Raw genomic sequence first — 225,416 nt, forward strand, 5'->3', positions numbered from 1 at the left:
CCAGAGTAGCGGTGGTGACATCGGCATGAGTACGGCTCTTCCCAGTTGTCTGTTTCACAAATACCCTTCCCAGAACAAAGTGGAACCAGAGGGGAGGCCTGGCAAAGTTGCGTCTTGACCAGCACATTGAGCCTTAAACCGTGCTCACACAGCTGAGTGTCTTCGTTGTGCAGAGCAATGAAGTAGTGGTGACCTGGCTCAAGCCACTTGCTATCTACTTCTTCGCTTCCAGTGATGTGCTGAGGGAAAACAAGCTGGTCTCTTTTCAGCCCATTTGCAGAACAACTCTCAAAATAGTCCTGCGACACGTTAATAAGTCTGACACCATATGACGTCAGCGTCTCATCGGCGACCAGCGACAGTTTGTCGCCATGCTGCAGCTGAAGTGGGCAAATCTGTGGGAAGTTCATAGGTACACTCGGGTCATCTCCACCATGAAAACCCCAACAGTCTTCAAAAGTGCCACAAATATTCTCCATGAGTGTCCAGTTCACTTGGATGATGCTCTGGTACAGGTGCCATTCAAGTGCGACAGGTTTGTTGCAAACAGTTAGACAAAAGCTCATGTCCACCATGCAGCTCGAAAAGATGGACATCAAGGAAAAGAGTGATGTCTTCATGTTTTCGTCTTTTGTCCAATTCCAGGAAAGAAGTGGTGCCAAGGAATACCTAAGGGACATTGACACAACTTTAAGTTAATCATTTGTAGATGACACCTCCTACAATATTCTCAAAGCTTCAGTAAATATCCTTCCAAATATCTACACTTTCATTCACACATGGGTAGTCAAAAATATTCAAATAAACTAACATGGTTTTGGAATGTGGTACTCAGAAAGTCTTGACTGAGAAGCAGACATGTCAGTAACCATGCCTCCCCCCCGGGTAAGTTTGTTTTTTGCCTGAATATTATTTCCTTCACAGGATGCCCAGGCTCACTACTAAAGATAATCAGTCATCCAGGAGAGACTCAAAGTCCAGTGTTTACGCCTTTATTTGAAGAACAGCCAGTGGAGGTGACTCAGAAATAAATTTTGGTGCCTCCTGGACACCATCCAGGCAATTGCAACTTGGAGGAGACATTTGTTAAGACCTAGGATATGGTAGAAGAAGTGTCTCACAGCTGGCCAAAGACAGGAAAGTCTTGGCCTATAAACATATATGTTGTTCAAACATGGAAAAGTGGAAGAAAAAGCGGTCTCGGTTTGTTTTCAATTACAGTAACTCAACCTTTTTTTGCTGTCACACAAGGGTGTAACTAAAGGCATCCCTAAAAAACAAATAATGACGGTCATCTTTAACCAGTAATCTTATGAACGATGCTTAAAAGTCAATCTGCAATTCCATTCTCTAAAATTGGCACAAATATGGGTGTTTGTTCACAGGCTTTCCAATCAATGTTATAGCTAATTGGCCAAAATAGAGTCATTACAGTCAGTCAGTCATTACAGCACAATCACTGATTGGTTGTGATGTCACTCAGTGTGTGAACATTACATTACATTACATGCGCGACAAATACATGGTCAATATGGCCAAATGTTGAAAAGGATAGTAAAAATATATATTTTGTAACTATTGTTTGGTTTTCGCGGCACGGTGGCCGACTGGTTAGAGCGTCAGCCTCAAAGTTCTGAGGACCTGGGTTCAATCCCCGGCCCCGCCTGTGTGGAGTTTGCAATGTTCTCCCCGTGCCTACGTGGGTTTTCTCCGGGCACTCCGGTTTCCTCCCACATCCCAAAAACATGCATGAATTGGAGACTCTAAATTGCCCGTAGGCATGACTGTGAGTGCGAATGGTTGTTTGTTTCCATGTTCCCTGCGATTGGCTGGCAACCAGTTCAGGGTGTACCCTGCCTCCTGCCCGACGACAGCTGGGATAGGCTCCAGCACGCCCGCAACCCTAGTGAGAAGAAGCGGCTCAGAAAATGTATGGATGGATGTTTGGTTTTCTGGAAGTTGTACATGGCAAACCATATCAGGAAAGAAAGCCCTTTGTCTTTTTTTTCTTAGCAACTTACTTTTTATTTTGCCCTATAAAGCTACATAAACCATGTAGTGTTTGATTTTGTTGAAAAGTAAAAATGTAAGTTCAATGAAAGGTAGGCCCATTAAAACTAACTAAAATCTCATACTTCAAAATAATGTCCTAATTCATCTCCAGATCAAAAGCCAGTGAAACTATTAATTAGAGGTCAAATCAAACAGGGCTGCTTTAAATCTGGATTAAACCAACACGACAATACAGAAATGACAGCAAACATAATTTTCTGAGGATTCACAGGCTTGTTTCTTCAGCTTTTCATGCAGAGTTGTTTGTAATGTGTGTGTGTGTTTGTGTGTGTGTGTGTGCGTGTGTAGGCACTGCAGTGCTGCTGACCACAAAGTGTGTCCCGGCAGCCTCAGCCCATCTTAAGTTTCTGCAGACAGTGACAATGCCAGATAAAATATTCTCTCTCTGCCCCACCGGTGCCTGAACCTCAGTCTCTGGCAGGGAGATGAGTTAAAGCAGACTACACAGTATTTAACCCCTCAGGCCATTTTCATTTGTGCTCAACATAAAACAAAAAGTGTCAATGCCTCCTAAAAAAAATAATTAATTAATTTAAAAAAACCTGAAAATGCAACACAAAGACAAAGGTGACGTGATGAATGAAAGAGTGAGTATTGCCATGAAGGCTATGGAACCATATGTAAAAAGTAGACTGCTTTTCATCAAATGAATTGACTGATTTTCATTAAAATAGAAGAAAAGATAATATCACAAGGCTTAGGTAATATGCCGACGTTACAAAACAGAAAATGGCAAAAAGTCTGAGAAAAATAAGGTGGGGGCCCCTTACATTTCAGCTCTGTGCACAGCAGGAACTTCACAATGAGTGGGTTTGCGAAAAGGCACGTTTGATTACAGCGTTTCTCCAGACTAGGAGTTAGCTGTATATTGTAGTGTGCTTGATTAAACACATTTCACACAAAGCACAACCTGTGCCAACGGTTAATTTTTGCCTCTAGTTTGGAAAGGATTTTGCTTGTTTAACACACACACACACACACACACACACACACACACACACACACACATGCTTGTAATATTACAACTTTATTCTTAAATTCAATAATCCTAAAAGTAAAATAATATCGTGTGTAGGCGTGTGTGTGTGTGTGTGTGTGTGTGTGTGTGTGTGTGTGTGTGTGTGTGTGTGTAACACATTGCACGTTACATTTTTACATCCTTGTAATCCATTTAAATTATAAAGGTTACTTACAGCATAAGTGAAATTTTAACAATATTTGAAATTGCAGAGTAAATTCAAGGGCCCCTTATGGTGGCCTGGAAGTGCAAAACAATATAACAAATTGTGAAACACTTTTACATTTCAGAAAACAACTTAACAAAAGCCAAAACACTTTACAAAAGACACAACAAATTACAATTGAGACAACCAGGAAAGGGAACGTCCCATTTTACAGACTTTCTTAGAAATCCGACGCCCTTTCTCGGCAAGAACCGCCCCACTTCAACATGATTGGCTCCTGCATTGCGGGGAGGGTACGCTACACAGATGTAACGAGATGTCCATCACAAATATATTAAAAAAAATAAAGCAGTTTATTATGATTCGGTTTGGGAGTAGGGTTGGGGTTAAGGCAGTTTAGGATGAGTTAAGGTTAGGATTACGGTGGTTAAGGCTGGCGCACACCGAGCACCGCCGGCGAACGTGACTGAACTGTGGTGCAGTGTGCGTGGTTTGGCAACTGTTTCCTTGAGCAGTCGATCGGCCACTGGTTTTGACGCGATTCAAAATTATAATCTCCGTTGCACGGCGTCTTAATGTCGCAGTTTACATTCAATCAAAATGCACAGAACTTTCTCCTGCGGTGAAAATACATTTCTGGGTTTGCGAGCAATGCTGCCGCGTTGCCTCGGCTCAAGCCATATAAATTGTATGTAAAGCACCAAATGTTGTTTTAAATCAATACTAAACTATATTCAGAATGTATAATGTGCTTGTGCATGAAAAAGCGAAGTTTGTGACCAGAATGTACGTTCAAGTGAATGGAGCTGGCAGCTTCCTTTCAAATATCCACACTTTACACACACTCCCTTTAATTCTCACCAGCATCCTCTTTCTTGAACAGCCTGCTTCTTCCTTAACTCGTAATCTATATTTTTATGGTTTCAGAAATGTTCAATAATAGAGTGCATAATATAGCATATTTTATATGCACTGCAAAATCTACTGCACATATCCACAAGATGGCCGTGGCAGCGATCTAGCTACCCCCCCCCCCCCCCCCCAAAAAAAAAAAAAAGAGAGAGCGAGACAGCTGGGACACGAAGAAGACACTTTTATATCCCCATGCATGGGGACATCAAACAGACACCATCGACAAGCAGCATGAGTAATAGATTAATGCCAGAGGAGACACTGTGACCAGTACAAAAATTCTGTTTTATTTATTTATTTTGCCAATATCTACCAAAATAAGTAAAAAAAATAATAATAATAATAAAAAGCCAAGTGAAGCCTGGTTTATTCAATGTTCTGTAATCCATTCGTTCCAAATACTGACTTTGATATTATTTACTTGTAAATTAAAGATGAATTCAATTGGGGCTCTTAACCACAATTATCAACCTTAATTGTGACATTTATTTTTCTTTAATGATGTCAATTCATGAAATCACAGAAATCCATACTGTTGTACAGTACCTAAATAAAGAGACCAAAGGTCTATTCAGTTATGTTTTTAAGGTATTGATCGAGATTAAACTTTTCCACACAGAGGCATGGTTCTAGTAATAAGGGCCAGTGGGTCAAAAGCAAGGTCAGGAACGTGAGGGTCAAGTAATTGTCTCCTCTCAGCTTGACTTTTCATTAGGACTCCAGCGTTTTAGGATGCCTAACACGAAGGTGCGCAGAGGGCAACAGATCAAGGGAGGCAGCGTATATCCTCATTTGAGCAACGACACCATGAGGAAGCCATATTATCACACCAAATTGGATAGCAGACATATCACGTAGTCTTGTTGTCGTGCCAGGTGACAGAATTTGACACTCAATTTATATTGATATTTGCATGCTTTGTTTAAATCCCATGTGGAAAAAATGCATTTGATTTTGAATTTGTTAACCGTTTTTTTCATCAAACATGAAAAACACTTTTAATTGCACCTCCTTTAAAATTAGAGTAAAATGATTAGTCTGAAACACCAGATGGTATTTTCCACAAATTAATCTGGCAAATAGTTGATATCAACTGTTAGGAAAAGCGTAGTAATTTTCATAAATAAATAACACAATAAATCAACACAATGGCGACAGAGTTCCATTCCTACAGCGGCCGGCGATGTAACTCAAATTGCTCAAAAGTCATGACTACAATAAATATTTGAATGCAGAAAACAATCAAATAAAGAACCATAAATACGGCCGTAACCAAGCGTGCCTTCTGGTGCCACATGACAATGTATTCCTACAGTATGTCAACCTGTTTGTATCCTGAAAACTTCATAACCAAACAAGGGAGCTGGAACCTATCCCAGGTGACATCAGGAAAAAAGCAGCCTGCTCTGGACTGGTCACCAGTGAGTAACAAGGCACACATAGAGACACACAGTCTTTCATGTTGACGTTCACATCGTCATTGCGTGGGAAATGAACCCATGCTGCCTGGACAGAAGTCAGGCAAATAAGTAGCCAATATACCGTACATACTGAGGATATAATTTGTACTGTTTAAATTGCTTTAGTGCATCACAATGGGTGCTACTGTTGCTGTGTGATGTCAGACATCCCCGATTTCACAATTGGAAACTCTGACTTTGAGTGTCATTTCATTAAAATTTTTGACTTCCCTGTTCTCTTTACTACACTAAAGTAGTTTGACGATTAAATAGTCTAGGTAACATAACTTCAAACTGAAATAAAACCAGATATTTTTTTCCATATCAAATAAATACAATGCCGATAGCATTGAAGCTGCCAACTGCCTGAGTGGTAACGAATGACTTGTGTATCAATGAGCACACACAGGCGTAAGCTGATACAAATTCACTAAATTGTAAAGGCATCCTTGTGCATGGTAATTTCTAATCATGCTTTCCTTGAATCACATCTTTTGAAAGCTGCAGGAACTAAATGTTAATGTCGATGTTTGTTGATCTGCTGTGTGCACTCCATGTATCCCTCGTTCTTCTTGCCTGCTTGTGCAGCGGGCTTGATACAAACATAAAAATAGCCCTTCATGTTGCAAGCCTCCCTCTCAGCGCAAGTCTGCTGCTTTTCTGTCATAGTAAGTTCCTGAAAAAGCTTTCATTTTAAAACGTTGTTTTAGAAATCCCTTCCAAATCAGATAAGATGCTGAAATCATTAAATCTAGAAGGGAAATTTCATAAGGAGGCAGATAAACTTCATTACTGAATCAATTCGCCAACATGTGAGTCTGTTCTAAAAGTCCAGCCCTTTGTCAGCGTAAAAATTACACAATCATTAGGAAAACCTTTGGACTGTAAAGTAAAGTGCTTAAAATAATCTTGCACAGACCGACTCACTGCTTGTGTCTTTTTGATACACTGTGGGGTGTGGATATGGTCAATCATGTTTTTCTAAACAAATATGCCAGTCAAAATTATTTTGTGTGAAAGAATCATGAGAATGATACTTGATAAACATTGAACTTGATAATTCTCAAGAAACATCTATAATTCAAATTAATGCCACTGTATAGCCATGGGAGAAGTTATGAACTAAGCATCACAAGGCTGTTGCCTGTGTCACACTGTCTCACTTGTGCTGCCTGTGAGGCTTTGTGGATCATCATTGGCTATAACACTGATGAACATGTGGACTACTCAGTCGAGAAAATTAACCTCTGTATCCATTGAACTGCTTTATAGGTTTCCGTTGGTGACATTGGAAAAAAATATTTTCAGCCATATTGGTAAAGCACAAACAAATAAGTAATATTCTAAGACCATGTGTACCTGAACGTATGCATAGTGAAACCTTCAACGTTTAACACAATCTGCATTAATAACCTTTTTTATTTTAGTTTAGTTTACTGTAGCAGGATGTAGGATGAGAATCAGCACCTCCAAATCTGAGACCATGGTCCTCAGTCGGAAATGGGTGGCGTGCCCTTTCCGGGTCGGGGATGAGATCCTGCCCCAAGTGGATGAGTTCAAGTATCTTGGGGTCTTGTTCACGAGTGAGGGAAGAATGGAACGGGAGATCGACATGCGGATCGGTGTAGCGTCTGCAGTGATGCAGACTTTGTATCGGTCCGTTGTGGTAAAGAAGGAGCTAAGCCGAAAGGCGAAGCTCTCAATTTACCGGTCGATCTACGTTCCTACCCTCACCCATGGTCACGAGCTGTGGGTCGTGACCGAAAGAACAAGATCCCGGATACAAGCGGCCGAAATGAGTTTTCTCCGCAGGGTGTCCGGGCTCTCCCTTAGAGATAGGATGAGAAGCTCGGTCATCTGGGAGGATCTCAGAGTAGAGCTCCTCCACATCGAGAGGAGCCAGATGAGGTGGCTGGGGCATCTGATTCGGATGCCTCCCGGACGCCTCCCTGGTGAGGTGTTCCGGGCACGTCCCACCAGGAGGAGACCCCGGGGACGACCCAGGACACGCTGGAGAGACTACATCCTGCGGCTGGCCTGGGAACGCCTCGGGATCCCCCCGGAAGAGATGGATGAAGTGGCTGGGGAGAGGGAAGTCTGGGCGTCCCTGCTAAAGCTTGCCCCCGCGACCCGACCTCGGATAAGCGGTAGAAAATGGAGGGATGGATGGATGGATGGATACTGTAGCAGTGTGTAGCCTTCAATTACCCTAATATGCATGTCTTTGGAGATGGACTGTAGTAAGAAGCCTAAGTCCCAGTAGAAATATGCAAGCAGGGGGAGAACATGCAAACTTCACATAAAAAGGCCTCAAAGCCAGAACATCTGACTGTGAGGCAGACGTGCGACCCACCAGTATCACCGTGTCCCTCTCGCAAAGGGTTGGACAATTTCTAATGCAAAAAAATGACACTAAAGTTGCTGTCAATGTTTTCTACTGTTGAGTCACATTAAAAGCGGGTGACATTTGTCACAGGAAATACAGCATTACACAGTGAGTAAATAGTGCCATCGCTCTTCCAAACGCATCTATAAAAAAGGACATTTTGACAGTGGATCAGTTTGAAATATGCCAGAGAGTAATGGAACAAGAGGGAACAGTTACAACAAGCTTTGACAAAAATGATTGCAGGCGACACTATTCAACTTTAGTGAACTTTTGGTTTCACCCTCTGACAAAGATAAATATGTGGTACAAGTTTGAATATCAATTGAAAATTGTGACTGGTATAAAGGTGAGATCCAATAGTCCACAATTTGACCTCATGCCGCAATACCATTACATGTCATTCAAAATCCGAATAATATTATGAATAATAATAATATAATTATGAATAATAATTCTGAAGGTTTTGAGGAACATTAATTGATCATTGAGACAGGTAGAATGGTGTGAACCGCCAATCCACAATGTGACCTGTCCTTACGTAATGGCTATCATTCAAAATTAGGGTAACTTCATCAATAGGGAGCAACGGTGTGAAAATAATTAATAAAACTGGTCTAGTCATACTTAATAAACTTAAAAGACACTTCGAGCCATTGACTAAGTTAGACTAAGACCACAAGCACCATAGCTCCACCCAAAGCTTTGGCCTCACCACAGTGACTTTTCATTGCAAAATATTTAATTTTTCTTTGATACAATGTTTTCAAAAGTCCCCTTGTCATGTTGTCTACTGTGATTCTGTGTATATTTGGCACTCTGGGTAAATAACCATGACAATTTAGACATCGGTTAGTTTTCTCTGGGGTAAATACAATATATCATATTTTTTCCTTCAAACACCTACAACGTTTAGGGCCCAGCATCAAGAAAATAAGGCTAGTCTTTGAGGCTGCACAGTCACATATAATCATGATTTAGTTTTAGGTTGTACAGTCACAGACCACAAAACAGATTTTTGACTTACTAACAGCTTTGGGCACATTATTGCATTTACACATTGTGTTCTGTGTGTCTGCCAAGGTTTAGAAGTGTCACAGTTTTATGATACACAACTTTTATAACCCGAGTGGACATAAAAAAGTACATTTAGTGTATGAAGCTGTTATAGCATTAGAGTTTAAGTCAAACTCATATTGTATAATCAGGCATTATATATTGTAACACTGTGTTTCAGCCATTCAACAGGTGAATAGTTGACTTGAAGTTTCTGATGAACACTTGAACCACAGGTGGTTGGGTAAAAACAAATGAACGAATGCGTCACCATGCGTTTGCTACTTTAAAAAAATACATCCGTCCATCCGTCCATTTTCTTTACCGCTTATCCTCACTAGGGTCGCGGGCTGCTGGAGCCTATCCCAGCTATCTTCGGGCGTAAAAAAAAAAAAATAATAATTCTCAAATATCTTCATTTTTTTTAAAACACGCTTTTAATTTAAGTGGGTTAACTTGGCCCTCAGCAAAACAGAACTAATTAGATTATAGTGCATATCCACACACCGCTAGGAAATGTTATTTAGGAAAAACGTCAAATATATATATACTGTCACATACAGTACACAATTTGTATGTGTGCCCTCCTTGTTTAGAACATTTCACTGTTAATTATCGTTAGTTATGTCTGACATAGTTTGGGACCTATGCCACTTCTCTCATGCACTAATCTGGAGTATGCTTCTAGTCAAAAAAGTTGTTCTTTAAACAACAGATTAGCATTACACCCAGCCGTCATGTCTGTCTGGACCCTTTTTACAAAGTGTAGGCCTAGGATTTAGCATGGCAGGCTAATCTGACTAGTAGGGCCATCTGTTAGTGTATGCAGAGCAGCACAGCATTCGTGTCTGCTCGCTGTCAATTAGACAAAGGACACATGCTCACCATGAAGTTCAAAAGGATCCGAACTGCAGCATCATTTTGTGGAATTTCTTATTCAGAGTTGAGATGTGTGTCTCCCCGGGGAATTGGACAGCTGAGCCATTTAGGAGAGCGCCGGATGACTCTGTTGCTAGGAGATGTGATCAGACGCTAAGGACTGGAGGCGTGCCTACTTGTAGGAGAGAGGCCCTATGGGACACAACAGGGCGGAGATACAGCCTGCCTGTTTGATTATTCAATTAGGCTAAGCTAAATATTCAGCAGGCAAGCCAAGCCATTATCTTATGTAAACAACTCCATCCATCCATCCATCCATCCATTTTCTGTACCACTTTATCCTCACGCAGGTCACGGGCGTGCTGCAGCCTATCCCAGCCATCTTCGGGGGAGAGGAGGGGTACACCCTGAACTGGTCGCCAGCCAATCGCAGGGGACATTTAAACAAACAACCATTCGCGCACACATTCACACCTCAGGGCAATTTAGAGTTTCCAATCAACCTACCATGCATGTTTTAGGGATGTGGGAGGAAACCAACGCAGTCACGGGGAGAACATGCAAACTCCACACAGGCGGGTCCAGGATTTGAACCCCGCTCCTCAGAACTGTGAGCCAGATGTGCTAACCAGTCGACCACCATGCCGCCATGTAAACAACTCAATAAATCAAAATTTGTTTTTGTCCTATATGAGGAATTGGTGCTCAAAACAAATACAAATTGTGGACTTTAAAAACAAGACTGTGGACCATTGCAGATATGGTTATGCTTAAATTTAATCAGTTGACTGACTTCATTGCTTACTACTTGAAACAGTACATTTTTGGAAGTAAACGGTAAAATGCAAGCATGGCCCAAGTGTACATATAAAAAGTTGTATAAATTGTTTTGTCCAAAAGATGAATCTACTTTAGATAAATGTATGTTTACATTGGATTGGCAATATTAACACAATTTAAAGGATTAAAGATACAGTGGAAAGTTTAAGGTCATTACTTCTCGTTTCAGAGGGCAGAAAGAAATATGACCGATGAAGCAAAGTTGAGACTGGTTTGACATCGTATCACAATACATGTACATAACATAATGTACATAAAGCCAACAAACATTGGTACTACACCGAAACACGAAACATGCTATCTCAATGAGAAACGTAGTGCTCGTTGACAACATTCCAAATACGTGTCACAGAATTCTGAGGAGCACTGGAACAAGTCAACTCATCAAAAACCGGAAAGCTCGTTGAAGAGTAACCATGTATATATGGTGTGTTTAATTAACAGGAAAGTTAGACAAAAACAACTTTAGCGTACTAATTAGGCAGCTTGGGATATGCTGACACAACATATCTGTGCAAAGTCAGTCTTTGTGTAGCGTTACATTATATGTTTGTAATCCTGCAGGGATGTTAATCATCTTCTACTACTGATTATAAGTGAATAAACGATAAGATGCACATTTGTTTAAATTTGTGCGGTTGACCCAAAGAGATTAGTATTAATTAACAGGGCACTTAACTTTGAAATCCCGCTCTTGCAGTCGCAGACCAAGATTCTACAGTGCTCATATTATATTCACATTCAGTTGTTCAGGGACTGTTTTGACAGCTGGTGTATGAGGGATTTCAACAATGACCTATATCCCTTTAAATAAAAAGTTACATTCATATCCCCTGCTGCACCACTGCAATCACTTTCTACTGATCGTTGCCAAGCAACAGTATGAGTAAAGGGTTAAGAGCCTTACTACAGGACAATTTGGTGTCTGGAGATTGTTCAGGTGAAAGTGTCTCTCTCTTTACGACATCCAAAACAAATTACTCCACGTAGACAGAGATTTTAAAAAAAAAATTGCAGATTTTTACCTCATGGCTTTGTTTTCAACTTCTTCAGTTAGATAACTACATGGATGTATACTATACTTACAAATATCATCCTATTACATTTCGAAGAAAATCCACCAACATAAATATTAAAAATGTAATCCTAAATAGTAGTATAGTTAATTACAAAAACAATCAAGATTAAATTGTTAGATTTCTGACTTGATTAAAAAAAAATGCTCCATTCAACAGCTCTCTGTGATGCTGTATATTTAAATTCTGTTGAAAAAAAAGACCAAATAATTGTGCAGTTATAAACTATAGTTATTTTTGCATATTGTTTAAATACATTCATACACATATGAAGAAATAGATTATAAAATTGTCATAGTAGTGATAAGGCTTGGTAAAGGCTTATGCATTCTCTGCACATGGTGGAAAACTTGAACCTTGAAAAGGGCTTCTCGTGTGTATCTTTGTCATTATGTCACTTTCAAATGGTAATTTGAGGCTCAATCTCAGGAAAGCGCTTCACATCAAAATACATGAATATAAAACATGTTACCTTACCTTAACATTTGATATATTTTAGCTCCAATGCTTATTCTGGTCACAGACATTTAAATTGGTGAATTCGGTTGGCTCCCCCACTGTGGTTAGATTAATGAGCTGCCCTTTGGCTTACAACATTGGCAATATTTCCTGCAGTTTATGGCCTCTTCATTAGGTGTAGAAATATTGACCTTCGCTGCGCTCTTTTTTTTTTATGAGAATATATAACCCACAAAAGCAAGCATTTATCTGTATAGCACTGCAAACTATTTGTGTCATTCCACCATCTCCGGTATGAAAAAAAGGCTTGCATATTTGACCTTTTATCTAAAAATATGCTTTTATTTAGGCTGGGAGTTGAGGAGTGTTTACTGTAAATTTATTGCCAATCATACGCTAAAGTTCCTGCAATCGAACACTGAACCGGAGGAATTTTTTTGCTGTTGTGTCCATGTAAAAGTGTAAAAAACAATATTATTACAAAATGTATAAAAATTACACCGATAAATACCCCTCCCACCCAAATTACAGCAGAGCATTTTTTCATATCATGTAGCAGCCTATGAGCGCTTGAATTTTAGATTAGAGTGAATTTTTTTTTTTCCAGCATTTACAATCATTGTCATCCAGATGTAAAGTCACCCTACGTTATCACTTCATTATATGACACTACACTTTCATGGGTTATTGACTTAATTTAAGTCATTCTGTATTGTTTTCAATTATGTATGAAGACAATAAGTCACACATGAAAAAAAAAAAAAACATAAATTAAGTGGACACCAGCCCCAAAATGAAACACAATGTTAGCTAACCTTCATTTTAATGCAAATATAGTTAAGAACTTATTTTAGGTAAAACATTATAATCGCAAAACCCTTTAGTCCTTGTCCATTGATCTGCAGTTATTTGTAGTCTTTTGCAATCTATTGCCGCAGGTTACAAAGTCTGTGGGCTTGAGGCTCTTTGTACTACAAAATATGATGACTCATCATCTTGTTAATCAAGCCCGCAGTTATGCACACAAAGTCAGCTGCGAGGGGCCCGCTGAGAAATACTGGGATCCCTCTTGAATATAAATATAATGAGATTGTTCCACAAGCGCTCAGCGGCTGAATACTGAACTCAAGCCCACTTTTGTGTTCACTAATCATAAAACAGCATATGTGCAGTCAAAAACAACATCAGTGAAGATTGACAATTGTGGTATGACAGTCACAGGTCTGCACACACAATTGATGATATCAATTGATACAGACAAATTATATTTGGCACTATACCTTGTGTGTTTTTGACATATTTGGCAAATAAAGAGGATTCTGATTCTGATGTAGATACTCAACAGTGTGCGTACTGACAGAGTAGATACTTCAATCCCCGTATGAAAATATGCCCTCACATGGATTAACTAAATAATTATCGCATCATTTGGACACCAATACAAGCTCTTGTGTCGCGGCCTTCGTGGTGCTGTTTAGGAAAGTTGCCGACAACGGTTGCTCCCACCTTCTTCTCAGGTCTGATAACTCATGGCTTGTACAATATGCAATATACTATATCAGAGTTTACCTGCACTGACCTACAGAGCATAAATTCCCTTCATGTTTGGAGGAGGACAACATTTACAAAGCAAGTAATGTCCCCCCCAAATGGATCAGATTCAACAAATTAAACAACGGTCTCAATGTTGTGAAATATGGTAAATACAACAACAACAAAATGAAAACATGCATCCTGTAATACTGAAATAGCATTTTGCCGTCTTTTAAATTTTGGATCGGTTGGACCCCATTAAACATGGGCAGCATGATTACAGTGCATTGGATTGATAGTAGAATATAGAGGACACTTGAAACAAGGACATCCCATCCTTCTCACTTTACCCCTGGGATTTAAATATTAAATATAAAGGATGGCAGATTATTAGACCTGTCACCTTGCCTTAAGCAATTATATTCTGTTTTTAACTGCACAGTCAAGTACCTGCTGTGTCACATATTATTGGGATTTCAGCTTTCCCAAAATGGAGATGTTTACCAGCAAAGTGAGCTAAAAGGATAAAAAGTAAATCTCCATGGAGAATCTGTTCATTATTTCTGCTTAGAAGTATGGTGGAATAAAAATTACTTTGTATTTGGTTTTTAGGTTCTGATGAAAAACAACCTTGTTTCCCTTTGAAACTCAAATAAAAAAAAAAGACATCAGCAATGAAAAGTTCTTTCATTATCCATGCATCTATTTACTAAACCTCTTATCCTGTTCAGGATCACAGGGGGAGCTGGAACCAATCCCCACTAACTTCAGGCGAAAGGTGGACGACATTCTGAACTGGGCTCTATTAGTCGCAGGGGATACACTGGATAGAGACAGACAACCATTCACTCTCACATTCACACCGTGAAGAGTGGGAACTGAACCCACGCTGCCAGCATCAAAGTCAGGCGAATGTACCACTACAAGTAGCCTGATTGTCCTTTTTTTTGTGTCACTTATACTTTACATTATCCTTATTCTTAATTTTATAGTTGAGGAGCACACGGCCTGAAAGTGGGTTATTTTCCAATTCACCATGTCTTTCTCCAGTAAAAGCTTAATAGCTTCTTGCTATTTTAGGTTAACGACAAAGAACCAAAACTAACACTGAATGCTTTCAGCTCTGTGGAAAGTGGTTCTTTCAACAGTTACAAATCTGCATTAAACCAGATTTTATAAGGTTCTTAATATAAAAACGTCTTGGGGGCTGCTGAACAACGAACCTAAATTAACATAGTTATCATAAAGCCAGAAAGGAAATATTATAGTTATGATAATTGTATAACAACTAAATCAAGATTCATTCTTAAATAACAAAACTACAAAAAAAAAAAAACAATGGCAAGCACCTGCATTTCATACATCCTAAAAAGCCATATCTGCAGTGTATATCCCAAGGATGTGTCCACATCTTTTTTTCAAGACAACACAGCACATTTTCACCAGGACAAAGTAATACTTTCTACTTATTTTTAATACCCAGTTTCCATGGCAACACGATCAAGATTCTGTTGCTGCGATGGCTCTACACTGCAGACTTGACATACGAGAACCCAAAATAAAAAAAATAATAAATACAAATAAATAAATACAATACATAATACATTTAGAGTATTCAAATGAATGCAGTAGACTGAATATTTTTATACTGAATGCAAAGCTTATTGATTCATTCTCGAATTCACACTGAATCCTGTGAATACTGAAAAAAATAAATGACCTTTTTTTATCATGGTGTTTGTATTTTGAGAGAATTGCAGCTCTGAAGCAGCTTTAAAGCTGTAAATGTTCTAAAATGAAAATATGGGTTATCATAAATCCCACAATACAATAGTGGGGGGTAATAGAGACTTTAATGCGGTAGCCATAAATAGACCCAATTCTGTGAGTATTCTAAACCCGTGCGTACTGCAAAAAGCTTTTCTGCAAACTTTCAATTCAAAAAGTTGGCTGGTGGATTTCACAGTTGTTTATAGAAATAATACATTGAATGGCAACGTAGAGCAAGTATAAAACTTTTTTTCCCCCTTCATAGATATGTGTTAAATCTTCACAATTGTCTCATCACAACTTTTGGTTCTGTTTGGTGTCTGGTTGTGAGGAGGTTTGTTTATATGTGTCCTGCGATTGGCTGGCGATCGAATCAGGGTGTAGCCCGCCTCTCGCCAAAAGTCAGCTGAGATAGGCTCCAGCACACCCGCAACCCTAGTGAGGACAAAGTGCTATGGACAATGGATGGATGGATGTTTGAAAGTAATTGTTAAAATGTGTGCAACGTCTGAGAACTATACGGCACTCAATTGTGGACATTGCGCAACATTAAATTGTTTTCCACCACTTCGATTTTCAGGATTTATTTTGGCACGGCTAAAAAGGCACCCAGTGATGCACTTGGCCTTCTGGCATGAGTCGTCCCTCCCCCACTATATAAAAACTTGAGCGAGAACCAATAAGTGGTCTGCTAATCTTATTAGTGAGATGGATTACTTTAGCGTCAAAGAAAAATTGTGAAGGAAATGCTCACCAACTTCATTATTATAAAATACAACTCAACTTTTATAGCACATAGACCGCTTTTCCAAATGACTTTTGTCTCTTAATGGCCACTATACTTCCTGGTTGAGTCACATCCAGACCCCAGGGGCTAAACTAATTAGATTTACCAAACTAGATTCATACACAATTTTGATTTCAACACAAGTGGGAACGTGTTCAAAATCTAATGTACAATTGAGTGCATTGCTAAGAGAGGTGTGAAAGACAGCTACATGATCTTTTTTTTTAATCCATTAGCACAAAAAAAGGAAATAATCTGTAAATAATCTCAGCGGTGCTTCATGTTTTGTTTTTTTCTCCCCAATGGTGGCACCATTATTTATTTGTTCTTTTTGCCTTTTGAGTCACAATCTAAAATCTGCCAGAATTGAAAAATAAAATCTTGCAGTCCTGTCATCTTGTGTCACCTTCTGTAAACATGGAACTCCACATTTGCATAAAAGTGGTCTCAATAATCCGGAATTAAATAATAGCGGAATTAATTTCCTTTTAGCCTTTCGACCCAGAATAGGACATGCGCCAGTAAAAAAAATAATAATAAAAAAATAGGTACAGTTGTTTTACGTCATCTTCCTTAAATGAGGCTAGCACAATACACAGACAAACAAACATAAATTGTAAATAGTTCAACCTTGTGCTCTCATTAGTGTCCTTCTAGGTTGGAAAGGCAATACATTTTCCAAAAAAATATAGCTGTATAGTTGCACCAATTGATGCAGCCGATGAGTACCGAAGGTTTGTGCTTTGTGTGTCCTGATGAGTCATTGTCTGCATCATTAAAGTCTCTCCATGGCTTCATTTACCTGATCATTTGAATCAGTGTTATATCTTGTTAAGCACACAAGATTGTTACCTTAGTTTGCATTTAACATGTCTATTAACCTAGAGAGGAACACACTCTTTGGTTGAAATCCCCCACAATTATTAAAAGATAGTTGTTATAACCTTTTCATTCAAAAATTTCACTGCAAAGTAAGAGCTGAATTAATACAAAGAAGTCTTAACTTAATTATTTTGTGTTGTTACAGAGAGCCTACTTTACTTTGACTGTAGCTCTCACAGCTACATTGTCTCATCCAATCTGACTTTTGACCAAACAGCATGGGGCTCTGCAACAACATGGTCAGCATTTAGGATCACCATGAATGTGAACATGACATAGAGTAAGGATTTTAAATTTTTTCATACAAAGAACCCCAAAATATATTTTATAAATGCATGAAAAAAATTAATTGAAGAAGAAGAATTACCTGGAAAGAATAGAGGAAGAGGATACGAGCAACGTCACCTGGAGATAAATGGAGTGATAATTGAATTGTCGCATTGACAATATTCTGACATTTTTCTTCATTCAAATGGAAAAGGTCAGCCTAACTGACAATTAACCCTCCTCAGTGCACACCCGTGGAGCATAACAAAATGTTGATTTGGGTGGGGTTGGAATCCTATATGTCATACAAAGTTCTGAAAGAAAAGTATCACCAACTGTATGCAACGCAAATCTGGAAAATAAATTTACATAATGTGTATCATGATATGGCTTTTTTTTTCTCTGCAGTGCACTAATGAAAAACATCACCTCTCTGCCCAAACTAAAGAATAAATATCAATACCTGCATAACATTGTCACACATCTTTGCTGAGGTAATGTTGTTTATTCATATTTATTGAAGGGTGATGCTCAAGATAATCTTTTCAGGTATGGAGTGGCTCAGACTTTGACAATACATACAATTGAGTGCAAGGATCAAAGATCTAAGAGGAAATGTTGCTACTTTGGTATATTTTTCATATTCAACACCCACCATGTGAAGAGTAGAATAGTCATAGAGATTGATCTTTTGGTGAAGCACTGCCACGAAATAATAAATCAACTGCAGCTTCAGATCACCAAATAGATAGAAGCTATAAAAATTATTAAAATCATAACGAAACAAAGACAAACCTTAAAATATGTAATTCATTCTTATTTCACAGTAACAAACAAACAGGGTGACAAAATTAAGTGTGGCTACATCTTTTCTGCAGTTATTTTGCATGAAATAACGTGTTTAAGTTACATTTCTTCCGTTTAACGAGGAGAAGGGCTTAGCAATTAGGCTAGGTTAAATTACGTTAAATTCAGAGTTCCCAAACTGCATCAGAATCAGAATCATCTTTATTTGCCGAGTATGTCAAAAAAACAAGGAATTTGTCTCCGGTAGTTGGAGCAGCTGTCGTACGACAACAGACAGTCAATTGACAGACAATACTTTTGGGGCATAAAAACATAAAAACACAGTCACTGAGCAATAAAACGTTACCAGTAATTTGGTAATGCCGGTACAAAATTATATATATATATATATATATATATATATATCCATTCATTTTCTGAGCCGCTTCTCTTCACGAGCATATCTCAGCTGTCATCGGGCAGGAGGCGGGCTCCACCCTGAACTGGTTGCCAGCCAATCGCAGGGCACATACAAACAAACAACCATTCGCACTCACAGTCACACCTATGGGCAATTTAGAGTCACCAATTAATGCATGTTTTTGGGATGTGGGAGGAAACCGGAAAGCAGAGGAATGAAGATTAGCCGAAGTAAAACAGAATATATGTGCATGAATGAGAGGGATGGTGGGGGGAGAGTGAGGCTACAGGGAGAAGAGATAGCACGGGTGGAGTACTTTAAATACTTGGGGTCAACCGTCCATAGCAATGGTGAGTGTGGTCAGGCAGTGAAGAAACGGGTCCAAGCAGGTTGGAACGGGTGGAGGAAGGTGTCAGGTGTGTTGTGTGATGGAAGAGTCTCTGCTAGGCTGAAGGGCAAAGTTTATAAAACAGAGGTGAGGACAGCCATGATGTATGGATTAGAGACAGTGGCACTGACGAGACAACAGGAAGTAGAGCTGGAGGTGGCGGAAATGAAGATGTTGAGCTTCGCTCTTGTAGTGAAGAGGTTGGATACAATTAGAAATGAGCTCATCAGAGGGACAGCCAATGTTCCATGTTTTGGATACAACGTTAGTGAGAGCAGACTTCGATGGTTTGGACACGTCCAGAGGAGAAATAGTGAGTATATTGGTAGAAGGATGATGAGGATGGAGCTGCCAGGCAAGAGAGCTAGACCAAAGAGAAGGTTGACGGATGTCGTGAGGGAAGACATGAGGGCAGTTGGTGTTCGAGGGGAGGATGCAGGAGGTAGGACAGTGGACCCAGCCTCTGTCCACCTGAATCATTACATCTGTGGTGTAGTCTGAACGAAATGCCTCCACTGTCCATTAGCCACAGTTGTGACCAAGATTCTTCAGACTTCTCCATGTTAGTTTTACGCTATTCCCTTGATATATTATGAGATGGTGATTGGATGGGGACTAGCCATGACTCACAGTGGCCAGAACATGGATCAAGGTGGACAGAGCATATCCTTGTAACCTGTGGCACAAAAGAGGTCACCCCCCTTCTTTTTGAAACAAAAGTTCATTGTGATGACATTTTTGTTGGTTTCCTTGGTGACAATGTCACAATGTTGCTGTCCAAGGAGACACATTCTAATACAAAAATAATTTGAGGATACATACGAGCAGGAAGTATCATATGTGGACGATGTTGCTTTGCAACATTAGCGTCTGCACCGTACACAGTTCTTCAATTATCATATAGTAGTTACTGTAGGTTGAAATGGTGAAGGCTTAGCTAAAGGCTTTTACAGGTGAACCAGAAATATGTTTATTTTTATGACAGTGGATTACTTCGGTTATATAGTCAGTGTTACCTTGTCTGTCTTTTTTTGACAATCAATGTTCAAATGTGAATTTAGACTAAATCTGTTTAAATACAGCGGCACGGTGGCCGACTGGTTAGAGCGTCAGCCTCACAGTTCTGAGGAGCCGGGTTCAATCCCCGGCCCCGCCTGTGTGGAGTTTGCATGTTCTCCCCATGCCTGCGTGGGTTTTCTCCGGGCACTCCGGCTTCCTCCCACATCCCAAAATCATTCATTAATTGGAGACTCTAAATTGCCAGTAGGTGTGAATGTGAGTGCGGATGGTTGTTTGTTTGTATGTGCCCTGCGATTGGCTGGCAACCAGTTCAGGGTGTACCCCGCCTCTTGCCCGATGACAGCTGGGATAGGCTCCAGCACGCCCGTGACCCTCGTGAGGAGAAGCGGCTCAGAAAATGGATGGATGGATGTTTAAATACAAATTTACTGGGATGTATGCAAATTTTTTAGCAATTAAACCTAAATAGAATAGAAGAAAATAACTTCAATATGAGGATTTTCTCCCACTTTATTTACAAAAAATAAGGATATGTATATGTAATTTTTACTTCAATATGTAATGTCAAGCAGATTTATGAAATTTATCATGGATAGAAAAAAAGATAATAGTGGGTGGCTGGTGGAGAAAGAAAGTTGGACAGAAAGCTTTCAGAGTAAATTACACACACACACACGCACACATTTATATTAGATACTAGAGCCCAGACTCGCCCTCTAAATCCCGTTTTGTTATTTGTGTTGACAGTAATGTATGACTTCCGAATCAGAATTGAATAGTTTCTCCTTGTACTATTTTGAAATAAAGAGATGTCATAGCCCAACTAGTGAAAAATCAATTTTGCTTATTTGAAAACTATATTGAACTGGAAAAACAGTACGCTGGTGCATTTTGGCTGTCACTTCTCCCTCTGGAAAAGTATTTCTTTTTAGTTTAAGATGGCTTATTTTAACTAGGATCCCTCTCTATACCTTGGCCAAAGGTAGAATCCGGGTATGTTTTGCACACATCTCGGTGCTGTAAAACATGAAAATCCACGCTGGCTGGGACCAGCTGCCTCCTTTCAATCCAACGAACTAGCTAGCAGGCTAACTTTCGTTCTGCCACGCTGAGCGTGAGCTTGCACAACTTTCTCCCATTCATTCTGCTGTGGTCACCATCTGCCATGAACATCCATGACACCCCCTTTCGCAACGATATCGTCTCGGTGGAGGGCTACGGCTATATCCATCCGTGATTCATGATGAACCGCAAGAACAAACTACTGCACAACTGTGCACATGTGAAGAAACTATAAGTTGTCAGTCCTAATGGTATCGGCCATAAACACAGGCTAAAGTTCGATAAATATGTTGTATTTCTTTAAGTAAATATGGTGTGGCAGAAGTTGCATCTCTTCCCCGAATATAATAAGTAGTATGATATTCTAAGATGCGTTCTAATTTTATTCAGAAATTCTGCTTCGATAATGGTTTTTCCACACCAACTCGAATCCCAGTTTGAGTCACCACCCATTCTTGAACAGTCCTAGTAGATACTGTATGTTCTTCTTCTGATTGCAGTCTACACTCGGTGATTGAACCCCTTCTATGGCGCCTTTGTGAGCCGTGAGAGTCTTTGTACCTTGTAGCTTTCCTGAGTCAGCACACTGGTTCCTGAAAGGTAATTTCCTGTTTCTATACAGTGTGCTGAAGGTTATTTGTTATATTTCCCCTGACGCTCAATGTGATATCATATTCACATTGTTGTCTTGTGTCTGTACACAATGTTTGTTTACTTTGACTTTTGCTGAGTAAGTTTTAGTTGATACACTGACACACGGATGGTTGAATATTACAATATGTAATGTCCATTTAAACAGTCTATTCCGAGACCTTGGCCTCTGGATTCATATATTTGAGAAATGTTTCAATCTTGAGCCATCAAATGCAACCTTGGAAAAATAAACACTGTACTTTTGCAATGTGTTGCATTAAATACAGCAAGCGGTCTATGTGATAAGATTAATTTCTCACAATAAAAAACCCGAGTGTTTTATGTCCTGTGGAATTCTACATGCCGGATCAATTTACCAATATTGGCAAATTACAAGATAATGTGCAATTGAGATTAAAATTCCATGTTTAAATCTTACCATAGTTGCTAACATCTTTAGATGGGACATATTATGGAAATTTGACTTTTTAGTTGTTTTTATATAATTAGTTGGGTCAAACGACAATGGCCTCTGGAATACATGAAAACACTATACTATACTATACTGATTAGTGACACATAATAATTATTAGTAATAGTAATTATATATATATAATAGTTCATAATTATTTGAGTTCAGCTTTATGTCTGCTGCCTGTCCCACATGCACAGAGCCATACTAATTGACAAATGTTTACTTGGACTCTGCTTCCGCAGGTAGAAGGTTTTTGCCTTGTATAACATCTGGTCTAACATCTGGTCTTCATGGGAACAAAAGTTGTATGCAACATTAGTTAAAGTTGGCAGCGTGTCAAATTCCTTGTGTGTTTTTTAAATACTTGGCAAATAAATAGGATTCTGATTCTAATTCTCAAACAGGAGCGCCCCTTCAAAAAACAGGCTAGAAAATTGGGCGTCCAGGGTGCTATAATGCTTGATTGATCCTTCTGGTATTTTGACAAAAGCATGTCACAAACAGTACATGTTATTTACACACCTCGGAATTGTTTCAAATTGTGAAAAAAAGGCATAATGTCCCCTTTAACCACTGTGGCGGTAACCATAAATAAATAAGACAACAATATTCCAAATGCAAATATTTCCTACCCATTTCCATTTGCCCACACTTTATTTATAAAGGCAGCAACATTTTCCAGACCTGCTTTTGCAAAGAAATTTCCCATCTCATTGCACTGTAATTTCGCTCTCTGCTGGCTGCAAGAAACCTGACTTTTTTCTCCATATGTTGTCAACATTAGCAAGGAGTCCTGAGAATACAAATCTCGGTAAACATATTTGCACGCAAGGTTGTGTTCTGAATGTGTTGCGTAAAATACATTCATAATGACAGCCATTCTACAACTCTCTGAATATTTAAATGAAAAGAAAGCAAAGTGTTTTAAATCTGTTATGCATGTCCACTCCCTTGATTTATATCATTTAGGTAATTTGCCATGTAAAGGTGCAGTGGAACTGCATTTTTAGACAACAATTGCTCATTTCAGTAAGACCATTTAATTAAAGGGAAAAAAACATGGGGAAAACAGCAGTTGACCTTAGTGTGTATGTTTCAAATTATGTTTGGTCTATAAACCCCTTTCAATATGGTCTTAAAATGCTGCTATGATGCCAACAACCACACCGTTGCACTCACAAGTCCCCCGCTACCATATAAATATTCCGAACAGCTCTACAGCTCAATTCCATATGACCTTGTGTTATACAGAAATGGAGCGCTCAAGGGAGAGGCCCTGTTTTGGCACCTCTCCTGTAAGCGACTTAAACCCTTCAAAAGGCTGGCTAGGCCAATGCTAACACCTCAATGTGAGATGATTAGACGATGCACACTTTCAGAATGTAACATTATCCATTTCGGCCTAAAGTGCAGTGCTGGGAAGTACCGAGCTAAAACTGCATTCCAGCAAATAGGACGCCGAAAATTTCAGACATCAGACTACACACAGAGCACTGGACTGCCACTTTAAGATGTTGAAGCAGGTGTGACAGCTTAAAAAAATTGAAAGAAAATATATTTTAGAAATCTGCCTAACTTAAAGCTCATTTCAACTAAATGATTAGAGCAAATTACATCAAGCTGAGAAATCACAAGAATAGGCTCTTGTGGTGTCCAATACTGCAAAATTTGGTATCAATCTGATACCAAGTAAATACCAGGCCAGTATAACTGATATAATTTTAAACAATTAAAATCCCTGCAAGGTGAAAATAAAAATGTCTTATAAGTTTGACACACCACAAATTTCAATAGATGACTTTTAAAAAAATCGGCTTCAAAATGGTGAAAAATTTAGACGTTCTGAGCTCTGTTATGCTCTGGGCGTATACCCTGAATGCGCTGAAAGAACATGCAAATCTTTGACAGTAAAACCTTACAAAACATCAGTCTGGATGTTGCAGACTGGAAAAAGGATGGAGATGCATCTGTCCATGACATTTGTCCCTAATTGCGTGATGATCAGACAAAACCTGGGTGCCAATGTTGCACAGAAGCTTTGCTCGGCATTAGCTGGCAACGAACTTGTATATTGTGGTAAGTCGCCACGAAAACGACGTGATGATGTGTCTTTCGTTCTTAAGTTAATTACTCCTTCTCCTCCTTTAATGATAATGCTTCCATAAATGCTGCTTGTCACCCACCATGGAGGATTAAGCATTACACCAGTGCAAACTCCCGGACTATTTTTTTGTATTATTATTTTTTCCCCTCCTCTCAACTTCCACACTGCTTCGCCCATCGCCCCGCTACATGTACACATTCAGCGGTCGACAACTGTGCCCCGGGTCCGTCCAGTGCAAACAAGCGGTCCTATGGATGGCTATATTTTTTCTCAGAACTTTTCCTTATTTCCTGCTCCCTCCCCGGTGCCCTCCCTTGCAACGTGCACACAGTCACGGTCAGGGGCAGCTAGCTATCTATCCGCAGCTCGTACTGTAGCTGGATGGGGTATTCCCACAGTCCTTTCTGAGCAGCTGGCAAAGCAGCGATTAATGTACATGGATGCAATGGTCTTTCAAGGCAGCTCGGAGCCGGTAAAAAAGAAAAAGAAAAAAAAAACGGTGCTGGCAGCTCCGTGAATGCTGAAAATAATCTTGCAAATTTGCAAAGCATCGCAATGGAAGCCATAATAGGTTGAGGTGCTCTCTGATGTGGCAAGCCTTTCCCATTACCAGGGCATCTAACTCTTGCTGGTATTAAAGGTCTATCTCAGAAAGGTTACCTGATGTGAAGCGACTGTAATGACAGAGCTGATTAATGGAGTGAAAATGTTATTCCCGTCCCCTATAACAATATTATAATACTTATTTTGATTTTATTGGGCCATGCTTCTAATGGCTGCTTGATGGCTCTTACATCACAGTGCTTCAGCTATCAGGGTGAGTAGTAACCTCTCTCACCGACGATAATAATGACAGTGACAATAAGTACTGAGCATATGAAATGCAACAAACGCTTTCTCCCTCTCACTCTGCTTACAGTCTGTGTACTGCTTAAAACATTTGTCATTTTAAACTGTCCCTCATCGGCTTCACTTGCAGCCGCTCATGAAGAACAAAGATCACAGTGACCCATTAACGCTAACACACAACAACTAACGTATCGACACTTTAACCTAAGAATGATTGAAGGATAAGGAATATGCCAAAAAACAAACAAAAACAAAAAAACACCTGTTTAATATTGTAGCCATTTGAATTTAAGAAATGCACAAAGCAGAGCTAACTGGTGACGTGTATACTCATGTTTAATTATTGTTGAACAATACTTTTCACACGTGCTCTTTTGCAGTACAAATATTGCCATGAAGGATGTCACATAATAGATGTGCTATAATTCAGTGAATCCCCAATCAGTAAGCCACGGGAAATGATCCAATCCAAATTCATTCTTCTGAGCATTTATATTTATTTACTATATATATATATACATGTTATCTTTGTTCATCTCTCTATGCACATTATAATCTTATTCCAAGTGTTGTACTGAGGCGCCTGGTCATTCATTTTAACAAAGTTAAGACAACACTTTTGTTCACTGTGGCTGCCGTTGGATAGCACGGATAGTGCCCGTTGTTCTTTGTTGGTTTACGCCGCTTCTTCGTTGCTTTTCGCCACTTCTTCTTCGCGGCTGGCGGACTAGGCATCGAAACTGGGAACCGAGATTTTTAAATTTGAACGGTTCCGGGAGAACCGGAATGTTAGTCCCGGTTCCAATCGGTTCTCGATTCTCGATGCCCAACCCTATTGTGGTAGCACCCGGCGCGCCGCTCACAACGCAGCGAGCCACAGTCGGAAAGCCTTTGTCTCTGTAGATGCACACACTTAGGACACTTTAGCGAAAGTTAACTATTTATTAATTTCGCTAGCCTGTGAGCTAACTAGCTATCGTGGTAAGGAGCTAAAGAACTTGCTCTGGCTCGCTCGATCGTGGCGACATACAAAGGTCAATAAATAGCGGACTGCAGTCCGTGTATGGACCCAGAAGCAGTCCCATACGTACCCATACCATAGCCAAAAGAGAAAGGTTATGATTCAAGATATACAGGTCGCCTCAACAGATTACAGGCTTTACGGTAGTGATGAACCGTACAGACCAATCACATGCGAGTTCAGCCACCCCCTGCAACCAATAAAATCTGCATCTCAGTCCGTAATCACTGATCGTGCGCAGCCCAGATAGGGACGAGGAGAAACATAGCAGGGGAGAAAGAGACTCGGCGTGGATGTTGAGTTAAAGAAAAAGAAATCAAGATTTGGAACAAACGGCGCTTTAAATAGAACGGTCAGTGTCATTTTTGTTTAAACTTCTCAGTGGGAAGTTCTCACTGGGAGCACTTATCCAAGGTGCACATATGTGAAACGCCATTATGAAACAAAACATAACAAATGTTTTGAACAAACAACCTCTAAAACGATTCAGTTGTTATGATTTGTTAAAGCAAAATATGTAAAATTGTTTGAGACTTCACTGTTGTGTCAAGATGCCAAACAGAAAAGGGGGACAGCAAACTTTATTTTTCTTAAGCTTAGCCCTTTATTTTAACACGTATAACTTTTTATTTGTATTTACTTGCTCTTATTGTGAAATGCAGTCCTACTTTAATTAGTAAATGGGAGAACATTACACAGTTGTGCTCAGTATGTTTTATTACGAGGGCAGAATTTGTAAGATGTGTACAATTCTTTATTATGGTAAAATATTATTACATCAGTGGCATTAAAAAAATAAATAAAAAGAAATAAAAATCAACAATTGTTAGGAACGTTTTGGGGAAAATATAGCACTCTGAGAAAACTCTGTTATCATGGCAGGCCGAAACACATAATATACTGAGAGAGAGCAAGAGCAATGGATAACAAAAATATTGTACTAACAATATAAAAGAAATAGTAACAATTGGAATATTACTCTTCAATATAACAGGACCGTGAAGCAAGAATCGTGACATAGCGGAGCAATACTGTATCTATTCCGTGATGATTAATTGCAGGGACTCATTGTTCCAGGGCTGAGACTCATTGTTTCCGTAGCATGTGGATTCCGGGACTCACATAGTCTCAAGTGTAAAATTATCTATGTACTGTAAATACATTTTGTGAAATATTTATTTGGAGATGTGTTGTGAGATTTTTCTAATGGAAAATATGTGCCTTGGCCTCAATAAAGCTTGGGAAACTGCTGTAATTATATATCAGTTACCTCTTGTAATACAATGCAATGTAATATACTGTAGGATTTTGGGAAAAGAGCAGCTGTTGATTGAACAAACATACTGTCCGTAATATCTATTAAAGACCAGTCAGAACAATAAGTTAAAGTTAGTCTCTTGCTCAATCATGTGTAGAGATGTTGAATTATTATGTAACTGCTACTCCAACAACAATGGATATCTCCTGCAGTGCAATCATTTACTCAACCTAATAAAGACAATAAAGTTGAATCAGTCAAGATTGAAAAATTTGGAAAAGGACCACAATTCTCAGGAAGAATATGCCTCGAAGTCACGCATCAACTACCGTAGTCATATCACGTGAGATGTCAACATGCTGTGTGAGACTTCTGCTAATTGTGTTGGAATTCAGCAAATCTAATCCTCCAGACTCCAGGTGGCAGTGAGCATCTTGGATGAACTCCAAGTGTGTTTTGATTTTTATTTGGCTTATATGTGATGCTACAACAAATAGGCATCTTTGAAGTACCCTTTAAAGATCCACTTTAATGCTACATTTTTATTGACATTGTCAGAGAAACATCCATACAATATATTTTTTTATTGTGATTCCAGTTTGATGTGGTGTGTGTGGAACAGTGCCGGATTTGATTGAGGTGTACTTGTAATATGTGGATATATTTAACACATTCACTGCTATTGACAGCTTTAGAAATCAAATATCCATGTTAACTGGGAAGGCTGGCAGTGATAATTACCTTTTGTAACAAGGGGGGAACAAGTTATTTAACGCACACTCAGACAAAGAAAATCAGAACAATCAGACAAATTGCACCTATTGTGACACATTGCTTACAATTACCGTATTTTCACAACCATAAGGCGCACTTAAAAGTCTTAGATTTTCTCCAAAATGGACGGGGTTTCCGCGGAAAAAAAAGAAAAAGAAAAACGTGGAAACAAGGCACGGTGGCCCGAGTTAGAAGACCAACTCAAACAATGGATTAATGAGCAAAGAACAGCCGTGAGAAGCGTCTCTACAGTCACCATTCGACTGAGTGCAATAACTTGGGGCTTGCCATCATTTAGGGTGGCTTGACGAACTACTGGACATCCGTGTAAACAGGGCGTTCAAAGTGAAGTGAGCGGCGTGGGAGCCATGGATGACAGATGGGGAACACAGCTTTACTAAGACTAGGAGGCAGCACCGGGCGAGTTACGCCACAATTTGTGAATGGATTGTGGATGCTCGGGCTAACGTGTCTGCTTGCACTGTTGTTCGAGCTTTCGGACGGCAACGAGACTGACTCGAACCTGGCGTGTTTGATTGAGAACTTCCCCAGCTGTTCATTTCGGATACAGAAGATGAGGACTTTGGTGGATTTGTGGATGAGAATTGATCAAAAAAATAACATGAGTACATTGTTAAATACTTCAATAAAGTACAACCGAACTCAGTTTTGCTCCCGCTGCCTTTTTAAAAACAATGTTTTAGCGTGCATGCATGCTTCTGTATGTTTTAAGATAGCATATGTTTTACCATGCCTGCCCCCAATAATATGGTGCGCCTTATGTATGTGTTAAATACAGAAATAGACCCCGTAACTGAGACTGCGCCTTTTAATACGGTGCGCCCTATGGTCATGAAAATACGGTATTATGAAATAATGGTGTTGCATGGGACAGCGGGTGAAGAGAGCAAAACAGATTAAGCCTTTGTTTTGTAAGAACAGGAATAAATAGACCACAGGTGTATTTTTTTATTTTTATTTTTGTAGCGAGCCACATTGTTGGTACAGTTTCCGTCAGAAGGCCGTTATGACTGTAAAACCATATAAATATTTCATCGCCTCATCATAGTATTACAATATAGGTACACAACAAATGTATGGATAAATAGTTTTGAAATCAGAAGTCAAAGTTAATACTATTGTTCAAGTTACTGTAAAGAGGAGTTTGGTTAAAAAAAAAAAAAAAGCTTGCAATATCTCAACATAATTATTTGTTACATACTTTATGATGCTTTGAAATTTTGACACAGATTTTAGTAAAAATCATGGGATTTACAAATGTGGCCCCAGGGACTTGAGTTTGACACCTGTGACTAACTGTAATAGGTTGGGTTGCACCGTCAGAAAAACTCAGCAATTATTGACTGCTCTTTTGCTTTTTTCTTTTGAATTTTTTTAATTTATTTTTTTAACTTTTACAGACCATGAGCTGTGAAAGTTTTATTTTGCCTGGAAGAATGTGCATATTTCTAACACAAAAGCTCGCTACCGCCGGCACATTGAATGACTGGTTAACACATCTGCCTCACAGTTCTGGGGACCGGGTTCAAATCCATGTTTCATGTTGTCCCCGTGCCTGGTGGGCTTTCTCCAGGCATTCCAGTTTCCTCCCACATCACAAAAACATGCGTGGTAGGTTGATTGAAGACTCTAAATTGCCAGGTGTGAATGGTTGTTTGTTTCTATGTGCCCTGCGATTGGCTGCCGACAGGTTCAGGGTGAACCCCGCCTCCCGCCCGAAGATAGCTGGGATAGGCTCCAGCAGCCCGCGACCCTAGTGAGGATAAGCGGTAAAGAAAATGGTTGGATGGAAGCTCCCTATCTTATGATTACCAACGATAACCTTATGCAGTTTTTTGAACGTGGTCAAAAAATACAAGATGATTTCACTTAGTGGTGCTACAACCACTGATTAATTATTATAGGGGGGGACTGTGACCGCTTGATAAATATGTGCTAGAATTGGAGCAATGTGACCTTTTGCAAATATAAATATCTCTCACAAGACATAATTGGCTGCACTGAATGCCTTAGGGAGATCAATTAACAATAACAAGCAAATATCTTCCCTGAGCCCTGAACAGTAATGTGCAGGGGTGGGGGAAAAAAGCCATCCAAAGCTGTTGTATTTTACAGCAGTACACTATAAAAATTAGGAATCAAACGAACTTTATTTAGAAAAGTATTAAGAGTATCAAAAGCATAATACTGGATTTCTAATTAAATTTTAATACATGATGGGAGGCTAAACACAGTGGACAAAAGATTTCTGAATAAAAAATTTTATTGAATCCCCATCATCCCAGCATTCATAAGGACTCAATAAATGCCCTGCGCCATTTTTTAAAAAGACTGAAACTGTTGCATATCCTATTCTATTTGTTTCGTTTATAGCATACCATATCATAAAACAAGATAGATGATTTAATCACACAAGGTCATGGTGTCTTAATTTCATTGACCATTCCCGTCAAGACTGCAAAAATCCCATCACAAATACTGTACCATAGACAATGACAATTAAAGTTTAGTTTAGAAAGGGGGACTAAGTCGACATGAAACCTTGACAAATGACAGCTTCAAGTGCTTCCCGTCACACTATGGACTGCGTCCAAGTTGTCAAGACTGCAAAAATCCCATCACAAATACTGTACCATAGACAATGACAATTAAAGTTTTGTTTAGAAAGGGGGAGTAAGTTGACATGAAACCTTGACAAATGACAGCTTCAAGTGCTTCCCGTCACACTACGGACTGCGTCCAAGTTGTGGTAAGCGCTTTCACTTCCAGTCAGGTTGAGCTGCATGTTTCCCGCTGTACTTTGATGACCAGATTCATCATCTGAACCGTGACTGCTGTGGTGTGATGTGCTACGTAGCCGCTGGGAACATGTCGTAAATATACAGTGCCTTTAGCAGCAACAATTACTGATTTTTAGCAATGGCCGGAGCTCCTATCTATTTCTTTAGCCGTATATAATTGAACATGACAATGCTTTCGAGTATAGACCTTGTCAAATATATAAATAGATGAGTCAACACAGACCATACTTGTCTTGGCGAATGTACAGTAATTCTCTTGAAATAGATTACAGATTGTCGCAGAGGTTTATCAGGGCACTCCATGTGCAGAAAATGGCAACCTACTGTAATTACCATGAGGACTTCAACATCTTGGGACTCCTGCTTTCCCTCAACAGACAGTGCTGACAGCAACTATGCACACAGCTCCAAATATGACTTGTCATGTGTTTTGAGGCACAACCTGCAACACACGACAGAGCAGTCGCAATACAGTCAGATCCTTGTACATATGTTGTCAGGAGTCTACAGGGAATCTTATTTTAAAAGTCAACACTGCTCTCATGGAGGATCATTATCGGACATTTTTGAAAGATATTTTACAATAGGGTGCTCTGCATCTGTAAAATGTATTCATAGGATGTGACTGGGCGAATCAAACAATATGTATCCACAAACATGACTGCTTGCTATTGCCCCTGATGAATTTTTGGAGACGGCAGACCACCGCTGCTGTCTCACTTTCTATCTTTTTTGTTGTTGTTGACACCAACATTGTTTTTAACTCGTACATAATTCATAACTCTGTCCCCCACTTTTGTAGACTTTTCCAATTCACCCCACTCCCTGGCTAAAAATGGATTTGCGTTCAGAGCATGTTTATCCCCAAAACTCTTGTCTTTAATTGAAATGTCATTGTAGATTAAAAAGTACTGCACAGTAGTACAAGTATATCTCAACATGTGCAAGGAAAATATGGTCAAATCACAAGATCCAGTTAATAAAGCATGAGTAAAGTAATGATAAATGTGTCAATTGTACCGTGGGTTAAAGAATTCCAACTTCAGACAATGGAGTTTGAGGAACAGAAGTAAGAAATTTTCATCTGGATTGCTTATATGGCAATACTGTAACTGTTATGCATTTTGCCCCTGATTAACATAAAGCATTCGTGATCATCGAATTGTTACATTTTGTGGCAATGACTTGTGGAGAAACGCTATAAAAATAGTGATATATTACAAAAATCAGAGGAGGTTGAAGTATTTCTGTTGAAAAACCTTGCAAAACTAATGACCAAGATTGGCAGAGGCCACAAAGAACATCACCCAAACAAGTTTGAACTTATGCAGCTAATTTTTGAATGATGAAAAACAGTAAATGTGGAGATTCACTGCATTTGGCGTACTTTATGATTACAAGGAGAATTTAAATGGAACATTTTACAAAACCCATTTGCATTTCAGCCTGATTTCATTCCCAGAAGAATTGCATCTAATTATTGGAACAATAATACATGGTAAATATACCTTGAAAAAAGGCTGCAGAATTCATTCTCTGGCTTGTCAGAAGAATAGCATCGTCTTTTTTTAGTGACCCATGATCACATGCTTTAATGGTCCACTATATTGGTGGACTAGCCAAGACAACTCACATCAGCAATGTTATTATTCAGGTCAGAGTTATTACTCCACACGAAACCTTTTCTTCTTCTTCATTATTATTATTATCTATCCATCCTTTTTCTTCTGCTTATCTAAAGTCGGGTCGTGTGGGCAGCAGCTAAGCAGGGAAGTCCGGACTTCCCCTCCCCAGCCATTTTGTCCAGCTCTTCCGGGGGAATCCGGAAGAGCTGGACAAAATGTCGAGGCATGTGCAGTATACTGTAACTATGGACTGTGGAAAATATGGAATATTCTCACTGGTGTTTATTGTGCTATTACAAACTGACGTTGGAATATAATGGTGAGGTTTACACTCTGCTCAAATTCAGCTAAATGCTAGTGATCTGTTTGGACAGAACTCCAGCGACAGATGGATAATGAACCTAGTGAAACAAAGACAGTAAATTACATAAACACAGCTGGAACAAACTGTATATGGTGCCAAATTGTTTAAATAACAAGCAATCTTTTCAGACATTATATCAGAAAGTGGCCAGTAAAGGTCCAAATTTAAAAGGGTTTAAGTCATTGGCCCTGCCCTGCTGTCGTCACAATCCGCTGCTCAATGTTGTAAAACTTTTGATGGGATACGTGTCACTGGATAATCTCACCCCCATTCCCCTCAGGCTTTGATGGAAGGTCCCTGACATGGGCCCAGGAATTTAGTGTGACTCCCAAGTGTCACTGGTAGCACAGCAGGACCCTGGAAGGCTGCAGGAAGCATCATCTATCATTGTCATAAGAGCAGCCATCCACATCAATGGGGCCTTTCTTTCAGCAGCAACCACGGCATCCATTAAGTGGTCTCCATCACCCTATTGTGCTTAACTATATTTCCATTGTATCTTGTTCCAAAAATGGGAATAGCATAAAAGGGGAAATAAACACAATGCTGCCTTATCCTTTTATCTTAACTCAAAAATACCACTTTGAGTCCATCAAGTGGGGACAAAATTTATTAGAAATGCAGGAGAAATTAAATGGCAAGATTACAGTAGATATTGAGCGTTTCATGGTCAATATTATGTTTGGGTCTTTCGCCTGTGTTCTTCCACAGATAAGCAACAGACGTATGTTAACAGTTACATTAGGACTTGAACGGCTATCATGACAGGAGGTGGGATCCTATTAAAGGAAGATGAGAGTCATTACCTTGTAGCAGAATAGAATATTTGGTGATGCAAGAGCTGGATGAAAAGTATTTTATATTAATGAATTGCTGAGAGAGTTGACGACGATGAGCATCTCTGTCAAGGTTTATAAATGAGTCACTAGCAAAATAAGGGTGAACAGCTATGATCTTAGTGAATAAAAGGTAATGTTTGTGAGGTAGATTTGGTGAATAATTTAATTGTGAGGATTCTTTTTTAAATATAATGGGAATGTTATTGGACAATTAACACTCCATTAAAAAAATGAAGGTTAATTTGTCAATCCATCCATTATATACAGCTTATCCTGTTGAAGGTCATGGGGAGCTGGAGCCTATCCAAGCTGACTATGAGTGAAAGGCAGGCAATATCAGGAACTGGTAGTAAATAAGTAAATCGCGCCCACGTGTCTTGCGCACACAAATGCAGGCACGCAGTAAAGATGTCAGAATGAAAGAGGTACGTAAATACGACGTCAACTCTTTTGTTGGAAAGCATTCGATTTCTAAATGTCTTAGAGGATTGTTTAAATAAATATCCATATGTGGAAAAACACATATGCAGTCAATATTTTTCCACAATGAAAAATTTATATAGAAATATAACACACAATAGAAAAATCAAACAAATTGACTAAATTATTATTATCCTAATCTCATTCCTAAAGTTGATGTGAGATGGAACTACCAGGCAAAAAGATACCTATCTTAGAATTCACCATCTGGGCACCATCTATGGTGCCCATTGGACTAAGAAACTGTAATCAAGTCATGCTGGTAACATACATACATACATGCATACATACATACATGCATACATACATACGTGTTTTATTTTCACCAATTAAATGTTTAGTTTTTTTTTGTTTTTTTTAAGATCATGTATTTCTTATATCCTTGCATCTCACTTTGCATACCCTGGAGCTCAAACTAAACAACCTCATCATCGAGTGCATGTCTAATACACTGTACACAATGTAAAATTGCACACTGCAGCATGCAGATACCAAAAAAGAGAACCTTAGGCTTTAATTGTCTGGTCCAGGTCATGAAAAAGGTTTGATGGGTCTTGCCCACTGAGCTGGTGCTGTGGCCAATTCCTCTGCCAAGACGAGCTCCAGCTGCAAACATCTGGAATAAGCCACCAGTTTGTCTCAAGAGTTCAAACGAGGGCCTGCAGCCATGTTTCAGCTGACCCATATGGAGACAACTTGCAAGCAGCATCATGCATCATTTTTTTGTGGTTGTCCAAGCAGCAAATGGACAATGTCATTATATTTGCAAGTGAGACACATACAGTACGTAGATACCTCAATGTCCCTGTTATTTCATGTTGTTTGATGATGGAAAAAGTCCATAATACATAGGTGTGAATATTCTGTGCCAGGGATGTGTTTCATGGACATATATTATGGTTTTTAAGTACTTCATTTTGTTGATTAGGAAGTCCAATTGTATAACATACAACATTAATGTAGATGGATTGCACACATCCCTGCTAAATATGCGTGTCCATGTGTAAGACAGATGTTCCGCCCCGAGCAGCAGAACAACAGCTTGGCCTTTTCCAAGCATTCACTGTGAGGGGCTTTGTTGAACAGCGAAGCAAGAAAACATCCTGCAGCATAACAGCCACAAACAGGATTGATGTCCGCGACCAAGACGTTTGACTTTATCCAGTCGAGCTTGAGAGGGATCATTCAGCATCATTGAGCTGCGCTGAGATTTTGATGGAAGTGTTTTTCCCACAATCTTTTCTTTACCTCTAACCTGCCATTATCAATCCAGAGTCTGAAATCCAGACCACGTAATAAGGCTAAACTTTTTCTTTTCGCCTTAAAGATGAGTCATTCACATTTGTCTATTGTATTTGTGAGAGAAACCTTTGACAGCGTGTACAAGAACACTTAAAAACAAAAATGTTTATCAAAAGGAAACTGCAGGGTTGTATGTCATTCTTCAGAATTAGTAAACTCACAATCAATGCTTATGAAGTACAACGACAACTAATATGTACTTTGAATCTGATATCGCAATCATGGCAATACCATCTTGTACGGCACAACAATAATTAAATATATAAGAGTCCAGGATAATAAAAAAATATATATACAACTCTTCAAAAAAAAAAAAAAAAAAAATAGTAAAGATTGTACCATACAGTGTAAGGAAATGTTGTTTTTGAATAGAATAGTTTTATTTCTGTAAGTTAAACAATTTTGGATGGATCAACTTTTGTGTTCTGTCCATGTATGTATGTATGACACTCTAGTGTTCCATAATATAAACATTTTATGAAGAATATTTTACTTAATTTCCATGATAAAAATTATTTGTATTCATGCTGGGAGATTTTCTCATTCTGCCACACTGAAAAAATCATGAGGCGGCACTGAATGTTGGGATGATTTGGCGCCATAAAACAGGATCATAATTCCTAGTATCCTCTCATAATATACTGCAACCATGGGACCTATTGTGCCTCAGGAGTTGGTTATCCATCCCATGTAAGTGCCACCATCAAACAATCTGCCACTCTACTCACTGCAATTTGAATGGCGGTTTTATTACTCTAGACTGAAATCCATCTGAAATAAATGTTATTTTCATTTTTTTCATGTTCCTTGATTATATAGGGTATGTTTATAAATTAGATGTATGGTTGATATACAGCATGAGCTTTAATGTTTGTACACCACAATTTTTGCAATGTATTTTATTTGTGGTTGACAGGCAATATTTGAAAAATGCTGCGTTGTCTAAATTGGCATTAGGGTATCATACATGATGCTTGATAACTAGAAAGTCTATCAAAAATGTGAGCAGTAAAAACCCACGTGTGTGTGTGTGTGTGTGTGTATATATATCTATATATAGATATATATATATATATATATATATATATATATATATATAGATATAGATATAGATATATATATAGATAGATATATATCTATATATATATATCTATATATATATAGATATATATATATATCTATATATATATCTATATATATCTATATATCTATATATATATATATATATAGCAGGGTAGTGACTGGTTAACAGATCTGCCTCACAGTGCCGAGGACCCGGGTTCAGATCAGGCCTCGCCTGTGTGGAGTTTGCATGTGATCCCTGTGCCTGCGTGGGTTTTCTCTAGGTACTCTGGTGTCCTCGCGCATCCCAAAAACATGCACGGTAAGTTAATTGAACACCCTAAATTGTACGTAGGTATGAATGTGAATGCAAATGGTTGTTTGTTTATATGTGCACTGCAATTGGCAGGCAACCAGTACACCCTGAACTACGAGAACTACACACACACACACACACACACACACACACAGAACAGGGTCAATTTAAAATAAACAAATTAAATTTGTAACCGTCCGCGACCCTAGTGAGGAGAAGCGGCTCAGAAGATGGATGGATGGATGGATGGATGAAATTTGTAACCAGATGTTCCATTTCAAAAACTCAAGAAGAAAAATACAAAACTCTGTATTCTTTTCTGTATGTTCAAGATGTTTCTACAACCCCATTTCCAATTAAGTTGGGACGTTGTGTTAAACATAAATAAAAACAGAATACAATGATTTGCAAATCATGTTCAACCTATATTTAATGGAATACACTACAAAGACAAGATATTTAATGTTCAAAATGATAAACTTTATTGATTTTAGCAAATAATCATTAACTTGGAATTTTATGGCTGCAAAAAAAAAGATGGGACATGTGGCAAAAAAGTGGAGGAATGCTCATCAAACACCTGTTTGGAACATCCCACAGGTGAACAGGCTAAATGGGAACATGTGGGTGCCATGATTGGGTATAAAAGGAACTTCCCTGAATTGCTCAGTCATTCACAAGCAAAGATGGGGCGAGGTTCACCTCTTTGTGAATAAGTGCGTGAGAAAATAGTTGAACAGTTTAAGGACAATGTTCCTCTACGTACAATTGCAAGGAATTTAAGGATTTCATCATCTATGGTCCATAATATCATCAAAATGTTCTGAGAATATGGAGAAATCACTGCATGTAAGCGGCAAGGCCAAAAACCAACATTGAATGCCTGTGACCTTCAACACCTCAGGTGGCACTGCATCACAAACCGACATCAATGTGTAGAGAATATCACCATCATTAAAAGATAAGGTGATGTAACACAGTGGTAAACAAGACCGTCCCATCTTTTTTGGAATGTGTTGCAGCCATAAAATTTTAAGTTAATGATTATTTGCTAAAAACAAAGTTTATCAGTTTGAACATTAAATATCTTGTCTTTTTAGTGTAATCAATTAAATATAGGTTGAACATGATTTGCAAATCATTGTATTCTGTTTTTATTTATGTTTAACACAACGTCCCAACTTCATTGGAATTGGGGTTGTAAATAAAACAGTTCCATATTTTGCACCACCAGAATTGTTTGTAAATCTTGGTTAATGACTCGCTGTAAACATTGTATGGATATACTACGATAAATTATGCTTACTTTTTTAATATTCATCCACGCAAAGCTCAGTGTGTTTCATGGGGAGGCAGGTGGAAAAGCTTGGCAGTGGTTCTTTTTGATTTTCATCTTTCTAAGGAGCATTATATGAAACTTTTATGATGTGCAGCCTCAGTCTGGCTCTGTTTCCTTGCAAATTCAGGAAAACCACACAGTCAATATCCATCCATCCATCCATTTTCTGAGCCGCTTCTCCTCACTAGGGTCGCGGGCGTGCTGGAGCCTATCTCAGCTAACATCGGGCAGGAGGCGGTGTACACCCTGAACTGGTTGCCAGCCAATCGCAGGGCACATACAAACAAACAACCATTCACACTCACATTCACACCTATGGGCAATTTAGAGTTGTCAATTAACCTACCACGCATGTTTTTGGTATATGGGAGGAAACCGGAGTGCCCGGAGAAAACATGCAAACTCCACACAGGCGCGGCCGGGGATTGAACCGCGGTCCTCAGAACTGTGAGGCAGACGCTCTAACCAGTCAGCCACCGTGCCGCCCACACAGCCAATGTGTCCATGGAAATAAGGGAAAATAAGCTTGTGGTACTGTATACTGTGAGAGGATCAGCAGCAGACATCCCACGTTCCGAAATCTTCCAGTGGTGGTTTATCTGTTAGTTGCTTAAGAGCTGCATTCTTCGAGATGTATTCCACATGAGGCCTGACTTTCAGATTTTCAGTCAGAGTGAATGTGTAGAAATGTCTCATCTTAAAGAAAAACTGAAGTAAAAAAAATAAATAAAATAAAACTTTCATACATTTTCAAAAATTTGTGTGATGAACATTCTTAGTCTATTTTCTGCACCCGAGTTCCATTCTTTTGTTCCCATTTATGAGTTACCGGTAATTGATAAGAGTGACAAAGTCACCGTTAAGTATAGAAATAAAGGATATGACAGTGAAAAATCACACATCTAACATGGGATGCAAACAATGAACTCAATGACTCCTACACTCTCAATACAGGTTACATGTTAACTTGAATGAATTTATGCAGAATTATGTGGGCATTTGTTACAAATTGTAATGCATGTTTTTTTTTTTACATGCACTAATAATTTAGGCAATATTTACTTAGTGTTAACTCAGTAGATATTTCTATAATTTACTTAAATTAGCTCATTTTTAATCTCCTTCTTCTTCCTTTCCTTTCGGCTTGTCCCCTTAGGGGTCACCACAGCGTGTCATCCTTTTCCATGTAAACCAAAATCTCCTGAATCCTCCTCTCGAACACCAACTGCCCTCATGTCTTCCCTCACGACATCTATCAACCTTTTCTTTGGTCTTCCTCCAGCTTTCTTGCCATGCAGTTCCATCCTCATCTCCCTTTTACCAATATATTCACTATCTCGCCTCTGAATGTGTCCAAACCATCAAAGTCTTCTCCCTCTAACTTTGTCTCCAAAACATCCATCACGACTGCAAACAAGAAGGGGCTCAGGGCTGATCCCTGATGCAGTCCCACCTCCACCTTAAGCTCCTCCGTCACACCAACAGCACACCTCACCACTGTTCTGCTGACCTCATACCTCTGCATGCAGTACCACAGTTCCTCTCTAGGTACTCTGTCATACTCTTTCTCTAGATCTACAAAGACACAATGTAGCTCCTTCTGACCTTCTCTGTACTTCTCCATCAACACCCTCAAGGCAAATAAAGCATCTGTAGTACTCTTTCTTGGCATGAAACCATACTGTTGCTCACAAATACTCACCTCTGTCCAGAGTCTCTCCTCCAATACTCTTTCCCATAACTTCATTGTGTGGCTCATCAACTTTATTCCTCGATAGTTCCCACAGCTCTGCACATCACCTTTGTTCTTAAAAATAGGCACTAGCACACGTTTCCTTCATTCCTTAGGCATCTTTTCACCTGTTGAATTCTGTTGAACAAGCAGGACAAAACCTCCACAGCCACCTCTCCTAGATGCTTCCATACCTCCACAGGAATGTCATCAGGGCCAACTGCCTTTTCATTTTTCATCCTCTTTAATGCCTTTCTAACTTCCTCCTTACTAATCTTTGCCACTTCCTGGTCCACCACACTTGCCTCTTCTACTCTCCCTTCTCTCTCATTTTCCTCATTCATCAATTCCTCGAAGTATTCTTTCCATTTATCCAGCACACTAATGGCACCAGTCAACACCTTTCCTGAATCATCCTAACCTGCTGCAAATGCTTCCCATCTCTATCCCTCTGTCTGGCCAACCTGTATATATCTTTTTCTCCTTCTTTAGTGTCAAACCTGGCATACATGTCATCATATGCCTCTTGTTTGGCCATTGCTACCTCTACCTTTGCCCTACGTCACATCTCAATGTATTCCTTTCGCCTCTTCTCGGCCCTCTCAGTGTCCCACTTCTTCTTCGCTAACCTCTTTCCTTGTATGATTTCCTGTACTTTGAGGTTCCACCACCGAGTCTCCTTCTCCCCTTTCCTACCAGATGATACACCAAGTAATATCCTGCCTGTCTCTCTGATCACCTTGGCTGCAGTGGTCCAGTCTTCTGGAAGCTCCTCCTGTCCACTGAGAGCCCGTCTCACCTCTTCCCGAAAAGCCGCACAACACTCTTCCTTTCTCAGCTTCCCACCACATGGTTCTCTTCTCTGCCTTTGTCTTCTTAATCTTCCTCCCCACCGCCAGAGTCCTCTTACACACCAACAGCATATTCTGTCAAGCCGCACTCTCCCCTACCACTACCTTACAGTCAGTAACCTCCTTCAAATTACATCGTCTGCACAAGATGTAATCCACCTGCATGCTTCTACCTCCGCTCTTGTAGGGCACACTATGTTCCTGCGTCTTCTGGAAGAAAGTGTTCACTATAGCCATTTCCATCCTTTTTGCAAAGCCTTTTTGGTTGTTGCTGCTTCCTGTTCCATTCTCTTCCTTCTCCCCCAATAAGACCACCACATCTTCCTCTTCCTCCTAGTTCTTCAAGACTAGCACCACCTCCTCACTGCCACCATGGGGTCACCCAGTCCCTCACGAACCCCTCTGCTAGTGACTTTCACCCCTGATGCTCCTGCTAATAATAATAGTAATAATAATAATAATAACAACAATAATAATCATAACAAGAGTTATGTTATTAATACACAAAGGCAATCCATGTGAGAAAATGCCATAAATTACACACGCACACACATGCGCACACACACACATCCTACACACACACACACACGCGGTCTTCAATTAACCTACCACGCATGTTTTTGAGATGTGGGAGGAAACCGGAGTGCCCGGAGAAAACCCACGCAGGCACGGGGAGAACATGCAAACGCCATAGAGGCGGGACCGGGGATTGAACCCTGGTCCTCAGAACTGTGAGGCAGACGCTTAAACCAGTCGTCTACCGTGCCGCCTGGTCCGATGACTGTCACGAATCATAAACACATGCTGCAGCTTGCAGGCTATAATCTATACCGATAGTACAGATTCCTTTCGGCTTGGTGTGCACGGCGCACGCAAGCGATGCACGGCTTTGTTGACATACTATGAGGCTACCCTATAAGTCGTCTTGTATTTGTTGAATAGTAGTCTGTAATTATGTTTTGTTAAAAGATGGCTGTGTGTATTGGAAATAGGAATTATCCTATTAAAAAAAAAAAAAAAAAATGCTTGGCTAGGTCGGCCTGGAATGGACCAGCCATTCGAGAGTTGTCCCGAAATTCCCAATTCCCACTCTCCCCCTGTCCGATACTATTTTAAACTACTAAACAAGGTAAAATCCAGGGCTGCAATGATAACAGCAATCTACATTTCTAAGGCTAGAGCACTATGTAAGGCTACACGGTCACCTTGTGCTACTTAGCACGTTTGCCTCACAGTCAGGAGATCCAGATTTGAATCTGAGTCTCTGAGGAGTTTGCATGTTGTCCACATGCTTGCGTGGGGTTCCTTCGTGTACTCCAATTTACTCCCACATCTCCAATACTTGCATGCTAGGTTAATTATGTAAAAGATTGTTTGTCTTTGTGTGTCCTACTATTGACTGAGGACCAGTTCAAGGTATACCCTGCCTCCCAATCAAAGTCAACCAGGTAAGGTTCCAGTTACTTACGACCTTAATGTGGATAAGTGGTATAGACGTTTGGTGGATAAAGCATGTAAATGACTTTAAAGCTGCTCTTCCATGCTACAATTACAACACAGGTTTGCATATACTGTAACGTGATATCTATAGTTCACAATAAACAGGAGAAGACATAGAATTTCCCTAATTCAATCACATGATTTCAGACACTCATGCACTTTAATCCAGTCCCAGAAACAGTTCTGTGTGGGTTTCAGGGCTGTAACGTGTGTTTGACACCATTTACATATTGCTTCGAATGTATAACCAGGCAACTCATGTAAACAATTAGTTGAAAAAAATAGTCTTATTTAGAATAGGGTCTGCATTGCCACTGATATACCCAAGGAGGGGAGGGAATATCCATCCATCCATTTTCTGAGCCGCTTCTCCTCACTAGGGTCGCGGGCGTGCTGGAGCCTATCCCAGCTGTCATCGGGCAGGAGGCGGGGTACAAACTGAACTGGTTGCCAGCCAATCGCAGGGCACATACAAACAAACAACCATTCGCACTCACAGTCATGCCTACGGGCAATTTAGAGTCTCCAATTAATGCATGTTTTTGGGATGTGGGAGGAAACCGGAGTACCCAGAGAAAACCCACGCAGGCACGGGGAGAACATGCAAACTCCACACAGGCGGCGCCGGGATTTCCAACATTACTCCCACATTCCAAAAACATGCATGGTAGGTTAATTGACGACTCTAAATTGCCCGCAGGTGTGAATGTGAGTGCGAATGGTTGTTTGTTTGTATGTGCTCTGGCTGGCAACCAGTTCAGGGTGTACCCTGCCTCCTGCCCGATGAAAGGTGGGATAGGCTCCAGCATCCCCGCAACCCCAGTGAGGAGAAGCGGCTCAGAAAATGGATGGATGGATGGATGGATGGATGGAAATGACTAGCTGTCATAGCTGATGTAAAATCCACACGCATTTTCACATTTATTCCAACTGAAAACATTGGTAAGATTTAAAAGACAACCTGCGCGAGTGCACCTACGTTTGCACATTGATAAGGTCAGAGAGAGAAAGCCAACTACAGTATGTCTGTCATGATTATTTCAAAGAGCAAACGGTGTCACTAGAGCTTCAAGCGAAGAGAATGTTTCCCATAAATTTCACATTGTTGTGTCGTCAATCTATTTGTCACTCTAATGGGCAATGTTTTCAAATGAGGCCTGGCATTCAAAGTAGCAGGAATTCTAAAACTTAGTCAAGAAAAGAAAAAACGAACAACTTAACTGACTTGACTTCACAGTTGAATGGATGTTTTTGAAAGGATTATCAGGAGAAAATTCATTTTTTCTACATTCTGTCACATTCACATGAATAAGTAGACATTGTGAAGAACTACTCCAAGTAGATTACATTTAACTGGGACATGCACAAATTTAAAACTCAATATTTAGGCTACAGAGTGACAATGAGATGCAGAATCAAACATTCTACCTTGTATTTTATTTGACATGGTCAGAGAGGTCCGATATATCAGGATGTTTATTATTGTTGTAGTTTGCAGGGATGTAAAAATACAGTCTACTGCATCATACTTAGATTAAGTTAATTGAATGTTACCTTGATCGTAAGTTAATTGAATGTTATCTTGATCGTAAAAGACTGCTTAAAATGTTGAAGTGCTGCCTGTACAGCAGTACTGTTTTATAATGGCTATAGTTTGACCATGTAAGATTTTATTTCTACAGTATTTCTATTTCAAGTATTTTAGACGGGAAATTTGTACTCCAAATATAAACATATTAGAGGTCAACCAGCATACCGGAATGGATTGCGTTGGACTTTAGATTCGAGGTTCTTCTGCATTGAAATAATTATCATTTGGTATTTTAATATATGGAGTATTACTCAAGTTAATGCTTGTACATAGATTGTCAGCAATGCCCTGTAGAAGCCCATAATGTAATAACAGCCCATAACATAATAACGGCCCATAATATAATACATTTTCCCTTTTAAATGTAATAGGCCCATGATGTAAAACTGGGCAACAATCTAATAAAAGTCCTGAACCTACAAGGTATAACTTTTGGCCAATAACGTACTGTAATAACTTACTAAATTATTGGCTGATTATTACGTTGCTGGCGTGGTTAAAAAAAAAAAATCTTACAAAATTAAAAAATTCTTAGCAAATGTATGACGGAGCCCCCGTAATGTAATAATATACTAATATGACTTTAATTAACTTTTTATTTTTGGCTATAAGTGTGAAATTATGTTTTAAAAAGGGCAAATTTATTACATTATGGGCTTCTCTGTAGAAGACCATAATGTAATAACGGCCCATATGGTAATATATTTGCCCTTTTTAAAATGTAATAGACCTAATAAAAGTCCTGAACCTGAGTCCTGAATATGGAGAGAGGGAGAGCGAGAGAGACAGACAAAGACAGAGAGAGTCTGCATTTTCACAATTATATCTGAAAATAAAAAGTCAAACAAACTGATATTAGTGTATTATTACAGTATGTGCTCAGCTATTACATTTGCAAAGATTTTTTTTAAACTATTATTGTAATAACCAGCCTAGGTTTTAAGTTTTTACATTTTAGGTTCTGGACTTTTATTACGTTACTGGCCAGTTATTACGTTATGGGCCTATTGCATTTTAAAAAAAAAAGGCAAATTTGTCACGTTATGGGCGATTACTACGTTATGGGCTTCTCGATGCGCTTTTTGAACTTTTTAAACCGTTGTATACTGGAAACAGTTTTCATACATACATACATTTTCTGTACCGCTTATCCTCACAAGGGTCACGGGCATGCTGGAGCCTATGCTAGCTATCTTTGGGCGAGAGGTAGGGTACACCCTGAACTGGTCGCCAGCCAATCGCAGACAGTTTTCTGTAAGGATATTTAATTTTACATCTGTATTGTCTTCCCAATTCATATAACCTCACAACCATGAGTAAAAGTTCCACATTGCACATGCTCTAGAATGTTATCATTTACCTGCTGTAGCAGGATGTCTAATTGCTCAATCTGATACACCCATGAGACAGCAGTATCAGCAAATACACTACGCTAGAATAGACAGATGATTTAATTCTACAACTAAATGTTGCAGCTCCCTAGAGATTTTGTCTGCAGGCTCATTGTGTTTTTTTTAAACAGTGAAATAAACAAACTAGAGGTCAGTCAGACATTTGTGGTTGTAAATTTGGTTTCTGCAATTAATTAGGCCTGCCAAAGCACGCTTGCTAATGTCACATGAAAGGCACAATACAAACAAATTCCCATTAAATTGCTGAGCTATAGTATGACACCATAAATATTAAAAAAATGCCCTTTGAAAGCATACTATGACCAGCTCTTCATTTTCCCCACATAGTAAATGTTGTGACTCCAACACTGCACTCTTTCGTTATTGTTTTTTTTTTTTAATTGTTTTCATTTCCTATGACAAAACAAAACAAAGAATATAAAACAAAGGGGCTACAGAAAAGGGTTTTACAAAGCTGCAACTACAGTCAAGCACACTGCTCCTCGCCATCTGCCCACAACTAGACATGAGTTAGTTTACATTAAAAATTAATGTTGCATTGTGCTCCGGGGCCATTGTTGCTCACCTTGGTCCACATTCAAGTTGCTCTCTGTCCTCAGGGAAGTCTCTGGACCACCTGGACTTATTTGGCTGACTTTAATTCAATGCTGCAGTTTGGACTCTCCTTTTGTCTTTTACTTTTTTGTTTCCAGGTGGCCATAACTGCTCATATCTATACTCTTTGAACAGTTAGATGTGGGCTGTTGTGCCCACAGGACTCAGTGCAATAAAATGTAATTTCCACACACAGGCCACTTTATCAGGTACACCTGCACAAACTAATAAGATCAAATACATGAATTCAATGCTTTACATTAACTTTTTTGTTTCACCAGCAACTGTGGCTAGTGCTTTTTTAGAGTTATGAGCCACTCAGCATTTTCACTTGCCACACTTTTCACCGCAAAATTACCCAGGCAAAATACATTAATCAATGGTCAACCAGATCGAAATACATTCTTGAATGGTGGCTGGGTTATGTTGACATAACTTTATCCCGATCCAAACAGTCAAATTGACTTGAGGGGAATGGCTGAGTCACTGCTGACATTCACCCGCATTCGGCGGGTTGGCGGCCAGCGATCCGATCACAAGATGGAGCAATGTGTCTATTTAAATGACCTTTTCATTTACTGGAAATACTTAATTGCTCAAAAAATTATATGTACAATAAATAATGTATCTTTGTTCATCTATTTATGCCAGTGAGGCATAGTGACAGACAGAACAAATGAATGGTCTTATGTTAGATGGCAGGAAGTACATACAGTAATTAATGTAACCACTTTTTGTGACATTTTGTTTGTTGGTGTGCCGTGAGATTTTTCAATAGTAGTAGTAGTTCCTTGGCTCCATAAAGGTTGGAAATCACTGCTCTAGTCAGGTCATGTATTCTAATCAGTTAGGTCAAACCAACATTACAACATGACAGAAATAATGGTTGCTATCTTATTGTAATTAAATCACTTTATTGTAATTAATTATTTCACCCACACCGAAACTTTAGAGCATGATTCGACAGAACAGCAGCATGTTTACGCACAACCGTTAGTGCGAGCACTAGCTTGCTAGGCTACATAACGTTTTTGTTGCCTGCTTGTGAGCTGTATCGTATTAAAAGTACGTGAACATATTTCGAGCAAGCCTTAAACAAACGTCCTCTCCTGACCACCAACACACATTTTCCCCCATTTTGTTCTTATAATACAGTTGGCGCAATCCACGTTTTGTTGTCGTCGCCACGGTAACGAGTGTATCCGGTCGTATTTGAGTTGACAGGATGAAGCCCAATGATCGTAAAAAGGATTTAAGTCAGGGCTCTGGCTGGGCCATTCAAGAACAGTCACTGAGTTGTTCCGAAGCCACTCCTTTGTTAGTTTAGCTGTGTGCTTAGGGTCATTGTCTTGTTGGAAGGTAAACCTTCGGCCCAGTCTGAGGTCCTGAGCACTCTGGAGAAGGTTTTTTTATATATATATATATATATATATATATATATATATTTACACACACACACACACACACACTTTATATACACTTTATATTATATATATTTTTTTTTTATTATATTTTATATATACTGTATATTATATTTTATATGTTATGACCAAACATTGTATTTAATCAGAATCATCTTTATTTGCCAAGTATGTCCAAAGTAGTTTTACGTGCACTCCTCAGACAGAGAGAACTGGAGTGATGCTGCCAAATAAAGGATGAGGTCAAAAACCTTCTCCAATCGTACTCTATGGTAAATTTATACAAGAAAATGTGAGAAGGCAATGATGGGCGAGGCCAGAGAAGTAAAAATGCATTGCTTTTCCATCCCAAGTTTACTGATAAGGAAAGCTTCATGGCTGTCAGTGCACATAACAAATAGATGCAAATGTACTTGTTTCATCAGGATCAAAATCACATTTGGAGCATAAAAATGCAATTTTCATTGATCATAATACACAGTATCTATAGTTCAGATTCTGTGCTCATGTTGTAAACCTTTGAGACAAAATGCATTCATAACAAAATGTGATGTCCTTGATATCTGTACTGCAAATACTACAGGCTTTGAATCCAAGGATGCATTCATCTGTCGAACATGTGCATTACATATCTGTGTAGATTATTCATGTTTAACATACTGTATATTATCATGGAATTAATTGCATTGAGTCATTTTTAAGAAATTATAACACACAAAAGATTAAAAAAAATGGACAACTTGTTATAGATGTCGTGTGAAAGACGTGCAGCGTTTCACCACTGAGATGAGCATTGAAGTGGATAATTAAATATAAACGACCTAGCGCAATTAGTCATGTCATGTGGAGGACCCAAGGCTTAGAACAGCAAGCAGATGCTCCTCTGCACTTCCCCAGTAAAATATTTCATTTGGGTCACCGTTTTTACTGATGGCCAAATAATCAGTTTTTCCCTTTTTTTTTTTTTTTTTTTTTTTTTTTTTTTAAATCACCTTTGTCCCTATTTTGATGTTTTAAATATGTTACAGTAATGAGGACCTGTAGTCTACAGTTGCATTTGAGCTTGACCCCACTGATGCTTAGTGACCACTTGCAGGGCTGTTCTTGAGATTCTGATGATGCACAGTGCTTCAATCAAGTTACACATAGCTTTTGTAGTGATTACTCCCCCTGCCCCCTCCACTCATCTATTTCCACTGTTCGGAGTTTTTAATCCAAAATTCAGCCAAACATCTGCCGCAGGCTTTCTGGTGCTCATAGCAGCTGCACTCCTTCCATATTTGATGCTTCAGCATTCACATATTCTGACTGAAAGGCCAATTACAGATATGAAAATACGATAATTAACCACATTCTTATTTTACTGTAAATTGTGCATATAGTATCATACTGAATTCCGTCAGAAATGGAAAAAACATATACTGACCAAACATACTGTAAGGTTTTTTTTGTATTTTGTTTTTACATTAAGGGGGTAAGTGCTGTGACTAGGCAAACTATTGGTCATAATTTCTACTGTTATCGTGTAGCTATTAGGCCCTCCGGACTTACTTTGTCAATCATATGACAGTAATTCAGCATCTTCATGATTGGTGGTTGTGTGCAGGTCAGAACATTTGCACTTATTGATCCAGCGGACTCCAATGCCTTGTGATCCCTATCAGAGTAAAGCCTTAAGGGAGGAGGGGATGCAGGGATTCGCTGTGCTGCTTGTACCTTTCAGTGAGAATTTTTGCATGAATGCCCACAGCGTTATGAAATACGCAACTGCAATAAAGCCGTTGCACAGAATAAAAAGATAGTTTTGTAAATTGTTATATAAAATGGTGACATGGTGCCGCATGTGGTTACAGTGCCTGCCTCTCTTATTTTCGGAGTACTCCAGTTTCCTTTCACATTGCAAAAACATGCATTTTGGGGAAATTGTTGACTTTAAATTGTCCAGTAGTGCGCATGTGTGTGTGTGATTGGTTATTTATCTACAGTATATGTAGCCTGGTATTAACTGGCGACCAGTCCAGGGTTTACCCCTTTTCTTGTCTAAAGTCAGGCATAGGCTCCAGTTTACCCATGTTATGTAAAAGGCATTTAATACATCACTTGAAAAGTATGTGATTGCCCTCAACATTCCTTTTCAAAATACAATACAGTACTACATTTAGGCTGCTTGTGTATTTGTCTCACAATAGGGAAGAATGTTAAATACGCAGACATGGTAAACACAAAACATGGCACAGGATTTTGTAAATTGTATATAAACATGTTAATGACATTTTAAACAATTTGCAAATCATTATTATACATTTATGAAGATTTATTCTATTTCCACTTTCACATCTGTTCTGATTCTGTGTTAACATGAGTTTGTATCAATCATAAATAAAGGGAGCCTTATTTTGAACAACAATCAATGAATTACAACCATTTATTTCAAACAAAGGGACAAACCACTAGAGCTAAATTCCAACTCACTATTTATGGAAGAAATCATGCTCACTGTTCCTATATACAGTACACTGCAGTAGAGTAATCCCTCGTTTATTATGGGGGTTACAGTCCAGCAAATCCCCGCAAAAGATGAAATCCACGAAGCACAGTAATTATCAATTTATTGTAGAATCTATATAGATTTCAAAGTTTCACATATGTAATATTTACTGTACGAGAGGTGCAGGTATTGTATTTGTCCACTTGATGTACAGTAGCTAGCCACACACTCTACACAAGCACATGCCTTTAAATGGCAGGTGCGCTCTACCTGAGTGACATGGACGTCACACCATGCAAATGTGCTAAAGACGGGCGATTTTCATGGCTAAACCATTAGGCACTACGCATCACAGTGGCGGTCTCAGTGTTGTAAGCAGAAAGTGGTGCTGACAGATCCCGCTGTTTCCAATAATTGTTTGCGGTGCATTTTTAACTACAGGTTGTAGATTATTAAGATAAATATTGCTCTTTACTTGCCTTTGATCCTGCCCAGTGTTCATATTGTTACAATTGTGTGTATTAGCTGTACGACGCGCTAAGGTTGGTATTTGTGAATTCATTGAATCACATTCTGACTGTGGCTTGTGGGTTGAACAGTGGCATTCTGATTATGTACTTTATAACCTCAAGCAATTTGGACTCACCAAATATATAGTATATAGTATATATAGTATACAGTGAGATTACTCAGTAAGGTTTCTTTTTCTGCAAAGAATAAGGGCCCATTGGACCTTATGTGAGTCATTGCGGCCACATTCACATCAAATAGCTCATAAATCTGTGATCTATTAAAAAAAAAAAAAAAAAGAAAATAAAAAATGGGCAATGTACAAACATCTACATGCAGTTTAAAACAATTTTACCTTCATCATAAATGCAACAATTTAATAGTGGTTAAATTAAGTACATTTAATTGTAAGATTTTATTTATTTTTTTTACACCAATTGTTTTCCAAGAAACTATAAAATATTTCTACTATACCAATTATATGACAATGCTTTTTTTTATATACATAATTTATTGCAAGGACAGATTGTAACACTGATACTCGTACCAGTGAGTCAGACAGAAGAAAATTAATTTCATCACTGTATCGCCTTGAAAGCCTGACATTATGGCCAACTTAGTCATCACCAGACATTCTAATGCTCTCTTTCTTGTACGGCCAATCACTCTTTGGCACCGCAGTGTGTAGTGTCACATAAAATATTAATGTGTATCTGTGAGTCCTTTAAGTCAAGCCAAGTGAACACAAGCAGCACACCTAAAGCTCATATCAAACAGCAGCAGCTGCCGAGAAGCCCCAAGCCACCTCAGCTTAATCCAATTTGACTGGCCATCACTGCAGGCCATGCTGGATGCAACATTATGTGAAGTGGATAGAGCTTTGCACCCCACATCGGTGGAAAGAGATTCATCAGCTGCTCTTTGAGGTTGCTGGGCAAACAAATATGTTCTAAAACATACAAATATTTTTAATGGCAACCATCAGAGTTGATAACATGGAAATAGGTGATCAACAATACCATATTTGGTCTGGGATTACTGACGCTTCTTACACTTTTTGACCTTGAACTGCAACTACCCGAATTTTTACCTTTTTGGGCATTAGCACTGCATGTACTAACCCCATTTCTGTGGCTCGGCTGCTTTGCATGCTCGCACATGATTTGGAAACTGGTGAATACATTGCGAACTCCGTGTTCCGCAGAAAGAGAAGGTCGAGAAATTAGTTTTTAGATGACCATGGCAAAAATGTCCCACAGCTGTCACTTGCAGCTCTGGCCAACAAGTTTATCTGGATCTTACAAATCTGTGCAGGAAAATCCTGTGATTGTTGCTTGGTGGTCAACATGCCTCCATGGTGCGTGCACTCTTTGTGTAATATTTTTAAGTGACGGGCTGCCTGTGGTTTAAAAGCATAAAAATATACATATTCAGACAGACAGAATGAACTCAGTGGGTAAGACCACCATCTGGAGACATGTTTAACTCATGAGCATAAAACCCAAATTGGGCCATCTCTGTTTAAAATAAAGCATGAATGACAAGCAAGCTTCAATAGCAAATTTAACGCTACACTATGGGTGGGAATTCTAAATGCAGGTGAAGAAACAGTCACAAGTAAACCTTTTGAAGCTGTAATGGTGCAGTGCAGTCTTTTCTCACACAATTTTGTAGGGGTTTTGATGTAAACTGAGGGACTGAATTTTGGAGCAAACATTCTCTCATAAGGATATGTTGCATATATAATTGAACAAATGAACACACTGTCACCACTTTTACTTGGTGACTTAAGAGACTTCAATTTCTGTTTTCATGGGCAGATGCACACTTTGGACAACCTCCATTTTTGTCACTTCACAGCTTGCACATTATTTTGAAACTGGTGAATTGTCTTGATGGGTTCTCAGCTCCAGTGATACAGACGGTACACAAATAAGCTTTTAGTTAATCCATGCCAAACATATCAGACAACTGTCTCTTGCAGCTCTTGTTGGATTTCTGCTTCTCGGGCTTATTGGACATGAAGAACTAAATACCTGTATCTCTTTACAGCGAGTTCCAGGTCATCCAGCTACATATTTCCCCCTCTCTACCTACAGTGTTCATACATGGTATTTGCAGTGTCACCATGTGAGGCCTGTGAGAGACCCCCTGTGGTTTAGAGACACAAAAAAAAATGTACATTAGGAGCAAAAGCAGTAATTTATAGTCAGTCAACCGAAGTCCTTCACACGCGACTTGATAGTTAATTGTAAATATTAAACATGTTCAACAATTAAGAATGCTGGCCCTCACCACCAAGCAGAAAAGAAATCACCTCACACCACAGGATAATCAGTCAGGATAATCTTTAGAGCCTTCAGATAATTAGACCTTAACTGGCTTTGGTTGGAAGAGGAAAATCAAATCAGGCTCAAAATCGGCCCAATTGTCAATAAGTGTACCACGCTTTAGATGCAAGAGTTGCCATCGAATCATGGCAACCCCTCTGCAAATATTTTACAGCCTTGTGAGGAGGAAACACCTATTTTACCATACTCTCTCATTCTTAAACTTCTGCAGTAAAATGTAATAGTTTGAAGTAAAATGCAAAGCCGACAGATGATTAGTGTCTGCTTCACAGGCACCTGGGTGTGACACTAATGTAAAATGCTAATCGAGAACAGCTCACAGGGATTATGTGATGTTGTGGTGGGGGTTCATTTGGTGGGGATCACTTACAAGTGGAGAGCCTTAATAGATTTGGTCTTTATGAACTGTTTCCTTTTTCTCTGTTGAGATTTTGTATTTTCTTAAATCATGAAAGAGCGATGTAATTGTGTGCCTTTATAGGAAGGTTTAAACTCAGCAAGCCCTATGCCTGGGAAGTACAATCCTGAATAGTTTTGGCACCCTCTGCTGTTATGCATGTTCTCCAGATGGCTGTAAATGCACACACGTTGTAGAGAGAAGAGCGGTCTTACTGAGAGGAAGATGAAGAAATAGCTCTTCTGTGACTTGCTTACAGGACATTAGTATGCTCTGATTGCTTCTCTCTAAAAATGAGTTTGGTGAATGTTTGTATTTGGTCAAACTTGTCTCATCGTGTACTTATTTACCACAGACAGAACCCATTGTTTTTCATGGACAATGTTATCAGAAGAGTTAAAATGTAAAAGCTGACTCAATGTTGCAATTGGCTGCTTTGTACAGGAACCCCAAATGTCAAACATAATCCAGTCTGTGACGCTGGCCAATGTAGAATGCATTCACATTTTGAAAAAAAAAAAGTAATATATAATAATGTATAAATAATGAAAATTAAATTAATTCATTGCGTGGTCAAACTGTCACAAGCATAAAGTATTTTCTAATGAGGTAATGTTTTAAGTAGCCATTAACATTCTTAAATGTGTAAGAAGTTGGTCTAATTGTGACCAACATTTATAACTGTCATACAAGTACTTTATAAACTGAAGTTAATCAATTTATAATAAGGCTAAAACAAAGTAAAACGACTTACCTTTGGCTCACAGAACGTAATGAAGAGGAAACAATGGTGTTTGTGGAGCGATACTGTCATCTAGTGCTGTTTTATAGGTATTCCTCTGATTGATAAACCCTTGTGATGTTAGATATTAATTAATTGCATTGCACGTAGGTAGTTAGCACATCTTACTCGCAGTTCTGAGGTTCTGCATTAGAATCTCAGCTCCAGCCTTCCTGTGTGGTGTTTGCATGTTCACTCTGTGCTTGTGTTTTGTTGTTGTTTGTACTCCAGCTTCCTCCCACATTGCAAAACGTTAATTGAAGACTCTAAATTGTCCATGGGTGTGAAACTGAACGTGACTGGTTGTTTGTCTATACAGTATGTGTCTGTGATTGGCTGGCGACCAGTCCGGTGTAACCCGCCTCATACCCAAAGTTAGCTGGGATTGGCTCCAGCTCACCCACGACGCCAAAGAAGAAAAACGCTATAGATAATGGATGAATATTGTACTGAGCAGCTTGACCTTTTCATATGATCATCACAGTTGTACCTATTGTCATCTCTGTTCATTAACCTTCTGTTAGCTGGCAAGAAAAAGCACAAACGTCAAACAAAAAGCCAAACACTTGTGCTGTTGAGCCTTCGATGCTTACTGAGCGGAAGTATGAGGAGATGTGCATAAGTCTTGCGTGACTTCATGTATGAAGGCTGTTCAAATGAAATTTTTTTGCAACTTCAGACTCAGGATGTTGGACAAAGTCCATATTGCCACCTCAGGGGCATTCAACATTAGAGCTTCTGCTGCATTCCCTTAAAAGCATATTTCTTATTCTGTTGCTACAAATTAGCATGCTTGTTATACAGTGCATGTGGGGGAAGTGCTTTTTGTGATTATTCAACACAAGCCAAGACAAACATTAATTGGTGGCACAAGATCCTTTGCTCGTGTCTCCTGCTGTGAGCCCAAGCCAGGCTTTGGTGTGGCAAACACATCATCCCTCCCGATCCGAAATGTCCTCTGACAAGCCCAGCAGTAGCGAGCTCTTGGTCATCATTTATCATCCTCCCAGCAGATTGGCTCCTCTCGTAACACGTGGCAGACCAATGGGTCATTCTCATGCCGGGGACATGGCTGGAGTAGCGGCGTGACGAGTTGTCTGCGTGAGTGCAGGGCTGAGAGATGAAGCAAGGGAGGGGAGGGCTTGTCATCAAAGACAGAAGCGTGGGGGACCTTTTCATTTAGCGTGCAAACGTGAGTGCTTCAGACAGCTCCAATACTGTATTAACACACCTGCACAGGTCTCAAGAGGGAATAATAGGACCTTTTTGTGCTGTTCTTCACCATCTCCCTCAGAGATGTGCACCAGAGATTACCCCATTAATAAATCACACTATTCATTTACAGGAAGAGGCTGAGTTGTGGGGTGGTATCAGCGCCAATCGAAAGCACATCTGTGGGATACCAAATGTGATTTTTTTATTTTTGCAATAGTGAGAAAAGGCCTCATTAACCATCATGTTCTTTAAATGTGTTCTTATTAGGCTCACCGCACAGCGAGCGACGCGGCCGAAACCGACTGAACTGTTCCACAGTCTGGCATATTTGGCAACTAGGTTTTTAAGTGGTCAACAATCGGCCATTGATTTTGCTGCGATTTAATCGCCAGTGAACAGCGTCGCATGGTCTCTCACGCAACACCCAATCAGAAATGCAGGAGATTCCGCAAAAAAAAAAATACAAATGTTTCGTGTTTTAAGAGTAAGCAAGGCCCAGTTGACCAGCAGCCGTCACAGCACCGCCAAGCCATAGCAATTCAGTATATAGAGTGTATGTATATTGTGTTTTACAATAATACCAAACTATATTTACAATTTCATATGTACCTGTGGCAATAAAGTAAAGCGTGGAGAGTCTCTGTCACAGAAATGCATGGGGGCAGTCAGTGACTGGGGTGATCGATCACTGCCTCTCAAAATAGTCACATTCTCATCTTATGCTCACCAGTTTCATCTTTTTTTGTGGTCATCTGCTTCTTCCTTGACAATCATGGCATGTTTTTGTGGTTCTATTAAAAATAATACAGTACAGTATCTTGTGTGTGGAGCCTCAAAACCTGATAAAGATTCACAGTTATTCCATTGCAGTGTGTCAGTAGATATGCGGCTTTTAATCGTTTGGTGTGCAGTGAAGAGTCTGCAATTGTTTGTTTGTTTTTTGTTTTTTTTAATGATCCACTCCCAGTCACGTTCGGCGCTTCGTTCGTTGTGCAGCAGGTCTTAAAGGCCACATAGTGGACCAGGGGTTTTGACTGTCTCACAGCAAGAAGGTCACAATGATACCTTGAAGTTCCAACACAATACAAGTTTTATAGTTTGCCCCATAGTTCTTTCTCAAGTTTAAACTGTGTAATGTCACTATGCCTCAGCCAGAATCAAAGGAAGAACTCCTAACTGTGTTGTGCTTTTTCTTTTGACTTCTTTCACTTTCTTCTGGATGGACAGCAGTGGGAAGAGAAAAATAACATTGGAAGAGAGTAAGAGCATCCACCCAATATCTTACTGTCCACCCAATAGTTGCTGTGAAGTAACTTTGTTTCATCAAAGGTTATCAATTGCAATTTTTAGTAGTAATAATTTGGCTCATTTCTACCAATACAGCGTGCAGGTTAGCTAGCAAGCTCTACCTGCAGTATAGCATGAAAAATGCATCTTCCCTGCTTGCCAAAATTTAGAGAACAGCTCGGTGTCGTTACTTAAAATCCCAAGTGTTATGTATTTTGTGTTTTTCAGGCACAAAACAGTTTAATATGGTGAAACACAAAGGGTTAATAAATAAAGTGATATTTGCATATTATTACGTTATGGACTCAGTTATTACATTTGTATTTATTTATTTACCAGGCCAATAATGTAATAACCAACAAATAACAAAATACGTTTTTGGGCCAAAGTTATTACGTTATAGATACAGGACTTTTGTTACGTTATTGGGCGGTTATTACATTATGGGCGCGTTCTGTTTTAAGAGGGCTGATTTGTTTATGATATGGGCCGTTATTACTTTATGGGCTTCTACAAGCACTCTTCTCTGTGGTGTGTCAAATTTTTAAGACATTTTCACTTTAAAGGGACTTTCAGACTTCAAATAACTGTTTTCCACCATTTGTGTGTTGATTGATATGTCATCGTGGTGTCATAATCTATTCAGAGCTGCTTTGTCATTCTTCACATCCTGTTCAAAGCGTTTAATACGCACCTATGCGCATTGACTGTTGTTTTGAAAGGGTCAACTCTCTAATCAATGAGCTCGTGAAGAGACCCAAGTGGCTCCATAAAGCATGAGGTGCCTTGGTTGACTCATGGGCGACATTGCATACATTAATTAGCTTAATTCCATCACAATGCTCAACAAGGGAATTTTATACTCCTCTGAGCGTCACCATGGAGGGTTGTTTTGCTTTGATGACAAATTAAAAGTAAGCCTTTAATGGCTTTGAGACACAAGCTTAAATTCCACCATCTTTCAACTTTACAGATCTAATCTAAACTGGTTTAAAGTGGCTGTTTAATGGAAATTAGCTTTGTATTTCACTCTTTGGCTGCAAAAAGTGTCTCTGGGGTACCCTGATAGGTTTAAATCGATACTGGGAGGATTAATCTACTACACTGGTGAAAAAATAATACACACAGTGTTGGTCTGGTATACGGTTGTAGAAAATTAATCCTGGAGGCATTCACATTCTCAAAGGAAGCACAAGTAAAATGAAATTAGTTGCTGTGAGGTTAATGTGTCAAAAATCCCCACCCATTTTGAACCGGTGTGTGCACATAGGAGCGAGTTGTATTAAATGGTGATTGCAGGGATTTGATTTGTGCAGAGTAATTTTGGATTGAGCCATGAGGTTGTGATGACAGAGGCATAAAGTTGACCATGACCATTCATGTTGTTGAAAGCAGATGTGATCAAGGAAGGCAGTAGTCCCCCAATCCCTCCCAGCCCAGATAGACAAGTCACATCAGACTCTAGAGATGATCACAAGAGGTAGCTCAGATGCAGGCAGGCAAGAGTGAAGGCAGTTTTCAGCCTGCCTCATTACAGTAGACAGGTTGATCTGGGGAACTGCTTTTTGAAGAGACTCCGAAGTGCTAATTGTGTGAATGATGTGGAGGGTTTTGAGTCCAGAGAGTACAAATTTCCACCAAGGCTAGACAATTTTTCAAGTGTGAGGTAAAATGTCAACCAAATTAAGATTTTCTTCTGGCTCCAGAGAAACAAATGTGATAAAATCCTAGAAAAACCCTGCAAATCACAATTTAATGTAATTTGACAGAGGTAACATCTGAACAAACTTAATGAGATTCCCCCTATTAAATTCAAATCGCTGCCTATCTAGTGTACCTCAGATCTAAATGGAAATGTGACGAATGTGACCCTGGACACAAATACATGCATGCAACCATGGTATACGGTATTACACAACGTAGTTTATATATTTTGGCAACAATATTGATAATATGGAAATATATGCAGTTTTCGAATCATTGAAAAGTGTAAATAAAATCAGGTATGATACATCTAGTCACAAAGGAAAGACTGGAAGGAACATATTAAACATACACAAAACAAAGAAATGATACAATTGTATTTAAAAAATGCCAGGCAGGTAAGATGCAAGTCTGCTTTCTCTTAGCCTTTGACAATAGTTTACGACTACATGAATGGTATTTGTTTATCCGCTATGTTGGAGATCTGGAGGATAAGCTAGGCTTGAAACAGAAAGATTAGTAGACTGACTAGTTCTTGTTTACATTTGTTCGTTTTTTCTTTGTAACCCTAATCGATTAATATCAGCTGTTATACATTTTCCAGTTTCCAGAGAAGCTTTGGATGCAGTTGACAAAGACATGACACAATAACAAAGTGGCGGTCATAAACAACTAGGATACCTGCACGATTCACGTGGAAAAATAACCGAGATTGTTTCACAAAGCCTAACTTACTTTAGCTGAAACAGCATTGACTTTGCCTGACATTAACCCCAAGGATAGATAATTGTTAGCATGGTGAGAGTCGGCTGCCATTTCAGTCAGTAATCAAAGGATGCATTTGGAAATGCACCCCGAGCTTGCTCTGTTACACTCCGGAACGTTCGCAAACTCAAAGTGCTGATGGAATATGCGTAACACTTGCACTCGCAGAGTCCCAGCGGTCAGTGCAGAATCCATATCGTAACAATATCGATGAGTCAACATCAAGATTTTTTTGTCATTGGGTTTTACTAGCATTGTATGGAATTCCTGAGGAAATTGTGATGTCATTCAGCTGTACCATGGAAACCTTGGCTTAAAAAGATGTATTTCATGCTCTGGTTTGTACAAACCCAATTTCCAATCACAACAAAGACAAGATATTTAATGTGCAAAATGATGAATGTTGTTTTTTTTTTTTTTGCAAATATTCTTTCATTTTGAATTTGATGCCTGTACACATTCCTAAAGAGCTAGGACAGGGGAAACAAAAGACTGGAAAAGCTGAGGAATGCTTAAAAAAAAAAAAAAAAAAAAAGAAAAATGGTTGGGTAGAAAAGAAGCATTCCCGAAAGGCTCAGTTGTTCACAAGCAAGGATGGGGGAAGGTTTACCACTTTGTGAACAACTGCATGAGACAATAGTCCAACAGTTTAAGAACAATGTTTCTCAATGTACAATTGCAAGGAATTCAGGGATTTCATCATCGACTGTCTATAATATCATTAAAAGATTCTGCGAACCTGGAGAAATATTTGCACGTAATCAGCAAATCCGAAAACCAACATTGAATCCCTCAGGTCCTGTGTAAAGGATATTGTCACTTGGGCTCAGGAACACTTCAGAAAACCATTGCCATTTAACACAGTTCGCCGCTACAGCTACAAATCTAAGTCACAACTCTACCATGCAAAGCGAAAGCCATGTATCAACACCACCCAGAAATGCAACCAGCTTCTCTGGGCCCGAGCTCATCTGAGATGGACTGACACAAAGTGGAAAAGTGCGCTGTGGTCTGACGAGTCCGTATTTCAAGTAGTTTTTTGAAATCATGGACGTTGTTTCCTCCAGGCCAAAGTTCAGTTAATGTTTCCACAAAATAGGAACTAATTCATGAACTTTTGCACATTGAACTCATTGAGGTACAAGACTGTTTAAGTCGCCCACGGTTATCACCAGCTCATACTGTATTTCATCACATTGCCTTTTGCCATATCAGCCATGCGCAGTGACAATGCTCCAGTCACGCACAGATCGCTGTGTCTTCTTGCGCATATAGAGACGTCGACATGTGACACTATTGTGCCACTTTCAAAAGCAATGAAAGAATTGGATAGAATTGTACAGGTCTGAAGCTGGCCGTGCACACGCTCAGACCAGCGCAGACGGCCCACTTTTAAATGTGCCGGTCCACGAAATGACCAAAACCAGGTCCAGCCAGCCTCCTCACGGAGTAACGCCAAGCGCAGCGCTGGATTTGCGCTAGTCACGAAAATAGAGCCCTGTGTGTTTTCCTTTCTTCCCACATTCCAAAAACATGCATGCCAGGTCAAATGAAGACTTCATTATCCATAGGTGTGTAAATGCAAGTGTGAATGTTTGTTTAGGCACCCTTTAATTGCAATGCAATTGATTGGCGACCAGTCCAACATGGACCCGTATCTCACCCAAAGTCATCCGGGATAAGCTCCCGTGACCCTAATTAGGACAAGCACTATAGAAAATGAATGGATGGATAATAAGTTGAGCCCCGTTTTTAAGCCCCTTACAATATGGACAATTCCAATTGGACCATGTGCTCACTGTGATGTCTCACTCAGGTGCCCTTTATAAAATTAGAGGTGTATCTTGAAGTACAAATTTGTAACGGAGTTGTGCTCGTCCTTTGACAGCAAAGCGTGAGACGCTTGAGAAGTTTCTTATCAGTTAATATGGGTGATTACCAAAGAATTTCACTCTTCATTGTCTGCCAGGGAGGCTAATTATTTTATCATGGAAATTTTAATTAGCTGTATCTCTAGGTTGTCCACAGTTCCTACAAAAGCTGTGCCAGTTAGCAGCGTATGAGTATGTGAGGCTTTTCTGACAAAGGAAGGGCTCTACATTGCTACAAAGAAAATATGGCCCATGCAGCCAGAATGAGCAAGCCGCACTTATGATGATAAAAATGTCTCCGGTGACATTCTGCAAAGTGTTCAGTGCAGCTTCGGGCGATGTCGATATAAAACCTCTACTATAGGACGGACTTTGGTTGCAGAAGTTAGCAATAAAAGGTGCACTATAGAATCTGATTTCTTCACACGGCTCATAATTAATTCAACTACGCACCATTTAGTTGATTCTGTTTAATGTTAATCATATTTATTTTATAGCAGTGGACCACATCCATGTTAGGGGTGAAAAGTGATGGTGACAAAGACTGATTAATGACTCATGATTGATTTGGCAGAGGATGATGGAGTCACAAGCATGCTACAACAAATCATCGAATTACAGGGTTAACTCCCAGTCATCTCCATTATTAATGGCTAAGCAGCTCTTTTCCAGGGGTTCACAAGAATGTCATTTTTTTTTTAAAGCTATGCCTTCACATTCTCATTGCACGGTAAATTTGCAAGTCAAATAAAAGACACATGATTGATGGTAAGGATAGTTTGTTATTGTGTGTATTCAGAATTGATAATTACCAATGTGACCTTTGATCTTCTGGATTAACAAGTACGTCGCTCTCTGTCCGACTACAGTATGAGCTGGTGATAACCGTGGGCCGGTGGAACAGCCTTTTGTCAGCATGATTTCTGTGGCTCCTTTTTGTTGAATAAATCACGCAGCTCTGCTATCAGTCTTTCACGTTTTCTTCCCTATAGACAGAAAGAGAACGTATGAAATGATAATGAATTTCGCCTCCATGTATTGGTTGGTATTGTATTAATTATAACAAGAGTAGTTGCTTGTGTTATGTTAATTGGAAAACCTACATACCATATTGATTGGATAGTAGATGAGAACTTCAGTTTAAAAAACAAAAATCTAGTGGGCAGAAAAATCGTCAAGTGGTTAGCATGTCTGGCTCACAGTTTTGCGGTTGGGGTTTGAATCCTGGCTTCGGATGTCCTGTATAGAGTTTCATGTGCTACCCATGCTTGCCTGAGCTGCTATGGCCTCCCATATTCCAAAAACATGATTGGTTCATTGGAGACTCTAAAATTACCTTAGGTGTACGTTTCTAGAATATTTTGTTTAGTGGCCATTATATTTTGAAGTGCATTTAAACTTCAATGTTTGATTTTTATAGTTATGTGGACCGTATGCATTACATAACAATTGCCAGCAGATCTGATTTCTTCTACTAGACATTTTTAGAACCATTAAAATAAAAATGACGTCATGGAGTGACATTCTTGTACGAAAGGGCAAAAGGAAAGGGAATTTAGCTGAAAATCTTACATTATCACTCAGTCTTATCATAAAACAAAAGGTGTCCTTTAAAATATGATACCATCAACAATATTTATAGTTTAGGTACAGTAGAACTAAACTGGGCCTGTCACTGAATTGACAAATGAATTAAATTACCTTAATTTCAAAATGTCTCTTTGAGCTGTATGGCTGATGCAAGGTGAATAGTTATGTTAATAGTTCATGTTAAAAATATCTTTTTATAAAAACATTTTTGGTTTACATTTTGAGTGCATTATGGACAGCAAAATTCATATCAGTATCACTGAGTCATAGGTTTATCAGAGACAGATGGCTCATGAAGTATACCTTCGACACTATTCAAGGCGACAGCATTAAATCACACCTGCTGATTAATTAATGTTTGAAGAACACAATTTAATGGTAAAATTCAGACTATCCAGTTATTGAATCAATAATCCAAGACCCTAATTCTCAAAAACATTGTAGTGGCACATGTCACCGAGTGACATTTTATGAAGACGACATTATTTCTAAGATGTGCAGCAGCCCGGAAAACAGTTTTGTGGGAAAAACTTGCGATGTGGGAAGTATAAAGTAAGACTATAATTTAATGCTACGTTACCAAAGGTATGTTTTATTTTATAACCAGTAAGGACTTGGGACAAATGTGGCCACTGAAAATATAGACACTCTCAAATGTGTCAAAAGCACATTCAAAATCATTCACTGCCAGTCCTCCCTGTTGACATTTATATTTGAATCCAACAGCCATCAATGTCAGTGAATGAGTTAAAGCATATTTTGATGTAGGACCATGATGTAGGATTTTTTGGGGTGGGGTGGGGGGTTTGTATTCAGATTATACAGTTTACAGTGAAAACTCAAGCACCCCCATAGTCATGCAGTTTTCAAATCTACCAAAACAGTAAAAGTGGCACAAAAACCCGGGTCATCCTTTCAGTGATGTCAACAAAAAGAGCAGCACGTCATTTGAGATCTCATAACAAACTGGAGCTCAGTTCACCAAGCATTAATGTAGCTCACCGAAATATACACTATTACACACGATTATTATTACTCTACAGACAGTAGCCTTGATGATTTTGATATCATATAGCCTACTGTATTCACGAAGCACTGACACACGTAATCATCATGTTAAACATAACCAACAGCAAATATGACCAGCTATAACGTCGGGTCCTCATCATTTAAAGCAATGATCACAAAGAACTTGAGTGTTCAATTTATGAGATGTAACTCCTGAAGCATCTCTCAAAATTTAAAACGCACCACGGCAGGTGCGGGCTCAACATTGCCAACACACACACACACACACACACACACACACACACTTTGAAACCTACTTTGAGAAGTGTGTCGGGAGTCTGCGTCTCTCCGCGCTGAACCTCATCAGATCATTCCACTGTCAGATTGAAATTTGTGATGAAATGACATCATTTCCAAAGGCAAGCTGAATCACATGCCTTATGCCTGGGCATCATATTGCCCCAATCATGCTCCGAGGAAAAAACTTTTCACACAATGCTGTGGAAACTTAAGAGTTAGGGCAAATAAGTGTCCAGGATGTGACGACTGTCGGCTCTAGTGAGCATTTTCCACTTTGGGGGAGCTGGGGTAAGAGCCGTCTCCCTAACTAGGAAGTCGCAACAGTACTATATTCCGATTCAACCACGAGTCCTAGCTAATAGAATTAGCACGGTTAGCTTATCCAGCATCTTCGGCCTTCGGGTCCAAAGCAGCCAGTGCACCAATGAGCTCCATACTTCGCTCTAAAAAAACACTCCTCCATTTCTCCGGCGTTGGTTAAACTCATTGTCACCAATATGACGTACGTCACATCACCAATGCCTTATCAGTACGCAACTGCCCGACTTTTTTTTTTTTTATAGTGTAGGGACGTGATGGGCTGTTGCAAATTAGAAATAATCACACCTCTATTTCTTGGTATTTTTAATGTCTTAGTGATAAAGAACTCAACATCAGGATTTCTTAAAACTAACATACTGTACATACTATGATAAAATGAAATTCATTTAAAAATAAAATGTTTGTTTTTCGAGATCCATGTATCAAGCAGAGTGGGACAAGCATCTTGATGGGTGGGCACGGCCTCCTATGGCGACGGGTATGCGCGTGTGTGTGTGTGTGTGTGTGTGTGTGTGTGTGTGTGTGTGTGTGTGTGTGTGTGTGAGAGAGAGAGAGAGAGAGAGAGAGAGTGGGGGAGGGGGGGCACGGTGTACGACTGGTTAGCACACAGGGTGTACACCGCCTCTCCGAAGATAACTGGGATAGGCTCCAGCGACCCTTGTGAGGATAAAGCGGTACAGACAATGGATGGATGGAGGGCTGGAAAAATGTTTTCAATTTGGCTTCAGCTTGCCTGAGAATGATTTTGAATTTTGATATAGAATTTTATTAGGACCAACAGTTCATTTAGTTGTGTTTCTTTGTACCAACTTCGGAGCAAAAACTTAAAATATCAATTGTAACTTTTCCCACAAATGGCCTCCAACACATTTTCAGCAGGATGTGATTTCCTAATATTTCAACACAGCTGATAAATCTCTAAGTGTGCGTTACATTTGTTTTATTTTATTTTATATATATTTTTTAGCTGTGAAGTGTGTCAAAAAGCTCAATCGAGTTTCAGGGGCCCGTGCTTTGCTGCGAAGAAGCATGAACATTTCAAGTCAGGAGAGATTGTCAATCCAGTAGCTCATGCAAAATTTGCAAAGCCAGAGAGGTGGGTTTGTGGGAGTCTAAGGCCTGCTAGTTGGAACCACATTCAAAGGGAACGGATAAAGGCCCCGGGGATTCATGCAGAGCAGCAATGTCTCTGACAAAAACAGACACAAAAAAAGAGCAGGAACACTGTGAGGGTGGGGGACACCTTGATTTAAAATTCAGTCCTCCACCAGGCATGGAAAAGCCAAATAGAAATGTGAGTGGAATGTAAAGCAGAGATTGACACAGTTTAGGTCACACATGTATGCTTACATATTTCTTTCCTGAAAGATATATCATATCAAGACAATGTGCCTGCTAAAGCTTTCACGTTTCTTGTTGCAACACAATAACCCAACAATGCAATTGGACTGGAATCACAGGCCTGTCTAATCTCACAAATCTCTTTTGCCATGCTTCAAACTAATAGATGCGGCTGGTAAAAACATAGGATAAAAAGTATAATAGTAGTCAAAAAATAAAATAAAATAAAATACTAGTCCATACAGTATATCAACAGTTTTATCAGAAATGGAAATCTTCCACTGATCAATATGTTGTTTACTTTTCTAGCTTGTCGGTCATGTGACAGGTTAGCAATATGGCATGCTGATAGGCTTTGTTGCTAACCTGTCTGTTGACAAAGTAAATGACTTTGACTTCGACAATCATCTCCCATAACTAATCAAATGATGCATGCACATATTACAAATTTAATTCACTTCATTAATATTCATATTGAGCCATACGGCAAATATATTAATGTGATACTATAACGTGGTAGCTTGAGGCATTCATTAATTTAAAATCAAAATCAAAATGTATGAATATTCAGCAGAATAGTACGCTTAACATTGAAAGTACTGAAAGGTAGTGCAAAATTTCTTAACATTAGGTTGCAAGCATTACTTCGATGAATATTTTGAATCTTTTTGGATGGTGCAAAAATGTACCAAATATTGATTTTATGAAAAGATCTATATATAATTTGTGATGTTATCCAAATGTGATGTCCATAAATACCAATATATAGGCTGAAAATAACCCATACCCTATTTGGGTTACTTACAACCAGTGAAGCGAGTTTATGAATCATCACTCATTCCTTGAGCTTTGCCGTCTAGAATACAAACAAAAAAAGTATGCTCTGTTGGCCTTAAGATGCTTGTGTCCTTGTGACAAGACTGAATACATTTGGAAACAAGCAGGATTATTTCAATGTGAACATCTCACTTCTAAGAAACATGGCAAACCACTGAGACAAGATAGCACCCATTTTCTTGTGATACGTGGTAGAGGACGGCATGCACATCTTTGTACCTTAAGTTATTTGACAATCTTATGTTAAAGATGGTCATTTATAGGTCTATTGTCATGTCTAAACATGTAATCGTGACATGGGTGGCAATATTACCATTTTCTCAAAAAATATAGCTTGAGGAGTTTGCATGTTCTCCCCGTGCCTGGGTGGGTTTTCTCTGGGCACTCCGTTTTCCTCCCACATCCCCAAAACATGCGTGGTAGGTTGATTGAAGACTCTAAATTGCCCGTAGGTGTGACTGTGAGTGCGACTGGTTGTTTGTTTCTGTGCCCTGCGATTGGCTGGCGACCGGTTCAGGGTGTACCCCGCCTCCCGTCCGTAGATAGCTGGGATAGGCTCCAGCAGCCCGCGACCCTAGTGAGGATAAGCGGTAATGAAAATGAAGGGGCGAATATAGCTTGATGTCCTAAAATCCCAGTCATCTAAAAACACTTGCCATCACCACATTAAACATAAATCAAATATATGTGTTTATTTAACCTCTGTGGGCCCACAGAATTGGTTTTCATTTCCGCTTCCAATGTGACACTTTCAAGGTTTATTATCTGTGCTGACTTCTGTACTTTAGATAAACATTTTACAATCATGGCTCTGTAAAAATGACATCATATCTCTCCCATAAAGTAATTTGACACTCAATGACAAAAAAAATGTCTAAAATGACCATTTAGACACTGTAGGCTCTGTTTCAGTCATTGTTGTACTACATGTGTGACAGAAATTAAGTTCAAACATTGGCTTTTATTTGGTGTTTGGTGTTATGATAGATGTTTTGGATCACACAAGGTTATTGGTTATAAAAATTCCTGTTCAAATTGTAGGTTTTTGTGATCATTTTGTGAATCATTTCAAAACCTTTTCCACCATTAATGTGACATATAATTTGTATAACGTAATTGCGGGGAAAAAATGAAAAACAACTAAATTATTTAGAGAGAGGAAGAAAAGAAAATAAGATAATGTGGTTGTACAAGTGAGCACATCTTCTTATAACTTGGTATGTGGCTATTTTCAGAATTATCCACTCACATTCAAACTCGTGTTAAATAGGAGTTAGCACACACCTGCCACCAATTAAAGTGCCTCTGATTACCGCTAAATGCAATTCAGCTGGTCTAGTAGTCTTTTCCTGACATGTTTTTTTTTTTTTTTTTTTTTTCCGCTTTCTAGCAAAAGCCTGATGTGTTGCGCCAAAACATACCTTTTGGAATTATGGCCAAAAAGTTCAAATTTGTTTTCATCAGACCAAAACATATTTCCCTTTTGAGAGATTTCGAGTGCATTTTTTTCTTCTTTGTAAGATAAGGCTTCCATCTTGCCACCCTCGTCCATAACCCAGACATATGAAAAACAGGGGAGATTGTTTTCACATGTACTAAACAATCAGAACTTGCCCCGAACTTGCCCTTCAACATTACTGTCGGCCTTCTGGGAGCCTCCCTGCCAAGTTTTCTTTTCATTGATTTTGGAGGGAGGGCCTGGTCTCATAATGTCACTCGTGCCATAATTTCCCCATTTAATAATGACTGTCTTAAATGTGTTCCATGGTGTATTTAATGCCTTAAAAGTTATTTTTGCAACTTTCTCCTGACTGATATTTTTGAAAAATCAGATCCCTCTGATCCTGTGGAAAGTCTCTGCAAACTATGCCTCGTGCTGTCAGATTTGACAAGTAAAATGTCAGTGAAAGCCTACCAGAACATCTGAACTTTACTTGGGGTTAATTAGAGGCACTTTAAATGGTGGCGGGTGTATTGACTCCCATTTAAAATGAGTATGAATGTGATAGGTTAATTCTGAACACAGCCACATCCCCAGTCAAATACAGTTTATTTTTACTCCCCCACTCTAAAACATTTATTTTTTCTTTTTTTATCTATCTATCTTTTTTTCTTTTTTTTCAATTGACTTGTACAGCTTATAGGTCACATTAATGGTGTAAAAAGGTTTGAAATGATTTATTTATCTTGGTGTCATTATTCACTGTAGCTAAATTTGAAATTGTGGTGGCAGTCAACTTGGCAAAAATATTTGAAAAGCAATCTATTCATCCATTTTCTGTACTGCTTGTCCTCATCCAGGTCGAGGCTGGATCTTCTCACAGCTGAGTTTTAGCGAGAGACGGGGTACACTCTGGACTGGTTGCCAGCCAATCGCAGGGTGAATATACCCCAACCATTCATCTCACATTCACACAAACAGGCTATTTAGACTAGTCATCAATGACCCAAAAATGCATGTTTCTGTAATGTGGGAGCAAGTCGGAGTATCCCGAAAAAAATCATGCATGCATGAGGAGAACATACGAACTCCACGCAGGAAGGCCGGAGCCAAGATCAGAACCAAGAATTAAACCCCAAACCTCATCACTGTGAGTCAGACGTGCAAACCACTAACTCACCCAAGCTGTCCTTGAAATTAAATACCTCATGAATAATTGAAAAAGTACTTCCTCCTTTTCAAGAGTCATCGACTGACTTTTTCGGTGAAACCAAAACTGTAATTTAAAAAATGTTAGAAATAATGTGACACACATTGATTACAGTTTAGACGATTGATTGATCTTAACTGCCTTATGAAATTAAGACAAAATAAAGTGCACTGCTTTCTTGCAGAACCGCTGTTGATTCATTCTCAACTGTACTTTAAAGAATAATGTTGTTTCCTTACAAACCTCACAGTTCTGAGGACCCGGGTTCAAATCCGGCCTTGCCCATGTGGAGTTTCCATGTTCTCTCCGTGCCTGCGTAGGTTTTCTCCTGGTATTCCGGTTTCCTCCCACATTCCAAACAACATGCATGGTAGGTTAACTGACAACTCTAAATTGCCAGTAGGTTTGAATGAGAGTGCGAATGATTTTTTATATGTGCCCTGCGATTGTCCGGCGACCAGTTCAGGGTGTACTCCACCTCTCACCCGAAGATAGCTGGAATAGGCTCCAGCTCGCTCACGACCCTAGTGAGGATAAGCGGAAAGGAAAATGGATGGATGGTTGTTAAAACAGTTGTTGTAAAACATATTTATATTACTTATGGATCTCTTAATAAAATAAATATATCTATGCGGAGAAACACATTTTCTAGAGTATATTTTGCCACCTCATTTTTAAACAACAACAAAAAGAATGACAACAACAATCCATTCATCCGGTGATCATTTCCCCATAGTCAAACAAGGAAATGTAGTCCAACGCCCTTCCCTCAGTGCAGATATTTTGTGAAAAAAAATTACTCGACTATTGATTGGGATGTGAGCTCTTTTTTATAACCACTGTTTTTAAAAACTTCGGCACATAACAAAAATTATATGACTCCTTAGCAATTTGGTATTGACATAAGTATTGTGCATCATAGTTTCTTGTCAGAAGTCTCATTTGCATTTTGATAGATCGACAGCATGCTCAATATATCTTCACAGAGCCTCAACTATGCATCATTTTGACACATATTGATTTTTTCATATGGTAACATGTACTTCCCTTTGCACTCACTTGAGGTATTAATGACTGCCATACAAGAAAAAGTGCAAGTGCATGCTTAACCTAATATAAACCGCAAGACTCTGAAATGGCTGTAAAGGTTTTAATTAAATATGAAGGGAAAATGTCAAAATAGTCTTTGAAAGTATTCAAGGACAGCATGCTGATTTCATGGGGGTGGTGATCGGGTCCTCTTGTCCCTCCCTTGGAGGCTGGTCGAGGTGCTTCTGCCTGGGTCCTGGAGAGTGGATGGCGTCCCCCTGACTGGATCCCCCACGGGATGGGGGCTTGTAGGCAACGATCTAGGCTGTCTAACTAGTGTTCTGCTGTGGTTCACACCCCTATTCCTCTTGTCCGTTCTGTCCCTCTGCCTGTCCTCCTAACACCCTTTTTTGTCCGTCTGCGTTTTTAATAAACAGAATAATTTTAAAAAAATAATACAAAATGAACAGAGAGAGTATTTCAAACTCTCCTGTTGCAAAGCAAAGCTGTTCCAGCACAAAGTGCATACAGATCCACCATTCTGTTTGGTCATGCAGCTGAACAGGACTGGTAAAAGAAAAAAAAAAAAATGATATGAAGATTTTTGAGAATTTCAATTCTGATCTGAGAAATGTACCAAAGTAACTGAGAAAAAAATGTCTGCATATGTGAAGCTTGATGGGAGCTTTTAACCATAAGGTTTAATTAAATACATCACCATAGTTATGCAATTATGTGGCACCTTGTATTCTGATATGAACGAACGTGATGCGTCCAGGATCTTCGCCTCCAAAGAACAATCACAGGATGGATAGATAGCCAGATGGCTAGATAGCTAGATAGATAAATAGATAAATAGATAGATGCAACAAGCAGCAATGCAACCAGCACAAGAAAATCATTCCTCCTAATCTGACATTTATGGATGAAAGTGCAACTCATGTAAAGACAAACACAGCAAGAAATAATGTATTCCACAATGGTGCTGTGAACAAAAATAAATTCAACTGTTCAGGAAAGCCTTTTTTTCCCAGTAATGCTGGCTTCCCGTTTAACAATAAGTCACCCAGCAGTGATTCCAACAGAGACGAGGCCCTTATCACTCTGCGCAGACATCGGCAATATATGGACTACCTGGTGCTGAAAATCTGAATACATTTGGCTAGTGTCTGGAGAATTTAGCCTATATACTTGCCTGTATGTATATGTGCACAGATGTTTGCACTAGCCGGCGTAGAAAAGACTCATAATTTTTCAGTGAGCGTGATACTTCATATATTCTTAAAGCTGCCATATCACCACAACTCTTAATGGCAGATTCACATGGATTTTGTAACGGATGCGATAAAACAGCCCTTGCTTCAAACACTTTGTTTGTCTGTTTGATAAACATATCTAGAATACATGTGTGCATTATATGTGTGCACAATTGTGCAGGCATGGTCGGACGCACACAAACAGGAGCAGGTGATAATAGGACTGTTCGTTATACTATAATTCACAAAACATGTACTCCAACAGATCTTTGGGTTGACAGAATAATACAACCCCAATTCCAATGAAGTTGGAACGTTGTGTTAAACAAATAAAAACAGAATACAATGATTTGGAAATCACGTTCTACCTACATTAAATTGAATACACTACAAAGACAAGATATTTAATGTTCAAACTGATACATTTTATTGTTTTTAGCAAATAATCATTAACTTAGAATTTTATGGCTGCAACACGTTCCAAAAAAACTGGGACAGGGGGCGAAAAAGACTGAGAAAGTTGAGCAATGCTCATCAAACACCTGTTTGGAACATCCCGCAGATTAACAGGCTAATTGGGAACAGGTGGGTGCCATGATTGGGTATAAAAGGAGCGTCCCTGAGTTGCTCAGTCATTAACAAGCAAAGATGGGGTGAGGTTCACCTCTTTGTGAACAAGTGAGCATTCCTCAACTTTCTCAGTCTGTTTTGCCACCTGTCCCAGTTTTTTTGGGAATGTGTTGCAGCCATAGAATTCTAAGTTAATGATTATTTGCTAAAAACAATCAAGTTTATTAGTTTGAACATTAAATATCTTGTCTTTGTCGTGTATTCAATTAAATATGGGTTGAACATGATTTGCAAATCATTGTATTCTGTTTTTATTTATGTTTAACACAACGTCCCAACTTCATTGGAATTGGGGTTGCACATATACACAACAAATTGATGGATAACTAGTCTTGAAATCAGAAGCCAATAAAAAATGTTTGTTCAACTATTATTAAATCTATTTTAAAATGGGGATTGGTAACATAAAATGCTTTCAATATCTCAACATTATACAAGAGAAGACAATTTGCAATTTTGGCATTTTCATAAGAAACATGAATTCGTTACACATGATTTGATTTCGTGGGCCACATAAAATGATGTGGCGGGCCAGCTCTGGCCCCCCAGGCCACTAGTTTGACACTTGTGTCTATTAAGATGAAAAAAATGTATATACAGAAAACGTATTAATACGTCTTTGGGACTAAATAGATGCAATTGAGAAACTGCATTAATACGTCATAGGCACTGAATGAGTTAAAGGTAATTTGAGCAAATGTGTTATTTCAGACGTGTGTATCAACTCGGTAGCATTTGCATTATCTAATACCCGAGAAGTAGCTCCTAGTTTCAAAAAGGTTGACGAGCCCTTACTGGGTCACTTAGCTTTCCTTTATAAGTTGGTAAGAGATTGACATTGTTGTGAACACTCCTCAGCCACTTCTGAACAACTTGCTGGTATTTCAGTTGAAATGTTGTAATTTGTTGATAAGCACATTTTTGTTTAAATTTGGGAACTAGTTTTTCCCTAGGGCATGATGGAAATGGAAAGAAACGGTTCCAAAGTGAAACTACTGCAATCACAAAACCTTTATTAACTGTACAGACAATTTTAAGTATCATGTTAGCATTTTTAATCAATATATAAAAACAGTCATTTTTTTTGTGTCATGAATGAGAAAGGCCAGTTGTGAATGTATTTGTGTCACTGATGCATCATGCCCATTTGATTTTTTAACATTGTCAATTGTCCTGTAAAGAGAACTTTTAAGAGTAAAACATATACATAATAAAACACTCTGCCTTAACTTTAATTACAAGTGACAATGCACGTGGGTAATGTCCAGAGTTAATCCTTTCATACTCGCTGAATTGAGGTCTCATATGACAGCAATTCAAACTTTTTCATGAAAGTTTTGATGAATTTCTGACTTGTTCAGTCTCAGAGGCATTCAATTTAAGGTTCCACTGCACATGGAAAATCTTAACCTTACATAAGCACAGGATATTCTAAACTAAAATGAGTTCATTTACATTTTATATTGAAACCTCATTGAAAATAAATAAAGAAATAGCCTTTCCACGCAGCATCAGTTCCGATGGAAGACATTCAACCATGGCCTGAAAGAGAGGGCCAGTCTAATGAGAGTTAACTGTGCACAGCAAAAACACACCCAAATGTTTTTAACGTGTGAAGATTGTAGACCCATAAAGACAGGGCCCATGCTGTGTGTGCACCTGTTAACAAAGAGCCACCAATGCAGACAAGCTCTTCTGCATCCTGTAAAAAGGGAAAAAGTTGTGATCAGCAAGTGTTTCACATGACTGTAACTCCCCCATCTCCTGTCCATTAAACAGCTATTCTCCCCATGAATTGCGGCAATAGGCAGTGAAAGCCATTGCACATCTATTGATGCTGCATTGTCGCAGATCAACTGCAGGAACCTGTGCTCAAATTGGATTTAGCTGACTGTTGATTATTGAATAAAACATTGAGTTCAAGTGTTTGTTGAGTAACTATTTGATTTGTACCCACTGGCTTTTGCGCTGATACACACATCAAGTCTAAGAATAGAGAGAGACAGAGTAAACCATAAAAAGATTTTAAAATGGGCTACTTTTAACTCATCTCCAACCCAGGAAACTGATTTTCAGAAAACATTGTGGAAGGGTGGCAGATATACCAAGTATTAGCCCATAGCTGAACATCCTTTTCTTACCTCATTCTCCATCATCTGCAAAATGTCCTGCTAACCAGCGTACAGTAAGACAAACTGACAAGCTGAATGTATAAGTGATACAACATTTCATGCACGAGTAAATATGTTACATTGACGGGGATTTTCCTCTTTGAGGGAGGTCTGTCATGCTCTCCGAAGTGCCATTGTGGTTTTGCAATTGAATCGCTAGTCTTTAGGAAAAATAATCTTGTTTTCCCACTTAAGTGCCATCTGATAGTTCTAGTGGGGCATTGGCCCGCTTGCCCCTCAATGCAAAATAGCCACCGTCATCATCATCATCGTTATCATCATATTGTCCTTCACCAAACCTGGCATTCTTCAAACAATTTGTGTTGTTCTTCCTCCGCCAAGCTTTCTCAAAAGATGGATTTTGCTCTGGGGCTAATAGTGGCAGAAAATCGGGGTGGATTATTAACTCAACCATGTTGAACGCTGAGGAAAAATAGCGACGCTGTGCCGGTGATTAAATGAAATGACTACAAATTCATGGTCATTGATAACCACCATTTATCTAACTGTGGAAGATTGTCCGGATTTAACTCATGTTACACGCAAGTTGATGGAAGCGTTGTTGTGCTACCTGCTGGGGAACATGTGAAATTGCTGTTTCATCAAACGTTTGACAAAAAAGATGGAGATGTAATTTGGCCCATCCATCCATCCATTTTTCATACCGCTCATCCTCACTAGGGTGAGCTGGAGCCTATCCAAGCTACAGTATCTTCGGACAAGAGGGGGGGTACACCCTGAACCGGTCGCCAGCCAATTGCAGAGCACATATAGACAACCAAGCATTCGCACTCACATTCACACCTACGGGCAATATAGATTCCTCAATTAACCTACAGTGCATGTTTTTGGGATGTGGAAGGAGAAAACCCACGCAGGCACGGGGAGAACATGCAAACTCCACAGAAGGAAGGCCAGATTTGAACCCAGGTGCTCAGAACTGTGAAGCAGATGTGCTAAACAGTCGCCCACCATGCAGCCATTTGGCCCATGCTGTTTTAAACACAACATTGTTCAAAATAAGTGACTTGCTAACACAATTTCTCTCCGCTAAATGAATATAAATCCAGTGTGGTGAGTCAGGATAGTTTGCCCGAGCACAGTGCAACGCATGGACAGCAAAATGAATGCGAACCAAAGAGTCATTCGGAGGGATAAAAAGCCCCAATGTACGACACCAGCGAGCTTTCAGGTCCCAGTGACAGAGGGCACAGATTTTATTTCGGAAATCACAGTTAATCTCATCCACATGATTATGGATAGGCCTATAGGCCATAAATAAAAAAATCGAATTGAAAGTCCATGAAATATTCCAGTTTTGGAAGACGCTGCATGCTGCAAACGTTGCCTGAGGACAAGTGAGAGGGGTCCAGTTTAGGGGGGGGAACCCCTTATGATTGGAATTAAGTGTGCGGGAGGGAAACGGAGAGGGGGAAAAGGAGGCGGAGGCGGAGGAGGGCAGGGAAGAAAGTGGGTGCTGGTGCCAGACGCAGAAAGAAGTGAACGGACGTGTGTATGGTGCTGAGAGTGTGACGTGATATTGCAGCCCGCTCCTGGAGCTCTGCGAGCAGCAAGCAAAGCGCCTTTCCGCGTCCTCACTGGCCCCCCAAACATCTCCCATCCACCCACTCTACACGGATCTTTTCTCACCTCTTTATTTTCTCGACGTGACGAGAGGATGCCGTTTGAGGACTTGCTTGGAAATGGAATAGAGATGCCGAATAAACCCGTGGTGTTATTGTAAAACAAAATGCTCCGAAATAGATTTTCTCTTATTCTCTGAAATTATTTTACTGTCGCTCGGTTCTGTTTTGAGTTTGGATGGGAAAGCCCATGCGTATGATGAGGAGGAGGACCGTGGATACGAACGGGGAAAGCGGAGTGAAACGCATTTGATTTGATTTGATTTTTATGTTGCTGGTTTTTTTTGTTTTTTTTTTAACCCACTGAAGCATCTTGTTGCGCCGGACTTGTGTGCGTGTGTGTGTGCGTGCTGGAGTATGGATTCACTCGAGGGCTGCAGACGTGATTTATAAAGGATGTTGTCAAGTATGTTGGGAAAATAGCCATAGCTTTCGCGTTGTAAGGTAAGATTTTGTTGTTGTTGTTGTATTTATTCAGACAATGCATGGTTGATGTCAGATAAAGTTTTTGCCTTTAAATAATCTTGACAAGTGTGTGTGTGTGCGCGCGTGTGCGCTGCGTAGCCCTTCTCACGAATCCACGCAGATGAACAGATATGTTTATTTAAAGCGATGATCTGTGTCATAGGAGGCAAAGCCCACTTTAAAGTGGCACCGAGTCTCCATTCACATTGCCATCCAGAGAGACGATTGCTTTTTAGAAGCCTCGGCACTAAAACCGAGCGTGTCTCTCTTGACGACCCATTTCTCCTCGTTCACCGGAATACCGATTCCCCCTTGACGCCCCTGCACATGAATCTTGCAAAAGGATGTGGATTCGCGTGGATTTAGAGCTCACAGCTGATCCCACACCCTGCAAGCTTTGAAGGACTAATAAATTGTGGGGCCACCATTCCATTCCCCATTCTTTTGGCTTGTGTGTGTGATAGTGTGGATTGTGGCTATTCGCCTCCACTTCCACAGTTGCACGGACGAGCACGCGCACCCACGCGCGCGCGCACGCACGCACGCACGCACGCACCTGCTCGCAGCTGCATTGCCTGCAGGATTCAAACAATCGGGACATGGCATTGCATTCTCTTCTCTTTCTTCTCGTCCACACGCCCCCGTGCACGTCGCGCAAGCACACGCACACACACGCGCGCGCACACACACACGCACACGTAGCCTCGATCAAATTGCACTTTTCCCAAAATAAAAAATATGCCTTACATTTTGGAATACGTTGATTCCGAAATTCTGCCTTCTTCTCATGAAATGGACATGCGAGTTATTTGTAGTTGATGATGCATAAAAAAAAAAACACGGATGCACACAGATGTCTCTCGAAGGCAAATAACTTTAACCGTAAATGTAATAACCTTCATGCATTGTTTCCCCCCGAGCACGACACAGTTAACAACATCTTAATGTCCTTACCGTTTACCCCCCCTCCCCCCCACACATACACGCACACGCACACACACACACACACACATACAGACATGCATGTTATAAATAAATAAATAAATATTACCCGAATTAACCAGCAGATGGCAATGTTTGCACAAAGTACAGGAGTGAAGCATGGCAAAATGGGGTGCAAAAGAGATGCAGCTGCGGTTGATGTGCTGGATTTTGTCTTGGCATTTTCTTGATGACAAGTCCATGAATCTTCATCGATAGTCCATGTTGTTCACTTTGTAATTCTCCTCCTCTTTCCTTGCAGGCCAAATGACATAGGATGAAGGCTGTTCGAAACCTGTTGATTTATATATTTTCCACCTATCTTCAGGTTATGTTTGGATTAACTGGTGCCCAAGATTATTGGTGTTCCACTTTGGTCAAGGGGGTCATCTATGGATCCTACTCTGTGACTGAAATGTTCCCTAAGAACTATACAAACTGTACGTGGACGCTGGAGAACCCAGACCCGACCAAATACAGTATCTACCTGAAACTATACAAACAAGACCTGAGTTGCTCTGAGTATTCTCTGCTTGCCTATCAGTTTGATCACTACTCTCACGAAAAGATTAATGCCTTGCTCAAGGTCAATGAGTCAATAGTATACCTGTGTGATTCCAAGAATATTTATGTATTTTTGCTCTACGACAAGAATTTTGTTCAGCTACGGCGGGTTTTCCCCTCTGATTCAAACGGATTGACGTCACAGAAGCTAGAAGAGGAGAAGTCCATTGTGGAGTTCCTGGTGTTGAATAAAGCCAGCCCCAGCCAGTTTGGGTGTCAAGTGCTTTGTACATGGCTGGAAAACTGCCTGAAATTAGAGAAGGGCACAGTGGAGACGTGCGGCATTGTCTACACGAAATGCACGTGTCCCCAACATTTAGGAGACGGAGAATCCGAGAGCATGCTCATGCTCAACAATGTGGTTTTACCGCTCAACGCCCAAACGGAGGGCTGCTTGTCGCCCCAACTGCACGCAGGCCAGGTCTGCAATCTTAGTGCTGAAGTGAAGCGGCCTCCTAAAGAAGGTGAGTATGCTGCCGTGTCTTCCTATTTCTGTGCTGACATGGTAGTGGAACGCTTTTTATGAATAGATAAGATCATTTATTGTGCACGTCGATCACTCCCTTCTTCTGCCCTGTCCTACTGCATGTCTCAAACAAGATGGGCCATGAAACAAAGAGCACACATACAGTAGAGCTTTAATTAAATGGTTGCTGCCTCACTAATTGGACAACAAAGAGTTGGGTGTAAACTATTACAGTGGAGCCTCTGAAGTCGAATGCCCAAAATTTAGGGGAAGAGTTTGTTGCTGAAAACCTTTAGGTTGTCAGGCATCAAATGATTTAATCTGTCTATGTGTGTTCGACTTTTTCTTTGGCATTTTTGTAATACTTCATCAAAAAGATGGAACGCCATCCATCTCGCATGACATCAAACATTATGTCAGCATATCGTTTAGTCCGTTGGCTTACTCCACCGGATCTCAATTCGGCAAGCATCAAAAGATTCAGTCACATGTTTTGCTTTTACTTTGTTCTTTAGGAGAAGGGGCACATGAACGAACGCAGATCTGTGATCTCCTCCCAAGCTAACTTCCCTTCATCTGCCCTTGGATGTCTGCTTGCAGATCCTTATAAATGTACTTTGCGCGCTTTGACCTCCCAGACTGGAGGAAATCAGTTTCTTGTTCTGCCATGTCAAAGACGGTCAGCGTCTGACTTGCGCGCTGCATTTAAAGGAAACGAGAGGAGCCGCTTTGCTTGGATGGAATTGAAGTCGGCTGTGATCACGCCCACAGCAACACAGAGGTTCCTCTTTTAGATGCGCTGGGATACGCTGGTCCACGAAACTACCAACACCGGGTCTAACCCGCCTCCGTGCAGAGTTATGACATGTGCCCCGCCGGATTTACACCGGTCATGAAAATAGAGCCCCGAGTGTCAGTTCAGGTCAGGAATGTAAAATGATTGTTCAAATGGTGACATTTTAACCTTGAAACCGATTATTTCTATTTCCATTATTTACTTTTATTTGCTAAAAAATAATAACAATTAAAATCAACACAAATACACCGGATTCCATTACAACTGTATGTCTTTGACCTCAGAGGTTCCACTGTTTTTATTTTTATTTTTATAATGAAAACGGGCTAACCGGTTTAGACCAACTCAAACCAAAATCCCTAATTTTTCCTCTTTGCACCTCAGCAAAGTCAAAATTATTGCAAAGGTATATTTCCTTAGGCAAGTGTGGGTTGTATGCCATTTGCATCATGAATTGGGCGGACGCAATGCAACAATTGTTGTTTTGCTTCAACCATAATTAATGGGCTGCAGGGTAGAATGAACATGATCAGACTTTATGTGGTTTAACTGTAGTGCTGCCATAGAGCAATGCAACATGTTATAACATTGGCTTTTAACAGTAAATGCTTCTGATAAGGTCATGATAGACCATGGAGCTTCATGAGGAGGTTGTCTTGACATGTAGCTGATTGGCCTGTAACAGGTAGTGTTGCGTCAGACTTGTGATGATGAGACATAAAACAGTGGCCTTCATCACCAATGAACCTTTTTGATTAGTGGAGGAAATAATGAGGGAGCAAATGTTATGGAACATTAGTATTCCCTTGTGCGATTGAAGTAATTGTTGCAGCAATCACTCCCTGGAGATCCCAATGGGAAGAAGAATGTGCTTTTATGCAGTCGTTTTAGCTGTCAGGTGGTTGCTGCTGCAACGTCAACATCATTTAGTCCGTACATCGGTTTGTAAGAAGAAGGATAGTGTCCCTGACATTGCCTTGGCAACGCTAGATCAGTCTAGTCTACATCTACTTTTAGCCACGTTTCAACCAAGAAATACAGTTCAGTTGGTTTACCATATTATGGTTTGAAATCATATACCCTAAGGTTGAATGCTGATGAAGTGCATGATGTTTTTGACCAATCAACTGAGAGCTTTGTGTCAAGTTCCACCCTTTTCCTTTGGAACCTCTACTAAAGGGTGCCGAGCAGTAAGGGTTAGGGTTAACCCTAACCTTTGGTACCCTTTGCAACTTTTAATGATGGGAATATAAAATGATTAATGCACAAGATTGGCTAAAATGAAGTATACATGGCCCCTATGTATAATAATTTATAATAATCTTATGTACTTTTGGTGGAAGATTTTTAATCTCAATTCCCGACAAAAACATTTACAACACAAAAGGTTGGAGAGAGTTCATTATGTATTTGGGGTTGGGACAGGTTTGAGAACCCTCCCCAAGAAAATGTAGCCCAGAGGCCTTGACAGCCAGGTCTGGTCATATAGTATTGTTGTGAACTTTTTTTTTGCAAATATATACAGTATCCCGTGGTGCCCTGATGTACGAGTATAATTCATTCTGTGACCATATTTAAAACTCAAATCAGCTTTCCACATTGAAATGCATGGAAATGCCATTAATGCGTTCTAGCGCTGCCAAAAACCCACCACCGATTTGTGTGTTACATATTTTTAATACAGACAAGTAGCACTGTTTTCAAAATATAATTATAAAGATATATTGTAAGAAAATGTAAATACAGTTATTTGGTTATAGGACGTGTAATCAAGCCAAAAGTCACTGACCTTTATTTGTTCGCGAACTGAGGTTTCATTACGAGGTTCTACCTTAATTGCTCCATTTTTCTTTGACTTCAGTGACCCTGTAGAGATCCTGAAGCTCACGCGTAACTCAAGTGAAGGCAAAAAAATAAATAAAAATCGGCCAAGCCACAGCTCGTATCTCAAAGAACTTGTAAATCACACTCGAAAATGGAAACCACTGTATGTACAATACAAATTTCATTCAGTTGCTTAAAAGATAACACTTTTCACACCTGTAGTGGCACCCCAAGTGAAAACATCAAACAGAAATTATTTACATTTACCTTAATTTTTTTGGAAGATTGTGTCTCTCACCTTGTTCCTTTAAAGAAATTGCATTGCTTTTGTTTTCAATTGACCATTGCTGCGACAGGAGTCAAGTAGCAGTATAGGTTTCATAATGATCATTTTAGTCCACCCTTCAATCAAATCACTAACATTATGCTTATTTGAAGAGGGAATATTTATTTTCCAGAATAACATTTGACATTTTTCAGCATGTTAATATCAGCTTAAGAGCACAGCTTATTCCCCCCACCCCCACCACCCACCAGAAGATTTTCCACTAGTATCTATTTATAGTGTTGGTTGATGGGAGGTTTGAATAAATCCGTTTTCATCTGGATAACGGGTGAGATCAACACACTGGGTTTTAAAAGAGCGCTGTCTCTCCTACTAGTGTTGTAGTGACAGAGTGGGTGTTCCTGATGAAGAATAAAGCATTACAAACAGTTGACAAGGGCTCGATTTGATACAATCGCTCGTCTTTGATCCTCTCAACTTCCTGTTGAGGAGGAGGCCTTTCGAGCCTATCAAAAGCCAAGCCGTGCTGGAGGTTGTATGTGTGACACACGCTGCTCCCCGTTTGTTTTGCACACATATACGCTACGTGTAGACCATTTTAAAGGTTAAAGCTCTTCAATAATTAAGGTGATTGTACAGACAAAAGACAGACCTCAATGATGCTGTGACACTTTGAAAACTAAACGTCAAAAGTCTAAACACAGCGACTGACTCATTTATGCTGCTTTATTTTTATGGGCGTCACTGTTTCATGCATAAAAGTTGTAAAAGCAAGCGGCATAGTGCTGCACTGACACTTACTGTGATTTGATTCTCTCTCCTTCTCTCCGGTGTGTGTTTGTGTGTCTCTGCGTGCCCGCATGCGTGCGAGTGTATGCATGTGTGTGCGTGCGTGTGCATGTGAATGTGTGTTCAGCCTTCCTACAACACCCACATGTAACAGTATGATGACTCAACACTGCCCATAGGTGAACTAATGTGTGTTTTTATCACCGTTGTGATGTCTGAATGACGTGTCCAGACTGTTTTTAGATAATAGTGTGACTTTTATTTTGACAAAAAAAATGAGGAGTGGAGGGGGAAACTGTTAAACAGTTAATATTTTCCATTTCTTACAGACATTTTGTAAGGAATTGTACTTCCACAAAGAATATCTTTTCCTTAATTTTAAAGAGGTTAATGGAGCTTCGTGGCACATTGGCCATCCATCCATTTTCTGAGCCGCTTCTCCTCACTAGGGTCGCGGGCGTGCTGGAGCACATATAAACAAACAGCCATTCACACTCACATTCAGACCTACGGGCAATTTAGAGTCTTCAATCAACCGACCATGCATGTTTTTGGGATGTGGAAGGAAACCGGTGTACCCGTAGAAAACTCCACACAGGCGAGCCTGGGATTTGAACCCCGGTTTTCAGAACTGTAAGGCAGATGTGCTAACCAGTCATATAATGTGCCGCGTGGCACATTGTATTTACCCCAAAATGTTTCTACTAATACAGTGCATTCCTTTTTGTACAGCATCCTACTAAATTCTCATGAAAACTGGCACTCCTGACACACGCTTTGCAGATGCTGGTGTTTACTATTCATGGACAGGATAAAACCTCAAAATCCTTTAATTCCCTTTGAGCACCTTCATATCTTTTACAACCTGCTCCTGCCTTCGAGAAATCAACCGCTTCACAAGGTATCCCCTCGTTTTGTTGTCTGCCTACTCGGTTTCGCCTCGGCTACGGTCGACTGTCTCATTATTTGTGTTGCTTTGTTGTCATTGGAGGATCAGGGTCGATACGTCTCATTGCTTTGGGGTGGGAAGTGTATTCTTGTTTGTATTTCAATGTGTGAACTGTTAATGAAGCTTCAAACAGTCCTGTTGTGCTTGTGATGTATCGCATGTGGCCCTGGCAGTCTGAAATGAATACAATAAGATTTTGCTTCTCATTTTCAAAATGAAATGGAATGTGTTTCATTAAGAGGTATTTAGATCCATGTAAGATGGTGTGTTCGAGCAAATGGTAGTGAGTCTTCCTTACAGTCTAAAGCATGTGTGTCAAACTCAAGGCCCGGGGGCCAAACGCAAGCCCGCCACATCGATTTATGTGGCCGGCGAAAGCAAATCATCTTTGTCAACTTCCATGATTTTTGCTAAAATCTGTACCAAAATTCAAAATATTCATATGTAATAAACATGTTGAGATATTGCATTTTTCTGTTACCAAAACCGTTTTTCTACAGTAACTTAAACAATAGTTGAACAAACTATTATCCTTGTCTTCTGATTTCAAAACTAGTAATCCCTTAATCTGTTGTGTATATGTAATAATATGATGATAATGCGATTAAACATTTATATGGTTTCACTGTTCTAACGGCCTTCTGAGGGAAACCATAACCGCAATGTGGCCCGAGACAAAAATGAGTTTGACACCCCTGGTCTCGAGGTTATGGCTTCAAAACTCTGTTTAGTCCTTCCTGTGTTGCGTTTGCTTGTTATCCCTGTGTAATGAAAAAAGATGACGAGCAGGGGGTTTTAATTTTCCTGCTCAAAACTCAATATTACTACCAAGAATTGGGTCTCATAAGTACGTAAGATATTCAAATGAATATTTAATGAGTCAACAAAAGGGGCCTCCAAACACCGTATTACTGTAGTACAAGAATTAGGTTGCAAACACAAATCTGAGTCCTGATCCTCTTTCCCATTTGAGGAAGAATAGCATGGCCCTTAAAGGCATCATGCAATCCACGTAAAACATGGCATTTTAGCATGTTGAATTCCATAGCCTTGTTTAGCTAGAATGATGGCGAAATCACCACTAAAAAGGAGGAACCCTACATTTCCAAATTTGACACTGTGCAGATTTCCGGTTGAACACTTGCATATACGTTATTTGAACATTCTGCTTTGTGACTAAGTAGAAGACGGCAATGAGATTTTATCCGTGAATGAAACGTGGAGCGGGGCGCTCCAGTGCACCGTCACCCGCCGCAGTCGTGAGTGCTGCCGCAGCTCAGCCCTGCTGCCTCACAAAGAGCGGCCTTTTATTCACTTTGGATCTCAGTCAAGTCACTCAGTAGTCACACTGCATTATGCTCACCCCCATTGTTCCGTACACTTGGAGGCCATTTTACTTCCAATTCAGTGAAAGAGAGGCCTCAGCTCGACAGCCCTGGATCTGTTTGTTTTACCCTATATATGGATTTCTAAACTCGGGTTCTACAAAATACAGCTTTCTGTTACAATCCCTTTGAAAATTCCATACTGAATTACACCCCCTTAGAGGCGACTATAATAACGTTTCCCATGGTACGCCTTCATGCTGCATTTTGTACCTGGCTTTTATAGCTGTGACCTCAGTGTTCCTTCCTCTCAACCTTCGCAGTCATTTCTGCTGAGATGGAAAGAAAGTTGTTAGTGAAAGGCACGGTCAGTTCAAGTAAGTCCAATCGACTGTAGCGCCCTGCAGAAACCAATGTGACAACGCAAGACATCCTTTTGCCGCAATAAGTTGGCAATCACAATCCACAACATTAGGTACACATACGCAAATTAAAATGTATTTTAAAAAGACAATAAGTCACAGTTTTTGTTGAAATTCATTTATCATTGACATTCATTTAACAATGTTTATTATTGTGGTTGTAGCTTGCAGTGGTGAAGAATTTCACTCCATCACCTTGAGACCCAGGTCTAATGCATTATTTTCTATTTCTTGTGCAATTCAGTAAGGAAACTAACATTTTAAAACCGTATCTCTGGTATTAGATTTGTTAAAATTGTGCAAGTGTACCTAATAAAGGCCCCAATCAATGTGTAATAATGAAGGTCAAAGCTGCACTTGGTCACTCTAGGAGAGTGTATTGATGCTGTTTGAGCCCAGAACATATTAGTATTTGTATGGCTATTTGAGTAAAGTTGAATGACTCATGGTACTACTATTAATATACAGGCAGATGATAGAATTGGATGGTGAAGGAGAAAAGAAGGTAATACAACAACAAATAACATATTTATCTAATGCCAAGCTACTGTATTCCATTGCATCCCCATAGCTGTTTGTTTGAGGCACTTGGACAGGTGGATGACCATCAGCTGTGCAAACCGTTGTTCAAATTTTGACATGGATTTGTGATCTCAGTCCGGAGGCTGTGTTTCACCCGGGCCATGACTGGGAGTCAAAGTGATAACTACCTGCTATGAGACTGTGTGCTGCCAAGTGTCTCTGAGCAAATGAAAGAGCAGTGTTGTCATAGCGCAGCTGCAGACAGGATGGTGGTCAAAGTGTCGACACCATTTATGGTTTTGAGACAGTTTGGAGGGAATATACTTCACTGATTAGATTAGGATTAGAACTCAGGATAACCATATGCACATAAAAAACAAAACAGTTGCAGCTCAAATGTCTTCTTAGAAAATAACATAATCTTGCTGCCATTTGCCTTAAAATATAAAACTGTATTTACATTATTTTATTTTATTTTTTTTGCTTATGCCTTGAAACATTCATTCATTCATTTTCCATACCGCTTATCCTCATTAGGGTCGCGGCCGTACTGGAGCCTGTCTCAGTTATCTTTTGGGCGAGAGGCAGGGGACACCCTGAACTGGTTGCCAGCCAATCGCAGGGCACATAGAAACATACAACCATTCACACTCACAGTCATGCCTACGGGCAATTTAGAGTCTCCAATTAATGCATGTTTTTGGGATGTGGGAGGAAACTGGAGTCCTCAGAGAAAACCCACGCAGGCACAGGGAGAACATACAAACTCCACACAGGCGAGGCTGGATTTGAACCCGGGTCCTCAGAACTGTGAGGCAGATGTGCTGACGGAGCGAAGGAACTTTATTCTATGTATTTTCTTTTTTGATTTTCCTCATATTGGTTGGTCAGGCAGTTCTAAATTTCACGTTTGTTCTTTTTTTAGAAAAAACAACAAAAACAAAAACAGAATTTCATGTTTGCTGTACATACTGTACATGTGTTGTTTATATTTACTCTTTGTCTGTTCATTAAGTGCATATTTGTGATGCAGCTATATATTTTTCTTAAGGGTAAAAGAAGAATATGAAGCACATCACCCATTGGCTAATCTGCTTTCAAGGAGATGACTGTGCCACTTACCATTCCATTATTCATATAATTTATGAGTCTCAGCAGTTATATGGCCCATTATAATGTCATATTACAAGAGGAATCTAAGTAAAGTCTCAAATAATTAGCTCTATAAGATGAAGCAGCCACAAGTGATGTCCTCAAGTCACCCCCTCACAACTTTAAGACCTTTTACACGCACACTTGAAAACAGATACAAATGCTCATTTTGCTTACACTAGTTTGAAGTACTGTAACGTAACTGTTGGTCAATTGTCAACAAATAGGCTATATTGCAAAATAATCTCAGTATAGTTACTTGTCTTTCGACTATTCGCCAAACAGTTGGATTCTTCTGATTGTTATTGAGGTTACTCATATTAGTGTACTTAATTGCACATTAACATTAAGTATTCTTATCGTCTTATTCCTCATTTTAGTACTTGTGCAGTCAAATAATAAGAATTCATGAGTACGTTATAGGAGGCCATGGTGTAAATTGTTTTTGACTAAAACCTTTTCAAAGAAAGCTCCGTTAGAGTGCCAATTTGGGTTGTGACAATGTTGTTGGTCCAAGTAGTGATGCTGCAGATTTGTTCCACTTGGGTCGTCACAGTACTTCTCCACCAAAGTGTATCTTTACTATGACCAGCAATGATGCATTACAGACATATGTTAAATCCTGAGATCACATATACGGCACCGTGGGTATTCAGAAGATATAGTAGTACATTCATAGTATTTCTTTACAAAGTGACATTTGCATTTTGCAACTGCTGGCCTGCTCTGCATAGTACACAGTATTGCAACCTATTTTTTTTTACATTGATTTTTAGGTACACGTACACGGGGATTGTTTTGACAATGTTGTTTGTGGGTGAAACGTTTCAAAAATCCAAAAGAAAAAAATGCCTGTGCTAGATGGTTGTCATTTAAACATACAGTAGGCTACTCTTTTTGTACAGTTTGTGTCTTTTACCAGCAGCCACATGTCCATTACTGCCACCATCTCCCATGACTTTGTTCTGTTCTCTGAACTGCAGCGTGTACTGCGATCAAGCTCTCACCCAGCTCTGTGACTATTGCCAACTAAAATGTAATATACTCAACTAACACATCTTTATCTTAACCACCACCTCGTCGCTAGTGATGCAAATACTTTTTGAACGTATTTTTTGTTTTATTAATTAAAGATTCGTTTATGTTTATTATCTTTGGCAATGGTTGTGTCTTATATCATGAAATCGTATTACACTTATGCAAAATAATTTGAGTGGTGACTAAGGCACGAAAATATCGCTGGTTAAATCACAAACGTTGCTGGCTGAAGCTGATGCTCACTCAAAAGACCATGTTGTCTTCTGCAGTGTACCATGGCCACAGAGGCGTAATGCCACATTTCCATTTGTAATTGCACATCTTGCTCCGACATCACAGCGTTCAGACTCTATTTTGCAATTTATGAGTTAAAGATAAGTGGACTTCGCGAATCAAAGGAAGCCACTGTTGCTTTCTCTGACTTCAAAAAGGCTTCTATATGAATACAAACAAAAGTAATGAGTCTCTGTAGATGAAGAAGACCGTCTTATCCTCTTATTATACAAATTGGATTTGTTTATTTCCATCATATGCATAATTCACTGAAAGAAAATATCCCAGCAGTCTGCTCCAGCACAATAGGAGGAACATATTTAACTTGTTTCCAATCCAGTCAGCAAGAAGAATAGGAACTAAAGTGAAGGTTTGGTATCTTCAAGCAGGAGTCAGAGCATTATCACAATAACAACAATTCAGCAATTGTAATCTAAGGAATGCATTGACAATGCAAAGTCCTTCAGAGTGAGCTTCTGCACTGTTCATCCTTCGAAGAATACATGCACAACCTCTGCATGAGCTTAATACAGCCGTGCCCTACAGTTCTGCAACGAGGCAGAGCAAAGTTCTTCGTTTGAATGAACACTGTTGGATGTCAAGAGCATTTCTTGTCAGGTTCTTTTCTAACGGAGCAAAATATATATATATTCCAAAGGTTTTAGCATAGGATGCCATAATATTTTATTTTTTTCTCCTCTTGCCTGTGTAGCAAGGTGCTGGGGACGTTAATGCAAATGATGTACCGTTTTCAGCCTCTTAGTTGCATGCTCCTTAATATCAACTCAGTTGGTTTTGGCCTGTCAGTGGATGGCTATTTCTACCCACACTGAAGAGGAATTTGCATAAACATCCACCCACAAACCCTGGTAAATGAGTCTGTCACTCAAAGACTATGTGGGGAAGTGGAGGAGAAATCCAATCCTTTCTCTAGGGGCTTCTGTAACCGCACTTCTCTGGCATCACTTCTGTCGCGGGTGGCAAGTGTCTTAACATTATGGATGGCTGTAATAGATGCTGCCTACATGTGTGTGTGTGTGGAACAAAAGCGTCAACATAATCTTGACGAGAAATTAAGCCATTGTTTTAGATTCATTGTTTTTTTTTGTACACATAAAGATTCAGTTTATCACATTTATCTTGGAGACCCGTGCATCCATTGTGACTGAACTAGAACCTATCCCAACTAAATATTCCCTGACCTGACAACCAGCCATTCACAGGGCACAACTAGACAAGAGCATTCACACTCACATTTACACCTATGATCAATTTAAAGTATTCAAAAAAACAAACAGGCTGGGAGGAAACCTGAATTCCCAAAAAAACACCAGGCAAGCACAGCGAGAACATGCAAACTCCATGCAGATTCAAACCTTGAATGAATCTAAACCAATAGAGTTAAGTACCAATAAAAACTATAGCACTTAAAAGTATGAAGTGAAACAACTCATATTGCTTGAGACTGAATCAAACCAAACTTATTTTTGTAATTATTATTATTATTGTTATATGTATATATATGTTGGGGGTTTTTTTTTTCTAAAAAAGAACAAGCGTGAAATTGAGAACTGCCGGACCAACCAATATGAGGAAAATAAAAAAATAAAATACATAGAATAAACTCTTCCTTAGCTCAGAATCCAAATCTGCAAAACAATCTGTTATAGATTAAAAATATATATGTTTAAAGGCGTGGCATGGTGAGTGACTGGTAAGCACATCTGCCTCACAGTTGCGAGGACCGGGGTTCAAATCTCGGCCTTGCCTGTGTGGAGTTTGCATGTTCTCCCCATGCCTGTGTGGTTTTTCTCCGGGTGCTCCGGTTTCCTCCCACATCCCAAAAACATGCATGGTAGGTTGATTGGAGATTCTAAATTGCCCGTAGGTGTGAATGTGAGTGCCAATGGTTGTTTGTTTCTATGTGCCCTGCGATTGGCTGGCAACCTCTTGCCCAAGGGACAGGCTCCAGCACGCACGTGACGCTAGTGAGGAAAAGCGGTAAAGAAAATGGATGGATGGATATATATATATATATATATATATATATACACATATATATATATATATACACATATATATATATATATATACACATATATATATATACACATATATATATATATATATATATATATATATATACATATATATACACATATATATATACATATATATATATATATATATATATATATATATATATATATATATATATATATACATATATATATCTTTTTTTGTTTGTTTGTTTTTGTTTTATTGTTTTTTTTACTATGTCATTCAAAGCATCAAGGGGAATTCAACTTGCATTACGCTGTATATTTTGTGTTAATGGGATGAAATATTATATCTCGTTCAAAAATCCAAAGAGAGGAATTATGGCAGTTCAGGACTGCTTATTGATACATCACAGAATTTCACAGCAATTGGGGCTAGCTATGTGCACTTGTTTTCAATGTTTTAATTTTTATTTGTAATGTTTGTGATAGGAATAGAGAATCAGCTTCAGGGGAGCAGCGTATCATCGATTGTCAGGCGACACTAAGGTTAACCTGTGCATCATTGATCTGTATGCATTGGCTTCGATCTCTATTTCACATTATTTCCTTGTGTGATTTCTGGATGGTGGCTGCAACCTACAAAGGTATACTGCACACCCTTTTGCCTGCCTCCGTCAGACATTTTGTGATTTTTGGTGGGGGGATTGGAGGGTGTGCAGACAGCGGAAGCGTCAAGTTGATTCCGATTGCCTGACCGACTTAGCAACAGGGATGACATCCGAGACATATGATTGGACAACCATCCATCCATTTTCTCAAGCGCTTATCCTCACTAGGCAATATGCTTGTCTTTTAGCAATCACGCATACAGTTTGTTTTACTTGCAATACATTCTGACACAAAGCCAACCATATGGGCTTTCTTTCTTTCTATTTCTGGTACTTAACATGCTTATTTTCAACCACTGGAGTTGACTGACATATTAGCGTTGCCTTCCTATACTTTACAACTAGTGAATAACATGTTTTTTGTCACGGTATTTGTTGGTCTCATTAAAAAAAAAAAAAAAAAAAGTCAGGTTTTCAGGCTTCTATGCACTCAACAAAGTTCGCGTTCTGTATTAAATGAGTTGGAAAAAAAGAAGTCTCTAGGAATTCCAACAAATTGACTTATGCGAATCTTAATTAATTCACTAATGGGGTTAAAATATTTCTCTGAGAGGCAACCGAGCCAAATAAGAAACTTCAGATGAGTTCTAAAATATTTACCACACCCTGTTGTTTTAGAAGTAAAAGCTTTTATGTAAACTTTTGACCTTGTGTGTGCACTCATTCTTTATTTACTCTATTTGATTTTTTCTTGACACTCTTCTTTTCACTTTTAAAAGGAAGCGCAAGAGATCAAAACAACTACATAACCAAATAGTGACACTGAAAGACATAATATTTGAACTATATTTGTGCTTTACACAACAAGCCTTCCCTTTCATGATTGAAAAACATACTATTTTTCTGGAGAAATAAAACACTCAATCCATAATTCACAATGTATTGGCAATAAATAGTATCCATCAATATAATCTATAACCTTGTGTAGTAACATTGCATTTTGTTGTCTATCAATGAAGTATAGAGTTTTATTCATGTTTTGCATGGATAATTATGTTAAATATGCAATGAGGAATTGGACACAGTCAAGGCAGTGCAACATGTTTTGTTCTTTACATGAGCTGTACATTCTTTAATTCACTCTTATTTACTGGTAGTTTGCGCATATATGACCAAGTGAGCATATAAGTAGATATGTAAAACTGTTACTTATCTCTTTTTTTCCTCCCTCATTTATCTTTACTCAGACTTCCTTAAATGATGACGAGTAATGCTGCTGATGCTTTGTCATCAGCATACGTCAGTCATCACTGACTGAGACAGATTACATTTGCTTGCACTAACTGGCCATATGTTTGTGCAGACTTTGTGCTTATCTGGCTCCTCTCACTTGAGGGGGTGTCACTACGCAGAGAACATTAATAAGCCTTGCGCCATTTTAGTTGGGTTTTATGACCAAAGGTCCAATGTAATTGATAGAAATGCAATGTTGGTCTAAGCAATAAGAAATAATAACTAGTGAAATTGCAATTTTATAGCAAACTGTAGTGTAACTTATGAATTCACATAAACCATGTCCAATGCGTAGTTCAACCCAAAAACACACCTTAAAAAAATCCAATGTTCCAACTGTCGTTCTGCACAATGTCATCTGCGCATCCTCATCATGTGCATATTGAACAAGACTTAATCTGAGGGTGCATTTAAATGGTTCAATTTTGCTCCCACTTAAGTGTAGCAGTGAGTAATGACAAAGAGGAAGGATGACGACCATATCACCTGAAATAGGAACTTATTCTCTCATTCTGATCTAGTGTTAGCAACAAACGTGGTACACGTGGCTGCCTTGACTGAATATGGTTAAAGTGACAATATGTCAACAACAATAATAATAATGAGGCACGGTGGACGACTGGTTAGAGCGTCTGCCTCACAGTTCTAAGGACCGGGGTTCAATCCCCGGCCCCGCCTGTGTGGACTTTGCATGTTCTCCCCGTGCCTGCGTGGGTTTTCTCTGAGCACTCCGGTTTTCTCCCACATCCCAAAAACATGCATGGTAGGTTAATTGACAACTCTAAAGTGCCCGTAGGTGTGAATGTGAGTGCGAATGGTTGTTTGTTTGTATGTCCCCTGCGATTGGCTGGCAACCGGTTCAGGGTGTACCCAGCCTCCTGCCCGATGATAGCTGGGATAGGCTCCAGCACCCCCGCGACCCTACTGAGGAGAAGCGGCTCAGAAAATGGATGGATGGATGGATGGATAATAATAATGAAAGAAAAAGAACAGAATGTACATCATAAAGTGAGCTGCGTTTATCTTTATGGGAGGCAACATGCTTCAGCCCTCCCTCCCTATGTTCGTTAATGTACCATTAAAGTTAATGGTGAGCACAAATGTTATTTCGTTTTAACAAGGGTTAACTTATTTTTATGCTAGACTGAGTTAATGTTAAAATGTTAGTTAAAACATTGTCCATACTGATAACAAAACTGCTCCGATGACGACAAACAAAATTTGTGGAAAATTTTGTTTTGAAAATTAAAGAAAGTGGACGTCAAGCAGCATACTTTTGAAGTAAGTATATACTCGCCATTTTGTTGCATTCTGCATGTGAGGTATGCACAGTGACAATTACAAAATATTGTGATGGAAAATGTATCTGATTAGAATAGCAGAAGAAGCATTTAACTTCTACACTTTCATACTGGTTATATTGCATGACTGTCGCATTTTAATCATTTTATTACTGATTGTGTTTAAAAGACAGTATTCATAACTTGACTGAAACCAGTCAAACGTGGAATGTTTGTGCTGCAGTCTTCCTCTTTAGGTCCGTGTTCAGTCTTTCTATCACTAAAAATCAACACACACAAAAAAAAAAAACAGCTGTCATATTAGGCGCATTGCTAAATTGCCAATATTGCTGCAAATTTTAAAAGCATTTTTCAGGGTTCTGCACCACAATTAGATACAGCAATTATATGCATAGAGACGGCTTACTATTTATCTCCAGCAGGCCCGCAGCATGTTGCTTCAATGAACATTCCTGCACTATGCTGAAACATTGCTGCAGCAACCAGTACAGATGGCTTAACAATGCCTGAAGATACAATTTGTAATCGATCACTCGCATTAAAGCTGAGTGGACAGTCAGGGCTGAAATTGGATTGGATGCACAATCTGGTTTCCAACTGACTGGATATTTTACTTTTGCCTGATAAAAATACAATGTCAGAGCTTAACTGAACCTATATGAGCATCAGGTTCTCCGCTTCCATTGTGCATATATTGAAGATGAAAATCCTTATGCAAAGGTTAACTGAAGCGGGTGCTGGACTTTCAAACACCTTTCAGAATGCTTGTGATTTTAGTGTTGGATCTGTTTCAACATCAATGTCAATTCAGAGTTACAGTGTATTTTATGCTGAATTTTGAATGAACTCGTTGTGTTCTCAATCCCTTTGGTATATAATGTAACTAAATTACCTGAATGTGGACTTCAAATCGGGCAAACAAATATTTGATGAGTAGAGAATCACTTTAAAGTCTGATGGAAGTATGTTGAAACACTCAACAATTAAGAATCTGCTGCAGAGTACAAATCAGACCAATCAGAAGGTTCAATGTTCTCTGCAGCATTTTATTAGAGTAAAGCACTCCCCAAACACAAGAGTCATAGCGAAACAGGACAAATAAATCAAGAGGCACACGGGAGATGCTTTTGGATTGGTGAATCAATACCGTGCTACCACAGCCTGTCGGAGCTTCCAAAAACCTCCTCTCAAGTAAAAGCCCTCAGTTGGGCATTGCATTTCTTTTTTTTTTTTATCTTCTGCCAAGAGAGTTTTTTTTTTTTTAATCCAGCAACATCAAAGTTGAAAACAGAGAGCCACATTACATTTGCAAAACCGTAAATGGAACTTAGAGGGAGTTGTGACGTGTAACATGACATCCAAGAATGAATTCAAGGACACAACACTGCTATAGTTTCACTTAAACATTCTATATGCTCTATAAGCTCACTCTTCTGATCTGAAATGTTAATGCATACCTCATTAATATAATGGAAAGAGTCAAACATTTAGTTTCAAGACACATTCTGAAACTATTTTACAGACAATGCTATATACTGTATGCCATATGGTCATATAAGGTCAAACATTTTAATTGTTATAAGTGCACTCTTGCACATATGAGAAATGTAAATGGCTTCTAGAATAATACTGAGAGAAAAACATCAACATGTTGAGCCTTTGTCAGATACATTTGATAAATATATTTGTCAGCATGTTATAACGTATCATACCAGAACATCCATCCATTCATCTATCCATTTTCTACCGCTTACCCGAGGTTGGGTCAGGGGGGGGCAGTAGCTTTAGGAGGGACGCCCAGACATCCCTCTCCCCAGCTACTTTATCCAGCTCTTCCGGGGAGATCCCGAGGCATTCCAGGCCAGCCGAAGGATGTAGTCTCTCCAGTCAGTTGTTGGTGTGACCACCATTTGCCTCACACAGGGCAAAACCTTTCCTAGAGTTGATCAGGTTGTTGATTGTGGCCTGTGGAATGCAGTCAGGTCAAGACCCTAATGTGGATGGTGACCATGCAGATGAGATTCCCTGCGGTAGTTTCTGACAGCTTGTGCAGAAGTGCTTTGATCGTGAAAACTGACCGATTGTTGCAGCGGCTGTGGCCAATCTTGGATGTGAAGATGCTGCATGTGGAGGTCGTGTGCTGGTGTTGTTTCACCTGGTCTGCAGTTGTAAGGCAGGTTGGATGCCTGATAAAATCTATGAAACACGTTTGGAGGCAGCTTATGGTAGAGTTAATATATTTTATATTTTGATATATATTTATGAATCTGACTATCAAGTCAGCGCCTCACCAGCCATAAACCTTGCTGCATGTTACTGGTATGATCCCACTGTCTAATGACTACAAGGAAGTTGTCTACAAACATACCAATGGCATATCTATGGCAATTTAGAGCCTTTTTGATATGATAAGATCTCTCATTAGATTGTTGCATTCTCTTTATGAGAATGTCTGCAGCCTGCAGCATTCCTACACAGTGATCCGCTGTTATTATTTATCAGGTACTTGATGATTTAGAGCAATGAGATCCTCCACTAAGTTCTTTGTTCCTTGGGGCCATCGTGGCAAAGCATCAGCTCAGCAGTGGCCAAAGCTTGACTGTTGTGAAGTTGTCGCAACAGTTACTGAAGTGCAATAATAGCAGTTTTCTTCTCTAATCGGAGGTGACAATTTTGAGAAAGGAAGTGAAACAAGAAGATTAGGAGAGAGAGTGCGAGATTGCTTTGCCACTTGGCAGACAGAATGTAAACACTATTGAATTGTAGGGGGAAAACAATTTATGTAGCCATTGTTGCAACATGATCAACATCTTAAATGTCATTGTTCCTTCTAACATCAATGCCTGCCACAGCATGTGGGACAGCATTAAAGTCTGTTGTCTACATAAGGTGAATTTCACTCTCCATTTGCGTTACGGCCGCTAGCCCCCATTGAGTTGTGCAGTTTTTTAAAATTACAGATTGTACATATTGGTGATTGGTAGTATATGTGTCTCTTCTCTTTTTTTTTTTTTTTTTAAGCTCCATTAACTGTGACACGATGTTGGCGCAGGAGCAAAAGTGGACAAGAGGTGTTAATGAGATATGCATCTGTGTGTGTGTTTGTGTGTGTACTGCGGCAAATTTACACACGTCACTGCCGTGTAAGAAGAAGCTTGCTGAATTGAAAAGAAAGAAGTGTTCATGTCTTAAATGTATAGTTTATCTTAATAATACTAATAGAGCGGCACAGTGGACGACTGGTTAGTCCTCACAGTTCTGAGGACCCGGGTTCAAATACGGCCTACGCCCGTGTGGAGTTTGCATGTTCTCCCCGTGCCTGCGTGGGTTGTCTCCGGGTACTCCGGTTTCCTCCCAAATCCCAAAAGCATGCGTGGTAGGTTGAAGACTTTAAATTGCCCGTAGGTGTGAATGTGAGTGCGAATGGTTGTTTGTTTATATGTGCCCTGCGATGTGGCTTTAGTAAGATGGTTATTGGTTGTTGTTAGTGGTTGTTAGTGTTTTCACAGACAGATTTTTTTCTTGTAGTTTTTTTTCAAGGGCAAATTTTCACTAGAATAATTAATCTGAGCTGTATTATATCTTTATTTTATTTGTGGTTCACATTTTTAAGGGATAATTTTGAAAATAAATAATTAGTCTAAAAGGCAATCATATATATTTTTTTCTATTGGGGTTGACATTTTTCAAGCCATATATTAAAAAGAAAAAAATAGGCAGAGAGGTAATTTTATTATTATATTAATAATTATACATATATATTCGTGGTTGCAGTGATTTAGACGTGCACTGTATCATACTGAGAGATGTTTTTAATACTACAATATCTGATATGACCTTGTCTATATGAAAACATTTTTAGATTTCAAATCTGTAGACATATGTTGCCTCCACTGTTTGGCCCTGTTCCTTTCCTCACACTTGCACTCGGGACGCTAATGCCGCGATTGAATTCAAAGTAGAGGCGCGGATGTTTGGTGGGTGGATATTAATTCTGAAGCGACACGTCAGCCTCATCATGTCAAGGGAAGTGGAGACTCATTTGGCTTTTATAGGTTATGCTTTTTATTACAAGAATGGTGGCTAATAGTCAACAGACGCATGCCATCAGATATTGTACGCAGGTTCACATTATATCTTGACCCTGGAATAAAAACACGGATTGAGTTGAAGTCCAAGAATTTATAATTCCTTCACAAAAGTGTTACCATCATTATCAAACATACAATTGATATTTGGTGTTGTTCCAGTAATTGGAGGACATACAGTAAAAATACATTCGCTGTGACCATATTTGATTGTGGTATTAGGATTCTCAATTTTGCATTACGGAATTATATTAAATCCTAAATTGCAATGTTTGTATTGCGCCAGAGCTCATTTGTGGGCTGCTTTTTATGGGCAAAAAGAAAAAAAGAAAAAAAAGGAAAACCCTACATTGAACAAATGCCTGCATGCACTTTTTGGCCCCAGGCCACACTTGTTCACAGTGGAAATCACAGAACATTGTTTTATTTTGTGTGTGTGTGTGTATAAGTGTGTGTGTGTGTGTGTGTTCGTATGTGGGCGTTTGTGTGTGTGAGAGAGAGAGAGAGAGAGAGAGAGAGAGAGAGAGAGAGAGCGAGAGAGAGCGAGAGAGAGAACGTGTCCTCAAGCAGAGAACATATTTGGATGTTTGGCTGGTGCTCTTTTTGTGCCTGTCCTACAATTGTCCCTCATTGTTTCCCTTTTTTCTCCCCCCTTTTGTTATATTCCATCCTCTGAAAAAGCTTTGATTTATTAGCCTCGCATAATTTTCGGGCATTAAGTGTGAAAAGGGAACATTTATCTTGGAGGTAGTATTGATTGTCCCATCTTGCAGACTGTCAGGTGTGTAACTCCAAGCCCGACTGAATTCCCAAATGGACTCAAGCCATCAATGGCGAGCTAGACAGATCTAAAACAAAATCAAATCTAAAACAAGCAATACGATTTCTGCCTCTCTGACCACAACAGCTTTGGCAGACGTAGTTTGAAACAGCCATTGGGTCTGAACTTGCCTCCACAGTTTTAATGGTTTGTTTTGAAGGCCCTTCAGGTTCTAGGGTAGGGAGAGGCCTGCCCTTTGGGCTCTCGAATACTTGTTTTGGACTAAAATGGGAGCAAGCTGTTCTCTTTTAATTATTCAATATGTGGGTCTTGTGAGGAAAAATAAGAGCCACCCATCAGATAATGTGTTGGCTTTGGCAAAGTAAACACCCACACAAATCTGTCATGACTGTATGTTTGTACAGTATGTGGTGTGATTGTACGCATTTTGATAAGCAGATTAAATGGGAGGTGCATCAATTTGTTTCATAGTCAAATATCTGTATTTTAAATGCATATATATAACAGAATACATACAATATATTGTGCCATTTTAAATTGCTGTAAAAATGTTTTTGTCTCACATAGTGTAGCATAACTTACAGGTATTTTACAAGTTTGGACAACAGGTATATTTCCTCGCACCTTTTTCTCAGCACCACACTGGTGATAGCATTCATTATCTATTTTAGTATCATTTTAATTTGCCAAACACTGTCTTCAAACCCAAACCTTTAGAAGAAGACAAAGTCTGTTGCACTTTTATTTACACTGGAAAATAGTTTTTCATCTCAGCTAGTAAGTATATCATAATAATGCTACAAAACTCCCAATGAATTGCAGTAACTGTTGTACTGTCCCTCCCTCCACCCTCAGTCACTTGTGAGCACTCATGTACTGTACCTCATTTTAATTGCAGAATTTAGATCTGAACCACATCATGCAAATTAGTCATCTAAATTGTGTCAAAAACACAAGCTACTTTGCGAGAGGTTATCGGCATAGCCCCGCAACCAGGAAGTACAGTGATATTTAAGTGTCAAAAACACTTCAGCAAAGTAATATGAGGTGTTTTAAACCATGGTCCTATATTATATATTATATAATAATGACTGTGATTATGCGCAATTATTCACAGACAGAACAATAGACCATATAATCTGTTTTTTTTAAAAATGATATTGTAATGAATAAAGATCTCCAATGGGTGAATATGTTTGTCAGGAGCAAATTCCAACATTTATATTGAAATTTCAAATTCATTCCTGCTTAACATTCTGATTGGCGGTTGAGTTGAAATCCGAGATTTGCCCTTGGTTTGGACCGCTGAGGGGAAAAAGTGCAGTAAGTTAGCAAATAATGCACAGTCACTGCACTCCGGAATGACTTGTCGCAATCTAAATCCCTTTAGTCGGCGTTCATGCTGCGATGCATTTAAAATGACACTTTTTTGCTTGAGATGAGATTTAATGTATAAATCTAAGGCTTTCAACCTCACATTGAAAAATGTTATTTAAAAAAAGCTTTTATTTTGAACAGTTACAAGTTATATTGTCTTATGAGACAAACTCAACTATGGATTTTTGCTTTAAAATTTTTGGGAAAAAAATAAAAATAAACCAATAAAAGGTTATTTGTTTTGGTGAAGGGCTTAATACTGTGTGCTGGGGGTATAATGTGTGTTCCGTTTTGTATCCATAACCGACCGCCCACTGGGCTTGAGGCTGGTGTCTGCTATTCCAGTTTTCTTTTATTTGTGATCATCTCCTCGTTCATGCTGTTCGAAATAACTAGTATGACCTCTTGTATCTACACAAACACAAGTACACAATCATCAACAATGCAACTCTGTGGGAAAACACACGTTTGGAGTCACATATATTTGTTGCTTTGAAATGTGCCCAAAGAATCACCAGTGTTCTGTTTAATATTAATATTGTTTTTACTTTGAAATAATAATTATTGATTGATGTAATCGTTGAGATTGATGTTTCATAAGATGCTCCACTCCATTCTTTTCTGATGTCACTCATTGTGGTTTGTAAATGATGCACGTCTGAGTCACTATCGAGGTGCATCATTTTGCAAGGCCCCCAGGAGGGCCGCATCTTCAACACGCATGTCATAATAATGTGGCTATTTTTAACTCTCAGTATGTACAGTATCATGAGCCTGTGCAGAATAATTGGGAATTCAAAGAATGCATTTTAATTCGTTCAAAATCTCACTTGAAAAAAAGATTTGTCCTGAATTTTAAAAACGTATCCTATCTTTGAAATCACACATATACAGCACAGTATGTTGGCATTCTGACTCATAATTGTCGCTGTCTAAACATTTTTTGACACACAGTGTTTATGGTGAAGATTTAATACATTTGTTTGTGCTGTGATTTTATTAAATTCTTAGCTGGTAAAGCATTTTTTCTTGCTCCTGAAAAAACATTATTTGGACATGCAGATTTGCTATCCCATGGTGATGACGTCATTGTTTTTTTGGCAAAATCAATCTGAATCAGAAAAACTGTATCCTCTGTCCACTGGCAAGGTAGGAGAAAATTGTCTTTGACGTGATTCTCAAAAACAACATTAAAAATACAAAGTTAAAGAGCGCAGCATAAACATAGTGTACAGTATGTATAACATGGAAATACAACATTGTTAAATTAACGTAAATGAATTATGATTAAATACTAATGTCGAGGGCAGATTGTACTTGCTGCAGGGACCCTAAAACAGGTGCAGCACTTCCTTGGCATGTCCACCATGTTTGTGGAATGCGTTCTGGCATAACCTGACACACAATATTTGCATTTATTCTGGAAGGCATTGCTGCATAGCTTTGCACTGAGAGCCTGTGTTGTAGTGCCCCATTTCCATTTCAAATCTATATGACCAAAACCTTGATCTCCATTTACTGTGGCTGATTCCACTTTGTGACTTGTATGGATGTCTTGTGAGAAAGTGAGAGAGACTCCAATCATGCCAATGAGACTATGGCATTTCGTTCCAGTATATCATTGACGCGATGTGCACTGCAAAGCAAATATCAATGAACTTCCAATCCCACATAGCACTGTCTAGTTCAAATGTTTCATAAAAGTGATGTGAAGGAGCAAGGAAGACATGAAAAAGGTTAGCGGGCCAGATGGAAAATCGCAGTACATGTTGTCGTCCCCTTCCCTCCCCTCGATGCTTCCCAGGACATCCTGTGGCATGTTATATTTTGATATTTCCTTTAACACGTCCTATTATTAGTGTGTCCTGCAGCACATGTGACATCAGTCTGACTGCCTCCATGTCTTGGCTTTGCCTATTACACTTTGACTGACTCACCAGTGGACTGTGCCTCCCAGCTGGCAATAGGCTGGCACTCTCTTCCAGCTCATTACCAGAAAGGCCAGTGCATGGAGCGGATGCACCTTCTAGTCTAGTTAGAGGTTGGCACCTGGGGTTGTACAATTTGGCATTTACCTCAAGAAAGACAACTGATAAAACACAGATAAGGAACTAGTGAGTGAAGTATTGTGTGGCTGTTAAATCTTCGTCGTTGCTTGCCTGAGATGAGAATCCAGAGTGGGTGCATTTCCATTTTTTCCCCTCCGATCTGCTTCTTGCGGATCAGTGGTTCTGTCAGATGCTCACAAGAGCAGGAATGTTTATACAAACAACACCAGAAGATTTCTACTCACATAAAAATATGCAACTGATTTCATATGTTTAGATGTCAGTCCTGAACAACATATACCAACCTGTCCTCTGTGCATCAAGCTGAAAGGATGTGCAGGGTTTTTAAAGTGGGTGATTGTCACTAGATACTCCTGCATCAACCCACTTTATTGGATGTGAATCTGGAACGCACATCATGAAGTTGTTAACAAAAGGATTTGGGTCACGGTGATGCATGCTGTTTGATTTAGTATGCAAGCTTGTTCTTTGTTTAGTAATGCAAAAACAAAAACATCTCGTTTTCAATCTTAATGGGAAAACAAAAGCATAATATATGAGCATTTTCCTCTAATGTATCACAATTCGAATTCTGTTCTGATGCAGTGGCACTTTTTAATGGGCTCCGCAGCAAGATTTGATAATTACACGTTTTTTACTCATTGATTCACATTTATATGGCTCACAGATTCGATAAATTCAAATGCTTCATTTAATAAGTCAAGTCTTTTTAAGAGCCAGTCTCCATCATTAGTGGATTGTTTTGAGCTAAAGCATAAGGTCACCTTTGATGCGTTCACGGGCTGAGGAAGCTCTTTGGCTAAGGAGACTTAATTATGGATGGGCTGCAATGAACATTTATCATATTTCAAGTCCAATATTATGACAGATTTTTTAGAGCATTAATTTAGATTAATGGCTTTGGGACCATTGTAGATATGTGCTGTGTAACCGTTAACAGCTCTTTGCTCTTATAGTCTACACAGTAGGAACATTTAATGTTATTTCAGTCATTCTAAGAATTTGAAATTCCCAAAGTAATAGACCCATAAACATAGTCTTAAACTGAGATTGTAAATTGATTTTGTGCAATGCACTCTAATTGTCGTAACCTTGAGTGGATTAAGAATTCATGCAGATGCCAAGGACAAACAAGTTCAACATGAAAATATGCAAATAAATATGTACAAATGGGAGAAAAGTTTATACATTTTAATCATATTAAAATCAGTTGTTTTAAAGCATCGCATTCACTAAAATGCTAATGTATGTTACTTGAAGCACGCACCAGTCAGATTATCCAACACAAGGAATGTTTGCATTATGCTAATGCATTTTGCATCTCGGCTATCTGTCAGGCAGCCGGCCCAGCCACAGAGAGGTGGGCGCTTATGTCATGTGAGTCCGACCCGCTGCAGCAGCACATGTACAGACCCTTTCCAAAAAAATGTAATATCATGGAAAACTTTATTTATTTCCACAATTCCATTCAAAAAGTTAAACTTTCATAGATTATAGATTCAGGGACCACAATTTAAACCATTTAAGGTATTTGTTTATTTTTACATAATTTGGGCTTCCAGCTCGTAAAACCCAGGAAATCAGGAATTCAGAAAATTAGAATACTGTGAAGAAGTTACCATTTACTGTTGCTGTGACCTTGGATTTCAGAAAGCAGATCTTACCAACACCTGCACTGGACATTGCACCCCAAATCATGACTGATTGTAGATATTTCACACTGGACCTCAAGCAGCCTGGGTTCTGTTCTTCACCTGTCTTCCTCCAAACCCTTGGACCTTGATTCCTGAATGAAATACACACTTTACCTTCATCGGAAAAGAGAACCTTGGACCACTGGCCAAGTCCAGTCCTTCTTCTCGTTGGCCCAGTTGAGACGCTTCGTATGTTGGCTCAGGCTCAGAAGTGGCTTGAACCGAGAAACCCGACAGTTGTAGTCCATTTCCCGGCTGCGTCTGAATGTGCTGGTTTTTGAAGCTGTGACTCCTGCCTCATTCCACTCTTTCTGGATCTCTGCTAGATTCTTGAATCGTCTCTGTTTGATAATCCGCTGAAGCCCACGGGCATCTCTCTTGCTGGTGCATCTTCTGCTGCCACATTTTGTCCTTCCACTGATATGCTTGGACACAGCACTCTGTGAAAATTTGTTTGAATTTCTCATTTTGTGGGTTTTATGAGCTGGAAGCCCATATTATGTAATGATAAACGAATAAATACTTGACATTGTTTAAATTGTGGGCCCTGCATCTATAATCCATGAAAGTTTAACTTTTTGAATGGAATTATGGAAATAAACAAACTTTTCCATGATATTCCAATTTTTTTTGTGAAAGGGTCTGTCTATAGGATGGTTATTAGGTGTAAGTGTGGATAACTGCATATGGATGGATGCTCCCTGACTGCTGTCCAACACATTGATCTTAAAAACATTTTGTGCATTGTTCAGAAAGAGTCACTCATATTTATATTTATATAGAGTCAACCCTCACCCAAACTCACCTACTTGCAAAATGTTCTGTAGAACATGACCAAAACTATTCCCAAAAAAATCACACCTATTCATGCATATCTATGGATTTGTGTGCTCGTTTTGTAATGCCGAAAGATGCCAACCAAACACCCTGCTCCTTCTAAGGATTCTGGAAGGAACACTGAATAAGTAGAAAATGTTATTTTATTTTAGTTTTTATCCTGTGCTGTTCAGCTGCTTGTTCATGCAGAATGGTGGATCTGTATGCCTTTTATGCTGGAACAGTTTTTCTGTGCAACAGCCAAGTTTGAAATATTCCTTCTGTGGATGTGCTTAGTGAGTTAAGAATGCGTGCAGATGCCCCAGGGCAAAATTCAATAAATTAAACTGGAAAATATGTACAAACAGGAAAAATGTGGTTAAATCTAAACTATATTTTAAAAATCATCAGTTTGGCATGGCATACACTAAAATGTGAATGTATGCCATTTAGATTACCCACACAAAGAATTCCTCCCTGATTGAAAGGTGATGAGGAAACCACCCAAACCCAGGATCCCAGGGCCTTCTGGTTCTAAAATTTTTTTTTATTAAAGCTCCATCAGGTATCAGGTTTGACTTAAGTTTTAGGCATGCATATATATATATGGGTGCATGATCACAAAAAGTGATCCGATGTTTATTTTGGAGGTAATGTTTTGAGCAACTGAGTTCATTTGAAAGAAAATAATCAATTCTTGAAAGAAACAGCAGTGTACCGAAGAGGAAAAAGTGTACAGCGTTCCTTTCTGTATTAATGTTGAGCCTCCAGATGCTGCTGAGTCATAAGTTGTCCATATATTCCTCTAATATAGAAGCAGACTGTGATTGCTTGGTATTTTTGGAATTTGAGTAATCTATTGCTCAAATTCGCCTCCCAATATAATTGTTAAATTAGCTGACAAATTGATCAAATGGGAGAAAAGTGTTTGAATAGAAGCTAGGTCCTCATGGGTAAGAGCATTATATGTGATATTTAATTTAAAAAGTAGTGTTTTATGAACTGGAATTGAGACTACTCTGTCTGCTTTTCCAGGAAACTGAGAAAGTCTGATTGAAATTTGAACCGGTGAGGCATTTTTCTTTCGATTTTAAATAGTTTCTTGTATGAAGAAAACATCTGTTTTTATGTTCATGGTATAGTCCATAATCTTATTCATTTTTGCATTTTGAACAAATGCCATTTTCAATCCATCCATCCATCCATCCATCCATTTTCTGATTTAACCACAAACTAAGGACCAATATTGCTGGAGCAGAAATTTATTTATTAATTTATGAACTACTGTTCCACATTAGTATAGAACAATAGCTCATAAATCAGTCACTGGAATGACAAAAAGGTATTTCATGGTAACATTGCCATAAGCAACAAATAGAGACTGTTAGATTGTAACAATGTAACATTGCTAACATAAACAACAAACACAAGTGACGGATAAAACAGTAACTTATATGTGCGTTGGGGCGGACAGGGGCGAGTGTGGGTTTGTTGTGTGGGAATAAACGAACCACGACAGAGGAATACAGAAAAGGAAAAGCTATAGAAGAGGTGCCATGTTTCCTGTGTACCGAGAGTTCATTAGGACAATGGTGATTCCATTTTTTCTTCTTGGAAACAGTACTTACATGGTAGAAGAGCTGGCGAGGTGGCATTGGCATCACAAAATGCAGAGAAACATATCCTTAGGAATCTTTCATCTTCACAAAAACGTTCTGCAGGGAGTGTTGGAACTTTGCGGCGATCAGATGGGGTGGGTTAACTGGTAAGGGTCTCCCCAGCAAGTGGACACTCTGAATAGTGATGGTGTTGACTGTTGACTTTTTACTTGGGCCTCTGGATAGGAGATAATGTTGTCCCGCATGCGACTTGACTGGAAGTCCAGCATTGATTGTTAAGATTTTTAAAACATTTTTTTGAGAACTTCTACCTCAGCTGTCACCATCGTCATCGCTGCTCGCAGTTTGGCTTTGTCTGAGTATATTTTACATGCTTAGCTGTAAGCCATTTATTGTATTCTTAAGGGTAATGTAAGATGAGTTTGAAATTATATCAGTGTTTTTGGATAACAGTTTGGGCTTTAGATGGTTTAAACTATTAACATATACACTTGTAAATTTTTAGGGGCCCTCCACTATTCATGGATTTTTGCTATTTGCAAGTTTTTGCTATTCACGGCGGGTCTTGCCCCTAACCTCTCCGAATAATGAGGTTTGACAGGAGAACACAACATATTATATCTTATATACAGTGATACCTCTACTTAAGAGTTTACTTTAGATACGAGCTGTTGCCAATTTTTTTGCTTGGATTTGTAAGCAAAAAGGTGGCACGGTGGGTGGGTGGGTTTTCTCCGGGTACTCCGGTTTCCTCCCACATCCCAAAACATGCATGGTAGGTTAATTGAAGACTCTATATTGCGCGTAGGTTTGAATGTGAGTGTGAATGATTGTTTGTTTCTATGTGAAGGCCGATTGGCTGGCGACCAGTTCAGGGTGTACCCCGCCTCTCGCCCGCAGTTAGCTGGGATAGGCAGCACGCCCGCGACCTTAGTGAGAATAAGCAGTACGGAAGATGAATGAATCAATGTTAGCAAAAATTTCAAATTCAGGTGCTAGAAGTTGGCAGGTAGTGAACATTTTTTCAAAGATGCCAAGTGCTTGCTTCAAGCTTTTTATTGCCAGGCAAACATAAAACTAAGAGAATTACGCGTTGTGTATTTATCTAAATCACAAAACTTTGCCTTATGAAAGTGCTTAATGCTAACACAAAATGGGAAACTCCATCAACGTGCTGACAGAACTAGCATCAATATCGTGGTAGTTTCAAACTTAATAAACTTAATAACTAACAAGTTCCATTAGAACAGAAAAATTTTTGGGGAAAACAAAACTTGGGGTGTTATCAGCAAAGGTAATTATAGCCCCCTTGTGATACCAGTTGTCAATTCTTTTCCAGAGGGGAGGTGTTTATTTATTCAAGTGGGCAACACATCAGGAAAAGTCCACTATTAGGAAATTGAATATGTTTTGTTATCAACGCGCAAATGCCTCCAATAAAGCATATGAGATGTATCACCTGTGAAATCAATAAATGACTAGAATGTTAACAGCTAAAAAGCAATAACATTTTATCCTGACCCAGGACTCTTGCATACTTCTCTAAGAAATAAAAATATGTCAAGAGATACTGTACATAAGCATAACAAAGTGCAACCCAATCCAGTATATTATGAACTGATGATATAGGCTTTAAAATGTATTCAGTGGGATGACACAGTTTGCCTCCCACCTTGTTCTTTTCACTAAAATTGCATGAGCTGACCGACCCGGCCAGCTGCATCTGGATTCAAGTCACATCCACTTGTGCATTTCAGTTATGCCTCTAACTGAGCCAAGCTCTCATTAAAGACATTTCAAGCACCACTCTTACACTTGATTCACTGTCCAAACTCTCAGGGTTTGGCCCTTTAATCGCCTTTATCCAAAATGAGTGCTTGACGGAGATGGAGGCCCCCACAAAGACACACACTCCTTGCACCCTGCCTTGAACATGGACAGAAATGTGTGCAGATTTTTGACTGCATGGTTGCTTGGTAACAAGAACTAGGCATATGATTCCCTTCTTCTCATCCTTAGATTTAATTTTCAAGTGTTATGGAGGATACTCCATATCTACTCCTCCCGATTGAAAAGACTAAAAGTCTGTCGGCCGATTCACACATTAGGTAGTGTTTTAATCTTGAATGCGACACATTTTGATTGCAGCTGAAGTAGAAGGGAAAGTGGCGACAATATTGCTGCTTCATTTGGGGATGACGAACAGTTATTTTCCTGGACAGTGGCTAAATCAAGCAGACACCGCAGCATAGCAGTGATGCTCACAGAAGTAGCAAACAAAAGAGATCTTGTTCTGACTGAAGCCACACTTTGCCCTCCCCATGCCTTCCCTCAGATGCTCTTGAATAGATAGAAGGTACCACCCGAGTGATTTTGGAAGCTGCAGATGTTATGTTATGACTTAAAAAAAAAAAAAATCTTACCAAAATATGAATACAAATGTTCTTTGGATGTGTGAGTGCCTTTATTTTGGTAATGGTATGCATGGTATTGGATTGCATGTTAACATATTGGGTAACCATTGGGATTCTCAAGATGGACTTCATGCTAGTTCAAATATAAACAGTGACTCAAACACAACTATTCTGTATTATTCTGCAATTATTCTAGTACAACACTGGCATCAAGCCAGTCGCACAGAACATTCAGCAAAAGATTCTCCCACCCAATTAATAATCTTAACAAATAACTATTACATTAAGGAATAGTCAAATGCCCATCTTAGTTCGGATACACACAAAATACTCCTATTTTTTTAGCACTCATTTTGACATGATTTAACATTTTTCCTCTTTAACTTTTCCATCATTTTGTTCAGTAAATGACAAAAAAAATGTATTCGTAAAATGCATCGTGTGTAGCAAACGGGCCCTTTGAGGACCATTGCTTTCGTTGTTATTTTTATTTCTAACTTTATAATTGTTACCATTTTCCTTATCGATGATACACTTATGAAACGTGATAGACAAAAAAAGTAGAGGAAAATAAACAATGTTTTTTCGGTAAAGTTTTTCGACTGATTCTTTGTCATCCAGGTCATGGTAACCTGCAAAGGTTAAATTAAGGCATCTGGACCATTCCTGTTTGTTGAAGACCTTTCACCTTTAATCAAAAAGGCTTCTTAAGTTCTAAAATATTAGGCACGGAGTCTCCCTATTTATGCCTTGGTCGGTATGTTCCTTGCGGGTGGTCAACAATAGGTTGTTTTTGTTGCCTTGTGTGGTTGGTGAAACGGCGGTCCTGTTTACTAATCCATCGTTCACACATTTTGCTGCAACACGGCTCGTCAGGGCCACTCTTCTCATTGAATGAAGCGACCTTTGCAGCGAGAGATGGCAGGACGTTGTTTTATGCAGATGATAGGTGATGTCGCAAACATCCTGTTATGTTTAGAGATGGCTTTTCTATCAATTAATTCTGGACCCGAAGAAGATGGCCACCGATGCTGCGCCATGGGCCTCTGAAGCGGTTGCTTCATCTCTCTGATGTGGAGGTCATTGAACTCCTCACTGCATTGGACCGCGTAAACAACATTGCTGAGTTTGCTTCTCAGGCTTTTGTCCTTGGTGTGAACCAGCTTTGGTCTGAGGGTATTGGTGGGTTTGAAATGCATTGGTATATCATGTTTGGCGATTAAAGGTGGGATTAAAGGTGAAACGTCTTCAACAAACAAAAACAGTCCAGTTGGTCTGATTCAACCTTTGCGGATTTTTAATGGAGTGTATCAATATACGGTATTTGAGCCATCTGTCTTTTGAACTATAAAAATGAGCTCATATTAAACTGCTTTGTGATGACCTACGTCAAATGAGAAATTGCGTAATTAGTCTGTTAGCAGGTGATTCCAAAGAGCCAGTAAATAGGATAAGGCTTATTATTTGCACTTTTACTCAAGATGGGTCTATGAGAACTTCAGTCCTGGTTACCCCATGACAGCAAGTTTACTTTCTGTTAGAAACATTTAAGGACTTTGCATACCAACAGGAGAATAAAACTCCAACCTCCAGCTTGATATCAAACTGCTAATTTTGGTTGCTCTTTCTTTTTCTATGACTCCTTGTAATATTTCAAAGGCCATGAAAAGCTTCTTGACACAGTCCAAAAGGCAAATGAATAGCATTTTAATCCAGGAGGTGGACTATAACTCTCCTTTAATAGGATGGTGGTACTGGTTTCCTTTGCTCAGATCTGCAAAGAAAGAAGAGAGAAAAGTAGGGAAAAAGGAAAAGTTGGAAGTGAAGCTACAGCCATACGGCATAGACTGACATTGCAGGGAAATGATAATGAAGGAAAATCTCCTGCTGATTTGAGTTTTTGTGATATTCCCCATGGATGTTACTTCCTCTGCATCTGTCATAAGATCAAGCGAAGTCAGAGAAAATAAGTCTCTGACGTGCGATGAAGCGCTTGAAGTGGGAAAAAAAAAGCAGTTGTACTTTGACTACATCGGACGCCACTAATTACATGCTGCCGAGTCACAGTTGGCTGAGACAGTTTTTGAAAAATGAAGAAAAAGAAAGGACTCATTGGTAGTGAATTATTGAGAAAGTCAGATAATGAATCAAGTTTCCTCTCTTTGGTGCGCTGGCCTTGGCAATGGTGTTTACAACATGTTGCATTTACATTGAACAATAAATGTAGTCATAGAGAAAGTGTCTGGATTAGAAAAATGCTTCCCATACTGCACATTTGCAAAGTAATATCTTAATAAATGTTCTATACTTATTATTATTATATATGTATTATCATGCCTGTAGGCATGAACAGGTATTTGCTGTTTTTATTGACTTATTGCCTTCTATTGCCAATATTATATTACATATTCATACACTGTAATAATGGTGACTACTATTACCGTAGCCTTTACTAGCCATGATTTACAGCATCAAAGTGGACTAAAGCACAAAAATAAAAAATATAACATTGTACATTGTGTATTTATAATACCATGAGAATGAATGTGCAGCCCTAGAGTGCGGTATGAAACTATTAAAATTTGCTCAGATTTATATTAAGCTGGTGAAATACAAACAAAAAAACTGTTTGCATAGTATAAAAAAATACAAAATCCTATATTATAGTTACCTGTATATTCAGGTACGGAAAACTTGTATACATGTTAAATCGTTTACATATTTTTATGGATTTAATACTGACTCAAAAGACAGTCCCTCTTTACTTTATAACAAAAACTTCTTTGTATCAGCTTTTAAATCAAAATAGATTTTTGCTTTCTTTCAGTTCTGTGCTTAATGTTTCTCTGGACTGATGAGGGGTGTCTTAATGGATTCTGTCATGATTCAGCACCTTGGCCGATGGAAAAAACATATTAGGATTATTATGTTAATGGTAGTGCACTGTGAATTCAACATTGTCAAAAAGAAGAAAAGATGCAGTGTGAAGGTATCAAGCTTTTTCTTTTATTGACAAAAAACAAAACAACAATCAAATGTTCTGCAGTGTTACTTAGACTGATCTATTAAGTTATATAAGCCTATTTTTACGAATTTGAACACGGCTTGCCTTCTCTTCAAGTTTTAAAGGGAAACTTGACTAACTTGCACAGTGGGACGCATCTAAATCTATATGGCTACTTGGTGCTAAACCACAATCATGTGCATAATATGGGAATAAGAAATCAGCAATATTTCAAAATTACCAAAATTGCTATTGGCCAAATATATGTGCTGTTACATGTATTTGGTGTCTTTGTTTGATTGTGAAGAGGACCCAGACAATGCTTGTGGATAAGCAAAACCCAGTCTTTGTCTGATTTTGCATTGGACATGTTTGGATTGAGGTCTGAAAAGAAAAAATCTGTTAGTCCCCTTTATAGAAAAAAACCCAAAACATTCAGTCCCCTCCCAAAAAAACACAACTATAAATACAGATAATCTAAATTCAAAACAATTATTTTCTTTTACAAAGTGGAAAGTAAAATAATTATTTCTTGGCTCAAACTGTTGCAAACATGAAACCTTCATTAAGTGATTACAATACAAGTGATTGATACAAGTGATTATTTTTTTTTTTTTTAGTACAGCATGACAACGGTCATACCAGTATAAAGATGATTATAAATAATAATAATTAGCCACTGTGTAATAAAACACAAATTTAAAGTACAACTACTCATTACAACGACAACTGCCAGGCACATGAAAAAGGAACAGGAAGGTGTTGGCAGCGGGATACTGTCACCTAGTGGCGTTTTATAGGTACTGCTGGAATTTGTTGATATTGCTATGTCCTGTAGTAATTGGTAGGCCATATGGTTGGTTGAGAAATAGAAGAATAAATATTTTCAGGCGGTAGAATCATACCTTGAATATGTTGGTGATCACTTTCTCTGGTCATTTTCATGTCAGTTACAGTATTTGATATTGTCTTTTTATTTTATGTCATTTACATTAAATTACATTTGTGTTAGTAATTGACATATTGTATTGCTCCTATTGTACTGAGCAGCAAGATGCTTCCATGTTTCTCTTATTGCAATAAAATACATTTTCTGTTTTATGGTTTAGCACGGTTTTCCTCTTTGCTATCACAATGACATGTGCTTGTATGGTGTCATCATACCAAAAAAACCGCACAAGAAAAACTGAACACACTTGTGGAGTTAATCCTTTGGAAAATCACTGAGTTTAAGTCTCAGATCAGAACATGTTGATTGAACTCCAAACTTTACCGTTTTTGGGACATTCAATTTTGGAGGTTCAACATTGATACATCTGGAGTTGGTATAGCTACAATGAAAAGTGATTGTTGTTGTCTATCCGTGGCAAAAAGATTTACTGTAGATGGGCTGAGCGTAAATGAGGACTAAAACGTTATTGTGGTTCACCATTACTGAGGAAAGGTTGAGGCTTGAAAACAACCTTTTCTCCTTTTGAGAGGCAATTGCTTGCCCTCGGTCCTGCCGCATGTTAAATGGATCAGAGTTCTGTCTTTGATTCCAAGACCCTCATTACGTATTGACTTCTGTGTCTGCGACACGAAAATAGACTTTGTCTCTCAGACAGCCAATAAATGAGAGGCCTGAGCACGCTGATCTTTCAGACTGTCAGCTCTATTCGGATCAATCCGTCATTCATGTCTGCTTGTAATCTGACACAGTCACCATAACCTCAAATTGCAGTCACTGAAAGTATACTGAATGGTGCTTGCCCGCCCCCTTTTGCAATCTTGCTAATGTGTTTGAGATGATATTTATACTGCAGTGCCTCATATAAATGAAAACGGCATCAGCGGGGCAGCCAAATTAGTTGCAGAATAAGCTAAACGTAATCGGTCAAAGCAACCTTGTGTTATACTGTTGACACCTGATGCAACATTTTTTCATCAATGAATAATTTTGTGTCAATGAGGTGTCATAGTGTAAAAGAGGGGTCACTAACCTTTGTGAAAATGAGAGCTACAGTAGCACTTGGGTACTGATTAAATACAAATGTACTCTAATTACCATTAATTACAGTGTATGTTACTGTTAATAATACATAATATTCATCGACGTGAAGGCACTTATCATGCTAATGATTTCTCAATGCAATTATCAGCGCGACAGATAAATAAGTATATGCAACACTCTATTTCTCTAAATCTCTACAAGTGTTCACATTTTCAAACAATCACTTCTACAACATAAATCACAATGTCCCATCACTGGTGAGCTATATTGTTCGGAATACTGTTGGTCACCCCTGGTGTATAATGAGAAAATTGTAGTAAAAGTGCAATGATGAAACCAATTGTGTTCTGCATTGTTTGTCAACCTCTGATTTGTATTGTGAGAATAGTTTTTCTCATACAAAATAATGAATATTGATTAACAGTGGCGGCACGGTGGACAACTGGTTAGCACATCTGCCTCACAGTTCTGAGGACCGGGGTTCATATCCCGGCCTCTCCTTTGTGGAGTTTGCATGTTCTCCATGTGCCTGCGTGGGTTTTCTCCGGGTAATCCGGTTTCCTCCCACATCCCAAAAATATGCATCGTAGGTTAATTGAAAACTCTAAAATTGCCCGTAGGTGTGAATGTGAGTGCGAATGGTTGTTTGTTTCTCTGTGCCCTGCGATTGGCTGGCGACCAGTTCAGGGTGTATCCCGCCTCTCGCCCGAAGATAGCTGAGATAGGCTCCAGCACGCCCGCGACCCTAGTGAGGATAAGCGGTACAGAAAATGGATGGATGGATGGATGACTAACAGTGAACGCCTGCATATTTGCAGTTGAGCATTTACAAATTAACTTATTCCATTTGGTATTATCTTGATGCAAAGGAATGGTGTTAAGGTGAATTGAGGAGCTTTTTTGAGTCAAAAGTAGTCCTTTTCCACTATCTTGTGGCATCTGTAGGCAATTACAATACAGTATAAATCATAAATATATAATATCATAAATAATTTTCGCTCTTCGTGGCAGGGCTCAGTCCTTTCCATTCCAAGGTCAAACTATCCTCAACCCTAACCCTAACCCCTACCCATAAAACCTTAATGAACTGCAGAGACAATAATTAGGTAACATATTAACATAACTGTGGCACTGAATTCCGCACCTAAAATAATAGTAAAGCCAATTATTCCTTGATTAAGAATTTTTTTTTTTTAATTCAATGACCAACTGCAATATTCCTTATAGTGTGTGGTACTCGTTGTCTTTTAAAGTACTATAGCTTGCCCTCTGAGTACCCTCACTTTCTATATCATCGTATGTCCATGGAGATTCAATTACTGTGTGAATACTGTTGATTTATGTGCCCATTGAGCGTGGTCCAATTTAAAAGTGTGAGGAAATATAGAAAATGTGCATTCATCAGTGGCTCTTACATGCCATAATGAGGTGAAAGGATAGGCTGAATTATTATGGTTCCTTTATCCTTTTCTGGTATCTTCACCAGCGAGCGCAGCGCAAAAATGTTGCTTTTGGTGTTGTTGAACTTTAGCCTTAAAAGATTCTCATTAGATTAAACGAAAAGGGGACGTGAAAATACTTTTTTTTTTTTTTTTTTACATTTTGTTGATGAGAGCGAAAATTATAAGCATAGGTTTTCTCTACTGAAAGCTCATTAAGCCTGCTCACAGAAGCTCATGTTAAGTGAAAAAAGGAGTCGCACGTAGATGTGCAAAGGGAAATGTTGATTACAATAACCCAAGACAGCAGTTAAGTAACACACAGCGCATAGTTCAGCCGCATTCCTAACTGTCATTAGTATCTCTAAAATGTGCTTTGATGAATTCCCACACTGTAAGAAATTTAAGAATGCACACATGCAATTTCACCATACTAAGACGAGAAATGTACACTATAATGATTCGTAGCAGACGTCCATTTCTGTAACTGCAACTTTTGTCCTGCCTCTGTTAGTAATTGAACACAGGAACATGTTACTTCTTGTGAAAGATTTTTTTTTTCTTCCACTGCATAGTAGCCAGGTACATCAACAACAATATGATCTTGCCCAGAATAAATCAGAGAGGCTATTCAGCCAAAGGAACTGGGAATGTCGGCGCAATGGGATTTTAACGCTGTTTCTTTGTGGTGACTGTGGTGCTTTGCTTCTCTTCTGTCCACTGAAAGGACAGAGTGTGTGTTTCAAAAACAGAATGAAGGAAGCAGCCAAAGGATTAACTTCTAGAGCTTTTTCAGACAACCCCAAGAAAAATGGAGCGGTGTTAAAATGACAGAAAAGAGCGTAATTGGGAAATCAATGGCCAACATCAGCATATGCACCAAAACTGCCATCACTCGAGGACCTGTTGTGCGGATGGTGATTTTTACTGATTATTTTGAAAAGTAACATAGTTACTCTATTGATTACTCGATTTTAAAAGTAACTAGCCTAGATTAAAGTAACTTTATTAGTTGCATTCAGCAGATGCCAACAACACTGCCTCAACAAAAAAATGAGAACCGGTTTTGCCAATACTTTATTGGAAGTGCATTTTTAACAGTAATGTTTAAGAATACATCCATCCATCCATTTTCTGAGCCGCTTCTCCTCACTAGGGTCGCGGGCGTGCTGGAGCCTATCCCAGATATCATCAGGCAGGAGGCGGGGTACACCCTGAACTGGTTGCCAGCCAATCGCAGGGCACAAACAAACAAACAACCATTCGCACTCACAGTCACACCTACGGGCAATTTAGAGTCGCCAATCAATGCATGTTTTTGGGATGTGGGAGGAAACCGGAGTGCCCGGAGAAAACCCACGCAGGCACGGGGAGAACATGCAAACTCCACACAGGCGGGGCCAGGGATTGAACCCGGGTCCTCAGAACTGTGAGGCTGACGCTCTAACCAGTCGGCCACCGTGATGCCTTGTTTAAGAATAAATTTTTTTTTAAAATAAAATAAAGACAACCTTTTTTTTAAATCAACATAAATACTTCCATCCATTTCCATATCCTTACTAGGGTCGCGGGCGTGTTGGAGCTTATCCCAGCTGACTCAGTTTTATATCCAATATAGTAACGTAAGATGATATTAAACAATAAAACTATAATCTGGTTCCTATTTTATAAAGATCAACACATTACATTGCTCATTACCTCAAAAAGACGCGTTACCACCAACACTGATAATAATGCAATTTTGTTGACCAGTTCTCATAAGACTGCTGACTGGGGGGAAAAAATGGTACAAATAATGGAAAATCCTGTAGCACTTCATTGAATCCATATGGAATGATAAGGGTTGAGATTTTGGACTGTAATCTAAATTGTTTTTCGTTAAATGTATTTGTTTTTTTCTCCCCCTTAACAATGAATATTCTAGACATGGTAACATCAGGGAAAGCAAAGCAAAGCTTGTGACGTGGTAATCAATTCCATACACTGGGCCGACGGTAAAATGTTGAATGGCTAATTGACCACAGTAATGGTGCATAGCTTTGTGGCGTTGCATCGTGGAGACGTGCACATTAAAAAACAATTAATTCCCAATACTAATGCCACTCTTGGCTGCCTTGCCCGGTGCCTATAACAAGAAGCTGTCACGGATTAATCATTCCACTCCATCATAGGTTTTATTTAACCTATGCAATATTTGGACCATTTTACTTTGGATTCACTTGTATTTTTTCAAATCTTTTCCATGCATCATCACTTGGACGCATCGTTTAGCCACAAGGTCATGTGACGTGACCAAATGACATTGATTTCAGTCAATGTTCTACTCAAGATACAACAAAGAACCTATGCTGATCAACAGTTAATTATGAAAGCTGTATTTGCATCACAACAGATGATGTCAGTATTACAACAGACGTCAAGGAATGCTGGAATTTTCTCTAATCATGTATTTCCTTATTTACATGCCCATGCTTGTATGCTTATTTTGATAGTGTGAGCAGGCAAAACCCAGCAAATTCCCCCATGAGACAGTTATTACTAAGTCACTGTAAAATAATTATAATCTGCATAAATGAATCATTTGATCTTCTTTCCCCTTCGGCTTGTCCCGTTTGGGGTCGCCACAGCGCGTCATCCTTTTCCATGTAAGCCTATCTCCTGCATCCTCTCTAACACCAACTGCCCTCATGCCTTCCCTCACGACATCCATCAACCTTCTCTTTGGTCTTCCTCTAGCTCTCTTGCCTGGCAGCTCCATCCTCATCACCCTTCAGAATCAGAATCAGAATCATCTTTATTTTGCCAAGTATGTCCCAAAAACACACGAGCATTTTCTAACTCTTCTTCTTCTTTTCCTCTCGGCTTGTCCCTTTAGGGCTCGCCACAGCGTGTCATCCTTTTCCATGTAAGCCTATCTCCTGCATCCTCCTCCGAACACCAAATGCCCTCATGTCTTCCCTCACGACATCCATCAACCTTCTCTTTGGTCTTCCTCTAGCAGCTCCATCTTAATCATCCTTCTACCAATATACTGACTCTCTCTCCTCTGGACGTGTCCAAACCATCGAAGTCTGCTCTCTCTAACTTTGTCTCCAAAACATCGAACCTTGGCTGTCCCTCTGATGAGCTCATTTCTAATTTTATCCAACCTGGTCACTCCGAGAGCGAACCTCAACATCTTCATTTCCGCCACCTCCAGCTCTGCTTCCTGTTGTCTCTTCAGTGTCACTGTCTCTAATCCGTACATCATGGCTGGCCTCACCACTGTCTTATAAACTTTGCCCTTCATCCTAGCAGAGACTCTTCTGTCACATAACATAAATGAATCATTTGCTAATCCAGTGTTTTTATATTTTTTACACTTTTTTTTACATGCAGTTGTTTCACCTCAACTTGTGTGAAATGCACATATAATTGAAATGTTATTTGGTTTGCACGTTTTTTTTTTACATTCTACATTTTTTACTCCTCACTTCCTGAATAGCATCTTCTGAAATTCATTTTGCACATATAATTATGTGTATTCATGAATAAAAAAAACTTGCATGCCCAGTTCCATGGGACTGATAACTATGACAAAGACTGGATAAAACAGGAGCCTGTATTCACAGTGACTTTACGCAACAAGAATCAGCTGAGGAAGATGGAAGGGTAAGGAGCGAGCTGATTGGCTGACTCATGCGAGGGAATAACACAATTCAGGTAGAAATGAGCAGCACACTCACGCAGGCAGTGGCAGCAATTGGCATATGTGAAATGTGCGATCGCACAGGGCGGGCCTCTTGTGGGGGACAGCAGCATCACTTGGACGCATCGTTTAGCCACAAGGTCATGATGTGCGTGTGACCAAACGACATTGATTTCAGTCAATCAATATATCTCTTACTTTGTACGATTCTGTTTTCTTAAAAAAATGTCATGACAATACTGCACCGCCCCAAATTTAGAATCATCAAAAATATCGTTAGAATAGTAAATCCTTTGCATAAAATGCATTGGTAAACTATTTCTAACATGACTTAGTGTACAGTAATTCAACCTATTCTACCACGAAATGATTGAAATATGTTTTTGTTTAAAATGGGACTGAAGCAAAAAAAAGTGACTCAATAATACATGGAAAATGCAAGTACAGTCCGGTGCAGCCATGCATGTCTATGAAACAAGTGTAATAAATGTGATGTGATGTTCCCAAACTCGGTATCAGAATCCATTAAATAAAAATCCCATCTCGCCGCTGTTGTGCTCTTGTCTAAGGACATTTTTAGCATCGCCACTGTGTCCTTGTAATTATTTTTGAGAGGATATTTGGTTTAACATGAGCTTAGTCAATGAGCCAAGACAGGGCATGTTGCAGGCATCTTCCTCATGACTAACTTGCATATGACACAATGTTCCCCACGCTGATAGATGCAGGGTGGCAGTCTGAAGCTCTGGGTTTTACCGCTGCAAAAGGAGCAGACATGATTGGAGCTGTGGAAAAACTGACAGCATGAATTATGAAAATCTCATTTGGGGTTTGTTGGAAACGATTTATCTTCCTTCAAAATGTGGTCATCCATTCTCTCCTAAAGGTGAAAATGCCCTCATTGTGTTTTGCTCTTTTTTTTTATTTCTGATGTCTATCTTTAGTTTGGAAATGCGGGAATTTCCATGAGTGTGGAAACTACGACTCTAGTAAAACCAAGGTCACTACTTGGCATGCCAAGCAAAATATCTAATAAAAGGACAAGATATACTGTCTGAAACCTGGCGGTGGATGCAAAAGGTGTTATAAAAATGTGTCATGTTTCCCACTTGACAGATGCACGGCTTGGCATGGTGGCATCGAGCTTTGCAGTGTGTGTGTTAGTGCCAGGTCATCTACTGGGCCTGTGTGTTTCCATATTGATGCCAAGAGCTGCTTCAGTACTTTCTCAATGTCTCTTCACACAGACGTTTCCCTCTATGGCAGTCATTTTACCCTTAACCTACAAAAGGATATTTAACTTGAAAGGGAGTCTGTAGAGCGCAGAGCTCCACCAAGGTCTGCATATCAACAGAAATGATTCCTGGCAAAGAAATGTATAAAATTATCTTTACGTATGTATAACCGTTTAAGTTTATTTATGAAGAAAAAAAAAACATCTTCAGTCTTGAAGGGGGTTTATGAAATGTATTTTATTTTTATGTTATAATACGTGGAACAGATGTGTGGTTCTGTGGACTCATGGCCCATGCAGCAACACTCTATAAGTAACGTTAAGTCGGGGTTGACTTTATTGTGTGGGCCACATACAATTTATACGGTACTATACACACTTTGTGGCATGGGCCATCGAATGTAATGGTTAAAACTGTACAAGAATGTGTCCCCACCTGTGTATACCTCCTCAATAAAGTGAAATAATAATGTAGTCTTCCTTGCTATAAGCAGCTCCACAATGTTAAATGGTTGGGATAGTGTGGTAGACTGTGAACGACACCGTAACATTTTCATTTTGTAGCAGGGAGTTGCAATGGGAAGAAACAAATTTGTCAATCCCTATTTTTATTTCATTTCTTTATTTTTAGCCAAGTGACAATTTGGTGGCAGAAGATCTGTCCAAAGTTACACCTGCGTGATCCTGCTAAATGACACACGACAAAACTCAATGACAGGTGAAAACTATTCATCCAGTTTCCATACCTCTTGTACTCATTGGCTTACAAGTGAGCTGGAGTCTAACCAAGCTGACTCTGAGCAATAGCTCGGGTACACCCTGCCTTGGTTGCCATTCAATCGCAGGATGAAGACAATAAGAATAAGCGTTAAATACTTAAGAAGTGATGCACAGGGGAATAGGGAGTCTGCCTCACAGACGAAAGGCTCTGGGTTCATGTATGCATGTTTTGACCGTGCGTGGGTTTTTCCTGGTACTCTGCCATCCCCCCTATGGAAAACAATGAATGTTTTAGGACTTTCGATTGTCAATAGGTGTGAATGTTAGTGAGAATGGATGTTTGTCTATATGCGGCCTGAAATTGACTGGTGACCAGTCCTGAGTGTACCGCCTCTCACCCAAAGTGAGCTGAGATAGGCTCGAGGTCACCTGTGACCCATATGAGGACAAGCACAATAGAAAATAGACGGATACATTGATAATTATAAACTGTCAAGGGATGACACCCTTCCCCAAATGAAGGTAGTATCGTGAATGTAAGTATGTGATGCGGTACACAATTTTGTGTTTTCAAAACACTATCCATGTTTCCTGACTCGATTTCATTAGTAATCTGCTTCCATCCTTGTTTCTGTCGGTGCACAGTAGTCCTTTTCAGTTGTGCCCTGCAGCAGCAGCAATTTTACTCATGGGTGGTTCAGTGCACTTTTTTTTGTTTTTTGTTTTTTTTAGAAAAAGCTAGGGATCTTGCTAGTTATAAGCTGCAAGCTTGGCATCACTTTCGCTTGAAAATGTTACATGGGCGGATCCATTTTCTGATAGCATCATGCAGCGGAACTGAAATCACTATACATTCCTCGCATTATCATGCAGAGGGTAAATCTTTGTGAGTAGATGAAGCAGAAAGGGAGTGTCTTTCATTTGTTGCTGGTGATATTTTCAGTTTCCCTTGTGTTATTTAAACTTTCCAGCCTTTTATTATGAATTATTAGTTTTCTGTCTTATTCTCGCAGTGGCACATCATTATAGAGTCATGCTTAGATTGTGGAATATGCATTAAACGTTTTAACCGCAGCACAGATTCAATTTATGCTTGTTTGGATGTATTGAAATGATATAAAAACAAGATGGTCAAAGCCTGTATGACTCTGTGCGTGTGTGTGTGTGTATGTGTGTGTGTGTGTGTGCGCCGCGTCCATGCGAGAGGGATCATCTGCTTATAGCACCCAGCAACAGGGCTTCTTTGAAGCAGTGCTTTGATAACGTCAGAGCTCCATCTAGGTTGCCCAGCGTGGTACTGCTCAATAACCTTGTGATTTAGCTTGCAAATTATCTATAAGATTCTTTTTTGAGATGGCGCTCATTGCTTGCACATCAGTGCAACAAAATGCATTAAACTGGCTTACAACACACTGCTCTGCATGTGCCTGTCTGTATACTATCTTGTCTTTGGGCGAGTTCACATCCTTTTCAATGAGGTGCAGTGGAGGCTGCATGAAATTCTAATTTGGCTGGAATCTGAGTCATTAGGAGTCAACAGCAAGCAAACAGATGGCAGAAGAAATATGATAGATAATATGATGACAATTTTCCAATTCAGAGCAACCCCCTCATTTTCTCAATGAAGGACAAATTGACACTTTTTATTTAAATCTTGTAGTGGTCCATCCTTGAGATTGTGCCAGTGTTAAAGTGGTGGTGTAACAGCTGTACATAATAACTCAATAATAATCAATCAGTAATAACTGTAAGCTAAGATGGTTTCTGACTTTTCTGATACTCAGATGTGGCTTGGGAAACCTTTTTCATTGCCAATACGTGATTCATTATGCCATCTTTATTATCATCATCATCATTATTATAATGAATTAAAAAACAATCGATACCATCTACTGTATATATAACATTGTAGAAAATTATTTAAAGTCATTTTTTATTAGTTGAAAGTGGGAAAACATTAAGAAGTTGTCTTAGAGATATTAATAAAATATTTCTATATTGTTTTTTCTCATCTCATCATTTATTTTATTTTTTTGACATTTTGGTGATTGTAGCCGTTCTCTTTTTCCAGTGTCCAAAATCCAAATGTAAAATACAACTAATAGTATTTGAGCACTTTATTGTCTCCATTTTATCTATTTTGTAAACACATGGCGGCATGGGGAAGCATTTTCTGAGTGGAGTTTGAATGTTAACGCTGTGCTTGCGTGGGTTTTCTCTGGGTATTCCGACTTCCTCCCCCATTCCAAAAATATGTATGTTAGGTTTCACTGAATACTAAATTGCCCCCTTAGGTGTGAATATGAGTGTGAAGTGTGCGTGTGTCTGTATGTTGTAGGGATTTTTGAAAACTATCCATTGAACCAGAAAGAGAGTACACTGGTGTGTTTTGGCTGTCGCTTCTCCCTGCAGAAAAGTTTTTCTTTTTTGTTTAAAATAGCGTACTTTAACCAGAATTCCTTGCCGTACCGTGGCCAAAGGTAGAACCCGAGTTGGTTTTGCGTCTCGTTGCTGTAAATCCTCGCTGGCTGGGACCAGCTGCCTCGCTTCTAGCAAGCTCGTCATCTGCCACGCGGTGTTGGATCATTGCTGCATAACTTTCTCCCTTTCATTCTGCTACGGTCGCTCTCCTCCTCCAGCAATGGCTCCTTTCCGACTTCGGTTGTAACGCTGCCATGAAGCTCCGCCCAGGTCCTCGAGCTCGGCTATCGGATGACTTTTTCTCCTGAGATCATCATCTTTATGGCGGATGCGCAGAAACTATGCACAGAAAATCTAAATGGCTTTAGCCATAAACACGAGGTAAAAATCGTGATTTTTTTTTTTTTTTTTTTTTTTTTTGCGTGGCAGCAGTTGCAGTTCTTGTCAGAGTGAAGTTAGTAGTATGATATTGTAAGGTTCGTTCTGATTCATTAATCGGGCCAACTCAATTCCCAATTTGCCTCACCACCAATTCGTGCACAGGATAATGGATAGATGGATGGATGGACAGTACACACAAACAATACAATAACAAGTACTCACTTATCCTAAAATCCTATCCTGATAGACCTTTTGTTGGTTACATTTTATATGCGTTCTTGCCATTCACCATTGTCACAGCTTATCTAAAACTGGGTTTAAGCACCTTACAAAGCCTAAAATAGCATCACATTCAACTACATTGTGCCAGCCTCCTAAGCTCAGCTGTTGCGAAGTGGATCAAAGAAAAGCATTGAGTAATGAGGTATTCCTCTTCTTGGTCTGCATGGACTAAATGCTTGTCGCTATTTTGGGATTTTAAACTCTTCAAAGTGCAGCAGTAATGAAGAGCCCCGTTTGAGATGGTCGATCAGGAATATATCGAGGACAAGAAAAATAAACTACTCCCACTCAGGGCTACCGTGAGGAGTGATGCCGATTGTAAGGACGAATGAGTGACAGGGGCCCTAGAAAGTAGCATTGAAAGTAGCATTTCCAATTTACAGCATTGACATGGTGGTGCCCAAAGTGACATATTTGCACAGGTGGCACCCCTGCTCCCAGTGGTCTGCAGTACAGGCAAGGGTACAGGCAAGGTTTGACATAGGGTGACGAAATGGCTCACGGGATCACTGCGGATGCTTTCAGCCTAAAATTCCCATCATGCAGCTGATCAAAGCCAGTGTCCCGACAAAGGTTACGTTCACAGGGAACTTGGAATCTCTGACTGTGTGTTGCATCTTGTCCTGTTTGTCAAGTATACGGCACATAATTAGTTGTGGGACATTAATTAAATCATGCTGGAATATATTTGTAAATATGGCCGCTAATTAGGCCTGAGAGCATTGCTGAGCTGTGACGGCTCTGAAAACCTCTTGAGCCCTACAAATCAGGCTCACAGAAATAGTTTGGCATGGATGAGAGAAAATAGTCCAGCATGATGGCAAATCAACATTTCAACTCTGCCTTCCTGTTAAGTCACAGCCTGGTGGCCACGTTTGCTAATCATTTGTGTTACTATCAAAGTGACCCAAATCAAGTTTTTTGACATACAAGCAATCGTTTTTGTTTTCCTTGTCTTGAGTTACGACCACTAGATGGCGGCAGCAAACTCCACAACAAGCACCAGTTTAGCAGATAGTTAAGAATTCTTCAAAACAGAGGCTATTTATGCTTGCTTCAAGCTCTTTATTGCTACTCCCAGTTGAAGGTTAACATAAATCAAAACACAAAGCAAAAATAATTAGTTAGAGCTAAGTTCCACCATCAGATCTGTGTATTATACAGCATACAGTACAGTAATTCATATATATAAATTTGGATGAGCCAACATTTTCTTCAATTTCACCACAACAAAACTGAGATAATTGTTTTTGGCAATAAAGAAAAGAGGATTGCTGTTAGTAAATACCTGGACTTACTCTCTTTAAAAACCAATGACCAAGTCCGAAACCTTGGTGTACTGATAGATTCCAACCTGACTTCCAACAGTCATATCAAATCAATTACTAAAACTGCCTTCTACCATCTGAAGAAGATATCCAGAGTGAAGGCTTGCAAGTGCTAAGCGGACCAGGAGAAGCTCATCCATGCTTTTATTTCAAATAGACTTGACTATTGCAGGGGTCTTCTGACTGGATTCCACCAAAAGAGGATTAAAAAGCTGCAGCTCATTCAGAATGCTGCAGCTCGGGTTCAGAACAAAGATGTCAGAGCATATTTCTCCAATTGTAAAGTCTTTACACTGGCTCCCAGTCATCTTTTGAATAGATTTTAAAGTTCTGCTACTGGTCTAGAAATCACTAAATTGTTTAGGTCCTGAATACATGAAATAAATGCTAATGGTATATAAAATGATATTGATACTGGCTTTAAAGAACTCTGAATCGAATGTTCATTTTAGCCTTTGCTAAAAAAAAAAAGGTATGCTTATAATTTGGACACCCCTTATTTAAACTAGGCAAACGTTTTTGACCCACCCCGCTAAAAGAATCGGAATCGAGAATCATTTGGAACTGAAATCAAAATTAGGAACCGGAAGCGGGGCCACAATCGCTCAAATTCAAACGATACCCAACCATACCCAAGTACAAAAGAGTGCTATTATTATTTTATTTTATTTTTAATTTAAAAAATATTTTTTTATGTTTGTGTTTTGGGGGGGCTGGAACAGATTAATTGTATGCATTCATTCCATTCCATTAGGAAAGTTGATTTGAGATACGCGTGAGTTGAGTTACAAGCCTGGTCATGGTACAAATTAAACTCATAAATCAAAGTACCACAGTACAAGACTTTCCCATTCGTCAACTGCTTTTGCTGTTCCGCTTTTGGAATACAAACTAATGCAACCCCGAGGGACCAGTTTAGGAATCCAACAGAAGCAAAAGCTTGTATTCCTTTTCAAAAATCCGGAAGATGAGATTATTGTGCAAAGCAGTGTGACTCATGAGGGTCAACCAATCAGTTTCTTAAAATTGAGAGCAGCATGCTTTAGCTGAAAATAGCCAAATCTCATTCCCAAACTTCTGATGATTTGTTGATGTGAAGCTGTTAGAAACTTGAGGCACGGCTGTATCTGCCATCTAACCTTAAAAAATGATCCTTACACCTTTTAAAAGACTTGTTTACCTTCTTACTTGGACTGATTGCAGGTTTGATGTTCAAAGAATCTATAAAAAAGATGATTCATGTTTTTCTGGCTATTTTTGATTGACTGATTTTGAGTGTGTGTGTGGGGGGGGCGTCAAAATGAGGACGTTTTCTTTCCAGGGTATGTGTAGGGTTAAAGAAGCCAAATGTAAGGCTTGTTAATTATCATAGATCATTTTACACTTAAGACTATGTAAGTCCCAAGATGCACATGTCTTGAAACAATGAGTTCCATCCCTGGAACAATGAGTCCCTGCAACTTATCATCACGGAGTACAGATACAGTAATATGACGGTTGTTGCTTGGCTGTCCCGCTATATTGCAGATTTTTATATGTAAAATTTGTACCATATTTTTGTGTTTTCCATTGCTCTTGCTCTCTCTCAATATATTGTTTCAGCCTGCCACTATAGCAGATTTTTTTAGAATGATATATTTCCCCAAAATTATCACAATAAGCGATAGTATCTTTGATTTGTTTTTTTATGCCACTGATATAATGACATTATAGAGCATAATAATTCAAGTTCAGCCTTTTTAAGAGCAATCAACTTTCAATTCTAAAGAACATTGAACATCGCCATTGTAATGTAGAACAAAATAAAATATCTTAGATACATGAAAAATATAAATAAATCAGACTCGGGCTCTGTCCACAAAAATTGCGCTTAAACAAATATCAAACATTTGGCACATAGTTTTAGAGTCATTAACCCACTGAAAAGTCCCCAAAATGTCTTAAAGCCTGCCAAATTTGAATGAATTTAAGAAACAACATGTATGTACTCGATACCATCCATCCATCCATTTTCAACACCGCTTATCCTGGTTAGGGTCGCGGGACGCTGGAGCCTATCCCAGCTGACTTCGGGCGAAAGGCAGACTGCACCCTGAACTGGTCGCCAGTCAGTCACAGGGCACATATAGACACGGACAACCATTCGCACTCACATTCACACCGTCACTGAGTGGGAACTGAACCCACACTGCCTGCACCAAAGTCAGGCGAGTGTACCACTACACCATCAGTGACTTATACTCGATACCATACATTTTAATCCATTGATCTATCTTTGGCCGAGAGGCGGGGCACACCCTGAACTGGTCACCAGCCAGTCACAGGGCACATATAAACAACCGACCATTTGCACTCACATTCACACCAATGGGCAATTTAGAGTCTTTAATTAACCTACCATGCATGTTTTTGGGATGTGGGAGGAAACCGGAGTACCTGGAGAAAACCCACGCAGGCACAAGTAGAACATGCAAACTCCACACAGGCGACGCCGGATTTGAACAGGTCCTCAGAACTGTGAGGCAGATGTTCCACCGTTCCGCCCATACATTTTAATATCACTGTTATTTTTTAATCCTTATTTTTATTTATTGTATGAATGGCGGCACGGTGGACAACTGGTTAGAGCGTCAGCCTCACAGTTCTGAGGACCCGGGTTCAATCCCCGGCCCCGCCTGTGTGGAGTTTGCATGTTCTCCCCGTGCCTGCGTGGGTTTTCTCTGGGCACTCCGGTTTCCTCCCACATCCCCAAAACATGCATTAATTGGAGACTCTAAATTGACTGTGACTGTGAGTGTGAATGAATGATTGTTTGTTTGTATGTGCCCTGCGATTGGCTGGCAACCAGTTCAGGGTGTACCCCGCCTCCTGTCCGATGACAGCTGGGATAGGCTCCAGCATGCCCGCGACCCTAGTGAGGAGAAGCGGCTCAGAAAATGGATGGATGGATGGATTGTATGAATGTGGTCGTGTTATGTACTGTATAATTTCCGCTGCTTGTATGACTTCTGCTGCCTCTTGGCTTTTGAAAAATAGATTTTATTTATAAATAAGCTTTTACCTGATTAAATAAAGGATAAATGAAATGTAAGATAAGACCCGCCCTCGAGCTGCTGGACTGTCATGTGAGACCTTTACCTGTCAGTCTAATGACGCTGCAAATGAGTTCGCTGAAGTCAACTATTGCTTGAATATTGATAAATTGTGCCGCTGTTGGTATGGTTTATAAACAGTTAACTTTCCCATATGTATGTATGTGTGTGTATGTGTGTGTTATGTGGGGAATGATATTGATATTGTCGCGGTCGAGTGAGCTTTTAAGCTCCAGCCCTTAGCTCTCTAGCTTGTTAGCTTACCGGCTAGCGAATGTAATAAACAGTTAACTTTTCCATAATTGTCCCAGTTGAGTCCATCTACGAAGCAAATTCTATTCTTCCAGCGGTTTGCTTCATCGTGAATGGCGTGGCAGGTGTTAACACAAAAATTAAAATGTATCCATTGCAGAAAAAACTCCTGTGTCCAACTCGCCCTACTCTCCCTCAGACTGGCTAGCACCAAGAAAGGATTTGTAATTTTGATTCGCTGTGTGTGGAAGGTCTTCATCAACACACACACTTACACACACACACACACACACACACACACACACATACATACGTAGGGCGGGTCTCAAACCATGCGTCTACAGAGGCAGAATGAATATGCTTCATGCGTCCCTACTAAGTTTTGTGCATCTCAAACGCGGGACGCACATAAAACGTGACTTCTGAATTATTATCAAGACTTTAAAGTAATATTTAAAATTGCAAAATAATATTTAAACCTGCTACATTGTGTTAATATTTGTATCCGGCACTTTGCACCTGAATTTACATAACCAAATAAATACATCACATTTTATTTATGGGGGCTTCCTCTCAACGTAATCTGTCTGCCTGTTTTCAATCTCATAGCAATGCATAGTAAGTAAGACATACATTGTTTCATTAGTACACTATTGACATTCCCTAATATTTTGCTGACTCTTCTCATTGTAGTAGCAAAAAAAAAAAAAACAAATCTGTCGTCAAGAAATTTGTGATGCATGCCAGATTTTATGCAGGCCTGTTCAAGTTAATGACTCATCTCATCTAAAGAAGTAAAATGACTTTGATGGATTTCTATCTTGATCAAATCTGCTATTTGATGGATGCCAACAATTTGATTCCTCAATAATCTTGAATGAAGACACATCAGTTTTAAAATTCAATTTCTCTGAAGATAGCATTTTCTCAACAAACATAGTCTAAACATGCTCAGGCACAAATTTGTTACACGATTCAACAAAACTCACACGACATCACACGTTATTTTTCACGTAGTGACTAAAATGAGGAGCAATTAATTATGACTCAGTGGAGTGAGACTCACCAGCCGATTACGTATCATTTGCAAAACATATTAGTAATGCCACAGAATTCAAGACACAAGCAGCAAACACCTTTGGATGAATTACAAACAATTGTACTAGAAGAATATTTTCCAGAGATGGGACCAAGTCATTGTTTTGCAAGTCACAAGTAAGTCTCAAGTCTTTACTCTCAAGTCCTGAGTCATACTCTCAAGTCCTGAGTCAAGTCTCAAGTCGAGACATTCAAGTCCGGAGTCAAGTCACAAGTCCTACACTTTGAGTGTTTGAGTGTTGAGTCCTTTCAAGTCATGCTACCTATATATATATATATATATAATATTTGTTTGATTATGTATATATACTGCATTCATATATTCTATATATTTTAAAATCCATATTTGTATATATATATAATTTTTTTTAATAAACAAGTGCACTGAAACTTTATCAGAAAACTAGGGGGCTGATCAAGATTTTTACACCTTCAAGACCAGTTGTCAAGTGGCGAGGGGGGGGCTTAGTTTATTGCCCTTTCAAAACCAATTGATAGTACGTTTTCACTAATTCTTTGAAAATACTATGCTACGACTTACTTTTTCTCTCTTTATTTCTGAAGTGACAAACAGACCTGTCACAAATAAGAATTTGCATCCAGTAATGCTGCAATTAGTAATCGGGTATTCTACTGACAATTCCATCAGAATAATCAAGTATAAGGATAAAATATACTTTTGCTTGGTTAAATAGCTATTATGAACACACAAGAGAAAATGAGACATTCACTTAATAATGAACAACCAGTTGGTTTCCTCTTTTTTTTTTTTTTGATAACAGTATTTTTCTAAAATTCACATTGTGCATGTAGCAGGAAACTGCATTTTCTTGTCTCCAAACATTTATAGTGAGGCAATTTCTAACACAGATATAAATAGATTTCAGTTTAAACTTGGTATTTCTTGTGAGTATCAAAAATATAAGTTATTAATTTTAAAAAGAGGAACACAAGTTTGTCATCTTGTTATAAAAGTACAATTTTATACCAGGGGGCACTGTGTAAAAGCAGAAGAGGCGAAGAAAAGGACATGAAGAAGAAGGTAGTTTCATGTTAGCTGTGTTCTGATCGATTGGTAAATGAAGTGAATAAAAAAATATATACAGTACAAGACTCATTGAGAGCTCTACACTGACTAAATGAGACTGTAATTTAAAGGAAGCCCACACAGCGCACGGCCGGCCCGCAGTGTAACTATTTGAGTGATCCCTCAGAAAGGTAGCTGCTAACGCTAACGAAAACAAGCATACGTGACGTCAAGCCGGGCGATTCCCGGAATCCAATTTATTTATTTATTTTTGTTTGATTTTTTTGCTATAATTAATGTCCTTATTGTTACATTAGATGTCGTTGTCGCTTCTGCGTATGTTAACAGTGGTTCTTGGAATGCATAGCTTTATTTAGCTGTCACATTTATTGCTGATTTACATTGTACAATTTTTGTTGTTGTTGATTTTTGTTTGTTCCCGCCCCCCATGTAACCATCACTTTAAGATAGAGTGTGAAAGAATGACCTCTTGCTCAATTCCTTTCCCGGAGTGTGCCCAACAGGTTTTGGACTCCTTAAAGACAATAAGATTTAGCTATGCAATAAAAGCATGGGACACAGTCCAAGTCATATCACAAGTCACTGCTGTTCAAGTCCAAGTCAAGTTGCAAGTCTTTTAACATCTTGTCAAGTCAAGAGTCATCGAATTTATGAATCAAGTCCAAGTCAAGTGACGAGAGTCCACACCTCTGCTATTTTCTCATCTGCACTGTCATAACTGAAATGGCAGAATAATATATATTGCAAATGAATACATTATTGTTATTGCAACTTTTAAACCTAGTCAATGCATAAGTGACTTCCATCGGGACGTTCATCGGAACACGATCAGTTAAGGACGTGGGTTTCGGCTTCATCATAAGGAGGAACTCGGCATTTTTCATAGACTGGGGCTTTCTATTGCCTGATTTACTAATATAAGCAATGTGATTGCTTTGACTTTTATCTTTTCTCCATCACCTGCTCTGCATTTTGGAATGATTAAATCACCTCACTAGGACCATATATATGTATATATATATATATATGTATATGTATATATATATATATATATATATATATATATATATATATATATGTATATATATATATATATATATATGTATATATATATATATATGTATATGTATATATATATATATATATATATATACATATATATATATATATATACATATACACACTGTCACAAGTTGTGTTGTCTACCACTCAAAGTGCATTGGACTTAGTTGCTGGTAGAAGTTTAGTCAGTTATTGGAAATATATAAATATATAAAGTTGCTTGAATAAAATGGTTGAATAAAGCTTTCCTTTTGTCAGTGTTGTCATAGCACTTTGTCCTTGTGTGGAAGAACAAAGTGAGCATGCATTACAAAAGTACACATTTGAAAATACAATACATTCAGTCATTTGGACAAACATAATTAAATGAAACAATAGAGGAAACTGTGGATCAATCGCATGTTATGTCCATGACCCCCTCCTCTGTGGCTTTCTTACAGTTTACACATTTTACTTTCATTTTGGTTTCCTTTTCTGGGTAGGCGGGAGAGTGGGAGGGAGGGGTGCCAGCTTGATTGACGTGGTAGTCAAGTAAAAGCGATGTGAGTTAATTTGCATGTTTGCTATGTGTCGACACTCTGCTTACAAGCTCAAGTAATAATTTGAGTTCACCCTTAAATTTGTTGCATTGTTCTATGCCCTAGAGTGAAGGACAGATTAAATACAAACATGTGTGGTCTTTGTTTCGAGCCATGTACTGCAGTTGTTCCCAACACCCTGACCAAGAGTATGTAATAAGTTTTGTTGTCTAAGCCTAGTTTTCATATCAACCTCTATTTTGTCTCATAGAATATGGAATGATCGGAGAGCATACAGTAAAAAGTCAGCGGCCAAGATCAGTTCATGACACAAAGGCCCTGCAGGAGCAAGCTGAATCTGCTAAATTTATGGCACAAACTGGTAATATAATAGTTATATTTCCCTATTTTATTTTCTTAACTAAACTTAATTTCATCATGCATGTTCTCTCTTGTACTGCACCTTCTTGAGTGGAAATGTTTTGCATTATTATTATTTTTCCAACACATTCTCTATGACTACATAAAAAATAATAAGACATCTTTCATTTATTTATAATTTACTTTGGAAATGGAACATAAATGAATTTTTGTGGGTCTCTGTATTATATTTTCACATAGAGGTTTACTCATACAGTGTAACACGGGGAATATACATTTAAAATTAAATCCCAGTTGTAGTTGTTCAAATCCTCTAATGCGTAATAAATTAAATGCTATTAGGCTGATAACCAAGATAGGAACAACATATTTTGTCCAAGTGGTAATGTGACTTTGACTTTAAGTGGAGCTTAATAAATAAAAACTGAAAAGTAAAATCAATCATAAAAATGACTATTATAGCATACAAATCCAACACTTTCAATAGAAAGTCGTTTTCATTACAAAAAAAGCAATGACAAAGCACGATCTCGAGTTCACTATCATGTTATTATTATAATTTAAGTTGATTTAAGTTTATTCAAAAAATATTTAGATTTTTAGTGGGTTATTTCCTTTGGAGATTTTTGTTCTTTATTTGGGGAAAATAGTGACCATTTGTTGTTCTGTTTACAATGCTGTCTGTTTGTTTTTTTAAACACTGTTCATAACCATTTTAATTTGCAACTGACCATCTCCCCAAATTAACACCCACTCATTAACACTTCATGTAACACACGCTATAGGTATGTTGCATCCCTGTCTAGGTGTTTCCTGTTCTTCGTCCTCACATTATTTACACTCCCTGTGCTGCCTCATTCAACAAATTGATCCACCTTCCAGGCTATTTTATAATCTACAAATTTGGTGGCAGAGTTTTGATACTTAATCGATTTAGCTCATGTAGTTAGGAGCTGATTTAAAACATACGGAGCTTCAAGCATTCACTTTACCTCAAAAAGCCTAAATAAAAATAATACTTCAGTTGAAAAAAAATAAATAATAAATGACCAAAAGATTTGGGTATTTTGTTCTACCGTGGTGTTGGTGATTCAAACTTGCTGATCATCAGGATTGGATTTTTGTGGGTTTGATGTCATTTGGACGATTGCGAATATGACGAATATCTACGAATTGCTCAATAATCTTAATATAAAAAAACTCAACACCTACACAATGATAATTTTAAAAATATCAGTGGTAGCTCTAATATTAACAATAAGAAAGCCCACATTTGTCAAAAAGCCCTACAACACAGAACACATTGCACATCCTTTTGATCTCAAACAGGAACTGGTCATCTTTGGGGTGATTAACACCATTAGATATGAAAATATTTGGAAACAAGAACTCATACAAATACGACTTTTGTCAAAGAAATTAGTTTAGCTGCAGTGGATGGCAATACACAATTCAGAACTCTTTACTAATACCCATCAGTTTCTATTTTATTTTTTCAGATGTCATCATCGTTGCATGTCGCCATGTTCTTATGAAGTTTTATTTATTTATGGTCATTTTTACCTTGCTTCTTCAACATGTTTTTGTTTCACTGAAAGGCTTGAAAAATTTATAGCAATGAACTGAAAGAAAGTTAGAATGCTACAATGTTTACTGTTGAATTTTTTATGCCCACATTTCTGTGATCTTTGCATAAATACACATTTGTTTTGACCTGATCAAGTGATGTGTTAAACTACGTGATTTCTGTCAAAACAATCTATTCAATATTTGTCAAAGATTACAGAAAATAATATAGAGTGTAGTGCACCCATTCGGATGTCTTTAAATCTTGAAGATCCCACCTCTTTTCTGGCTAACGTTGGCCCCTCCCTATTTTACTGCCCAACTTGCCCCACCTTAGCCGTACCCCAAGACCATATTGCTGCATTTAACTAGTGTCACCCTTCTCCCATACAGGTGAATCAGGTGCAGAGGAGTGGTCCCAGTGGAGCTCTTGCTCTGTAACATGCAGTCAAGGGTCGCAGGTGCGAACAAGAACATGTGTCTCACCATACGGAACACACTGCAGCGGCCCTTTAAGAGAATCAAGGGTTTGCAATAACACTGCCCCTTGTCCAGGTAGTGTTAGCAGCAGATTCTTGTTGATGTTTTTTACTCATTTGTTGTTGAAATGGCAGGAAAAGTGTTGTATCGGAATGTGTCTTACATTGTATGATTATCATCATTTTAATCAAGTGTTTTTCGTTATAGTTATTTTATGAATGTGTGTGTGTGTGTGTGTGTGTCTGTGTGTGTGCGTGTTTGTCATTATCACCTCTATGATTTCACCATTTCACATAACTGAAAGGCACCTCATCAGCAGCAAAATGGTTTAATGACATTTGGTTGTGTATGGAGCTTCAAATGATAAGACATCAGCGTCATTTCCTGAAAGATTATCAGGGAAACTCAAAATAGCTTGGATGCGTTTCTTAAAGCACACCTTCCACTCCACAACCCCCACCCTCAACCAACGATAATGTGACAGATGACTCATCACGTAGCAGCATCGGGTTTATGATTGCGGTGTCTTTCTGTCATTCGTTCAGGTGCTTGTTGATGGTCAAGAATGTTTAAAACGTTCTTAGAATACAAACTGAAAAAATATCAAATCCAAAGAAGCTAAAATATATTCACCTTAGTGCAAAAATACTAAATATTAATTTCTGAACTAGGGGTGACTCAACAAAAGCTACCAAAAATGTACAAGGCCAGAAATAACACCAGATGAAAACTTCATGGTTCACTTATGGGGCAGGAGTTGCTCAAGCGGCTCAAGCTGTGAAGGAGTGGCTCACGGCTCAAGCTGTGAAGCTGTCAGGAATCCGGGCGGTCCTGCTGTAGGTGATCCAGGTCTTTGATGATGCCAGAGTTCATGTTTGTTTGATTCTTGTTGGATACTGTGTCCATGTGAGCAGGTCAACTTTACATGTTTAAACACACTTGTAAGACAAAAGTAAAAAATAGCTATTCAAAAAATGTTTTAAAAAAAAGATACAAGGTGTGCACGTTTGGTCCACTTCACTTAGCATTTAAACTGACATTTTTATCACTGGGGACAAAGTTGGCCAAAAAAAACCCCATATTGAATTCATAAAGGCACAACGTGATTGGACTGCGTTTGTGTATGGTGAAACATAGTTTTTATAAACACAAGCTGTCTGTTGGGTTACATATGTTATTATTTATTGTACTTTTTTATCAGTTGAGATGTCATGAAAAGCTTCCCACAACACAACGCACTAATGCATGAAGATTTCATCACCTGCTCATTTTTACATCACAAATTTTGTGCTGTCATTTTAACAGTGGCCTTGTCTTTTTCCAGTGTAGTGTTCAGACTCCAACTGAAGTAAACTGTTCCGCACCAGTGTTCACGTTGCAGAGCCGCTTGTTTGGCACTTTTGACCAAATGAACAGCACCAGCAGAGCAAACACATCCACAGTTGGTTTGAACCCAACTAAAGCAGACAAGTGTGAACACTGCCTTGTGCTATGATTTGATTTAAAAATTACATCACTGCTTGATCAAAGGATGTGATGGTGCTGTTAAATCAAGGTTCTAAATGCTTCCAATAGTATGAAGTGGCCAATTTTCAAAGCTAAGGGAGACATTTTTGACACTTTCGAATCTGTGATGTATTATACTTGATTTTAGATGCATCATGTGTAAGTGGGAATTTGGCTGTGTTATAAAGTGTCAACATCCTACTGCGCAAGAGAAATGGAGTGAGTCATTTCAAATAGCAGCTGATTGAATACCAGCTCTAGTGTGACTGCTATTTAGAGCTAACAGCATTAGGAACTTGGATTCGTTTGAAAAAAATTTTTTATAAAAAAACAGACTTCACAGCCACATTCTGGAATTTAGTTCATGTATTTCTTAGTCCCCTTTTGTACTTCTGTTTGGCCAATTTTGCATCCAGATTATTCTTTTACAAAGTTAAAGAAAGGAAACAAAACTCTTAAGTAATTTGGATTCTTCTCACCTAAAGAGTGTCAAGGTAATATGTGGTCTGGAATTTTCCAAAATGACACACATCCATCTGGCGGGATGGCTGCTTGGCGTGGGGGCTCCCTTCTCATGCCCCCGTGGCTGCTCTCCGGGGTGCCGCCCTTATCGTTCCCTTGTTCGGCGCCCCTATCCACCCTCCTTTCCACCAAACAGGGGACACCGTCTGACCCGCGGGCGGGGTGGGGACTGGCTATGTTGTGGGGCCAGCCGGTTGGTGGGGGGCCATCTTGCTCTCCTGGGGATAGGGGAGTCGGGGGTGGCGGGGCGCGTGGACTACCCTGGGTCCTTCGGGAGGGAGTGGGAGGTGTCCCGTCCACCGGGCCACTCTCGGGTGGGCTCCTGGCCCCCCCGTCTCTCGATTGGATGGGGTGGGGTCCTCAGCCCTCGCGATGCAGGCACAGCAATTACAGCACACCTCCGACAATTGTTGTGCATGTGAAACGGTTACAATTCACTTGCACGTGTCTGCAGACACACATCCCTGGGACTTATTCGCTGGGTGTGGAGCCATTCACAACATTGTGACAAATAACTTATAACTACGCATATTTCTTGGGTATCCCCTGACTTACACTCTTGTCCTATAGATGTTTATAATTTACATAGCCACTCCCACCACGCTTCAGATGCACACCCGGGTCCACAACCCCTGTCCTGCATGCTTCCCCTCCAGTCCCTGTCCTGTCCAGCCCTGTCCTAGCTTGTCCCGTCCTTCCCTCACAGGGTGTAGCACAATTGCCTCATACAACACTCGATTCTCATGTGTCATTGTACTAGTTATATAATGCTTTACTTCCTTCATCTTGTTTACAGCTAGCGTCTTGTCTTTTGTTGTCTTCTTTTCCTTTATTATTTAGTTACCTTTTCGCTCTCTCCCCTTTTTGTTGTTTCTGTCACTCCCCTTTAAAATCCTTGCCCTGTTTGACTGAACGACAGTAATTCTCGATAAATATCCATCAGAATGCAAAGAAACCACAGTGTCAGCTTCGAAAAAGTCCACTGTGAGACAGTAAAACTGTTCCGGCATAAAAGGGATACAGATCCACCTTTTTGCTTGACCTAACAGCTGAACAGGACCAAAAAAAAATGTTATGGCTGAATGCATTTTTCACACAATGCACAGTTCTTATCAAGCTGCTTTTTGTTTTATTCCAGAAATGAAAAAAAAGATTTATGTGTTTCTTGTGAGAATTGAGGCACCAACCTTAGAAGCAAACCGCCAAATGGCTTTGTGCCATTAAAGAAAACCTTTCTTGTGTACAGTAATTTATACTTCAAATGAATTGACTGATAATTCTATATATAGAAGAAGAATGAGAGTATCCATATTGCGCCTGCCAAAATTAGAGGTATTTCTTTTTGCATGAAAAAAATATGTTGATTAGTCATTAATAATGAAATATCAACTCGTCTTGTGGAAAATTGGTATCTGTACTAACCTGTTAGTCATGCCATACAGACACCACGACTCATCCAACGAAGTACAGAGAGCTTTAAGAGTTTTTTTCTTTTGAATAGCTCCTTTTTTGACAGAACTCGTACTACCTGGGGCTACGTTAGGCTTTTGAAGGCAGCTCTTTTTAAGGAATGTCAGTCAATATTTTACATTTTTAGCTGAAAACTCCATATGTCCATCAATTCTCTTCCAGTATAGGAAAATCATTCTTTCACTGCACAGCGTAAATCATAATAGTTAAATATTTGGGGGGTAAACAAAAACCCACTTCTTCACGTTATAAGGATTATTATTGTCAAGCAATGTTGTATTTCATGCTTTTGAAAAGCATCAAAGAGAACGAGATTGTCAAGCCTCAAATGCATTCACACTTAAGTGCAATAACAATATAACTTGTCTTACAGCACAATTACCAGACAGGTATGGTGTTATTTTTTCTTTTGCACTTTCCAAATAAAGCGGCACTCAACATACCAAATGTGCAATTAAGAGAAAAATAATGAGGTTGCTGTATCTAATCTTATTTAATAAGAAAAACATTTTAAATAATTCAGAAACATTTTAGAGTCATTGATAATGTTTTTAATTGTGATGAGGACAATGTTTTCCTCATCAAAAGACAGGAACTCATGGTATTAGAAGGCGTTTATCTGAAGCATTTATCCGCCGTCAGCCAGTCGAAGCGTGAAATCTCAACAATTTCCTTTTGCTTGCACTTGATGATCTTTATATGGCTTGGCCTTAAAACAGTTGCTACTCTTCAGCCTACTATTTCAACCAATACAGAGTAATTTAAAAAGTGATCACAAAATCACAAATTGTTTGCCCATGTATTTGTTTTGAAGCATAATCTTATCCATGAGTTTCTCCCTGCCCGACACATAATAGACATTGTGTCCATTGCTATTTTTGATGGACTTCAGTTAGACACATCAAAGCAATGGCCAGAGGCAGGGAACTGGGACTAATGCTGACATGCCTTTGGAGGGGACAATCAGTTTGATCCTACAATACAAATACTCAACCACTGATCCTTGGATATGACAATTTCCTTTGTACATTGGGAGCTAGTCATTTCCCATCTACGAAGCAGCATAGTGTCGTAAAATCACCAAGGTCGGGGCAGAACCTTGAATCTACTGTATTTGTCGACTTTTTATCCAGAAATGTATTCAGTGTTCCAGGTCGCTGGTCAACCTTAGATTTGTTTGAAACACTGTTCCTATGACAAATGATGGAAACAGACATGGAAGTTGTTTTGGTGTCAAAAAAAATAAAAAGCTAAAGACGGGCATTGAGTTAACCCTTTGATGCTCAGTCGGATACACTTCGGTCTTCCAGAGAGTGGTTCGACTGGTGTATATTTTCCGAAAAATCAGATCCAATTCTGAATTGTGCAACCTCGGGGACATTCAACTTTACTTCATTTCTTTTTTTCCTATAGGGGTTTTCTCTGCATGTTATCCCTGTATTTTACGGTGCTCAACATAAATAAGTACAGCCCATTTTCAGAATAAACAAAAATTGAAATTTCAGAATTTTGTTGAGGATTAGAGGCCCATGTTGTTGAATTTGTGTGAATTAGAACTGTTTTAATCTAAAATTTAACTTTGCTCATCAACTTTCCTTAGTATGTACCCATTTTTGCGTCTACTCATATATGCTGAGCACTGTATAATGTGAACATTTCTTCAGTGGATGCATACCAAATACAAACTGAAAAATGGAAATGTATTGTAATATGCAATTTTCGCAGTGTTCCTCTAAATTATTACATCACCATCCTCTCAGTGAACAGGACATTGGTGGTTTCATGGGAGACAGCGAACAGCAAACCTTTTCAAAAAGAACAATTTTAAAGAAGTATTTTAATTATTTAATATCACTGTGAAATGACTGGTGCCAAGGCAAGACAAGAGGTGTCTAACCTATTGTATGTCTGCTACTCTGATTTCCATATTTTGCTCTCCAAAGTAAAACTTGGGGCCAATTGCAAACGCTGTCTGTAGTTTCAGGAGGAAGTTGCCATCAATCAGCTGTAATGCAAACTTTAATTTCACTAGAAACAACATCTTTTGCCAGCTATTGTGTAAAATTAGAAAGTTAGAGCAAAACACTTTTGTCCTTTAAAGCTCAACTAATAAGGAGGCATCTCATAATGAAGAGAAAGTGTGTATTCACTCATCATTAATGTCTTGTTTTTTAAATGTATTTGTCTGATTTAGGCTTTAACATATTGAGGAACAATTGTTGCAGTAGTGCGTCTTGAGGATCCAAAAATAAAATTGCACCATCTGGGTTTTACACTGATCTTAAAGATGAAATAATTGCCTGCCTTGGGAGCATTTCTTGCATCGTTTGCACGGCTGATGTCGAAACCCCTTTAATACTGCTTGCAAGAAATTAGATATGTATTACTGATCATTTATAGAGTAAGACCGCATTTTCAAAAGTGAGGATCCAGGCTATGGGCTGTCTGCTGCATAATGATTATTAATATGTTGTTGCAGTGAAGGATTTGCAGGGAGCATTGTTGGGCCACATTAACCTTTTAAGTCTGCTTAGCAGAAATTTTATTCGCAGTCAACCAAGAAGAATCAGCAATCTGCAAAATTGAGCGGTCGCGCCACACACCACGTACATCTTTGCTTAGAAAGTCTCTTAAAACAAACCAGGGACAGTGAGCTCTCATTCTGTGTGAGGCTTTGTTAATTAGTGTTCACCCTGAAAAGTTGAATAATGCTTGCCAAATATACAGTACATGACTGACTGGTACTTGCGGCTGAGGGTTTGTAAATTAAACCCCGCACTGTCCATGTGCTCAGTGTTTCATCTACTATCTTAATAAAAACTAATTACTTTTGATTGATTTCATTTCCTTTTATGGCTCAGCAGAGTTTATTATTGTCCATTTATGTAATGGCACGGCGAGAGGATATTGATCAGACCTGACACCTTCTCTGTGCCCGCAGTGCACGGTGTATGGGAGGAGTGGTCTCCGTGGAGTCTGTGCTCGTTCACGTGTGGCCGGGGTCACCGCACTCGGACTAGGATGTGCGCGCCCCCACAGCACGGAGGCCGGGCCTGCGACGGACCTGAGACACAGACTAAGCTTTGCAACATAGCTCTTTGCCCAGGTATCATCTGCTAGATAATCCAACAAGCATTAGAGAGTAACATTCCGGATCGTCGTACCTGAAGGTGTTGATCGAATAAATGAAAGATTCCCCAGCTTTTTCAGTTCAGACCCAAATTAAAAATGTGGTTCCAACCTGGGAAAATAATTGCTTGGCACTGTCGAATGAAAACATTTCTATGTCACTTTAACAATATCTAGTCTACTTTAAAGCAAAGTGTTTCCTAAAAATACTACACAAAGGACTTGTGTGTGTAATTGAGCACCACAAATCTAGATGTTCATAGTCATCATTGTACAAGGACGTGTCAATATAATCAAGGCTTCCATTGATGAATGGATATTGTCCATCTCACAATTTTAAAGAGTTGCATCGATGTTTTAAATTTCAGTCCTCATAATTAGTAGTTTAATGGCTAGTTTAGCCATCTCATTTTAACCCGTGTGGATCACCAAATTCACTACAGGCCAACTGTACTGTCATTATCTGTTAAAAACATTCTCTTCATTATCCCAAAATGTCAGACCGTTGTTTATCAAGAGAGAGTAAGAGAAATCAACTCTTGTCCTAGCAATTTTTATGAGTCTTCGCTCATGTGGTTTGGCATGAAATGGCATGCTTGACAAACAATAAAATAGTTTGCAGGATTTTATTCCATTAATCTGCAACCAATTAAAATGTTTGAACGATGAAACCAGGTCCCCTTTTGGGTGGAATACGCTGTGTAAAAACATCAATACAATTACAATTAGCAAAGTAAAAAAAAAAAAAAAAAAAGAATGCTAAAATAAAATTGTAAAACTAAAAATACAATCAGTTGATCTTTTATGAATATAATCATGCTGCAGTCAATAATGAGAGCAAAGCTGAATCAATGCAGAGATTGTGGTGCATTTAAAGTTATACTGTAGCACTTTACAAACCTTGTGAAGTGTCAAGAATATTATCCCAGCGTCAAAGTCGTATTGGTGCTGAGCATTTTTTTTCTTCTTCACGCTAAACATTGCCTTTACCATGTTACGAGTGGATCTTGTCCTCTGCACAGACAGTATTAAATAGTCTTAAAGACCTTGACAGTCATCACAATCAAAATAAAGCTGTGGTCTAGTCCTTCATAAGTACCCATGTTGTCTAATACATTTCTATCCCACTGGATTTTATTCTAAATCTCCTTCCATTTCTGTCTGCCTTTTTTGTTTATTTATTATTTTTTCCTTTCATTACTTGCGACATGCGTGTTGTATTGTGGCTGATGCCTCAGTGGACGGACAGTGGCAAGAGTGGAGCTCTTGGAGCGACTGCTCAGTGACATGTGCCAACGGCACTCAGCAGAGGACCAGGCAGTGTTCAGCGGCCGCACATGGGGGATCGGAGTGTCGCGGTCACTGGGCAGAAAGCAGAGAGTGTCATAATCCTGACTGCACAGGTAAAAAAAAAAAAAAAAAAAAAAAAAAAAAAAAAAAAAAAAAAAAACAGAGACTCTTAATTCCATAAATGTGAAGGGATAAATGGAAGCCCAGATTGCATTATAATTATTGCAATCAATTTTATTCGTAGTGTCCCTGGATTCTTTTAGCTGTGATTTCTCATGCACTGCCAAAAGCTTCCTAGTGAGAGAATCAAGAAAATAGCAATAATGTTCAAGACCATGCTCTATCAATTGGATTTGTAAAATCCAGTTAGAAATGCTGTATGCCTTTCACAGAATTCCGAGTTAGGCGTCCACCCTGTCTGTCAACACCATTGATGCATTAGAGGCTCAGAGATGTCAGCTTAGTGGCCTCCATCAAGCCTTGTCTCATCACACCAAGGCCTTCCCATAATCTCCTGATGCAATTTTTGCTGCTGCAGCCTGAAAGAGCACAGTTTTTTTTTCTTTGTTTTTCTTCTTTCATTCTGAAAGTCTGTCGAAATGTTACACAACTACACAATCAAACTGACGCACTAAAAGAAACAATAAAGCCTTTTGAGGGGGTTTGTTTATTTTTCTCCAATTTGTGGCATAATGAACTCGGCAATGTTGTTGTTGGCTTCACACAGTGATGATACATTATGCGATTTTTGTCTTTAATGAGCTCTGCCAATTTAACAATTCAGAAGGTGAGCGATCAAACGCTTGTGGATTAACACAGACTGTGCCATCATACGACACATCAAATTGATGGTGAAAAATATACACCTTTCCCAAATGTTATTACAGTTTTAATGGCACCTTCATAGATACCCAGCACTTTGTCATTGAGATCCTCAAAAACAGAGGCACAATTCACCCTGGATGCACACTTTTTTCTGGCTCAATTTAAAAATGTAATAGGTTTTTCCAAGTTGACTAGTTATTACGCACTGCTAAACAAACAAATCAATGAAACTGTAAAAATAAACTCCTTGGTGAACGTAATGAAGGACAGCGCAGAGTCTCCATTCATAATATATTTGGTAAACAAACATATTGTCATATCTCATTCATTAATCAATGAGAGTTAGTTTTGGCCAGCATGTCTCAGTAGTTTCTACGTGTAAGTAAAAAAAGTTATTTGGAGGAGAATGAAATCATGCTGCATGTGTTTCCCGCTTCTTAAGAATAGGACATGGGAATTATTACATTGCTGAAGGGTAGCATTGTTTTGTCTCATGCTCAGTTTATAGTCTTCATTACAAGTGCATAAAACCTGCTGCTGGTCATGGCAACTTGGTAATTATTATGCTTTAACATTGGCAGCATGAGGGAAATAATCACCATTTGCAGAAAAGCTTCTGTAGCCATAAAACACACATGCTGCTAAGTGCTCAAAATTATTTTGTTCAATTATGGACTATTACTAGCATACTGAATCTGCAAACTTGCAAAACAACTGTTTATGAGTTACGCACACTGTGTAACAAAATGATATTTGTTAAATTGGATGTTTCTGATTTGATTTGATTTGTGTTACAGCTAACGGGCAGTGGAATCCATGGGGTCCGTGGAGCGGCTGTTCGAAGTCATGTGACGGTGGATGGCAGAGGAGAACTCGAGTGTGTCAGGGGGCAGTGACGACCGGGCATCAGTGTGATGGCAACAGAGAAGAAGTCCGGAAATGCAGCGACCAACGGTGCCCAGGTGAGGCTGAATACTTGACATACTATACAGGCAGCAGCTCATGCCTTCCTCTTTGGGTATTGAGAGGAAATCATTGATTTTAAACATGCACACACAATGCTCCTTTGACACAGATGACAAAAAATGGTGGCAAAAAGACTGTAAATGTACAGAACTCTGCGGTTATAGGAGGAAAGTGATTAACATGAAATAATAAAACATTATATTTATATTTTTAAGGTCATACTTCAACCAGATTATATATATATATATATATATATATATATATATATTTTCAATGTAGTGCAAAAGAAATATGTTGCATAAATGCTAGGGCTGTAATGATACACCAAGGCCACAATACGTATTACGATTCATGACCCACAGTTCGATATACGATTAGATTTTTTTCTTTGAGGGGGTAAAAAGAAATTGCAAAAAAGAGCCTGTAGTAAAAAAAAATAAAAAAAAAATGGACTATTTATTTAGGACACTTAATTTTCCATGATTGTAAAAATAAATAGAATTACAATCATCTCCAGTCTGTGCTGTAAACCACCAATTTAATAACTAAATATGTAAAAGCAAAGAAACATTTCTCTAACAAAATAACTACCATTAAAAATATAATAAGAACTAAAGGACACTGTGGAGTTTCGGTAACAAACTTGCTGCCTATGCCACAAACAACATAAACGGTGAGTTAAGATCTTTGAGACTTTCTATCTATGAATTGCAGAAATTAAATAACGAAATAGGTAAAAACAAAGCACAACATTTGTCTTACTGTCTCAAAGGAGTCGCAACAGCCCAGCACTCTCTGTGCAGTCAGGTTAACAACAGAATCAGAATCAGAATCATCTTTATTTCGCCAAGTATGTCAAAAACACATAAGGAATTTGTCTCCGGTAGTTGGAGCCGCTCTAGTACGACAACAGACAGTCAATTGACAGAGAATACTTTTGAGACATAAAGAACATTAAGAAAAACAGTCACTGAGCAATAAAAGGTTGCTAGTAATCTGGCAATGCCGGTACAATTTATTTATTTTGACAATTGTGCAAGAAGATGCAGAGTTTTCTAGCAATGAGAGCAGTTTGAATGACTAATAGAGCAATAGTCCGGTGCAATGACCATTGTGCAAAGGCCATTAAAGTGACTAGTAGTGCGATAATCTGGGACAATGTCAATTGCGCAAATGTTGCAGATAATACTCAGTCAATTGTGCAAATGGTGCAGATGCAACTCAAGCACATGGGTGGCCAGTATTTGTCAACAACAGATATGCAAAGCGTGGCGAGACTACTACTACTACAGTGAGTGCACGAGTATTGTACTCTATAACTGGCCTGACAGAAGTGTGACAACAAACTCAAGACAAAAAAATTGGCAGCATTTTGCAATGGAATTGTAAGTTAACTGTTTAAGAAGTTAATGGTAAGAGGGAAGAAGCTGTTGGAATGTCTGCTAGTTTTAGTTTGCATTGCATTGCATTGTAGTGTGTACAAACACTACACTGAACTGACTTCACTACACCACACCACAACACAACACTCCAGGTGTTTCGGCTTTGTTGTTATGGAATGCGCACAATAGCAGTGAGTTGGAATAAAGTACTGTTGGCACACAGCCATTGTACTCACGTTATAGACATAACATTGGGGAGGAAGATGGACTTTCACTGACTTTACGCCACTCGCTACCCTCATTCCTCTCCCTCCCCTGTGAGCAGATCGGACTAGCCGAAGGCAACGATGCACGGCCAACTGCGATGTTAATACACAACTTGGGCATCAGGGCCAGCGCATTTTGTTTACATCATTGTCCCCGCGATGATGTAAACGGACGGTGTCGCCTTGTTGGCCAGAAACTTGCCTGCTCCATAGACACGTGTAAGTAGTGAAAAGTGAAAAGTGAAAGTAAACCACCAGACGTATAGGCGGATTACTTTAATCTAGCGAAGGCAACACGGGCTAAATGGAAAAAGTAGTTCGGTGACAAGCAGTTGGAGAAGGCTTGATGAAGAAATGTATCTTCAATTTAGGCTTAAGTTTTATCAAATTAACTTTAAAAAAAAGATTATTATGTTAATTATATTAAGTTTGGTAGCACTGTGAGCTCATGTGCCTGTATGTACAGTGGAGGAACACAGTTGGAAGGGCTTGTCATGGTTCTGACATTTCAAAGACGACGATTTCGATGCAGAATCGTTACAGCCTTAATAGATGAAGTACAACTCTATCACTTTGCATTTCAGCACCATATGAGATTTGTCCTGAAGACTATGCAGTGTCGATGTTGTGGAGACGAACGCCTTCAGGGGAACTGGCCTTTAATAGATGTCCACCCAATGCTACAGGTAATTACAAATAATATATATATAAATAAAATGTATGTCTATGTACTGCATGTATGGAAATTACACAACAGACCTTATTGTTATACAAGTTTTTTGCCTAATCGTTCTGAAATCTATAAAACCTTGTGACGTTAAAACAAAATCTGGTGCCATAATTCCTTTGCCGAATCCAAAGCATAATGCCCTTATCCCTTTATCCCAATTCAACACGCAACATAACTCTTGGCAGCACCTGTCAGATTTGCAGGGGACTGTGACTCATTGCTTAGCATTGTTATAGAACAAAAAAAAAAAATCATTGATGTGACAATGCCATGTTGTTGGGTTTATATACAATATAAAATAGTAAGATACTACTTAGAGTAAATGGATAAAATAATGAAAAATTAATATATAGATCTACTTCAATTCAAGTGGTACAGATGGATATCATGTCATTTCTAATATACATTCATCTCAAGTATATTGTATTTTACCTTGAAAGCTCTACTTGAGTAGAGTCAGCAAGTTGGAAGCCTCTGTGCGTAATTGTTTATGTCAAGATATTCTGTCATTTGCAAGGAATCCGACCATCTATGTGTCTCAGTGTAGAAGGACATTAGGTGAATACACGGAGGTTTTGTGATGATAATAACGCTAGCGTGCCATATAGCTTGATCTCAAATGCCTGCATAATGGATGGACTGATGCAATGATAAAAGGGTACAATAAAAGAGATCAGACGTATTTCATCCTTAAACTACATTTTCACTTAGCACTGGAAAAAGACTATAATGGAGTATAGTTCAGGTCAGCTCAAGTTTGTTTGTAAAGCGATTAAACACAGCAAAAATCTTAGCAGGGTTTGTAAAGGCAGCGTGATGAAACACTGAATGAACTAGAACCTCTAAACCATACATGTCAAACTCAGGCCCGGGGGCCAAATTTGGCCCACAATGTAATTATATTTGGCCCGCAAGACTATATCAAATGTGTATTAGAGCTGGCCCACCAGTATATACCACATGCTCCGCTAATATTACAAATGCCAGAATGCTTTGCTAGTGTGTTGGCCCATCAGTCTAGACCAGCGAGCGCACCTTCCCTTTCAGTTGCAGTCGTTAGCAACTATGCTACCAGTCTCCTCGAGCAAATTTACATTTCCCCTTCCCAAAAATGGCCAAACATAAGATGGAAAACGGTTAACTTCCCAGACAGGTGGGAGGCAGATTGTCTGTACACTAAAGTAAAAGACAGACCTGTTTGTCGTGTGGGGAGCAACGTGGCAGTAACAAAGAATAGAATAGAATTGAATTCATGTTTTTTAATGCCCTTTATCAACTCCTGGCCAGGGACTGTTAATAGTTTGAAGTTTGGATTTTTATTGAAGGACATTCTTATTTTTTTGGGTTGTTTTGTTGTTGGCCTTTGAAAAAAGATTTACATCAAAAAGAAAGGTTATGGGAGATAGATAAATAGAAGCTGGAGAGACAGAAGAATTCATGTTATCTATTTAAATACAAAATGACAAACAAATACAACTGATGTCTTTTATCGGAAATGTAATTTCTTGTGTTTATAATATTAAAGATTGTTTATTGCAGATTCAGTGTTTCAGCAAAATTTAAGTTTGTTGTCATACGATAAACTTTAATGCTCCATTTCTGGAGAGAAGGGAAACATGCACATCGCAGTGATTTTTCATTAAATATTGAGTTTGGCCCGCAACGTTGTCCCAATTTTTAATTTTGGCCCACCGTGAATTTGAGTTTGACATCCCTGCTCTAAACCTTTTGTTTTGTTTTCAAATTGAGGTCAAACTCACACAACCTGATGCGAAAGGAAATCATGATTAGGCCTCTTGCTTCCCTCCAGGACAGTCAGACTGCTGAGATAGTCTTAACAAAGATGAAATATTGATCAGCACAAGCAACGCAACTAAATATGAGACATAAATGTGGCCAGACAGCTGTGGTGACGCATCTAAATGTGTTCGGGGCATAGGCGCTTACACTGCTGTTGTCACAGTCACCATCAAGGTCATCATAGAAACAACACCCAGCACTGGGGCATCAGCGTCGACTCACCCATCACGGGTGACAACTGCCACCGTGGGCGAGAAGATGGGCTCAGATTTTGTAGGGAGGCAGAGTTTAGACCAAAGTGGATAGTGTTGCAATATGGAAAAACAGGTGGACTCAAGTGCTGCAACTGCAGCCATACAGAATGTGATTTTCTGAAAAAAAAAATTTAACAAGGCAGAATTACACAAGCTTAATCTCAAAAGAAACATGGACAAGATGACAAAAACAAAGCCCACTACTAATTAAGTGGAACTTATCAGACTGCAACAAAAAGCAAGCATGCAGCTGATCGGGACAGTGTTGTTGTTTTTTTAACGGTTTCTAAATTAGAAAAGCACTCAGTCGAACGCAGATCTCTGCAAACATTGAAACGTGAACAAAATTGTAAGAAAAAACATCGTGGAGCATTGTTTGTCGACTGAAATTGTCACTTTGTACAATCAGCAGCACTCTGATAATAACAAGGCTGGAGATGGAAACAAAAGGGCTTTATTGTAAAACCACATACATACACGAAATAAAGGGAGTTCTGTCCATTAACCACCCATTTAGCTAGCTGGTATGACCGAAAACAGATTTCTATCCTGTATTCTCTTTTTTATTAGAAGACATATATTTTTTTCTTGGCCCATGTGTTACCCCTCTACAAAGTTTCAGAGAAAATTTCTCTGGACTTGCTGTGTAATTATGCTAACAAACCAAATTACAACAACAAAAACATTTACGTTGCTTTGTATTTGGTGATGGGTGGGAAGCTTAACATGTTGACATTTGAAGGCCTTTAGGGACAAACATACATTTAATTTGTCAGTAAGTTATATCGTTTCAACATTGTTTGAAACGATATAACATATTTCTGCAGCATTTTGTAGAGTGGTAGCACAAAGGCCAAGAGCCCCAGTTTCAGATAGAGGTTGAGAAATTCAGTTGAACTTTAGCACAGTTACAGTCCACTTGCATTAGTGACTAATAGGTCAGTGACCCATCAAATCCAGCAGATGGAGCTGTGGTTAAAAACAAAAAAAGTTTACTGGATGCGACATTGCCACATACTTTGTGATGCGCAATAACGTCACTGACAGCGCTTGAGTAGAACATTATCATCCTTATGATGACTCAGTCAAATGCGACTGACAGACAGACATGTTAAGGATTGTTCAGCATTGGTGGATCAGTGCTTTACTGATTCTCGGTGCAGTTGGGAGATGTTGTTTTTTCCTTAGATGACACCCTGAGATGTGAGCACACTTTGTTTCCAACAGATTGGACGGTACTTTTGGCAGCAAGGTTTCAGAGATGACTTGCTCATCAATGAATGGCATCTTGCAGTGAGGGAGGGAGAAAAGCCTTCTTTTGGCAGAGGATTTAGTCATTTACTTCTGATTGTGATGCCTTCAGAATGCCTTGACATTTGGATATAAATCTTTTTAGCAAAGGTTCCAATCTGTGTACCGAGAATGATCGGAAGGCTCCCTCCTACCCTTGATATTGACAAACACCCAAGGACAGATAATACACAGTTGGAGAAACTGAAGACAAGTTTGGGGGTGAAAACCAAAGTTTGGCCGCGTAAACATCAGTTGTATTTATTTTTGAAGGTTGCAGGAGGGCTGGAGGCTATTAAACAGATTATCTGAACCACTACGCTACTAATGGTTCCCCTCAAATTTTATCAACTGTTTTAGAATTACATCGGCGTCGTGTAAACGTGTACAGTGGGCTCATTTGCATAATGTAATTTTTTTTGTGACATGCTAATAATTCGTGTTGTCATGCATGCTTTACTGTTTGAAGATTTTGTTCCATAGCACAGGTCAAAAAGGTCTGTCCCTAACTGCTGCTTGAATTATCAATTAAATCTGATGTCACGCATCTAAATTAGAGTGTAATTACTGCAACATAACTTCAAGCTATTAAACTCTTCACAGGTTAATGCATCAGAAAGCTCTCATGTACCTGGAGATAAATAAAGCAAAAAGAAAAAAGAGGCGAAATGAAGCTGAGTTGTGGAACACAAGGCTTTATTGTATTATTTTCACCAGCTCTGCATCATTACAATATATGAAGGTAGTGCAGATTAAAATCATGACCATATGTGACCCCGGCATAGTGTAAGAGAAGTGATATATGACTTTTTGGTGGTGTCATTATTACATGCTTGCACATACCTTATATAATTTTTTGGTTTTTGTTTAGCTCCTTGGCTGCGTTTTTTTTCTCCAAGATTGATTTTTTTATTTTTTCCCATTAGAGATTCAGACATTTCACATCAATGAAAGTTTGCCTTTGGCAATTTGTATCTCTCCACTCTGAATATACATTAACATGTCATTAGAACAGGTCGGGGGTCATCAGGCGGCCAAAAAAAAAAATCATCTTTGTTCTATAGTTTGAGAAAGGCTCTTACAATTTTCCAATGCTAAAGTAAGCTGTGAACTCAATTTGCTATTTAAGAACTTGAATCACATTTTTAAAAATATTGAAAATTTGTTGCTTACTGGCCATGACATGGGTACGATTGCATCTTTCATGCAGATTTTTTTTATCTCATAAGACTGTGTACCTATACTAAAGTTTGAGTACTTTGTGGGTTGGGGCATGGTTGTGCTGTGAAGCTGGTATGTGGTCGAGTTGGTGTGCAGAACAGATCCTGAGTCCTTACTCTGTGCTGCAGGGGTGACGTTCTTGTGCAGACGGATTGTGTGTCAGCAGATAAGATAGTAGCTGTAGAGAAGGACGGGGGGGTGGCTTTGAGCCATTTCTCTGTGTGTGTGTTTGTGTGTGTGTGTGTGTATGCGTGCGTGTGTGTGTTAGCGAGAATGAGAGCAACCATAGCGAAGGTTTAAGGGAGGTAGGGACACCAGGGTAATGTTTTGTTACTGTGGGAGTTTTCCTCGGGATGTCGAGCGGCCGGGTGATCTGTGAAGTGCGCTCCAGCAGGTCGACAGCTGGGAAGGTGTGATGGACCGTCTATGTAGAATGTGCACGGCGTGTGGGTGGATATTGGGTGGTTCTGCTATTTCTGGATCACTGTTCCATTGCCTGACAGCGACCACAGCAGTAGCGCTTCATGCTTGAATAAACCCTTCATGAGTTTGCATGTTGCGCTAATAACACAAGACATGATGCATATATTACAAGTCATGGGACTCCAGTTTTATTGCTAATACAGTACATTTAAAAAGCACTCTCAAATGCACTGCATAATTGAGTATGCAACATCAAATTTTGATGGTGAGTGATGAGCGGCAGATCTGGACAAAAGGGGATTGTTAAATATCTCATGAAAGAACTAATATGTCTGTCCTCTTCTCTTCTCTTTCCTTCATTTCCTGTTTCCAACTCCCCCACCATCACTGCACCTTCCTGTCATTCAACTCTCCTTTGGTCTTAATCCCAACCCTAAACTCTCTGCACCCGCATCTTCATTCCCCTTCTTATCTCCCCCCGCCGCTTCCTCCTCTCCAAATCTGTCACCTTCTCTCCCTCCCTCTGTCTCACAGGCACGACCAGTCGACGCTGCTCTTTGGATCACCGTGGAATGGCCTTCTGGGAGCCGCCGAGCTATGCGCGATGCATAACAAATGAATTCAGATACTTGCAGCAATCAGTAGGTGCAAAGTCAGCTCCCTCCCACATCCTCTGTTCCCAATGCATCAAAATGTAACCCCCCCAGCACTTTCTCCCCACCACTCATCCATTCTCATTGCACTGTGGCCAAACAGCTCTTTCATAGAGTGGGAAAGGGAACGTTTTGCCATCTTTCTTTTTGTAATAAATTGTCTTCATTTTCCCACACTTCCCTTGTGTTCTGTTGTTCTATTGGAAACAAATCAACCAAATGTAAATGGCCGAACTACAATTTTGTTGGATCCAAGAACAAATTGTCTCTAAAACAGTGTCTAGTCACCAAAACATTACGGACAAGTTGCTCTGTAATGCCGTAGTTTGCAAAAGAATCCTTAAATTGTACCATCATATCAAAGTAGTTATCGCATATTTTTTTCAATTCTATTGATTAAAAACAAAATGCCACCAATAAATCACATTTTGATGGAACAAAATTACACCCAAACAAATTTAACCTTTTGCCTCCTTCATATGAGTTTTTTTTCCAAAACTGTTTTAATTGCTTTTTTTATTCACTATCTTCTCTCAGTAATTAAGTGGCTCAGCTATTATTACTTGTTCTGTTAAATGTTTTATTGATTTGTTTTTTTTTTATTCATCTGTGTCTCTTTTTTTGCACATTGAGATTGAAGAATGAACCACCTTTTTTTTTTTTTTTTTGTTAATTACATTCATTAGTTAAATCTGAAGTCACTGATGATGTAGTGGTACACTCGCTTGACTTTAGTGCAGGCAGCGTGTGTTCAGTTCCCACTCAATGACAGTGTGAATGTGACTGTGAATGGTTGTCCGTGTCTCTATGTGCCCTGCGACTGAATAGCGACGTGTTCAGGGTGTAATCCGCCTTACGCCCGAAGTCAGCTGGGATAGGCTCCGGCGCCCTGCGACCCTAACCAGGATAAGTGGTGTTGAAAATGGATGGATGGCTAGTTAAATCTGTATCTCTAACACAACATACAGTTGGAATGTCGTGACTTTATTTTTTTATTTTTATTTTTTTATGAATTTCTATACCTGTGAATGTATATTTTATGGACCTTGAGCCTAATTTTTCATTTGCAATTTCTGCTTAAATGTGTATCTTCTGCTCCAGTTAACTCCTTTTATTCATAATGGTTCATTTTAGACGTCTGTGAGGGACAATAGAATTGAGTCTGGTTCAGAAATTAAGTGTCACATAAAGGGTCTCTGAGAAAATAAGCTTTCTTTTCATATTTCATGCACTCCATTTCCTCCAATGTGAAGCTGACTTGTGTGTCTATCAAAAATGTGAAGGACGCCGATGCCCCAAGTTCTTTCCTCTCCTGTTTTTGGAGGTTCAGGGCCACCTCGCAAAGGGACAGAGGATGCTGGCAGGGGATGGGATGTCCCAGGTGACCAAAAACCTGCTGGACCTTACCCAGAGGAAGAACTTCTATGCTGGTGACCTGCTGTCTTCTGTAGAGATCCTCCGCAATGTGACCGAAACCTTCAAGAGGGCTGGCTATGAGCCGTCTTCAGATGACGTGCAGGTAAATTAAAAACCTGCAAACAATAACATTCATATGTTGCACTCAGGCATGTACACAGAAATTTTGGGATCAGGTGCTCAAGCCAAATAAAGGGCACCCATCGCCAAAATTATTCATACAATTTACAAAAAACAGTAATATATACTGTATATAACGTATTGATTATTGTTAACACAGTCAATAATACAACTATTGACAAAGGAAGTAAAGGTAGGCTGCAGTACATATAAAAAGTCTACATACCCCTGTACAAATGGCAGGTTTTTGTGATATACAAAAACGGGACCAAATAATTTTTTTTTTTTACTTTTTTCAACTATTAGTTAACCTATAACCTGTGCAATGTAATTGAAAAAAACATTTGAGAGGGGAAGTCAAGATAGACATAGATAATGTGGTTGCACAAGTGCACACACCCTCTTATCAATGGGGATGTGGTTGTGTTCAGAATTAAGCAATCACATTCAAAGTCATGTTAAGTGGAGGTCAGCACATACCTGCCACCATTTAAACTGCCTCTGTTTAACCTCTAATAAATTAAGGTGGAAGCATACAGTATGTACAATATTCCCAAGGACTCAAATATCCCTCAAATATCAAAAACCTTTGGGTAGGATTGAAGACAGAGGGTATTTTTTATACATTCATGAATGAAGAAAAAAATGGGCTTCGGTAAGAAGAGCACTATTTTTCATCCAAGGCAAAAGCTTGAGCACCACTTAAGGTCTATACGTGCCTGGTGGTACTCTTGGGCCATGTTTAGATTTGTTGGTTTAGCAACACTATAATAACCATATCTGCAATAATTAGAGTAGAAGGAAAGTATAAGGGGCGGCACGGTGGACGACTGGTTAGAGCATCTGCCTCACAGTTCTGAGGACCGGGGTTCAATCCCCGGCCCCGCCTGAGTGGAGTTTGCATGTTCTCCCCGTACCTGCGTGGGTTTTCTCCGGGCGCTCCGGTTTCCTCCCACATCCCAAAAACATGCGTGGTTGGTTGACTGAAGACTCTAAATTGCCCGTAGATGTGACTGTGAGTGCGAATAGTTGTTTGTTTCTATGTGCCCTGCGATTGACTGGCAACCAGTTCAGGGTGTACCCTGCCTCCTGCCCGATGACAGCCGGGATAGGCTCCAGCACTCCCGCGACCCTTGTGAGGATAAGCGGCTTGGAAAATGGATGGATGGATGGAAAGTGTAAGGGGAAAATGGTTTGTATTTATTGGTCCGTCTTTTTATTGCTGGCTAGCTCCTGGTTCATGAAGATTGACCAACAGATGGGCAGTGCCATTACAGTTGTGAGGAGTGGACTCATCCATTGACATCATAGTAACAATCCAGATTCTTATCCAAATTTAATGTTTTTCCTTGGCCCATAAACCCACCCTCGTGATGGGCATTTGATAAAATTTCCTCGATTTATGAAATTAAGGATTACAAATCAGCTAATCTTGGAATGTTCTTAACTCCTGTTTCAATGGCAGTCTCGTTTTGAGTGGCATGCTCATGGCTTGAGGACTTTTGCCTTGGTCAGGGCCGTCATTGATGTCATACAACATCTCATAGCTGAGATAATGTTTTTCTTCTTTAACTCATCCATCCATCCATCCATCCATTTTCTGAGCCGCTTCTCCTCACTAGGGTCGCGGGCGTGCTGGAGCCTATCCCAGCTGTCATCGGGCAGGAGGCGGGGTACACCCTGAACTGGTTGCCAGCCAATCGCAGGGCACATACAAACAAACAACCATTCGCACTCACATTCACACCTACGGGCAATTTAGAGTCTCCAATGAATGCATGTTTTTGGGATGTGGGAGGAAACCGGAGTGCCCGAAGAAAACCCACGCAGGCACGGGTAGAACATGCAAACTCCACACAGGCGGGGCCGCGCGGGGATTGAACCCGGGTCCACAGAACTGTGAGGCTGACGCTCTAACCAGTCGGAAACCGTGCCGCCCTTCTTTAACTCGTTGAGCTAATTTTAAAGCGCCTCTCCTGAAAAACTTTATTCTATGCAATGGGTAGAATTCCTAACAATCAGCTACACTACGTTACATTATGCCCGTCACAAGACAACTCTTCTCCAAAGTTATTTTCAGTGTAATCCCTCTGGCATTTTAGGATGGCAAAATGACTGCTGTGAAAAAGGTAATTCATACAAGAAAGCTAGTGCTGTTATTTAGGACTAAAAAATTGATAGTTATCTTCTCCCTGCCAACGCTGTCATATATTAGAGAAACATTTTAGGCAGCACAATGGCTGACAAACAAGCCTGTGGCTCTATTGTATTAAGAAGTCTCCTCCACAGCCTAAGCTGTTTCATCTCATCATGTTGGGCTTGACTGCAGTCCTGATCCTCTTTATGTCAATGATGGAGATTATAGCTAAAGCTCCACCTCCATCTTGAATAAGATAATTTATGTCCTCAGAGCCGTGTCACTTTCAAAGGCACTCTTGTCGGGCCTCGGCATCTCTGCTCACTGCAGCATAAGCGTGTGATTTACTCACTGTCTGCACATTCTGTTTGTTGAACCGAAACTCATTGGGCGGCAATGAATTGTTGGTTGACATTTGATTTTACCCCAAATCCCATCATATTACCAAACCTCCTTGATCAAGGATGGGGAAAATAACGATCAATTCATCGATAAATCCCTGTCTCAATGTTCTGAGCTCCTGTCTCTGTCTTCCTTTAGAGGTCATGTTGTTCAATTTCAGACCACAAACGAGGAGAGTCTGATTAAACAGTGACCACATTACCACCTACTTTAGCAATAGTGCACTCTGTTTTGCCTCAGTTGGCTCAAGATGCAATTAGTAATTCATTCAACACATAAAACATATTTCTTAATGATCAACTGATATTTAATCTCTTATGCCCATAAGATACCTAATATATACTCACTAGCCACATATAAGGGGTCCATGTAAAATATGATAAGACAGACATAACAAACACAGCTCAGAGTATGATGCATTGCAGTTCTACAAAAACAACAACAACAAAAATCATTTGATTAAGGTAATATACTGTTTCTCTCTGATTTTTTTTTTCTTTTCAAAATGTAGTAATGTTTTCTTGGTAAGATAAGGCTTCGATCTTGAGACCCTACCCTATAGCCCAGACATATGAAGAAGAGGGTTGTTACATGTACTAAACAGCCATCACTTGCCAGAAATTTCTGCAGCTCCTTCAGTGTTGCTGCCGGCCTGAGCAAGGTTCTTCTCAGCTTTTCTTTAATTTTGGAGCGACATCCAGTTCATGGTAATGTCTCCACTTGATGATGACTGTCTTTATCATGTTCCATGGCCTTTGACATTATTTTGTACCCTTCACTTGGCTGATACTTTTTAACAATGAGATACCCCTGATCCTGTGGAAGCTCTCTGCGGACCATGGCTTGTGCTGTAAAATGTGACTAAAAATGAGTGGAAAAGTCTAATAGAACATCTGAACTTTATTTGGGGTTAATTAGAGGCACTTTAAATGGTGGCAGGTGTGTGCTGACTCACAGTCAACATGAGTTTTATGTGATGGATTGATTCTGATCACAGCCACATCCCCAGTTCTAAGATTATCTCAGTTGTTTATTTTTACTTCCCCTCACTGCAATACTTTTTTTTCCATATAGTTGTACAGGTTATAGGTCACATAATGGTAGTAAAAGTTTCACAGGTCCCATATTTTGGCTATTTAGACCTCCATAGAGCAACTCTCTAACATGGACTTAGTATAAAAGTGTAAATTTCATTTAAAAAACACCTGGGTTTTGTCATACGAGTGTCCAGAAAGGCCCTTCTGAAAGCTATTTCTGTTTGACTCAGTTTTGTATCCATTTTGTCCATATTTAGTTAAGACTGCCCCCTTTCCTCTGATTGCTTGCCTCCATGTAGAAGACCCAAACACACGGCCTGCACACACACACACACGCACACACGCACACGTTTGTTATGTTGACACCGCTGGTTCAGGAGTGGAGAGGGAGGCGGAGATCTTCGCTAGTGACGTAGATAAGATCAAGAAATTTGAGTAATCTGATTTCAGGCTTCTCGGCAGAAAAACATCTGGAATTCAGGAATGTGTGGATGATTTTAATTCATATTCCACATTTACTGAGACACCACAGAGGCAATATTACATCCCATATACTAGAAAAGGATGGTTTGGCAAAACAAATATTACAAAAAACAGGCAAAACAAACCCTAATGTGTAGACATTTTACATTTACTGTATGCATATCTCTTAAGAATATCTCACGCCGACTTCAAATATTTAATTTGAAAATAAAAAAAGCAACATTATATTAAAATAAATACATAATTTAATAAATGACAAATTCAGTTTAAAATTTTCACGGCCCCTGACATGCTATCAACCCGGCTTGGAGAATGTACCTAACGCAATTTGTATGTATTAATAACACATTCAAATAGCAAACTATTAGTAAATCGAGAGAATTCTTTGTCACAATTTATATATATATATATATATATATATATATATATATATATATAACACAAATAATTACATTAAAGCAATATTTTGGTTAATCTTACTTTGTCACAGAGAAGAAATAAAAAAATAAACAGATATTACATCGTGTACATTGCACCCGTTAGTGTTTTTCAGAAAGATAATACAGGAAGGAAATTCATTTTCGAGTTTTATTTGATAGTAAACACAAGTTAAAAAAGAGTTGCCATCTTTTAAATGACATGACATTTGATGCCAATTCTCAATGCATGTGAATAATGAATAGTAGTAATTAAATGTCAGTGATGTTGTCAGACCTCAGTGATCACATCACATGTCGTCCCAATGAATGCAGCTAATATTCTACAGGAATGTGCCGACCATGGACGGGCGACCTTGAGCCCATTCAGCCATTTTTACACCATAAAAAATCGTTGAGATGAGGAAAACATTGTGTCTGCGGTTATTACCGGAGCTCTTTGGGGTGTGTGGGCGGGCAGCAGAGCAGTCAGATCGCCAGCAGCCTCCCCTATGAGGGGCCGTTAGGGACATTATTCAGGATTAGCTCTCACACTTACTATTCAAATGCTTTCACACACACACACACACACACAAACTACTGAAAGGCTCTCATAAGGACTACTCAAACACTCTCATACATACGAGTCTTGCTCTCATTTACACTACACAAATGGTCTCATTGACTACTCAAATGCTCTCATTTACACTTCTCAAATGCTCTCATTGACACAAGTCAAATGCTCTCATTTACACTACTCAAATGCTCTTATTTACACAAGTCAAATGCTCTCATTGACACTAGTCAAATGCTCTCATTGACTGTTGGATTTATCTCACCAAACATTATAATGAATAAACACAAAAGGAATGAAGACGTTGGTCATTTTACTCATGAGGAGGGCGCATGGGAGATTGTTCAGGTTACAGCCTCTCAACACGCTCTAAACAATCTCTCCCGTCGCTCCTGCATTTATTTGAAAATAGGGAGGTTTCTAAGTTTACAAGACATAACGTACTAAGCTACAAGACACAACACACTAAGGGTAGGGTTTCAAGGTGAAAACATGGCACCTGCCACGTCCCGGCCACGTCCTTCTCTCAGATGATTCCTGCTGAGTCATCTTCTTGAAGGCGAGACATCTTTCTTTCTAAACATTGTCCATAATACTAATGCAAGCTAAGCAAATAAATGATAACTTCTACAATATATCTAACATTGACACTAGTCAAATGCTCTCATTTACACTACTCAAATGCTCTCATACACACGCATCTTGCTCTCATCAACACTACTCGCATGCGTTCACACGAGCATGTCAATCACATTCTCGCACACATCACTGGCATTCACGAGTTCATGTCAATCATGCTCACACGTGAAGAGTGTAAATCTTTTATTTGGTAGTTCAATTCAAAAAGTGAAATTATAGAGATGAACTGCACACTGCACACACTCAGATAGAAGTATTTCATATTTAAAATATGTATTATTTTGATGATTGCAGCACACAGCAAATAAAAAAATTCCCCATATTGAAAAACTAAAATATAACGTCAAACGAAATAGTGAATTAATTCAAGAAATAGTGATTTTTAATGTAGAAATTAGGTTGGAATTTGCCCTCTGAAAAGTACTTCAGCGTTTAATCACTCTATGAGTACTGAAGAAAAACTTTTCAACTATATTCTAATTTATTTAGAGGTATCTATATTTTAAGAAGTCATGAAATATTTGGGCGGCACGGTGGCCGACTGGTTAGAGCGTCAGCCTCACAGTTCTGAGGGCCCGGGTTCAATCCCCGGCCCCGCCTGTGTGGAGTTTGCATGTTCTCCCCGTGCCTGCGTTGGTTTTCTCCGGGCACTCCGGTTTCCTCCCACATCCCAAAAACATGCATTAATTGGAGACTCTAAATTGCCCGTAGGCGTGACTGTGAGTGCGAATGGTTGTTTGTTTGTATGTGCCCTGCGATTGGCTGGCAACCAGTTCAGGGGGTACCCCGCCTCCTGCCCGATGATAGCTGGGATAGGCTCCAGCATGCCCGCGACCCTAGTGAGGAGAAGCTGGATGGATGGATGAAATATTTGACTCTGACTGTGTGTAGTCTGGAGTGCATATCTATGACACGAGTTTCCCTACGACAATTCAATTCCTTCATTCCCTTTGGACACCTCATTAGGTACAACGACGCAGGGGAGCTTAAATGCGACTATCCGGCCATCCTGCCTGCAACGAACCGTATACGTTTCAGATTGTAACGCAGCGGTGTTGAAACTCTGTCTTGAGTCCAGGAGTAAACACACGTCCACTGCGCTTTAGCCCGAAAGGCACATTTATTCAGCAACATCCGCGTCCGAATAATGGCATCTCGCTCTTGATAGACGAGCCAGCCTAGCCCTACGTCATACACGACACGGCTTCTGATTGGCCGACCATTACGTCATATCCTACAGCAACCATCCATCCATCTATCCATTTTCAGAACCGCTTCTCCTCACTAGGGTCGCGGGCGTGCTGGAGCCTATCCCAGCTATCATCGGGCAGGAGGCACGGTACACCCTGAACTGGTTGCTAGCCAATCGCAGGGCACATACAAACAAACAACCATTCAGACTCACATTCACACCTACAGGCAATTTAGTTGTCAATTAACCTACCATGCATGTTTTTGGGATGTGGGAAGAAACCGGAGTGCCCGGAGAAAACCCACACAGGCACGGGAGAACATGCGAACTCCACACAGGTGGGCTGGGGATTGAACCCCTTAAAAGCAACCATTTTAAATCAATGAGGAAAAGCGTTATTGAAACACAATAATCCACAGGTAGACGACATATATACATTAACAATATATATGTATGTACTATACAGTATAATGCTCTGTAACGCTACTGCTTAAGTTAGGCTTACTATTGTACTTTATTGCTGTTGGTCAATGCCATATTTTATTTTGAAACCACTTGCTTTTCAACTCATATAAATACATGCTCACATAAATATGTCAAATGTTTGCACACATACACCTCAAACACACTCACATGAACATGTCAGATCTATTCACATACCATCCTCAAATCCATTCATAAAATATACTCAAATCCTTTCACATTTCCATCTCAAATGCTCGCATACATACTTGTGGGAGATTTATTTGAAGATAGATAGATAGATAGATAGATAGATAGATAGATAGATAGATAGATAGATAGATAGATAGATAGATAGATAGATAGATAGGCAGGCCACTTGTCGCATTTGACACCGTTCTGATGGTCTCCACTGGTTCCAGAATGTTACGAAGCAAAGATAGATCTCAATAAATTAGAATATAGTTGAAAAGTTTTTCTTCAGTACTCATAGAGTGATTACACACTGAAGTACTTTTCCGAGGGCAAATTCCAGCCTAATTTCTCCATTAAAAATCACTATTTCTTGAATTAATTCACTATTTCGTTTGACGTTATATTTTAGTTTCTCAATATGGGAACAAAATTTAATTTGCTATGTGCTGCAGTTATCAAAACAATTCATATTTTAAATATGAAATACTTCACTCTGAGTGTGTGCAGTGTGCAGTTCATCTCTATAATTTCACTTTTTGAATTGAACTACCTCATAAAAGATTTACACTCTTCACGTGTGAGCATGATTGACATGAACTCGTGAATGCCAGTGATGTGTGCAAGAATGTGATTGACATGCTCGCGTGAACACATTTGAGTCGTGTTGATGAGAGCAGGACGCGTGTGTCTGAGAGCATTTGAGTAGTGTAAATGAGATCAAGACTCGTTTGTATGAGAGCATTTGAGTAGCGTCAATGAGAGCATTTGAGTAGTGTCAATGAGAGCATTTGACTTGTGTAAATGAGAGGATTTGACTAGTGCCAATGAGAGCATTTGAGTAGTGTAAATGAGAGCATTTGACTAGTGTCAATGAGAGCATTTGAGTAGTGTAAATGAAAGCATTTGACTAGTGTAAATGAGAGCATTTGAGTAGGCAATGAGAGCATTTGAGTCGTGTAATGAGAGCAAGACTCGTATGTATGAGAGTGTTTGAGTAGTCCTTATGAGAGCCTTTCAGTAGTTTGCTTGTCTGTGAAAGCATTTGAATAGTAAGTGTGAGAGCTAATCCTGAATAATGTCCCTAACGGCCCTTCATACTCCCCGTCCCCACCCTCACCCTCACCCCCACCCCCACCCCTTGATGCGTCTCCGCACTAATGCAGTGTTAAAGTGGGCACATTACCACCAGAGGGAGCATAAGCATTCAAGGAGAAAACAAGATAGCCTGTGTCAAGATAGAGATAGAGAGAGAGAGAGAGAGAGAGCGACACTCCCTCAGGCACACTGTGGACCAGACGAAATAACAAGACTAAGGATCAGACCGAGGTCCTATTACGACTGCAGGCATGCACCCCAAGCATTCCCGACTCTCTCCCGCTGAACAAGAGACAATGCACACAGCTGCTCAAACATTCCCTTTCATCTGCTTTGTTCCCCTGGTTGCAGCTTGTGCTTCTTTCCTCCAGCACTCAATATTTTGCTGCAAGCTGCAAGGATGCGTTCAAGGAGACTTTTTTGTTGTTTTGCTCCTGATGCCATCACACAGACGTATGACCCCATAGTGCTGCATAGAAGAAGCTATTTATTTGAATTGCATCACTAACAGAAAGCAAAGGATGCGTTCGGGTTACTCATGTTCCCTGTCATTATTTCTCCGCAGAATTTCTTTCAAATCATCAGCAATCTCTTGGAGGAGGAAAACAAGTTGAAATGGGAAGATGCACAGAAGGTAGGCATGTTGTAGTGAATAATTCAGGCCCTCGTGAGTGTTGTGCACTTAAAAACTCACGCCATGTTGTGCCACCCCATCCATAGACTTAAATAAAAATCTGATTTGTTCTTAGATAATGCTCTGCATCACAGGGGTCATTTAGCAGGTGTCCTCATAGTGCACGTGGCCTCATTTTGAAGGTTCCTTCCGTAGATCGCCACTTGGTGGCAGCAGGACCGCCACAGAGACTTGCCCAGCCATAAAAAAAACACTGCAGGGCTCCTCCATTCTGCACATTGTTCCACATAGCAGATAAAAATCATGGCAATTAGTGTGATTAGACCATTACTTAGGTTGAATTTATAGCACTCTGTTGCACTTCGGGCTTTAAATGTTTTATTGATTATAGTGCAGCAGCTAAAAGTCAGTCTTCCACGTGTGTGTCTCTCTCTGTGGCAAGCTGGAGAATGTGCAGTTTTGTGGAAAATCACTTATTATTACAGGGTGCATATTGGAGGGCTGCAGCACTGCAGTAATGCACCGTGACTCTCTGTTTATCCATGAAAAGTACTGTAGCTCCTGGCTCCATCTTCTGTTGCGTGTCAGAGCTTTGAGAGGCATCTTTGTAACGCGGCAACTTACATCTGCAAGCTGAAAACCCCGAAAACACACACAACCTAGACAAAAGATGCCATCTGTGATAGCTGCAGGTCTGGAGAGGGCATCTGCACTTACACTTACACCGACACAAACTGACAAAAGGGCTGTTTTTAAATCCAGTTTGATCAGTTTGGCGTTGACAGCTGGTCCCAGCTGCCCGTTTAAACTGCATTTAAGTATCTATTCATGGCAGCTGTAGTTTGACAGGATGAGAGTAGTTTGAAAGGATGAGAGTAGCTGTAGTTTTGACAGGAACCATAACTCACAGGAGTGAAATGCATCAGAGAAAGTGAGGAAGAGAGTCGAGGAAATGCGGAAAAAAAGGAGTTGCTGCTTCATTTCCGTTAAGTTGATGTTTGCACTCTAGTCTGCTTTCGACAGACAATGACGGGACTTCACAGTTATAATTTTTTCACACTTGCTGGCTTGTGTTACCTTAATGAGTGCATGTCACTCCGCACACCCACACGCTGTGCGTCAACGATGTTTTAAAAAAAAAAACCTCATAAAGCACCTCACTGTGAGGTTTTACTGGCTGTAGACTTGGCTGGGTGCAGGGATCACTATAAATTCATCTGCTGTCACTGTTACCATGGCAAGGAAAGCAAGAGCTTTGTCTAAAGATACTCCATTGCAGCCATTTCCCTGTGCTGCCTTCACATCTTTACAGTTGCCATGGAGACCAGTGGAATAATTATGACTGGGCTGTGCGTCAAACATGCCGGAAGGGGCGATGCAATGTGCTTTTATTTTTACCACGCCCACCCCAGCCCAACCCCCGCGACTGTTTTGACTTTAACCGATCCACTTGCCACGTCTCACACAGACAGACGCACGCATACACACGCACACACACACACACACACACACACATGTGCTGCAGAGGAAGGGGAGCGCTGCCTTAGGTGCTTACCCAATATAAACCTCGGAGTAAGGTGCTAATTGCTGAATGCCACTGAAAGGCCTTTTTTTAATTACTTGAGAGCCTCATTATATGCTCACACATTTGTTAAAGTCAAGTGATTTGTTTAAAGTTGATGCTGAGGGAATATTGTCAAGTGTCGTTATACACAACATCACTGGGGGGCGGGGGGGTCCCTTGTCAAAGCCTGTAGTTAGATGTGACCTGTCACTGTATAGACAAGCATCCTGGATTACTGGGCCTCTCCAGTGTCAATGGCTCAGTTTGTGGAGCTGTCTGTGGTGCTGACCACAGAGAATCACATCAACCATCCACTTTCATTTAGAGACTTAGCTGCCCATATTTGATTGAGGTGTTAATTTCTTGGTCTATATGATATTGCAAAATAAGGTAACCAGTCATTACAATCTGTCAGGATTGAAATGAACTGGCTACAGGTTAATTTTTCACATGAGACCTGCTACGAAAAATGTACCCCATTTTTGAGGACAGCAAACCAAATTTGGTAATTTAATCATAGGTCAAAATGGACTCTACAGTCCTTTCTATGAATGTTATTTCACTTAATCACTAAAAAAAGAAGAACGCTCTCCGTCGAGCGTAGAACTCTGCAAAGCCAGGACACCTGTGTCCTCTAAGTGCTGCTAATTACCACTGTATTCTCTGGGTCAATAGTAAATGGTAATCCAATAAGAAATCATCTTTTTACTCCCTTGACCCATGTGTCACCAGTTAGGTTGGTAACCAATAAACACACATACAATTACAATTACTGTCAAGGTCTGTGCTTGGTGGAGGTCACGCAAGGAAAAATTATACATCCAGTAAGAGTATCGATATAGATATACAGTAAGATAATTTGTGCAATAATTTTGTCTGCCTCACAGTTATGAGGGTTTGGGTTTGCATCAAGGTTCCTGTGTGGCGCGCTTTTTTATATTATATTGCATCAAGGTTCCTGTGTGGCGTTTATATTTTCTCCCTATGCATGTGTGGCATTTCTTTGGGTACTGCGTCTCCCTCCCACATTCCAAAAACATGTTTCTTTGGGGTTATTTCTAATCACATTTTCATTTGAATTTGTTTTGATTTGATTTTGATTCCCACATTGTTTCCCCATAGACAGCCTCATTGTGTGTGAACTTAGAGCAGCAGAGTGGAAAATGAGGTGCTTTCTCTTTGATTTACTGAATAATGCGTTGTCTTGTGCAGATCTATCCCGGAGCAGTGGAGCTCATGCAGGTCATAGAGGAATTCATCCATATCGTCGGATTGGGAATGAAGGATTTCCACAATGCTTATTTGATGACTGGCAACTTGGGTAAGAGTCAGCCTCCGAGCTTCTGCTTCTACAGCTATCATTAATTTAGGAGAAATGGTGTGTGAAGCACAATGTAGAGAAAAACTGCCGGGGATCAATAATGTTTAATAAAACAGTGCTAGGGGTCTAAATGGGCTAGATTCTCACAAAAAGACACATTACAGAAGAGTGAATGGTGTAGCAACCAGTTTTGACAAACACATTTTTTATATTTGGACTAAATCTAAATGCAAATTATTATCATCATTGTACCCCACCAAGGCACACAGTATGATTGTTTTATTTTTGTGTGTGTGTGAGGGTGTGCAGAACATTGGTCTGTCTCATATAATTGTGTGTTTTTATAACTACTTGAGCTCTCAGCATTGTCTAGGAATGGTCTCACCTGCATGAATTTTGATGATATTTTTTTTTTCGGACCAAACAGTTGATGAATCTATAATTTTCCCAGGTCACCGTTTGGTAGAACACTCACACGCTAATTCAGTGATTCCCAACCAGGGTGCCTTGGCATCTTAGTGTGCTGTGGTCATCAAGGGTGGGGTTGGACATTTATCAAATTTGACTTATTTGTCCAACAATTATTGATAATTTACAAATATATCGTTGTTCATATATCTATGCCAGTGACATGTAATGACAGGGAGAACAATTAAATGCTCTTCCTCTAGATTAGGGGTTCTCCAATGCAAATATTAAAGGGATACAAATATTTCTTTTCAATGAGTCAAAGGTCAATTTATTGAAATCAGTCAGACCACATGCGATAATACTGTAATATTCAAAACAAAATGTCCCTTTCATTCAAAACAAAACAAAAAACTGAAATGAAATTTCATTTCTTGATAATGAGACGGTTAGAAATATTTTTCTTTTAAAAACAAAGACCACAAGAAAGAAGGAAATAATACACATAAAAATGTGGGTACAGAAGGGTTCTAAGAAAGAAAAGAAAAATGCAAATTGGTAAGTGAAACCAAACATAGGGTAAAAATAATAACAATAATCAAATGAGTACACAAACGATATCTATCGAGAACACTGTTAAGTTAGCAACATTTATACAGGTAACATAGCACTTCCTCTACTATGCTCTTATTCTGAAAGACAAAGCACGAAACGTTCGATAGCAGAAATAGCTCACCTAGCGATCAATACATGGTAACTTCCACTAAATAACGGCACGTAAAACACAATAATAACGAATTCTGGTGTAAAACGTTATGGTTAATGCTAACAAGGCACTTAAAGTATACTTGTGTGTCGCTACTCACTTTGTTATTGATGCACACAGCCGAAAGAAACTTATAATCTTGTACAAACGCTTTATTCAACTGACTGAGTCGCTACTGCGGCCACCGTAACGTCGCTGCCAACGCACAAGCCACATGAACTGGACTGCTTGAATAACAAATCTACAAACTAATGATGAGTAACAAATGCTTAAGGCACCTAAATCATAGAAATGAACATATTTTCCCTTACAATGAATGACTTTGGGGCCTTTTCTACAGGCTGTCTGTGTATTGTTGGCATGGAGACGAGTCCCGGTCTGGACACACTGACCCAACCAAAACACATAGTGATGAAAACTATTTTTCAATTCAGGCGTACCTGCCATACGGCAGCCGTCCAACTCGTGCCCCACAAGCCTCACATACACAATTAATGGGTTGGTTGACTGCACCCTGTGCTGTACGAAGTGAAGTGTGGTGTACAGCCAAAATACGACTCTGAGAATGCCCCATCCCGTCTGATCTTGGTTTAAGTCCTAACAGTTCAGGGTCCACAAATAGGCAGCCTACGGGCTGGTGGCAGGCCAGGGGCTGCTTATTGAGTACCCTGCACAAGATGGCAGAAAATAAAAATGGGTTAAAAGGGTTGGGTTCAAGATCATTATTATTTCAGTAAATCGTTTAGTGGTGAGCCGTGAGATTTTTCTGAAGTAAAATGTGTGCCTTGGCTCAGTTAAAGTTGAGAAACTGTTCTAATTGTGCGTATAACTACTGTACTTTAGAACAAAACAGCATATGCTACTTTAGTCTTTCACCTTACATTTCTAATTACAGTACATGAAGCAAATAAGCATTCAATGTAGCACTTCATTCATTTAAACATTTTCTTTCGATCTGTTTCTGAGAGAACTGGTTAACTTCTAATCAAATGTTAATAACTTATAGATGGCAAATTTTCTCTCTCTGATAAACTGAGATGCTGCAATCGATGTAATTAGAGCAGCACACCACGTCTCATGTTGTATTGAAGTGCAATTTCAGTAATAACAAGATTGTTTGACATGTGGGAGATTATTGTGGGCGTGTCTGATAAAATGTTATCAAGCTGAAGTGAAATTACAAGTTATTCATTGTCGCTGTAATGAGCTTGAAAACTATTTTTAATGCACCACCGATCGTAATGAAGATTAAAACTCCCCTTCTTTGAGACAAAAAGTCTCTTGATATGAGTCTTGGAACAATATTTCTCCTCACTAATGTTCTCCTGGGCTCTTTTAGTTTGTTTCACACAGCTTCCTGGATGATCACAGGTCTCTGTGGCATTTCATTTGTCACGCAGCCATGGATACCGCCTCACTGGGATGGAATAATAGAACAGTGGTCTTGATTTATTCATGCAAATGAGTGTGAGCATGAACAGCTGTGCTGGTAGGCAATTCCTCCTTAGGAGTCGGGTTTCTTCCGAGCTTGTATTCTTTACAGTGGCCGACATTTGACCCACTCATAGGAAACACTCGACACTCAGAGACTCTTTACGGTGCATGATGATGGATAGGAGGCCTCCAAGAAAAGCACCGCAAACACGATGCAATGAACACATCCATCCATCCATTTTCTGAGCTGCTTCTCCTCACCAGGGTCGCGGGCGCGCTGCAGCCTATCCCAGCTATCATCGGGCAGCAGGCGGGGTACACCCTGAACTGGTTGCCAGCCAATCGCAGTGCACAAATGTACAAACAACCATTCGCACTCACATTCACACCTACGGGCAATTTAGAGTTGTCAATTAACCTACCATGCATGTTTTTGGGATGTGGGAGGAAACCCGAGTACCCGGAGAAAACCCACGCAGGCACGGGGAGAACATGCAAACTCAACACAGGCAAGGCCGGATTTGAACCCGTGTACTCAGAACTGTGAGGCAGATGTGCTCAACGTGCCTCCAATGTATATACAGTCATAGGAATATACAGAATACCATTTGATGCCCCCCTTTTAGCCCGAGGATATGAGCTCAGCAGAATATACAGTTGTAAAGGTACAAAATGCATGTTTATGTTTATTTATTTATTAATTGTTAAATTCATTGAGAATAAAGTATACGCCACAACTATTAATGACACATGCATCAATTACCGGTAGTCTTCAGATGAATAATCACCACTTCTCACCATAGCAAATCATAGCAGTCATTGGTCCTTCTGATTGAACAAATAAACATGCTTGGAATGTCGAGAATCACAATGTGTCAGTGGATGTGTTTTCTTCATTTGTTGCAGCCTCTTGACCCAAAGGATTAATACTGGCTCATACCTCTTTCTTTACTCAGAGAACATTGGGTCTCATTTAACATCAGTAACATATTTGTTGTCAAATCAATTTTGAAAATCTTACGCACTTGTGGTTAGCGCTTGTGCTTTTTTATACAGTTCTGTTAAACATTTGATTTTAGTCACTCCAAATCAAATACCTAATCCAGAGAACCAAATAACAGATTATCAAGAAAAAAATTCTTCAACATTGCTGAATGAGACCTACTGATTGCAAAAGCTTCCCTCTCCAGCTACTTTTCTTTCCACATGAACACTCAGAGGACAAAGTGGTACTTTGGACACGCAGGGAGATTTTGAAGGATGTTCTAGCTCTGCCAATCTAATTTAAAGCATTCTAGTCAGATGTACTGTATATAAACTAAAAAGGTAATGTTTAATGATTTAAGGGTTTAGCAAAACGTTTGCGTTAGTAGGCTACTGTATGTTGCTTTAGAAAACATACTCCAATAATCACAAAACGTTATACGGATAGTCGGGCTTTTAAGTTGACCTTCTGTGAACGTTTGAATGAAAATATAAAATTGTTCAATGTGTCAGTACTTTTTTTGTACACCTTGCTTTTAACAAGGAGGTGGAAGGCAATATTCAAAAATGGTGTTTGATCCATGAATCAACCAAAACATTACTAACGACGTCCACTTCTATGCCTTTCTGTGACACTTCCAATCCGTCTCTGTATTTCTGTTGCAAACTGCTGATGACAATCTAAACGCACTGACTTGTCATCATCAATACCAAATCGAATTGAACCAGGAAATGTACTGGCCAACTTGTGAATCAAACACCTGTTGTAAATGTTGCTATTCACCTTTTTGTTAGAGAACAGGAATTACTGAAATGTTGAACAATTGGACGGGTGGATTCAAAAGTTTATAGAAGGTCAGTTCACCTGTAAAGGTTAGAATGTATTATGGGCTCATCCTGAATTTTCCCCCGTGCGCCCACTATCGCCCACTTTTTGTGACAAGTGTAGTTGAGGCTGAGTGCCTCAATGCAGCATTCAAACATAATGAGCAGTGCCATAAATCCTTCATGTGAAATTGAACCACATTCTCGGTGCACTGAATCGCAACACAATCCGAAATGATTGCTTTATTTGTGTGGCCGAGTCCCATCGGGCAGATGCAAAGCTCCGTTTACATGCAGAATTACCCCGCATTGTGAAAAGCAGCCTCTCCTCTATAATGTTGCCTTTCACGCTGTGCCCCATGACTAAAAAGGCTCCCAAATCGCTGCCACACCCAGCATCTGGCACCGCCTCACACATTCGGTGCAGTGTGATTTCATGGCTGCTCCTGGATCATCCCAAACATACAGACACACCTTCCCCGTCATAGTCTTCATCCAAGCGTGGAGCCTTGCCAGGATCCAAATGGTATTGTTGGCAAAGCACGATGAACAATGGAGCTTTTGCATCAGTGGGGATTAGCCTCACATTCCCCTCTCTGAAGCAGCACCTGACTGGGACAGGCTGTGATAGCAGGTGGAGAAAAGGCCCGCTTTATCCTCCACTTGTAATGCAGAGGCATTTGCTTGATCTGGAGAATAGCCGTGGTGCACGGACAGACCCTTTGTGGCGCCTCAGCAGGGAGGTGAAAAAAGGAGAGAACGATTAAAGAGATTACCTGTATACTAGTTGTCAATTGCCAGTCCTAGCTCCGATTATGCACATACAGTTGGGAACACATTTATGCAAGGAATGGCTTGATTTTTCTCCAGGGTTCCCCCTACAGCTGTCATATGTTACTGAATGTGAATTTGAACTGATTGACTAATCAGATGTGTGTCCAATGTGTGATTGACTAATCAAATGTGTGTCCAATGTGTGTTGGACACACATTTTCTATAAATTAAATCAATAAAAAGAGGCCTTGTGATTGATAATAATTTCTTAGTACAACTCCACTCGAAGGTCCAACATTTTATATTGTATATATTTTATTAATTTGAAGCCTCGTAGTAATCTGTTGAATAGCCAATATCTGACTAACTAAGGAAATGCAGTATGAGAGGTTAAGAAGTCATCAGTAAAAGAAGCTTATTGAAATTCATCCATCCATTTTCCATACGGCTTATCCTCCACTAGGGTCGAGGTTATGCTGGAGCCTATCGCAGCTGACTGCGGGAGAGATGCGGGGTACACCCTGAATTGATTGCAAGCCAATCGCAGGCTTATTGAAGTACTCGTGCAAAATACCAACAAAATTGTCTGTATCAAAACATCATGCTATAAATTCAAATAGTGCGATATTTTAAGTTTGTAGCAATGTTTTACAATACCTGCACACTCAGAACAGTGAAGTTAGCACCAACTCTAATACAACATAAAGTGTGTCCTGGAAGGCCCAGCAGTATGATAGACCACTTAATGAGGTGTCAATGGTTGGTATGGCAATGACAGAAACACTGTTCTCGTAATTATAAGACAGCGTACCCTCAAAATGATTTCTCTTAGATGAAGCTGTTGTTGCTTTAAGGGATGAGATTTATTCGATGGATACATTTGATTAATATTCTACTCATTTACTTAATAGAGCGAATCGGAAAGAGAGGTATTGGGATGTTTTGTTTTCTCAGCCTGTGTGGAGTTAATCTTGCATTTCCATTGTTTGAACAATTGTTTGTGTTTGCTGTATTGGAAATATTAATTAAAAAAGTTCAACTTAAATAAATTTGGGACTTGGATTTTCAGGACTTGCATTCGTCGTTCATATTTCATTTAGGTTTAGTATTTGCATTACAAAAATAAAGCATTTACAGAAAAGGTTTAGCTGGGAGATTTTGGAACTAAACGAACATGTGGAAAATACATGTATGTCAATTCATTGGCATTAACTAATTTGGGATTACTGAGGGATGCAGACTGCAACTTTTTTCATGTGGTTGTTTTAGTCACTGACATCGTACTTGGCTTCTATACAGGCAGCGTGGGTTATTTTCCCACTCAGTCACAGTGTTAATGTGAGTGTGAATAGTTGTCTGTCGTTGTATGTGCCCAGTGACTGATTGGCGAGTGATCCAGGGTGTGTCTGTCGCCAGAAACCAGATGGGATTTAAGTGGGACTGAAATTCACACAAACTTCTCTGCGGTAATCTATACTGACCTAATCGTAATGTATTATTTGTGCAGTGGCCAGCATCCAGAGACTTCCAGCTGTGTCGGTGATGACTGACATCAATTTCCCCATGAAGGGTCGTAAAGGCATGGTGGACTGGGCTAGGAACTCTGAAGATAAAGTGGTCATCCCAAAAGCCCTCTTTGTCTCCCAAAGTGCAGGTTGGTCTCCTAATATTTCACAGAGCTTGATAATACATTTAGTCATTAACCCTTTTTCAGTAGCTTTCCTATTTTTGAATTCATTGCTTACTGATTTTTCCCCCCTACTGACTACGTAATGAGAGACCTGGAAGCCATGATTAAAGGCGGGAAATTTTTTTAATCAATTTCTGAATGCAATCGAAGGAGTGAAGCCAGTCTGCGTGGTTACGCTTATTTAATCACTGTCGACTCAGCATTTCCTGCTTCCCTATTGAGCATTCGACATTTAGACTATTAGGTTAATTCCTGTTATCTGCCTAAATTGGACTGTATCAAAGATAACAGAATAAGGGCCTACAGAAGAAACTGCACCACGTTCTTTATCCCAGCTGCTCTCGTTGTTTCTGTTTTCCAGGTTCTACCATTTGGGATGAGTAAAAACACTGTAAGAAATACCTGTAAAATAGTCATGAAAAAAATTAATTGTATTCATGAAATTTTACTAACTATACAGTATATCGGAACCCTTAATTGAACGATTGTGCATTGTATTAACGTGGTGAAATTATATTTCTAGACACCCCTTCTCTTGCAATAAATAGCTAATTAACTCCTAAAAAAGACTTTTAAAAAAATAATCTTGGTGCATCACTTGTAACTATACTCCTTTGACTAACTATCTATTGTTACCTCTTGTTTCTCCTTAGACATGGAGGGATCGCCTGTCTTCATTTTGGGAACAGTTCTTTACAAGACCCTTGGACTCATGCTACCTTCACCAAAGTAAGATGTACTATGTATATCACTTGGCTGATGCAAAACAAGTCTTTTTTTTTTTTTTTTAATAATTTTAAAGTCGCATACCAGACGCTTTTTCAATTCAGAGTAGTACAATTTAGATCAACTCTCTGCAATATTCTTGGCTTTTTCGGTCCCTGGAATGTGTCACTTCAGAGAGACCTTGTTCAGTGTTTCAAAAGGGAAGAAAGTGATCATAAAAGGCTATAACAGACAATTTTATGATTTAATGCAAAAGTAATGCACATTAATTAATATGAAACTTTTTTTTTAATAGTTTTTGAAATAGGTTCATGACATCCCCCAACCCAAACTGATTTAGAATCATGGCAAAATATAGCAGCTTTGCAGTAAAACACATTTTGGGGTGTTTAACTTACTCTCTGCTAAATTCTCATGCGAACACTTTATTGCTTTAACTGTTGGCTGTACTCAAAGTCTCGTTGGCTGTATGAGGTGCTTTAAATCACACGAGGACAAGTGTTGCTACTTTGCCTCAGATTAAATCACATTGACAGCTTCTGTTGTATGAAAAATGCAGTTAATTCGGTCTGACGTTCCTAAAAAGAGCAGCAGGGAGTCCCAAATCAAACACCTGGTGTCACTACATCCCTTGGTCCAGCATCCCAAGGACAGAGCAGCCATTGTGATGACCAGACTGTCATTCTTACGTTGAGCAGCTGGCTTCAGTGTGTGTGTATGAGGGTGAGTTTGTCTGTAAGTGAGATGTGACAGAGAACCTTCTCAGCAGGATAAGGCAATCAAAACGAGGTGTCAGACAAAAGGAGGTTCCCTTTTGCTAAATATCAAGCCTGCGAAGATCCAAAAATAAAATGATAACTTTCTTCCTCTAAATGCAGTCATTGAAGTCCACTTGGAGTGGCATGCTGCAGAGTTTAACAGAAAGTCTATTGATATCCATTTTACAGTATGTTCTGAAAAGGGTCTCAAAGTATATGAAAGGCATGACGAAAATATTCTCAGCTCCACTGGGTGGAAGGACAACTTTCCTTTGTGAAGGCAGCTGTTTACTGTCTTGCTTCTGCTCTCCACTAAAATGAGACTATTTAGTCAGCTGTAAAATCACTGATGATGATTTTTAAAACACCACTTCAATTGCACGTCTTAAAAGTACAAGCATCATGTTCATTACTGGCAAAGCTTTGATTTGTACTCCATGTTTTCTGTGTATTTGGAAAATAGAAAAGAACAAAAAGAAAAAAAATAACATTCTGGTGTAGTTTAATGCCGTTCATGAATAAATAACTAGTGATGTGTGCAAAACAGGCGGCACGGTGGGCGACTGGTTAGAGCGTCAGCCTCACAGTTCTGACGACCGGGGTTCAATCCCCAGCCCCGCCTGTGTGGAGTTTGTATGTTCTCCCCGTGCCTGCATGGGTTTTCTCCGGGCACTCCAGTTTCCTCCCACATCCCAAAAACATGCATGGTAGGTTGATTGAAGACTCTAAATTGCCCGTAGGTGTGAATGTGAGTGCGAATGGTTGTTTGTTTGTATGTGCCCTGCGATTGGCTGGCAACCAGTTCAGGGTGTACCCCGCCTCCTGCCCGATGATAGCTGGGATAGGCTCCAGCATGCCCGCGACCCTAGTGAGGAGAAGCGGCTCAGAAAATGGATGGATGGATGGATATACATACACACACACACACACACACACACACACAGTGGGTACGGAAAGTATTCAGACCCCCTTAAATTTCTCACTCTTTGTTATATTACAGCCATTTGCTAAAATCATTTAAGTTCATTTTGTTTCCTCATTAATATACACACAGAACCCATATTGACAGAAAAAAATGGAATTGTTGAAATGTTTGCGGGTTTATTAAAAAGAAAAACTGAAATATCAAACAGCCATAAGTATTCAGACTTTTTGCTCAGTATTTAGTAGAAGCACCCTTTTGAGCTAATACAGCCATGAGTCTTTTTGGGAATGATGCAACACCTGGATTTGGTGATCCTCTGCCATTCCTCCTTGCAGATCCTTTCCACTTCTGTCAGGTTGGATGGTGAACGTTGGTGGACAGCCATTTTCAGGTCTCTCCAGATATGCTCAATTGAGTTTAAGTCAGGCCTCTGGGTTGGCCATTCAAGAACAGTCATGGAGTTGTCCTGAAGCCACTCCTTCGTTATTTTAGCTGTGTGCTTCGGGTCATTGTCTTGTTTGAAGGTGAACCTTCGGCCCAGTCTGAGGTCCTGAGCACCCTGGAGAATGTTTTCGTCCAGGATATCCCTCTGCTTGGCTGCATTCATCTTTCCTTCGATTGCAACCAGTCGTTCTGTCCCCACAGCATGATGCTGCCACCACCATGCTTCACTGTTGGGACTGTATTGGACAGGTTATGAGCAGTGCCTGGTTTTCTCCACACATACCGCTTAGAATTAAGGCCAAAAAGGTCTATCTTGGTCACATCAGACCAGAGAATCTTATTTCTCACCATCTTGGAGTCCTTCAGGGTTTTTTTTTCTTTAGCAAACTCCATGCGGGCTTTCATGTGTCTTGCACTGAGGAGAGGCTTCCGTCGGGCCACTCTGCCATAATGTCCTGACTGGTGGAAGGCTTGCAGTGATGGTTGGTGGTTCTAGAACCTTTTCCCATCTCCCGACTGCATCTCTGGAGCTCAGCCACAGTGATCTTTGGGTTCTTCTTTACCTCTCTCACCAAGGCTCTTCTCCCCTGATTGCTCAGTTTGGCCGGACGGCCAGCTCTAGGAAGGGTTCTGGTCCTAAACGTCTTCCATTTCAGGATTATGGAGGCCACTGTACTCTTAGGAACCTTAACTACAGTAGAAATGATTTTGTAACCTTGGCCAGATCTGTGCCTTGGCACAATTCTGTCTCTAAGCTCTTCAGGCAGTTCCTTTGACCTCATGATTCTCACTTGCTCTGACATGCACTGTGAGCTGTAAGGTCTTATATAGACAGGTGTGTGGCTTTCCTAATCAAGTCCAATCAGTATAATTAAACACAGCTGGACTCCAATGAAGGTGTAGAATCATCTCCAGGATGATCAGAAGAAATGGACAGCACTCGAGTTAAATATCAGTGTCACAGCAAAGGGTCTGAATACGGCTGTGTGATATTTCAGTTTTTCTTTTTTAATAAATCTGCAAAAATTTCAATAATAATTTTTTTTTCTGTCAATATGGGGTAGTGTGTGTACATTAATGAGGGAAAAAAATAACTTAAATGATTTTAGCAAATGGCTGCAATATAACAAAGAGTGAACAATTTAAAGGGGTCTGAATACTTTCTCATTAGGTTCATAGGTGAGCTGGAGGCGACCCCAGAGGCAGGGTACACTTTGGACTGTTGCGGGGCACATGGGAATGAAAAAACACTCTAAGCAACTTAGTGTCTTAGGTTGCAGCTCTATTCTGAACAAATAGTGTGTAAAAGTAAATAAATAAGGGCCAAAAGCTTCTAATTCAGCTTTGGCAAATTTAGGGATGTTAATGAAGCTGTCATCTCCCATCAACAAAGCCAGTTGGTAGTGCTTTCATTGTGCTTTTATCCACTTGTATATTGAAATACATGAGAACATCCTAAAGCTGTCCAAAATGATACATTGTAGTTGTTTTTGATACCGCTCTTGTACTGGACACTTATTAGATTGTGCAGTTCAAGGTCTCCAGTTATTGTTCAACACGTTTGGTGGTAATAGAAAGTGTCGTTGACAGGATTATTCAAACGATAACATTTATTCCTTCTGTCATTTTTCTGTGTGCGTTTCAGGAACCACACTGTTGTGAACTCCAAGGTCATTGCTGTCACTGTCAGGCCAGAGCCCAAGGCCTTCCAGTCCCACCTGGAGATTGAACTGGCTCACCTGGCCAATGTAAGCACAGACTCACACTCTTTTCATATTGTTGCTTTTTGTTTTATTGGTTAGCACTGAGGTATCAATGTGACAAAGTGACCACAGCGCATGTCATCTCCCATGTGCTAACACATTCAGTGATGGTGTCTCATCAGGCTAGATAACTCATTTACAAGCACTGTGAGTCTGGTAATTATAAATGACACCTTTTTTCATTCTCTTGGTAATAAAGTGCTGGTAAGTGTCAGAAAAGTGCATGTTTGTCTAAGAGACCACCAAAACACGGTCTGTAAAGGATCCCTGAATAACATTCTGACAAAATGTGTTGAAGGACAAAAACATATCAGAGGTTAATTACAGTTCTGATGGTGATGATAATGAGGATTAATTGTTGTCATCGTTTACCTTTAATTACTTTTTGTTGGGTAAACATTTTGCCCATTTCTATGTCTTTCAGGGAACACTCAACCCTCACTGTGCAGTGTGGGACAACAATATAATGTGAGTAAAACTGTAGCCCCTCATTCAATTACATGGGAAGCTTTCAGTATTATTCAGTGAAGCAAGCAAGTTTGAGATTTTTTTTTCACTTGGTAAGCAAACATACAAATTTAAGACTGTAAACAATGATCCTGTTAACGCATAGAGCTGAAATGCAACAAGTTACTGCGGTGAAGTCTGAATAATTGTTGTGTTATGCTGTGTAACTTTAGTTCTTGGTTCCTTTGGAGGCTCACATTGTGACTTTTGAAAAAATATCAAACTTAAGTGTAGAGTTAGTGTATATGATTAAGCTCAGAGCAATAGTGGCTGAAATAGTGGTTGAAGAATATTGTTTGAAAATTGCAAATGTTGTGGACATGATAACGAGGAGTCTCCTTGGTCATATTGTATCTGCCAGCATTCAAAATCTTGTTCCTGATACAGGATAGCAATCTGTAAAGGTTAGTAGAAGATTGGTATGATGAAAAAAAAGAGCTAAAGAAATCTTCTTATTTGAGCTTTATACTGAGCCACTATGGCCTTTGTGTGTCAGACGTTTTTGAAAACCTATAAAGTGCATGTATTGTACAGTATAGAACGATGTCAATTGGAGATTCTAAAATCAAGATTTTGAGAGGTGCTGTCAAAAAAATATTTATAAATTAAATTTTTGTTGCTGGATACCACAATTTCCTCAGGGTCAGCTTCATCATGCCTAACATCAGTGAGGTTTCTGTTGGCCTAAAAAAAACATTATTTTATCAGTTTGAAAACGTTTGAAAAATTTGTGACTAGAAGAATGTGCCGATTCAACATTTACTTCATCTACATGACATGAGCCATCTTCTGTCATTCAAAATCAACAGGATACATGTTTTGACATAAAGAAATAGGTTTTAGATCAGAAAATACTACAACACTGACACAAACTATGGATGATGTATTGCGTCTTTGGGGAAAGAAGAGAATAGAATAGCAAAGTATTGGTTATGATGTGCAGTGTTTCTGTTGAGGAGACGCTGCCATGATTACATCAAAACTGATATGAGTCAGTCGTGACTCATGACAGTCACTCCTTCAAACCACAGCTATAGAAGTGGTTACGCAACCCCAGTTTTACATGGAACAACAATAAATCAATATCCAATTAGTTGGAAAAGACACGTCAATAAGGAAATTTGCTCGGGATAAGAAAGGGACCAGATAGTCGCCACCTGAAGCTCCAAGGCATCGGTCACAATGCTACAGAATTATGTAACTGCACACGTCATGAGGATTTTACAACACAGATTTCATCATCCATAGTCTCAAAATGACTCTTTCATTTGTTCACACAATTTACATGTGCATATTTATCATTCTTCATATTGCTGTTTGGTGTGAGTTGATGTCATGATGCTGTGCTGCGCGACAAGTTGTTTTTCACTGTCTGGCTGACATTGCTTTTGCAAATGCTCTTGCAGAATGATGTTAATACGTAGAGCATGTTTTCAACATACTGAAATAGTTCAGTATGCTCGAATGGATCTTCCCGTACTGTACTGGTTGGAACTGTTGCTGCTTGTAGCCATTACACAAAGGAATTCCATGACTCAGTGTGCTGAATGTGAGGCACTACACTGAAACAGTTGCTTGCCCACATTTTACATAATGCAGGCTTACTGGATGACATTGTTGAATGTGCTCGATCCTCTCAGCCCACATTTAGTTTATGTGTGTGTTGTTAACACATGCAAGCCGCCTCTCTTCTTCTTTTGCATCTTTAACAAAGTAGCTACTTGTTTGCACACATTTCATTCTGAATGCATTCTGCAAGAATTAATTTGAGCTACTTTTCCCCCCTCAGTGAAGTCAACCACCAATAGAATGCACACATTGGATGGACAAAACCTCGTAATCAATTAATTTATCCATCGGGTGATAGACTAGACACCTTAGTTTTACCTGAATATTAATTATTTAGCTTACTAATATATTTTGAGAATTCTATGATTCCAATTTTGTAGGGAGGCCCCTTTTCTTTTTCATCATGACTATGCCCCAGTCAATAAAGGCTTGCTTGGATCCTGACCTAAACTACAACAGCTAGTCTAATATTAGTGACCTTTGACCTCATAAATGGTCTTCTAGTTGGATAGAAAAAAAAATCCCAACACTCACAAAATCATATATCTTATCATTTCTTTAAGATTCATTTCCTGTAGGCGTGATAGCAAGCTGTCCTAATACTTTTGTACATACAGTGTAGCTTCAAACGAGGAATAAGTACAGTATAACCATTAACCGTATGTTTTTGCGTAAGAGATGTAAGTGGATTTGCATTCATTAGAAAGGAGAACTCTCCAAAAAGGATTTAGTGTAAAAATATTGTCGTTTGAACACATTTTCTCCTCCGCTTTGCTGTTTGAGGGCAGCACCTCTATTTCAGAACAAGAAAGACACAACTGGGACAAATCTTCATGTGTTTGCATGACTTTCAACAAAGCCAGTGTTTATTACCTACATCCCTTTATGATCCACACAGTCTTTCTCATTGGCAAATGACTCCACACGGTGATTATCGTTGCACACAGTCGGCTGGTCCGATTAAAATATGAGATGCTCTCAGAGGCCCATTGAGGAGGGGGAAATATACCATCTGTCAAACATGTTGTTTGAAACGAAACTTGAGTATGAGGATGTGAGTTTTGTTTATGTTTCTAAGAGTACTGGCTAATTATGAGCCTGAGTCAGACCTTATGGATGCTGCTGAAAACTATCATGCTTTGAGGCAGCTGTCATAACTGACAGTCTGCTTCTTTACTGGATACAAAAAGGCATCCAAAATCTTATGTCAGGACACAAACTGGGATTTGTCACATTTTAAAATCCCAGACTGCTGGATGAACTGTCAAAATAATTTGTTCCTCATCAGTGCTGAAAGAGCTGGAGGATTTTTTTGTGCTTCTTATCTTGACAAAACATGAGCGAAAACTCAAATTGATTGTTAAATGGGACATATTATGGAAAATTTACTTTTTAATCGCTTGTTTGAAATAGTTTGGGTTTCTTGTCTCTCTTGTCCCATCAAGTAGTGTGAAATTACACAACCAATAAAAATTTTGTGAGCTCCCTATTCCCGAAAATGTCATAGAACAAGCCACTGTGAATTTTGGAAAATGTTTAAATAACAATTCAGCTAATTTGGACCATGTCTTAGCAGCTTGGCTGGGTGAAAAGCTGCATTTTTCAAGTGACAGTTGGGCTACATGAAAGCACTAGTATGTCCAAGACAAAAGCTAAGTCGACCTGAAAGTATTTCAACTTCATCAAAGACAGTGTTAGCTTCTGACAAGCAGCAGATTTTTGATTTTTCGGTTTTGTTGTCATCAAGTTAGGGATGAGATATATACTATCTAATATTTTGCTTCTCATCAATCTAACCTTTCAACAACAACAAGAAAGAGACACCTGTCATTGTAATACAGTGCAGTTCTCCACTAGTGCACACTACTAAAATAATACCTTCCAGCCATTTTCTATACCGCTTAGCCTGTTCAGGGTTGCAGGGAACTGGAGCCTGTCCCAGCTGACTTTAACTTTAAAGTCGTCACCTTTAAGAAGGCTTTATTTTGTTGTTTGTTTATTTACTAATTTTTAAAGATTAATCACTTGGTGTCTGGAACACATGTTAATTCCAGAATTTAAAGGGTCCAGACTTCCACTAAACTATGAATGAGACAGTAAAGTGCAGAATGACATTTCAATCCAGCTCCAACCATTTTACCATTCCACTGCCATTTAATGCTTCAAATCTATTAAATCCATGTTAACCACAGTGGAGCAAGCCAAATCATGATCTTCTTGATTTTTAAATTGGGTCTCTTCAAAGATTATCCTCAAAGTGTAGTAAAGGGTTGCACTAATCTGGAATTTGCCACGTCCGGATTAACCGCATCTCACGGCCTGTTTCAACACATTTTTACATGCTGAATAAATATCCCCTCGTTGAGCTGCTGTTTCCTCCTGTTTATGGTAATACATTATGATATAAAAGCAAAGGATTGTTGCAACATGTGTTTTGTTCGTTTTAACGGCAATGCCAAGATTCATGCTATTTCAACCAGAATTTACTCTCTGAGCTACTTATAGAGAAGCATAAAGCATTTGGTGAACATTCACATTGAAGTTTTGAAGCGGAATAAGACAAAGCACGTCCATTTTGATGGTGGTTAATAAAGGATTTAAAAGGTTCATCTAAGATGTTATTAATTTCATTTTTCCGCCTGCAACATTCATGGAAGTAAAATTTGGGTGGAGCATTTCTATAAGATGTACCTCTGGAATATCATCCAGAATCAAGGCTGATCAATAATTCACTGTTTGGAGTGGTGAGAACCATCTGCTGCAGCTTCGTCCTGGCTTCAAGCCAAAACAGGCCACACGTAAACACTGCAAGATGCAACTAAATTTAGACTGAAGATAGAATATGAGCTCCATTATGAAACTCTTCAAATAAACAGTGTTGTGCTGGGCAATTCATCGATTTGTATCCATTAATTTGTGTTCATTTGTCAGGATGATTTTTCAATTTATTTAGTGGCTTCCACTGTTCAGAGCAAGTCCCCGCTGTTGTGCACTGCTGACATTAACACAATGGCTTGACAGACAGAGAGGACCGATAGTTAACAAAGGCAGAGTCAGTGTTGCCAACTTCTTTTCTTTCCTATATTTAGCAACTTTTTCTTCCCTCTAGCAACTATTTTTCAAAAGATAGCAACTAGCAATTTCAAATTCGTGCTAAGACACAGAAGACGAGCAGAATCAGTTCCACATTGTATGACAAGAAAGCAACCCATTTGAACACAATGTACGGAGTTCATAGCGCTGAACATCGCCAGACGTGGTGGCTATTTATACATTGCAAAAGCAGTATCGACAGACAACGTTTGACCTGACGTACAGTATGTGCTTACATTTTTAGTTCACTGGGCATTTTACAGTGATGTACTAAGTAGCCCCAATATTATTTATACCCTGGCCAAATTTAAATTTATGGTGGGTTTTTTTTATAACTTGATAATGGTTATCTGCTGGCCACAAATCACACAAAGGAGTGGAAAATACTAAGTTGTGTTTGTCATATTATAATGAGACATTTCATGAATTATCAATGCCACTGATCTTATCATACAATTTTTAAGGAAATGCAACAATTTTTTAAATTTTTTAAAAGATTCTGGTAACTTCTACTATCATCTCTTCTAGAGAATTCTTGTAAAATTGTATATGCTTGTATTGAGAGAGATTGGTTCTGTCAATATGCGAAGTAACAGGGTAACCTACAAATTTGACCACAGAATGAATAATTTTGGTATTAGTTGTACATGTACCATAAAAGTTGTTCAACAAAACATTTTTCAATAATTACACGAATGGAAAAAATGTGGTACTCACATAAAGAATGAAAAAAACACAATGATATAACTTAACAAAAATAGCTGAATGACATTTAGTTTAGTGTAGTCTACATCCTATTGAAAATCTGTGGAATGAGCTAAAAGATACAGTCTGGAGGAGGCGAGGAACGGGCCAAAATACCTGTCAACAAGCGCACAAGTCTGTTTTGGTTTCATTGCTTCCGAAATTTGTGCAACAAAATGTTAAGGATACCATTATTATTTTGTCAAAGCCAGTTTGATTAGTTGTTTTTAAAAAAATTTTGTTGGACCTAAAACATATAAAAGTAAGTTTTAAGTATTTCAGCGACAGTTGTGTTTTTTTTCCACAAAACTTTTCTCCATGTGTGTAGTTCAAATTCCGCTGTTAATTGCGAGTCTTCCTGTGTGGACTTTGTATGTTCTCCCTGTGCTTGCGTGGGTTTTCTTCGGGTACTCTGGGTTCCTCCCGCATTCCAAAACATGCTTGTGAGGTTAATTAAAGACTAAATTGGTCTTAAGTGTGAATGTGAGTGTGAATTGTTGTTTGTCCATGTTTGTTTAAATGTGCCCTGCAATTGGCTGGCATCCAGTCCAGTGTGTACCCCGCCTCTCGCCCGAAGTCAGCTGGGATACAGGCTCCAGCATATCCACAACCCTAATGAGGATAAGCGGTATAGAAAATGGATGGCTGGATGGATTGATGGATGGATTTGGTTATGGGGGTGGCAGGGTACCAGCCATTTGCAGCAGTGGCATAACCTCAATCTTGTCCGTGGCATTATTTGCATGTCACATCAATGACCGTGTGGGTCAATTAATCCTTGTCAGAACGCCTTGATACTAGCTCGCCAAGTCTGCATGCTTGTACCCGAGACAGTGTCCTACACCAGAGGCATGAGACGTGGAAGGGCCGAGGTACTGTAGGGGAAAGCGGACAGATTCAAGAGGTATTGTTTGACTTCAGTCATATAATGAAATTATTTCACAATTATTTCATGTAGAGTAATCGCATTCATCACATTTTAATTTAAAAAACAAGACATGCAAAACAATGAGTAGAGCTGCTCTAGAAGTTAAACATGTGCAATGGCAGCTAAAAGTTGGTAATACATCTTAAGAGCTTAAGATACTCAACTCTAGTTTTACTTTCCGTGAAAGTTTTGTTTGGGTTCAATTTGCTTCACTATGGATTCTGTGAAAAATGGCTTTTTTAATAGTCTCTCTCTTTTATCGCCAGGTTTCTTTGACATTTCCATATCTGAAATCAGTGGCTGTCAAAGTTTTGACGTCACAGTCATCCAATTGCCGTATTTGCACCACAGACGTGCCCTTGATCAGATTTAGTCCCAGCGAGGGAGAGAAGGCTTTTGTAGCCTTTAGTTTGAGCTTTTAATGGAAAGTGCACTGCAGATAGGAAGAGCACAATGGTATTCTTATTTTGTATTATTTTGATGATATCTGTATCAAAAGATAGAGCGGGAATGAGGGCTGGGAGTGTGCTTATGCTCCAAAAATATTGTACCTTCCTTTCACTAAAACTGGATGAACTGGCAAGAACATAAACACACATTAGGATATATTATAGTGTGTCACCACAAAGGTAACAGGCTAAACAATCAGTCATGGTGGTCTGAGGGTTCAGTGTGTGTTGAATTGTGGCTGCAAGCACTGTCTGCCTTTTAAACTTTCATTATCAGCCAGTTCCAATGGATTTTGAAACATGCAAATTTATATATAATATTTTTTTGCGGTTAGAGCATCAGCCTCACAGTTCGGAGGACCAGGGTTCAATCCCCGGCCCTGCCTGTGTGGAGTTTGCATGTTCTCCCCGTGCCTGCGTGGGTTTTTTCCGGGCACTCCGGTTTCCTCCCACATCCCAAAAACATGCATTAATCGGAGACTCTAAATTGCCCGTCGGTGCGAATGGGTTTTTGTTTGTATGTGCCCTGCGATTGGCCGGCAACCAGTTCAGGGTGTACCCCGCCTCCTGCCCGATGATAGCTGGGATAGGCTCCAGCACGCCCGCAACCCTAGTGAGGAGAAGCGGCTCAGAAAATGGATGAATGAGTGGATATTTTTTGCTCAGTTGTGCCCATAGGCTGACATAAATTGCCTGTCATCAGGACATCCAGGACAAATGGATGATGATGGTCCTTAACATCTTTGTTTGCCTAATTTTCAATAAACATGCAAATAATTCAAAGAGGAATGTGCATAGCAAGGCCCTAATTCTGAAAGGAAATACTACAAATGAGTTGCATATGCAGACAACAGCATACTAGTTAGGGAACTATTTAGGGAGGGGAATCTAAGGCCCATGAGTCATATTAGGCCTCTGAGAAAATGTTGTCTGCAATACTAAAAACAAATTAAACCTCAGAGGAACAGTTTTGAAAAGCCCTGAAATATTTAACCTATAAATGTTCCTAATAACGCCCGGCGGTAGCTGGGATAGGCTGCAGCAGCCCGCGACCTTAGTGAGGATAAGCAGTAAACGAAAATGGATGGATGTTCCTAATAAATAATAATGAGCATTTGCTTCATCTTGCATCATATTTTTTCCCCATAAATTTAGTATAGTGGACTCGTCTTAAATGACTCCTGATTTAAAAAAAAAAAAAAAAAAAAAGAAAAGAAAGAAAAAAAGTTCCCCACCCCTGATTTAACCATTAAATGCAATTGGCAATGACCTTTAGGATAAGAATCATCGTGTTTGGAGATGCTTGCTCTAAACTGACAACGGACTATGCTTAAAGGTCGACATGTCTTTCTGTCACATTGTAGTCATGTGTCTTATACTGTACATTGATGTCTAAAAATGTTCAATTGGAGCATGATCCAATTCTGTCCCAAATTTTACATCTGGATGTTTTAACACAAGGTAATCACCAGCACCTCAGGGTCAACAAGGTATATAAGAATGTCTTCACATCAAGAGTGACACTTAATAGTCTCAAACCAGCGTGCACTGCTAAGGTCAGAAAGTATAACATGTGAAAAATATGAATCCTCAGCAAGGCGCCTTCTCCTGCTCCTGCACAAACTTCTGCAAAGTTGGAAAAATGATCATGTGGAGTTCTCACCAGGGAAGTAGTGACTTCATTTCAAGCAACAGGAAGTCATCAATCACTACCTGTGGCTGTTTGAAGAGTGAGAAACATTTCATCACATCCCCACATGGAATTTCCTCAAACAATAAAAAAGTCACTTCAACTAATACAGAAAACGTTTACTGATTTCCAGACAGGGCTATGTTTGGGTTTCATTATTGATGGCTGTGTGCAACCCAATCTCCCCTGCAGCCACACAATTGTGTTTCACCTTGCTTGGATCAAACAGCTTTTGGGTGGTAAAAATACCGTATAGAATTCAGCTGCACAGACTCACACAATTATCTAAAGAGGGGCTTTTAAAAACACCAAAATTGACCTGTGCCAGTGGTTGTGGCCACTGCTTGTGGAGGGTGTGGCGGGGTATTTTGTTGAGCTAAAGATCATCCAGTCGTGTTTTTAGTCGTTGTTAAAGCTCTGCAGACCTCTTGGGAAAAACTGAAGGTTAATTGACAGATAGATATGATCTGTCTGTGTGTGTGTGTGTGTGTGTGTGTGTGTGTGTGTGTGTGTGTGTGTGTGTGAGAGAGACGAGAGAGAGAGAGAGAGAGAGAGAGAGAGAGAGAGAGAGATTGAGTGTCGCAAATTTTCATGGTATAAAATATGCCAATTTCCAGAGCTTCTATTTGAGAGACCATGGGGCCACACTGTTGCCGTAGTGAGGAGCTTGACTGACAGCCAGCCCACCAATCATCACAGTGGCCTTCCTGGCACCCACTTACAATGAATTATATTATGTTTATGCAGAGATCCTTGAACCAGAGCGAGACTTACATGTTGTATATCACAAGTGGATCCACACTTTAGCTGTCCGCTCAGCTTAATTAATTATTATCTTGTCCGTCTCAGTCAGATGAGTCCTCCTTAAAAATGATTTGAATCTGTCCAATGTGTCAGCTGAACTGCAAGAGATAAGAAAAAATGTGTAGCACTTGTTAATTCAAGCTCGGGAATAGTGAGACGAGATGATAAGGGAACCCAAAGTAGATTTGATTTTATTGATGTGCTAGTGTGAGCAGATCATGCTGGAGCTGCTTAGCCCTTTTCGGAAATTCAGACTACAGGCTCCACTGTCCCTTCCTGGAATAATAAACATTGCTGCTACATTGATCAAATGACACAGCAGAGGTTTCTTGGTGCAATAATGCACACTCACCAGCCATAACATTCGGTAAACCTGCAGGATTGATTTGTTTTTATACAAGAGCAGTATCAAATAATATGCCTTTACAAGGATAGCAATGCTGAAGTTTTAGTTTACACTGTCAGGGAGGTATTATTCACTTTTGTCAAGATTGCACCATTTACTTTTTTACTCGATAGTAAATAATGCATGAATCTCAATGACAACATTCAGCAATGTACAGGAAGCGGTTCGCGATAAATCCTCGCCTGATTCGATTTAGGATTGTGCAGCATTGGCGGAGGTCTGTGCTCTGGTGGTTGTTGTTTGTGCACTGCATCATGAGGTTCAAAATATAAGAAACACAAGGTCAGAATGATGCAATGTGGTTTTTACACCATTGCAAACTAATAAACTATTTAATTGATTCTGTTTGTGACAATGGCCAAGGAAAGGTTATACTTTTATTTTGAATGGTTACATTTTGTTTGAGATTGCTCTTCTTTAACTCCTCGGCTGTTGGCAAATACTTTCTCATACATGTGCACTACCACCACCCATAGGAACAGAGAAAATGATCAATGAAAATTTACTGTTGACTGTTTCATTTCAAACCAGTCTTGATATATATATTTTTACTTGCAGAACAAGTTCACAGTTTCCACTTGTTTTAACCCCATTTCTTTTAGTATTAAACTACCATTAAAGCTGTGATTTGTCGTTATTGTTGTAGCCTTGGTTGAGATATTTTGTTTTCTATGAGTTCTCGTTAGTTTTGTAAAGACACACTTTTTGAACAATTCAAAAATCAACCAGTGCTACTTTAGGAACAAGTTAACAATTTGGGCTAGTTTTTGCTCCTTACACTACTAACCTTAAAGCGAGGTGTGAGGAAGTTTACCATACTATCTGTACTTATTGTTTCGGCCTTGGCAGAGGTATTTTTGTAAAGACTCACTTTTTTGACAGACTTTTATTGGATCAGGTTAGAGCACATGTGCCTCTTGAAATATTGTATTGCTCTTAGTAGTGTTGCATGTTTTGTCAGGAATTTTTCTTTTTTTTTTGACTTTGTGAGACAACAGGTTATGCTCAGTTCTTGCATAGGAAATCCACAGTCAAACTTTTTTTTTTTTTTTTTTTTTAGGAATAAGGTTGTTGTTTCAATTACCGCATGAAGAATATAAACACAAGCGGGATAATTAGCAACTAAAAAGACAAATAAATATAAGAGGGGCTCCTTTCCATTGCCAGTCTCTACTCGGGTGTGAAGTGGAGACCGGCAGCAACCATTCGCGCCGCTAGGGCGGGGTGGTCTCACATCTCGGGGTTCTAATTTACCTCGCCTCTTACGAGGGGACGACCACCTTTTTAAATCGTACGATGATTCTGAGGATTTATCCCGAAGCGTTATTATTCCCGGATTGCAATTGGACCTCCGGCCGAGTCAGCACCAGTCGCGACAGCGCGCCGGCAGTGCTCTCGTCGGGCCAGCCTCCCCCCTTCTCGGACGCCGGCTACGAGCCGCGTAGCATCAGTCTGATTCCAGCGTCAAAAATCCTTGCTAGGAAGCGTCCAAAGGCTGCTAATTCAAGCAGTGCAGGGGGAGGAAAAGAACGGAATAACAGGTGCGAAAGGAGGATGAAAGCGGATGGAATAAATAAGGGGGGAAAGGAAGAGTAGGAAGAGATGCAGGTAAATATGAGCGCTGGTTTTTAAGCAGCATTGATAACGGCGTGCTATGTTAATGTTTGAATCAGAACCAGGGCGCTTGGACAGCTCCCCACCCAACCCCCTCCTCCTTCTTCCGAGGCTTTCCTCCTCCGAACCTTCTCTCGACGCCATACAGCTGCATGCTCCGGGAGCTGCGGCGCTTTTCCTTTTCATTTCTTTATTTCATGATTCGCTGTTTTCCGTTCCAGGCGTATGAATAATTGAATGAATCCCCCCCCAAAAAGAAGAGGAATACGGTGACTTAGAAGGCTACATGTGGAGCGAGCGTGTTTGAAAATCGCCTTGTTGTTGTTGCAGGAACGATTCTTGGGGAGCCTGGTCCACAAAGGCGTGCAGAACTGTGCTGACAGATGCCTCGCATACAAAATGCTTATGTGATCGTGTGTCTACCTTCGCCATTTTGGCTCAGCAACCCAGAGAAATGGTAAGTGAGCTGTTCTTATTCATTATTGTCTTTTTTTTTTTTTTTTAGGGTGGGATAAGAAACGGTGCGCTAATCCAGTTAATTTGACGCTGAGGGTGAAGTTAATGTATCTATGTGTGTGTGTGGTGGTCGCGGTGGGGGTCTTTTCTGGTGCATACACAGTAACTCTCTTTGCATGTCATGTAATACACGTTTCTCTAGAAAGAAAGCTAAAAGTTGCTATATTTTTCTTATATCCCATCTCATGTCTTTAAAGATAATGTGTGGGGATACATTGGAGAAAATCCCAGTTCGTGTTACTGGAGTGCTTACAATACAATACAGCATGGCCTGCGTTGCTTTACAACACAAGGTCCAGAAAGAGCACATCACTGCTAGGCCTCAATCACACCACTATAAAGTAGCATGATTGGGTCATTAAAAAAACAAACAAAACAAAAAACAAACATAAAATTGGTCTGCGATGGTAAGTTTTACCTGTTAATGTTGATACATATGATACCTGTGTGGTATAAGAAGTCACACTGCAGACACACTACCCAGTCTACTATATTTATCTTTATTGTGGCTTTTGCAGTGGAGACAGAAACAGACACACCCAACATATTGCCATCGTTTAGTATTTATTTAGTATTCACACGTCTTCTGTTACCTTGACACGCCTAACAACACATTACACACTCTGGAGCTCCCCTCGTGGAAAGGGTGAATCCAATGACCACTACAATTGACTGTTTTAAGCTATCTTGTCCACATTAGATAGATAGATAGATAGATAGATAGATAGATAGATAGATAGATAGATAGATAGATCAATGGGTTTGCATTGGCACAGTTATGTACAATCATAATAATAAGCATCTTCTCCAATACAGGCAAAGCAATGTAAACAAACATTATGCACCTCCAATGCTGTGAATTATTTTGTGACCGGTCCCCTCTGTCTGCATCAGTAAAGACTTACTGTCCTGCATGCACCACGTTCGAGCTCTCACTCTGTCTCCTCCACAGACCATGCAATACTCAGGGGTCCCATCTGTGACGCTGATAGTTGGCTGTGGTCTGTCGTGCCTCGCCTTGATCACATTGGCGTTGATCTATGCCGTGCTATGGAGGTAATGACCGACGGCGAAATGTTTATTATGTGTGTCTTCTATTAAAAGATGCAGCCACATTTTTATGTCCGCTGTTTCCTTAGATACATCCGCTCTGAACGGTCCATCATCCTGCTCAACTTCTGCTTATCTATCATCTGCTCCAATATATTGATCCTTGTGGGACAAACGCAGACACACAACGTGGTAAGTGTCATTTGTTGCTTTACTAGCCTTCAAAAGACACACGGAGGCCCGATGATTGCTCAAACAAACAAAATGAAAAAAGGTTTGGGTTTGTACTGGCGATGCAAAGCTTGGGTTTGGTATCATAACATGTCACTGTAAGGAAATACAGCCTTGTAACCTTTAAGCCTATTAGAAATGCTTTGAATTATTGGGAAGTACTTGTAGATATGGACATTGTAGTCAATCGATCTTAAAGAATTATCTCCATTTCATGGAATTAGTCGTGGCTTGATACAGTTGATTACCAAGTCTTTAACAATTGAGGCAATATGGAGTGCACTGTTGCTCTTTTTAATTGCAACAATTAATTGGATGTTTCCCCTATCGTCAACCACCAATCAAGAAATTGTAGTCAAAAGTCCATCCACATTGGGAATACAATTTATGTTGAAATTGTGTGCTCCTGTCTTTTCGCCTCCCTCAACTTACGCATGTATGAAAGGCTTGAAAGTTGTTCAGACTTAGGTTTGACTTTTTAAAAGGTGTAAGACTGAATTTCAGGGAGAGAAATAACCCTGCTTGTATCTGTTTTATGGTGCCTTTTGTATGCCAGCTGTTCACTGTGTTACTGAGTGCAAACAAGCAAGAATGTAACAGCTTTACAATAGCCCCTTTCAAACAAATTGTTCATTTTCTTTTTGGGTATCATGCTAAGAAGGCTTTTGTGTATAATCTAAATGGAAAATAAAGTATTTCTTGCAGTTCAAGGATGAGCATTCAACTTTGCTCAGATGGTTTTTAATCAAGAGTTATATTGTCCCCTGCCAGGCTGACAAACCAAATGTGGCTCATCTAGACAAGGGTGGCATTTGTCACAAGAAAAAAAAAGAAGAGAAAAAGTTACAAAAGGACGGATGACTTTGAAATGATGATTTGAAATGATTTTGGGGGCGGGGGGTTTAAATGAGCAGCTCTGCAATAGTTTGTCAGTGAGCTTTTTAGCACATGATTTACACACACAAGGGAACATGGGGCGCCACTCAATCAAAGATTAATGAAGCAGTTGAGAGAAGATCTTCAACAATCTTAAAAGTTGGGTTCTTGTTCTTTGGTGAATTGAGTGAGATGCTTCAGACACATGATTTTTGTTCTTTTTTTGTTGTTGTTCATGAAGGGCTGAAGTTGACGTATAAGTCGGCATGACTCAAAAGGACAATGGCACCTCATAAATATGCATTAGCTCTCCAGCTTTGGTTAGTGGCCTGTAAAACAAAAAAATGTTTGGCAAAGAGTTGTTGTGATTTACTAGCTGCCCACACAGATGCCCTCCTCAGTCATTTGGCAGCACTACACACTGACACATTGTCAGATTACACAGACATGTTATTGAAGTTATACTTTTACGCAGCACACTGATTTCCACCTTGATCCACCATCTTGCTCATCCTCATTAGTGCAAATTGTTTGTTTTTGGGGGTGCTCATCAAACTGCATTGTGACTTCAGGTTACTTAACCTTTATATGAAGGTACAACTAAACAGGAAGCAGATGGCCTTGCTGGCAGTTTGTACAAGACACTGCTCATAAATCAGTGCTCCCACCTTTATTTATTTAATTATTTTCAGCAAAAACTGAATTATAGATTATGAATGATTGCAGGAAAGAGGAATTTGCGTAAAATGTGGTTTGCTATCACTCACCTATGTCTGAATCCTTGAAGAAAGGTCAGAGTGTTGATAATCAGCATTGCATAAAGAACATTTTCCCCTGATTCATTTGTCAAAATCTGAATCCACACATGGTGAAATCAATCTGGCTGGTCCACATTTATCTGGTGCAGACTAGCAGCCAAGATGATGAATGCACAGACTTGAGCCATGAGAGGATTTTAAAGCTGAGTTGATTTGAAGCCTTGTCTGATTGAATCAAGCCATCTTGAGGTCTTGATTACAAGGACCACCACTTACCAAATAATACGCACTCTGAGTCCCCCTAATTAGATATATGCATCAAAAATCTTCAGTGGGTTTAACAAAATCCACGAGCATATTGAAAGTGTAACTCTCAACAAACAAACATGGCTGTCTCTAAGAGACCTTCATATAAACACCTCTCCCCAAAGTATTTATGGTGACCCATTTTTATTGAAGTGCCAGTAAGCTTATGTTAAAGCGACATTATGGTCTAATTTGACCTCACCCGATTGCAAGATGACTTTTAATAAGGCAATCCTGAGTTCTGTCATTGTCCTGGTAAACCTTCATCACTATACCTCTTATTAAGAAGTTTATGGTATTCAGCAGACATTTTCAAGTTGTTTTTTGTTCATTTCATGTTGACTTAAACACTATAGGAGAACGTAAACACAATAAAACTGTTGCTTTAACGATGAATGCAATTATCAGTGTGACGTAATTTGCCTCCTGTGTCTAATATGACATAATGTATGGTTCATCAGCATAATCAATTACATACTGTACCATTAAAAGGTCCTGAAATCAATTATATTTTAAGATTAAATTATTTCAAAAGATAAAATATTGAAAACTATGCTTCATGTTTTAAGACGTAATTGCACGATAAGCCTTAATGTGCTCCCAAGAACCAAAAAGTGACCCACCTATAATTGGCAAGATGGATTCTTCTTGTCGGTCTCCTTCCCTGCTGATAAATAAAAAGTATGAAAGGAAATTATTGTATTCTTCCTTGGGTTTCAGTCTCTCACTCATGTTGTAATAATGTTTGAGAAATAGTCCACGTTTGATCAGACCTCGACTCGTGTTAGAATGGTAGGCCAGTGAAAACATAGCCCCGGTGGAGGTTTAATTGCTGTGCTGCATGACACTGCCTCACTTGTTGTTGCTCTAACTCTTGAAAGAAGTGCATATAATTGGCTCCATTGTTTGCGGCTTCGGAGTTGCTCGTCGCCTAATAGAAATCATCTCTGAGCTGTGGAGGTGTCCTCTTGGGAGCAGCAGAGTCAGTGAGTCACCTTTGCCTGCCTGAGCTTTGCCTTTATCCTCTCTGTGTTCATCTTGCTTTGTGGAAAGAAGACAAATCAAGACACAGACACTGTTGGGATTCAGAGAAATTAGAATCTTGGAGTTTGGGATGCTTCTGTCAAATTGTCAAACTATAATGGTTCAGAATGCTTAAAGCAATACGCATGTGGAAGTCAAAGAACTCCCCTGTGTTTCAAACTGTTTTTTCACTACTTTTAGTTAGTCATTTTATACCATTGATACAGGCTTAAAATCCAGATGTATGAGAGGATTAGAAACAATCACTTATTGCTCATGTCACTGTGAAGCATTATTAGATGGTATCTTGTTAAAGGCCTGAATCTCTAATTATTAATTGATTGATTGAACGTAGAAACATGTAGAAACAAGACATTATCATGGAAAGTAAAAGAAATAAATGTTTTAAAAGAAAAGAAGAAGATCGATAGAGTCATTCAGCCTTTTTTCTTTGTTTAGACATGTACAGTATCTCATGTTAATAGTGGGATTTTCATATAATATAACCCACAGAAAATAAAAAGAGACAAGCCCTACTTAAACCTGTGTGCAGATAATCATGTGGTTGAGCGTAACGTATAAACCTTTACATATGTACAAATACACTTACACATGTAAAGGAGCATATGTGCATTACACACACATACATACACACTACACTTTTATACATATTTACACATATACAATCATACACATAGCTATATAATTTTGGTTTACTTAATCTAACACATCCAAATGTTCGGACATTTCTGCAGTTTCACCTATTTATGCCTGATTTATATAATTTTCTAGTACTTTGTTTTTAAACCTCTTTTTGAACTTGGCAATTATACAACAAAAATTATCATGTCCAAAATGTGCCATTGTCTTTAATGTCGCTCGAAAGTATTTGAACCCAACTTTGGTGTATACAAGTTGCAGATGACACTGTAAGTAAATGCTTTTTGATATAATAATGATTCTCTTGTTTGTAGTAAAAGCCTGAACAGTTGCTAACAAGCCTGCAGTTCGCAATGGGTTCTCTTTTAATCTGCAAGAATAGTAAATAATGAAACAATTCACAGTGAGTGGCAAATAAAACTGCTTCGTCCTCTGAGGGATTTAGCATGAAACGCTAAGTCAACATGAGTTAAATCCAATTAGAGTCAATTTCTAATGCTTCAAGAGTATTATTTGCTTCAGTATATGTATTACTGAAATCCTCTTTTGTACACTCACACTGAATGTAACCGATACCAAATACTATAATATACAATGGCCTTTGATATTGTGTTGGAACCATTACTATTTAATTTACAAATGTATAAATACAGTATAATTGAGACTTTTGTTCTATTGTCTAATTAATTCTTCAAATGTACTGTCTGTCCTGGCCTTAAGATGCTACTATTGAACCAGCCTCAACTGCTCCTCATCTGGGTTTTCTTATCAGCTCTACGATGTTTTAATGCGGTCCCTTCCTCACTTTCTTTGTTTCCATGGATACCAACACAGTGCGCTCCCGACATTTGCTTTTCTAAAGGCCAGTGTGAAGCTCCCGGTTTCAACCTCGCTTGTTTTGTATGACTGGCTACAGTCGTCCAGCGCTTTCATAATGCGCATAATGATGAGTTTTCATCTGCATGCACTGATGATGTTGAATGGTATAGGCACTTCAGTAAATCAAGTATAATGCAGATGACCTGTTTTCAGGAAACAAGGTAGAGCTGTTTATTCAGCACATGAGTAGCTGACAGTGTACACTGAAAAAGCAAAAAAACACCCATTTAAAAAAATAAATAAATAAATACAAACGGTATTATATTTTGGGGCAAATGCTTTCAATTGCTGTTATACTCAAAACAGTAATAAATCAGGTAATACCAATATCATGCCTCACAATGTGTTAACATATCAGTTATGAACTGCACATTTGCCTTATGAGTGTAAAACTACTGTTCAATGCACTTTGCACTTTCAAAGTGTAATTTAATCTTCAATATCTGGCACACTTTGTCCTTGCATTCTAAGATCAATTAAAAGATGCTATATTAATCAAAGTTATTATTATTTGCAATGTTAAGGGTTTGTATTAGAGGAATACTAGTATCAAATGTAGAAGGGACTTTTCAAGCAAGAATTGTCATACACAGATTATTGACGCTTTTGGTACACCTGTATTCAATATTATGTTTTTCTACTACAAGAACTCACAGTTTTAATTTACTGCATGGGCAAGTGGAAGTGTGTCTTGGGAATTCTGTATACCTTAATCGGGTGAACTAGTTGAGCATGATTGTGTTGGTAATAGTTATGGGTCATTTGAGCGGCTGTGGCTCAGTTGCTAGAGCGGGTCATCCAGAGACCGAAGGGTAGCTGGTTCTAATCCCAGCTCCGACTGTCCGCATGTCGAAGTCTCCTCGGGCAAGACACTGTACCCTAATTTGCTGCCAGTGGGCCTGGCAGCACCTTGCATGGCAGCAGCTGCCCAATAGTGTATGAATGTGTGTGTGTGAATTGGTGAATGTGAGCCTTCGTAAAGCACTTTGGGCACTGTGATGGTGTAGATAAAGCGCTATATAAGTGCAGTCCCTTTACCACTACATTAAGTACACCTGCACCACATATTAAACCCCTGTACAGTACAAGGTCATTGACATCTCCGTCTGTCCCCTCTCAAAAGAAACCCTGGACAAGAGCTGTATCAAAACTTGTTTCAATGCTTTGACACTATCAAATACAGTAGTGTCTCGACTTATTATTTCATATCATCTTTCCATATTGAAATGAATGGAAATGCCATTATCCATTAGAACCCCCCCCCCCCCCCCCCCCCCCCGGGTATCTCTAAATTGGGGTACCGCTGTATTATATTCATAATTGTTTTTATATTGTACTGCATCATACTGAGCAGTTTTCAAGAATTTGGTTACTCTGACAGTACAATGCAATACGTGATGTGTCAGTCACTGCACATTATCTTTGTAAAGGCAGAATCTTGATACAGCGCTTATATAAAATCTCAATAGACTGTGCAGCTACATGTACAGTCATGTTTCAGCCTGTGAGTTCATATGCTATTAACCCAAACCATGTCATAGTTTTACCTTCCTTAGTTTACTCACATTTCCCTTGCATCTATATATGGGAGAACCCACTCCACCTTAAAGCTTCTCTTGTCATTTTTCAGTCCACATTTATGTGCTTAATGTCTCCTGTGGGTTTAAGCAAATACCTACCCACTTGTCAGGTATGAGGTAATATGGGATTATTCTCTCGTTTGAACCCCATGAGCACAACACGGGATGGATTTAGTGTGGTTCTCTCAATGGAGATTTACAGGGGAAGTCACTGTGTGGGTGTCCTGGGATGGGATGATTACGCTTCAGTCTTTACCTCACACTATACTGACACTACTTATTAAAAAACAGTGCAAATTATCCTCACTCAGTGTCAGTGGCCTTAACAAGACTCTTAAGGATACCTCTTTATTTCTAATCCTCTCCGAAACAATCTCCCTCTGGCGATGTCTCTTCGTGGAAAAAAGATGGACGAGCTAATGAAGCTGCAAAGAGCCGTTCCATTATTGAACTCGAATACTATCGCCTGCCTCCAGTGCAGCCTTTTATGTCATTTAAGAAGTGTTTTGGTGTCTTTGCTCTTGTTACTCTGCGAACAACAGTTGACCTTGGCTCACTCGCCTGCAGGTGGGATCCCCAGCATATTAATGAGGGTCAATGCAGAGGTACGCAACAACAGTGTTGCGTGCTGTGTCCGCCAGCCTGGCTCTGATCTTTACGGCCACCGCCGCCTGTGATGCCGCAAATCCAACTGATTCAACTTTGTTTCATGTATTGCACAGAGTGACGTCTCTTGGTTTTAGGGAATCTTTATTGTTATGCTTACCAAGCTTAAGGAGGTTAGTTTCATTTCATAGTGAAATGGCAGAAGAAGAACCTGTTAAACTTTGGAGCAGAAGGTGCAGGACAAGGGCATCAGTTTGTTTCTGATTAATTTATAGCTGCACATCACCTGCTTTGATTTTTATTTTAACATGTTAAAAACCAATTGTTTCCAATCAATGGGAATTTTGAAACATTTCTTAAAAAATCTATCTCTCTCTATTTTCCCATTTGTGAATAGGGTGTCTGCATTATCACAACAGCCCTTCTGCACTTCTTCTTCTTGGCATCATTCTGCTGGGTTCTCACGGAGGCTTGGCAGTCTTACATGGCAGTGACAGGAAAGGTTCGGACCAGGCTCATCCGCAAGCGCTTTCTCTGTCTAGGCTGGGGTAAGTAAGCAGCAGAATCTCTCAGTGACGGCTTACAATTTCTACCCTTCAACTCAAGGATCATTTCGTAAAAGTAATTGAATGAGGAGACGATCCGATCAGGCTGTGATGCTTTTTCTTTGCACTTGAGTCCACATGGACCAACCTTAAGTTATGGGATGGATAGGAAGGAGGTTCCTGACTGGTAGATTTTTACAGTGCAGCAATCTCCTAGCATGTTGCAATGATTTAGTATGAAAAGGGTGTGCGTGTACTAGAACTGTGAACATGTAAGTTGTCACGTATAGATTTCATGAAGTAGTGTTGTACTTAAATAGAAATGTTGTGCAACATTTCGAACCACTTGTCTTTGTTCAACACAATACAGTGTACATTTTTCAACCTTGGTGCCAGACAGTGTGATTTTTTATTTATTTTTTATTGCATAGACGTGTCAGTCTAAATAAAATTCTGACAAACTGCAAATATGCATGGTTGAAAAAATATTAACGTGAATCCTGGTCTAAAGTGTTGTTTCTTTCACACCAACTGAAATGTCTCCTTTTAAAAGAAAAAAAAATGTTTTTGAAAGAGCCCACGTTCATTCTTCTTGTTACCTAGCAACAAACATGGCTCTCTTAGTCATTGCAGAGCCACTGCTTCTTGAACAACAGCTCTCACTATTGATTTAAATTTGTAAGAAACATGCCTTAACAGATTATTGGATGTTAAATCTGATTTTGGACATAATTATTTTTCTAAATTTCTAAATATGCATGACATTTTTCATAACATTCAGAATCATAATATTTTCCAAATGGAGAAATGCATGCCAAGCGTCACTTGTCTCTTAGTTCTGCCTGTCATAAATACTGTAGACGATGATTTATGGGACCTATGTGTCCACTCGAGCACACTTTACCTCTCGAGCACTGCAGAGGCAGACTGTGGAGGGCAACAAGGGCCTCATGCGCCTCCTGCCTCCAGGAAACTGATTACATCAATAGCACCTGCATGCGCTTTCCAAAACGTTGATATTCTGAACAAACAGAAGAGGAACTGATCCCGTCACACTAGGGCATTGGATTTTTTTTTTTTTTTTTTTTAATTTTTTAACCGTACAATGATTCAAACAGCCTTCTGGACTTCTATTATGAGAAATCAACTATAGATTTTGATTTCATCGGCAGCTTTCATAGCACACTGTGAACACATTCAAAGTACTTAATTGTATAAATAGTTTCTTTACATTTTACATACAACAAAGGTTCTCAGTTTTACCACATAAAGAGAATTTGACTAATTATTGATTGCTTTCTCTTGAAGGATTACCGGCTTTAGTGGTTGCTGTATCAATGGGATTCACCAAAACAAAGGGCTATGGGACACCCTTATAGTAAGTCGGTCTTTTTGCTACCATTGCGTATTCACTGTGCATGCTGTAAGTCATATCTATGGCAACACTTAAGTGTAATGATTAAGTACCTCTGCAGTGGCTCACTCAGTCTAAATAGAACCATAAAGACAGTCCCACAAACGCAATCCGATTTAGCGATTGCTCAGCAGGACCCCAATTTCTCGAATTGTATCGCAGCTTGATACTGATGATGGCATGAACACTGCTTAGAATCTCTTTAGTGTGTAAAAAGCTGCAAATAGAGTTACGGCATATGGCGCCCGCTCCCCTGACAATTGGGGGGAAAATACAAGCCGATGTTATTTTGTGTGCCATTAACTCAGATGTTAATCACTGGCTGCAAGTTAACTGTTGCTCCCTACTTTCTCTGGAGCTGTTGGCTGTCTTTGGAAGGGGGGCTCCTGTATGCCTTTGTTGGACCGGCAGCTGCTGTTGTCCTGGTAAGTCTCAACCATTAGATCCAATTTTTTAATACAGGGTATATATGGGAAAGTTAGAAGTTTCACACAATTTTAAAACAATAGCAAGAAGGCACAAGAAACATAGTGGTAAATAGGGGAGCAGCAGTCTTGGTTTATTGACAACATATTGTACAGAAACAATGAACATCAACAAAGTGAATTCAGTTCTGGAAAATTAGTTTTAAGCTATAATATAGCATAGAAATACGGAAGCAAATGTACAGTATTTTTTAACATTGCCTGTGTGATAGTGTGATGCTAAAAGTCTTTTAAAACAGAAATATTGGAAGCTCTTAATCTGTCAAAGAGACATATCCCACTGGACTACTGAATGTCACTTTGTGTAATAAAGTCATATTTTACAAAAGTTTCAGAGCCAGAAACACACAGAGACATAGAGTTTTCTCTCTTTGCTCTAGTTTTCTTTTGCGTCAAACCTCAAATGGCATCATGAACAAGGAGCACTTCAATTTATTTGTAAAGCGACTACATAAAACCTACAATTGCACACTGCTGCTCCAGTTATGTGTCAGTGAAGTTGCTGCTAATGCTGAATGAAGGTGCCTTTGAGAGGAAAAGTGTTTCTTATTAGGCAGATCTTTTCCTAAGGCTTCCGTGCCGGACTGAGTGTGCACGGCATAGCTCATCCGCTGGCTGAAATGTGATGGCTATGAGGAAAAAGAAAAAAAAACAGAAGCTTAGAGGTCGAAGCTCAATCCACACACGCAAAATTGAGGTGGGGAGAAAAATGGGACAATGACATCAATCATTCGCTACTAATAGAAAATGTCATCTCGGAAAACCATGCTTTTAACATTAAGTTTAAAATAATCGTTGCATTGGTGTGATTTATTGAAGATCTCTTTCTTTCACTTCTAGGTCAACATGGTGATCGGTATTCTGGTGTTTAATAAATTAGTGTCCAGAGATGGCATACTGGACAAGAAGATGAAGCATCGAGCAGGGTATGACAGCACGTCCTTGTTAGTACCTTCATTTTTCTTCTTTTATTATTCATTACCTAAATGCTGAATGTGTAATAACAACTAATCTGAGCTATTGTTCTGGGGCTAACGATACCATTCAGAACTGTTGCCTTGCTGGTAAACTTTTACTGCACTTTTTAAATGATACATTTTTATGTCAAGATAGGTTAGATTAGTTTATATTTAACATCTACTTTGTTGTTACAACCCCAATTCCAATGAAGTTGGGACGTTGTATTAAACATAAATAAAAACAGAATGCAATGATTTAATTGAATTCAATACACTACAAAGACAAGATATTTAATGTTCAAACTGATAAACTTTATTGTTTTTAGCAAATAATCATTTACTTCGAATTTTATGGCCGCAAAACGTTCCAAAAAAGCTGGGACAGATGGCAAAAAAGACTGAGAAAGTTGAGGAATGCTCATCAAACACCTGTTTGGAACATCCCACAGGTGAACAGGCTATTTGGGAACAGGTGGGTGCCATGATTTGGGTATAAAATGAGCTTCCCTGAATTGCTCAGTCATTCACAAGCAAAGATGGGGTGAGCTTCACCTCTTTGTGAACAAGTGCGTGAGAAAATAGTCGAACAGTTTAAGGACAATGTTCCTCAACGTACAATTGCAAGGAATTTCGTGATTTCATCATCTACGGTCCATAATATCATCAAAAGGTTCAGAGAATCTGGAGAAATCACTGCATGTAAGCGGCAAGGCCGGAAACCAACATTGAATGCTCGTGACCTTCAATCCCTCAGGCGGCACTGCATCAAAAACCGACATCAATGTGTAAAGGATATCACCACATGGGCTAAGGAACACTTCAGAAAACCAATGTCAGTAAATACAGTTCGGCACTACATCCGTAAGTGCAACTTGAAACTCTACTATGCAAAGCAAAAGCCATTTAGCAACAACACGCAGAAACGCCGCCAGCTTCTCTGTGCCCGAGCTCATCTAAGATGGACTGATACAAAGTGGAAAAGTGTTCTGTGGTCCGACGAGTCCACATTTCAAATTGTTTTTGGAAATTGTGGACGTCGTGTACTCCGGACCAAAGAGGAAAAGAACCATCCAGACTGTTACGGACGCAAAGTTCAAAAGCCAGCATCTGTGATGGTATGGGGCTGTGTTAGTGCCAATGGCATGGGTAACTTACACATCGTTGAAGGCACCATTAATGGTGAAAGGTACATACAGGTTTTGGAGAAACATATGCTGCCATCCAAGCAAAGTCTTTTTCATGGACGCCCCTGCTTATTTCAGCAAGACAATGTCAAACCACATTCTGCACGTGTTACAACAGCGTGGCTTCGTAGTAAAAGAGTGCGGGTACTAGACGGGCCTGCCTGTAGTCCAGACCTGCCTCCCATTGAAAATGTGTGGCGCATTATGAGGCGGCAAATACGACAACGGAGACCCCGGACTGTTGAACAGCTGAAGCTGTACATCAAGCAAGAATGGGAAAGAATTCCACCTACAAAGCTTCAACAATTAGTCTCCTCAGTTCCCAAACGTTTCTTGAACAACAGCTCTCACTATTGATTTAAATTTGTAAGAAACATGCCTTAACAGATTATTGGATCAGTTTGAACATTAAATATTTTATCTTTGTAGTGTATTCAATTAAATATAGGTTGAACATGATTTGCAAATCATTGCATTCTGTTTTTATTTGTTTAACACAACGTCCCAACTTCATTGGAATCGGGGTTGTACAGTGTTTTGCTGTTTTAGCTCTCTGTAGCTGTTACATTGAACTTGAACTTAATTTTTCACTCCCATCTGTAAGTAAAGTGTCCACCAACGGGTTCGGGGATTGCCGCCACGACAGGCACCGACCACCTTACGGCCACAGCTCTGGTCGGCCGCCTCAGCAATGGAGGCACGGAACATGGTCCACTCGGACTCAGTGTCCCCCGCCTCCCCCGGAACATGAGCAAAGTTCTGTCGGAGGTGGGAGTTGAAACTCCTTCTGACAGGGGATTCTGCCAGACGTTCCCAGCAGACCCTCACAATACGTTTGGGCCTGCCACGTCGGACCGGCATCTTCCCCCACCATCGGAGCCAAGTCACCACCAGGTGGTGATCAGTTGACAGCTCCACCCCTCTCTTTACCAGAGTGTCCAAGAAATGCAGGCCGCAAGTCTGATGACACGACCACAAAGTCGATCATCGAACTGCGACCTAGGGTGTCCTGGTGCCAAGTGCACGTGTGGACAGCCTTATGCTTGAACATGGTGTTCGTTATGGACAATCCGTGATGAGCACAGAAGTCCAATAACAGAACACCGCTCGCTTCTGATCGGGGGGGCCATTCCTCCCAATCACGCCCTTCCAGGTCTCACTGTCATTGCCCACGTGAGCATTGAAGTCCCCCAGCAGAACGATGGAGTCCCCAGCGGGAGTGCTCTCCAGCACCCCCTCCAAGGACTCCAAAAAGGGCGGGTACACTGAACTGCTGTTTGGTGCATACGCACAAACAACAGTCAGAACCCGTCCCCCCACCCAAAGGCGGAGGGAGGCTACCCTCTCGTCCACCGGGGTGAACCCCAACGTACAGGCGCCAAGCCGGGTGTCAATAAGTATACCCAAACCTACTCGGCGCCTCTCACCGTGGGCAACTCCAGAGTGGAAGAGAGTCCAACCCCTCTCGAGAGGACTGGTACCAGCTTATTTCAATGTTTTCTAAAGGAAATCATAGGACAGAGAAATCAGCTTTCTCACAGCAGCAACATAAATACACATTTTGTTGGCGGAATAAGTCCAAGATGAAACTATATTATGTCCACATGCTGGCTGCGTGTGATGTTGTTAATATTTAATGATGCAGATTTTTTGTTTTTTAGCGTTGTTGGTCACGCTGTTGTCTTGTATGCCCCACAGACAGATGAGTGAGCCGCACACAGGATTGACTCTCAAGTGCGCCAAATGTGGTGTTGTATCAACGACTGCTTTGTCAGCGACTACAGCAAGCAATGCAATGTAAGTGACTTTGAATCAATAAGACAATGCTGCATATACAGCAGGTGCACCTTGCTAATGCAGAGCCACTGCCATGGCAACTGCCGTTACCTCTATAATTCACATCACGAGAAAAAAAAAAACATCCAGGTTGTGCTTGAGAATTAACAGCCCTTCGATGACTACTAGTACCATGCAGTAAAGTCCTATTTCTTCTATACATTCTCTCAGGGCGTCCCTATGGAGCTCCTGCGTCGTCCTACCTCTGCTGGCCTTGACCTGGATGTCCGCAGTGCTTGCCATGACGGACAAGCGCTCCATCCTCTTTCAAATCCTCTTTGCAGTCTTTGACTCACTGCAGGGCTTTGTAATCGTGATGGTGCACTGTATCTTACGGAGAGAGGTAAAGCCATCTTTTTCAGAAACTATTTTTAATGTTGGAGATGCTTTATCTTCGCAATATAATCCAAATGCATTGACAATAACTAGACCACATGATAAAAGTAATCCTGTCCTTAGGTCCAAGATGCATTCAGATGTCGACTCAGAAACTGTCAAGATCCAATCAGTGGTGATGCAACAGGGGGCTTTCCTAATGGCCATGCTCAGATAATGGTAAGTGTATTTCCTCCAATTTTATCATTAGAGCCTAAGATTAACTGATGTTTCTATAGCCTCATTTCCACCAAGCCCCAGGGGTTGCTTCAGTTTAGTATGTTACTTTGGCTTTTTTTCTTTTTTTTTTTTTTTTGCCTTTCAATTGTCCAAAGTTGTTATGGGTAGTAAAACCACTGATCCGCACAGTACGGTAGTGTTGGTGGACCTGGACATTTAGTCATTTCTTTTGCCCTTTTCTTATGACGTTGGGCAAGACCACAGCAATACTTGTGAGGCTTTAGCAAAACTTCACCTGAGTGGGCATCTTAAGGGTCAACTACATCAGTATTTTCACTTTTGATTTGGCGTATGTGATGCAGTGATGATAAGGAGGCGAAATGTGACGGCAATCATAGAACTTCAAATTGATTTTGTTGTGATGTAAGAAAGCAATACATGCGCTTCTGTCCTGGCTGTACAATATGGCAAGGTTTTCATAAGTTTACAATAATATTACAAGAAGAACAGAATGTACACCAGAAAACTGTGCACACTCAACACTGGGTTCTTGCCACCCTGCTGCGTCAGCTTGTTCTTATTATGCAAATTAGTCATGCATCATGCAAGTCAATAATGATAAATGGAGGAAGATGGAATAAACGCCACACAATGAATTGCATTAAATCTCATCCATGTTCTCATTTTGTTTTTACGTTTAATATTTTAGCATACGGTTTCTTTTTACACTTGTATAACTGATAATAATGTTGAAAGGTTACTTTAATCCTTGTCAGTGCAGTTTGAGTGTGAAAAATATTACAATATTTTTCAAAACATTGTTTCTAAATCTGATATTGACCAGCATCCCTTAAAGGATGTTATCTACCTCAGAGGCTCAACAATATTTGCCATCATTTAGCAGCGCATTGTTTTCCATTGTCTTATGATGATCCCTGAGTAGATACTCCATGACATTAGCGCTCCTCTTAAACCCTTAAAGCTCAATCCTTTATTTGCGTTTGATTGAAATTACTGACCCCATCCCCATCAGGCACGCATCGCTCTCATTTCCCCTCCCGGGATAATGTAGCACCGCTCTCGGCCCGACCTTTGAAATTGGGATGTCAGTCTCTTCATCTTGCGCCACGATACTATTGGCATGTCAGAGAAATGATCTGCCATTAGTATTCTAATACCCCTCTGAGGGAAATAGTCTTCACAAAAGCAGAGTGGCGTCTGGCTCGCTCAGTTCAATACGGTCATTTGCAGCAGGTGCAAAATACCTCCCTTCCCACTTGCATCGTCATGCATAGATATGCCCTCACCGGCCACTTCATTAGGGTTCCACCAGAAAAGCTTTATTGAAAAGTATACCTTTACAAAAAATATGTGTAATATGTTTTTGGTTTCACTGACCTGCAGCATACTAAGAGATATTTCTCATATGTAGAAGCTTTATTAAACGTCTTACTAACTGCGTGGTCTATCGTTTGCAGACGGATTTCGAGAAAGACGTAGACATTGCCTGCCGATCAGGTAAGAGTTCAGGAACGGTGCACACACACAATACAATAAATACACTCCCTTTGAAGTAAAAGTACACTTATGATGTGTTTCCCAGTGAAGACAAGAGAAAAAAATCATAAATGTGATGATGATTAGACTCACCTGCGGTTGAAATTTTGTGAATTTAACATTTTCAAATCAAAAATTTTGCTTGTCTAGATTTTCAGTGGTGTGTGCTTATTTTTGCAACAAATTAATCTGTGAGGAAAGTTACTTTGCACATTGCAAATCTCATGTGGAGTCACTGGCCCACATTTGTGGAAATATTCTGTAGTATAGTATGCCATAGAATATTGAATCTGTTGGGGTGTACTTATTTATGCTGAGCACTGGAACAACATTCTCCTCTCCTTGCAACTAAAAACCCCCAAAAGAGGTTATACAGTAAAAATAGCTGCAGTTACATAACAGCCAAAAATCCCCAAAGGAGTTTTTCACAGTTACCAAAGCATTGGCTTTAATATGAGAACAAAACAGTATGGAAACAGCTGTTGGCTACTCCTTTTATATGTAGTTTTTAAGTCAAAACAGACTGCTGTGCATTTCAACCACAACAGCTTTGTGCTGCATGGCATACTGTCTTTAGGTTTTCTATAAATCTGTTTGACACCATCAGAAATAGAAGTTGGAGAATGTTCCTTGTGATATTTAAGTCTGGAAAGGTAATATTTCCTCTAACATTTTTTGTTTTTGTTCTTTTGGGCCACTGGCGAATACGCTTTCAGGTTTGTTTAAAAAAATAATAATAATAATAATCCCATTGGGTTAAACCCAACTCAATTCGAAAACTCACACTTATTCACAGATCATGGGAAGTCTTTTGGCCCAGATTCCTCAAAACGGTGCAGTCCTGTCAGACTAAAGTGCACCTACCTGACACAAAAAAAACAAAAGCAGTTAGGTGTCATGAATAAATCATGACCAGAATCAGACGGTAGTAAAACAGCAGTGCATTTCTCAGATTACTCCTTGTTCTCGCAAAGTTTTACAATTATTAGTAGTGCACAAGTCACATTCTACGCTGTCACCTCGAGTGTAAACGTTGATGAGAATGTACTTGAGGCATAACAAGCTTAAAGGTTGTTAAAGTCAACTTGCTGTGTTCAGAAGCTGTAAAGTTCAGAAGCTGTAATGTTCAATCTGGATTTCATTCAGAATAAGCCATTGGCAGCAATTAATCATGATAAATGTAACATGAAAGAAATTCTAGTTAACACATTCTGACACTCATCTTTTAGATCAGAATGTAATATGTTGTGCTTACATTAGATCTCATTACATCTAACTCCAAAAGTAAGGATTTGGAAGTAATTTAATGCCCTTTTAACTTTTGAAATTTCACAGATGACAACTCTCTAAGCCTTGGCAGAGGTCTGCGCTGTCTCGTTTTAGTTTCTTTTTTTTTAACAGAAACCCAATTCTTATTCATTATGCAAAAATAGTTGAAAGAAAAAAGCACTTGTTTTCGGGACGTACTTGTGTTTATTTAATGAAGTGGTTTGTTTAATGTAGAATTCTGCTAAGATAAGACATGTACTGTCATGGTCACTCTTTCTTTGTCATTTTGACTGTCAGTGCAGGTTACCCCTTCCTTTACAAATTGGATGATATTGACTGGAATTATCCTATGATGATTACGCTCACAATGTGATCGAGGTTTATAGCTGATTTCAAACATGTGATTCCTCCCTTGCAGCCCTCCACAAGGACATGGGCTCGTGTCGCGCCGCTACTGTCACAGGCACTCTTTCCCGCATTTCACTCAATGACGAGGAAGACGAGAAGGCTCCTGAAGGCCTCAACTACTCTACATTGCCTGGCAACATCATCTCCAAAGTGATAATCCAGCAGCCTTCAGCACTGCACATGCCAATGGGAGTGGGCGACCTAAAGGAGCAGTCGCTCGGCGACAACAACGCCGACATGCGCCGCACCGTTTACCTGTGCACCGACGACGCCATGCGCCAGAGTGACCAGAACATGGGCGTCCACGACATGGAGGGCCACGCGCAACAGGGTCAGATGATGGAGACGGACTACATTGTCATGCCTCGTGCCTCGGCGGCGGCGCTTTCGGGGTCGGCTACTCTGCCCGCCCACCTAAAGGAGGACACCAAGATGAACATCACCATGGATATGCTGCCGCACGAGAGGCTGATGCATTACAAGATGAGCCCTGACTTCAACATCAGCCCGTCGGGCATGGACCACATGAATGTGAACCTGGAGCAGCAGTACCCCAGCGCCCCAGAGCAGATGCAGAACCTGCCCTTTGAACCCCGAACGGCCGTCAAGAACTTCCTTGCTGAGATGGAGGAGAGCGCTGGCCTCTCGAGGAGTGAGACGGGCTCTACAATCTCTATGAGCTCCTTAGAGGTATACTGTTTTAAACTGCATAATATGGAATGAGCATAGGATTGTAGCATTCACAATAAAACACACTCTCTATGGTAACTCAATAGACACAACATTAGCAGAGCTGCCAACCTTTAAAGATTCACTTCCAGAACAATTTGTCCAAATTTGTCTGAATTTCCATATTTTCAAAATTGTCTCAAGAACATTTCCGTGCGGCAGTCATAATCATAATCGTTAATAGATTATAGCTTCAATATTTGTCATTTTCATGTTTTTATTACATCAACCTTGTAATAGCGGACGCAGTTGCAGCCTGAATCAATGTACCAGTATATGAGATTTTGACGTTCTACCATCAAAAATATCTGTGTCTATGGATTAATTCGCCTTTGACAATTATGTTTTCAACCCTGGTAAGAAATAAAATAAAAAAATAAAACAAATAAAACAAGATTAGAAACAGATTAATCAGATCAGATTTTTGCAAACAAAAAATAACATTGCTGATAGACTGAACTGGATAGTTTATGTATGGACAATAGTTTTGGTTTCTATTTTGTGCAATGTACTTCTTGTACATGTAAGAAGAAGAAATGTAATTATGTCTTCTCCTGCATGCTATTTATATTACATATTTATATTTCCTATATCAACGATTGCCTCTGAAACAATGAAAATGTCCCAATTGTGGGACTAATAAAGGTTATCTTACATTACAAATATGTATTAATCATAAATGCAAATCAGTGGCTTTTGGGCAAAATTCGCTGTTTTGAACTCAAAATTGGCCATTTACGTGAATCTGATTACTTTTTCCTTGGGTGTGCTGGGACGTTCCGTAACATTTGGCAGCTCTGCATTAGGTATACATGTACAGTACGGATAACTAATATAACACCGACCTTTACAAAAATAATCATGCTCAGGTACATGAGAGAGATCAAATTATATTAGAATAAGATCAGCTTGATGCAGTGCTGTTCTCCACTGCTGCAAACGACTACCGCAATAATAATACAATAATGGTACCTTGGCTTATGAGTACAGGTGTCACAATTAATACATTAGCTTAATTGACAACTAATCAATTATCAAATGAGTCCACTTTGTCAACATTTTGATAATCGATTAATCATTTAAAGCTACTGTTTAACTTAAAATTGTCCAAACCCTCGGATTTCAGCCTTTCAACAGTAAATATTCTCGGATTTCTGTAGTCCTTCACGAAAGCAGACTGATTATCTTTGATTTCAATCAAAAGACATTTGCAAACATCTGCGTTGACTTTGGAAACAATGATCAACTGCCTATTTTCTGACACAGTATGGACCAAACTAGTCACTGAATAATAATCAATTGATGGAGTTTCAACTATTAAGAAAATAATAGTTATTTGCTGCCGTAATATAATTAACCAAGTCATTGACGCAGTTAAACCCGAAGCAGCCTCAGAAGTGCATATCAAACTAGTAGCCCTTCACATTAATCGGTACCCGAGTCTCATTGAGTAGCTGTCAGTTTGAAAAGGTTGGTGAGTACATCACTCCCTCTTATTGCTCAATTGTTGTTTATCTGGTTAAGCAACACCAAATGAATAAAAATAATTGGTTAACAAACAGTCATCAGAATGATATTTTGCAATAAACTAATGCTATTTTTTATTCGATTAATGGATGGAATGATTGGTAGAATAATCGATTCAAAAAATATTTGAGAGTAATAGCCCTACTAATAAGTGTTCTAACTTTTTAAGTGCTCTGTAAGTTTTTTGAGTCACTCACAAGTCATCGCTTGGTTGGTTTTATTTCTTTTATTTTTTTTGTGTTGCAAGCCAAAATTTTAGTTATGAGTTCTAGTGAACTGAAAAAAAAGCATAATTTAAGTACTGAGGTGCCGTTGGATGTGGGGAAGAGAGCCACAGCCGCTGCTGCACTTTCAGCTGTTTCTTGAACGCTGCAAACAGTCAAACACACAAATACAAAATGAGAGCACTCACAAGGAGCTACTGTCGGCCAACAAATCACGCCCAGACGCTCACACGCAGACTAACCAACTCCAGTTCCACATATCACAGAATAGGCCACGTCCATTAAAGACACACATCAACACACCATTACTACAGTACATACAATAATTATAATTTACAAAACCAGTTATGGTTTATTTATTATGTTTTTGTACAAGACAGTGCTGTTAAAAAAATGTAACCAAAAATTTTGTTTTGGGGCGCTAGAATGGATTCATGGCATTTCAGTACATTTCAATAGGAAAAATAGATTTGATATACAGTGTTACCTTGCTGTATTGCAGTTCACCTAGTGTGGATTCATGTATTACTGATTTTTTTATTTCATATGGCACATAGTTCACTATATCGCAGGATTTTGAGTGGAAACTGTAATTTCTTTGCATTAAAATAAAGACTGGCCTGAAATATTTTCAAATATAAAAATAAAATACAAAATTCATTAAAACACAAATTACAAGGAATAAAACGTACATAGTGTACAGAACTACTGTGCATTACTGTATGTTTAAGAGTTTAAAAGTTGGTTACAATATAGTGTTTATAAGGGTATGGTAGAGGTCAATACGAGTTTGAAGAGGTTCATACAGTTTACAAGTATGTATAACTAACCAAAATAATTTGGTCACTACTTCACCGACGTCACCTATTGCGGGATTGGTCCAGAACCTAACTAACCCCCGCGATAAACGCGGGATTACCGTATTCGTAAATTGAGTTACGAGCGTGGTACCTTGCCAAACCCTCAAGTCAAGGCACTTTCTGAATTCATATGTTGTAAATCTTTATCTTATCCTCGTGTTTTCTTTTCTTTTTACAGAGAAGAAAATCACGATATTCTGATCTTGACTTTGAGGTACCTCATAACACGCTCCTACCCTCAAGACATCCATCTACCTATTTTATTTCATTTTTTTAATATACAGAGTAAAGCCATCCTTGTGTTTGTCATTTGATTTACTCAAACTTGTTGTGCCTCTTAAGCTTATTGGAGCTTACAAGATTTATTGTCACGCTATGTAGTTAAGGTAAAAGCAAGGCTGTCAACTGACAAACAGGACGAGCGTTCTCATCAACATTTTGTCCTGCATCTCCTTCATCCATCGCCTCTGCGTTGATTTTTAAATGATATGCTTTTAAAAACATTTGCACGTTTCATGTCTGATTTGAACCACTAAGTCTTCCCGTGCAAATCCCACCCCACTTTTGGCAGGTTTTCGCATTCCTTTGCATTGCCAAATCAGGTTTTACTGCATATATACTCTATATAGTACACCCTGTCAAAGTAAAGGAAACAGAATGAAAGCTTCTGGCAGTGTTTCTGGCATGGGGAGCATTTTGCTTTAAAGTAGACACACGGCAACCCTTTTAAATGGAAGCCCAGCGCCAAGATTGGATTATAAGGGTTCCTCTCACGCCAACAAAACGTTAAATGAGGCAATTTGTCACAAAAGAATTAAGTTAAATGCGGATACTCCTGCCATTTTGAATAAAGTAGCTCAGCCGTCCTCTTACAAATCATCCCAATGTTTCCTTTATTTTGGGGGTGCGTTATATATGCAGACCCGAGCAGATCTGTTTGAAACCTGGCCTACAAGCAAACTACCACATTGATCAGAGTGCGAGTGGGTGGAGAGAAGATGCATTTGCATTATTGGCTGTCAATACCAAAGCAAAAACCCTTCCCATTGCAGAAAGTCATGCACACGAGGAAAAGACACATGGAGCTGTTCCAGGAACTGAATCAGAAATTTCAAACCCTGGACCGATTTCGAGACATACCAAATATGGGGAGTATGGTGAGTAACAGGAAACCAGTGGGGGGGGTGGATCTCAGCTACATTCAAATACAGCTGAAGCTTATTTAGATGTGCAGTGCAGCCTACGTGTGTGTGATTGTGCTAATGAGAGGTCATGTAGAACAGGTTGTTCATTTATACAGCGCCAGCAGCTGGCCATGGGGGGCAGCGGGTTACTCGGGTGACAGGCTTGTCCCCCTCCCCCACTTTTTTTTAAAGAAAAGATGCATTTTCTCCACCATGCCAGTCACGGGGAAGAAAGATGTTTGCTAATGTAGCTGCTATCGAGAGTGCATCCATTCCAATGCAAGGCCATGAATGCACTTTGATTTACATATACATTTATCTACTTAGCAACACCATCCTTTTTTCTTTTTTTTTAACCATAACTGCATGGCAGATTATTTAGTCTATCAACATCCCTACTTTACCTGAAGTGTGCTGTTCTTCTAAGGCTGCACTTACACTATGACACAATTACCATTTTATTTCTCCCATGTGACCCACTTCGGATATTCGTCATGTCAGTTGGCTCTTTGACACCTAGAGCCTACAAAATAGCCGTAGCGACAGCTGTAACAGACGATGCGACATTAATCTGCCTTTGCCTCTTACACAGAAGCTATCGAGCCAGAGGGATATACAACACACACACAGCACCCAGCTTTAAATCATGAGATGTATGATGTCGGGTGTGATGTATACAATTCTTGACAACGGCTTTTAACACAGCGAATTAGATTTTCAAAAATAACAACTTGAATCCTTAAAGACAATTTGTGCAAAGGTCTTAATAATGCCACATACAGTAAACCACCATGATATATGGCCATTGGAAAACTTAAAACACTTGGGTTTAATATGGATTGTATCACTAATATAAACAGACAATACCCCTCAAAAGTTTGGCGCCAACGAGACAATTTCATGTTTTCCATGATGATAGCTGGGATAGGCTCCAGCACGCACACGACCCACGTGAGGAGAAGCGGCTCAGAAAATGGATGGATGGATGGACGTTAACATTTACTGCCATTGAATTCAAATATCCATGTTAACAAGGAGGCCTGGCAGTGAATGAGTCATCAATGTCTGGAACTGTAGTTCTAATTAATTCAATTGGATTTTCATTGATAAAACGGTGCTTTTCTTTTAAAAACAATGCCATTTCCAGGTGACCCTAAAGGTTTGAATGGTGTATGTGCTTTTATTATTATTTTTTTTTTAAAAAAGAGGACATTTCTAAGTGACCACAAACATTTGAACGCTAATGGTTGTTTCTATTAAAAATTGTATTTTATGTAGTACAGGGTGTCCTCGGTTTACACTACTCGACATACTGTATGTGGTTTTGAGATTACAAACAGCGCGCAATAAACCAGTTGTCAGTGTAAGAAAATGTTGTCACACAGCACAAGAACTGCCATACTTAGAGTTTTTCTTTTTATTATTTTATATTTAAACAGTAGAAGTGTTTTTCAAACAAATATGTATTGTATTTATGACTCTATAACAGCATTAGCGTAGGTTAATGATTATGGCACAACCAATTTGGGTTATGTTGCCACCGTAGGAACAGAACTTCATTAATGACCATCTGTAGGACTATAGCAAAAATATTGTTATGAATTTTTTTTCTTTAAAATGATGACGACCTTGTGGTCATATTCACTAAAGGAGATATCTTAAATTTGTTCATAAAAGTTTAAAATTTGGCAAGGTACCTTGAACAGAAAAGGGTCGGAGAAATGAGTGGTGAATATGAAACTTAAGTCTCGGCATTCATTTTCCAAAGACGCTTTACAAAATGGCTCTCATGTAAACTTCGACATGGCCCTGCCATTCTGCGTCAGTGCCATTTACAGTACACTCCACAGTGGCTTGGAAAAGGCCCAAAGCTGTTATAGGCTGTGTAAAAGGCACCAATGTAAGCAGAAAAAAACGCAGAATCATAATTTTTCCAATGTAGATAAGGCCTCAATCATAGATGGATAAAACTGATTTGAATCAGATCTCTGACGAGCCATATCAGACAGATCGGATCGACGCTGTCATTCCAAGCCAGATGTCTAAATCACAGCAAGGCAATTGATATACACACACAGACGCACGCACTTCTACAAACAACACACAGTACTAAATCAGAAATACAGCATCGGAGATCCATAGACCATTAAATAGAAGATATTGTGTGGGCTTCTAAATAGACTTTTCAGAGCCACGACTTGTACACTATGCACAAAAAGTTAGGGATATTTGTTTTTCGGGTGAAATTTCAGAATGAACCTGAAATACATTATAACCTTTACGGGTTAAGTTAATTTTCCCTTATCGTCATAATAATAATAATTATAATAACAGCAATGTAAATTTACAAAACACCTTTCCTAAGGACACGTATAATCTTGTTAACTCCCTTTCCTTCTTAGTAGTGCAAACATAAACCTATAGAAGACCAGCACACACACACACCCCTCCCTCCCTTTTTTTCAAACTCCTCCCTTCCGCTACCAATGAATCTGCTGCAGCGATTCTCTCAGAAATGACTTTCCTTTTCATATTCCCTGCCTGCGAGCGGCGCCTCCTTCCTATTTGCAACAGCGTCGCTGGGGCTGTCAGCGCGAGTGCACCAAGACAAATGGCTCACATTTAAAGAGCAGACAGTGGGTTTTAAAATTCTCCACACCCCTTTTGAAATCCCAGGTGATGTGAAAAAAATTACACCACAAATAATTCCACCAATTTCCATCAGTAATGTGAACTATAACCTGTAAAATCCAATTGGGGAAAAAAATCGACTGGGAATGTAAAAATAAACACCTGAATAATGTGTTTGCGCAAGTGTGTTCAAAATTCACCAATCGCCACTCATGTTAAATGGGAGTCAGCATACACCTGCCACCATTTAAAGTTCCTCCAAATAACCCCAAATAAATTTCAGATGTTGTGGTAGGCTCTTCCTGACATTTTCTCAGTCAAATGCTACAGTATAAATCAAGGCTCACAGAGAGCATCCACAACATCAGAGGGATCTCATTGTTCAAAGGTGTGAGTCTGGAGAATTTCCAAGACATTAACTATACCATGGAAAATGGTTAAGACAGTCATCATCAAAGGGAAATAAAATATGGAATATAAGACTGATAATGAAAAGAACTGGACATCCCTCCAAAGTTGAAAAGATGAGAAGAAAACTGGTCGCAGGGCAACCAGTAACACTGAAGGAGCTACAGAAAGTACTAGCTGTTTTGTTCATGTGACAACAATCTCCCATCATTTTCATATGTCTGGGCTATAGGGGAGGGTAGCAACACGGGAAGCCTTATATTACAAAGACAAAAACACAAAGACAAGACTGCTTATTACCAAAAGAACACCATACCAACAGTGAAGCATGACGGTGACACCATCAAGCTTTGGGGCTGTTTTTCTTCAGCTGGAACTTTGGCCTTACAGGTAGTCAAGATGGAGGGAATTATGAACAGTTCCAAATACCAGTCAATGTAAGCACAAAACATTCAGGATTCTGCTAGAAAGCAAAAAAAAAACAGAACCAAAAAAAGTCAGGAAAAGCTCACTAAAACATCCAAACTGTATTTGGGGTTAACCAGAGACACTTAAAATGGTGGCAGGTCTGTGCTGACACCCATATAAAATGAGTTTGAATGTGATTTTAATTTAATTCCGAACACAGCGACATCCTCAGTTATACGCGGGTGTGCACACTTGTGCAACCACATTATCTCAGTTGTTTATTTTTACTTCCCCTTTTGAAAATATGTAATTTTTGAGTTGTGCAAGTTATATGTCACATTATTGGTGGGAAAGGTTTTGAAATGATTTATCTTGGTCTTCTCTTTTTTTTTTTAACCTGGCAAATGAACAGGGGGGTGTAAACTTATTATAACCACTGGATATAGTGTAGTATAGTGTCTAGTCTAGTGTAATGCACCACACTGAGGAGAATAATAGAGTTGAACTTCTGGAGTTGTACAAATAGGAACATTTACACATTAATTCTACTAATGTGAACTAGTCTTTCTACTAGTGCACTGAAGCTCAATATTGCACAGTGTTCTCCTGCTATATCGCAGTCGAATGTGCGCACCCCCGCTACATTCTGTTTTGTTTTTTAACCCATTGTTTTCTCATATAGGTTTTTACAGTATAGTTACGGTAACGCCCTCGCATATTGGAAAGGAGAGCCATAGCCGTCAATACACTTTTCCACCATTTATTGAATCCCAAGAGAACAGTAAAACACAAAGACACTGAGCACACTCACTGCTGTCAGCCACAGTTCTCGGCAAGACCCTCACACACACCCCTTCAAGCCCCGCCTCTTAAACACACATATCTAACACACAGACACTACAATAGGTACAGTATTTTGTATACATTTTATCTTTGAAATTCTTCAAAGACCCCCTTAATTTTTTGTTTTTTTATTTTTTTATGTTCAGATGCCTTTACAATGTGTTAAAAAATTTTGTTTAAAGCCTGAGGGAGGGATATAACCTTCATATGGTCTCTCTATATCGCAGATTTGCACCTGTTGCGGGTGGATCTGGAATGCACCCCCCACTATTATGGGGCTCACTGTATAGTATTGTGGGTATACAAGTCCATGTGATGAGAATGTGATGATAACTAACGTGGCCGTGTTCGCAGGACAAGGCAATGCCAAACAAGAACCCATGGGAGAGCTACAACCCGGCGTGCGAGTATCAGAATTACGCCACTATGAATGTACTAGACTCTAGCGCCAAGGACTCACTGGAGATGACGCCCGCCGAGTGGGAAAAGTGTGTCAACCTCCCCTTGGATGTCCAGGAGGGGGATTTCCAAACAGAGGTCTAAAGGTGAAGAAGAAAATGCTAACTCGGGAAGGAGGAGAAGATGAAGAAAAAGAAGTGATGTATTTTGCACTGAATAAAGTAACAGACTTTTCTAACAGCCTTGGCATTCATGTCGGGATAATTGGAGCATGGCAGGGACTTTATGTGCCAATACAACAAGACTGATGAGAAAGAAAGAGAAAGAGGAACAATGGTAGTTACTTTTTTTGTATTCTCACTAGTGTACTTAGTGCGGGACAGCCTGGTGTACAATATCTATCATCACGTGTTTCAAATTATCTTTTCAGAGAATTGGCGAGAAAGGGGGGGGGGGGAAAAACAATGTCAATGAATCCTCACAGAGCAAACGACACGCCATGTGATCCCAGCTTCATTGGGTCTGGTTGCTGCTAGGCCCAGGAGCACAATGTATATATTTATGCAGGTTTTTAAAACGTTTATAACAGTCTGTTTGGCCATTGCGACACTTTTTACTTTCTAGTATGAATTATGGGAAGCAAAGAGGATCCTATGTGTCATATTAAAATGAATGTTTGTCCCGCTACATTCTTCATTGCTTTCAATGCAATAAAGATAATACTCACTTTTATATAAATAATATATTTCACAACTTTAATACTGCGGAACCCGCTTGAAGGATCCCCGGCAAGCTCTCCCATCTGCAGCCCTGTATAAAATATTTAAAAAACAAACAAACGAAAAAAAATAATGTTGTATGGTGTAAATAAACTTTTGTCTACATATGTTTTAATTGTGCCAATTTATTTTACTGAGTAAAAAAAACTAAATAATGCCAACCTGATCAAATGTTATAGTGAAAATGTTAACATTTGAAAAGGAATGTAAATAAAAGAGGAAATATGTTCGTACTGCTTCAGACTTGGTGTCAACTTAATGGTGTTTGCTTGGAGTCCCTCTCTCAATGTTGTTTTGGATTTGCGCAAGAACTCTTCATTTTTGACTTATCTCCAGCACAGGAATTCAAACTTATTCTGCTGCACAGTTTTCTAGTCAAATAAACATGGTGACTCATTGATAATCATTCACTCAAATACAGGGATTACCAGGTATCCAATCATGGTAAAGCTTTTATTTTTTAGGGATGCCCTTAGTTGCACAAATATAATATAAATATATTTTATTTTTCACTTGATAACTAAAATAAGATACAGTATATTACAACGTATTATTGCTGTGGGGCGAAAACCCCTTATGTTCAAACATGGTCAGTTTAATATTTTTCCACGTATCAAGACACTATTGGTCTTTCCCCATGTCATTTGTTATTTTGTATACATTAATAACCAATTTCTAGTGTTGAAAGTACCTTGAGAACAAAGCCATTAACTCGTGTGTCTGTGACGTGTCATAAAACGGCGCCTTTTCCTCACTCTGTGGGAGCTGTGCAGCTTTATGTCGACTTAAGATTGAAAGCCTGGAGGTTTTTTTGTTACATTAGATAAATTTGAGTAGGCCTGTTTTGTTAAAAGTCAATGCTGTAATGCAGATTAACGTCAATTACGCAGTTTAGTCAGCTCATCGTTGGTTTTTGTTTGTTTGTTTGTTTGTTAGTTTTTTTATTACATCTCTCTTGGTTGTTGAAAAAGTCACAGTCGTTTGCTTTTGTAAAGAAAGCATTTTTGTGTTATTGGGGGGGGGGGGGGGGGGCGCAACGAGCGCAGACTTTGATGCGGATGTGTCCGTATGTATAATATTTTGAGCAATGACAGCGTAATAAATGAGCTTCTTTTTTAAATTAGTGATTGAACATGATATTGGGGTGGTACATGGAACATGATATGCAGTGTTTGGTAATCCAAGCAAGATTAGTTTTATTTTTTTTCTTGGAAAGTTATTTTTGAGATACTAGGATCCTGCCCGACAGTGATGATATGGATGGATGCATGTATTACAGTCTCCAAAACTCATTGAAGGAAAGAATTGTTGATTTCTTGCACGTTGTGGTAATGAGGTCTGCTGAGATACATAGAGGTCAGAGTACAGGTTATCACATCTAGTGGCACCACCTACTATTTTATGACAGCAGATTTATTTGGGGTGCAGCATGTATTCAAATGGATTCACACAGGGATTCAATAGGTCACCTGCATCTATTTCAGTGGAGGCCATGACTTCAGGAAAATACCGCAGTACAATACAGTGGGTACAGAAAGTATTCAGACCTCCTTAAATTTTTCCCTCTTTGTTATATTGCAGCCATTTGCTAAAATAATTGAAGTTCATTTTTTCCCTTATTAATGTACACACAGCACCCCATATAGACAGAAAAAAATGGAATTGTTGACATTTTTGCAGATTTATTAAAGAAGCGGGACGAGACTGGGATATGCAACGGAGCGCCATCTCCAGCTGTTGATTGGTGCGCTCACATTGCCCGTTAGTCTGAGGATGATAGCCAGAGAATAGACTGACACCTATACCAAGCGCTGTGCAAAACGCTCTCCAAACCTGCGAGGTGAATTGGGGGCCCCTGTCAGAGACTATATCAGAGGGGATGCCATGCCGGCGGAAAACGTGCTGGACCAACAAGTCAGCAGTCTCCTTGGCAGATGGAAGTTTGGAAAGTGCCAGGAAGTGTGCTGCTTTGGAATACCTGTCCACCACAGTGGGAATGACTGTGTTCCCATTTGACGGGGGAAGCCCAGAAACGAAGTCCAGGGCGATGTGCGACCAAGGGCGTCTGGGAATGGGAAGCGGACGCAGTAAACCAGAGCTTGGTTTAGAGGATGTCTTATTTTGTGCACATACTGTGCATGCAGAGACAAAGGACCGGGTGTCATCTTCCATGGTGGGCCACCAGAAGCGTTGACGGAGGAAGGCCAATGTTCTGCAGATTCCAGGGTGACAGGTAAGTCACGATGAATGGGCCCACTGTAGCACCTGGGGGCGCGCCGAATCAGGGACAAACATGGAGTTCCGGTGACCCCCACCAGTCTTCCTGGGCCTACTTTACCAGCGTTTCTATTTCTAATGTGATTGAGCCCAGAAAGCAACGGGGAGACAAGATGGGATCTGGATCATTCTTGACACGCTCCAAGGCGAACTGGCAGGACAGGCCATCCGCCTTGGTGCTCTGGGGCCCTGGGCAGTAGGACAAGGTAAAGGTGAACCGGTGAAAAAACAATGCCCACCTGGCTTGACGGGAGCTCAGCCTCTTAGCAGAGCGGATGTATTCCAAATGAATGGGTTTTCGGCGCCTTCCAGGAAATGCTGCCATTCCTCCAACGCCATCTTCACCTCCAAGAGCTCCCGGTCTCCGATCCCATAATTTTTCTCCGCCTGAGACAACTTGCGAGAAAAGAAGGCGCAAGGGTGGACCTTACCATCAGTCTGGGATCGCTGAGACAGCACTGCACCAACCAACCCCCGCCTCTGATGCTCAACTATGAACCGCCTCTGTGGATCCGGATGAATGAGGACAGGAGCTGAGGGAAAAGGTTTCTTTAGCTTACAGAAGGTCATGTCAGCCTTCTCAAGACCATTGGAAGGATGTTAGGGTTGATGTGAGCGCAGTGAGGGGTGCTGCCACCCGACTGTGGTTCCGAATGAACCGCCGGTAGAAGTCGGCAAAGCCAAGGAATTGCTGCAGCTCCTTTCTTGTGGATGGCGTCGGCCACTCAGTGACTGCAGCTACCTTGGCTGGGTCCATTTGAAGCTGTCCTCAGCAATGACGTAAACCAAAAAGGTGGTCTTTGGAACATGGAACTCACACTTTTCCGCGTTTAATAAAGAGTTTGTTCTCAAGGAGTCTCTGAAGTACTTGTTGAACATGTCGTTCGTGATCTACGACGGAACGGGAGAAAACCAGGATGTCATCCAGGTAGACAAAAACACATTTTCTGATCATGTCACGCAGGACGTCATTGACTCGTGCCTGGAAGACAGCAGGGGCATGTGTCAGGCCGAAAGGCATTACGAGGTACTCGTAGTGCCCTCTATGGGTGTTAAATGCTGTCTTCCACTCGTCTCCCTCTCGAATACGGACAAGATGGTAGGCTTGGCGCAGATCCAACTTGGTGAAAACTGTTGCCCCGTGCAGGGGGGAAAAGGCAGAGTCTTAATGGGGTTGTTATTAAGGCCACGAACGTCCACACATGGACGGAGGGTCTTGTCTTTTTTGTCCACAAAAAAGAAGCCTGCCCCCACCGGTGAAGAGGAGGGCCGGGTAATACCTGCGGCCAATGACTCCCTGATGTAGGTCTCCATGGCCTCACGCTCTGGATGAGCGATGTTAAAAAGACGGTTGCTAGGTAGCAGTGCACCGGGCTGTAGTTCAATAGCGCAATCGTAAGGCCTGTGTGGGGGTAGCGAGGTGGCATGGTGTTTGCTGAATACTGGAGCTAGCTCATGGTAAATTGAGGGAACACCTGATAGGTCAGGGGATTTACTCCAATTTCGGCAACTTGGGGGATCGCAAGCAGTTCTCATGACAGAACTTGCCCCATGAGGTGATCTTGGGCACAGTCCTGTCGATGCTGGGGTTATGGAGCCTCAGCCAAGGCAAGCCAAGCACGATTGGAACTTGGAAGACAAGGGAAAACATGTAAACTTAAAGTCTCAAGATGGTTACCTGATAGCTTGAGGGAAACGGGAGCAGTCTCTTGCTGGATATGTGTGATCAGCCGCCCATCAAGGGCAGTGCCATTCTTGGGAGTGGTCAGAGCCAGTAGATGAATTTTCATCTGTTTAACTCGGCGGTGGTCAATGAGATTCTCGTCAGCTCCAGAGTCTACTAGGGCTAAAACGGGCAGAGACAGATCATTCCAGCAGATGGTAGCAGGGATAGGAAAACAGACAGAAGAGGAGGAACTTGCATTCTGACTCACCAACTCTCTCCTTTATTGGCGAGTCTGCCAGTTTGATGGACGTTTGGGACAGTTTGCGATCTAGTGGCCCGCCTCTCCACAATACAAGCACAGATTAGAGGTTCTCCTGCGTGTTTTCTCCAAATCTGAGAATTTTGATCGGCCAAGTTGCGTGGGTTCTCCGATCTCGGGAAGCGGAGCTGGTGACGAAGTCTGCGGCTCAAAGGAGGATTTGAGAGTGGAGTGCTGTGGAGAAGGAAGCGGGGTAGGCGGAGTCTGTGACCTCGAGTTGCGTTGCCTCCGCCGCTCACGGAGACGACAATCCAGTCTGATAGAGAAATCATCAGCTGAGAGAGCTTGGCTTATCCCTGGAGGCCAACTGGTCTTTAAGAGACTCATTTAGGGCCCCCTGAAAAAATTCCTGTAGCGCCTCATCATTAAAGTCACTCTCGGCAGCGAGAGTCCGAGAAGTGAAGGCAAATTCAGCCACACTGCGAGAGCCCTGTCGGAGTGACATCAGCCATTTAGCGGCCTCCCTTCCGTGCACCGTGTGGTCAAAAATCTTCATCTCCATGTCAAAAGAATAGTATGACGCACAGACGGCTGACCGTTTCTCCCATTCCGCCGTGGCCCACGAGAGCGCTGTACCCCGGAGACAGCCGATGAGGTAGGTCATTTTAGCGTTGTCGAGTACGACTGCAGTTCCTGTTCAAACACAAGTGATCACTGGACCAAGAAGGTGCGACAAGACCCTAGATTGCCGTCGTAAGGGGCTGGTGCGGGTACGTACGGTTCACGCATCACGTGGGTGAGGGGGCCAGTGGGAGCGGTGGATGCTGCAGCAGGCGGCTGTGCGCAAAGTTGGAGTGAGGCAAATTGATTTTGGAGGGATGTGAGAGCTTGTGAGAAGTCACGTACCTTTTGAATCGGCAGGGTGAGGGCTTGGTCGTGTTGCTCCAAAAGCATGCTCTGTCCGGTAACTGTTTGGCGAAGGGGATCCCTCTCCGCTGGGTCCATGACAGGCCAGACTATGCTGTCAGGATTCAGGTTGCAAGTTGGACCCAGATGCAGAGAGGACAGGGAGGTGAGTTTGTGAATAGAGCTTTATTGCACCTTGGAAGCCCAACGAGGACCGGTCTGACAGGGTAGGAGTCCGTGTTGTCGGTGTAAATATACAACAGTACATGTTTTTTTTTATGACATGTGTGAGACGAATAATGATAATACATTTTAAGAGTAATAATAATAAAGATTTATGAAGTGCCTTTTAAAGGACCTAATACAGATTAGGCCATACTATTAGTATTCATGTCAGTTTGAGTTTCAGCTCAGTTTATTGTCACTCCTTATTGTTCATAGTTTGCACTGTAAAGTTTACTGATGTGTTTAATAAGTTCATCCCTCCAACTGATTTTAAGTGCAAAATATTAAAACGGTGAGTGGGCTTCTTTACCACCGCAAGGCTCCCCTTTTAAACATTTAACGCACTGGTGAGACGGCGCACAAATGGGATGTTATCAGCGATGTGTGCAGGTGGGCATCCATATTCAGCGAGCACTGCAGCAACTAAAATGGAAAAAAAATACCGTCTGTGGCGTGACTGAGGAACAACAACAAGAGGCAACATGAGGGGAGGCCTGGTGTCTTTTATGATCAACAACATTCACTTGTCATCGCAAGAACAGTTTGAAGGCCCTTAACTAGACTTCAGGGACCCCCATTCATACTAATTTAATGTCAGAAAATGCAGAAAGCAAGTTTTGATAGGAGTTATGTACACACATCAATGCACCTGCATAATCTAAGTACAACAGCTGTATTAAAACTGTTGCAATGACCATCCATCCATCCATCCATTTTCTGAGCCGCTTATCCTCACAAGGGTCGCGGGAGTGTTGGAGCCTATCCCAGCTATCATCAAGCAGGAGGCTGGGTACACCCTGAACTGCTTGCCAGCCAATCGCAGGGCACATACAAACAAACAACCATTCACACTCACATTCACACCTACGGGCAATTTAGAGTCATCAATTAACCTACCACGCATGTCTTTGGGATGTGGGAGGAAACCGGAATGCCTGGAGAGAACCCACGCAGGCACGGGGAGAACATGCAAACTCCACACAGGCGGGGCCGGGGATTGAACCCCAGACCGCAGAACTGTGAGGCAGACGCTCTAACCAGTCGTCCACCGTGCCGCTTGCCAAGACGAAACAATCCTAACTACACTACCATTTAAAAGTTTGGAGTCACTTAGAAATGTCATACATTTTTAAATAAATACATATGATATACAGTATGTTGTTATTTTTATAGATTAAAAAAAAAAAGTACAGGCAAGGCAGTTTTATTTGTCTTGCACAGTGATTCCCAACTAGAGTGCCGTGGGAAACAAGGGTGTTGCGGAAAGCATTTTCACTGAATTTGTCATAAAATTAATTCTAGATATATTTTTGTTTATCTATCTATGCCAGCGATGTATGGTGACAGACGGAACAATTATATACTCTTCCATTAGATGGCAGAAGGTAGACTAAGCCTGTGTATTCACCTGTTGCCATTCATACAACAGAATAAGTCATGGCTTGCATCAAGAACTGTTTATCAGCTATATGTTCAATTAAACAAGCCAAGATTTTACACCGAGTAAGTCCATTTGTAAAACCTGTTTCACATCATCAGGAAGACTGTTCAAGAGTTTAGCTGCATGGCACTAAAACGCAGCTTCACCGTGTTTGGTTCTGACTCTGCGCACCAGCAGACGACTTGTCCCTCAGGTTCTCAGGCTTTGGGATGGTTCATATGGGACCAACATGTCAGAGATGTACTTGAGTGATAGGCCGTGAAGAGACTGATACACAGGCAGAGCTGTTTTAAAGTTTATTCTCTGAGTGACATGAAGCCGGTGCAGAGACCTGAGCAAGGACTGATACGGTCGTACTTCCTCGTTCTGGTCAGGACTTGAGCAGCGTTTCAGCTCGTTTAGCAAGTCCTGTGAGTAGGCTGTTACAGTCGTTTAACCCTCTAGAGATAAATCCATGGATAAATCTCCCTATGTCTCTATGTAATCTCTCTCTCTTTTTACTCGTCAATTGTTACCCTTAAGCGATTCACGGTGACTGCTGACAATTTCTCGTTTCATTTGAGGCAAAGAAAATGATTTCAGTCTTGTCCGAGTTTAGAATAAGAAAGCTGTTTTGCATCCACACGGTGATCCGTTTGAAGCAGTGACAGAGAGTCAAAAGGCCGATATTCACCTGCTGTCAGCGTGATGTAAATCTGAGTGTCATCTGCATAGTTGTAGTTGTGGTAGAACACGTTATTATTGCCTATTAACAAGCCACAGCGCAGCATGTAAAGACTGAACAAAGGTGGTCATACAAGTCAATGCCATTTGGTCTGACCAACAGATTCTTACTCTGACAAAGTACTACCTGTCCTCACGATAAGAGATGACCAGGAGCAGGTGGTGCCTACCCAGTACGCTAACCTCGGGAACAAAATCAACTGTGTCAAATGCAGCACTCAGTACCAGAAGGACTAAGATTGAGACTTTACCTGCCTCAGTCCTCAGACGGATGACATTTGTCACCTTCATGGTCTCAATGATGTGATGGGGCCTGAAACTTGATTGGAAATCATCAAAGCAGTCAATTTAGTAGAAGAAAATCAGTGAGCTGTTGATAAACTTTTTCAAGGACTACCGGTACCTCAAATTGACAGATTGGATATGGGCTGGTCATTGTTCAGTATTGTGACATCAAGAACACTTTTCTTTAGGAGTGGTCCAAAGACCAGCTTTCAAGGCCCTGGGAAATGATCCAGATTGTAGTGAAATATTAACCTAATCAGTAAATTGGGGTTACAAACAGCACAGCATAGATTAGTGGGGAAGAAAATGATTGTAGAGCTGAGTATACAATAGTGCTGAATAGCGGTGGCGTGCCCTTGAGACCATGTGCTGGCCGTGTCATTTGCGTGTTGCTAAATAGAGCTGTGGACACTGACAGTCCCCCTGAGGTGTAAGTGGCAACCACTCTCAGGCTTGAAAACAGAGAGGGCCCACAGAGTGTGAATGAACACAATCACATTGATCCGTCATGCGTCATCTGCTCCCAAGGGTGCCGCTGAGGCAAAGTGTTGCTTCATCAAATGGGCCTGTTTGGAGA

General features: G+C 39.7%; 2 protein-coding genes across 17 annotated transcripts in view; one reads left to right on the forward strand and one right to left on the reverse strand.

Moving 5' to 3' along the window:
* Positions 1 to 63,961, reverse strand: part of eys (eyes shut homolog) — a 259,849-nt gene extending 195,888 nt beyond the window's left edge. For 7 of the 9 annotated variants that reach the window (XM_061690329.1, XM_061690331.1, XM_061690333.1 and 4 more), the window contains exons 1-2: positions 9,957 to 10,057; positions 1 to 669 (exon numbers count right to left, since the gene is read on the reverse strand). The exon at positions 1 to 669 is cut by the window's left edge and continues 128 nt beyond it. In XM_061690329.1, the coding sequence (XP_061546313.1) occupies positions 1 to 620 (620 nt within the window). In that variant the 5' untranslated portion in view covers positions 621 to 669; positions 9,957 to 10,057. Of the gene's footprint in view, positions 670 to 9,956; positions 10,058 to 63,889 lie in introns of those variants that run through there. The other 2 variants (XM_061690335.1, XM_061690334.1) reach the window with 2 other exon arrangements.
* Positions 63,962 to 75,600: 11,639 nt separating this feature from the next.
* Positions 75,601 to 217,270, forward strand: adgrb3 (adhesion G protein-coupled receptor B3). Of its 8 annotated transcripts, none has more exons than XM_061690007.1 (31): positions 75,601 to 76,195; positions 77,460 to 78,225; positions 131,498 to 131,608; positions 133,567 to 133,728; positions 140,093 to 140,257; positions 141,519 to 141,683; positions 143,193 to 143,357; positions 145,594 to 145,695; positions 151,262 to 151,368; positions 152,705 to 152,899; positions 162,114 to 162,182; positions 164,959 to 165,067; positions 171,766 to 171,912; positions 172,602 to 172,677; positions 176,447 to 176,549; positions 176,989 to 177,032; positions 188,699 to 188,825; positions 189,837 to 189,940; positions 190,024 to 190,126; positions 197,251 to 197,401; positions 198,707 to 198,776; positions 199,171 to 199,237; positions 200,138 to 200,241; positions 203,139 to 203,237; positions 203,448 to 203,619; positions 203,736 to 203,831; positions 205,310 to 205,349; positions 207,076 to 207,755; positions 210,584 to 210,619; positions 211,458 to 211,562; positions 216,234 to 217,270. In XM_061690007.1, exons 2-31 carry the CDS (start codon positions 77,475 to 77,477, stop codon positions 216,420 to 216,422), a joined length of 4,614 nt encoding a protein of 1,537 aa, XP_061545991.1. In that variant the 5' UTR covers positions 75,601 to 76,195; positions 77,460 to 77,474; the 3' UTR covers positions 216,423 to 217,270. The 8 variants fall into 8 exon arrangements, with proteins under 8 accessions (XP_061545991.1, XP_061545992.1, XP_061545993.1 ...); XM_061690008.1 differs by having other exon boundaries at positions 200,138 to 200,223; XM_061690009.1 differs by lacking the exon at positions 211,458 to 211,562.
* The last annotated feature ends 8,146 nt before the right edge of the window (positions 217,271 to 225,416 follow it).

This window comes from Phycodurus eques, chromosome 11 (genome assembly GCF_024500275.1).
Source record: "Phycodurus eques isolate BA_2022a chromosome 11, UOR_Pequ_1.1, whole genome shotgun sequence".
Classification (NCBI taxonomy): domain Eukaryota; kingdom Metazoa; phylum Chordata; class Actinopteri; order Syngnathiformes; family Syngnathidae; genus Phycodurus; species Phycodurus eques.

Excerpts from the sequence above, each read along its gene's own strand:
- adgrb3 (XM_061690007.1), top strand. The coding sequence starts at position 77,475 with ATGAAGGCTGTTCGAAACCTGTTGATTTATATATTTTCCACCTATCTT. Across the intron at positions 172,678-176,446 it reads CTCATGCTACCTTCACCAAA|GAACCACACTGTTGTGAACT; the intron begins GTAAGATGTACT and ends TGTGCGTTTCAG. Across the intron at positions 176,550-176,988 it reads AACTGGCTCACCTGGCCAAT|GGAACACTCAACCCTCACTG; the intron begins GTAAGCACAGAC and ends TATGTCTTTCAG.